Source organism: Capricornis sumatraensis, chromosome 15, assembly GCF_032405125.1.
Source record: "Capricornis sumatraensis isolate serow.1 chromosome 15, serow.2, whole genome shotgun sequence".
In the NCBI taxonomy this organism is placed as follows: domain Eukaryota; kingdom Metazoa; phylum Chordata; class Mammalia; order Artiodactyla; family Bovidae; genus Capricornis; species Capricornis sumatraensis.
The window spans coordinates 2,983,636-3,263,443 of record NC_091083.1 but is presented as its reverse complement, the minus strand read 5'-3'; positions in this window follow the sequence as shown (position 1 = coordinate 3,263,443).

Below are 279,808 nucleotides of genomic sequence, written 5' to 3'. Positions count from 1 at the left end.
AGGGATCCTTTCCCTGCTTTCAACGGGAAAGAATTCCCGGCGTTCCCGTCGCATCTCAAGAGGAGGCACTCTCAACAGGAAAGGCGAGAGGAACTCCATGGTCGTACCACCATTCCAAGAGTCCCCCAGATGTCTCAGTCCATTCCAGAGGAACCTCTTTGCCCTGCACTGGCTCATCTTTCACGCCGAGGATCGACTCACACCACGGTGGCACGTGGGACAGCCCTGTGGGAAAGCCTCGAGGGAAAGCCTCCAGGGAAAACCACAGATCCTTTGATCCACGCCACGGGAAGAGTGACATTGCTGCTACAGCCTGGAAGGAAAGCGCACGTGCACGCTCCACCTCGAGACGAGGCCTGACTCCAGAGGGGAGACTCCAGAAGTGCCCAAAGATCCATGTCAGCCCCTGAGAGGAATCCTCGGTTCCGGCCCTGACTGCACACAAGGTTTTCGGCCCCGGTATCGACGGGAGAGGAATCCCGAGAGGCCCCCTAGCACCTCACATGGGGACTGGCCTCTCCTGAGGCCACCAGGGCGGGTCCCTGAGGTCCCCGTCGTAACTCGAGAACACCTGCCGCAACTCGAGAAAATCCAGGAAGTTCTCCCTTCCAGGCGAGATGAGGCCTATTTCCAATCAGGCGTCTGGAGACTAATGACACCTAACCTCTGGAACTTCGAAAGGGTCTTTCACACCCTTGCTGCAACTCAAGATGTTCACCGCCATACCCGTCTCCACTCGAGAGGAAGCACGATGGTCCCGCCCACATCCAGAGGAGCCCCGTTTCCCCCTTGTTGCTCGAGATGAGGGAACCTTTCCCTGCTTTCAACGGGAAAGAATTCCCGGCGTTCCCGTCGCATCTCAAGAGGAGGCACTCTCAACAGGAAAGGCGAGAGGAACTCCATGGTCGTACCACCATTCCAAGAGTCCCCCAGATGTCTCAGTCCATTCCAGAGGAACCCCTTTGCCCTGCACTGGCTCATCTTTCACGCCGAGGATCGACTCACACCACGGTGGCACGTGGGACAGCCCTGTGGGAAAGCCTCGAGGGAAAGCCTCGAGGGAAAACCACAGATCTTTTGATCCACGCCACGGGAAGCGTGACATTGCTGCTACAGCCTGGAAGGAAAGCGCACGTGCATGCCCCCACTCGAGACGAGGCCTGACTCCCCTGGGGAGACTCCAGAAGTACCCAAAGATCCATGTCAGCCCCTGAGAGGAATCCTCGGTTCCGGCGCTGACTCCACACAAGGTTTTTGGCCCCGGTATCGACGGGAGAGGAATTCCGAGAGGCCCCCTAGCACCTCGCATGGGGATTGGCCTCTCCTGAGGCCACCAGGTCGGGTCCCTGAGGTCCCCGTCGTAACTCGAGAACACCTGCCGCAACTCGAGAAAATCCAGGAAGTTCTCCCTTCCAGGCGAGATGAGGCCTATTTCCGATCAGGCGTCTGGAGACTAATGACACCTAACCTCTGGAACTTCGAAAGGGTCTTTCACACCCTTGCTGCAACTCAAGAAGTTCACCGCCATACCCGTCTCCACTCGAGAGGAAGCACGATGGTCCCGCCCACATCCAGAGGAGCCCCGTTTCCCCCTCGGAGCTCGAGATGAGGGATCCTTTCCCTGCTTTCAACGGGAAAGAATTCCCGGCGTTCCCGTCGCATCTCAAGAGGAGGCACTCTCAACAGGAAAGGCGAGAGGAACTCCATGGTCGTACCACCATTCCAAGAGTCCCCCAGATGTCTCAGTCCATTCCAGAGGAACCTCTTTGCCCTGCACTGGCCCATCTTTCACGCCGAGAATCGACTCACACCACGGTGGCACGTGGGACAGCCCTGTGGGAAAGCCTCGAGGGAAAGCCTCGAGGGAAAACCACAGATCCTTTGATCCACGCCAGGGGAAGCGTGACATTGCTGCTACAGCCTGGAAGGAAAGCGCACGTGCATGCCCCCACTCGAAATGAGGCCTGACTCCCCTGGGGAGACTACAGAAGTACCCAAAGATCCATGTCAGCCCCTGAGAGGAATCCTCGGTTCCGGCCCTGACTGCACAGAATTTTTTTGGCCCCGGTATCGACGGGAGAGGAATCCCGAGAGGCCCACTAGCACCTCGCATGGGGACTGGCCTCTCCTGAGGCCACCAGGGCGGGTCCCTGAGGTCCCCGTCGTAACTCGAGAACACCTGCCACAACTGGAGAAAATCCAGGAAGTTCTCCCTTCCAGGCGAGATGAGGCCTATTTCCGATCAGGCGTCTGGAGACTAATGACACCTAACCTCTGGAACTTCTAAAGGGTCTTTCACACCCTTGCTGCAACTCAAGAAGATCACCGCCATACCCGTCTCCACTCGAGAGGAAGCACGATGGTCCCGCCCACATCCAGAGGAGCCCCGTTTCCCCCTCGGAGCTCGAGATGAGGGATCCTTTCCCTGCTTTCAACGGGAAAGAATTCCCGGCGTTCCCGTCGCATCTCAAGAGGAGGCACTCTCAACAGGAAAGGCGAGAGGAACTCCATGGTCGTACCACCATTCCATGAGTCCCCCAGATGTCTCAGTCCATTCCAGAGGAACTTCTTTGCCCTGCACTGGCCCATCTTTCACGCCGAGGATCGACTCACACCACGGTGGCACGTGGGACAGCCCTGTGGGAAAGCCTCGAGGGAAAGCCTCGAGGGAAAACCACAGATCCTTTGATCCACGCCATGGGAAGAGTGACATTGCTGCTACAGCCTGGAAGGAAAGCGCACGTGCATGCTCCACCTCGGGACGAGGCCTGACTCCCCAGGGGAGACTCCAGAAGTACCCAAAGATCCATGTCAGCCCCTGAGAGGAATCCTCGGTTCCGGCCCTGACTGCACACAAGGTTTTCGGCCCTGGTATCGACGGGAGAGGAATCCCGAGAAGCCCCCTAGCACCTCGCATGGGGACTGGCCTCTCCTGAGGCCACCAGGGCGGGTCCCTGAGGTCCCCGTCGTAACTCGAGAACACCTGCCGCAACTCGAGAAAATCCAGGAAGTTCTCCCTTCCAGGCGAGATGAGGCCTATTTCCGATCAGGCGTCTGGAGACTAATGACACCTAACCTCTGGAACTTCGAAAGGGTCTTTCACACCCTTGCTGCAACTCAAAAACTTCACCGCCATACCCGTCTCCACTCGAGAGGAAGCACGATGGTCCCGCCCACATCCAGAGGAGCCCCGTTTCCCCCTCGTAGCTCGAGATGAGGGATCCTTTCCCTGCTTTCAACGGGAAAGAATTCCCGGCGATCCCGTCGCATCTCAAGAAGAGGCACTCTCAACAGGAAAGGCGAGAGGAACTCCATGGTCGTACCACCATTCAAAGAGACCCCCAGATGTCTCAGTCCATTCCAGAGGAACCTCTTTGCCCTGCACTGGACCATCTTTCACGTCGAGGATCGACTCACACCACGGTGGCACGTGGGACAGCCCTGTGGGAAAGCCTCGAGGGAAAGCCTCGAGGGAAAACCACAGATCCTTTGATCCACGCCACGGGAAGCGTGACATTGCTGCTACAGCCTGGAAGGAAAGCGCACGTGCATGCCCCCACTCGAAACGAGGCCTGACTCCCCTGGGGAGACTCCAGAAGTACCCAAAGATCCATGTCAGCCCCTGAGAGGAATCCTCGGTTCCGGCCCTGACTGCACAGAATTTTTTTGGCCCCGGTATCGACGGGAGAGGAATCCCGAGAGGCCCCCTAGCACCTCGCATGGGGACTGGCCTCTCCTGAGGCCACCAGGGCGGGTCCCTGAGGTCCTCGTCGTAACTCGAGAACACCTGCCGCAACTGGAGAAAATCCAGGAAGTTCTCCCTTCCAGGCTAGATGAGGCCAATTTCCGATGAGGCGTCTGGAGACTAATGACACCTAACCTCTGGAACTTCGAAAGGGTCTTTCACACCCTTGCTGCAATTCAAGAAGTTCACCGCCATACCCGTCTCCACTCGAGAGGAAGCACGATGGTCCCGCCCACATCCAGAGGAGCCCCGTTTCCCCCTCGGAGCTCGAGATGAGGGATCCTTTCCCTGCTTTCAACGGGAAAGAATTCCCGGCGTTCCCGTCGCATCTCAAGAGGAGGCACTCTCAACAGGAAAGCCGAGAGGAACTCCATGGTCGTACCACCATTCCAAGAGTCCCCCAGATGTCTCAGTCCATTCCAGAGGAACCTCTTTGCCCTGCACTGGCCCATCTTTCACTCCGAGGATCGACTCACACCACGGTGGCACGTGGGACAGCCCTGTGGGAAAGCCTCGAGGGAAAGCCTCGAGGGAAAACCACAGATCCTTTGATCCACGCCACGGGAAGCGTGACATTGCTGCTACAGCCTGGAAGGAAAGCGCACGTGCATGCCCCCACTCGAGACGAGGCCTGACTCCCCTGGGGAGACTCCAGAAGTACCCAAAGATCCATGTCAGCCCCTGAGAGGAATCCTCGGTTCCGGCCCTGACTGCACACAAGGTTTTTGGCCCCGGTATCGACGGGAGAGGAATCCCGAGAGGTCCACTAACACCTCGTATGGGGACTGGCCTCTCCTGAGGCCACCAGGGCGGGTCCCTGAGGTCCCCATCGTAACTCAAGAACACCTGCCGCAACTCGAGAAAATCCAGGAAGTTCTCCCTTCCAGGCGAGATGAGGCCTATTTCCGATGAGGCGTCTGGAGACTAATGACACCTAACCTCTGGAACTTCGAAAGGGTTTTTCACACCCTTGATGCAACTCAAGAAGTTCACCGCCATACCCGTCTCCACTCGAGAGGAAGCACGATGGTCCCGCCCACATCCAGAGGAGCCCCGTTTCCCCCTCGGAGCTCGAGATGAGGGATCCTTTCCCTGCTTTCAACGGGAAAGAATTCCCGGCGTTCCCGTCGCATCTCAAGAGGAGGCACTCTCAACAGGAAAGGCGAGAGGAACTCCATGGTCGTACCACCATTCCAAGAGTCCCCCAGATGTCTCAGTCCATTCCAGAGGAACCTCTTTGCCCTGCACTGGCTCATCTTTCACGCCGAGGATCGACTCACACCACGGTGGCACGTGGGACAGCCCTGTGGGAAAGCCTCGAGGGAAAGCCTCCAGGGAAAACCACAGATCCTTTGATCCACGCCACGGGAAGAGTGACATTGCTGCTACAGCCTGGAAGGAAAGCGCACGTGCACGCTCCACCTCGAGACGAGGCCTGACTCCAGAGGGAAGACTCCAGAAGTGCCCAAAGATCCATGTCAGCCCCTGAGAGGAATCCTCGGTTCCGGCCCTGACTGCACACAAGGTTTTCGGCCCCGGTATCGACGGGAGAGGAATCCCGAGAGGCCCCCTAGCACCTCACATGGGGACTGGCCTCTCCTGAGGCCACCAGGGCGGGTCCCTGAGGTCCCCGTCGTAACTCGAGAACACCTGCCGCAACTCGAGAAAATCCAGGAAGTTCTCCCTTCCAGGCGAGATGAGGCCTATTTCCAATCAGGCGTCTGGAGACTAATGACACCTAACCTCTGGAACTTCGAAAGGGTCTTTCACACCCTTGCTGCAACTCAAGATGTTCACCGCCACACCCGTCTCCACTCGAGAGGAAGCACGATGGTCCCGCCCACATCCAGAGGAGCCCCGTTTCCCCCTTGTTGCTCGAGATGAGGGAACCTTTCCCTGCTTTCAACGGGAAAGAATTCCCGGCGTTCCCGTCGCATCTCAAGAGGAGGCACTCTCAACAGGAAAGGCGAGAGGAACTCCATGGTCGTACCACCATTCCAAGAGTCCCCCAGATGTCTCAGTCCATTCCAGAGGAACCCCTTTGCCCTGCACTGGCTCATCTTTCACGCCGAGGATCGACTCACACCACGGTGGCACGTGGGACAGCCCTGTGGGAAAGCCTCGAGGGAAAGCCTCGAGGGAAAACCACAGATCTTTTGATCCACGCCACGGGAAGCGTGACATTGCTGCTACAGCCTGGAAGGAAAGCGCACGTGCATGCCCCCACTCGAGACGAGGCCTGACTCCCCTGGGGAGACTCCAGAAGTACCCAAAGATCCATGTCAGCCCCTGAGAGGAATCCTCGGTTCCGGCGCTGACTCCACACAAGGTTTTTGGCCCCGGTATCGACGGGAGAGGAATTCCGAGAGGCCCCCTAGCACCTCGCATGGGGATTGGCCTCTCCTGAGGCCACCAGGTCGGGTCCCTGAGGTCCCCGTCGTAACTCGAGAACACCTGCCGCAACTCGAGAAAATCCAGGAAGTTCTCCCTTCCAGGCGAGATGAGGCCTATTTCCGATCAGGCGTCTGGAGACTAATGACACCTAACCTCTGGAACTTCGAAAGGGTCTTTCACACCCTTGCTGCAACTCAAGAAGTTCACCGCCATACCCGTCTCCACTCGAGAGGAAGCACGATGGTCCCGCCCACATCCAGAGGAGCCCCGTTTCCCCCTCGGAGCTCGAGATGAGGGATCCTTTCCCTGCTTTCAACGGGAAAGAATTCCCGGCGTTCCCGTCGCATCTCAAGAGGAGGCACTCTCAACAGGAAAGGCGAGAGGAACTCCATGGTCGTACCACCATTCCAAGAGTCCCCCAGATGTCTCAGTCCATTCCAGAGGAACCTCTTTGCCCTGCACTGGCTCATCTTTCACGCTGAGGATCAACTAACACCACGGTGGCACGTGGGACAGCCTTGTGGGAAAGCCTCGATGGAAAGCCTCGAGGGAAAACCACAGATCCTTTGATCCACGCCATGGGAAGCGTGACATTGCTGCTACAGCCTGGAAGGAAATCGCACGTGCATGCCCCCACTCGAGACGAGGCCTGACTCCCCTGGGGAGACTCCAGAAGTACCCAAAGATCTAAGTCAGCCCTTGAGAGGAATCCTCGGTTCCGGCCCTGACTGCACACAAGGTTTTTGGCCCCGGTATCGACTGGAGAGGAATCCCTAGAGGCCCCCTAGCACCTCGCATGGGGACTGGCCTCTCCTGAGGCCACCAGGGCGGGTCCCTGATGTCCCCGTCGTAACTCGAGAACACCTGCCGCAACTCGAGAAAATCCAGGAAATTCTCCCTTCCAGGCGAGATGAGGCCTATTTACGATGAGGCATCTGGAGATAAATGACACCTATCCTGTGGAACTTCGAAAGGGTTTTCACACCCTTGCTGCAACTCAAGAAGTTCACCGCCATACCCGTCTCCACTCAAGAGGAAGCACGATGGCCCCGCCCACATCCAGAGGAGCCCCGTTTCCCCCTCGGAGCTCGAGATGAGGGATCCTTTCCCTGCTTTCAACGGGAAAGAATTCCCGGCGTTCCCGTCGCATCTCAAGAGGAGGCACTCTCAACAGGAAAGGCGAGAGGAACTCCATGGTCGTACCACCATTCCAAGAGTCCCCCAGATGTCTCAGTCCATTCCAGAGGAACCTCTTTGCCCTGCACTGGCTCATCTTTCACGCTGAGGATCGACTCACACCACGGTGGCACGTGGGACAGCCCTGTGGGAAAGCCTCGAGGGAAAACCTCGAGGGAAAACCACAGATCCTTTGATCCACGCGGCAGGAAGCGTGACATTGCTTCTACAGCCTGGAAGGAAAGCGCACGTGCATGCCCCCACTCGAGACGAGGCCTGACTCCCCTGGGGAGACTCCAGAAGTACCCAAAGATCCATGTCAGCCCATGAGAGGAATCCTCGGTTCCGGCCCTGACTGCACACAAGGTTTTTGTCCCCGGAATCGACGGGAGAGGAAGCCCGAGAGGCCTCCTAGCACCTCGCATGGCGACTGGCCTCTCCTGAGGCCACCAGGGCGGGTCCCTGAGGCCCCCGTCGTAACTCGAGAACACCTGCCGCAACTCGAGAAAATCCAGGAAGTTCCACCTTCCTGGCGAGATGAGGCCTATTTCCGATGAGGCGTCTGGAGACTAATGACACCTAACCTCTGGAACTTCGTTAGGGTCTTTCACACCCTTGCTTCAACTAAAGAAGTTCGCCGCCATACCCGTCTCCACTGGAGAGGAAGCACGATGGTCCCGCCCACTTCCAGAGGAGCCCGGTTTCCCCCTCGTAGCTCGAGATGAGGGATCATTTCCCTGCTTTCAACGGGAAAAAATTCCCGGCGTTCCCGTCGCATCTCAAGAGGAGGCACTCTCAACAGGAAAGGCGAGAGGAACTCCATGGTCGTACCAACATTCCAAGAGTCTCCCAGATGTCTCAGTCCATTCCAGAGGAACCTCTTTGCCCTGCACTGGCTCATCTTTCACGCAGAGGATCGACTCACACCACGGTGGCACGTCGGACAGCCCTGTGGGAAAGCCTCGAGGGAAAACCACAGATCCTTTGATCGTCGCGACGCGAAGCGTGACATTGCTGCTACAGCCTGGAAGGAAAGCGCACGTGCATGCCCCCACTCAAGACGAGGCCTGACTCCCCTGGGGAGACTCCAGAAGTACCCAAAGATGCATGTCAGCCCCTGAGAGGAATCCTCGGTTCCGGCCCTGACACCACACAAGGTTTTTGGCCCCGGTATCGACGGGAGAGGAATCCCGAGAGGCCCCCTAGCAACTCGCATGGGGACTGGCCTTTCCTGAGGCCACCAGGGCGGGTCCCTGAGGTCCCCGTCGTAACTCGAGAACACCTGCCGCAACTCGAGAAAATCCAGGAAGTTCTCCCTTCCTGGCGAGATGAGGCCTATTTCCGATGAGGCCTCTGGAGACTAATGACACCTAACCTCTGGAACTTCGAAAAGGTCTTTCACACCCTTGCTGCAACTTAAGAAGTTCCCGTCGCGTGGATCAAAGGATTTGTGGTTTTCCCTCGAGGCTTTCCCACAGGGCTGTCCCACGTGCCACCGTGGTGTGAGTCGATCTTCGGCGTGAACGATGAGCCAGTGCAGGGCAAAGAGGTTCCTCTGGAATGGACTGAGACATCTGGGGGACTCTTGGAATGGTGGTACGACCATGGAGTTCCTCTCGCCTTTCCTGTTGAGAGTGCCTCCTCTTGAGATGCGACCGGAACGCCGGGAATTCTTTCCCGTTGAAAGCAGGGAAAGGATCCCTCATCTCGAGCTACGAGGGGGAAACGGGGCTCCTCTGGATGTGGGCGGGACCATCGTGCTTCCTCTCGAGTGGAGACGGGTATGGCGGTGAACTTCTTGAGTTGCAGCAAGGGTGTGAAAGACCCTTTCGAAGTTCTAGAGGTTAGGTGTCATCAGTCTCCAGACGCCTCATTGGAAATAGGCCTCATCTCGCCTGGAAGGGAGAACTTTCTGGATTTTCTCGAGTTGCGGCAGGTGTTCTCGAGTTCCGACGGGGTCCTCAGGGACCCGCCCTGGTGGCCTCAGGAAAGGCCAGTCCCCATGCGAGTTGCTAGGGGGCCTCTCGGTATTCCTCTCCCGTCGATCCCGGTGCCAAAAACCTTGTGTGGTGTCAGGGCCGGAACCGAGGATTCCTCTCAGGGGCTGACATGGATCTTTGGGTACTTCTGGAGTCTCCCCAGGGGAGTCAGGCCTCGTCTCGAGTGGGGGCCAGGCCTCGTCTCGAGTGGGGGCATGCACGTGCGCTTTCCTTCCAGGCTGTAGCAGCAATGTCATGCTTCCCCTCGCGTGGATCAAAGAATCTGTGGTTTTCCCTCGATTCTTTCCCTCGAGGCTTTCCCACAGGGCTGTCCCACGTGCCACCGTGGTGAGAGTCGATCCTCGGCGTGAAAGATGAGCCAGTGCAGGGCAAAGAGGTTCCTCTGGAATGGACTGAGACATCTGGGGGACTCTTGGAATGGTGGTACGACCATGGAGTTCCTCTCGCCTTTCCTGTTGAGAGTGCCTCCTCTTGAGATGCGACGGGAATGCCGGGAATACTTTCCCGTTGAAAGCAGGGAAAGGATCCCACATCTCGAGCTACGAGGGGGAAACGGGGCTCCTCTGGATGTGGGCGGGACCATCGTGCTTCCTCTCGAGTGGAGACGGGTATGGCGGTGAATTTCTTGAGTTGCAGCAAGGGTGTGAAAGACCCTTTCGAAGTTCCAGAGGTTAGGTGTCATTAGTCTCCAGACGCCTCATCTGAAATAGGCCTCATCTCACCTGGAAGGGAGAACTTCCTGGATTTTCTCGAGTTGCGGCAGGTGTTCTCCAGTTACGACGGTGACCTCAGGGACCCGCCCTGGTGGCCTCAGGAAAGGCCAGTCCCCATGCGAGTTGCTAGGGGGCCTCTCGGGATTCCTCTCCCGTCGATACCGGGGCCAAAAACCTTGTGTGGGGTCAGGGCCGGAACCGAGGATTCCTCTCAGGGGCTGACATGGATCTTTGGGTACTTCTGGAGTCTCCCCAGGGGAGTCAGGCCTCGTCTCGAGTGGGGGCATGTACGTGTGCTTTCCTTTCAGGCTGTAGCAGCCATGTCACCCTTCCCGTCGCGTGGATCAAAGGATCTGTGGTTTTCCCTCGAGGCTTTCCCACAGGGCTGTCCCACGTGCCACCGTGGTGTGAGTCGATCCTCGACGTGAAAGATGAGCCAGTGCAGGGCAAAGAGGTTCCTCTGGAATGGACTGAGACATCTGGGGGACTCTTGGAATGGTGGTACGACCATGGAGTTCCTCTCGCCTTTCCTGATTAGAGTGCCTCCTCTTGAGATGCGTCGGGAACGCCGGGAATTCTTTCTCGTTGAAAGCAGGGAAAGGATCCCTCATTTCGAGCTACGAGGGGGAAACGGGGCTCCTCTGGATGTGGGCGGGACCATCGTGCTTCCTCTCGAGTGGAGACGGGTATGGCGGTGAACTTCTTGAGCTGCAGCAAGGGTGTGAAAGACCCTTTCGAAGTTCCAGAGGTTTCGTGTCATTAGTTCCCAGACGACTCATCGGAAATAGTCCTCTTCTCGCCTGGAAGGGAGAACTTCCTGGATTTTCTCGAGTTGCGGCAGGTGTTCTCGAGTTACGACGGGGACCTTTGGGTACTTCTGGAGTCTCCCCAGGGGAGTCAGGCCTCGTCTCGAGTGGGGGCATGCACGTGCGCTTTCCTGCCAGGCTGTAGCAGCAATGTCCCGCTTCCCGTCCAAGATCAAAGGATCTGTGGTTTTCCCTCCAGGCTTTCCCTCGATGCTTTCCCACAGGGCTGTCCCACGTGCCACAGTGGTGTGAGTCGATCCTTGGCGTGAAAGATGAGCCAGTGCAGGGCAAAGAGGTTCCTCTGGAATGGACTGATACATCTGGGGGACTCTTGGAATGGTGGTACGACCATGGAGTTCCTCTCGCCTTTCCTGTTGAGAGTGCCTCCTCTTGAGATGCGACGGGAACGCCGGGAATTCTTTCCCGTTGAAAGCAGGGAAAGGATCCCTCATCTCGAGCTACGAGAGGGAAACGGCGCTCCTCTGGATGTGGGCGGGACCCTCGTGCTTCCTCTCGAGTGGAGACGGGTATGGCGGTGAACTTCTTGAGTTGCAGCAAGGTTGTGAAAGACCCTTTCGAAGTTCCAGAGGTTAGGTGTCATTAGTCTCCAGACGCCTCATTGGAAATAGGCCTCATCTCGCCTGGAAGGGAGAACTTCCTGGATTTTCTCGAGTTGCGGCAGGTGTTCTCCAGTTACGACGGGGACCTCAGGGACCCGCCCTGGTGGCCTCAGGAGAGGCCAGTCCCCATGCGAGTTGCTAGGGGGCCTCTCGGGATTCCTCTCCCGTCGATACCGCGGCCAAAAACCTTGTGTGCAGTCAGGGCCAGAACCGAGGATTCCTCTCAGGGGCTGACTTGGAACTTTGGGTACTTCTGGAGTCTCCCCAGGGGAGTCAGGCCTCGTCTCGAGTGGGGGCATGCACGTGCGCTTTCCTTCCAGGCTGTAGCAGCAATGTCCCGCTTCCCGTCGCGTGGATCAAAGGATCTGTGGTTTTCCCTCGAGGCTTTCCCTCGAGGCTTTCCCACAGGGCTGTCCCACGTGCCACCGTGGTGTGAGTCGATCCTTGGCGTGAAAGATGAGCCAGTGCAGGGCAAAGAGCTTCCTCTGGAATGGACTGAGACATCTGGGGGACTCTTGGAATGGTGGTACGACCATGGAGTTCCTCTCGCCTTTCCTGTTGAGAGTGCCTCCTCTTGAGATGCGATGGGAACGCCGGGAATTCTTTCCCGTTGAAAGCAGGGAAAGGATCCCTCATCTCGAGCTACGAGAGGGAAACGGGGCTCCTCTGGATGTGGGCGGGACCATCGTGCTTCCTCTCGAGTGGAGACGGGTATGGCGGTGAACTTCTTGAGTTGCAGCAAGGGTGTGAAAGACCCTTTCGAAGTTCCAGAGTTTAGGTGTCATTAGTCTCCAGATGCCTCATCGGAAATAGGCCTCATCTCGCCTGGAAGGGAGAACTTCCTGGATTATCTCGAGTTGCGGCAGGTGTTCTCGTGTTACGACCGGGACCTCAGGGACCCGCCCTGGTGGCCTCAGGAGAGGCCAGTCCCCATGCGAGTTGCTAGGGGGCCTCTCGGGATTCCTCTCCCGTCGATACCGGGGCCAAAAACCTTGTGTGGAGTCAGGGCCGGAACCGAGGATTCCTCTCAGGGGCTGACATGGATGTTTGGGTACTTCTGGATTCTCCCCAGGGGAGTCAGGCCTCGTCTCGAGTCGAGGCATGCACGTGCGCTTTCCTTCCAGGCTGTAGCAGCAATGTGACGCTTCCCGTCGCGTGGATCAAAGGATCTGTGGTTTTCCCTCGAGGCTTTCCCACAGGGCTGTCCCACGTGCCACCGTGGTGTGAGTCGATCCTCGGCGTGAAAGATGAGCCAGTGCAGGGCAACGAGTTTCCTCTGGAATGGACTGAGACATCTGGGGGACTCTTGGAATGGTGGTACGACCATGGAGTTCCTCTCGCCTTTCCTGTTGAGAGTGCCTCCTGTTGAGATGCGACGGGAACGCCGGGAATTCTGTCCCGTTGAAAGCAGGGAAAGGATCCCTCATCTCGAGCTACGAGGGGGAAACGGGTCTCCTCTGGATGTGGGCGGGACCATCGTGCTTCCTCTCGAGTGGAGACGGGTATGGCGGTGAACTTCTTGAGTTGCAGCAAGGGTGTGAAAGACCCTTTCGAAGTTCCAGAGGTTAGGTGTCATTAGTCTCCAGACGCCTCATCGGAAATAGGCCTCATCTCGCCTGGAAGGGAGAACTTCCTGGATTTTCTTGAGTTGCGGCAGGTGTTCTCGAGTTACTACGGGGACCTCAGTGACCCGCCCTGTTGGACTCCGGAGAGGCCAGTACCCATGCGAGTTGTTAGGGGGCCTCTCAGGTTTCCTCTCCCGTCGATACCGGGGCCAAAAAACTTGTGTAGAGTCAGGGCCGGAACCGAGGATTCCTCTCAGGGGCTGACATGGATCTTTGGGTACTTCTGGAGTCTCCCCAGGGGAGTCAGGCCTCGTCTCGAGTCGAGGCATGCACGTGCGCTTTCCTCCAGGCTGTAGCAGCAATGTCACGCTTCCCGTGGCGTGGATCAAAGGATCTGTGGTTTTCCCTCGAGGCTTTCCCACAGGGCTGTCCCACGTGCCACCGTGGTGTCAGTCGATCCTCGGCGTGAAAGATGAGCCAGTGCAGGGCAAAGAGGTTCCTCTGGAATGGACTGAGACATCTGGGGGACTCTTGGATTGGTGGTACGACCATGGAGCTTCTCTCGCCTTTCCTGTTGAGAGTGCCTCCTCTTGAGATGCGACGGGAACGCCGGGAATTCTTTCCCGTTGAAAGCAGGGAAAGGATCCCTCATCTCGAGCTACGAGGGGGAAACGGGGCTCCTCTGGATGTGGGCGGGACCATCGTGCTTCCTCTCGAGTGGAGACGGGTATGGCGGTGAACTTCTTGAGTTGCATCAACGGTGTGAAAGACCCTTTCGAAGTTCCAGAGGTTAGGTGTCATTAGTCTCCAGACGCCTCATCGGAAATAGGCCTCATCTCCCCTGGAAGGGAGAATTTCCTGGATTTTCTCGAGTTGCGGCAGGTGTTCTCGAGTTACGACGGGGATCTCAGGGACCCGCCCTGGTGGCCTCAGGAGAGGCCAATCCCCATGCGAGGTGCTAGGGGGCCTCTCGGGATTCCTCTCCCGTCGATACCGGGGCCAAAAACCTTGTGTGGAGTCAGGGCCGGAAACGAGGATTCCTCTCAGGGGCTGACATGGATCTTTGCGTACTTCTGGAGTCTCCCAAGGGGAGTCAGGCCTCGTCTCAAGTGGGGGCATGCACGTGCGCTTTCCTTCCAGGCTGTAGCAGGAATGTCAGGCTTCCCGTGGCGTGGATCAAAGGATCTGTGGTTTTCCCTCGAGGCTTTCCCTCGAGGCTTTCCCACAGGGCTGTCCCACGAGCCACCGTGGTGTGAGTCGATCCTCGGCGTGAAAGATGAGCCAGTGCAGGGCAAAGAGTTTCCTCTGGAATGGACTGAGACATCTGGGGGATTCTTGGAATGGTGGTACGACCATGGAGTTCCTCTCGCCTTTCCTGTTGAGAGTGCCTCCTCTTGAGATGCGACGGGAATGCCGGGAATTCTTTCCCGTTGAAAGCAGGGAAAGGATACCTCATCTCGAGCTACGAGGGGGAAACGGGGCTCCTCTGGATGTGGGCGGGACCATGGTGCTTCCTCTCGAGTGGAGACGGGTATGGCGGTGAACTTCTTGAGTTGCAGCAAGGGTGTGAAAGACCCTTTCGAAGTTCCAGAGGTTAGGTGTCATTAGTCTCCAGACGCCTCATCGGAAATAGGCCTCATCTCGCCTGGAAGGGACAACTTCCTGGATTTTCTTGAGTTGCGGCAGGTGTTCTCGAGTTACTACGGGGACTTCAGGGACCCGCCCTGGTGGCCTCAGGAGAGGCCAGTCCCCATGCGAGGTGCTAGGGGGCCTCTCGGTATTCCTCTCCCGTCGATACCGGGGCCAAAAACCTTGTGTGGAGTCAGGGCCGGAACCGAGGATTCCTCTCATGGGCTCACATGGATCTTTGGGTACTTCTGGAGTCTCCCCAGGGGAGTCAGGCCTCGTCTCGAGTGGGGGCATGCACGTGCTCTTTCCTTCCAGGCTGTAGCAGCAATGTCACGATTCCCGTCGCGTGGATCAACTGACCTGTGGTTTTCCCTCGAGGCTTTCCCTCGAGGCTTTCCCACAGGGCTGTCCCACGTGCCACCGTGGTGTGAGTCGATCCTCAGCGTGAAAGATGAGCCAGTGCAGGGCAACGAGTTTCCTCTGGAATGGACTGAGACATCTGGGGGACTCTTGGAATGGTGGTACGATCATGGAGTTCTTCTCGCCTTTCCTGTTGAGAGTGCCTCCTCTTGAGATGCGACGGGAACGCCGGGAATGCTTTCCCTTTGAAAGCAGGGAAAGGATCCCTCATCTCGAGCTACGAGGGGGAAACGGGGCTCCTCTGGATGTGGGCGGGACCCTCGTGCTTCCTCTCGAGTTGAGACGGGTATGGCGGTGAACTTCTTGAGTTGCAGCAAGGGTGTGAAAGACCCTTTCGACGTTCCAGAGGTTAGGTGTCATTAGTATCCAGACGCCTCATCGGAAATAGGCCTCATCTCGCCTGGAAGGGAGAACTTCCTGGATTTTCTCGAGTTGCGGCAGGTGTTCTCGAGTTACGACGGGGACCTCAGGGACTCGCCCTGGTGGCCTCCGGAGAGGCCAGTTCCCATGCGAGTTGCTAGGGGGCCTCTCGGGATTCCTCTCCTGTCGAAGCCGGGACCAAATCCTTGTGTAGAGTCAGGGCCGGAACCGAGGATTCCTCTCAGCGGCTGACATGGATCTCTGGGTACTCCTGGAGTTTCCCCAGGGGATTCAGGCCTCGTCTCGAGTCGGGGCATGCACGTGCGCTTTCCTTCCAGGCTGTAGCAGCAATGTGACGCTTCCCGTCGCGAGGATCAAAGGATCTGTGGTTTTCCCTCGAGGCTTTCCCTCGAGGCTTTCCCAAAGGGCTGTCCCACGTGCCACCGTGGTGTCAGTCGATCCTTGGCGTGAAAGATGAGCCAGTGCAGGGCAAAGAGGGTTCTCTGGAATGGACTGAGACATCTGGGGGACTCTTGGAATGGTGGTACGAACATGGAGTTCCTCTCGCCTTTCCTGTTGAGAGTGCCTCCTCTTGAGATGCGACGGGAACGCCGGGAATTCTTTCCCGTTGAATGCAGGGAAAGGATCCCTCATCTCGAGCTACGAGGGGGAAACGGGGCTCCTCTGGATGTGAGCGGGACCATCGTGCTTCCTCTCGAGTGGAGACGGGTATGGCGGTGAACTTCTTGAGTTGCAGCAAGATTGTGAAAGACCCTTTCGAAGTTCCAGAGGTTAGGTGTCATTAGTCTCCAGACGCCTCATCGGAAATAGGCCTCATCTCGCCTGGAGGGGAGAACTTCCTGGATTTTCTCGAGTTGCGGCAGGTGTTCTCGAGTTACGACGGGGACCTCAGGGACCCGCCCTGGTGGCCTCAGGAGAGGCCAGTCCCCATGCGAGTTGCTAGGGGGCCTCTCGGGATTCCTCTCCCGTCGATACCGGGGCCAAAAACCTTGTGTGGAGTCAGGGCCGGAAACGAGGATTCCTCTCAGGGGCTGACATGGATCTTTGGGTACTTCTGGAGTCTCCCCAGGGGAGTCAGGCCTCGTCTCGAGTGGGGGCATGCACGTGCACTTTCCTTCCAGGCTGTAGCAGCAATGTCTCGCTTCCCGTGGCGTGGATCAAAGGATCTGTGGTTTTCCCTCGAGGCTTTCCCTCGAGGCTTTCCCACAGGGCTGTCCCACGTGCCACCGTGGTGTGAGTCGATCCTCGGCGTGAAAGATGAGCCAGTGCAGGGCAAAGAGGTTCCTCTGGAATGGACTGAGACATCTGGGGGACTCTTGAAATGGTGGTACGACCATGGAGTTCCTCTCGCCTTTCCTGTTGAGAGTGCCTCCTCTTGAGATGCGACGGGAACGCCGGGAATTCTTTCCCGTTGAAAGCAGGGAACGGATCCCTCATCTCGAGCTACGAGGGGGAAACGGGGCTTCTCTGGATGTGGGCGGGACCATCGTGCTTCCTCTCGAGTGGACACGGGTATGGCGGTGAACATCTTGAGTTGCAGCAAGGGTGTGAAAGACCCTTTCGAAGTTCCAGATGTTAGGTGTCATTAGTCTCCAGACGCCTCATCGGAAATAGGCCTCATCTCGCCTGGAAGGGAGAACTTCCTGGATTTTCTTGAGTTGCGGCAGGTGTTCTCGAGTTACTACGGAGACCTCAGGGACCCGCCCTGTTGGACTCCGGAGAGGCCAGTACCCATGCGAGTTGCTAGGGGGCCTCTCAGGATTCCTCTCCCGTCGATACCGGGGCCAAAAACCTTGTGTAGAGTCAGGGCCGGAACCGAGGATTCCTCTCAGGGGCTGACATGGATCTTTGGGTACTTCTGGAGTCTCCCCAGGGGAGTCAGGCCTCGTCTCGAGTGGGGGCATGCACGTGCCCTTTCCTCCAGGCTGTAGCAGCAATGTCACGCTTCCCGTGGCGTGGATCAAAGGATCTGTGGTTTTCCCTCGAGGCTTTCCCACAGGGCTGTCCCACGTGCCACCGTGGTGTCAGTCGATCCTCGGCGTGAAAGATGAGCCAGTGCAGGGCAAAGAGGTTCCTCTGGAATGGACTGAGACATCTGAGGGACTCTTGGAATGGTGGTACGACCATGGAGTTCCTCTCGCCTTTCCTGTTGAGAGTGCCTCCTCTTGAGATGCGACGGGAACGCCGGGAATTCTTTCCCGTTGAAAGCACGGAAAGGATCCCTCATCTCGAGCTACGAGGGGGAAACGGGGCTCCTCTGGATGTGGGCGGGACCATCGTGCTTCCTCTCGAGTGGAGACGGGTATGGCAGTGAACTTCTTGAGTTGCAGCAAGGGTGTGAAAGACCCTTTCCAAGTTCCAGAGGTTAGGTGTCATTAGTCTCCAGACGCCTCATCGGAAATAGGCCTCGTCTCGCCTGGAAGGGAGAACTTCCTGGATTTTCTCGAGTTGCGGCAGGTGTTCTCGAGTTACGACGGGGACCTCAGGGACCCGCCCTGGTGGCCTCAGGAGAGGCCAGTCCCCATGCGAGTTGCTAGGGGGCCTCTCGCGATTCCTCTCCCGTCGATACCGGGGCCAAAAACCTTGTGTGGAGTCAGGGCCGGAACCGAGGATTCCTCTCAGAGGCTGACATGGATCTTTGGGTACTTCTGGAGTCTCCCCAGGGGAGTCAGGCCTCGTCTCGAGTGGGGGCATGCACGTGCGCTTTCCTTCCAGGCTGTAGCAGCAATGTCCCGCTTCCCTTCGCGTGGATCAAAGGATCTGTGGTTTTCCCTCGAGGCTTTCCCTCGAGGCTTTCCCACAGGGCTGTCCCACGTGCCACCGTGGTGTGAGTCGATCCTGGCGTGAAAGATGAGCCAGTGCAGGGCAAAGAGGTTCCTCTGGAATGGACTGAGACATCTGCGGGACTCTTGGAATGGTGGTACGACCATGGAGTTCCTCTCGCCTTTCCTGTTGAGAGTGCCTCCTCTTGAGATGCGACGGGAACGCCGGGAATTCTTTCCCGTTGAAAGCAGGGAAAGGATCCCTCATCTCGAGCTACGAGGGGGAAACGGGGCTCCTCTGGATGTGGGCGGGACCATCGTGCTTCCTCTCGAGTGGAGACGGGTATGGCGGTGAACTTCTTGAGTTGCAGCAAGGGTGTGAAAGACCCTTTCGAAGTTCCAGAGGTTAGGTGTCATTAGTCTCCAGACGCCTCATCGGAAATAGGCCTAATCTCGCCTGGAAGGGAGAACTTCCTGGATTTTCTCGAGTTGCGGCAGGTGTTCTCTAGTTACGACGGGGACCTCAGGGACCCGCCCTGGTGGCCTCAGGAGAGGCCAGTCCCCATGCGAGTTGCTAGGGGGCCTCTCGGGATTCCTCTCCCGTCGATACCGGGGCCAAAAACCTTGTGTGGAGTCAGGGCCGGAACCGAGGATTTCTCTTAGGGGCTGACATGGATCTTTGGGTACTTCTGGAGTCTCCCCAGGGGAGTCAGGCCTCGTCTCGAGTGGGGGCATGCACGTGCACTTTCCTTCCAGGCTGTAGCAGCAATGTCTCGCTTCCCGTGGCGTGGATCAAAGGATCTGTGGTTTTCCCTCGAGGCTTTCCCTCGAGGCTTTCCCACAGGGCTGTCCCACGTGCCACCGTGGTGTGAGTCGATCCTCGGCGTGAAAGATGAGCCAGTGCAGGGCAAAGAGGTTCCTCTGGAATGGACTGAGACATCTGGGGGACTCTTGAAATGGTGGTACGACCATGGAGTTCCTCTCGCCTTTCCTGTTGAGAGTGCCTCCTCTTGAGATGCGACGGGAACGCCGGGAATTCTTTCCCGTTGAAAGCAGGGAACGGATCCCTCATCTCGAGCTACGAGGGGGAAACGGGGCTTCTCTGGATGTGGGCGGGACCATCGTGCTTCCTCTCGAGTGGACACGGGTATGGCGGTGAACATCTTGAGTTGCAGCAAGGGTGTGAAAGACCCTTTCGAAGTTCCAGATGTTAGGTGTCATTAGTCTCCAGACGCCTCATCGGAAATAGGCCTCATCTCGCCTGGAAGGGAGAACTTCCTGGATTTTCTTGAGTTGCGGCAGGTGTTCTCGAGTTACTACGGAGACCTCAGGGACCCGCCCTGTTGGACTCCGGAGAGGCCAGTACCCATGCGAGTTGCTAGGGGGCCTCTCAGGATTCCTCTCCCGTCGATACCGGGGCCAAAAACCTTGTGTAGAGTCAGGGCCGGAACCGAGGATTCCTCTCAGGGGCTGACATGGATCTTTGGGTACTTCTGGAGTCTCCCCAGGGGAGTCAGGCCTCGTCTCGAGTGGGGGCATGCACGTGCCCTTTCCTCCAGGCTGTAGCAGCAATGTCACGCTTCCCGTGGCGTGGATCAAAGGATCTGTGGTTTTCCCTCGAGGCTTTCCCACAGGGCTGTCCCACGTGCCACCGTGGTGTCAGTCGATCCTCGGCGTGAAAGATGAGCCAGTGCAGGGCAAAGAGGTTCCTCTGGAATGGACTGAGACATCTGAGGGACTCTTGGAATGGTGGTACGACCATGGAGTTCCTCTCGCCTTTCCTGTTGAGAGTGCCTCCTCTTGAGATGCGACGGGAACGCCGGGAATTCTTTCCCGTTGAAAGCACGGAAAGGATCCCTCATCTCGAGCTACGAGGGGGAAACGGGGCTCCTCTGGATGTGGGCGGGACCATCGTGCTTCCTCTCGAGTGGAGACGGGTATGGCAGTGAACTTCTTGAGTTGCAGCAAGGGTGTGAAAGACCCTTTCCAAGTTCCAGAGGTTAGGTGTCATTAGTCTCCAGACGCCTCATCGGAAATAGGCCTCGTCTCGCCTGGAAGGGAGAACTTCCTGGATTTTCTCGAGTTGCGGCAGGTGTTCTCGAGTTACGACGGGGACCTCAGGGACCCGCCCTGGTGGCCTCAGGAGAGGCCAGTCCCCATGCGAGTTGCTAGGGGGCCTCTCGCGATTCCTCTCCCGTCGATACCGGGGCCAAAAACCTTGTGTGGAGTCAGGGCCGGAACCGAGGATTCCTCTCAGAGGCTGACATGGATCTTTGGGTACTTCTGGAGTCTCCCCAGGGGAGTCAGGCCTCGTCTCGAGTGGGGGCATGCACGTGCGCTTTCCTTCCAGGCTGTAGCAGCAATGTCCCGCTTCCCTTCGCGTGGATCAAAGGATCTGTGGTTTTCCCTCGAGGCTTTCCCTCGAGGCTTTCCCACAGGGCTGTCCCACGTGCCACCGTGGTGTGAGTCGATCCTGGCGTGAAAGATGAGCCAGTGCAGGGCAAAGAGGTTCCTCTGGAATGGACTGAGACATCTGCGGGACTCTTGGAATGGTGGTACGACCATGGAGTTCCTCTCGCCTTTCCTGTTGAGAGTGCCTCCTCTTGAGATGCGACGGGAACGCCGGGAATTCTTTCCCGTTGAAAGCAGGGAAAGGATCCCTCATCTCGAGCTACGAGGGGGAAACGGGGCTCCTCTGGATGTGGGCGGGACCATCGTGCTTCCTCTCGAGTGGAGACGGGTATGGCGGTGAACTTCTTGAGTTGCAGCAAGGGTGTGAAAGACCCTTTCGAAGTTCCAGAGGTTAGGTGTCATTAGTCTCCAGACGCCTCATCGGAAATAGGCCTAATCTCGCCTGGAAGGGAGAACTTCCTGGATTTTCTCGAGTTGCGGCAGGTGTTCTCTAGTTACGACGGGGACCTCAGGGACCCGCCCTGGTGGCCTCAGGAGAGGCCAGTCCCCATGCGAGTTGCTAGGGGGCCTCTCGGGATTCCTCTCCCGTCGATACCGGGGCCAAAAACCTTGTGTGGAGTCAGGGCCGGAACCGAGGATTTCTCTTAGGGGCTGACATGGATCTTTGGGTACTTCTGGAGTCTCCCCAGGGGAGTCAGGCCTCGTCTCGAGTGGGGGCATGCACGTGCGATTTCCTTCCAGGCTGTAGCAGCAATGTCACGCTTCCCGTGGCGTGGATCAAAGGATCTGTGGTTTTCCCTCGAGGCTTTCCCACAGGGCTGTCCCAAGTGCCACCGTGGTGTGAGTCGATCCTCGGCGTGAAAGATGAGCCAGTGCAGGGCAAAGAGGTTCCTCTGGAATGGACTGAGACATCTGGGGGACTCTTGGAATGGTGGTACGACCATGGAGTTCCTCTCGCCTTTCCTGTTGAGAGTGCCTCCTCTTGAGATGCGACGGGAACGCCGGGAATTCTTTCCCGTTGAAAGCAGGGAAAGGATCCCTCATCTCGAGCTACGAGGGGGAAACGGGGCTCCTCTGGATGTGGGCGGGACCATCGTGCTTCCTCTCGAGTCGAGACGGGTATGGCGGTGAACTTCTTGAGTTGCAGCAAGGGTGTGAAAGACCCTTTCGAAGTTCCAGAGGTTAGGTGTCATTAGTCTCCAGACGCCTCATCGGAAATAGGCCTAATCTCGCCTGGAAGGGAGAACTTCCTGGATTTTCTCGAGTTGCGGCAGCTGTTCTGGAGTTACGACGGGGACCTCAGGGACCCGCACTGGTGGCCTCAGGAGAGGCCAGTCCCCATGCGAGTTGCTAGGGTGCCTCTCGGGATTCCTCTCCCGTCGATACCGGGGACAAAAACCTTGTGTGGAGTCAGGGCCGGAACCGAGGATTCCTCTCAGGGGCTGACATGGATCTTTGGGTACTTGTGGAGTCTCCCCAGGGGAGTCAGGCCTCGTCTCGAGTGGGGGCATGCACGTGCGCTTTCCTTCCAGGCTGTAGCAGCAATGTCACGCTTCCCGTCGCGTGGATCAAAGGATCTGTGGTTTTCCCTCGAGGCTTTCCCACAGGGCTGTCGCACGTGCCACCGTGGTGTGAATCGATCCTCGGCGTGAAAGATGAGCCAGTGCAGGGCAAAGAGGTTCCTCTGGAATGGACTGAGACATCTGGGGGACTCTTGGAATGGTGGTACGACCATGGAGTTCCTCTCGCCTTTCCTGTTGAGAGTGCCTCCTCTTGAGATGCGACGGGAACGCCGGGAATTCTTTCCCGTTGAAAGCAGGGAAAGGATCCCTCATCTCGAGCTACGAGGGGGAAACGGGGCTCCTCTGGATGTGGGCGGGACCATCGTGTTTCCTCTCGAGTGGAGACGGGTATGGCGGTGAACTTCTTGAGTTGCAGCAAGGGTGTGAAAGACCCTTCCGAAGTTCCAGAGGTTTGGTGTCATTAGACTCCAGACGCCTCATCGGAAATAGGCCTCATCTCGCCTGGAAGGGAGAACTTCCTGGATTTTCTCGAGTTGCGGCAGGTGTTCTCCAGTTACGACGGGGACCTCAGGGACCCGCCCTGGTGGCCTCAGGAGAGGCCAGTCCCCATGCGAGTTGCTAGGGGGCCTCTCGGGATTCCTCTCCCGTCGATACCGGGGCCAAAAACCTTGTGTGGAGTCAGGGCCGGAACCGAGGATTCCTCTCAGAGGCTGACATGGATCTTTGGGTACTTCTGGAGTCTCCCCAGGGGAGTCAGGCCTCGTCTCGAGTGGGGGCATGCACGTGCGCTTTCCATCCAGGCTGCAGCAGCAATGTCACGCTTCCCTTCGCGTGGATCATAGGATCTGTGGTTTTCCCTCGAGGCTTTCCTCGAGGCTTTCCCACAGGGCTGCCCCACGTGCCACCGTGGTGTGAGTCGATCCTCGGCGTGAAAGATGAGCCAGTGCAGGGCAAAGAGGTTCCTCTGGAATGGACTGAGACATCTGGGGGACTCTTGGAATGGTGGTACGACCATGGAGTTCCTCTCGCCTTTCCTGTTGAGAGTGCCTCCTCTTGAGATGCGACGGGAACGCCGGGAATTCTTTCCCGTTGAAAGCAGGGAAAGGATCCCTCATTTCGAGCTACGAGGGGGAAACGGGGCTCCTCTGGATGTGGGCGGGACCATCGTGCTTCCTCTCGAGTGGAGACGGGTATGGCGGTGAACTTCTTGAGTTGCAGCAAGTGTGTGAAAGACCCTTTCGAATGTCCAGAGGTTAGGTGTCATTAGTCTCCAGACGCCTCATCGGAAATAGGCCTCATCTCGCCTGGAAGGGAGAACTTCCTGGATTTTCTCGAGTTGCAGCAGGTGTTCTCGAGTTACGACGGGGACCACAGGGACCCGCCCTGGTGGCCTCAGGAGAGGCCAGTCCACATGCGAGTTGCTAGGGGGCCTCTCGGGATTCCTCTCCCGTCCATACCGGGGCCAAAAACCTTGTGTGGAGTCAGGGCCGGAACCGAGGATTCCTCTCAGGGGCTGACATGGATCTTTGGGTACTTCTGGAGTCTCCCCAGGGGAGTCAGGCCTCGTCTCGAGTGGGGGCATGCACGTGCCCTTTCCTCCAGGCTGTAGCAGCAATGTCACGCTTCCCGTGGGGTGGATCAAAGGATCTGTGGTTTTCCCTCGAAGCTTTCCCACAGGGCTGTCCCACGTGCCACCGTGGTGTGAGTCGATCCTCGGCGTGAAAGATGAGCCAGTGCAGGGCAAAGAGGTTCCTCTGGAATGGACTGAGACATCTGGGGGACTCTTGGAATGGTGGTACGACCATGGAGTTCCTCTCGCCTTTCCTGTTGAGAGTGCCTCCTCTTGAGATGCGACGGGAACGCCGGGAATTCTTTCCCGTTGAAAGCAGGGAAAGGATCCCTCATCTCGAGCTACGAGGGGGAAACGGGGCTCCTCTGGATGTGGGCGGGACCATCGTGCTTCCTCTCGAGTCGAGACGGGTATGGCGGTGAACTTCTTGAGTTGCAGCAAGGGTGTGAAAGACCCTTTAGAAGTTCCAGAGGTTAGGTGTCATTAGTCTCCAGACGCCTCATCGGAAATAGGCCTAATCTCGCCTGGAAGGGAGAACTTCCTGGATTTTCTCGAGTTGCGGCAGCTGTTCTGGAGTTACGACGGGGACCTCAGGGACCCGCACTGGTGGCCTCAGGAGAGGTCAGTCCCCATGCGAGTTGCTAGTGGGCCTCTCGGGATTCCTCTCCCGTCGATACCGGGGCCAAAATCCTTGTGTGGAGTCAGGGCCGGAACCGAGGATTCCTCTCAGGGGCTGACATGGATCTTTGGGTACCTCTGGAGTCTCCCCAGGGGAATCAGGCCTCGTCTCGAGTGGGGGCATGCACGTGCGCTTTCCTTCCAGGCTGTAGCAGCAATGTCACGCTTCCCTTCGCGTGGATCAAAGGATCTGTGGTTTTCCCTCGAGGCTTTCCCTCGAGGCTTTCCCACAGGGCTGTCCCACGTGCCACCGTGGTGTGAGTCGAACCTGGCGTGAAAGATGAGCCAGTGCAGGGCACAGAGGTTCCGCTGGAATGGACTGAGACATCTGGGGGACTCTTGGAATGGTGGTACGACCATGGAGTTCCTCTCGCCTTTCCTGTTGAGAGTGCCTCCTCTTGAGATGCGACGGGAACGCCGGGAATTCTTTCCCGTTGAAAGCAGGGAAAGGATCCCTCATCTCGAGCTACGAGGGGGAAACGGGGCTCCTCTGGATGTGGGCGGGACCATCGTGCTTCCCCTCGAGTGGAGACGGGTATGGAGGTGAACTTCTTGAGTTGCAGCAAGGGTGTGAAAGACCTTTTCGAAGTTCTAGAGGTTAGGTGTCATTAGTCTCCAGACGCCTCATCGGAAATAGGCCTCATCTCGCCTGGAAGGGAGAACTTCCTGGATTTTCTCGAGTTGCGGCAGGTGTTCTCGAGTTACGACGGGGACCTCAGGGACCCGCCCTGGTGGCCTCAGGAGAGGCCAGTCCCCATGCGAGTTGCTAGGGGGCCTCTCGGGATTCCTCTCCCGTCGATACCGGGGCCAAAAACCTTGTGTGGAGTCAGGGCCGGAACCGAGGATTCCTCTCAGGGGCTGACATGGATCTTTGGGTACTTCTGGAGTCTCCCCAGGGGAATCAGGCCTCGTCTCGAGTGGGGGCATGCACGTGCGCTTTCCTTCCAGGCTGTAGCAGCAATGTCACGCTTCCCTTCGCGTGGATCAAAGGATCTGTGGTTTTCCCTCGAGGCTTTCCCTCGAGGCTTTCCCACAGGGCTGTCCCATCTGCCACCGTGGTGTGAGTCGATGCTGGCGTGAAAGATGAGCCAGTGCAGGGCAAAGAGGTTCCTCTGGAATGGACTGAGACATCTGGGGGACTCTTGTAATGGTGGTACGACCATGGAGTTCCTCTCGCCTTTCCTGTTGAGAGTGCCTCCTCTTGAGATGCGACGGGAACGCCGGGAATTCTTTCCCGTTGAAAGCAGGGAAAGGATCCCTCATCTCGAGCTCCGAGGGGGAAACGGGGCTCCTCTGGATGTGGGCGGGACCATCGTGCTTCCTCTCGAGTGGAGACGGGTATGGCGGTGAACTTCTTGAGTTGCAGCAAGGGTGTGAAAGACCCTTTCGAAGTTCCAGAGGTTAGGTGTCATTAGTCTCCAGACGCCTCATCGGAAATAGGCCTCATCTCGCCTGGAAGGGAGAACTTCCTGGATTTTCTCGAGATGTGGCAGGTGTTCTCGAGTTACGACGGGGACCTCAGGGACCCGCCCTGGTGGCCTCAGGAGAGGCCAGTCCCCATGCGAGTTGCTAGGGGGCCTCTCCGGATTCCTCTCCCGTCGATACCGGGGCCAAAAACCTTGTGTGGAGTCAGGGCCGTAACCGAGGATTCCTCTCAGGAGTTGACATGGATCTTTGGGTACTTCTGGAGTCTCCCCAGGGGAGTCAGGCCTCGTCTCGAGTGGGGGCATGCACGTGCGCTTTCCTTCCAGGCTGTAGCAGCAATGTCACGCTTCCCGTCGCGTGGATCAAAGGATCTGTGGTTTTCCCTCGAGGCTTTCCCACAGGGCTGTCGCACGTGCCACCGTGGTGTGAATCGATCCTCGGCGTGAAAGATGAGCCAGTGCAGGGCAAAGAGGTTCCTCTGGAATGGACTGAGACATCTGGGGGACTCTTGGAATGGTGGTACGACCATGGAGTTCCTCTCGCCTTTCCTGTTGAGAGTGCCTCCTCTTGAGATGCGACGGGAACGCCGGGAATTCTTTCCCGTTGAAAGCAGGGAAAGGATCCCTCATCTCGAGCTACGAGGGGGAAACGGGGCTCCTCTGGATGTGGGCGGGACCATCGTGTTTTCTCTCGAGTGGAGACGGGTATGGCGGTGAACTTCTTGAGTTGCAGCAAGGGTGTGAAAGACCCTTCCGAAGTTCCAGAGGTTTGGTGTCATTAGACTCCAGACGCCTCATCGGAAATAGGCCTCATCTCGCCTGGAAGGGAGAACTTCCTGGATTTTCTCGAGTTGCGGCAGGTGTTCTCGAGTTACGACGGGGACCTCAGGGACCCGCCCTGGTGGCCTCAGGAGAGGCCAGTCCCCATGCGAGTTGCTAGGGGGCCTCTCGGGATTCCTCTCCCGTCGATACCGGGGCCAAAAACCTTGTGTGGAGTCAGGGCCGGAACCGAGGATTCCTCTCAGAGGCTGACATGGATCTTTGGGTACTTCTGGAGTCTCCCCAGGGGAGTCAGGCCTCGTCTCGAGTGGGGGCATGCACGTGCGCTTTCCATCCAGGCTGCAGCAGCAATGTCACGCTTCCCTTCGCGTGGATCATAGGATCTGTGGTTTTCCCTCGAGGCTTTCCTCGAGGCTTTCCCACAGGGCTGCCCCACGTGCCACCGTGGTGTGAGTCGATCCTCGGCGTGAAAGATGAGCCAGTGCAGGGCAAAGAGGTTCCTCTGGAATGGACTGAGACATCTGGGGGACTCTTGGAATGGTGGTACGACCATGGAGTTCCTCTCGCCTTTCCTGTTGAGAGTGCCTCCTCTTGAGATGCGACGGGAACGCCGGGAATTCTTTCCCGTTGAAAGCAGGGAAAGGATCCCTCATTTCGAGCTACGAGGGGGAAACGGGGCTCCTCTGGATGTGGGCGGGATCATCGTGCTTCCTCTCGAGTGGAGACGGGTATGGCGGTGAACTTCTTGAGTTGCAGCAAGTGTGTGAAAGACCCTTTCGAATGTCCAGAGGTTAGGTGTCATTAGTCTCCAGACGCCTCATCGGAAATAGGCCTCATCTCGCCTGGAAGGGAGAACTTCCTGGATTTTCTCGAGTTGCAGCAGGTGTTCTCGAGTTACGACGGGGACCACAGGGACCCGCCCTGGTGGCCTCAGGAGAGGCCAGTCCACATGCGAGTTGCTAGGGGGCCTCTCGGGATTCCTCTCCCGTCCATACCGGGGCCAAAAACCTTGTGTGGAGTCAGGGCCGGAACCGAGGATTCCTCTCAGGGGCTGACATGGATCTTTGGGTACTTCTGGAGTCTCCCCAGGGGAGTCAGGCCTCGTCTCGAGTGGGGGCATGCACGTGCCCTTTTCTCCAGGCTGTAGCAGCAATGTCACGCTTCCCGTGGGGTGGATCAAAGGATCTGTGGTTTTCCCTCGAAGCTTTCCCACAGGGCTGTCCCACGTGCCACCGTGGTGTGAGTCGATCCTCGGCGTGAAAGATGAGCCAGTGCAGGGCAAAGAGGTTCCTCTGGAATGGACTGAGACATCTGGGGGACTCTTGGAATGGTGGTACGACCATGGAGTTCCTCTCGCCTTTCCTGTTGAGAGTGCCTCCTCTTGAGATGCGACGGGAACGCCGGGAATTCTTTCCCGTTGAAAGCAGGGAAAGGATCCCTCATCTCGAGCTACGAGGGGGAAACGGGGCTCCTCTGGATGTGGGCGGGACCATCGTGCTTCCTCTCGAGTCGAGACGGGTATGGCGGTGAACTTCTTGAGTTGCAGCAAGGGTGTGAAAGACCCTTTCGAAGTTCCAGAGGTTAGGTGTCATTAGTCTCCAGATGCCTCATCGGAAATAGGCCTAATCTCGCCTGGAAGGGAGAACTTCCTGGATTTTCTCGAGTTGCGGCAGCTGTTCTGGAGTTACGACGGGGACCTCAGGGACCCGCACTGGTGGCCTCAGGAGAGGCCAGTCCCCATGCGAGTTGCTAGGGGGCCTCTCGGGATTCCTCTCCCGGCGATACCGGGGACAAAAACCTTGTGTGGAGTCAGGGCCGGAACCGAGGATTCCTCTCAGAGGCTGACATGGATCTTTGGGTACTTCTGGAGTCTTCCCAGGGGAGTCAGGCCTCGTCTCGAGTGGGGGCATGCACGTGCGCTTTCCTTCCAGGCTGTAGCAGCAATGTCACGCTTCCCTTCGCGTGGATCAAAGGATCTGTGGTTTTCCCTCGAGGCTTTCCCTCGAGGCTTTCCCACAGGGCTGTCCCATCTGCCACCGTGGTGTGAGTCGATGCTGGCGTGAAAGATGAGCCAGTGCAGGGCAAAGAGGTTCCTCTGGAATGGACTGAGACATCTGGGGGACTCTTGGAATGGTGGTACGACCATGGAGTTCCTCTCGCCTTTCCTGTTGAGAGTGCCTCCTCTTGAGATGCGACGGGAACGCCGGGAATTCTTTCCCGTTGAAAGCAGGGAAAGGATCCCTCATCTCGAGCTCCGAGGGGGAAACGGGGCTCCTCTGGATGTGGGCGGGACCATCGTGCTTCCTCTCGAGTGGAGACGGGTATGGCGGTGAACTTCTTGAGTTGCAGCAAGGGTGTGAAAGACCCTTTCGAAGTTCCAGAGGTTAGGTGTCATTAGTCTCCAGACGCCTCATCGGAAATAGGCCTCATCTCGCCTGGAAGGGAGAAATTCCTGGATTTTCTCGAGATGTGGCAGGTGTTCTCGAGTTACGACGGGGACATCAGGGACCCGCCCTGGTGGCCTCAGGAGAGGCCAGTCCCCATGCGAGTTGCTAGGGGGCCTCTCCGGATTCCTCTCCCGTCGATACCGGGGCCAAAAACATTGTGTGGAGTCAGGGCCGTAACCGAGGATTCCTCTCAGGAGTTGACATGGATCTTTGGGTACTTCTGGAGTCTCCCCAGGGGAGTCAGGCCTCGTCTCGAGTGGGGGCATGCACGTGCGCTTTCCTTCCAGGCTGTAGCAGCAATGTCACGCTTCCCGTCGCGTGGATCAAAGGATCTGTGGTTTTCCCTCGAGGCTTTCCCACAGGGCTGTCGCACGTGCCACCGTGGTGTGAATCGATCCTCGGCGTGAAAGATGAGCCAGTGCAGGGCAAAGAGGTTCCTCTGGAATGGACTGAGACATCTGGGGGACTCTTGGAATGGTGGTACGACCATGGAGTTCCTCTCGCCTTTCCTGTTGAGAGTGCCTCCTCTTGAGATGCGACGGGAACGCCGGGAATTCTTTCCCGTTGAAAGCAGGGAAAGGATCCCTCATCTCGAGCTACGAGGGGGAAACGGGGCTCCTCTGGATGTGGGCGGGACCATCGTGTTTCCTCTCGAGTGGAGACGGGTATGGCGGTGAACTTCTTGAGTTGCAGCAAGGGTGTGAAAGACCCTTCCGAAGTTCCAGAGGTTTGGTGTCATTAGACTCCAGACGCCTCATCGGAAATAGGCCTCATCTCGCCTGGAAGGGAGAACTTCCTGGATTTTCTCGAGTTGCGGCAGGTGTTCTCGAGTTACGACGGGGACCTCAGGGACCCGCCCTGGTGGCCTCAGGAGAGGCCAGTCCCCATGCGAGTTGCTAGGGTGCCTCTCGGGATTCCTCTCCCGTCGATACCGGGGCCAAAAACCTTGTGTGGAGTCAGGGCCGGAACCGAGGATTCCTCTCAGAGGCTGACATGGATCTTTGGGTACTTCTGGAGTCTCCCCAGGGGAGTCAGGCCTCGTCTCGAGTGGGGGCATGCACGTGCGCTTTCCATCCAGGCTGCAGCAGCAATGTCACGCTTCCCTTCGCGTGGATCATAGGATCTGTGGTTTTCCCTCGAGGCTTTCCTCGAGGCTTTCCCACAGGGCTGCCCCACGTGCCACCGTGGTGTGAGTCGATCCTCGGCGTGAAAGATGAGCCAGTGCAGGGCAAAGAGGTTCCTCTGGAATGGACTGAGACATCTGGGGGACTCTTGGAATGGTGGTACGACCATGGAGTTCCTCTCGCCTTTCCTGTTGAGAGTGCCTCCTCTTGAGATGCGACGGGAACGCCGGGAATTCTTTCCCGTTGAAAGCAGGGAAAGGATCCCTCATTTCGAGCTACGAGGGGGAAACGGGGCTCCTCTGGATGTGGGCGGGACCATCGTGCTTCCTCTCGAGTGGAGACGGGTATGGCGGTGAACTTCTTGAGTTGCAGCAAGTGTGTGAAAGACCCTTTCGAATGTCCAGAGGTTAGGTGTCATTAGTCTCCAGACGCCTCATCGGAAATAGGCCTCATCTCGCCTGGAAGGGAGAACTTCCTGGATTTTCTCGAGTTGCAGCAGGTGTACTCGAGTTACGACGGGGACCTCAGGGACCCGCCCTGGTGGCCTCAGGAGAGGCCAGTCCCCATGCGAGTTGCTAGGGGCCCTCTCAGGATTCCTCTCCCGTCGATACCGGGGCCAAAAACCTTGTGTGGAGTCAGGGCCGGAACCGAGGATTCCTCTCAGGGGCTGACATGGATCTTTGGGTACTTCTGGAGTCTCCCCAGGGGAGTCAGGCCTCGTCTCGAGTGGGGGCATGCACGTGCGATTTCCTTCCAGGCTGTAGCAGCAATGTCACGCTTCCCGTGGGCTGGATCAAAGGATCTGTGGTTTTCCCTCGAGGCTTTCCCACAGGGCTGTCCCACGTGCCACCGTGGTGTGAGTCGATCCTCGGCGTGAAAGATGAGCCAGTGCAGGGCAAAGAGGTTCCTCTGGAATGGACTGAGACATCTGGGGGACTCTTGGAATGGTGGTACGACATTGGAGTTCCTCTCGCCTTTCCTGTTGAGAGTGCCTCCTCTTGAGATGCGACGGGAACGCCGGGAATTCTTTCCCGTTGAAAGCAGGGAAAGGATCCCTCATCTCGAGCTACGAGGGGGAAACGGGGCTCCTCTGGATGTGGGCGGGACCATCGTGCTTCCTCTCGAGTCGAGACGGGTATGGCGGTGAACTTCTTGAGTTGCAGCAAGGGTGTGAAAGACCCTTTCGAAGTTCCAGAGTTTAGGTGTCATTAGTCTCCAGACGCCTCATCGGAAATAGGCCTCATCTCGCCTGGAAGGGAGAACTTCCTGGATTTTCTCGAGTTGCGGCAGCTGTTCTGGAGTTACGACGGGGACCTCAGGGACCCGCCCTGGTGGCCTCAGGAGAGGCCAGTCCCCATGCGAGTTGCTAGGGGGCCTCTCGGGATTCCTCTCCCGTCGATACCGGGGCCAAAAACCTTGTGTGGTGTCAGGGCCGGAACCGAGGATTCCTCTCAGGGGCTGACATGGATCTTTGGGTACTTCTGGAGTCTCCACAGGGGAGTCAGGCCTCGTCTCGAGTGGGGGCATGCACGTGCGCTTTCCTTCCAGGCTGTAGCAGCAATGTCACGCTTTCCGTGGCGTGGATCAAAGGATCTGTGGTTTTCCCTCGAGGCTTTCCTCGAGGCTTTCCCACAGGGCTGTCCCACGTGCCACCGTGGTGTGAGTCGATCCTCGGCGTGAAAGATGAGCCAGTGCAGGGCAAAGAGGTTCCTCTGGAATGGACTGAGACATCTGGGGGACTCTTGGAATGGTGGTACGACTATGGAGTTCCTCTCGCCTTTCCTGTTGAGAGTGCCTCCTCTTGAGATGCGACCGGAACGCCGGGAATTATTTCCCGTTGAAAGCAGGGAAAGGATCCCTCATCTCGAGCTACGAGGGGGAAACGGGGCTCCTCTGGATGTGGGCGGACCATCGTGCTTCCTCTCGAATCGAGACGGGTATTGCGGTGAACTTCTTGAGTTGCAGCAAGGGTGTGAAAAACCCTTTCGAAGTTCCAGAGGTTAGGTGTCATTAGTCTCCAGACGCCTCATCGGAAATAGGCCTCATTTCGCCTGGAAGGGAGAACTTCCTGGATTTTCTCGAGTTGCGGCAGGTGTTCTCGAGTTACGACGGGGACCTCAGGGACCCACCCTGGTGGCCTCAGGAGAGGCCAGTCCCCATGCGAGTTGCTAGGGGGCCTCTCGGGATTCCTCTCCCGTCGATACCGGGGCCAAAAACCTTGTGTGGAGTCAGGGCCGGAACCGAGGATTCCTCTCAGGGGATGACATGGATCTTTGGGTACTTCTGGAGTCTCCCCAGGGGAGTCAGGCCTCGTCTCGAGTGGGGGCATGCACGTGTGATTTCCTTCCAGGCTGTAGCAGCAATGTCACGCTTCCCGTCGCGTGGATCAAAGGATCTGTGGTTTTCCCTCGAGGCTTTCCCACAGGGCTGTCCTACGTGCCACCGTGGTGTGAGTCGATCTTCGGCGTGAAAGATGAGCCAGTGCAGGGCAAAGAGGTTCCTCTGGAATGGACTGAGACATCTGGGGGACTCTTGGAATGGTGGTACGACCATGGAGTTCCTCTCGCCTTTCCTGTTGAGAGTGCCTCCTCTTGAGATGCGACGGGAACGCCGGGAATTCTTTCCCGTTGAAAGCAGGGAAAGGATCCCTCATCTCGAGCTACGAGGGGGAAACGGGGCTCCTCTGGATGTGGGCGGGACCATCGTGCTTCCTCTCGAGTCGAGACGGGTATGGCGGTGAACTTCTTGAGTTGCAGCAAGGGTGTGAAAGACCCTTTAGAAGTTCCAGAGGTTAGGTGTCATTAGTCTCCAGACGCCTCATCGGAAATAGGCCTAATCTCGCCTGGAAGGGAGAACTTCCTGGATTTTCTCGAGTTGCGGCAGCTGTTCTGGAGTTACGACGGGGACCTCAGGGACCCGCACTGGTGGCCTCAGGAGAGGTCAGTCCCCATGCGAGTTGCTAGTGGGCCTCTCGGGATTCCTCTCCCGTCGATACCGGGGCCAAAAACCTTGTGTGGAGTCAGGGCCGGAACCGAGGATTCCTCTCAGGGGCTGACATGGATCTTTGGGTACCTCTGGAGTCTCCCCAGGGGAATCAGGCCTCGTCTCGAGTGGGGGCATGCACGTGCGCTTTCCTTCCAGGCTGTAGCAGCAATGTCACGCTTCCCTTCGCGTGGATCAAAGGATCTGTGGTTTTCCCTCGAGGCTTTCCCTCGAGGCTTTCCCACAGGGCTGTCCCACGTGCCACCATGGTGTGAGTCGATCCTGGCGTGAAAGATGAGCCAGTGCAGGGCACAGAGGTTCCGCTGGAATGGACTGAGACATCTGGGGGACTCTTGGAATGGTGGTACGACCATGGAGTTCCTCTCGCCTTTCCTGTTGAGAGTGTCTCCTCTTGAGATGCGACGGGAACGCCGGGAATTCTTTCCCGTTGAAAGCAGGGAAAGGTTCCCTCATCTCGAGCTACGAGGGGGAAACGGGGCTCCTCTGGATGTGGGCGGGACCATCGTGCTTCCCCTCGAGTGGAGACGGGTATGGCGGTGAACTTCTTGAGTTGCAGCAAGGGTGTGAAAGACCTTTTCGAAGTTCTAGAGGTTAGGTGTCATTAGTCTCCAGACGCCTCATCGGAAATAGGCCTCATCTCGCCTGGAAGGGAGAACTTCCTGGATTTTCTCGAGTTGCGGCAGGTGTTCTCGAGTTACGACGGGGACCTCAGGGACCCGCCCTGGTGGCCTCAGGAGAGGCCAGTCCCCATGCGAGTTGCTAGGGGGCCTCTCGGGATTCCTCTCCCGTCGATACCGGGGCCAAAAACCTTGTGTGGAGTCAGGGCCGGAACCGAGGATTCCTCTCAGGGGCTGACATGGATCTTTGGGTACTTCTGGAGTCTCCCCAGGGGAATCAGGCCTCGTCTCGAGTGGGGGCATGCACGTGCGCTTTCCTTCCAGGCTGTAGCAGCAATGTCACGCTTCCCTTCGCGTGGATCAAAGGATCTGTGGTTTTCCCTCGAGGCTTTCCCTCGAGGCTTTCCCACAGGGCTGTCCCATCTGCCACCGTGGTGTGAGTCGATGCTGGCGTGAAAGATGAGCCAGTGCAGGGCAAAGAGGTTCCTCTGGAATGGACTGAGACATCTGGGGGACTCTTGGAATGGTGGTACGACCATGGAGTTCCTCTCGCCTTTCCTGTTGAGAGTGCCTCCTCTTGAGATGCGACGGGAACGCCGGGAATTCTTTCCCGTTGAAAGCAGGGAAAGGATCCCTCATCTCGAGCTCCGAGGGGGAAACGGGGCTCCTCTGGATGTGGGCGGGACCATCGTGCTTCCTCTCGAGTGGAGACGGGTATGGCGGTGAACTTCTTGAGTTGCAGCAAGGGTGTGAAAGACCCTTTCGAAGTTCCAGAGGTTAGGTGTCATTAGTCTCCAGACGCCTCATCGGAAATAGGCCTCATCTCGCCTGGAAGGGAGAACTTCCTGGATTTTCTCGAGATGTGGCAGGTGTTCTCGAGTTACGACGGGGACCTCAGGGACCCGCCCTGGTGGCCTCAGGAGAGGCCAGTCCCCATGCGAGTTGCTAGGGGGCCTCTCCGGATTCCTCTCCCGTCGATACCGGGGCCAAAAACCTTGTGTGGAGTCAGGGCCGTAACCGAGGATTCCTCTCAGGAGTTGACATGGATCTTTGGGTACTTCTGGAGTCTCCCCAGGGGAGTCAGGCCTCGTCTCGAGTGGGGGCATGCACGTGCGCTTTCCTTCCAGGCTGTAGCAGCAATGTCACGCTTCCCGTCGCGTGGATCAAAGGATCTGTGGTTTTCCCTCGAGGCTTTCCCACAGGGCTGTCGCACGTGCCACCGTGGTGTGAATCGATCCTCGGCGTGAAAGATGAGCCAGTGCAGGGCAAAGAGGTTCCTCTGGAATGGACTGAGACATCTGGGGGACTCTTGGAATGGTGGTACGACCATGGAGTTCCTCTCGCCTTTCCTGTTGAGAGTGCCTCCTCTTGAGATGCGACGGGAACGCCGGGAATTCTTTCCCGTTGAAAGCAGGGAAAGGATCCCTCATCTCGAGCTACGAGGGGGAAACGGGGCTCCTCTGGATGTGGGCGGGACCATCGTGTTTCCTCTCGAGTGGAGACGGGTATGGCGGTGAACTTCTTGAGTTGCAGCAAGGGTGTGAAAGACCCTTCCGAAGTTCCAGAGGTTTGGTGTCATTAGACTCCAGACGCCTCATCGGAAATAGGCCTCATCTCGCCTGGAAGGGAGAACTTCCTGGATTTTCTCGAGTTGCGGCAGGTGTTCTCGAGTTACGACGGGGACCTCAGGGACCCGCCCTGGTGGCCTCAGGAGAGGCCAGTCCCCATGAGAGTTGCTAGGGGGCCTCTCGGGATTCCTCTCCCGTCGATACCGGGGCCAAAAACCTTGTGTGGAGTCAGGGCCGGAAACTAGGATTCCTCTCAGGGGCTGACATGGATCTTTGGGTACTTCTGGAGTCTCCCCAGGGGAGTCAGGCCTCGGCTCGAGTGGGGGCATGCACGTGCGCTTTCCTTCCAGGCTGTAGCAGCAATGTCACGCTTCCCTTCGCGTGGATCAAAGGATCTGTGGTTTTCCCTCGAGGCTTTCCCTCGAGGCTTTCCCACAGGGCTGTCCCACGTGCCACCGTGGTGTGAGTCGATCGTGGCGTGAAAGATGAGCCAGTGCAGGGCAAAGAGGTTCCTCTGGAATGGACTGAGACATCTGGGGGACTCTTGGAATGGTGGTACGACCATGGAGTTCTTCTCGCCTTTCCTGTTGAGAGTGCCTCCTCTTGAGATGCGACGGGAACGCCGGGAATTCTTTCCCGTTGAAAGCAGGGAAAGGATCCCTCATCTCGAGCTACGAGGGGGAAACGGGGCTCCTCTGGATGTGGGCGGGACCATCGTGCTTCCTCTCGAGTGGAGACGGGTATGGCGGTGAACTTCTTGAGTTGCAGCAAGGGTGTGAAAGACCCTTTCGAAGTTCCAGAGGTTAGGTGTCATTAGTCTCCAGACGCCTCATCGGAAATAGGCCTCATCTCGCCTGGAAGGGAGAACTTCCTGGATTTTCTCGAGTTGCGGCAGGTGTTCTCGAGTTACGACGGGGAACTCAGGGACCCGCCCTGGTGGACTCAGGAGAGGCCAGTCCCCATGCGAGTTGCTAGGGGGCCTCTCGGGATTCCTCTCCCGTCGATACCGGGGCCAAAAAGCTTGTGTGGAGTCAGGGCCGGAACCGAGGATTCCTCTCAGGGGCTGACATGGATCTTTGGGTACTTCTGGAGTCTCCCCAGGGGAGTCAGGCCTCGTCTCGAGTGGGGGCATGCACGTGCGCTTTCCTTCCAGGCTGTAGCAGCAATGTCACGCTTCCCGTGGCTTGGATCAAAGGATCTGTGGTTTTCCCTCGAGGCTTTCCCTCGAGGCTTTCCCACAGGGCTGTCCCACGTGCCACCGTGGTGTGAGTCGATCCTCGGCGTGAAAGATGAGCCAGTGCAGGGCAAAGAGGTTCCTCTGGAATGGACTGAGACATCTGGGGGACTCTTGGAATGGTGGTAGGACCATGGAGTTCCTCTCGCCTTTCCTGTTGAGAGTGCCTCCTCTTGAGATGCGACGGGAACGCCGGGAATTCTTTCCCGTTGAAAGCAGGGAAAGGATCCCTCATCTCGAGCTACGAGGGGGAAACGGGGATCCTCTGGATGTGGGCGGGACCATCGTGCTTCCTCTCGAGTGGAGACGGGTATGGCGGTGAACTTCTTGAGTCGCAGCAAGGGTGTGAAAGACCCTTTCGAAGTTCCAGAGGTTAGGTGTCATTAGTCTCCAGACGCCTCATCGGAAATAGGCCTCATCTCGCCTGTAAGGGAGAACTTCCTGGATTTTCTCGAGTTGCGGCAGGTGTTCTCGAGTTACGACGGGGACCTCAGGGACCCGCCCTGGTGGCCTCAGGAGAGGCCAGTCCCCATGCGAGTTGCTAGGGGGCCTCTCGGGATTCCTCTCCCGTCGATACCGGGGCCAAAAACCTTGTGTGGAGTCAGGGCCGGAACCGAGGATTCCTCTCAGGGGCTGACATGGATCTTTGGGTACTTCTGGAGTCTCCCCAGGAGAGTCAGGCCTCGTCTCCAGTGGGGGCATGCACGTGCGCTTTCCTTACAGGCTGTGGCAGAAATGTCACGCTTCCCGTCGCGTGGATCAAAGGATCAGTGGTTTTCCCTCGAGGCTTTCCTCGAGGCTTTCCCACAGGGCTGCCCCACGTGCCACCGTGGTGTGAGTCGATCCTCGGCGTGAAAGATGAGCCAGTGCAGGGCAAAGAGGTTCCTCTGGAATGGACTGAGACATCTGGGGGACTCTTGGAATGGTGGTACGACCATGGAGTTCCTCTCGCCTTTCCTGTTGAGAGTGCCTCCTCTTCAGATGCGACGGGAACGCCGGGAATTCTTTCCCGTTGAAAGCAGGGAAAGGATCCCACATCTCGAGCTACGATGGGGAAACGGGGCTCCTCTGGATGTGGGCGGGACCATCGTGTTTCCTCTCGAGTGGTGACGGGTATGGCGGTGAATTCTTGAGTTGCAGCAAGGGTGTGAAAGACCCTTTCGAAGTTCCAGAGGTTTGGTGTCATTAGTCTCCAGATGCCTCATCGGAAATAGGCCTCATCTCGCCTGGAAGGGTGAACTTCCTGGATTTTCTCGAGTTGCGGCAGGTGTTCTCGAGTTACGACGGGGACCTCAGGGACCCGCCCTGGTGGCCTCAGGAGAGGCCAGTCCCCATGCGAGTTGCTAGGGGGCCTCTCGGGATTCCTCTCCCGTCGATACCGGGGCCAAAAACCTTGTGTGGAGTCAGGGCCGGAACCGAGGATTCCTCTAAGAGGCTGACATGGATCTTTGGGTACTTCTGGAGTCTTCCCAGGGGAGTCAGGCCTCGTCTCGAGTGGGGGCGTGCACGTGCGCTTTCCTTCCAGGCTGTAGCAGCAATGTCACGCTTCCCTTCGCGTGGATCAAAGGATCTGTGGTTTTCCTTCGAGGCTTTCCCTCGAGCCTTTCCCACAGGGCTGTCCCACGTGCCACCGTGGTGTGAGTCGATCCTGGCGTGAAAGATGAGCCAGTGCAGGGCAAAGAGGTTCCTCTGGAATGGACTGAGACATCTGGGGGACTCTTGGAATGGTGGTACGACCATGGAGTTCCTCTCGCCTTTCCTGTTGAGAGTGCCTCCTCTTGAGATGCGACGGGAACGCCGGGAATTCTTTCCCGTTGAAAGCAGGGAAAGGATCCCTCATCTCGAGGTACGAGGGGGAAACGGGGCTCCTCTGGATGTGGGCGGGACCATCGTGCTTCCTCTCGAGTGGAGACGGGTATGGCGGTGAACTTCTTGAGTTGCAGCAAGTGTGTGAAAGACCCTTTCGAATTTCCAGAGGTTAGGTGTCATTAGTCTCCAGACGCCTCATCGGAAATAGGCCTCATCTCGCCTGGAAGGGAGAACTTCCTGGATTTTCTCGAGTTGCAGCAGGTGTTCTCGAGTTACGACGGGGACCACAGGGACCCGCCCTGGTGGCCTCAGGAGAGGCCACTCCCCATGCGAGTTGCTAGGGTGCCTCTCGGGATTCCTCTCCCGTCGATACCGGGGCCAAAAACCTTGTGTGGAGTCAGGGCCGGAACCGAGGATTCCTCTCAGGGGCTGACATGGATCTTTGGGTACTTCTGGAGTCTCCCCAGGGGAGTCAGGCCTCGTCTCGAGTGGGGGCATGCACGTGCGATTTCCTTCCAGGCTGTAGCAGCAATGTCACGCTTCCCGTGGCGTGGATCAAAGGATCTGTGGTTTTCCCTCGAGGCTTTCCCACAGGGCTGTCCCACGTGCCACCGTGGTGTGAGTCGATCCTCGGCGTGAAAGATGAGCCAGTACAGGGCAAAGAGGTTCCTCTGGAATGGACTGAGACATCTGGGGGACTCTTGGAATGGTGGTACGACCATGGAGTTCCTCTCGCCTTTCCTGTTGAGAGTGCCTCCCCTTGAGATGCGACGGGAACGCCGGGAATTCTTTCCCGTTGAAAGCAGGGAAAGGATCCCTCATCTCGAGCTACGAGGGGGAAACGGGGCTCCTCTGGATGTGGGGGGGACCATCGTGCTTCCTCTCGAGTCGAGACGGGTATGGCGGTGAACTTCTTGAGTTGCAGCAAGGGTGTGAAAGACCCTTTCGAAGTTCCAGAGGTTAGGTGTCATTAGTCTCCAGACGCCTCATCGGAAATAGGCCTAATCTCGCCTGGAAGGGAGAACTTCCTGGATTTTCTCGAGTTGCGGCAGCTTTTCTGGAGTTACGACGGGGACCTTAGGGACCCGCACTGGTGGCCTCAGGAGAGGCCAGTCCCCATGCGAGTTGCTAGGGGGCCTCTCGGGATTCCTCTCCCGTCGATACCGGGGCCAAAAACCTTGTGTGGAGTCAGGGCCGGAACCGAGGATTCCTCTCAGGGGCTGACATGGATCTTTGGGTACTTCTGGAGTCTCCACAGGGGAGTCAGGCCTCGTCTTGAGTGGGGGCATGTACGTGCGCTTTCCTTCCAGGCTGTAGCAGCAATGTCACGCTTCCCGTGGCATGGATCAAAGGATCTGTGGTTTTCCCTCGAGGCTTTCCTCGAGGCTTTCCCACAGGGCTGTCCCACGTGCCACCGTGGTGTGAGTCGATCCTCGGCGTGAAAGATGAGCCAGTGCAGGGCAAAGAGGTTCCTCTGGAATGGACTGAGACATCTGGGGGACTCTTGGAATGGTGGTACGACCATGGAGTTCCTCTCGCCTTTCCTGTTGAGAGTGCCTCCTCTTGAGATGCGACGGGAACGCCGGGAATTCTTTCCCGTTGAAAGCAGGGAAAAGATCCTTCATCTCGAGCTACGAGGGGGAAACGGGGCTCCTCTGGATGTGGGCGGGACCATCGTGCTTCCTCTCGAGTGGAGACGGGTATGGCGGTGAACTTCTTGAGTTGCAGCAAGGGTGTGAAAGACCCTTTCGAAGTTCCAGAGTTTAGGTGTCATTAGTCTCCAGACGCCTCATCGGAAATAGGCCTCATCTCGCCTGGAAGGGAGAACTTCCTGGATTTTCTCGAGTTGCGGCAGGTGTTCTCCAGTTACGACGGGGACCTCAGGGACCCGCCCTGGTGGCCTCAGGAGAGGCCAGTCCCCATGCGAGTTGCTGGGGGCCTCTCGGGATTCCTCTCCCGTCGATACCGGAGCCAAAAACCTTGTGTGGAGTCAGGGCCGGAACCGAGGATTCCTCTCAGGGGCTGACATGAATCTTTGGGTACTTCTGGAGTCTCCCCAGGGGAGTCAGGCCTCGTCTCGAGTGGGGGCATGCACGTGCACTTTCCTTCCAGGCTGTAGCAGCAATGTCACGCTTCCCGTGGCCTGGATCAAAGGATCTGTGGTTTTCCCTCGAGGCTTTCCCTCGAGGCTTTCCCACAGGGCTGTCGCACGTGCCACCGTGGTGTGAATCGATCCTCGGCGTGAAAGATGAGCCAGTGCAGGGCAAAGAGGTTCCTCTGGAATGGACTGAGACATCTGGGGGACTCTTGGAATGGTGGTATGACCATGGAGTTCCTCTCGCCTTTCCTGTTGAGAGTGCCTCCTCTTGAGATGCGACGGGAACGCCGGGAATTCTTTCCCGTTGAAAGCAGGGAAAGGATCCCTCATCTCGAGCTACGAGGGGGAAACGGGGCTCCTCTGGATGTGGGCGGGACCATCGTGTTTCCTCTCGAGTGGAGACGGGTATGGCGGTGAACTTATTGAGTTGCAGCAAGGGTGTGAAAGACCCTTCCGAAGTTCCAGAGGTTTGGTGTCATTAGACTCCAGCGCCTCATCGGAAATAGGCCTCATCTCGCCTGGAAGGGAGAACTTCCTGTATTTTCTCGAGTTGCGGCAGGTGTTCTCGAGTTACGACGGGGACCTCAGGGACCCGCCCTGGTGGCCTCAGGAGAGGCCAGTCCCCATGAGAGTTGCTAGGGGGCCTCTCGGGATTCCTCTCCCGTCGATACCGGGGCCAAAAACCTTGTGTGGAGTCAGGGCCGGAACCGAGGATTCCTCTCAGGGGCTGACATGGATCTTTGGGTACTTCTGGAGTCTCCCCAGGGGAGTCAGGCCTCGGCTCGAGTGGGGGCATGCACGTGCGCTTTCCTTCCAGGCTGTAGCAGCAATGTCACGCTTCCCTTCGCGTGGATCAAAGGATCTGTGGTTTTCCCTCGAAGCTTTCCCTCGAGGCTTTCCCACAGGGCTGTCCCACGTGCCACCGTGGTGTGAGTCGATCGTGGCGTTAAAGATGAGCCAGTGCAGGGCAAAGAGGTTCCTCTGGAATGGACTGAGACATCTGGGGGACTCTTGGAATGGTGGTACGACCATGGAGTTCCTCTCGCCTTTCCTGTTGAGAGTGCCTCCTCTTGAGATGCGACGGGAACGCCGGGAATTCTTTCCCGTTGAAAGCAGGGAAAGGATCCCTCATCTCGAGCTACGAGGGGGAAACGGGGCTCCTCTGGATGTGGGCGGGACCATCGTGCTTCCTCTCGAGTGGAGACGGGTATGGCGGTGAACTTCTTGAGTTGCAGCAAGGGTGTGAAAGACCCTTTCGAAGTTCCAGAAGTTAGGTGTCATTAGTCTCCAGACGCCTCATCGGAAATAGGCCTCATCTCGCCTGGAAGGGAGAACTTCCTGGATTTTCTCGAGTTGCGGCAGGTGTTCTCGAGTTACGACGGGGACCTCAGGGACCCGCCCTGGTGGCCTCAGGAGAGGCCAGTCTCCATGCGAGTTGCTAGGGGGCCTCTCGGGATTCCTCTCCCGTCGATACCGGGGCCAAAAACCTTGTGTGGAGTCAGGGCCGGAACCGAGGATTCCTCTCAGGGGCTGACATGGATCTTTGGGTACTTCTGGAGTCTCCCCAGGGGAGTCAGGCCTCCTCTCGAGTGGGGGCATGCACGTGCGCTTTCCTTCCAGGCTGTAGCAGCAATGTCACGCTTCCCGTGGCTTGGATCAAAGGATCTGTGGTTTTCCCTCGAGGCTTTCCCTCGAGGCTTTCCCACAGGGCTGTCCCACGTGCCACCGTGGTGTGAGTCGATCCTCGGCGTGAAAGATGAGCCAGTGCAGGGCAAAGAGGTTCCTCTGGAATGGACTGAGACATCTGGGGGACTCTTGGAATGGTGGTAGGACCATGGAGTTCCTCTCGCCTTTCCTGTTGAGAGTGCCTCCTCTTGAGATGCGACGGGAACGCCGGGAATTCTTTCCCGTTGAAAGCAGGCAAAGGATCCCTCATCTCGAGCTACGAGGGGGAAACGGGGATCCTCTGGATGTGGGCTGGACCATCGTGCTTCCTCTCGAGTGGAGACGGGTATGGCGGTGAACTTCTTGAGTCGCAGCAAGGGTGTGAAAGACCCTTTCGAAGTTCCAGAGGTTAGGTGTCATTAGTCTCCAGACGCCTCATCGGAAATACGCCTCATCTCGCCTGGAAGGGAGAACTTCCTGGAATTTCTCGAGTTGCGGCAGGTGCTCTCGAGTTACGACGGGAACCTCAGGGACCCGCCCTGGTGGCCTCAGGAGAGGCCAGTCCCCATGCGAGTTGCTAGGGTGCCTCTCGGGATTCCTCTCCCTTCGATACCGGGGCCGAAAACTTTGTGTGGAGTCAGGGCCGGAACCGAGGATTCCTCTCAGGGGCTGACATGGATCTTTGGGTACTTCTGGAGTCTCCCCAGGGGAGTCAGGCCTCGTCTCGAGTGGGGGCATGCACGTGCGCTTTCCTTCCAGGCTGTAGCAGCAATGTCACGCTTCCCGACTCGTGGATCAAAGGATCTGCGGTATTCCCTCGAGGCTTTCCCTCGAGGATTTCCCACAGGGCTGTCCCACGTGCCACCGTGGTGTGAATCGATCCTCGGCATGAAAGATGAGCCAGTGCAGGGCAAAGAGGTTCCTCTGGAATGGACTGAGACATCTGGGGGACTCTTGGAATGGTGGTACGACCATGGAGTTCCTCTCGCCTTTCCTGTTGAGAGTGCCTCCTCTTCAGATGCGACGGGAACGCCGGGAATTCTTTCCCGTTGAAAGCAGGGAAAGGATCCCTCATCTCGAGCTACGAGGGGGAAACGGGGATCCTCTGGATGTGGGCGGGACCATCGTGCTTCCTCTCGAGTGGAGACGGGTATGGCGGTGAACTTCTTGAGTCGCAGCAAAGGTGTGAAAGACCCTTTCGAAGTTCTAGAGGTTAGGTGTCATTAGTCTCCACACGCCTCATCGGAAATATGCCTCATCTCGCCTGGAAGGGAGAACTTCCTGGATTTTCTCGAGTTGCGGCAGGTGTTCTCGAATTACGACGGGGACCTCAGGGACCCGCCTTGGTGGCTTCAGGAGAGGCCAGTCCCCATGCGAGTTGCTAGGGGGCCTCTCGGGTTTCCTCTCTCCTCGATACCGGGGCCAAAATCCTTGTGTGGAGTCAGGGCCGGAACCGAGGATTCCTCTCAGGGGCTGACATGGATCTTTGGGTACTTCTGGAGTCTCCCCAGGGGAGTCAGGCCTCGTCTCGAGTGGGGGCATGCACGTGCGCTTTCCTTCCAGGCTGTAGCAGCAATCTCACGCTTCCCGTCGCGTGGATCAAAGGATCTGTGGTTTTCCCTCGAGGCTTTCCCTCGAGGCTTTCCCACAAGCCTCTCCCACGTGCCACCGTGGTGTGAGTCGATCCTCGGCGTGAAAGATGAGCCAGTGCAGGGCAAAGAGGTTCCTCTGGAATGGACTGAGACTCCTGGGGGACTCTTAGAATGGTGGTACGACCATGGAGTTCCTCTCGCCTTTCCTGTTGAGAGTGCCTCCTCTTGAGATGCGACGGGAACGCCGGGAATTCTTTCCCGTTGAAAGCAGGGAAAGGATCCCTCATCTCGAGCTACGAGGGGGAAACGGGGCTCCTCTGGATGTGGGAGGGACGATCGTGCTTCCTCTCGAGTGGAGACGGGTATGGCGGTGAACTTCTTGAGTTGCAGCAAGGGTGTGAAAGACCCTTTCGAAGTTCCAGAGGTTAGGTGTCATTAGTCTCCAGACGCCTCATCGGAAATAGGCCTCATCCTGCCTGGAAGGGAGAACTTCCTGGATTTTCTCGAGTTGCGGCAGCTGTTCTCGAGTTACGACGGGGAACTCAGGTACCCGCCCTGGTGGCCTCAGGAGAGGCCAGTCCCCATGCGAGTTGCTAGGGGGCCTCTCGGGATTCCTCTCCCGTCGATACCCGGGCCAAAAACCTTGTGTGGAGTCAGGGCCGGAACCGAGGATTCCTCTCACGGGCTGATATGGATCTTTGGGTACTTCTGGAGTCTCGCCAGGGGAGACAGGCCTCATCTCGAGTGGGGGCATGCACGTGCGCTTTCCTTCCAGGCTGTAGCAGCAATGTCACGCTTCCCATCGCGTGGATCAAAGGATCTGTGGTTTTCCCTCGAGGCTTTCCCTCGAGGCTTTCCCACAGGGCTGTCCCACGTGCCACCGTGGTGTGAGTCGATCCTCGGCGTGAAAGATGAGCCAGTGCAGGGCAAACAGGTTCCTCTGGAATGGACTGAGACATCTGGGGGACTCTTGGAATGGTGGTAGAACCATGGAGTTCCTCTCGCCTTTCCTGTTGAGAGTGCCTCCTCTTGAGATGCGACGGGAACGCCGGGAATTCTTTCCCGTTGAAAGCAGGGAAAGGATCCCTCATCTCGAGCTACGAGGGGGAAACGGGGCTCCTCTGGATGTGGGCGGGACGATCGTGCTTCCTCTCGAGTGGAGACGGGTATGGCGGTGAACTTCTTGAGCTGCAGCAAGGGTGTGAAAGACCCTTTCGAAGTTCCAGAGGTTAGGTGTCATTAGTCTCCAGACGCCTCATCGGAAATAGGCCTCATCTCGCCTCGAAGGGGGAACTTCCTGGAATTTCTCGAGTTGTGGCAGGTGTTCTCGAGTTACGACGGGGACCTCAGGGACCCGCCCTGGTGGCCTCAGGAGATGCCAGTCCCCATGCGAGTTGCTAGGGGGCCTCTCGGGATTCCTCTCTCGTCGATACCGGGGCCAAAAACCTTGTGTGGAGTCAGGGCCTGAACCGAGGATTCCTCTCACGGGCTGACATGGATCTTTGGGTACTTCTGGAGTCTCCCCAGGGGAGTCAGGCCTCGTCTCGAGTCGGGGCATGCACGTGCACTTTCCTTCCAGGCTGTAGCAGCAATGTCACGCTCCCCGTGGCGTGGATCAAAGGATCTGTGGTTTTCCCTCGAGGCTTTCCCTCGAGGCTTTCCCACAGGGCTGTCCCACGTGCCACCGTGGTGTGAGTCGATCCTCGGCGTGAAAGATGAGCCAGTGCAGGGCAAAGAGGTTCCTCTGGAATGGACTGAGACATCTGGGGGACTCTTGGAATGGTGGTACGACCATGGAGTTCCTCTCGCCTTTCCTGTTGAGAGTGCCTCCGCTTGAGATGCGACGGGAACGCCGGGAATTCTTTCCCATTGAAAGCAGGGAAAGGATTCCTCATCTCGAGCTACGAGGGGGAAAGGGGGCTCCTCTGGATGTGGGCGGGACGATCGTGCTTCCTCTCGAGTGGAGACGGGTATGGCGGTGAACTTCTTGAGTTGCAGCAAGGGTGTGAAAGACCCTTTCGAAGTTCCAGAGGTTAGGTGTCATTAGTCTCCAGACGCCTCATCGGAAATAGGCCTCATCTCGCCTGGAAGGGGGAACTTCCTGGAATTTCTCGAGTTGTGGCAGGTGTTCTCGAGTTACGACGGGGACCTCAGGGACCCGCCCTGGTGGCCTCAGGAGAGGCCAGTCCCCATGCGAGTTGCTAGGGGGCCCCTCGGGATTCCTCTCCCGTCGATACCGGGGCCAAAAACCTTGTGTGGAGTCAGGGCCGGAACCGAGGATTCCTCTCACGGGCTGACATGGATCTTTGGGTACTTCTGGAGTCTCCCCAGGGGAGTCAGGCCTCGTCTCGAGTCGGGGCATGCACGTGCACTTTCCTTCCAGGCTGTAGCAGCAATGTCACGCTTCCCGTGGCGTGGATCAAAGGATCTGTGGTTTTCCCTCGAGGCTTTCCCTCGAGGCTTTCCCACAGGGCTGTCCCACGTGCCACCGTGGTGTGAGTCGATCCTAGGCGTGAAAGATGAGCCAGTGCAGGGCAAAGAGGTTCCTCTGGAATGGACTGAGACATCTGGGGGACTCTTGGAATGGTGGTACGACCATGGAGTTCCTCTCGCCTTTCCTGTTGAGAGTGCCTCCGCTTGAGATGCGACGGGAACGCCGGGAACTCTTTCCCATTGAAAGCAGGGAAAGGATTCCTCATCTCGAGCTACGAGGGGGAAAGGGGGCTCCTCTGGATGTGGGCGCGACGATCGTGCTTCCTCTCGAGTGGAGACGGGTATGGCGGTGAACTTCTTGAGTTGCAGCAAGGGTGTGAAAGACCCTTTCGAAGTTCCAGAGGTTAGGTGTCATTAGTCTCCAGACGCCTCATCGGAAATAGGCCTCATCCTGCCTGGAAGGGAGAACTTCCTGGATTTTCTCGAGTTGCGGCAGGTGTTCTCGAGTTACGACGGGGACCTCAGGGACCCGCCCTGGTGGCCTCAGGAGAGGCCAGTCCCCATGCAATTTGCTAGGGGGCCTCTCGGGATTCCTCTCCCGTCGATTCCCGGGCCAAAAACCTTGTGTGGAGTCAGGGCCGGAACCGAGGATTCCTCTCACGGGCTGATATGGATCTTTGGGTACTTCTGGAGTCTCGCCAGGGGAGACAGGCCTCATCTCGAGTGGGGGCATGCACGTGCGCTTTCCTTCCAGGCTGTAGCAGCAATGTTACGCTTCCCATCGCGTGGATCAAAGGATCTGTGGTTTTCCCTCGAGGCTTTCCCTCGAGGCTTCCCACAGGGCTGTCCCACGTGCCACCGTGGTGTGAGTCGATCCTCGGCGTGAAAGATGAGCCAGTGCAGGGCAAAGAGGTTCCTCTGGAATGGACTGAGACATCTGCGGGACTCTTGGAATGGTGGTACGACCATGGAGTTCCTCTCGCCTTTCCTGTTGAGAGTGCCTCCTCTTGAGATGCGACGGGAACGCCGGGAATTCTTTCCCGTTGAGAGCAGGGAAAGGATCGCTCATCTCGAGCTAGGAGGGGGAAACGGGGCTCCTCTGGATGTGGGCGGGACCATCGTGCTTCCTCTCGAGTGGAGACGGGTATGGCGGTGAACTTCTTGAGTTGCAGCAAGGGTGTGAAAGACCCTTTCGAAGTTCCAGAGTTTAGGTGTCATTAGTCTCCAGACGCCTCATCGGAAATAGGCCTCATCTCGCCTGGAAGGGAGAACTTCCTGGATTTTCTCGAGTTGCGGCAGGTGTTCTCGAGTTACGACGGGGACCTCAGCGACCCGCCCTGGTGGCCTCAGGAGAGGCCAGTCCCCATGCGAGTTGCTAGGGGGCCTCTCGGGATTCCTCTCCCGTCGATACCGGGGCCAAAAACCTTGTGTGGAGTCAGGGCCTGAACCGAGGATTCCTCTCACGGGCTGACATGGATCTTTGGGTACTTCTGTAGTCTCCCCAGGGGAGTCAGGCCTCGTCTCGAGTCGGGGCATGCACGTGCACTTTCCTTCCAGGCTGTAGCAGCAATGTCACGCTTCCCGTGGCGTGGATCAAAGGATCTGTGGTTTTCCCTCGAGGCTTACCCTCGAGGCTTTCCCACAGGGCTGTCCCACGTGCCACCGTGGTGTGAGTCGATCCTCGGCGTGAAAGATGAGCCAGTGCAGGGCAAAGAGGTTCCTCTGGAATGGACTGAGACATCTGGGGGACTCTTGGAATGGTGGTACGACCATGGAGTTCCTCTCGCCTTTCCTGTTGAGAGTGCCTCCGCTTGAGATGCGACGGGAACGCCGGGAACTCTTTCCCATTGAAAGCAGGGAAAGGATTCCTCATCTCGAGCTACGAGGGGGAAAGGGGGCTCCTCTGGATGTGGGCGGGACGATCGTGCTTCCTCTCGAGTGGAGACGGGTATGGCGGTGAACTTCTTGAGTTGCAGCAAGGGTGTGAAAGACCCTTTCGAAGTTCCAGAGGTTAGGTGTCATTAGTCTCCAGACGCCTCATCGGAAATAGGCCTCATCCTGCCTGGAAGGGAGAACTTCCTGGATTTTCTCGAGTTGCGGCAGGTGTTCTCGAGTTACGACGGGGACCTCAGGGACCCGCCCTGGTGGCCTCAGGAGAGGCCAGTCCCCATGCGAGTTGCTAGGGGGCCTCTCGGGATTCCTCTCCCGTCGATACCCGGGCCAAAAACCTTGTGTGGAGTCAGGGCCGGAACCGAGGATTCCTCTCACGGGCTGATATGGATCTTTGGGTACTTCTGGAGTCTCGCCAGGGGAGACAGGCCTCATCTCGAGTGGGGGCATGCACGTGCGCTTTCCTTCCAGGCTGTAGCAGCAATGTCACGCTTCCCATCGCGTGGATCAAAGGATCTGTGGTTTTCCCTCGAGGCTTTCCCTCGAGGCTTCCCACAGGGCTGTCCCACGTGCCACCGTGGTGTGAGTCGATCCTCGGCGTGAAAGATGAGCCAGTGCAGGGCAAAGAGGTTCCTCTGGAATGGACTGAGACATCTGCGGGACTCTTGGAATGGTGGTACGACCATGGAGTTCCTCTCGCCTTTCCTGTTGAGAGTGCCTCCTCTTGAGATGCGACGGGAACGCCGGGAATTCTTTCCCGTTGAAAGCAGGGAAAGGATCGCTCATCTCGAGCTAGGAGGGGGAAACGGGGCTCCTCTGGATGTGGGCGGGACCATCGTGCTTCCTCTAGAGTGGAGACGGGTATGGCGGTGAACTTCTTGAGTTGCAGCAAGGGTGTGAAAGACCCTTTCGAAGTTCCAGAGTTTAGGTGTCATTAGTCTCCAGACGCCTCATCGGAAATAGGCCTCATCTCGCCTGGAAGGGAGAACTTCCTGGATTTTCTCGAGTTGCGGCAGGTGTTCTCGAGTTACGACGGGGACCTCAGGGACCCGCCCTGGTGGCCTCAGGAGAGGCCAGTCCCCATGCGAGTTGCTAGGGGGCCTCTCGGGATTCCTCTCCCGTCGATACTGGGGCCAAAAACCTTGTGTGGAGTCAGGGCCTGAACCGAGGATTCCTCTCAGGGGCTGACATGGATCTTTGGGTACTTCTGGAGTCTCCCCAGGGGAGTCAGGCCTCGTCTCGAGTCGGGGCATGCACGTGCACTTTCCTTCCAGGCTGTAGCAGCAATGTCACGCTTCCCGTGGCGTGGATCAAAGGATCTGTGGTTTTCCCTAGAGGCTTTCCCTCGAGGCTTTCCCACAGGGCTGTCCCACGTGCCACCGTGGTGTGAGTCGATCCTCGGCGTGAAAGATGAGCCAGTGCAGGGCAAAGAGCTTCCTCTGGAATGGACTGAGACATCTGGGGGACTCTTGGAATGGTGGTACGACCATGGAGTTCCTCTCGCCTTTCCTGTTGAGAGTGCCTCCCCTTGAGATGCGACGGGAACGCCGGGAATTCTTTCCCATTGAAAGCAGGGAAAGGATTCCTCATCTCGAGCTACGAGGGGGAAAGGGGGCTCCTCTGGATGTGGGCGGGACCATCGTGCTTCCTCTCGAGTGGAGACGGGTATGGCGGTGAACTTCTTGAGTTACAGCAAGGGTGTGAAAGACCCTTTCGAAGTTCCAGAGGTTAGATGTCATTAGTCTCCAGACGCCTCATCGGAAATAGGCCTCATCTCGCCTGGAAGGGAGAACTTCCTGGATTTTCTCGAGTTGCGGCAGGTGTTCTCGAGTAACGACGGGGACCTCAGGGACCCGCCCTGGTGGCCTCAGGAGAGGCCAGTCCCCATGCGAGTTGCTAGGGGGCCTCTCGGGATTCCTCTCCCGTCGATACCCGGGCCAAAAACCTTGTGTGGAGTCAGGGCCGGAACCGAGGATTCCTCTCACGGGCTGATATGGATCTTTGGGTACTTCTGGAGTCTCGCCAGGGGAGAGAGGCCTCATCTCGAGTGGGGGCATGCACGTGCGCTTTCCTTCCAGGCTGTAGCAGCAATGTCAAGCTTCCCATCGCGTGGATCAAAGGATCTGTGGTTTTCCCTCGAGGCTTTCCCTCGAGGCTTTCCCACAGGGCTGTCCCACGTGCCACCGTGGTGTGAGTCGATCCTCGGCGTGAAAGATGAGCCAGTGCAGGGCAAAGAGGTTCCTCTGGAATGGACTGAGACATCTGGGGGACTCTTGGAATGGTGGTACGACCATGGAGTTCCTCTCGCCTTTCCTGTTGAGAGTGCCTCCACTTGAGTTGCGACGGGAACGCCGGGAGTTCTTTCCCGTTGAAAGCAGGGAAAGGATCCCTCATCTCGAGCTACGAGGGGGAAACGGGGCTCCTCTGGATGAGGGCGGGACCATCGTGCTTCCTCTCCAGTGGAGACGGGTATGGCGGTGAACTTCTTGAGTTGCAGCAAGGGTGTGAAAGACCCTTTCGAAGTTCCAGAGTTTAGGTGTCATTAGTCTCCAGACGCCTCATCGGAAATAGGCCTCATCTCGCCTGGAAGGGAGAACTTCCTGGATTTTCACGAGTTGCGGCAGGTGTTCACGAGTTACGACGGGGACCTCAGGGACCCGCCCTGGTGGCCTCAGGAGAGGCCAGTCCCCATGCGAGTTGCTAGGGGGCCTCTCGGGATTCCTCTCCCGTCGATACCGGGGCCAAAAACCTTGTGTGGAGTCAGGGCCGGAACCGAGGATTCCTCTCAGTGGCTGACATGGATCTTTGGGTACTTCTGGAGTCTCCCCATGGGAGTCAGGCTTCGTCTCGAGTGGGGGCATGCACGGGCGCTTTCCTTCAAGGCTGTAGCAGCAATGTCACGCTTCCCGTGGCGTGAATCAAACGATCTGTGGTTTTCCCTCGAGGCTTTCCCTCGAGGCTTTCCCACAGGGCTGTCCCACGTGCCACCGTGGTGTGAGTCGATCCTCGGCGTGAAAGATGAGCCAGTGTAGGGCAAAGAGCTTCCTCTGGAATGGACTGAGACATCTGGGGGACTCTTGGAATGGTGGTACGACCATGGAGTTCCTCTCGCCTTTCCTGTTGAGAGTGCCTCCTCTTGAGATGCGACGGGAACGCCGGGAATTCTTTCCCGTTGAAAGCAGGGAAAGGATCCCTCATCTCGAGCTACGAGGGGGAAACGGGGCTCCTCTGGATGTGGGCGGGACTATCGTGCTTCCTCTCGAGTGGAGACGGGTATGGCGGTGAAATTCTTGAGTTGCAGCAAGGGTGTGAAAGACCCTTTCGAAGTTCCAGAGGTTAGGTGTCATTAGTCTCCAGACGCCTCATCGGAAATAGGCCTCATCTCGCCTGGAAGGGAGAACTTCCTGGATTTTCTCGAGTTGCGGCAGGTGTTCTCGAGTTACGACGGGGACCTCAGGGACCCGCCCTGGTGGCCTCAGGAGAGGCCAGTCCCCATGCGAGTTGCTAGGGGGCCTCTCGGGATTCCTCGCCCGTCGATACCGGGGCCAAAAACCTTGTGTGGAGTCAGGGCCGGAACCGAGGATTCCTCTCAGGGGCTGACATGGATCTTTGGGGCCTTCTGGAGTCTCCCCATGGGAGTCAGGCCTCGTCTCGAGTGGGGGCATGCACGTGCGCTTTCCTTCCAGGCTGTAGCAGCAATGTCACGCTTCCCATCACGTGGATCAAAGGATCTGTGGTTTTCCCTCGAGGCTTTCCCTCGAGGCTTTCCCACAGGGCTGTCCCACGTGCCACCGTGGTGTGAGTCGATCCTCGGCGTGAAAGATGAGCCAGTGCAGGGCAAAGTGCTTCCTCTGGAATGGACTGAGACATCTGGGGGACTCTTGGAATGGTGGTACGACCATGGAGTTCCTCTCACCTTTCCTGTTGAGAGTACCTCCGCTTGAAATGCGACAGGATCGCCGGGAATTCTTTCCCATTGAAAGCAGGGAAAGGATTCCTCATCTCGAGCTACGAGGGGGAAAGGGGGCTCCTCTGGATGTGGGCGGGACGATCGTGCTTCCTCTCGAGTGGAGACGGGTATGGCGGTGAACTTCTTGAGTTGCAGCAAGGGTGTGAAAGACCCTTTCGAAGTTCCAGAGGTTAGGTGTCATTAGTCTCCAGACGCCTCATCGGAAATAGGCCTCATCTCGCCTGGAAGGGAGAACTTCCTGGATTTTCTCGAGTTGCGGCAGGTGTTCTCGAGTTACGACGGGGACCTCAGGGACCGGCCCTGGTGGCCTCAGGAGAGGCCAGTCCCCATGCGAGTTGCTAGGGGGCCTCTCGGGATTCCTCTCCCGTCGATACCCGGGCCAAAAACCTTGTGTGGAGTCAGGGCCGGAACCGAGGATTCCTCTCACGGGCTGATATGGATCTTTGGGTACTTCTGGAGTCTCGCCAGGGGAGACAGGCCTCATCTCGAGTGGGGGCATGCACGTGCGCTTTCCTTCCAGGCTGTAGCAGCAATGACACGCTTCCCATCGCGTGGATCAAAGGATCTGTGGTTTTCCCTCGAGGCTTTCCCTCGAGGCTTTCCCACAGGGCTGTCCCACATGCCACCGTGGTGTGAGTCGATCCTCGGCGTGAAAGATGAGCCAGTGCAGGGCAAAGAGGTTCCTCTGGAATGGACTGAGACATCTGCGGGACTCTTGGAATGGTGGTACGACCATGGAGTTCCACTCGCCTTTCCTGTTGAGAGTGCCTCCTCTTGAGATGCGACGGTAACGCCGGGAATTCTTTCCCGTTGAAAGCAGGGAAACGATCGCTCATCTCGAGCTAGGAGGGGGAAACGGGGCTCCTCTGGATGTGGGCGGGACCATCGTGCTTCCTCTACAGTGGAGACGGGTATGGCGGTGAACTTCTTGAGTTGCAGCAAGGGTGTGAAAGACCCTTTCGAAGTTCCAGAGTTTAGGTGTCATTAGTCTCCAGACGCTTGATCGGAAATAGGCCTCATCTCGCCTGGAAGGGAGAACTTCCTGGATTTTCTCGAGTTGCGGCAGGTGTTCTCGAGTTACGACGGGGACCTCAGGGACCCGCCCTGGTGGCCTCAGGAGAGGCCAGTCCCCATGCGACTTGCTAGGGGGCCTCTCGGGATTCCTCTCCCGTCGATACTGGGGCCAAAAACCTTGTGTGGTTCAGGGCCGGAAACGAAGATTCCTCTCAGGGGCTGACATGGATCTTTGGGTACTTCTGGAGTCTCCCCAGGGGAGTCAGGCCTCGTCTCGAGTCGGGGCATGCACGTGCACTTTCCTTCCAGGCGGTAGCAGCAATGTCACGCTTCCCGTGGCCTGGATCAATGGATCTGTGGTTTTCCCTCGAGGCTTTCCCTCGAGGATTTCCCACAGGGCTGTCCCACGTGCCACCGTGGTGTTAGTCGATCCTCGGCGTGAAAGATGAGTCAGTGCAGGGCAAAGAGGTTCCTCTGGAATGGACTGAGACATCTGGGGGACTCTTGAAATGGTGGTAAGACCATGCAGTTCCTCTCGCCTTTCTTGTTGAGAGTGCCTCCTCTTGAGATGCAACGGGAACGCCGGGAATTCTTTCCGGTTGAAAGCAGGGAAAGGATCCCTCATCTCGAGCTACGAGGGGGAAACGGGGCTCCTCTGGATGTGGGCGGGACCATCGTGCTTCCTCTCGAGTGGAGACGGGTATGGCGGTGAACTTATTGAGTTGCAGAAAGGGTGTGAAAGACCCTTTCGAAGGTCCAGAGGTTAGGTGTCATTAGTCTCCAGACGCCTCATCGGAAATAGGCCTCATCTCGCCTGGAAGGGGAAACTTCCTGGAATTTCTCGAGTTGCGGCAGGTGTTCTCGAGTTACGACGGGGACCTCAGGGACCCGCCCTGGTGGCCTCAGGAGAGGCCAGTCCCCATGCGAGTTGCTAGGGGGCCTCTCGGGATTCCTCTCCCGTCGATACCGGGGCCAAAAACCTTGTGTTGGGTCAGGGCCGGAACCGAGGATTCCTCTCAGGGGCTGACATGGATCTTTGGGTACTTCTGGAGTCTCCCCAGGGGAGTCAGGCCTCGTCTCGAGTCGGGGCATGCACGTTCACTTTCCTTCCAGGCTGTAGCAGCAATGTCACGCTTCCCGTGGCGTCGATCAAAGGATTTGTGGTTTTCCCTCGAGGCTTTCCCTCGAGGCTTTCCCATAGGGCTGTCCAACGTGCCACCGTGGTGTAAGTCGATCCTCGGCGTGAAAGATGAGCCAGTGCAGGGCAAAAAGGTTCCTCTGGAATGGACTGAGACATCTGGGGGACTCTTGGAATGGTGGTACGACCATGGAGTTCCTCTCGCCTTTCCTGTTGAGAGTGCCTCCCCTTGAGATGCGACGGGAACGCCGGGAATTCTTTCCCATTGAAAGCAGGGAAAGGATTCCTCATCTCGAGCTACGAGGGGGAAAGGGGGCTCCTCTGGATGTGGGCGGGACCATCGTGCTTCCTCTCGAGTGGAGACGGGTATGGCGGTGAACTTCTTGAGTTACAGCAAGGGTGTGAAAGACCCTTTCGAAGTTCCAGAGGTTAGATGTCATTAGTCTCCAGACGCCTCATCGGAAATAGGCCTCATCTCGCCTGGAAGGGAGAACTTCCTGGATTTTCTCGAGTTGCGGCAGGTGTTCTCGAGTAACGACGGGGACCTCAGGGACCCGCCCTGGTGGCCTCAGGAGAGGCCAGTCCCCATGCGAGTTGCTAGGGGGCCTCTCGGGATTCCTCTCCCGTCGATACCCGGGCCAAAAACCTTGTGTGGAGTCAGGGCCGGAACCGAGGATTCCTCTCACGGGCTGATATGGATCTTTGGGTACTTCTGGAGTCTCGCCAGGGGAGAGAGGCCTCATCTCGAGTGGGGGCATGCACGTGCGCTTTCCTTCCAGGCTGTAGCAGCAATGTCCAGCTTCCCATCGCGTGGATCAAAGGATCTGTCGTTTTCCCTCGAGGCTTTCCCTCGAGGCTTTCCCACAGGGCTGTCCCACGTGCCACCGTGGTGTGAGTCGATCCTCGGCGTGAAAGATGAGCCAGTGCAGGGCAAAGAGGTTCCTCTGGAATGGACTGAGCCATCTGGGGGACTCTTGGAATGGTGGTACGACCATGGAGTTCCTCTCGCCTTTCCTGTTGAGAGTGCCTCCTCTTGAGATGCGACGGGAACGCCGGGAATTCTTTCCGGTTGAAAGCAGGGAAAGGATCCCTCATCTCGAGCTACGAGGGGGAAACGGGGCTCCTCTGGATGTGGGCGGGACCATCGTGCTTCCTCTCGAGTGGAGACGGGTGTGGCGGTGAACTTCTTGAGTTGCAGCAAGGGTGTGAAAGACCCTTTCGAAGTTCCAGAGGTTAGGTGTCATTAGTCTCCAGACGCCTCATTGGAAATAGGCCTCATCTCGCCTGGAAGGGGGAACTTCCAGGAATTTCTCGAGTTGTGGAAGGTGTTCTCGAGTTACGACGGGGACCTCAGGGACCCGCCCTGGTGGCCTTAGGAGAGGCCAGTCCCCATGCGAGTTGCTAGGGGGCCTCTCGGGATTCCTCTCCCGTCGATACCGGGGCCAAAAACCTTGTGTGGAGTCAGGGCCGGAACCGAGGATTCCTCTCAGTGGCTGACATGTATCTTTGGGTACTTCTGGAGTCTCCCCAGGGGAGTCAGGCCTCGTCTCGAGTGGGGGCATGCACGTGTGCTTTCCTTCAAGGCTGTAGCAGCAATGTTACGCTTCCCGTGGCGTGAATCAAACGATATGTGGTTTTCCCTCGAGGCTTTCCCACAGGGCTGTCCCACGTGCCACCGTGGTGTGAGTCGATCCTCGGCGTGAAAGATGAGCCAGTGCAGGGCAAAGAGGTTCCTCTGGAATGGACTGAGACATCTGGGGGACTCTTGGAATGGTGGTACGACCATGGAGTTCCTCTCTCCTTTCCTGTTGAGAGTGCCTCCTCTTGAGATGCGACGGGAACGCCGGGAATTCTTTCCCGTTGAATGCAGGGAAAGGATCCCTCATCTCGAGCTCCGAGGGGGAAACGGGGCTCCTCTGGAAGTGGGCGGGACCAACGTGCTTCCTCTCGAGTGGAGACGGGTATGGCGGTGAACTTCTTGAATTGCAGCAAGGGTGTGAAAGACCCTTTCGAAGTTCCAGAGGTTAGGTGTCATTAGTCTCCAGACGCCTCATCGGAAATAGGCCTCATCTCGCCTGGAAGGGAGAACTTCCTGGATTTTCTCGAGTTGCGGCAGGTGTTCTCGAGTTACGACGGGGACCTCAGGGACCGGCCCTGGTGGCCTCAGGAGAGGCCAGTCCCCATGCGAGTTGCTAGGGGGCCTCTCGGGATTCCTCTCCCGTCGATACCCGGGCCAAAAACCTTGTGTGTAGTCATGGCCGGAACCGAGGATTCCTCTCACGGGCTGATATGGATCTTTGGGTACTTCTGGAGTCTCGCCAGGGGAGACAGGCCTCATCTCGAGTGGGGGCATGCACGTGCGCTTTCCTTCCAGGCTGTAGCAGCAATGTCACGCTTCCCATCGCGTGGATCAAAGGATCTGTGGTTTTCCCTCGAGGCTTTCCCTCGAGGCTTTCCCACAGGGCTGTCCCACGTGCCACCGTGGTGTGAGTCGATCCTCGGCGTGAAAGATGAGCCAGTGCAGGGCAAAGAGGTTCCTCTGGAATGGACTGAGACATCTGCGGGACTCTTGGAATGGTGGTACGACCATGGAGTTCCACTCGCCTTTCCTGTTGAGAGTGCCTCCTCTTGAGATGCGACGGGAACGCCGGGAATTCTTTCCCGTTGAAAGCAGGGAAACGATCGCTCATCTCGAGCTAGGAGGGGGAAACGGGGCTCCTCTGGATGTGGGCGGGACCATCGTGCTTCCTCTAGAGTGGAGACGGGTATGGCGGTGAACTTCTTGAGTTGCAGCAAGGGTGTGAAAGACCCTTTCGAAGTTCCAGAGTTTAGGTGTCATTAGTCTCCAGACGCTTGATCGGAAATAGGCCTCATCTCGCCTGGAAGGGAGAACTTCCTGGATTTTCTTGAGTTGCGGCAGGTGTTCTCGAGTTACGACGGGGACCTCAGGGACCCGCCCTGGTGGCCTCAGGAGAGGCCAGTCCCCATGCGACTTGCTAGGGGGCCTCTCGGGATTCCTCTCCCGTCGATACCGGGGCCAAAAACCTTGTGTGGAGTCAGGGCCGGAACCTAGGATTCCTCTCAGGGGCTGACATGGATCTTTGGGTACTTCTGGAGTCTCGCCAGGGGAGAGAGGCCTCATCTCGAGTGGGGGCATGCACGTGCGCTTTCCTTCCAGGCTGTAGCAGCAATGTCAAGCTTCCCATCGCGTAGATCAAAGGATCTGTCGTTTTCCCTCGAGGCTTTCCCTCGAGGCTTTCCCACAGGGCTGTCCCACGTGCCACCGTGGTGTGAGTCGATCCTCGGCGTGAAAGATGAGCCAGTGCAGGGCAAAGAGGTTCCTCTGGAATGGACTGAGACATCTGGGGGACTCTTGGAATGGTGGTACGACCATGGAGTTCCTCTCGCCTTTCCTGTTGAGAGTGCCTCCTCTTGAGATGCGACGGGAACGCCGGGAATTCTTTCCCGTTGAAAGCAGGGAAAGGATCCCTCATCTCGAGCTACGAGGGGGAAACGGGGCTCCTCTGGATGTGGGCGGGACCATCGTGCTTCCTCTCGAGTGGAGACGGGTGTGGCGGTGAACTTCTTGAGTTGCAGCAAGGGTGTGAAAGACCCTTTCGAAGTTCCAGAGGTTAGGTGTCATTAGTCTCCAGACGCCTCATTGGAAATAGGCCTCATCTCGCCTGGAAGGGGGAACTTCCTGGAATTTCTCGAGTTGTGGCAGGTGTTCTCGAGTTACGACGGGGACATCAGGGTCCCGCCCTGGTGGCCTTAGGAGAGGCCAGTCCCCATGCGAGTTGCTAGGGGGCCTCTCGGGATTCCTCTCCCGTCGATACCGGGGCCAAAAACCTTGTGTGGAGTCAGGGCCGGAACCGAGGATTCCTCTCACGGGCTGATATGGATCTTTGGGTACTTCTGGAGTCTCCCCAGGGGAGTCAGGCCTCGTCTCGAGTGGGGGCATGCACGTGTGCTTTCCTTCAAGGCTGTAGCAGCAATGTTACGCTTCCCGTGGCGTGAATCAAACGATCTGTGGTTTTCCCTCGAGGCTTTCCCTCGAGGCTTTCCCACAGGGCTGTCCCACGTGCCACCGTGGTGTGAGTCGATCCTCGGCGTGAAAGATGAGCCAGTGCAGGGCAAAGAGGTTCCTCTGGAATGGACTGAGACATCTGGGGGACTCTTGGAATGGTGGAACGACCATGGAGTTCCTCTCTCCTTTCCTGTTGAGAGTGCCTCCTATTGAGATGCGACGGGAACGCCGGGAATTCTTTCCCGTTGAAAGCAGGGAAAGGATCCCTCATCTCGAGCTCCGAGGGGGAAACGGGGCTCCTCTGGATGTGGGCGGGACCAACGTGCTTCCTCTCGAGTGGAGACGGGTATGGCGGTGAACTTCTTGAGTTGCAGCAAGGGTGTGAAAGACCCTTTCGAAGTTCCAGAGGTTAGGTGTCATTAGTCTCCAGACGCCTCATCGGAAATAGGCCTCATCTCGCCTGGAAGGGGGAACTTCTTGGAATTTCTCGAGTTGTGGCAGGTGTTCTCGAGTTACGACGGGGACCTCAGGGACCCGCCCTGGTGGCCTCAGGAGAGGCCAGTCCCCAAGCGAGTTGCTAGGGGGCCTCTCGGGATTCCTCTCCCGTCGATACCGGGGCCAAAAACCTTGTGTGTAGTCAGGGCCTGAAACGAGGATTCCTGTCAGGGGCTGACATGGATCTTTGGGTACTTCTGGAGTCTCCCCAGGGGAGTCAGGCCTCGTCTCGAGTCGGGGAATGCACGTGCACTTTCCTTCCAGGCTGTAGCAGCAATGTCACGCTTCCCGTGGCGTGGATCAAAGGATCTGTGGTTTTCCCTCGAGGCTTTCCCTCGAGGCTTTCCCACAGGGCTTTCCCACGTGCCACCGTGGTGTGAGTCGATCCTCGGCGTGAAAGATGAGCCAGTGCAGGGCAATGAGCTTCCTCTGGAATGGACTGAGGCATCTGGGGGACTCTTGGAATGGTGGTACGACCATGGAGTTCCTCTCTCCTTTCCTGTTGAGAGTGCCTCCGCTTCAGATGCGACGGGAACGCCGGGAATTCTTTCCCATTGAAAGCAGGGAAAGGATTCCTCATCTCGAGCTACGAGGGGGATAGGGGGCTCCTCTGAATGTGGGCGGGACGATCGTGCTTCCTCTCGAGTGGAGACGGGTATGGCGGTGAACTTCTTGAGTTACAGCAAGGGTGTGAAAGACCCTTTCGAAGTTCCAGAGGTTAGGTGTCATTAGTCTCCAGACGCCTCATCGGAAATAGGCCTCATCTCGCCTGGAAGGGAGAACTTCCTGGATTTTCTCGAGTTGCGGCAGGTGTTCTCGAGTTACGACGGGGACCTCAGGGACCCGACCTGGTGGCCTCAGGAGAGGCCAGTCCCCATGCGAGTTGCTAGGGGGCCTCTCGGGATTCCTCTCCCGTCGATACCCGGGCCTAAAACCTTGTGTGGAGTCAGGGCCGGAACCGAGGATTCCTCTCACGGGCTGATATGGATCTTTGGGTACTTCTGGAGTCTCGCCAGGGGAGACAGGCCTCATCTCGAGTGGGGGCATGCACGTGCGCTTTCCTTCCAGGCTGTAGCAGCAATGTCACGCTTCCCGTCGCGTGGATCAAAGGATCTGTGGTTTTCCCTCGAGGCTTTCCCACAGGGCTGTCCCACGTGCCACCGTGGTGTGAGTCGATCCTCGGCGTGAAAGATGAGCCAGTGCAGGGCAAAGAGGTTCCTCTGGAATGGACTGAGACATCTGGGGGACTCTTGGAATGGTGGTACGACCATGGAGTTCCTCTCGCCTTTCCTGTTGAGAGTGCCTCCTCTTGAGATGCGACGGGAACGCCGGGAATTCTTTCCCGTTGAAAGCAGGGAAAGGATCCCTCATCTCGAGCTACGAGGGGGAAACGGGGCTCCTCTGGATGTGGGCGGGACCATCGTGCTTCCTATCGAGTGGAGACGGGTATGGCGGTGAACTTCTTGAGTTGCAGCAAGGGTGTGAATGACCCTTTCGAAGTTCCAGAGGTTAGGTGTCATTAGTCTCCAGACGCCTCATTGGAAGTAGGCCTCATCTCGCCTGGAAGGGAGAACTTCCTGGATTTTCTCGAGTTGCGGCAGGTTTTCTCGAGTTACGACGGGGACCTCAGGGACCCGCCATGGTGGCCTCATGAAAGGCCAGTCCCCATGCGAGTTGCTAGGGGGCCTCTCAGGATTCCTCTCCCGTCGATACCGGGGCCAAAAACCTTCTGTGAAGTCAGGGCCGGAACCGGGGATTCCTCTCAGGGGCTGACATGGATCTTTGGGTACTTCTGGAGTCTCCCCAGGGGAGTGAGGCCTCGTCTCGAGTGGGGGCATGCACGTGCGCTTTCCTTCCAGGCTGTAGCAGCAATGTCACGCGTCTCGTCGCGTGGATCAAAGGATCTGTGGTTTTCCCTCGAGGCTTTCCCTCGAGGCTTTCCCACAAGGCTGTCCCACGTGCCACCGTGGTGTGAGTCGATCCTCGGCGTGAAAGATGAGCCAGTGCAGGGCAAGAGGTTCCTCTGGAATGGACTGAGACATCTGGGGGACTCTTGGAATGGTGGTACGACCATGGAGTTCTTCTCGCCTTTCCTGTTGAGAGTGCCTCCTCTTGAGATGCGACGGAAATGCCGGGAATTCTTTCCCGTTAAAAGCAGGGAAAGGATCCCTCATCTCGAGCTACGAGGGGAAACGGGGCTCCTCTGGATGTGGGCGGGACCATCGTGCTTCCTCTCGAGTGGAGACGGGTATGGCGGTGAACTTCTTGTGTTGCAGCAAGGGTGTGAAAGACCCTTTCGAAGTTCCAGAGGTTAGGTTTCATTAGTCTCCAGACGCCTCATTGGAAATAGGCCTCATCTCGCCTGGAAGGGAGAACATCCTGGATTTTCGCGAGTTGCGGCAGGTGTTCTCGAGTTACGAAGGGGACCTCAGGGACCCGCCCTGGTGGCCTCCGGAGAGGCCAGTCCCCATGCGAGTTGCTAGGGGGCCTCTCAGTATTCCACTCCTGTCGATACCGGGGCCAAAAACCTTGTTTGGAGTCAGGGCCGGAACCGAGGATTCGTCTCAGGGGCTGACATGGATCTTTGGGTACTTCTGGAGTCTCCCCACTGGAGTCAGGCCTCGTTTCGAGTGGGGGCATGCACGAGCGCTTTTCTTCCAGGCTGTAGCAGCAATGTCACGCTTACCTTCGCGTGGATAAAAGGATCTGTGGTTTTCCCTCGAGGCTTTCCCTCGAGGCTTTCCCACAGGGCTGTCCCACTTGCCACCGTGGTGTGAGTCGATCCTCGGCGTGAAAGATGAGCCAGTGCAGGGCAAAGAGGTTCCTCTGGAATGGACTGAGACATCTGGGGGACTCTTGGAATGGTGGTACGACCATGGAGTTCCTCTCGCCTTTCCTGTTGAGAGTGCCTCCTCTTGAGATGCGACGGGAACGCCGGGAATTCTTTCCCGTTGAAAGCAGGGAAAGGATCGCTCATCTCGAGCTACGAGGGGGAAACGGGGCTCCTCTGGATGTGGGCGGGACCATCGTGCTTCCTCTCGAGTGGAGACGGGTATGGCGGTGAACTTCTTGAGTAGCAGCAAGGGTGTGAAAGACCCTCTCGAAATTCCAGAGGTTAGGTGTCATTAGTCTCCAGACGCCTCATCGGAAATAGGCCTCATCTCGCCTGGAAGGGAGAACTTCATGGATTTACTCGAGTTGCGGCAGGTGTTCTCGAGTTACGACGGGGACCTCAGGGACCCGCCCTGGTGGCCCCAGGAGAGGCCAGTCCCCATGCGAGTTGCTACGGGGCCTCTCGGGATTCCTCTCCCGTCGATACCGGGGCCAAAAACCTTGTGTGGAGTCAGGGCCGGAACCGGGGATTCCTCTCAGGGGCTGACATGGATCTTTGGGTACTTCTGGAGTCTCCCCAGGGGAGTCAGGCCTCGTTTCGAGTGGGGGCATGCACGTGCGCTTTCCTTCCAGGCTGTAGCAGCAATGTCACACTTCCCGTCGCGTGGATCAAAGGATCTGTGGTTTTCCCTCGAGGCTTTCCGTCGAGGCTTTCCCACAGGGCTGTCCCACGTGTCACCGTGGTGTGAGTCGATCCTCGCCGTGAAAGATGAGCCAGTGCAGGGCAAAGAGGTTCCTCTGGAATGGACTGAGACATCTGGGGTACTCTTGGAATGGTGGTAGGACCATGGAGTTCCTCTCGCCTTTCCTGTTGAGAGTGCCTCCTCTTGAGATGTGACGGGAACGCCGGGAATTCTTTCCCGTTGAAAGCAGGGAAAGGATCCCTCATCTCGAGCTACGAGGGGAAACGTGGCTCCTCTGGATGTGGGCGGGACCATCGTGCTTCCTCTCGAGTGGAGACGGGTATGGCGGTGAACTTCTTGTGTTGCAGCAAGGGTGTGAAAGACCCTTTCGAATTTCCAGAGGTTAGGTGTCATTAGTCTCCAGACGCCTCATTGGAAATAGGCCTCATCTCGCCTGGAAGGGAGAACATACTGGATTTTCTCGAGTTGCGGCAGGTGTTCTCGAGTTACGACGGGGACCTCAGGGAACCGCCCTGGTGGCCTCAGGAAAAGCCAGTCCCCATGCGAGTTGCTAGGGGGCCTCTCAGGATTCCTCTCCTTTCGATACCGGGGCCAAAAACCTTGTTTGGAGTCAGGGCCGGACCCGAGGATTCGTCTCAGGGGCTGACATGGATCTTTGGGTACTTCTGGAGTCTCCCCACTGGAGTCAGGCCTCGTTTCGAGTGGGGGCATGCACGAGCGCTTTTCTTCCAGGCTGTAGCAGCAATGTCACGCTTACCTTCGCGTGGATCAAAGGATCTGTGGTTTTCCCTCGAGGCTTTCCCTCGAGGCTTTCCCACAGGGCTGTCCCACTTGCCACCGTGGTGTGAGTCGATCCTCGGCGTGAAAGATGAGCCAGTGCAGGGCAAAGAGGTTCCTATGGAATGGACTGAGACATCTGGGGGATTCTTGGAATGGTGGTACGACCATAGAGTTCCTCTCGCCTTTCCTGTTGAGAGTGCCTCCTCTTGAGATGCGACGGGAATGCCGGGAATTCTTTCCCGTTGAAAGCAGGGAAAGGATCCCTCATCTCGAGCTACGAGGGGGAAACGGGGCTCCTCTGGATATGGGCGGGACCATCGTGCTTCCTCTCGAGTGGAGACGGGTATGGCGGTGAACTTCTTGAGTTGCAGCAAGGGTGTGAAAGACCCTTTCGAAGTTCCAGAGGTTAGGTGTCATTAGTCTCCAGACGCCTCATAGGAAATAGGCCTCATCTCGCCTGGAAGGGAGAACTTCCTGGATTTTCTCGAGTTGCGGCAGGTGTTCTCGAGTTACGACGGGGACCTCAGGGACCCGCCATGGTGGCCTCAGGAAAGGCCAGTCCCCATGCGAGTTGCTAGGGGGCCTCTCAGGATTCCTCTCCCGTCGATACCGGGGCCAAAAACCTTGTGTGGAGTCAGGGCCGGAACCGAGGTTTTCTCTCAGGGATGACATGGAACTTTGGGTATTTCTGGAGTCTCCCCAGGGGAGTCAGGCCACGTCTCGAGTGGGGGCATGCACGTGCGCTTTCCTTCCAGGCTGTAGCAGCAATGTCACGCTTCCCGTCGCGTGGATCAAAGGATCTGTGGTTTTCCCTCGAGGCTTTCCCAGAGGGTTGTCCCACGTGCCACCGTGGTGTGAGTCGATCCTCGGCGTGAAAGATGAGCCAGTGCAGGGCAAAGAGGTTCCTCTGGAATGGACTGAGACATCTGGGGGACTCTTGGAATGGTAGTACGACCATGGAGTTCCTCTCGCCTTTCCTGTTGAGAGTGCCTCCTCTTGAGATGTGACAGGAACGCCGGGAATTCTTTCCCGTTGAAAGCAGGGAAAGGATCCCTCATCTCGAGCTCCGAGGGGGAAGCGGGGCTCCTCTGGATGTGGGCGGGACCATCGTGCTTCCTCTCGAGTGGATACGGGTATGGCGGTGAACTACTTGAGTTGCAGCAAGGGTGTGAAAGACCCTTTCGAAGTTCCATAGTTTAGGTGTCATTAGTCTCTAGACGCCTCATCGGAAATAGGCCTCATGTCGCCTGGAAGGGAGAACTTCCTGGATTTCCTCGAGTTGCGGAAGGTGATCTCGAGTTACGATGGGGACCTCAGGGACCCGCCCTGGTGGCCTCAGGAGAGGCCAGTCCCCAAGCGAGTTGCTAGGGGGCCTCTCGGGATTTCTCTCCCATCGATACCCGGGCCAAATCCGTGTGTGGAGTCAGGGCCAGAAACGAGAATTCCTCTCAGGGGCTGACATGGATCTTTGGGTACTTCTGGAGTCTCCCCAGGGGAGTCAGGCCTCGTCTCGAGTGGGGGCATGCACGTGCGCTTTCCCTCCAGGCTGAAGCAGCAATGTCACGCTTCCCGTCGCGTGGATCAAAGGATCTGTGGTTTTCCCTCGAGGCTTTCCGTCGAGGCTTTCGCACAGGGCTGTCCCACGTGCCACCGTGGTGTGAGTCGATCCTCGGCGTGAAAGATGAGCCAGCGCAGGGCAAAGAGCTTCCTCTCGAATGGACTGAGACATCTGGGGGACTCTTGGAATGGTGGTACGACCATGGAGTTCCTCTCGCCTTTCCTGTTGAGAGTGCCTCCTCTTGAGATGGGACGGGAACGCCGGGAATTCTTTCCCGTTGAAAGCAGGGAAAGGATCCCTCATCTCGAGCTACGAGGGGGAAACGGGGCTCCTCTGGATGTGGGCGGGACCATCGTGCTTCCTCTCGAGTGGAGACGGGTATGGCGGTGAACTTCTTGAGTAGCAGCAAGGGTGTGAAAGACCCTCTCGAAATTCCAGAGCTTAGGTGTCATTAGTCTCCAGACGCCTCATCGGAAATAGGCCTCATCTCGCCTGGAAGGGAGAACTTCATGGATTTTCTCGAGTTGCGGCAGGTGTTCTCGAATTACGACGGGGACCTCAGGGACCCGCCCTGGTGGCCCCAGGATAGGCCAGTCCCCATGCGAGTTGCTTCGGGGTCTCTCGGGATTCCTCTCCCGTCGATACCGGGGCCAAAAACCTTGTGTGGAGTCAGGGCCGGAACCGAGGATTCCTCTCAGGGGCTGACATGGATCTTTGGGTACTTCTGGAGTCTCCCCAGGGGAGTCAGGCCTCGTCTCGAGTGGGGGCATGCACGTGTGCTTTCCTTCCAGGCTGTAGCAGCAATGTCACGCTTCCCGTCGCGTGGATCAAAGGATCTGTGGTTTTCCCTCGAGGCTTTCCCTTGAGGCTTTCCCACAGGGCCGTCCCACGTGCCACCGTGGTGTGAGTCGATCCTCGGCGTGAAAGATGAGCCAGTGCAGGGCAAAGAGGTTCCTCTGGAATGGACTGAGACATCTGGGGTACTCTTGGAATGGTGGTACGACCATGGAGTTCCTCTCGCCTTTCCTGTTGAGAGTGCCTCCTCTTGAGATGCGACGGGAACGCCGGGAATTCTTTCCCGTTGAAAGCAGGGAAAGGATCCCTCATCTCGAGGTACGAATGTGAAACGGGGCTCCTCTGGATGTGGGCGGGACCATCGTGCTTCCTCTCGAGTGGAGACGGGTATGGCGGTGAACTTCTTGAGTTGCAGCAAGGGTGTGAAAGACCCTTTCGAAGTTCCAGAGGTTAGGTGTCATTAGTCTCCAGACGCCTCATCGGAAATAGGCCTCATCTCGCCTGGAAGGGAGAACTTCCTGGATTTTCTCGAGTTGCGGCAGGTGTTCTCGAGTTACGACGGGGACCTCAGGGACCCGCCATGGTGGCCTCAGGAAAGGCCAGTCCCCATGCGAGTTGCTAGGGGGCCTCTCATGATTCCTCTCCCGTCGATACCGGGGCCAAAACCTTGTGTGGAGTCAGGGTCGGAACCGAGGTTTCCTCTCAGAGGTGACATGGAACTTTGGGTATTTCTGGAGTCTCCCCAGGGAAGTCAGGCCTCGTCTCGAGTGGGGGCATGCATGTGCGCTTTCCTTCCAGGCTGTAGCAGCAATGTCACGCTTCCCGTCGCGTGGATCAAAGGATCTGTGGTTTTCCCTCGAGGCTTTCCCTCGAGGCTTTGCCACAGGGATGTCCCACGTGCCACCGTGGTGTGAGTCGATCCTCGGCGTGAAAGATGAGCCAGTGCAGGGCAAAGAGGTTCCTCTGGAATGGACTGAGACATCTGGGGGACTCTTGGAATGGTGGTACGACCATGGAGTTCCTCTCGCCTTTCCTGTTGAGAGTGCCTCCTCTTGAGATGCGACGGGAACGCCGGGAATTCTTTCCCGTTGAAAGCAGGGAAAGGATCCCTCATCTCGAGCTACGAGGGGGAAACGGGGCTCCTCTGGATGTGGGCGGGACCATCGTGCTTCCTCTCGAGTGGAGACGGGTATGGCGGTGAACTTCTTGAGTAGCAGCAAGGGTGTGAAAGACCCTTTCGAAGTTCCAGAGGTTAGGTGTCATTAGTCTCCAGACGCCTCATCGGAAATAGGCCTCATCTCGGCTGGAAGGGAGAACTTCCTGGATTTTCTCGAGTTGCGGCAGGTGTTCTCGAGTTACGACGGGGACCTCAGGGACCCGCCATGGTGGCCTCAGGAAAGGCCATTCCCCATGCGAGTTGCTAGGGGGCCTCTCAGGATTCCTCTCCCGTCGATACCGGGGCCAAAAACCTTGTGTGGAGTCAGGGCCGGAACCGAGGATTCCTCTCAGGGGTGACATGGATCTTTGGGTACTTCTGGAGTCTCCCTAGGGGAGTCAGGACTCGTCTCGAGTGGGGGCATGCACGTGCGCTTTCCTTCCAGGCTGTAGCAGCAATGTCACGCTTCCCGTCGCGTGGATCAAAGGATCTGTGGTTTTCCCTCGAGGCTTTCCCACAGGGCTGTCACACGTGCCACCGTGGTGTTAGTCGATCCTCGGCGTGAAAGATGAGCCAGTGCAGGGCAAAGAGGTTCCTCTGGAATGGACTGAGACATCTGGGGGACTCTTGGAATGGTGGTACGACCATGGAGTTCCTCTCGCCTTTCCTGTTGAGAGTGCCTCCTCTTGAGATGCGACGGGAACGCCGGGAATTCTTTCCCGTTGAAAGCAGGGAAAGGATCCCTCATCTCGAGCTCCGAGGGGGAAACGGGGCTCCTCTGGATGTGGGCGGGACCATCGTGCTTCCTCTCGAGTGGAGACGGGTATGGCGGTGAACTTCTTGAGTTGCAGCAAGGGTGTGAAAGACCCTTTCGAAGTTCCAGAGGTTAGGTGTCATTAGTTTCCAGACGCCTCATTGGAAATAGGTCTCATCTCGCCTGGAAGGGAGAACTTCCTGGATTTTCTCGAGTTGCGGCAGGTGTTCTCGAGTTACGACGGGGACCTCAGGGACCCGCCATGGTGGCCTCAGGAAAGGCCAGTCCCCATGCGAGTTGCTAGGGGGCCTCTCAGGATTCCTCTCCCGTCGATACCGGGGCCAAAAACCTTGTGTGGAGTCAGGGCCGGAACCGAGGTTTCCTCTCAGGGGTGACATGGAACTTTGGGTATTTCTGGAGTCTCCCCTGGGGAGTCAGGCCTCGTCTCGAGTGGGGGCATGCACGAGCGCTTTCCTTCCAGGCTGTAGCAGCAATGTCACGCTTCCCGTCGCGTGGATCAAAGGATCTGTGGTTTTCCCTCTAGGCTTTCCCTCGAGGCTTTGCCACAGGGCTGTCCCACGTGCCACAGTGGTGTGAGTCGATCCTCGGCGTGAAAGATGAGCCAGTGCAGGCAAAGAGGTTCCTCTGGAATGGACTGAGACATCTGGGGGACTCTTGGAATGGTGGTACGACCATGGAGTTCCTATCGCCTTTTCTGTTGAGAGTGCCTCCTCTTGATATGCGACGGGAACGCCGGGAATTCTTTCCCGTTGAAAGCAGGGAAAGGATCCCTCATCTCGAGCTACGAGGGGGAAACGGGGCTCCTCTGGATGTGGGCGGGACCATCGTGCTTCCTCTCGAGTGGAGACGGGTATGGCGGTGAACTTCTTGAGTTGCAGCAAGGGTGTGAAAGACCCTTTCGAAGTTCCAGAGGTTAGGTGTCATTAGTCTCCAGACGCCTCATTGGAAATAGGCCTCATCTCGCCTGGAAGGGAGAACTTCCTGGATTTTCTCGAGTTGCGGCAGGTGTTCTCGAGTTACGACGGGGACCTCAGGGACCCGCCATGGTGGCCTCAGGAAAGGCCAGTCCCCATGCGAGTTGCTAGGGGGCCTCTCAGGATTCCTCTCCCGTCGATACCGGGGCCAAAAACCTTGTGTGGAGTCAGGGCCGGAACCGAGGTTTCCTCTCAGGGGTGACATGGAACTTTGGGTATTTCTGGAGTCTCCCCAGGGGAGTCAGGCCTCGTCTCGAGTGGGGGTATGCACGTGCGCTTTACTTCCAGGCTGTAGCAGCAATGTCACGCTTCCCGTCGCGTGGATCAAAGGATCTGTGGTTTTCCCTCGAGGCTTTCCCTCGAGGCTTTGCCACAGGGCTGTCCCACGTGCCACAGTGGTGTGAGTCGATCCTCGGCGTGAAAGATGAGCCAGTGCAGGGCAAAGAGGTTCCTCTGGAATGGACTGAGAGATCTGGGGGACTCTTGGAATGGTGGTACGACCATGGAGTTCCTCTCGCCTTTCCTGTTGAGAGTGCCTCCTCTTGAGATGCGACGGGAACGCCGGGAATTCTTTCCCGTTGAAAGCAGGGAAAGGATCCCTCATCTCGAGCTACGAGGGGGAAACGGGGCTCCTCTGGATGTGGGCGGGACCATCGTGTTTCCTCTCGAGTGGAGACGGGTATGGCGGTGAACTTCTTGAGTAGCAGCAAGGGTGTAAAAGACCCTGTCGAAGTTCCAGAGGTTAGGTGTCATTAGTCTCCAGACGCCTCATCGGAAATAGGCCTCATCTCGGCTGGAAGGGAGAACTTCCTGGAATTTCTCGAGTTGCGGCAGGTGTTCTGGAGTTACGACGGGGACCTCAGGGACCCGCCATGGTGGCCTCAGGAAAGGCCAGTCCCCATGCGAGTTGCTAGGGGGCCTCTCAGGATTCCTCTCCCTTCGATACCGGGGCCAAAAACCTTGTGTGGAGTCAGGGCCGGAAACGAGGTTTCCTCTCAGGTGTGACATGGAACTTTGGGTATTTCTGGAGTCTCCCCAGGGGAGTCAGGCCTCGTCTCGAGTGGGGGCATGCACGTGCGCTTTCCTTCCAGGCTGTAGCAGCAATGTCACGCTTCCCATGGCGTGGATAAAAGGATCTGTGGTTTTCCCTCGAGGCTTTCCCTCGAGGCTTTCCCACAGGGCTGTCCCACGTGCCACCGTGGTGTGAGTCGATCCTCGGCGTGAAAGATGAGCCAGTGCAGGGCAAAGAGGTTCCTCTGGAATGGACTGAGACATCTGGGGGACTCTTGGAATGGTGGTACGACCATGGAGTTCCTCTCGCCTTTCCTGTTGAGAGTGCCTATTCTTGAGATGCGACGGGAACGCCGGGAATTCTTTCCCGTTGAAAGCAGGGAAAGGATCCCTCATCTCGAGCTACGAGGGGGAAACGGGGCTCCTCTGGATGTGGGCGGGACCATCGTGCTTCCTCTCGAGTGGAGACGGGTATGGCGGTGAACTTCTTGAGTTGCAGCAAGGGTGTGAAAGACCCTTTCGAAGTTCCAGAGGTTAGGTGTCATTAGTCTCCAGACGCCTCATCGGAAATAGGCCTCATCTCGCCTGGAAGGGAGAGCTTCCTGGATTTTCTCGAGTTGCGGCAGGTGTTCTGGAGTTACGACGGGACCTCAGGGACCCGCCCTGGTGGCCTCAGGAGAGGCCAGTCCCCATGCCAGTTGCTAGGGGGCCTCTCGGGATTCCTCTCCCGTCGATACCGGGGCCAAAAACCTTGTGTGGAGTCAGGGCCGGAACCGAGGATTCCTCTCAGGGGCTGACATGGATCTTTGGGTACTTCTGGAGTCTCCCCAGGGGAGTCAGGCCTCGTCTCGAGTGGGGGCATGCACGTGCGCTTTCCTTCCAGGCTGTAGCAGCAATGTCACGCTTCCCGTGGCCTGGATCAAAGGATCTGTGGTTTTCCCTCGAGGCTTTCCCTCGAGGCTTTCCCACAGGGCTGTCACACGTGCCACCGTGGTGTGAGTCGATGCTAGGCGTGAAAGATGAGCCAGTGCAGGGCAAAGAGGTTCCTCAGGAATGGACTGAGACATCTGGGGGACTCTTGGAATGGTGGTACGACCATGGAGTTCCTCTCGCCTTTCCTGTTGAGAGTGCCTCCTCTTGAGATGCGACGGGAACGCCGGGAATTCTTTCCCGTTGAAAGCAGGGAAAGGATCCCTCATCTCGAGCTACGAGGGGGAAACGGGGCTCCTCTGGATGTGGGCGGGACCATCGTGCTTCCTCTCGAGTGGAGACGGGTATGGTGGTGAACTTCTTGAGTTGCAGCAAGGGTGTGAAAGACCCTTTCGAAGTTCCAGAGGTTAGGTGTCATTAGTCTCCAGACGCCTCATCGGAAATAGGCCTCATCTCGCCTGGAAGGGAGAACTTCCTGGATTTTCTCGAGTTGCGGCAGGTGTTCTCGAGTTACGACGGGGACCTCAGGGACCCGCCCTGGTGGCCTCAGGAGAGGCCAGTCCCCATGCGAGTTGCTAGGGGGCCTCTCGGGATTCCTCTTCCATCGATACCGGGGCCAAAAACCTTGTGTGGAGTCAGGGCCGGAACCGAGGATTTCTCTCAGGGGCTGACATGGATCTTTGGGTACTTCTGGAGTCTCCCCAGGGGAGTCAGGCCTCGTCTCGAGTGGGGGCATGCACGAGCGCTTTCCTTCCAGGCTGTAGCAGCAATGTCACGCTTCCCGTCGCGTGGATCAAAGGATCTGTGGTTTTCCCTCGAGGCTTTCCCTCGAGGCTTTCCCACAGGGCTGTCCCACGTGCCACCGTGGTGTGAGTCGATCCTCGGCGTGAAAGATGAGCCAGTGCAGGGCAAAGAGGTTCCTCTGGAATGGACTGAGACATCTGGGGGACTCTTGGAATGGTGGTACGACCATGGAGTTCCTCTCGCCTTTCCTGTTGAGAGTGCCTCCTCTTGAGATGCGACGGGAACGCCGGGAATTCTTTCCCGTTGAAAGCAGGGAAAGGATCCCTCATCTCGAGCTACGAGGGGGAAACGGGGCTCCTCTGGATGTGGGCGGGACCATCGTGCTTCCTCTCGAGTGGAGACGGGTATGGCAGAGAACTTCTTGAGTTGCAGCAAGGGTGTGAAAGACCCTTTCGAAGTTCCAGAGGTTAGGTATCATTAGTCTCCAGACGCCTCATCGGAAATAGGCCTCATCTCGCCTGGAAGGGAGAACTTCCTGGATTTTCTCGAGTTGCGGCAGGTGTTCTCGAATTACGACGGGGACCTCAGGGACCCGCCCTGGTGGCCTCAGGAGAGGCCAGTCCCCATGCGAGTTGCTAGGGGTCCTCTCGGGATTCCCCTCCCGTCGATACCGGGTCCAAAAACCTTGTGTGGAGTCAGGGCCGGAACCGAGGATTCCTCTCAGGTGCTGACATGGATCTTTGGGTACTTCTGGAGTCTCCCCAGGGGAGTCAGGCCTCGTCCCGAGTGGGGGCATGCACGTGCGCTTTCCTTCCAGGCTGTAGCAGGAATGTCACGCTTCCCGTCTCGTGGATCAAAGGATCTGTGGTTTTTCCTCGAGGCTTTCCCTCTAGGATTTCCCACAGGGCTGTCCCACGTGCCACCGTGGTGTGAGTCGATCCTCGGCGTGAAAGATGAGCCAGTGCAGGGCAAAGAGGTTGCTCTGGAATGGACTGAGACATCTGGGGGACTCTTAGAATGGTGGTACGACCATGGAGTTCCTCTCGCCTTTCCTGTTGAGAGTGCCTCCTCTTGAGATGCGACGGGAACGCCGGGAATTCTTTCCCGTTGAAAGCAGGGAAAGGATCCCTCATCTCGAGCTACGAGGGGGAAACGGGGCTCCTCTGGATGTGGGCGGGACCATCGTGCTTCCTCTCGAGTGGAGACGGGTATGGCGGTGAACTTCTTGAGTTGCAGCAAGGGTGTGAAAGACCCTTTCCAAGTTCCAGAGGTTAGGTGTCATTAGTCTCCAGACGCCTCATCGGAAATAGGCCTCATCTCGCCTGGAAGGGAGAACTTCCTGGATTTTCTCGAGTTGCGGCAGGTGTTCTCGAGTTACGACGGGGACCTCAGGGACCCGCCCTGGTGGCCTCAGGAGAGGCCAGTCCCCATGCGAGTTGCTAGGGGGCCTCTGGGGATTCCTCTCCCGTCGATACCGGTGCCAAAAACCTTGTGTGGATTCAGGGCCGGAACCGAGGATTCCTCTCAGGGGCTGACATGGATCTTTGGGTACTTCTGGAGTCTCCCCAGGGGAGTCAGGCCTCGTCTCGAGTGGGGGCATGCACGTGCGCTTTCCTTCCAGGCTGTAGCAGCAATGTCACGCTTCCCGTGGCCTGGATCAAAGGATCTGTGGTTTTCCCTCGAGGCTTTCCCTCGAGGTTTTCCCACAGGGCTGTCCCACGTGCCACCGTGGTGTGAGTCGATCCTCGGCGTGAAAGATGAGCCAGTGCAGGGCAAAGAGGTTCCTCTGGAAGGGACTGAGACATCTGGGGGACTCTTGGAATGGTGGTATGACCATGGAGTTCCTCTCGCCTTTCCTGTTGAGAGTGCCTCCTCTTGAGATGCGACGGGAACGCCGGGAATTCTTTCCCGTTGAAAGCAGGGAAAGGATCCCTCATCTCGAGCTACGAGGGGGAAACGGGGCTCCTCTGGATGTGGGCGGGACCATCGTGCTTCCTCTCGAGTGGAGACGGGTATGGCGGTGAACTTCTTGAGTTGCAGCAAGGGTGTGAAAGACCCTTTCGAAGTTCCAGAGGTTAGGTGTCATTAGTCTCCAGATGCCTCATCGGAAATAGGCCTCATCTCGCCTGGAAGGGAGAACTTCATGGATTTTCTCGAGTTGCAGCAGGTGTTCTCGCGTTACGACGGGGACCTCAGGGACCCGCCCTGGTGGTCTCAGGAGAGGCCAGTCCCCATGCGAGTTGCTAGGGGGCCTCTCGGGATTCCCCTCCCGTCGATACCGGGGCCAAAAACCTTGTGTGGAGTCAGGGCCGGAACCGAGGATTCCTCTCAGGGGCTGACATGGATCTTTGGGTACTTCTGGAGTCTCCCCAGGGGAGTCAGGCCTCGTCTCGAGTGGGGGCATGCACGTGCGCTTTCCTTCCAGGCTGTAGCAGCAATGTCACGCTTCCCGTGGCCTGGATCAAAGGATCTGTGGTTTTCCCTCGAGGCTTTCCCTCGAGGCTTTCCCACAGGGCTGTGCCACGTGCCACCGTGCTGTGAGTCGATCCTCGGCGTGAAAGATGAGCCAGTGCAGGGCAAAGAGGTTGCTCTGGAATGGACTGAGACATCTGGGGGACTCTTTGAATGATGGTACGACCATGGAGTTCCTCTCGCCTTTCCTGTTGAGAGTGCCTCCTCTTGAGATGCGACGGGAACGCCGGGAATTCTTTCCCGTTGAAAGCAGGGAAAGGATCCCTCATCTCGAGCTACGAGGGGGAAACGGGGCTCCTCTGGATGTGGGCGGGACCATCGTGCTTCCTCTCGAGTGGAGACGGGTATGGCGGTGAACTTCTTGAGTTGCAGCAAGGGTGTGAAAGACCCTTTCGAAGTTCCAGAGGTTAGGTGTCATTAGTCTCCAGACGCCTCATCGGAAATAGGCCTCATCTCGCCTGGAAGGGAGAACTTCCTGGATTTTCTCGAGTTGCGGCAGGTGTTCTCGAGTTACGACGGGGACCTCAGGGACCCGCCCTGGTGGCCTCAGGAGAGGCCAGTCCCCATGCGAGTTGCTAGGGGGCCTCTCGGGATTCCTCTCCCGTCGATACCGGGGCCAAAATCCTTGTGTGGAGTCAGGGCCAGAACCGGGGATTCCTCTCAGGTGCTGACATGGATCTTTGGGTACTTCTGGAGTCTCCCCAGGGGAGTCAGGCCTCGTCTCGAGTGGGGGCATGCACGTGCGCTTTCCTTCCAGGCTGTAGCAGCAATGTCACGCTTCCCGTCTCGTGGATCAAAGGATCTGTGGTTTTTCCTCGAGGCTTTCCCTCTAGGATTTCCCACAGGGCTGTCCCACGTGCCACCGTGGTGTGAGTCGATCCTCGGCGTGAAAGATGAGCCAGTGCAGGGCAAAGAGGTTCCTCTGGAATGGACTGAGACATCTGGGGGACTCTTGGAATGGTGGTATGACCATGGAGTTCCTCTCGCCTTTCCTGTTGAGAGTGCCTCCTCTTGAGATGCGACGGGAACGCCGGGAATTCTTTCCCGTTGAAAGCAGGGAAAGGATCCCTCATCTCGAGCTACGAGGGGGAAACGGGGCTCCTCTGGATGTGGGCGGGACCATCGTGCTTCCTCTCGAGTGGAGACGGGTATGGCGGTGACCTTCTTGAGTTGCAGCAAGGGTGTGAAAGACCCTTTCGAAGTTCCAGAGGTTAGGTGTCATTAGTCTCCAGACGCCTCATCGGAAATAGGCCTCATCTCGCCTGGAAGGGAGAACTTCCTGGATTTTCTCGAGTTGCGGCAGGTGTTCTCGAGTTACGACGGGGACCTCAGGGACCCGCCCTGGTGGCCTCAGGAGAGGCCAGTCCCCATGCCAGGTGCTAGAGGGCCTCTCGGGATTCCTCTCCCGTCGATACCGGGGCCAAAAACCTTGTGTGGAGTCAGGGCCGGAACCGAGGATTCCTCTCAGGGGCTGACATGGATCTTTGGATACTTCTGGAGTCTCCCCTGGGGAGTCAGGCCTCGTCTCGAGTGGGGGCATGCACGTGCGCTTTCCTTCCAGGCTGTAGCAGCAATGTCACGCTTCCCGTGGCCTGGATCAAAGGATCTGTGGTTTTCCCTCGAGGCTTTCCCTCGAGGTTTTCCCACAGGGCTGTCCCACGTGCCACCGTGGTGTGAGTCGATCCTCGGCGTGAAAGATGAGCCAGTGCAGGGCAAAGAGGTTCCTCTGTAATGGACTGAGACATCTGGGGGACTCTTGGAATGGTGGTACGACCATGGAGTTCCTCTCGCCTTTCCTGTTGAGAGTGCCTCCTCTTGAGATGCGACGGGAACGCCGGGAATTCTTTCCCGTTGAAAGCAGGGAAAGGATCCCTCATCTCGAGCTACGAGGGGGAAACAGGGCTCCTCTGGATGTGGGCGGGACCATCGTGCTTCCTCTCGAGTGGAGACGGGTATGGCGGTGAACTTCTTGAGTTGCAGCAAGGGTGTGAAAGACCCTTTCGAAGTTCCAGAGGTTAGGTGTCATTAGTCTCCAGACGCCTCATCGTAAATAGGCCTCATCTCGCCTGGAAGGGAGAACTTCCTGGATTTTCTCGAGTTGCGGCAGGTGTTCTCGAGTTACGACGGGGACCTCAGGGACCCGCCCTGGTGGCCTCAGGAGAGGCCAGTCCCCATGCGAGTTGCTAGGGGGCCTCTCGGGATTCCTCTCCCATCGATACCGGGGCCAAAAACCTTGTGTGGAGTCAGGGCCGGAACCGAGGATTCCTCTCAGGGGCTGACATGGATCTTTGGGTACTTCTGGAGTCTCCCCAGGGGAGTCAGGCCTCGTCTCGAGTGGGGGCATGCACGTGCGCTTTCCTTCCAGGCTGTAGCAGCAATGTCACGCTTCCCGTCTCGTGGATCAAAGGATCTGTGGTTTTTCCTCGAGGCTTTCCCTCGAGGATTTCCCACAGGGCTGTCCCACGTGCCACCGTGCTGTGAGTCGATCCTCGGCGTGAAAGATGAGCCAGTGCAGGGCAAAGAGGTTCCTCTGGAATGGACTGAGACATCTGGGGGACTCTTGGAATGGTGGTATGACCATGGAGTTCCTCTCGCCTTTCCTGTTGACAGTGCCTCCTCTTGAGATGCGACGGGAACGCCGGGAATTCTTTCCCGTTGAAAGCAGGGAAAGGATCCCTCATCTCGAGCTACGAGGGGGAAACGGGGCTCCTCTGGATGTGGGCGGGACCATCGTGCTTCCTCTCGAGTGGAGACGGGTATGGCGGTGAACTTCTTGAGTTGCAGCAAGGGTGTGAAAGACCCTTTCGAAGTTCCAGAGGTTAGGTGTCATTAGTCTCCAGACGCCTCATCGGAAATAGGCCTCATCTCGCCTGGAAGGGAGAACTTCCTGGATTTTCTCGAGTTGCGGCAGGTGTTCTCGAGTTACGACGGGGACTTCAGGGACCCGCCCTGGTGGCCTCAGGAGAGGCCAGTCCCCATGCGAGTTGCTAGGGGGCCTCTCGGGATTCCCCTCCCGTCGATACCGGGGCCAAAAACCTTGTATGGAGTCAGGGCCGGAACCGAGGATTCCTCTCAGGGGCTTACATGGATCTTTGGGTACTTCTGGAGTCTCCCCAGGGGAGTCGGGCCTCGTCTCGAGTGGGGGCATGCACGTGCGCTTTCCTTCCAGGCTGTAGCAGCAATGTCACGCTTCCCGTCGCGTGGATCAAAGGATCTGTGGTTTTCCCTCGAGGCTTTCCCTAGAGGCTGTCCCACAGGGCTGTCCCACGTGCCACCGTGGTGTGAGTCGATCCTTGGCGTGAAAGATGAGCCAGTGTTGGGCAAAGAGGTTGCTCTGGAATGGACTGAGACATCTGGGGGACTCTTGGAATGGTGGTACGACCATGGAGTTCCTCTCGCCTTTCCTGTTGAGAGTGCCTCCTCTTGAGATGCGACGGGAACGCCGGGAATTCTTTCCCGTTGTAAGCAGGGAAAGGATCCCTCATCTCGAGCTACGAGGGGGAAACGGGGCTCCTCTGGATGTGGGCGGGAGCATCGTGCTTCCTCTCGAGTGGAGACGGGTATGGCGGTGAACTTCTTGAGTTGCAGCAAGGGTGTGAAAGACCCTTTCGAAGTTCCAGAGTTTAGGTGTCATTAGTCTCCAAACGCCTCATCGGAAATAGGATTCTTCTCGCCTGGAAGGGAGAACTTCCTGGATTTTCTCGAGTTGGGACAGGTGTTCTCGAGTTACGACGGGGACCTCAGGGACCCGCCCTGGTGGCCTCAGGAGAGGCCAGTCCCCATGCGAGTTGCTAGGGGCCCTCTCGGGATTCCTCTCCCGTCGATACCGGGGCCAAAAACCTTGTGTGGAGTCAAGGCCGGAACCGAGGATTCCTCTCAGGGGCTGACATGGATCTTTGGGTATTTCTGGAGTCTCCCCAGGGGAGTCAGGCCTCGTCTCCAGTGGGGGCATGCACGTGCGCTTTCCTTCCAGGCTGTAGCAGCAATGTCACACTTCCCGTCGCGTGGATCAAAGGATCTGTGGTTTTCCCTCGAGGCTTTCCCTCGAGGCTTTCCCACAGGGCTGTCCCACGTGCCACCGTGGTGTGAGTCGATCCTCGGCGTGAAAGATGAGCCAGTGCAGGGCAAAGAGGTTCCTCTGGAATGGACTGAGACATCTGGGGGACTCTTGGAATGGTGGTACGACCATGGAGTTCCTCTCGCCTTTCCTGTTGAGAGTGCCTCCTCTTGAGATGCGACGGGAACGCCGGGAATTCTTTCCCGTTGAAAGCAGGGAAAGGATCCCTCATCTCGAGCTACGAGGGGGAAACGGGGCTCCTCTGGATGTGGGCGGGACCATCGTGCTTCCTCTCGAGTGGAGACGGGTATGGCGGTGAACTTCTTGAGTTGCAGCAAGGGTGTGAAAGACCCTTTCGAAGTTCCAGAGGTTACGTGTCAGTCTCCAGACGCCTCATCGGAAATAGACCTCATCTCGCCTGGAAGGGAGAACTTCCTGGATTTTCTCGAGGTGCGGCAGGTGTTCTCGAGTTACGACTGGTACCACAGGGACCCGCCCTGATGGCCTCAGGAGAGGCCAGTCCCCATGCGTGTTGCTAGGGGGCCTCTCGGGATTCCTCTCCCGTCGATACTGGGGCCAAATACCTTGTGTGGAGTCAGGGCCGGAACCGAGGATTCCTCTCAGGGGCTGACATGGATCTTTGGGTACATCTGGAGTCTCCCCAGGGGAGTCAGGCCTCGTCTCGAGTGGGGGCATGCACGTGCGCTTTCCTTCCAGGCTATAGCAGCAATGTCACGCTTCCGGTCGCGTGTATCAAAGGATCTGTGGTTTTCCCTCTAGGCTTTCCCTCGAGGCTTTCCCACAGGGCTGTCCCACGTGCCACCGTGGTTTGAGTCGATTCTCGGCGTGAAAGATGAGCCAGTGCAGGGCAAAGAGGTTCCTCTGGAATGGACTGAGACATCTGGGGGACTCTTGGAATGGTGGTACGACCATGGAGTTCCTCTCGCCTTTCCTGTTGAGAGTGCCTCCTCTTGAGATGCGACGGGAATGCCGGGAATTCTTTCCCGTTGAAAGCAGGGAAAGGATCAATCATCTCGAGCTACGAGGTGGAAACGGGGCTCCTCTGGATGTGGGCGGGACCATCGTGCTTTCTCTCGTGTGGAGACGGGTATGGTGGTAAACTTCTTGAGTTGCAGCAAGGGTGTGAAAGACCCTTTCGAAGTTCCAGAGGTTAGGTGTCATTAGTCTCCAGACGCCTCATCGGAAATAGGCCTCATCTCGCCTGGAAGGGAGAACTTCCTGGATTTTCTCGAGTTGCGGCAGGTGTTTTCGAGTTACGACGGGGACCTCAGGGACCCGCCCTGGTGGCCTCAGGAGAGGCCAGTCCCCATGCGAGTTGCTAGGGGGCCTCTCGGGATTCCTCTCCCGTCGATACCGGGGCCAAAAACCTTGTGTGGAGTCAGGGCCAGAACCGAGGATTCCTCTCAGGGGCTGACATGGATCTTTGGGTACTTCTGGAGTCTCCCCAGGGGAGTCAGGCCTCGTCTCGAGTGGGGGCATGCACGTGCGCTTTCCTTCCAGGCTGTAGCAGCAATGTCACGCTTCCCGTCGCGTGGATCAAAGGATCTGTGGTTTTCCCTCGAGGCTTTCCCTCGAGGCTTTCCCACAGGGCTGTCCCACGTGCCACCGTGGTGTGAGTCGATCCTCGGCGCGAAAGATGAGCCAGTGCAGGGCAAAGAGGTTCCTCTGGAATGGACTGAGACATCTGGGGGACTCTTGGAATGGTGGTACGACCATGGAGTTCCTCTCGCCTTTCCTTTTAAGAGTGCCTCCTCTTGAGATCCGACGGGAACGCCGGGAATTCTTTCCCGTTGAAAGCAGGGAAAGGATCCCTCATCTCGAGCTACGAGGGGGAAACGGGGCTCCTCTGGATGTGGGCGGGAGCATCGTGCTTCCTCTCGAGTGGAGACGGGTATGGCGGTGAACTTCTTGAGTTGCAGCAAGGGTGTGAAAGACCCTTTCGAAGTTCCAGAGGTTAGGTGTCATTAGTCTCCAGACGCCTCATCGGAAATAGGCCTCATCTCGCCTGGAAGGGAGAACTTCCCGGATTTTCTCGAGGTGCGGCCGGTGTTCTCGAGTTACGACGGGGACCTCAGGGACCCGCCCTGGTGGCCTCAGGAGAGGCCAGTCCCCATGCGAGTTGCTAGGGTGCCTCTCGGGATTCCTCTCCCGTCGATACCGGGGCCAAAAACCTTGTGTGGAGTCAGGGCTGGAAACGAGGATTCCTCTCAGGAGCTGACATGGATCTTTGGGTACTTCTGGAGTCCCACCAGGGGAGTCAGGCCTCTTCTCGATTGGGGGCATGCACGAGTGCTTTCCTTCCAGGCTGTAGCAGCAATGTCACGCTTCCCGTCGCGTGGATCAAAGGATCTGTGGTTTTCCCTCGAGGCTTTCCCACAGGGCTGTCCCACGTGCCATGTGGTGTGAGTCGATCCTCGGCGTGAAAGATGAGCCAGTGCAGGGCAAAGAGGTTCCTCTGGAATGGACTGAGACATCTGGGGGACTCTTGGAATGGTGGTACGACCATGGAGTTCCTCTCGCCTTTCCTGTTGAGAGTGCCTCCTCTTGAGATGCGACGGGAACGCCGGGAATTCTTTCCCGTTGAAAGCAGGGAAAGGATCCCTCATCTCGAGCTCCGAGGGGGAAACGGGGCTCCTCTGGATGTGGGCGGGACCATCGTGCTTCCTCTCGAGTGGAGACGGGTATGGCGGTGAACTTCTTGAGTTGCAGCAAGGGTGTGAAAGACCCTTTCGACGTTCCAGAGGTTAGGTGTCATTAGTCTCCAGACGCCTCATCGGAAATAGGCCTCATCTCGCCTGGAAGGGAGAACTTCCTGGATTTTCTCGAGTTGCGGCAGGTGTTCTCGAGTTACGACCGGGACCTCAGGGACCCGCCCTGGTGGCCTCAGGAGAGGCCAGTCCCCATGCGAGTTGCTAGGGGGCCTCTCGGGATTCCTCTCCCGTCGATACCGGGGCCAAAAACCTTGTGTGGAGTCAGGGCCGGAACCGAGGATTCCTCTCAGGGGCTGACATGGATCTTTTGGTACTTCTGGAGTCTCCCCAGGGGAGTCAGGCCTCGTCTCGAGTGGGGGCATGCACGTGCGCTTTCCTTCCAGGCTGTAGCAGCAATGTCACGCTTCCCGTCGCGTGCATCAAAGGATCTGTGGTTTTCCCTCGAGGCTTTCCCTCGAGGCTTTCCAGCAGGGCTGTCCCACGTGCCACCGTGGTGTGAGTCGATCCTCGGCGTGGAAGATGAGCCAGTGCAGGGCAAAGAGGTTCCTCTGGAATGGACTGAGACATCTGGGGGACTCTTGGAATGGTGGTACGACCCTGGAGTTCCTCTCGCCTTTCCTGTTGAGAGTGCCTCCTCTTGAGATGCGACGGGAACGCCGGGAGTTCTTTCCCGTTGAAAGCAGGGAAAGGATCCCACATCTCGAGCTCCGAGGGGGAAACGGGGCTCCTCAGGATGTGGGCGGGACCATCGTGCTTCCTCTCGAGTGGAGACGGGTATGGCGGTGAACTTCTTGAGTTGCAGCAAGGGTGTGAAAGACCCTTTCGAAGTTCCAGAGGTTAGGTATCATTAGTCTCCAGACGCCTCATCGGAAATACGCCTCATCTCGCCTGGAAGGGAGAACTTCCTGGATTTTCTCGAGTTGCGGCAGGTGTTCTCGAGTTATGACGGGGACCTCAGGGACACGCCCTGGTGGCCTCAGGAGAGGCCAGTCCCCATGCGAGTTGCTAGGGGGCCTCTCGGGATTCCTCTCCCGTCGATACCGGGGCCAAAAACCTTGTGTGGAGTCAGGGCCGGAACCGAGGATTCCTCTCAGGGGTGATATGGATCTTTGGGTACTTCTGGAGTCTCCCCAGGGGAGTCAGGCCTCGTCTCGAGTGGGGGCATGCACGTGCGCTTTCCTTCCAGGCTGTAGCAGCAATGTCACGCTTCCCGTCGCGTGCATCAAAGGATCTGTGGTTTTCCCTCGAGGCTTTCCCTCGAGGCTTTCCCGCAGGGCTGTCCCACGTTCCACCGTGGTGTGAGTCGATCCTCGGCGTGAAAGATGAGCCAGTGCAGGGCAAAGAGGTTCCTCTGGAATGGACTGAGACATCTGGGGGACTCTTGGAATGGTGGTACGAGCATGGAGTTCCTCTCGCCTTTCTTGTTGAGAGTGCCTTCTCTTGAGATGCGACGGGAACGCCGGGAATTCTTTCCCGTTGAAAGCAGGGAAAGGAACCCTCATCTCGAGCTACGAGGGGGAAACGGGGCTCCTCTGGATGTGGGTGGGACCATCGTGCTTCCTCTCGAGTGGAGACGGGTATGGCGGTGAACTTCTTGAGTTGCAGCAAGGGTGTGAAAGACCCTTTCGAAGTTCCAGAGGTTACGTGTCAGTCTCCAGATGCCTCATCGGAAATAGACCTCATCTCGCCTAGAAGGGAGAAGTTTCTGGATTTTCTCGAGGTGCGGCAGGTGTTCTCGAGTTACGACGGGTACCACAGGGACCCGCCCTGATGGCCTCAGGAGAGGCCAGTCCCCATGCGAGTTGCTAGGGGGCCTCTCGGGATTCCTCTCCCGTCGATACTAGGGCCAAAAACCTTGTGTGGAGTCAGGACCGGAACCGAGGATTCCTCACAGGGGTGACATGGATCTTTGGGTACTTCTGGAGTCTCCCCAGGGGAGTCAGGCCTCGTCTCGAGTGGGGGCATGCACGTGCGCTTTCCTTCCAGGCTGTAGCAGCAATGTCACGCTTCCCGTCGCGTGCATCAAAGGATCTGTGGTTTTCCCTCGAGGCTTTCCCTCGAGGCTTTCCCGCAGGGCTGTCCCACGTGCCACCGTGGTGTGAGTCGATCCTCGGCGTCAAAGATGAGCCAGTGCAGGGCAAAGAGGTTCCTCTGGAATGGACTGAGACATCTGGGGGACTCTTGGAATGGTGGTACGACCATGGAGTTCCTCTCGCCTTTCCTGTTGAGAGTGCCTCCTCTTTGGATGCGACGGGAACGCCGGGAATTCTTTCCCGTTGAAAGCAGGGAAAGGATCCCTCATCTCGAGCTACGAGGGGGAAACGGGGCTCCTCTGGATGTGGGCGGGACCATCGTGCTTCCTCTCGAGTGGACACGGGTATGGCGGTGAACTTCTTGAGTTGCAGCAAGGGTGTGAAAGACCCTTTCGAAATTCCAGAGGTTAGGTGTCATTAGTCTCCAGACGCCTCATCGGAAATAGGCCTCATCTCGCCTGGAAGGGAGAACTTCCTGGATATTCTCGATTTGCGGCAGGTGTTCTCGAGTTATGACGGGGACCTCAGGGACCCGCCCTGGTGGCCTCAGGAGAGGCCAGTCCCCATGCGAGTTGCTAGGGGGCCTCTCGGGATTCCTCTCCCGTCGATACCGGGGCCAAAAACCTTGTGTGGAGTCAGGGCCGGAACCGAGGATTCCTCTCAGGGGTGACATGGATCTTTGGGCACTCCTGGAGTCTCCCCAGGGGAGTCACGCCTCGTCTCGAGTGGGGACATGCACGTGCGCTTTCCTTCCAGGCTGTAGCAGCAATGTCACGCTTCCCGTCGCGTGCATCAAAGGATCTGTGGTTTTCCCTCGAGGCTTTCCCTCGAGGCTTTCCCACAGGGCTGTCCCACGTGCCACCGTGGTGTGAGTCGATCCTCGGCGTGAAAGATGAGCCAGTGCAGGGCAAAGAGGTTCCTCTGGAATGGACTGAGACATCTGGGGGACTCTTGGAATGGTGGTACGACCATGGAGTTCCTCTCGCCTTTCCTGTTGAGAGTGCCTCCTCTTGAGATGCGACGGGAACGCCGGGAATTCTTTCCCGTTGAAAGCAGGGAAAGGATCCCTCATCTCGAGCTACGAGGGTGAAACGGGGCTCCTCTGGATGTGGGCGGGACCATCGTGCTTCCTCTCGAGTGGACACGGGTATTGCGCTGAACTTCTTGAGTTGCAGCAAGGGTGTGAAAGACCCTTTCGAAGTTCCAGAGGTTAGGTGTCATTAGTCTCCAGACGCCTCATCGGAAATAGGCCTCATCTCGCCTGGAAGGGAGAACTTCCTGGATTTTCTCGATTTGCGGCAGGTGTTCTCGAGTTACGACGGGGACCTCAGGGACCCGCCCTGGTGGCCTCAGGAGAGGCCAGTCCCCATGCGAGTTGCTAGGGGGCCTCTCGGGATTCCTCTCCCGTCGATACCGGGGCCAAAAACCTTGTGTGGAGTCAAGGCCGGAACCGAGGATTCCTCTCAGGGGCTGACATGGATCTTTGGGTACTTCTGGAGTCTCCCCAGGGGAGTCAGGCCTCGTCTCCAGTGGGGGCATGCACGTGCGCTTTCCTTCCAGGCTGTAGCAGCAATGTCACACTTCCCGTCGCGTGGATCAAAGGATCTGTGGTTTTCCCTCGAGGCTTTCCCTCGAGGCTTTCCCACAGGGCTGTCCAACGTGCCACCGTGGTGTGAGTCGATCCTCGGCGTGGAAGATGAGCCAGTGCAGGGCAAAGAGGTTCCTCTGGAATGGACTGAGACATCTGGGGGACTCTTGGAATGGTGGTACGACCCTGGAGTTCCTCTCGCCTTTCCTGTTGAGAGTGCCTCCTCTTGAGATGCGACGGGAACGCCGGGAATTCTTTCCCGTTGAAAGCAGGGAAAGGATCCCACATCTCGAGCTCCGAGGGGGAAACGGGGCTCCTCAGAATGTGGGCGGGACCATCGTGCTTCCTCTAGAGTGGAGACGGGTATGGCGGTGAACTTCTTGAGTTGCAGCAAGGGTGTGAAAGACCCTTTCGAAGTTCCAGAGGTTAGGTGTCATTAGTCTCCAGACGCCTCATCGGAAATACGCCTCATCTCGCCTGGAAGGGAGAACTTCCTGGATTTTCTCGAGTTGCGGCAGCTGTTCTCGAGTTATGACGGGGACCTCAGGGACACGCCCTGGTGGCCTCAGGAGAGGCCAGTCCCCATGCGAGTTGCTAGGGGGCCTCTCGGGATTCCTCTCCCGTCGATACCGGGGCCAAAAACCTTGTGTGGAGTCAGGGCCGGAACCGAGGATTCCTCTCAGGGGCTGACATGGAACTTTGGGTACTTCTGGAGTCTCCCCAGGGGAGTCAGGCCTCGTCTCGAGTGGGGGCATGCACGTGTGCTTTCCTTCCAGGCTGTAGCAGCAATGTCACGCTTCCCGTCGCGTGGATCAAAGGATCTGTGGTTTTCCCTCGAGGCTTTCCCTCGAGGCTTTCCCACAGGGCTGTCCCACGTGCCACCGTGGTGTGAGTCGATCCTCGGCATGAAAGATGAGCCAGTGCAGGGCAAAGAGGTTCCTCTGGAATGGACTCAGACATCTGGGGGACTCTTGGAAAGGTGGTACGACCATGGAGTTCCTCTCGCCTTTCCTGTTGAGAGTGCCTCCTCTTGAGATGCGACGGGAATGCCGGGAATTCTTTCCCGTTGAAAGCAGGGAAAGGATCCATCATCTCGAGCTACGAGGTGGAAACGGGGCTCCTCTGGATGTGGGCGGGACCATCGTGCTTTCTCTCGTGTGGAGACGGGTATGGCGGTAAACTTCTTGAGTTGCAGCAAGGGTGTGAAAGACCCTTTCGAAGTTCCAGAGGTTAGGTGTCATTAGTCTCCAGACGCCTCATCGGAAATAGGCCTCATCTCGCCTGGAAGGGAGAACTTCCTGGATTTTCTCGAGTTGCGGCAGGTGTTTTCGAGTTACGATGGGGACCTCAGGGACCCGCCCTGGTGGCCTCAGGAGAGGCCAGTCCCCATGCGAGTTGCTAGGGGGCCTCTCGGGATTCCTCTCCCGTCGATACCGGGGCCAAAAACCTTGTGTGGAGTCAGGGCCAGAACCGAGGATTCCTCTCAGGGGCTGACATGGATCTTTGGGTACTTCTGGAGTCTCCCCAGGGGAGTCAGGCCTCGTCTCGATTGGGGGCATGCACGTGCGCTTTCCTTCCAGGCTGTAGCAGCAATGTCACGCTTCCCGTCGCGTGGATCAAAGGATCTGTGGTTTTCCCTCGAGGCTTTCCCACAGGGCTGTCCCACGTGCCACCGTGGTGTGAGTCGATCCTCGGCGTGAAAGATAGGCCAGTGCAGGGCAAAGAGGTTCCTCTGGAATGGACTGAGACATCTGGGGGAGTCTTGGAATGGTGGTACGACCATGGAGTTCCTCTCGCCTTTCCTGTTGAGAGTGCCTCCTCTTTGGATGCGACGGGAACGCCGGGAATTCTTTCCCGTTGAAAGCAGGGAAAGGATCCCTCATCTCGAGCTACGAGGGGGAAACGGGGCTCCTCTGGATGTGGGCGGGACCATCGTGCTTCCTCTCGAGTGGACACGGGTATGGCGGTGAACTTCTTGAGTTGCAGCAAGGGTGTGAAAGACCCTTTCGAAATTCCAGAGGTTAGGTGTCATTAGTCTCCAGACGCCTCATCGGAAATAGGCCTCATCTCGCCTGGAAGGGAGAACTTCCTGGATATTCTCGATTTGCGGCAGGTGTTCTCGAGTTACGACGGGGACCTCAGGGACCCGCCCTGGTGGCCTCAGGAGAGGCCAGTCCCCATGCGAGTTGCTAGGGGGCCTCTCGGGATTCCTCTCCCGTCGATACCGGGGCCAAAAACCTTGTGTGGAGTCAGGGCCGGAACCGAGGATTCCTCTCAGGGGTGACATGGATCTTTGGGCACTTCTGGAGTCTCCCCAGGGGAGTCAGGCCTCGTCTCGAGTGGGGACATGCACGTGCGCTTTCCTTCCAGGCTGTAGCAGCAATGTCACGCTTCCCGTGGCGTGCATCAAAGGATCTGTGGTTTTCCCTCGAGGCTTTCCCTCGAGGCTTTCCCACAGGGCTGTCCCACGTGCCACCGTGGTGTGAGTTGATCCTCGGCGTGAAAGATGAGCCAGTGCAGGGCAAAGAGGTTCCTCTGGAATGGACTGAGACATCTGGGGGACTCTTGGAATGGTGGTACGACCATGGAGTTCCTCTCGCCTTTCCTGTTGAGAGTGCCTCCTCTTGAGATGCGACGGGAACGCCGGGAATTCTTTCCCGTTGAAAGCAGGGAAAGGATCCCTCATCTCGAGCTCCGAGGGGGAAACGGGGCTCCTCTGGATGTGGGCGGGACCATCGTGCTTCCTCTCGAGTGGAGACGGGTATGGCGGTGAACTTCTTGAGTTGCAGCAAGGGTGTGAAAGACCCTTTCGACGTTCCAGAGGTTAGGTGTCATTAGTCTCCAGACGCCTCATCGGAAATAGGCCTCATCTCGCCTGGAAGGGAGAACTTCCTGGATTTTCTCGAGTTGCGGCAGGTGTTCTCGAGTTACGACGGGGACCTCAGGGACCCGCCCTGGTGGCCTCAGGAGAGGCCAGTCCCCATGCGAGTTGCTAGGGGGCCTCTCGGGATTCCTCTCCCGTCGATACCGGGGCCAAAAACCTTGTGTGGAGTCAGGGCCGGAACCGAGGATTCCTCTCAGGGGCTGACATGGATCTTTGGGTACTTCTGGAGTCTCCCCAGGGGAGTCAGGCCTCGTCTCGAGTGGGGGCATGCACGTGCGCTTTCCTTCCAGGCTGTAGCAGCAATGTCACGCTTCCCGTCGCGTGCATCAAAGGATCTGTGGTTTTCCCTCGAGGCTTTCCCTCGAGGCTTTCCCACATGGCTGTGCCACGTGCCACCGTGGTGTGAGTCGATCCTCGGCGTGAAAGATGAGCCAGTGCAGGGCAAAGAGGTTCCTCTGGAATGGACTGAGACATCTGGGGGACTCTTGGAATGGTGGTACGACCATGGAGTTCCTCTCGCCTTTCCTGTTGAGAGTGCCTCCTCTTGAGATGCGACGGGAATGACGGGAATACTTTCCCGTTGAAAGCAGGGAAAGGATCCCTCATCTCGAGCTACGAGGGGGAAACGGGGCTCCTCTGGATGTGGGCGGGACCATCGTGCTTCCTCTCGAGTGGAGACGGGTATGGCGGTGAAATACTTGAGTTGCAGCAAGTGTGTGAAAGACCCTTTCGAAGTTCCAGAGGTTAGGTGTCATTAGTCTCCAGACGCCTCATCGGAAATAGGCCTCATCTCGCCTGCAAGGGAGAACTTCCTTGATTTTCTCGAGTTGCGGTAGGTGTTCTCGAGTCACGACGTGGACCTCAGGGACCCACCCTGGTTGCCTCAAGAGGCCAGTCCCCATGCGATTTGCTACGGGGCCTCTCGGGATTCCTCTCCCGTCGATACCGGGGCCAAAAACCTTGTGTGGAGTCAGGGCCGGAACCGAGGATTCCTCTCAGGGGCTGACATGGATCTTTGGGTACTTCTGGAGTCTCCCCAGGGGAGTCAGGCCTCGTCTCGAGTGGGGGCATGCACGTGCGCTTTCCTTCCAGGCTGTAGCAGCAATGTCACGCTTCCCGTGGCGTGGATCAAAGGATCTGTGGTTTTCCCTCGAGGCTTTCCCACAGGGCTGTCCCACGTGCCACCGTGGTGTGAGTCGATCCTCGGCGTGAAAGATGAGCCAGTGCAGGGCAAAGAGGTTCCTCTGGAATGGACTGAGACATCTGGGGGACTCTTGGAATGGTGGTACGACCATGGAGTTCCTCTCGCCTTTCCTGTTGAGAGTGCCTCCTCTTGAGATGCGACGGGAACGCCGGGAATTCTTTCCCGTTGAAAGCAGGGAAAGGATCCCTCATCTCGAGCTACGAGGGGGAAACGGGGCTCCTCTGGATGTGGGCGGGACCATCGTGCTTCCTCTCGAGTGGACACGGGTATGGCGGTGAACTTCTTGAGTTGCAGCAAGGTTGTGAAAGACCCTTTCGAAGTTCCAGAGGTTAGGTGTCATTAGTCTCCAGACGCCTCATCGGAAATAGGCCTCATCTCGCCTGGAAGGGAGAACTTCCCGGATTTTCTCGAGGTGCGGCCGGTGTTCTCGAGTTACGACGGGGACCTCAGGGACCCGCCCTGGTGGCCTCAGGAGAGGCCAGTCCCCATGCGAGTTGCTAGGGGGCCTCTCGGGATTCCTCTCCCGTCGATACCGGGGCCAAAAACCTTGTGTGGAGTCAGGGCTGGAACCGAGGATTCCTCTCAGGAGCTGACATGGATCTTTGGGTACTTCTGGAGTCCCACCAGGGGAGTCAGGCCTCTTCTCGATTGGGGGCATGCACGTGTGCTTTCCTTCCAGGCTGTAGCAGCAATGTCACGCTTCCCGTCGCGTGGATCAAAGGATCTGTGGTTTTCCCTCGAGGCTTTCCCACAGGGCTGTCCCACGTGCCACCGTGGTGTGAGTCGATCCTCGGCGTGAAAGATGAGCCAGTGCAGGGCAAAGAGGTTCCTCTGGAATGGACTGAGACATCTGGGGGACTCTTGGAATGGTGGTACGACCATGGAGTTCCTCTCGCCTTTCCTGTTGAGAGTGCCTCCTCTTTGGATGCGACGGGAACGCCGGGAATTCTTTCCCGTTGAAAGCAGGGAAAGGATCCCTCATCTCGAGCTACGAGGGGGAAACGGGGCTCCTCTGGATGTGGGCGGGACCATCGTGCTTCCTCTCGAGTGGACACGGGTATGGCGGTGAACTTCTTGAGTTGCAGCAAGGGTGTGAAAGACCCTTTCGAAATTCCAGAGGTTAGGTGTCATTAGTCTCCAGACGCCTCATCGGAAATAGGCTTCATCTCGCCTGGAAGGGAGAACTTCCTGGATATTCTCGATTTGCGGCAGGTGTTCTCGAGTTATGACGGGGACCTCAGGGACCCGCCCTGGTGGCCTCAGGAGAGGCCAGTCCCCATGCGAGTTGCTAGGGGGCCTCTCGGGATTCCTCTCCCGTCGATACCGGGGCCAAAAACCTTGTGTGGAGTCAGGGCCGGAACCGAGGATTCCTCTCAGGGGTGACATGGATCTTTGGGCACTTCTGGAGTCTCCCCAGGGGAGTCAGGCCTCGTCTCGAGTGGGGACATGCACGTGCGCTTTCCTTCCAGGCTGTAGCAGCAATGTCACGCTTCCCGTCGCGTGCATCAAAGGATCTGTGGTTTTCCCTCGAGGCTTTCCCTCGAGGCTTTCCCACAGGGCTGTCCCACGTGCCACCGTGGTGTGAGTCGATCCTCGGCGTGAAAGATGAGCCAGTGCAGGGCAAAGAGGTTCCTCTGGAATGGACTGAGACATCTGGGGGACTCTTGGAATGGTGGTACGACCATGGAGTTCCTCTCGCCTTTCCTGTTGAGAGTGCCTCCTCTTGAGATGCGACGGGAACGCCGGGAATTCTTTCCCGTTGAAAGCAGGGAAAGGATCCCTCATCTCGAGCTACGAGGGTGAAACGGGGCTCCTCTGGATGTGGGCGGGACCATCGTGCTTCCTCTCGAGTGGACACGGGTATTGCGCTGAACTTCTTGAGTTGCAGCAAGGGTGTGAAAGACCCTTTCGAAGTTCCAGAGGTTAGGTGTCATTAGTCTCCAGACGCCTCATCGGAAATAGGCCTCATCTCGCCTGGAAGGGAGAACTTCCTGGATTTTCTCGAGTTGCGGCAGGTGTTCTCGAGTTACGACGGGGACCTCAGGGACCCGCCCTGGTGGCCTCAGGAGAGGCCAGTCCCCATGCGAGTTGCTAGGGGGCCTCTCGGGATTCCTCTCCCGTCGATACCGGGGCCAAAAACCTTGTGTGGAGTCAAGGCCGGAACCGAGGATTCCTCTCAGGGGCTGACATGGATCTTTGGGTACTTCTGGAGTCTCCCCAGGGGAGTCAGGCCTCGTCTCCAGTGGGGGCATGCACGTGCGCTTTCCTTCCAGGCTGTAGCAGCAATGTCACACTTCCCGTCGCGTGGATCAAAGGATCTGTGGTTTTCCCTCGAGGCTTTCCCTCGAGGCTTTCCCACAGGGCTGTCCCACGTGCCACCGTGGTGTGAGTCGATCCTCGGCGTGGAAGATGAGCCAGTGCAGGGCAAAGAGGTTCCTCTGGAATGGACTGAGACATCTGGGGGACTCTTGGAATGGTGGTACGACCCTGGAGTTCCTCTCGCCTTTCCTGTTGAGAGTGCCTCCTCTTGAGATGCGACGGGAACGCCGGGAATTCTTTCCCGTTGAAAGCAGGGAAAGGATCCCACATCTCGAGCTCCGAGGGGGAAACGGGGCTCCTCAGGATGTGGGCGGGACCATCGTGCTTCCTCTAGAGTGGAGACGGGTATGGCGGTGAACTTCTTGAGTTGCAGCAAGGGTGTGAAAGACCCTTTCGAAGTTCCAGAGGTTAGGTGTCATTAGTCTCCAGACGCCTCATCGGAAATACGCCTCATCTCGCCTGGAAGGGAGAACTTCCTGGATTTTCTCGAGTTGCGGCAGCTGTTCTCGAGTTATGACGGGGACCTCAGGGACACGCCCTGGTGGCCTCAGGAGAGGCCAGTCCCCATGCGAGTTGCTAGGGGGCCTCTCGGGATTCCTCTCCCGTCGATACCGGGGCCAAAAACCTTGTGTGGAGTCAGGGCCGGAACCGATGATTCCTCTCAGGGGCTGACATGGATCTTTGGGTACTTCTGGAGTCTCCCCAGGGGAGTCAGGCCTCGTCTCGAGTGGGGGCATGCACGTGTGCTTTCCTTCCAGGCTGTAGCAGCAATGTCACGCTTCCCGTCGCGTGGATCAAAGGATCTGTGGTTTTCCCTCGAGGCTTTCCATCGAGGCTTTCCCACAGGGCTGTCCCACGTGCCACCGTGGTGTGAGTCGATCCTCGGCATGAAAGATGAGCCAGTGCAGGGCAAAGAGGTTCCTCTGGAATGGACTCAGACATCTGGGGGACTCTTGGAATGGTGGTACGACCATGGAGTTCCTCTCGCCTTTCCTGTTGAGAGTGCCTCCTCTTGAGATGCGACGGGAATGCCGGGAATTCTTTCCCGTTGAAAGCAGGGAAAGGATCCATCATCTCGAGCTACGAGGTGGAAACGGGGCTCCTCTGGATGTGGGCGGGACCATCGTGCTTTCTCTCGTGTGGAGACGGGTATGGCGGTAAACTTCTTGAGTTGCAGCAAGGGTGTGAAAGACCCTTTCGAAGTTCCAGAGGTTAGGTGTCATTAGTCTCCAGACGCCTCATCGGAAATAGGCCTCATCTCGCCTGCAAGGGAGAACTTCCTGGATTTTCTCGAGTTGCGGCAGGTGTTTTCGAGTTACGACGGGGACCTCAGGGACCCGCCCTGGTGGCCTCAGGAGAGGCCAGTCCCCATGCGAGTTGCTAGGGGGCCTCTCGGGATTCCTCTCCCGTCGATACCGGGGCCAAAAACCTTGTGTGGAGTCAGGGCCAGAACCGAGGATTCCTCTCAGGGGCTGACATGGATCTTTGGGTACTTCTGGAGTCTCCCCAGGGGAGTCAGGCCTCGTCTCGATTGGGGGCATGCACGTGCGCTTTCCTTCCAGGCTGTAGCAGCAATGTCACGCTTCCCGTCGCGTGGATCAAAGGATCTGTGGTTTTCCCTCGAGGCTTTCCCTCGAGGCTTTCCCACAGGGCTGTCCCACGTGCCACCGTGGTGTGAGTCGATCCTCGGCGCGAAAGATGAGCCAGTGCAGGGCAAAGAGGTTCCACTGGAATGGACTGAGACATCTGGGGGACTCTTGGAATGGTGGTACGACCATGGAGTTCCTCTCGCCTTTCCAATTAAGGGTGCCTCCTCTTGAGATCCGACGGGAACGCCGGGAATTCTTTCCCGTTGAAAGCAGGGAAAGGATCCCTCATCTCGAGCTACGAGGGGGAAACGGGGCTCCTCTGGATGTGGGCGGGACCATCGTGCTTCCTCTCGAGTGGAGACGGGTATGGCGGTGAACTTCTTGAGTTGCAGCAAGGGTGTGAAAGACCCTTTCGAAGTTCCAGAGGTTAGGTGTCATTAGTCTCCAGACGCCTCATCGGAAATAGGCCTCATCTCGCCTGGAAGGGAGAACTTCCCGGATTTTCTCGAGGTGCGGCCGGTGTTCTCGAGTTACGACGGGGACCTCAGGGACCCGCCCTGGTGGCCTCAGGAGAGGCCAGTCCCCATGCGAGTTGCTAGGGGGCCTCTCGGGATTCCTCTCCCGTCGATACCGGGGCCAAAAACCTTGTGTGGAGTCAGGGCTGGAACCGAGGATTCCTCTCAGGAGCTGACATGGATCTTTGGGTACTTCTGGAGTCCCACCAGGGGAGTCAGGCCTCTTCTCGATTGGGGGCATGCACGTGTGCTTTCCTTCCAGGCTGTAGCAGCAATGTCACGCTTCCCGTCGCGAGGATCAAAGGATCTGTGGTTTTCCCTCGAGGCTTTCCCACAGGGCTGTCCCACGTGCCACCGTGGTGTGAGTCGATCCTCGGCGTGAAAGATGAGCCAGTGCAGGGCAAAGAGGTTCCTCTGGAATGGACTGAGACATCTGGGGGACTCTTGGAATGGTGGTACGACCATGGAGTTCCTCTCGCCTTTCCTGTTGAGAGTGCCTCCTCTTTGGATGCGACGGGAACGCCGGGAATTCTTTCCCGTTGAAAGCAGGGAAAGGATCCCTCATCTCGAGCTACGAGGGGGAAACGGGGCTCCTCTGGATGTGGGCGGGACCATCGTGCTTCCTCTCGAGTGGACACGGGTATGGCGGTGAACTTCTTGAGTTGCAGCAAGGGTGTGAAAGACCCTTTCGAAATTCCAGAGGTTAGGTGTCATTAGTCTCCAGACGCCTCATCGGAAATAGGCCTCATCTCGCCTGGAAGGGAGAACTTCCTGGATATTCTCGATTTGCGGCAGGTGTTCTCGAGTTACGACGGGGACCTCAGGGACCCGCCCTGGTGGCCTCAGGAGAGGCCAGTCCCCATGCGAGTTGCTAGGGGGCCTCTCGGGATTCCTCTCCCGTCGATACCGGGGCCAAAAACCTTGTGTGGAGTCAGGGCCGGAACCGAGGATTCCTCTCAGGGGTGACATGGATCTTTGGGCACTTCTGGAGTCTCCCCAGGGGAGTCAGGCCTCGTCTCGAGTGGGGACATGCACGTGCGCTTTCCTTCCAGGCTGTAGCAGCAATGTCACGCTTCCCGTCGCGTGGATCAAAGGATCTGTGGTTTTCCCTCGAGGCTTTCCCACAGGGCTGTCCCACGTGCCACCGTGGTGTGAGTCGATCCTCGGCGTGAAAGATGAGCCAGTGCAGGGCAAAGAGGTTCCTCTGGAAGGGACTGAGACATCTGGGGGACTCTTGGAATGGTGGTACGACCATGGAGTTCCTCTCGCCTTTCCTGTTGAGAGTGCCTCCTCTTGAGATGCGACGGGAACGCCGGGAATTCTTTCCCGTTGAAAGCAGGGAAAGGATCCCTCATCTCGAGCTACGAGGAGGAAACGGGGCTCCTCAGGATGTGGGCGGGACCATCGTGCTTCCTCTCGAGTGGAGACGGGTATGGCGGTGAACTTCTTGAGTTGCAGCAAGGGTGTGAAAGACCCTTTCGAAGTTCCAGAGGTTACGTGTCAGTCTCCAGATGCCTCATCGGAAATAGACCTCATCTCGCCTGGAAGGGAGAACTTCCTGGATTTTCTCGAGGTGCGGCAGGTGTTCTCGAGTTACGACGGGTACACAGGGACCCGCCCTGATGGCCTCAGGAGAGGCCAGTCCCCATGCGAGTTGCTAGGGGTCCTCTCGGGATTCGTCTCCCGTCGATACTAGGGCCAAAAACCTTGTGTGGAGTCAGGCCCGGAACCGAGGATTCCTCACAGGGGTGACATGGATCTTTGGGTACTTCTGGAGTCTCCCCAGGGGAGTCAGGCCTCGTCTCGAGTGGGGGCATGCACGTGCGCTTTCCTTCCAGGCTGTAGCAGCAATGTCACGCTTCCCGTCGCGTGCATCAAAGGATCTGTGGTTTTCCCTCGAGGCTTTCCCTCGAGGCTTTCCCGCAGGGCTGTCCCACGTGCCACCGTGGTGTGAGTCGATCCTCGGCGTCAAAGATGAGCCAGTGCAGGGCAAAGAGGTTCCTCTGGAATGGACTGAGACATCTGGGGGACTCTTGGAATGGTGGTACGACCATGGAGTTCCTCTCGCCTTTCCTGTTGAGAGTGCCTCCTCTTGAGATGCGACGGGAACGCCGGGAATTCTTTCCCGTTGAAAGCAGGGAAAGGATCCCTCATCTCGAGCTCCGAGGGGGAAACGGGGCTCCTCTGGATGTGGGCGGGACCATCGTGCTTCCTCTCGAGTGGAAACGGGTATGGCGGTGAACTTCTTGAGTTGCAGCAAGGGTGTGAAAGACCCTTTCGAAGTTCCAGAGGTTAGGTGTCATTAGTCTCCAGACGCCTCATCGGAAATAGGCCTCATCTCGCCTGGAAGGGAGAACTTCCTGGATTTTCTCGAGTTGCGGCAGGTGTTCTCGAGTTAAGACGGGGACCTCAGGGACCCGCCCTGGTGGCCTCAAGAACAGCCAGTCCCCATGCGAGTTGCTAGGGGGCCTCTCGGGATTCCTCTCCCGTCGATACCGGGGCCAAAAACCTTGTGTGGAGTCAGGGCCGGAACCGAGGATTCCTCTCAGGGGCTGACATGGATCTTTGGGTACTTCTGGAGTCTCCCCAGGGGAGTCAGGCCTCGTCTCGAGTGGGGGCATGCACGTGTGCTTTCCTTCCAGGCTGTAGCAGCAATGTCACGCTTCCCGTCGCGTGGATCAAAGGATCTGTGGTTTTCCCTCGAGGTTTTCCCTCGAGGCTTACCCACAGGGCTGTCCCACGTGCCACCGTGGTGTGAGTCGATCCTCGGCATGAAAGATGAGCCAGTGCAGGGCAAAGAGGTTCCTCTGGAATGGACTCAGACATCTGGGGGACTCTTGGAATGGTGGTACGACCATGGAGTTCCTCTCGCCTTTCCTGTTGAGAGTGCCTCCTCTTGAGATGCGACGGGAATGCCGGGAATTCTTTCCCGTTGAAAGCAGGGAAAGGATCCCTCATCTCTAGCTACGAGGGGGAAACGGGGCTCCTCTGGATGTGGGCGGGACCATCGTGCTTCCTCTCGAGTGGAGACGGGCAAGGAGGTGAACTTCTTGAGTAGCAGCAAGGGTGTGAAAGACCCTTTCGAAGTTCCAGATGTTGGGTGTCATTAGTCTCCAGACTCCTCATCGGAAATAGGCCTCATCTCGCCTGGAAGGGAGAACTTCCTGGATTTTCTCGAGTTGCGGCAGGTGTTCTCGAGTTACGACGGGGACCTCAGGGACCCGCCCTGGTGGCCTCAGGAGAGGCCAGTCCCCATGCGAGGTGCTAGGGGGCCTCTCGGGATTCCTCTCCCGTCGATACCGGGGCCAAAAACCTTGTGTGCAGTCAGGGCCGGAAACGAGGTTTCCTCTCAGGGGCTGATATGGATCTTTGGGTACTTCTGGAGTCTCCCCAGGGGATTCAGGCCTCGTCTCGAGTGGGGGCATGCACGTGCGCTTTCCTTCCAGGCTGTAGCAACAATGTCACGCTTCCCGTCGCGTGGATCAAAGGATCTGTGGTTTTCCCTCGAGGCTTTCCCTCGAGGCTTTCCCACATGGCTGTGCCACTTGCCACCGTGGTGTGAGTCGATCCTCGGCGTGAAAGATGAGCCAGTGCAGGGCAAAGAGTTTCCTCTGGAATGGACTGAGACATCTGGGGGACTCTTGGAATGGTGGTATGACCATGGAGTTCCTCTCGCCTTTCCTGTTGAGAGTGCCTCCTCTTGAGATGCGACGGGAATGACGGGAATGCTTTCCCGTTGAAAGCAGGGAAAGGATCCCTCATCTCGAGCTACGAGGGGGAAACGGGGCTCCTCTGGATGTGGGCGGGACCATCGTGCTTCCTCTCGAGTGGAGACGGGAATGGCGGTGAACTTCTTGAGTTGCAGCAAGTGTGTGAAAGACCCTTTCGAAGTTCCAGAAGTTAGGTGTCATTAGTCTCCAGACGCTTCATCGGAAATAGGCCTCATCTCGCCTGCAAGGGAGAACTTCCTTGATTTTCTCGAGTTGCGGTAGGTGTTCTCAAGTTACGTCGGGGACCTCAGGGACCCGCCCTAGTTGCCTCAAGAGGCCAGTCCCCATGCGATTTGCTACGGGGCCTCTCGGGATTCCTCTCCCGTTGATACCGGGGCCAAAAACCTTGTGTGGAGTCAGGGCCGTAACCGAGGATTCCTCTCAGGGGCTGACATGGATCTTTGGGTACTTCTGGAGTCTCCCCAGGGGAGTCAGGCCTCGTCTCGAGTGGGGGCATGCACGTGCGCTTTCCTTCCAGGCTGTAGCAGCAATGTCACGCTTCCCGTCGCGTGGATCAAAGGATCTGTGGTTTTCACTCGAGGCTTTCCCACAGGGCTGTCCCACGTGCCACCGTGGTGTGAGTCGATCCTCGGCGTGAAAGATGAGCCAGTGCAGGGCAAAGAGGTTCCTCTGGAATGGACTGAGACATCTGGGGGACTCTTGGAATGGTGGTACGACCATGGAGTTCCTCTCGCCTTTCCTGTTGAGAGTGCCTCCTCTTGAGATGCGACGGGAACGCCGGGAATTCTTTCCCGTTGAAAGCAGGGAAAGGATCCCTCATCTCGAGCTACGAGGGGGAAACGGGGCTCCTCTGGATGTGGGCGGGACCATCGTGCTTCCTCTCGAGTGGACACGGGTATGGCGGTGAACTTCTTGAGTTGCAGCAAGGTTGTGAAAGACCCTTTCGAAGTTCCAGAGGTTAGGTGTCATTAGTCTCCAGACGCCTCATCGGAAATAGGCCTCATCTCGCCTGGAAGGGAGAACTTCCTGGATTTTCTCGAGTTGCGGCAGGTGTTCTCGAGTTACGACGGGGACCTCAGGGACCCGCTCTGGTGGCCTCAGGAGAGGCCAGTCCCCATGCGAGGTGCTAGGGGGCCTATCAGGATTCCTCTCCCGTCGATACCGGGGCCAAAAACCTTGTGTGCAGTCAGGGCCGGAACCGAGGATTCCTCTCAGGGGCTGACATGGATCTTTGGGTACTTCTGGAGTCTCCCCAGGGGAGTCAGGCCTCGTCTCGAGTGGGGGCATGCACGTGCGCTTTCCTTCCAGGCTGTAGCAGCAATGTCACGCTTCCCGTGGCGTGGATCAAAGGATCTGTGGTTTTCCCTCGAGGCTTTCCCACAGGGCTGTCCCACGTGCCACCGTGGTGTGAGTCGATCCTCGGCGTGAAAGATGAGCCAGTGCAGGGCAAAGAGGTTCCTCTGGAATGGACTGAGACATCTGGGGGACTCTTGGAATGGTGGTACGACCATGGAGTTCCTCTCGCCTTTCCTGTTGAGAGTGCCTCCTCTTGAGATGCGACGGGAACGCCGGGAATTCTTTCCCGTTGAAAGCAGGGAAAGGATCCCTCATCTCGAGCTACGAGGGGGAAACGGGGCTCCTCTGGATGTGGGCGGGACCATCGTGCTTCCTCTCGAGTGGAGACGGGTATGGCGGTGAACTTCTTGAGTTGCAGCAAGGGTGTGAAAGACCCTTTCGAAGTTCCAGAGTTTAGGTGTCATTAGTCTCCAGACGCCTCATCGGAAATAGGCCTCATCTCGCCTGGAAGGGAGAACTTCCTGGATTTTCTCGAGTTGCGGCAGGTGTTCTCGAGTTACGACGGGGACCTCAGGGACCCGCCCTGGTGGCCTCAGGAGAGGCCAGTCCCCATGGGAGTTGCTAGGGGGCATCTCGGGATTCCTCTCCCGTCGATACCGGGGCCAAAACCTTGTGTGGAGTCAGGGCCGGAACCGAGGATTCCTCTCAGGGGCTGACATGGATCTTTGGGTACTTCTGGAGTCTCCCCAAGGGAGTCAGGGCTCGTCTCGAGTTGGGGCATGCACGTGCGCTTTCCTTCCAGGCTGTAGCAGCAATGTCACGCTTCCCGTCGCATGGATCAAAGGATCTGTGGTTTTCCCTCGAGGCTTTCCCTCGAGGCTTTCCCACAGGGCTGTCCCACGTGCCACCGTGGTGTGAGTCGATCCTCGGCGTGAAAGATGAGCCAGTGCAGGGCAAAGAGGTTCCTCTGGAATGGACTGAGACATCTGGGGGACTCGTGGAATGGTGGTACGACCATGGAGTTCCTCTCGCCTTTCCTGTTGAGAGTGCCACCTCTTGAGATGCGACGGGAACGCCGGGAATTCTTTCCCGTTGAAAGCAGGGAAAGGATCCCTCATTTCGAGCCACGAGGGGGAAACGGGGCTCCTCTGGATGTGGGCGGGACCATCGTGCTTCCTCTCGAGTGGAGACGGGTATGGCGGTGAACTTCTTGAGTTGCAGCAAGGGTGTGAAAGACCCTTTCGAAGTCCCAGAGGTTAGGTGTCATTAGTCTCCAGACGCCTCATCGGAAATAGGCCTCATCTCGCCTGGAAGGGAGAACTTCCTGGATTTTCTCGAGTTGCGGCAGGTGTTCTCGAGTTACGACGGGGACCTCAGGGACCCGCCCTGGTGGCCTCAGGAGAGGCCAGTCCCCATGGGAGTTGCTAGGGGGCATCTCGGGATTCCTCTCCCGTCGATACCGGGGCCAAAAACCTTGTGTGGAGTCAGGGCCGGAACCGAGGATTCCTCTCAGGGGCTGACATGGATCTTTGGGTACTTCTGGAGTCTCCCCAAGGGAGTCAGGGCTCGTCTCGAGTTGGGGCATGCACGTGCGCTTTCCTTCCAGGCTGTAGCAGCAATGTCACGCTTCCCGTCGCATGGATCAAAGGATCTGTGGTTTTCCCTCGAGGCTTTCCCTCGAGGCTTTCCCACAGGGCTGTCCCACGTGCCACCGTGGTGTGAGTCGATCCTCGGCGTGAAAGATGAGCCAGTGCAGGGCAAAGAGGTTCCTCTGGAATGGACTGAGACATCTGGGGGACTCGTGGAATGGTGGTACGACCATGTAGTTCCTCTCGCCTTTCCTGTTGAGAGTGCCACCTCTTGAGATGCGACGGGAACGCCGGGAATTCTTTCCCGTTGAAAGCAGGGAAAGGATCCCTCATTTCGAGCCACGAGGGGGAAACGGGGCTCCTCTGGATGTGGGCGGGACCATCGTGCTTCCTCTCGAGTGGAGACGGGTATGGCGGTGAACTTCTTGAGTTGCAGCAAGGGTGTGAAAGACCCTTTCGAAGTCCCAGAGGTTAGGTGTCATTAGTCTCCAGACGCCTCATCGGAAATAGGCCTCATCTCGCCTGGAAGGGAGAACTTCCTGGATTTTCTCGAGTTGCGGCAGGTGTTCTCGAGTTACAACGGGGACCTCAGGGACCCGCCCTGGTGGTCTCAGGAGAGGCCAGTCCCCATGCGAATTGCTAGGGGGCCTCTCGGGATTCCTCTCCCGTCGATACCGGGGTCAAAAACCTTGTGTGGAGTCAGGGCCGGAACCGAGGATTCCTCTCAGGGGCTGACATGGATCTTTGGGTACTTCTGGAGTCTCCCCAGGGGAGTCAGGCCTCGTCTCGAGTCGGGGCATGCACGTGCGCTTTACTTCCAGGCTGTAGCAGCAATGTCACGCTTCCCGTCGCGTGGATCAAAGGATCTGTGGTTTTCCCTCGAGGCTTTCCCACAGGGCTGTCCCACGTGCCACCGTGGTGTGAGTCGATCCTCGGCGTGAAAGATGAGCCAGTGCAGTGCAAAGAGGTTCCTCTGGAATGGACTGAGACATCTGGGGGACTCTTGGAATGGTGGTACGACCATGGAGTTCCTCTCGCCTTTCCTGTTGAGAGTGCCTCCTCTTGAGATGCGACGGGAACGCCGGGAATTCTTTCCCGTTGAAAGCAGGGAAAGGATCCCTCATCTCGAGCTACGAGGGGGAAACGGGGCTCCTCTGGATGTGGCCGGGACCATCGTGCTTCCTCTCGAGTGGAGACGGGTATGGCGGTGAACTTCTTGAGTTGCAGCAAGGGTGTGAAAGACCCTTTCGAATTTCCAGAGGTTAGGTGTCATTAGTCTCCAGACGACTCATCGGAAATAGGCCTCATCTCGCCTGGAAGGGAGAACTTCCTGGATTTTCTCGAGTTGCGGCAGGTGTTCTCGAGTTACGACGGGGACCTCAGGGACCCGCCCTGGTGGCCTCAGGAGAGGCCAGTCCCCATGCGAGGTGCTAGGGGGCCTCTCGGGATTCCTCTCCCGTCGATACCGGGGCCAAAAACCTTGTGTGGAGTCAGGGCCGGAACCGAGGATTCCTCTCAGGGGCTGACATGGATCTTTGGGTACTTCTGGAGTCTCCCCAGGGGAGTCAGGCCTCGTCTCGAGTGGGGGCATGCACGTGCGCTTTCCTTACAGGCTGTAGCAGCAATGTCACGCTTCCCGTGGCGTGGATCAAAGGATCTGTGGTTTTCCCTCGAGGCTTTCCCACAGGGCTGTCCCACGTGCCACCGTGGTGTGAGTCGATCCTCGGCGTGAAAGATGAGCCAGTGCAGGGCAAAGAGCTTCCTCTGGAATGGACTGAGACATCTGGGGGACTCTTGGAATGGTGGTACGACCATGGAGTTCCTCTCGCCTTTCCTGTTGAGAGTGCCTCCTCTTGAGATGCGACGGGAACGCCGGGAATTCTTTCCCGTTGAAAGCAGGGAAAGGATCCCTCATCTTGAGCTACGAGGGGGAAACGGGGCTCCTCTGGATGTGGGCGGGACCATCGTGCTTCCTCTCGAGTGGAGACGGGTATGGCGGTGAACTTCTTGAGTTGCAGCAAGGGTGTGAAAGACCCTTTCGAAGTTCGAGAGGTTAGGTGTCATTAGACTCCAGACGACTCATCGGAAATAGGCCTCATCTCGCCTGGAAGGGAGAACTTCCAGGATTTTCTCGAGTTGCGGCAGGTGTTCTCGAGTTACGACGGGGACCTCAGGGACCCGCCCTGGTGGCCTCAGGAGAGGCCAGTCCCCATGCGAGGTGCTAGGGGGCCTCTCGGGATTCCTCTCCCGTCGATACCGGGGCCAAAAACCTTTTGTGCAGTCAGGGCCGGAACCGAGGATTCCTCTCAGGGGCTTATATGGATCTTTGGGTACTTCTGGAGTCTCCCCACGGGAGTCAGGCCTCTTCTCGAGTGGGGGCATGCACGTGCGCTTTCCTTCCAGGCTGTAGCAGCAATGTCACGCTTCCCGTCGCGTGGATCAAAGGATCTGTGGTTTTCCCTCGAGGCTTTCCCTCGAGGCTTTCCCACAGGGCTGTCCCACGTGCCTCCGTGGTGTGAGTCGATCCTCGGCGTGAAAGATGAGCCAGTGCAGGGCAAAGAGGTTCCTCTGGAATGGACTGAGACATCTGGGGGACTCTAGGAATGGTGGTAGGACCATGGAGTTCCTCTCGCCTTTCCTGTTGAGAGTGCCTCCTCTTGAGATGCGACGGGAACGCCGGGAATTCTTTCCCGTTGAAAGCAGGGAAAGGATCCCTCATCTCGAGCTACGAGGGGGAAACGGGGCTCCTCTGGATGTGGGCGGGACCATCGTGCTTCCTCTCGAGTGGAGACGGGTATGGCGGTGAACTTCTTGAGTTGCAGCAAGGGTGTGAAAGACCCTTTCGAATTTCCAGAGGTTAGGTGTCATTAGTCTCCAGACGACTCATCGGAAATAGGCCTCATCTCGCCTGGAAGGGAGAACTTCCTGGATTTTCTCGAGTTGCGGCAGGTGTTCTCGAGTTACGGGGGGGACCTCAGGGACCCGCCCTGGTGGCCTCAGGAGAGGCCAGTACCCATGCGAGGTGCTAGGGGGCCTCTCGGGATTCCTCTCCCGTCGATACCGGGGCCAAAAACCTTGTGTGGAGTCAGGGCCGGAACCGAGGATTCCTCTCAGGGGCTGACATGGATCTTTGGGTACTTCTGGAGTCTCCCCAGGGGAGTCAGGCCTCGTCTCGAGTGGGGGCATGCACGTGCGCTTTCCTTACAGGCTGTAGCAGCAATGTCACGCTTCCCGTGGCGTGTATCAAAGGATCTGTGGTTTTCCCTCGAGGCTTTCCCACAGGGCTGTCCCACGTGCCACCGTGGTGTGAGTCGATCCTCGGCGTGAAGGATGAGCCAGTGCAGGGCAAAGAGGTTCCTCTGGAATGGACTGAGACATCTGGGGGACTCTTGGAATGGTGGTACGACCATGGAGTTCCTCTCGCCTTTCCTGTTGAGAGTGCCTCCTCTTGAGATGCGACGGGAACGCCGGGAATTCTTTCCCGTTGAAAGCAGGGAAAGGATCCCTCATCTCGAGCTACGAGGGGGAAACGGGGCTCCTGTGGATGTGGGCGGGACCATCGTGCTTCCTCTCGAGTGGAGACGTGTATGGCGGTGAACTTCTTGAGTTGCAGCAAGGGTGTGAAAGACCCTTTCGAAGTTTCAGAGGTTAGGTGTCATTAGTCTCCAGACGCCTCATCGGCAATAGGCCTCATCTCGCCTGGAAGGGAGAACTTCCTGGATTTTCTCGAGTTGCGGCAGGTGTTCTCGAGTTACGACGGGGACCTCAGGGACCCGCCCTGGTGGCCTCAGGAGAGGCCAGTCCCCATGCGAGGTGCTAGGGGGCCTCTCGGGATTCCTCTCCCGTCGATACCGGGGCCAAAAACCTTGTGTGCAGTCAGGGCCGGAACCGAGGATTCCTCTCAGGGGCTGACATGGATCTTTGGGTACTTCTGGAGTCTCCCCACGGGAGTCAAGCCTCGTCTCGAGTGGGGGCATGCACGTGCGCTTTCCTTCCAGGCTGTAGCAGCAATGTCACGCTTCCCGTCGCGGGGATCAAAGGATCTGTGGTATTCCCTCGAGGCTTTCCCTCGAGGCTTTCCCACAGGGCTGTCCCACGTGCCACCGTGGTGTGAGTCGATCCTCGGCGTGAAAGATGAGCCAGTGCAGGGCAAAGAGGTTCCTCTGGAATGGACTGAGACATCTGGGGGACTCTTGGAATGGTGGTACGACCATGGAGTTCCTCTCGAATTTCCTGTTGAGAGTGCCTCCTCTTGAGATTCGACGGGAACACCGGGAATTCTTTCCCGTTGAAAGCAGGGAAAGGATCCCTCATCTCGAGCTAAGAGGGGGAAACGGGGCTCCTCTGGATGTGGGCGGGACCATCGTGCTTCCTCTCGAGTGGAGACGGGTATGGCGGTGAACTTCTTGAGTTGCAGCAAGGGTGTGAAAGACCCTTTCGAAGTTCGAGAGGTTAGGTGTCATTAGTCTCCAGACGCCTCATCGGAAATAGGCCTCATCTCGCCTGGAAGGGAGAACTTCCTGGATTTTCTCGAGTTGCGGCAGGTGTTCTCGAGTTACGACGGGGACCTCAGGGACCCGCCCTGGTGGCCTCAGGAGAGGCCAGTCCCCATGCGAGGTGCTAGGGGGCCTCTCGGGATTCCTCTCCCGTCGATACCTAGGCCAAAAACCTTGTGTGGAGTCAGGGTCGGAACCGAGGATTCCTCTCAGGGGCTTATATGGATCTTTGGGTACTTCTGGAGTCTCGCCAGGGGAGACAGGCCTCGTCTCGAGTGGGGGCATGCACGTGCGCTTTCCTTCCAGGCTGTAGCAGCAATGTCACGCTTCCCGTCGCGTGGATCAAAGGATCTGTGGTTTTCCCTCGAGGCTTTCCCTCGAGGCTTTCCCACAGGGCTGTCCCACGTGCCTCCGTGGTGTGAGTCGATCCTCGGCGTGAAAGATGAGCCAGTGCAGGGCAAAGAGGTTCCTCTGGAATGGACTGAGACATCTGGGGGACTCTAGGAATGGTGGTACGACCATGGAGTTCCTCTCGAGTTTCCTGATGAGAGTGCCTCCTCTTGAGATGCGACGGGAACGCCGGGAATTCCTTCCCGTTGAAAGCAGGAAAGGATCCCTCATCTCGAGCTCCGAGAGGGAAACGGGGCTCGTCTGGATGTGGGCGGGACCATCGTGCTTCCTCTCGAGTGGAGACGGGTATGGCGGTGAACTTCTTGAGTTGCAGCAAGGGTGTGAAAGACCCTTTCGAAATTCCAAAGGTTAGGTGTCATTAGTCTCCAGACGCCTCATCGGAAATAGGCCTCATCTCGCCTGGAAGGGAGAACTTCCTGGATTTTCTCGAGTTGCGGCAGGTGTTCTCGAGTTAAGACGGGGACCTCAGGGACCCGCCCTGGTGGCCTCAGGAGAGGCCAGTCCCCATGCGAGGTGCTAGGGGGCCTCTCGGGATTCCTCTCCCGTTGATACCGGGGCCAAAAACATTTGGTGGAGTCAGGGCCGGAACCGAGGATTCCTCTCAGGGGCTGACATGGATCTTTGGGTACTTCTGGAGTCTCCCCAGGGGAGTCAGGCCTCGTCTCGAATGGGGGCATGCACGTGCGCTTTCCTTCCAGGCTGTAGCAGCAATGTCACGCTTCCCGTGGCGTGGATCAAAGGATCTGTGGTTTTCCCTCGAGGCTTTCCCTCGAGGCTTTCCAACAGGGCTGTCCCACGTGCCACCGTGGTGTGATTCGATCCTCGGTGTGAAAGATGTGCCAGTGCAGGGCAAAGAGTTTCCTTTGGAATGGACTGAGACATCTGGGGGACTCTTGGAATGGTGGTACGACCATGGAGTTCCTCTCGCCTTTCCTGTTGAGCTTGCCTGCTCTTGAGATGCGACGGGAACGCCGGGAATTCTTTCCCGTTGAAAGCAGGGAAAGGATCCCTCATCTCGAGCTACGAGGGGAAAACGGTGCTCCTCTGGATGTGGGCGGGACCATCGTGCTTCCTCTTGAGTGGACACGGGTATGGCGGTGAACTTCTTGAGTTGCAGCAAGGGTGTGAAAGACTCTTTCGAAGTTCCAGAGGTTAGGTGTCATTAGTCTCCAGACGCCTCATCAGAAATAGGCCTCATCTCGCCTGGAAGGGAGAACTTCCTGGATTTTCTCGAGTTGCGGCAGGTGTTCTCGAGTTACGACGGGGACCTCAGGGACCCGCCCTGGTGGCCTCAGGAGAGGCCAGTCCCCATGCGAGGTGCTAGGGGGCCTCTCGGGATTCCTCTCCCGTCGATACCGGGGCCAAAAACATTTGGTGGAGTCAGGGCCGGAACCGAGGATTCCTCTCAGGGGCTGACATGGATCTTTGGGTACTTCTGGAGTCTCCCCAGGGGAGTCAGGCCTCGTCTCGAATGGGGGCATGCACGTGCGCTTTCCTTCCAGGCTGTAGCAGCAATGTCACGCTTCCCGTGGCGTGGATCAAAGGATCTGTGGTTTTCCCTCGAGGCTTTCCCTCGAGGCTTTCCCACAGGGCTGTCCCACGTGCCACCGTGGTGTGATTCGATCCTCGGTGTGAAAGATGTGCCAGTGCAGGGCAAAGAGGATCCTTTGGAATGGACTGAGACATCTGGGGGACTCTTGAAATGGTGGTACGACCATGGAGTTCCTCTCGCCTTTCCTGTTGAGAGTGCCTGCTCTTGAGATGCGACGGGAACGCCGGGAATTCTTTCCCGTTGAAAGCAGGGAAAGGATCCCTCATCTCGAGCGACGAGGGGGAAACGGTGCTCCTCTGGATGTGGGCGGGACCATCGTGCTTCCTCTTGAGTGGACACGGGTATGGCGGTGAACTTCTTGAGTTGCAGCAAGGGTGTGAAAGACTCTTTCGAAGTTCCAGAGGTTAGGTGTCATTAGTCTCCAGACGCCTCATCAGAAATAGGCCTCATCTCGCCTGGAAGGGAGAACTTCCTGGATTTTCTCGAGTTGCGGCAGGTGTTCTCGAGTTACGACGGGGACCTCAGGGACCCGCCCTGGTGGCCTCAGGAGAGGCCAGTCCCCATGCGAGTTGCTAGGGGGCCTCTCGGGATTCCTCTCCCGTCGATACCGGGGCCAAAAACCTTGTGTGGAGTCAGGGCCGGAACCGAGGATTACTCTCATGGGATGATATGGATCTTTGGGTACATCTGGAGTCTCGCCAGGGGAGACAGGCCTCGTCTCGAGTCGGGGCATGCACGTGCACTTTCCTTCCAGGCTGTAGCAGCAATGTCACGCTTCCCGTCGCGTGGATCAAAGGATCTGTGGTTTTCCCTCGAGGCTTTCCCTCGAGGCTTTCCCACAGGGCTGTCCCACGTGCCAACATGGTGTGAGTCGATCCTCGGCGTGAAAGATGAGCCAGTGCAGGGCAAAGAGGTTCCTCTGGAATGGACTGAGACATCTGGGCGACTCTTGGAATGGTGGTACGACCATGGAGTTCCTCTCGCCTTTCCTGTTGAGAGTGCCTCCTCTTGAGATGCGACGGGAACGCCGGGAATTCTTTCCCGTTGAAAGCAGGGAAAGGATCCCTCATCTCGAGCTACGAGGGGGAACCGGGGCTCCTCTGGATGTGGGCGGGACCATCGTGCTTCCTCTCGAGTGGAGACGGGTATGGCGGTGAACTTCTTGAGTCGCAGCAAGGGTGTGAAAGACCCTTTCGAAGTTCCAGAGGTTAGGTGTCATTAGTCTCCAGACGCCTCATCGGAAATAGGCCTCATCTCGCCTGGAAGGGAGAACTTCCTGGATTTTCTCGAGTTGCGGCAGGTGTTCTCGAGTTACGACGGGGACCTCAGGGACCCGCCCTGGTGGCCTCAGGAGAGGCCAGTCCCCATGCGAGTTGCTAGGGGGCCTCTCGGGATTCCTCTCCCGTCGATACCGGGGCCAAAAACCTTGTGTGGAGTCAGGGCCGGAACCGAGGATTCCTCTCAGGGGCTGACATGGATCTTTGGGTACTTCTGGAGTCTCCCCAGGGGAGTCAGGCCTCGTCTCGAGTGGGGGCATGCACGTGCGCTTTCCTTCCAATCTGTAGCAGCAATGTCACGCTTCTCGTCGCGTGGATCAAAGGATCTGTGGTTTTCCCTCGAGGCTTTCCCACAGGGTTGTCGCACGTGCCACCGTGGTGTGAGTCGATCCTCGGCGTGAAAGATGAGCCAGTGTAGGGCAAAGAGGTTCCTCTGGAATGGACTGAGACATCTGGGGGACTCTTGGAATGGTGGTACGACCATGGAGTTCCTCTCGCCTTTCCTGTTGAGAGTGCCTCCTCTTGAGATGCGACGGGAACGCCGGGAATTCTTTCCCGTTGAAAGCAGGGAAAGGATCCCTCATCTCGAGCTACGAGGGGGAAACGGTGCTCCTCTGGATGTGGGCGGGATCATCGTGCTTCCTCTCGAGTGGACACGGGTATGGCAGTGAACTTCTTGAGTCGCAGCAAGGGTGTGAAAGACCCTTTCGAAGTTCCAGAGGTTAGGTGTCATCAGTCTCCAGACGCCTCATCGGAAATAGGCCTCATCTCGCCTGGAAGGGAGAACTTCCTGGAATTTCTCGAGTTGCGGCAGGTGTTCTCGAGTTACGACGGGGACCTCAGGGACCCGCCCTGGTGCCCTCAGGAGAGGCCAGTCCCCATGCGAGTTGCTAGGGGGCCTCTCGGGATTCCTCTCCCGTCGATACCGGGGCCAAAAACCTTGTGTGGAGTCAGGGCCGGAACCGAGGATTCCTCTCAGGGGCTGACATGGATCTTTGAGTACTTCTGGAGTCTCCCCAGGGGAGTCAGGCCTCGTCTCGAGTTGGGGCATGCACGTGCGCTTTCCTTCCAGGCTGTAGCAGCAATGTCACGCTTCCCATCTCGTGGATCAAAGGATCTGTGGTTTTCCCTCGAGGCTTTCCATCGAGGCTTTCCCACAGGGCTGTCCCACGTGCCACCATGGTGTGAGTCGATCCTCGGCGTGATAGATGAGCCAGTGCAGGGCAAAGAGGTTCCTCTGGAATGGACTGAGACATCTGGGGGACTCTTGGAATGGTGGTACGACCATGGAGTTCCTCTCGCCTTTCCTGCTGAGAGTGCCTCCTCTTGAGATGCGACGGGAACGCCGGGAATTCTTTCCCGTTGAAAGCAGGGAAAGGATCCCTCATCTCGAGCTACGAGGGGGAAACGGTGCTCCTCTGGATGTGGGCGGGACCATCGTGCTTCCTCTTGAGTGGACACGGGTATGGCGGTGAACTTCTTGAGTTGCAGCAAGGGTGTGAAAGACCGTTTCGAAGTTCCAGAGTTTAGGTGTCATTAGTCTCCAGACGCCTCATCGGAAATAGGCCTCATCTCGCCTGGAAGGGAGAACTTCCTGGATTTCTCGAGTTGTGGCAGGTGTTCTCGAGTTACGACGGGGACCTCAGGGACCCGCCCTGGTGGCCTCAGGAGAGGCCAGTCCCCATGCGAGTTGCTAGGGGGCCTCTCGGGATTCCTCTCCCTTCGATACCGGGGCCAAAACCCTTTGGTGGAGTCAGGGCCGGAACCGAGGATTCCTCTCAGGGGCTGACATGGATCTTTGGGTACTTCTGGAGTCTCCCCAGGGGAGTCAGGCCTCGTCTCGAGTGGGGGCATGCACGTGCGCTTTCCTTCCAGGCTGTAGCAGCAATGTCACGCTTCCCGTCGCGTGGATCAAACGATCTGTGGTTTTCCCTCGAGGCTGTCCCTCGAGGCTTTCCCACAGGGCTGTCCCACGTGCCACCGTGGTGTGAGTCGATCCTCGGTGTGAAAGATGAGCCAGTGCAGGGCAAAGAGGTTCCTCTGGAATGCACTGAGACATCTGGGGGACTCTTGGAATGGTGGTACGACCATGGAGTTCCTCTCGCCTTTCCTGTTGAGAGTGCCTCCTCTTGAGATGCGACGGGAACGCCGGGAATTCTTTCCCGTTGAAAGCAGGGAAAGGATCCCTCATCTCGAGCTAAGAGGGGGAAACGGGGCTCCTCTGGATGTGGGCGGGACCATCGTGCTTCCTCTCGAGTGGAGACGGGTATGGCGGTGAACTTCTTGAGTTGCAGCAAGGGTGTGAAAGACCCTTTCGAAGTTCGAGAGGTTAGGTGTCATTAGTCTCCAGACGCCTCATCGGAAATAGGCCTCATCTCGCCTGGAAGGGAGAACTTCCTGGATTTTCTCGAGTTGCGGCAGGTGTTCTCGAGTTACGACGGGGACCTCAGGGACCCGCCCTGGTGGCCTCAGGAGAGGCCAGTCCCCATGCGAGGTGCTAGGGGGCCTCTCGGGATTCCTCTCCCGTCGATACCTAGGCCAAAAACCTTGTGTGGAGTCAGGGTCGGAACCGAGGATTCCTCTCAGGGGCTTATATGGATCTTTGGGTACTTCTGGAGTCTCGCCAGGGGAGACAGGCCTCGTCTCGAGTGGGGGCATGCACGTGCGCTTTCCTTCCAGGCTGTAGCAGCAATGTCACGCTTCCCGTCGCGTGGATCAAAGGATCTGTGGTTTTCCCTCGAGGCTTTCCCTCGAGGCTTTCCCACAGGGCTGTCCCACGTGCCTCCGTGGTGTGAGTCGATCCTCGGCGTGAAAGATGAGCCAGTGCAGGGCAAAGAGGTTCCTCTGGAATGGACTGAGACATCTGGGGGACTCTAGGAATGGTGGTACGACCATGGAGTTCCTCTCGAGTTTCCTGATGAGAGTGCCTCCTCTTGAGATGCGACGGGAACGCCGGGAATTCCTTCCCGTTGAAAGCAGGAAAGGATCCCTCATCTCGAGCTCCGAGAGGGAAACGGGGCTCCTCTGGATGTGGGCGGGACCATCGTGCTTCCTCTCGAGTGGAGACGGGTATGGCGGTGAACTTCTTGAGTTGCAGCAAGGGTGTGAAAGACCCTTTCGAAATTCCAAAGGTTAGGTGTCATTAGTCTCCAGACGCCTCATCGGAAATAGGCCTCATCTCGCCTGGAAGGGAGAACTTCCTGGATTTTCTCGAGTTGCGGCAGGTGTTCTCGAGTTAAGACGGGGACCTCAGGGACCCGCCCTGGTGGCCTCAGGAGAGGCCAGTCCCCATGCGAGGTGCTAGGGGGCCTCTCGGGATTCCTCTCCCGTTGATACCGGGGCCAAAAACATTTGGTGGAGTCAGGGCCGGAACCGAGGATTCCTCTCAGGGGCTGACATGGATCTTTGGGTACTTCTGGAGTCTCCCCAGGGGAGTCAGGCCTCGTCTCGAATGGGGGCATGCACGTGCGCTTTCCTTCCAGGCTGTAGCAGCAATGTCACGCTTCCCGTGGCGTGGATCAAAGGATCTGTGGTTTTCCCTCGAGGCTTTCCCTCGAGGCTTTCCAACAGGGCTGTCCCACGTGCCACCGTGGTGTGATTCGATCCTCGGTGTGAAAGATGTGCCAGTGCAGGGCAAAGAGTTTCCTTTGGAATGGACTGAGACATCTGGGGGACTCTTGGAATGGTGGTACGACCATGGAGTTCCTCTCGCCTTTCCTGTTGAGCTTGCCTGCTCTTGAGATGCGACGGGAACGCCGGGAATTCTTTCCCGTTGAAAGCAGGGAAAGGATCCCTCATCTCGAGCTACGAGGGGAAAACGGTGCTCCTCTGGATGTGGGCGGGACCATCGTGCTTCCTCTTGAGTGGACACGGGTATGGCGGTGAACTTCTTGAGTTGCAGCAAGGGTGTGAAAGACTCTTTCGAAGTTCCAGAGGTTAGGTGTCATTAGTCTCCAGACGCCTCATCAGAAATAGGCCTCATCTCGCCTGGAAGGGAGAACTTCCTGGATTTTCTCGAGTTGCGGCAGGTGTTCTCGAGTTACGACGGGGACCTCAGGGACCCGCCCTGGTGGCCTCAGGAGAGGCCAGTCCCCATGCGAGGTGCTAGGGGGCCTCTCGGGATTCCTCTCCCGTCGATACCGGGGCCAAAAACATTTGGTGGAGTCAGGGCCGGAACCGAGGATTCCTCTCAGGGGCTGACATGGATCTTTGGATACTTCTGGAGTCTCCCCAGGGGAGTCAGGCCTCGTCTCGAATGGGGGCATGCACGTGCGCTTTCCTTCCAGGCTGTAGCAGCAATGTCACGCTTCCCGTGGCGTGGATCAAAGGATCTGTGGTTTTCCCTCGAGGCTTTCCCTCGAGGCTTTCCCACAGGGCTGTCCCACGTGCCACCGTGGTGTGATTCGATCCTCGGTGTGAAAGATGTGCCAGTGCAGGGCAAAGAGGATCCTTTGGAATGGACTGAGACATCTGGGGGACTCTTGAAATGGTGGTACGACCATGGAGTTCCTCTCGCCTTTCCTGTTGAGAGTGCCTGCTCTTGAGATGCGACGGGAACGCCGGGAATTCTTTCCCGTTGAAAGCAGGGAAAGGATCCCTCATCTCGAGCGACGAGGGGGAAACGGTGCTCCTCTGGATGTGGGCGGGACCATCGTGCTTCCTCTTGAGTGGACACGGGTATGGCGGTGAACTTCTTGAGTTGCAGCAAGGGTGTGAAAGACTCTTTCGAAGTTCCAGAGGTTAGGTGTCATTAGTCTCCAGACGCCTCATCAGAAATAGGCCTCATCTCGCCTGGAAGGGAGAACTTCCTGGATTTTCTCGAGTTGCGGCAGGTGTTCTCGAGTTACGACGGGGACCTCAGGGACCCGCCCTGGTGGCCTCAGGAGAGGCCAGTCCCCATGCGAGTTGCTAGGGGGCCTCTCGGGATTCCTCTCCCGTCGATACCGGGGCCAAAAACCTTGTGTGGAGTCAGGGCCGGAACCGAGGATTACTCTCATGGGATGATATGGATCTTTGGGTACATCTGGAGTCTCGCCAGGGGAGACAGGCCTCGTCTCGAGTCGGGGCATGCACGTGCACTTTCCTTCCAGGCTGTAGCAGCAATGTCACGCTTCCCGTCGCGTGGATCAAAGGATCTGTGGTTTTCCCTCGAGGCTTTCCCTCGAGGCTTTCCCACAGGGCTGTCCCACGTGCCAACATGGTGTGAGTCGATCCTCGGCGTGAAAGATGAGCCAGTGCAGGGCAAAGAGGTTCCTCTGGAATGGACTGAGACATCTGGGCGACTCTTGGAATGGTGGTACGACCATGGAGTTCCTCTCGCCTTTCCTGTTGAGAGTGCCTCCTCTTGAGATGCGACGGGAACGCCGGGAATTCTTTCCCGTTGAAAGCAGGGAAAGGATCCCTCATCTCGAGCTACGAGGGGGAACCGGGGCTCCTCTGGATGTGGGCGGGACCATCGTGCTTCCTCTCGAGTGGAGACGGGTATGGCGGTGAACTTCTTGAGTCGCAGCAAGGGTGTGAAAGACCCTTTCGAAGTTCCAGAGGTTAGGTGTCATTAGTCTCCAGACGCCTCATCGGAAATAGGCCTCATCTCGCCTGGAAGGGAGAACTTCCTGGATTTTCTCGAGTTGCGGCAGGTGTTCTCGAGTTACGACGGGGACCTCAGGGACCCGCCCTGGTGGCCTCAGGAGAGGCCAGTCCCCATGCGAGTTGCTAGGGGGCCTCTCGGGATTCCTCTCCCGTCGATACCGGGGCCAAAAACCTTGTGTGGAGTCAGGGCCGGAACCGAGGATTCCTCTCAGGGGCTGACATGGATCTTTGGGTACTTCTGGAGTCTCCCCAGGGGAGTCAGGCCTCGTCTCGAGTGGGGGCATGCACGTGCGCTTTCCTTCCAATCTGTAGCAGCAATGTCACGCTTCTCGTCGCGTGGATCAAAGGATCTGTGGTTTTCCCTCGAGGCTTTCCCACAGGGTTGTCGCACGTGCCACCGTGGTGTGAGTCGATCCTCGGCGTGAAAGATGAGCCAGTGTAGGGCAAAGAGGTTCCTCTGGAATGGACTGAGACATCTGGGGGACTCTTGGAATGGTGGTACGACCATGGAGTTCCTCTCGCCTTTCCTGTTGAGAGTGCCTCCTCTTGAGATGCGACGGGAACGCCGGGAATTCTTTCCCGTTGAAAGCAGGGAAAGGATCCCTCATCTCGAGCTACGAGGGGGAAACGGTGCTCCTCTGGATGTGGGCGGGATCATCGTGCTTCCTCTCGAGTGGACACGGGTATGGCAGTGAACTTCTTGAGTCGCAGCAAGGGTGTGAAAGACCCTTTCGAAGTTCCAGAGGTTAGGTGTCATCAGTCTCCAGACGCCTCATCGGAAATAGGCCTCATCTCGCCTGGAAGGGAGAACTTCCTGGAATTTCTCGAGTTGCGGCAGGTGTTCTCGAGTTACGACGGGGACCTCAGGGACCCGCCCTGGTGGCCTCAGGAGAGGCCAGTCCCCATGCGAGTTGCTAGGGGGCCTCTCGGGATTCCTCTCCCGTCGATACCGGGGCCAAAAACCTTGTGTGGAGTCAGGGCCGGAACCGAGGATTCCTCTCAGGGGCTGACATGGATCTTTGGGTACTTCTGGAGTCTCCCCAGGGGAGTCAGGCCTCGTCTCGAGTTGGGGCATGCACGTGCGCTTTCCTTCCAGGCTGTAGCAGCAATGTCACGCTTCCCATCTCGTGGATCAAAGGATCTGTGGTTTTCCCTCGAGGCTTTCCATCGAGGCTTTCCCACAGGGCTGTCCCACGTGCCACCATGGTGTGAGTCGATCCTCGGCGTGATAGATGAGCCAGTGCAGGGCAAAGAGGTTCCTCTGGAATGGACTGAGACATCTGGGGGACTCTTGGAATGGTGGTACGACCATGGAGTTCCTCTCGCCTTTCCTGCTGAGAGTGCCTCCTCTTGAGATGCGACGGGAACGCCGGGAATTCTTTCCCGTTGAAAGCAGGGAAAGGATCCCTCATCTCGAGCTACGAGGGGGAAACGGTGCTCCTCTGGATGTGGGCGGGACCATCGTGCTTCCTCTTGAGTGGACACGGGTATGGCGGTGAACTTCTTGAGTTGCAGCAAGGGTGTGAAAGACCGTTTCGAAGTTCCAGAGTTTAGGTGTCATTAGTCTCCAGACGCCTCATCGGAAATAGGCCTCATCTCGCCTGGAAGGGAGAACTTCCTGGATTTCTCGAGTTGTGGCAGGTGTTCTCGAGTTACGACGGGGACCTCAGGGACCCGCCCTGGTGGCCTCAGGAGAGGCCAGTCCCCATGCGAGTTGCTAGGGGGCCTCTCGGGATTCCTCTCCCTTCGATACCGGGGCCAAAACCCTTTGGTGGAGTCAGGGCCGGAACCGAGGATTCCTCTCAGGGGCTGACATGGATCTTTGGGTACTTCTGGAGTCTCCCCAGGGGAGTCAGGCCTCGTCTCGAGTGGGGGCATGCACGTGCGCTTTCCTTCCAGGCTGTAGCAGCAATGTCACGCTTCCCGTCGCGTGGATCAAACGATCTGTGGTTTTCCCTCGAGGCTTTCCCTCGAGGCTTTCCCACAGGGCTGTCCCACGTGCCACCGTGGTGTGAGTCGATCCTCGGTGTGAAAGATGAGCCAGTGCAGGGCAAAGAGGTTCCTCTGGAATGCACTGAGACATCTGGGGGACTCTTGGAATGGTGGTACGACCATGGAGTTCCTCTCGCCTTTCCTGTTGAGAGTGCCTCCTCTTGAGATGCGACGGGAACGCCGGGAATTCTTTCCCGTTGAAAGCAGGGAAAGGATCCCTCATCTCGAGCTACGAGGGGGAAACGGTGCTCCTCTGGATGTGGGCGGGACCATCGTGCTTCCTCTTGAGTGGACACGGGTATGGCGGTGAACTTCTTGAGTTGCAGCAAGGGTGTGAAAGACCCTTTCGAAGTTCCAGAGGTTAGGTGTCATTAGTCTCCAGACGCCTCATTGGAAATAGGCCTCATCTCGCCTGGATGGGAGAATTTCCTGGATTTTCTCGAGTTGCGGCAGGTGTTCTCGAGTTACGACGGGGACCTAGGGACCCGCCCTGGTGGCCTCAGTAGACGCCAGTCCCCATGTGAGTTGCTAGGGGGCCTCTCGGGATTCCTCTCCCATCGATACCGGGGCCAAAAACCTTGTGTGGAGTCAGGGCCGGAACCGAGGATTCCTCTCAGGGGCTGACATGGATCTTTGGGTACATCTGGAGTCTCGCCAGGGGAGACAGGCCTCGTCTCGAGTCGGGGCATGCACGTGCACTTTCCTTCCAGGCTGTAGCAGCAATGTCACGCTTCCCGTCGCGTGGATCAAAGGATCTGTGGTTTTCCCTCGAGGCTTTCCCTCGAGGCTTTCCCACAGGGCTGTCCCACGTGCCACCGTGGTGTGAGTCGATCCTCGGCGTGAAAGATGAGCCAGTGCAGGGCAAAGAGGTTCCTCTGGAATGGACTGAGACATCTGGGGGACTCTTGGAATGGTGGTACGACCATGGAGTTCCTCTCGCCTTTCCTGTTGAGAGTGCCTCCTCTTGAGATGCGACGGGAACGCCGGGAATTCTTTCCCGTTGAAAGCAGGGAAAGGATCCCTCATCTCGAGCTACGAGGGGGAAACGGGGCTCCTCTGGATGTGGGCGGGACCATCGTGCTTCCTCTCGAGTGGAGACGGGTATGGCGGTGAACTTCTTGAGTTGCAGCAAGGGTGTGAAAGACCCTTTCGAAGTTCCAGAGTTTAGGTGTCATTAGTCTCCAGACGCCTCATCGGAAATAGGCCTCATCTCGCCTGGAAGGGAGAACTTCCTGGATTTTCTCGAGTTGCGGCAGGTGTTCTCGAGTTACGACGGGGACCTCAGGGACCCGCCCTGGTGGCCTCAGGAGAGGCCAGTCCCCATGCGTGTTGCTAGGGGGCCTCTCGGGATTCCTCTCCCGTCGATACCGGGGCCAAAAACATTTGGTAGAGTCAGGGCCGGAACCGAGGATTCCTCTCAGGGGCTGACATGGATCTTTGGGTACTTCTGGAGTCTCCCCAGGGGAGTCAGGCCTCGACTCGAGTGGGGGCATGCACGTGCGCTTTCCTTCCAGGCTGTAGCAGCAATGTCACGCTTCCCGTCGCGTGGATCAAAGGATCTGTGGTTTTCCCTCGAGGCTTTCCCTCGAGGCTTTCCCACAGGGCTGTCCCACGTGCCACCGTGGTGTGATTCGATCCTCGGCGTGAAAGATGTGCCAGTGCAGGGCAAAGAGGTTCCTCTGGAATGGACTGAGACATCTGGGGGTCTCTTGGAATGGTGGTACGACCATGGAGTTCCTCTCGCCTTTCCTGTTGAGAGTGCCTGCTCTTGAGATGCGACGGGAACGCCGGGAATTCTTTCCCGTTGAAAGCAGGGAAAGGATCCCTCATCTCGAGCTACGAGGGGGAAACGGTGCTCCTCTGGATGTGGGCGGGACCATCGTGCTTCCTCTTGAGTGGACACGGGTATGGCGGTGAACTTCTTGAGTTGCAGCAAGGGTGTGAAAGACCCTTTCGAAGTTCCAGAGGTTAGGTGTCATTAGTCTCCAGACGCCTCATCAGAAATAGGCCTCATCTCGCCTGGAAGGGAGAACTTCCTGGATTTTCTCGAGTTGCAGCAGGTGTTCTCGAGTTACGACGGGGACCTCAGGGACCCGCCCTGGTGGCCTCAGGAGACGCCAGTCCCCATGCGAGTTGCTAGGGGGCCTCTCGGGATTCCTCTCCCGTCGATACCGGGGCCCAAAACCTTGTGTGGAGTCAGGGCCGGAACCGAGGATTCCTCTCAGGGGCTGATATGGATCTTTGGGTACATCTGGAGTCTCGCCAGGGGAGACCGGCCACGTCTCCAGTCGGGGCATGCACGTGCACTTTCCATCCAGGCTGTAGCAGCAATGTCACGCTTCCCGTCGCGTGGATCAAAGGATCTGTGGTATTCCCTCGAGGCTTTCCCTCGAGGCTTTCCCACAGGGCTGTCCCACGTGCCACCGTGGTGTGAGTCGATCCTCGGCGTGAAAGATGAGCCAGTGCAGGGCAAAGAGGTTCCTCTGGAATGGACTGAGACATCTGGGGGACTCTTGGAATGGTGGTACGACCATGGAGTTCCTCTCGCCTTTCCTGCTGAGAGTGCCTCCTCTTGAGATGCGACGGGAACGCCGGGAATTCTTTCCCGTTGAAAGCAGGGAAAGGATCCCTCATCTCGAGCTACGAGGGGGAAACGGTGCTCCTCTGGATGTGGGCGGGACCATCGTGCTTCCTCTTGAGTGGACACGGGTATGGCGGTGAACTTCTTGAGTTGCAGCAAGGGTGTGAAAGACCCTTTCGAAGTTCCAGAGTTTAGGTGTCATTAGTCTCCAGACGCCTCATCGGAAATAGGCCTCATCTCGCCTGGAAGGGAGAACTTCCTGGATTTCTCGAGTTGCGGCAGGTGTTCTCGAGTTACGATGGGGACCTCAGGGACCCGCCCTGGTGGCCTCAGGAGAGGCCAGTCCCCATGCGAGTTGCTAGGGGGCCTCTCGGGATTACTCTTCCGTCGATACCGGGGCCAAAACCCTTTGGTGGAGTCAGGGCCGGAACCGAGGATTCCTCTCAGGGGCTGACATGGATCTTTGGGTACTTCTGGAGTCTCCCCAGGGGAGTCAGGCCTCGTCTCGAGTGGGGGCATGCACGTGCGCTTTCCTTCCAGGCTGTAGCAGCAATGTCACGCTTCCCATCGCGTGGATCAAAGGATCTGTGGTTTTCCCTCGAGGCTTTCCCTCGAGGCTTTCCCACAGGGCTGTCCCACGTGCCACCGTGGTGTGAGTCAATCCTCGGCGTGAAAGATGAGCCAGTGCAGGGCAAAGAGGTTCCTCTGGAATGCATTGAGACATCTGGGGGAGTCTTGGAATGGTGGTACGACCATGGAGTTCCTCTCGCCTTTCCTGTTGAGAGTGCCTCCTCTTGAGATGCGACGGGAACGCCGGGAATTCTTTCCCGTTGAAAGCAGGGAAAGGATCCCTCATCTCGAGCTACGAGGGGGAAACGGTGCTCCTCTGGATGTGGGCGGGACCATCGTGCTTCCTCTTGAGTGGACACGGGTATGGCGGTGAACTTCTTGAGTTGCAGCAAGGGTGTGAAAGACCCTTTCGAAGTTCCAGAGGTTAGGTGTCATTAGTCTCCAGACGCCTCATTGGAAATAGGCCTCATCTCGCCTGGAAGGGAGAATTTCCTGGATTTTCTCGAGTTGCGGCAGGTGTTCTCGAGTTACGACGGGGACCTCAGGAACCCGCCCTGGTGGCCTCAGTAGACGCCAGTCCCCATGTGAGTTGCTAGGGGGCCTCTCGGGATTCCTCTCCCGTCGATACCGGGGCCAAAAACCTTGTGTGGAGTCAGGGCCGGAACCGAGGATTCCTCTCAGGGGCTGCTATGGATCTTTGGGTACATCTGGAGTCTCGCCAGGGGAGACAGGCCTCGTCTCGAGTCGGGGCATGCACGTGCACTTTCCTTCCAGGCTGTAGCAGCAATGTCACGCTTCCCGTCGCGTGGATCAAAGGATCTGTGGTTTTCCCTCGAGGCTTTCCCTCGAGGCTTTCCCACAGGGCTGTCCCACGTGCCACCGTGGTGTGAGTCGATCCTCGGCGTGAAAGATGAGCCAGTGCAGGGCAAAGAGGTTCCTCTTGAATGGACTGAGACATCTGGGGGACTCTTGGAATGGTGGTACGACCATGGAATTCCTCTCGCCTTTCCTGTTGAGAGTGCCTCCTCTTGAGATGCGACGGGAACGCCGGGAATTCTTTCCCGTTGAAAGCAGGGAAAGGATCCCTCATCTCGAGCTACGAGGGGGAAACGGTGCTCCTCTGGATGTGGGCGGGACCATCGTGCTTCCTCTCGAGTGGACACGGGTATGGCGGTGAACTTCTTGAGTCGCAGCAAGGGTGTGAAAGACCCTTTCGAAGTTCCAGAGGTTAGGTGTCATTAGTCTCCAGACGCCTCATCGGAAATAGGCCTCATCTCGCCTGGAAGGGAGAACTTCCTGTATTTTCTCGAGTTGCGGCAGGTGTTCTCGAGTTACGACGGGGACCTCAGGGACCCGCCCTGGTGGCCTCAGGAGAGGCCAGTCCCCATGCAAGTTGCTAGGGGGCCTCTCGGGATTCCTCTCCCGTCGATACCGGGGCCAAAAACCTTGTGTGGAGTCAGGGCCGGAACAGGGGATTCCTCTCAGGGGCTGATATGGATCTTTGGGTACATCTGGAGTCTCGCCAGGGGAGACAGGCCTCGTCTCGAGTCGGGGCATGCACGTGCAATTTCCTTCCAGGCTGTAGCAGCAATGTCACGCTTCCCGTCGCGTGGATCAAAGGATCTGTGGTTTTCCCTCGAGGCTTTCCCACAGGGTTGTCGCACGTGCCACCGTGGTGTGAGTCGATCCTCGGCGTGAAAGATGAGCCAGTGTAGGGCAAAGAGGTTCCTCTGGAATGGACTGAGACATCTGGGGGACTCTTGGAATGGTGGTACGACCATGGAGTTCCTCTCGCCTTTCCTGTTGAGAGTGCCTCCTCTTGAGATGCGACGGGAACGCCGGGAATTCTTTCCCGTTGAAAGCATGGAAAGGATCCCTCATCTCGAGCTACGAGGGGGAAACGGTGCTCCTCTGGATGTGGGCGGGATCATCGTGCTTCCTCTCGAGTGGACACGGGTATGGCGGTGAACTTCTTGAGTCGCAGCAAGGGTGTGAAAGACCCTTTCGAAGTTCGAGAGGTTAGGTGTCATTAGTCTCCAGACGCCTCATCGGAAATAGGCCTCATCTCGCCTGGAAGGGAGAACTTCCTGGATTTTCTCGAGTTGCGGCAAGTGTTCTCGAGTTACGACGGGGACCTCAGGGACCCGCCCTGGTGGCCTCAGGAGAGGCCAGTCCCCATGCGAGTTGCTAGGTGGCCTCTCGGGATTCCTCTCCCGTCGATACCGGGGCCAAAAACCTTTGGTGGAGTCAGGGCCGGAACCGAGGATTCCTCTCATGGGCTGACATGGATCTTTGAGTACTTCTGGAGTCTCCCCAGGGGAGTCAGGCCTCGTCTCGACTGGGGGCATGCACGTGCGCTTTCCTTCCAGGCTGTAGCAGCAATGTCACGCTTCCCGTGGCGTGGATCAAAGGATCTGTGGTTTTCCCTCGAGGCTTTCCCTCGAGGCTTTCCCACAGGGCTGTCCCACGTGCCACCATGGTGTGAGTCGATCCTCGGCGTGATAGATGACCCAGTGCAGGGCAAAGAGGTTCCTCTGGAATGGACTGAGACATCTGGGGGACTCTTGGAATGGTGGTACGACCATGGAGTTCCTCTCGCCTTTCCTGCTGAGAGTGCCTCCTCTTGAGATGCCATGGGAACGCCGGGAATTCTTTCCCGTTGAAAGCAGGGAAAGGATCCCTCATCTCGAGCTACGAGGGGGAAACGGTGCTCCTCTGGATGTGGGCGGGACCATCGTGCTTCCTCTTGAGTGGACACGGGTATGGCGGTGAACTTCTTGAGTTGCAGCAAGGGTGTGAAAGACCCTTTCGAAGTTCCAGAATTTAGGTGTCATTAGTCTCCAGACGCCTCATCGGAAATAGGCCTCATCTCGCCTGGAAGGGAGAACTTCCTGGATTTTCTCGAGTTGCGGAAGGTGTTCTCGAGTTACGACGGGGACCTCAGGGACCCGCCCTGGTGGCCTCAGGAGAGGCCAGTCCCCATGCGAGTTGCTAGGGGGCCTCTCGGGATTCCTCTCCCGTCGATACCGGGGCCAAAAACATTTGGTGGAGTCAGGGCCGGAACCGAGGATTCCTCTCAGGGGCTGACATGGATCTTTGGGTACTTCTGGAGTCTCCCCAGGGGAGTCAGGCCTCGTCTCGAGTGGGGGCATGCACGTGCGCTTTCCTTCCAGGCTGTAGCAGCAATGTCACGCTTCCCGTGTCGTGGATCAAAGGATCTGTGGTTTTCCCTCGAGGCTTTCCCTCGAGGCTTTCCCACAGGGCTGTCCCACGTGCCACCGTGGTGTGAGTCGATCCTCGGCGTGAAAGATGTGCAAGTGCAGGGCAAAGAGTTTCCTCTGGAATGGACTGAGACATCTGGGGGACTCTTGGAATGGTGGTACGACCATGGAGTTCCTCTCGCCGTTCCTGCTGAGAGTGCCTCCTCTTGAGATGCGACGGGAACGCCGGGAATTCTTTCCCGTTGAAAGCAGGGAAAGGATCCCTCATCTCGAGCTACGAGGGGGAAACGGGGCTCCTCTGGATGTGGGCGGGACCATCGTGCTTCCTCTTGAGTGGACACGGGTATGGGGGTGAACTTCTTGAGTTGCAGCAAGGGTGTGAAAGACTCGTTCGAAGTTCCAGAGGTTAGGTGTCATTAGTCTCCAGACGCCTCATCGGAAATAGGCCTCATCTCGCCTGGAAGGGAGAACTTCCTGGATTTTCTCGAGTTGCGGCAGGTGTTCTCGAGTTACGACGGGGACCTCAGGGACCCGCCCTGGTGGCCTCAGGAGACGCCAGTCCCCATGCGAGTTGCTAGGGGGCCTCTCGGGATTCCTCTCCCGTCGATACTGGGGCCAAAAACCTTGTGTGGAGTCAGGGCCGGAACCGAGGATTCCTCTCAGGGGCTGACATGGATCTTTGGGTACATCTGGAGTCTCGCCAGGGGAGACAGGCCTCGTCTCGAGTCGGGGCATGCACGTGCACTTTCCTTCCAGGCTGTAGCAGCAATGTCACGCTTCCCGTCGCGTGGATCAAAGGATCTGTGGTTTTCCCTCGAGGCTTTCCCTCGAGGCTTTCCCACAGGGCTGTCCCACGTGCCACCGTGGTGTGAGTCGATCCTCGGCGTGAAAGATGAGCCAGTGCAGGGCAAAGAGGTTCCTCTGGAATGGACTGAGACATCTGGGGGACTCTTGGAATGACGGTACGACCATGGAGTTCCTCTCGCCTTTCCTGTTGAGAGTGCCTCCTCTTGAGATGCGACGGGAACGCCGGGAATTCTTTCCCGTTGAAAGCAGGGAAAGGATCCCTCATCTCGAGCTACGAGGGGGAAACGGTGCTCCTCTGGATGTGGGCGGGACCATCGTGCTTCCTCTCGAGTGGACACGGGTATGGCGGTGAACTTCTTGAGTCGCAGCAAGGGTGTGAAAGACCCTTTCGAAGTTCCAGAGGTTAGGTGTCATTAGTCTCCAGACGCCTCATCGGAAATAGGCCTCATCTCGCCTGGAAGGGAGAACTTCCTGGATTTTCTCGAGTTGCGGCAGGTGTTCTCGAGTTACGACGGGGACCTCAGGGACCCGCCCTGGTGGCCTCAGGAGAGGCCAGTCCCCATGCGAGTTGCTAGGGGGCCTCTCGGGATTCCTCTCCCGTCGATACCGGGGCCAAAAACCTTGTGTGGAGTCAGGGCCTGAACCGAGGATTCCTCTAAGGGGCTGACATGGATCTTTGGGTACTTCTGGAGTCTCCCCAGGGGAGTCAGGCCTCGTCTCGAGTCGGGGCATGCAGGTGCACTTTCCTTCCAGGCTGTAGCAGCAATGTCACGCTTCCCGTGGCGTGGATCAAAGGATCTGTGGTTTTCCCTCGAGGCTTTCCCTCGAGGCTTTCCCACAGGGCTGTCCCACGTGCCACCGTGGTGTGAGTCGATCCTCGGCGTGAAAGATGAGCCAGTGCAGGGCAAAGAGGTTCCTCTGGAATGGACTGAGACATCTGGAGGACTCTTGGAATGGTGGTACGACCATGGAGTTCCTCTCGCCTTTGCTGTTGAGAGTGCCTCCACTTGAGATGGGACGGGAACACCGGGAATTCTTTCCCGTTGAAAGCAGGGAAAGGATCCCTCATCTCGAGCTACGAGGGGGAAACGGGGCTCCTCTGGATGTGGGCGGGACCATCGTGCTTCCTCTTGAGTGGAAACGGGTATGGCGGTGAACTTCTTGAGTTGCAGCAAGGGTGTGAAAGACCCTTTCGAAGTTCCAGAGGTTAGGTGTCATTAGTCTCCAGACGCCTCATCGGAAATAGGCCTCATCTCGCCTGGAAGGGAGAACTTCCTGGATTTTCTCGAGTTGCGGCAGGTGTTCTCGAGTTACGACGGGGACCTCAGGGACCCGCCCTGGTGGCCTCAGGAGAGGCCAGTCCCCATGCGAGTTGCTAGGGGGCCTCTCGGGATTCCTCTCCCGTCGATACCGGGGCAAAAACCTTGTGTGGAGTCAGGGCCGGAACCGAGGATTCCTGTCAGGGGCTGACATGGATCTTTGGGTACTTCTGGAGTCTCCCCAGGGGAGTCAGGCCTCGTCTCGAGTCGGGGCATGCACGTGCACTTTCCTTCCAGGCTGTAGCAGCAATGTCACGCTTCCCGTGGCGTGGATCAAAGGATCTGTGGTTTTCCCTCGAGGCTTTCCCTCGAGGCTTTCCCACAGGGCTGTCCCACGTGCCACCGTGGTGTGAGTCGATCCTCGGCGTGAAAGATGAGCCAGTGCAGGGCAATGAGCTTCCTCTGGAATGGACTGAGACATCTGGGGGACTCTTGGAATGGTGGTACGACCATGGAGTTCCTCTCTCCTTTCCTGTTGAGAGTGCCTCCGCTTCAGATGCGACGGGAACGCCGGGAATTCTTTCCCATTGAAAGCAGGGAAAGGATTCCTCATCTCGAGCTACGAGGGGGATAGGGGGCTCCTCTGGATGTGGGTGGGACGATCGTGCTTCCTCTCGAGTGGAGACGGGTATGGCGGTGAACTTCTTGAGTTGCAGCAAGGGTGTGAAAGACCCTTTCGAATTTCCAGAGGTTAGGTGTCATTAGTCTCCAGACGCCTCATCGGAAATAGGCCTCATCTCGCCTGGAAGGGAGAACTTCCTGGATTTTCTCGAGTTGCGGCAGGTGTTCTCGAGTTACGGCGGGGACCTCAGGGACCCGCCCTGGTGGCCTCAGGAGAGGCCAGTCCCCATGCGAGTTGCTAGGGGGCCTCTCGGGATTCCTCTCCCGTCGATACCGGGGCCAAAAACCTTGTGTGGAGTCAGGGCCGGAACCGAGGATTCCTCTCATTGGCTGACATGGATCTTTGGGTACTTCTGGAGTCTCACCAGGGGAGTCAGGCCTCGTCTCGAGTGGGGGCATGCACGTGCGCTTTCCTTCCAGGCTGTAGCAGCAATGTCACGCTTCCCGTGGCGTGAATCAAACGATCAGTGGTTTTCCCTCGAGGCTTTCCCTCGAGGCTTTCCCACAGGGCTGTCCCACGTGCCACCGTGGTGTGAGTCGATCCTCGGCGTGAAAGATGAGCCAGTGTAGGGCAAAGAACTTCCTCTGGAATGGACTGAGACATCTGGGGGACTCTTGGAATGGTGGTACGACCATGGAGTTCCTCTCGCCTTTCCTGTTGAGAGTGCCTCCTCTTGAGATGCGACGGGAACGCCGGGAATTCTTTCCTGTTGAAAGCAGGGAAAGGATCCCTCATCTCGAGCTCCGAGGGGGAAACGGGACTCCTCTGGATGTGGGCGGGACCAACGTGCTTCCTCTCGAGTGGAGACGGGTATGGCGGTGAACTTCTTGAGTTGCAGCAAGGGTGTGAAAGACCCTTTCGAAGTTCCAGAGGTTAGGTGTCATTAGTCTCCAGACGCCTCATCGGAAATAGGCCTCATCTCGCCTGGAAGGGGGAACTTCCTGGAATTTCTCGAGTTGTGGCAGGTGTTCTCGAGTTACGACGGGGACCTCAGGGACCCGCCCTGGTGGCCTCAGGAGAGGCCAGTCCCCATGCGAGTTGCTAGGGGGCCTCTCGGGATTCCTCTCCCGTCGATACCGGGGCCAAAAACCTTGTGTGGAGTCAGGGCCGGAACCGAGGATTCCTCTAAGGGGCTGACATGGATCTTTGGGTACTTCTGGAGTCTCCCCAGGGGAGTCGGGCCTCGTCTCGAGTCGGGGCATGCACGTGCACTTTCCTTCCAGGCTGTAGCAGCAATGTCACGCTTCCCGTGGCGTGGATCAAAGGATCTGTGGTTTTCCCTCGAGGCTTTCCCTCGAGGCTTTCCCACAGGGCTGTCCCACGTGCCACCGTGGTGTGAGTCGATCCTCGGCGTGAAAGATGAGCCAGTGCAGGGCAAAGAGGTTCCTCTGGAATGGACTGAGACATCTGGAGGACTCTTGGAATGGTGGTACGACCATGGAGTTCCTCTCGCCTTTGCTGTTGAGAGTGCCTCCACTTGAGATGGGACGGGAACACCGGGAATTCTTTCCCGTTGAAAGCAGGGAAAGGATCCCTCATCTCGAGCTACGAGGGGGAAACGGGGCTCCTCTGGATGTGGGCGGGACCATCGTGCTTCCTCTCGAGTGGAGACGGGTATGGCGGTGAACTTCTTGAGTTGCAGCAAGGGTGTGAAAGACCCTTTCGAAGTTCCAGAGGTTAGGTGTCATTAGTCTCCAGACGCCTCATCGGAAATAGGCCTCATCTCGCCTGGAAGGGAGAACTTCCTGGATTTTCTCGAGTTGCGGCAGGTGTTCTCGAGTTACGACGGGGACCTCAGGGACCCGCCCTGGTGGCCTCAGGAGAGGCCAGTCCCCATGCGACTTGCTAGGGGGCCTCTCGGGATTCCTCTCCCGTCGATACCGGGGCCAAAAACCTTGTGTGGAGTCAGGGCCGGAACCGAGGATTCCTGTCAGGGGCTGACATGGATCTTTGGGTACTTCTGGAGTCTCCCCAGGGGAGTCAGGCCTCGTCTCGAGTCGGGGCATGCACGTGCACTTTCCTTCCAGGCTGTAGCAGCAATGTCACGCTTCCCGTGGCGTGGATCAAAGGATCTGTGGTTTTCCCTCGAGGCTTTCCCTCGAGGCTTTCCCACAGGGCTGTCCCACGTGCCACCGTGGTGTGAGTCGATCCTCGGCGTGAAAGATGAGCCAGTGCAGGGCAATGAGCTTCCTCTGGAATGGACTGAGACATCTGGGGGACTCTTGGAATGGTGGTACGACCATGGAGTTCCTCTCTCCTTTCCTGTTGAGAGTGCCTCCGCTTCAGATGCGACGGGAACGCCGGGAATTCTTTCCCATTGAAAGCAGGGAAAGGATTCCTCATCTCGAGCTACGAGGGGGATAGGGGGCTCCTCTGGATGTGGGTGGGACGATCGTGCTTCCTCTCGAGTGGAGACGGGTATGGCGGTGAACTTCTTGAGTTGCAGCAAGGGTGTGAAAGACCCTTTCGAAGTTCCAGAGGTTAGGTGTCATTAGTCTCCAGACGCCTCATCGGAAATAGGCCTCATCTCGCCTGGAAGGGAGAACTTCCTGGATTTTCTCGAGTTGCGGCAGGTGTTCTCGAGTTACGACGGGGACCTCAGGGACCCGCCCTGGTGGCCTCAGGAGAGGCCAGTCCCCATGCGAGTTGCTAGGGGGCCTCTCGGGATTCCTCTCCCGTCGATACCGGGGCCAAAAACCTTGTGTGGAGTCAGGGCCGTAACCGAGGATTCCTCTCAGGGGCTGACATGGATCTTTGGGTACTTCTGGAGTCTCCCCAGGGGAGTCAGGCCTCGTCTCGAGTCGGGGCATGCACGTGCACTTTCCTTCCAGGCTGTAGCAGCAATGTCACGCTTCCCGTGGCGTGGATCAAAGGATCTGTGGTTTTCCCTCGAAGCTTTCCCTTGAGGCTTTCCCACAGGGCTGTCCCACGTGCCACCGTGGTGTGAGTCGATCCTCGGCGTGAAAGATGAGCCAGTGCAGGGCAAAGAGGTTCCTCTGGAATGGACTGAGACATCTGGGGGACTCTTGGAATGGTGGTACGACCATAGAGTTCCTCTCTCCTTTCCTGTTGAGAGTGCCTCCTCTTGAGATGCGACGGGAACGCCGGGAATACTTTCCCGTTGAAAGCAGGGAAAGGATCCCTCATCTCGAGCTCCGAGGGGGAAACGGGGCTCCTCTGGATGTGGGCTTGACCAACGTGCTTCCTCTGGAGTGGAGACGGGTATGGCGGTGAACTTCTTGAGTTGCAGCAAGGGTGTGAAAGACCCTTTCGAAGTTCCAGAGGTTAGGTGTCATTAGTCTCCAGACGCCTCATCGGAAATAGGCCTCATCTCGCCTGGAAGGGAGAACTTCCTGGATTTTCTCGAGTTGCGGCAGGTGTTCTCGAGTTACGACGGGGACCTCAGGGACCCGCCCTGGTGGCCTCAGGAGAGGCCAGTCCCCATGCGAGTTGCTAGGGGGCCTCTCGGGATTCCTCTCCCGTCGATACCGGGGCCAAAAACCTTGTGTGGAGTCAGGGCTCGAACCGAGGATTCCTCTCAGGGGCTGATATGGATCTTTGGGTACTTCTGGAGTCTCGCCAGGGGAGACAGGTCTCGTCTCGAGTCGGGGCATGCACGTGCACTTTCCTTCCAGGCTGTAGCAGAAATGTCACGCTTCCCGTCGCGTGGATCAAAGGATCTGTGGTTTTCCCTCGAGGCTTTCCCTCGAGGCTTTCCCAGAGGGCTGTCCCACGTGCCACCGTGGTGTGAGTCGATCCTCGGCGTGAAAGATGAGCCAGTGCAGGGCAAAGAGGTTCCTCTGGAATGGACTGAGACATCTGGGGGACTCTTGGAATGGTGGTACGACCATGGAGTTCCTCTCGCCTTTGCTGTTGAGAGTGCCTCCTCTTGAGTTGGGACGGGAACACCGGGAATTCTTTCCCGTTGAAAGCAGGGAAAGGATCCCTCATCTCGAGCTAGGAGGGGGAAACGGGGCTCCACTGGATGTGGGCGGGACCATCGTGCTTCCTCTCGAGTGGAGACGGGTATGGCGGTGAACTTCTTGAGTTGCAGCAAGGGTGTGAAAGACCCTTTCGAAGTTCCAGAGGTTAGGTGTCATTAGTCTCCAGACGCCAGATCGGAAATAGGCCTCATCTCGCCTGGAAGGGAGAACTTCCTGGATTTTCTCGAGTTGCGGCAGGTGTTCTCGAGTTACGACGGGGACCTCAGGGACCCGCCCTGGTGGCCTCAGGAGAGGCCAGTCCCTATGCGACTTGCTAGGGGGCCTCTCGGGATTCCTCTCCCGTCGATACCGGGGCCAAAAACCTTGTGTGGAGTCAGGGCCGGAACCGAGGATTCCTCTCAGGGGCTGACATGGATCTTTGGGTACTTCTGGAGTCTCCCCAGGGGAGTCAGGCCTCGTCTCGAGTCGGGGCATGCACGTGCACTTTCCTTCCAGGCTGTAGCAGCAATATCACGCTTCCCGTGGCGTGGATCAAAGGATCTGTGGTTTTCCCTCGAGGCTTTCCCTCGAGGCTTTCCCACAGGGCTGTCCCACGTGCCACCGTGGTGTGAGTCGATCCTCGGCGTGAAAGATGAGCCAGTGCAGGGCAAAGAGGTTCCTCTGGAATGGACTGAGACATCTGTTGGACTCTTGGAATGGTGGTACGACCATGGAGTTCCTCTCGCCTTTCCTGTTGAGAGTGCGTCCTCTTGAGATGCGACGGGAACGCCGGGAATTCTTTCCCGTTGAAAGCAGGGAAAGGATCCCTCATCTCGAGCTACGAGGGGGAAACGGGGCTCCTCTGGATGTGGGCGGGACCATCGTGCTTCCTCTCGAGTGGAGACGGGTGTGGCGGTGAACTTCTTGAGTTGCAGCAAGGGTGTGATAGACCCTTTCGAAGTTCCAGAGGTTAGGTGTCATTAGTCTCCAGACGCCTCATTGGAAATAGGCCTCATCTCGCCTGGAAGGGGGAACTTCCAGTAATTTCTCGAGTTGTGGCAGGTGTTCTCGAGTTACGACGGGGACCTCAGGGACCCGCCCTGGTGGCCTTAGGAGAGGCCAGTCCCCATGCGAGTTGCTAGGGGGCCTCTCGGGATTCCTCTCCCGTCGATACCAGGGCCAAAAACCTTGTGTGGAGTCAGGGCCGGAACCGAGGATTCCTCTCAGTGGCTGACATGTATCTTTGGGTACTTCTGGAGTCTCCCCAGGGGAGTCAGGCCTCGTCTCGAGTGGGGGCATGCACGTGTGCTTTCCTTCAAGGCTGTAGCAGCAATGTCACGCTTCCCGTGGCGTGAATCAAACGATCTGTTGTTTTCCCTCGAGGCTTTCCCTCGAGGCTTTCCCACAGGGCTGTCCCACGTGCCACCGTGGTGTGAGTCGATCCTCGGCGTGAAAGATGAGCCAGTGCAGGGCAAAGAGGTTCCTCTTGAATGGACTGAGACATCTGGGGGACTCTTGGAATGGTGGTACGACCATGGAGTTCCTCTCGCCTTTCCTGTTGAGAGTACCTCCTCTTGAGACGCGAAGGGAACGCCGGGAATTCTTTCCCGTTGAAAGCAGGGAAAGGATCCCTCATCTCGAGCTACGAGGGGGAAACGGGGCTCCTCTGGATGTGGGCGGGACCATCGAGCTTCCTCTCGAGTGGAGAAGGGTATGGCGGTGAACTTCTTGAGTTGCAGCAAGGGTGTGAAAGACCCTTTCGAAGTTCCAGAGGTTAGGTGTCATTAGTCTCCAGACGCCTCATCGGAAATAGGCCTCATCTCGCCTGGAAGGGAGAACTTCCTGGATTTTCTCGAGTTGCGGCAGGTGTTCTCGAGTTACGACGGGGACCTCAGTGACCCGCCCTGGTGGCCTCAGGAGAGGCCAGTCCCCATGCGACTTGCTAGGGAGCCTCTCGGGATACCTCTCCCATCGATACCGGGGCCAAAAACCTTGTGTGGAGTTAGGGCCGGAACCGAGGATTCCTTTCAGGGGCTGATATGGATCTTTGGGTACTTCTGGAGTCTCGCCAGGGGAGACAGGCCTCATCTCGAGTGTGGGCATGCACGTGCGCTTTCCTTCCAGGCTGTAGCAGCAATGTCACGCTTCCCGTGGCGTGGATCAAAGGATCTGTGGTTTTCCCTCGAGGCTTTCCCTCGAGGCTTTCCCACAGGGCTGTCCCACGTGCCACCGTGGTGTGAGTCGATCCTCGGCGTGAAAGATGAGCCAGTGCAGGGCAAAGAGCTTCCTCTGGAATGGACTGAGACATCTGGGGGACTCTTGGAATGGTGGTACGACCATGGAGTTCCTCTCGCCTTTCCTGTTGAGAGTGCCTCCTCTTGAGATGCGACGGGAACGCCGGGAATTCTTTCCCGTTGAAAGCAGGGAAAGGATCCCTCATCTCGAGCTACGAGGGGGAAACGGGGCTACTCTGGATGTGGGCGGGACTATCGTGCTTCCTCTCGAGTGGAGACGGGTATGGCGGTGAACTTCTTGAGTTGCAGCAAGGGTGTGAAAGACCCTTTCGAAGTTCCAGAGGTTAGGTGTCATTAGTCTCCAGACGCCTCATCGGAAATAGGCCTCATCTCGCCTGGAAGGGAGAACTTTCTGGATTTTCTCGAGTTGCGGCAGGTGTTCTCGAGTTACGACGGGGACCTCAGGGACCCGCCCTGGTGGCCTCAGGAGAGGCCAGTCCCCATGCGAGTTGCTAGGGGCCCTCTCGGGATTCCTCTCCCGTCGATACTGGGGCCAAAAACCTTGTGTGGTGTCAGGGCCGGAACCGAGGATTTCTCTCAGGGGCTGACATGGATCTTAGGGTACTTCTGGAGTCTCCCCAGGGGAGTCAGGCCTTGTCTCGAGTCGGGGCATGCACGTGCGCTTTCCTTCCAGGCTGTAGCAGCAATGTCACGCTACCCATTGCGTGGATCAAAGGATCTGTGGTTTTCCCTCGAGGCTTTCCCAGAGGGCTGTCCCACGTGCCACCGTGGTGTGAGTCGATCCTCGGCGTGAAAGATGAGCCAGTGCAGGGCAAAGAGGTTCCTCTGGAATGGACTGAGACATCTGGGGGACTCTTGGAATGGTGGTACGACCATGGAGTTCCTCTCGCCTTTCCTGTTGAGAGTGCCTCCTCTTGAGATGCGACGGGAACGCCGGGAATTCTTTCCCGTTTAAAGCAGGGAAAGGATCCCTCATCTCGAGCTACGAGGGGGAATCGGGGCTCCTCTAGATGTGGGCGGGACTATCGTGCTTCCTCTCGAGTGGAGACGGGTATGGCGGTGAACTTCTTGAGTTGCAGCAAGGGTGTGAAAGACCCTTTCGAAGTTCCAGAGGTTAGGTGTCATTAGTCTCCAGACGCCTCATCGGAAATAAGCCTCATCTCGCCTGGAAGGGAGAACTTCCTGGATTTTCTCGAGTTGCGGCAGGTGTTCTCGAGTTACGACGGGGACCTCAGGGAACCGCCCTGGTGGCCTCAGGAGAGGCCAGTCCCCATGCGACTTGCTAGGGGGCCTCTCGGAATTCCTCTCCCTTCGATACCGGGGCAAAAACCTTGTGTGGAGTCAGGGCCGGAACCGAGGATTCCTCTCAGGGGCTGACATGGATCTTTGGGTACTTCTGGAGTCTCCCCAGGGGAGTCAGGCCTCGTCTCGAGTCGGGGCATGCACGTGCACTTTCCTTCCAGGCTGTAGCAGCAATGTCACGCTTCCCGTGGCGTGGATCAAAGGATCTGTGGTTTTCCCTCGAGGCTTTCCCTCGAGGCTTTCCCACAGGGCTGTCCCACGTGCCACCGTGGTGTGAGTCGATCCTCGGCGTGAAAGATGAGCCAGTGCAGGGCAAAGAGGTTCCTCTGGAAAGGACTGAGACATCTGGGGGACTCTTGGAATGGTGGTACGACCATGGAGTTCCTCTCGCCTTTCCTGTTGAGAGTGCCTCCTTTTGAGATGCGACGGGAACGCCGGGAATTCTTTCCCGTTGAAAGCAGGGAAAGGATCGCTCATCTCGAGCTAGGAGGGGGAAACGGGGCTCCTCTGGATGTGGGCGGGACGATCGTGCTTCCTCTCGAGTGGAGACGGGTATGGCGGTGAACTTCTTGAGTTGCAGCAAGGGTGTGAAAGACCCTTTCGAAATTCCAGAGTTTAGGTGTCATTAGTCTCCAGACGCCTCATCGGAAATAAGCCTCATCTCGCCTGGAAGGGAGAACTTCCTGGATTTTCTCGAGTTGCGGCAGGTGTTCTCGAGTTACGACGGGGACCTCAGGGACCCGCCCTGGTGGCCTCAGGAGAGGCCAGTCCCCATGCGAGTTGCTAGGGGGCCTCTCGGGATTCCTCTCCCGTCGATACCGGGGCCAAAAACCTTGTGTGGAGTCACGGCCGGAACCGAGGATTCCTCTCAGGGGCTGACATGGATCTTTGGGTACTTCTGGAGTCTCCCCATGGGAGTATGGCCTCGTCTCGAGTGGGGGCATGCACGTGCGCTTTCCTTCCAGGCTGTAGCAGCAATGTCACGCTTCCCGTGGCGTGGATCAAAGGATCTGTGGTTTTCCCTCGAGGCTTTCCCTCGAGGCTTTCCCACAGGGCTGTCCCACGTGCCACCGTGGTGTGAATCGATCCTCGGCGTGAAAGATGAGCCAGTGCAGGGCAAAGAGGTTCCTCTGTAATGGACTGAGACATCTGGGGGACTCTTGGAATGGTGGTACGACCATGGAGTTCCTCTCGCCTTTCCTGTTGAGAGTGCCTCCTCTTGAGATGCGACGGGAACGCCGGGAATTCTTTCCCGTTGAAAGCAGGGAAAGGATCCCTCATCTCGAGCTACGAGGGGGAAACGGGGCTCCTTTGAATGTGGGCGGGACCACCGTGCTTCCTCTCGAGTGGAGACGGGTGTGGCGGTGAACTTCTTGAGTTGCAGCAAGGGTGTGAAAGACCCTTTCGAAGTTCCAGAGGTTAGGTGTCATTAGTCTCCAGACGCCTAATCGGAAATAGGCCTCATCTCGCCTGGAAGGGGGAACTTCCTGGAATTTCTCGAGTTGTGGCAGGTGTTCTCGAGTTATGACGGGGACCTCAGGGACCCGCCCTGGTGGCCTCAGGAGAGGCCAGTCCCCATGCGAGTTGCTAGGGGGCCTCTCGGGATTCCTCTCCCGTCGATACCGGGGCAAAAACCTTGTGTGGAGTCAGGGCCGGAACCGAGGATTCCTCTCAGTGGCTGACATGGATCTTTGGGTACTTCTGGAGTCTCCCCAGGGGAGTCAGGCCTCGTCTCGAGTCGGGGCATGCACGTGCACTTTCCTTCCAGGCTGTAGCAGCAATGTCACGCTTCCGTGGCGTGGATCAAAGGATCTGTGGTTTTCCCTCGAGGCTTTCCCTCGAGGCTTTCCCACAGGGCTGTCCCACGTGCCACCGTGGTGTGAGTCGATCCTCGGCGTGAAAGATGAGCCAGTGCAGGGCAAAGAGGTTCCTCTGGAATGGACTGAGACATCTGGGGGACTCTTGGAATGGTGGTAAGACCATGGAGTTCCTCTCGCCTTTCCTGTTGAGAGTGCCTCCTCTTGAGATGCGACGGGAACGCCGGGAATTCTTTCCCGTTGAAAGCAGGGAAAGGATTCCTCATCTCGAGCTACGAGGGGGATAGGGGGATCCTCTGGATGTGGGCGGGACGATCGTGCTTCCTCTCGAGTGGAGACGGGTATGGCGGTGAACTTCTTGAGTTGCAGCAAGGGTGTGAAAGACCCTTTCGAAGTTCCAGAGTTTAGGTGTCATTAGTCTCCAGACGCCTGATCGGAAATAGGCCTCATCTCGCCTGGAAGGGAGAACTTCCTGGATTTTCTCGAGTTGCGGCAGGTGTTCTCGAGTTACGACGGGGACCTCAGGGACCCGCCCTGGGGGCCTCAGGAGAGGCCAGTCCCCATGCGAGTTGCTAGGGGCCCTCTCGGGATTCCTCTCCCGTCGATACTGGGGCCAAAAACCTTGTGTGGTGTCAAGGCCGGAACCGAGGATTTCTCTCAGGGGCTGACATGGATCTTTGGGTACTTCTGGAGTCTCCCCAGGGGAGTCAGGCCTTGTCTCGAGTCGGGGCATGCACGTGCGCTTTCCTTCCAGGCTGTAGCAGCAATGTCACGCTTCCCGTCGCGTGGATCAATGGATCTGTGGTTTTCCCTCGAGGCTTTCCCTCGAGGCTTTCCCACAGGGCTGTCCCACGTGCCACCGTGGTGTGAGTCGATCCTCGGCGTGAAAGATGAGCCAGTGTAGGGCAAAGAGGTTCCTCTGGAATGGACTGAGACATCTGGGGGACTCTTGGAATGGTGGTACGACCATGGAGTTCCTCTCGCCTTTCCTGTTGAGAGTGTCTCCTCTTGAGATGCGACGGGAACGCCGGGAATTCTTTCCCGTTGAAAGCAGGGAAAGGATCCCTCATCTCGAGCTACAGGGGAAACGGGGCTCCTCTGGATGTGGGCGGGACTATCGTGCTTCCTCTCGAGTGGAGACGGGTATGGCGGTGAACTTCTTGAGTTGCAGCAAGGGTGTGAAAGACCCTTTCGAAGTTCCAGAGGTTAGGTGTCATTAGTCTCCAGACGCCTCATCGGAAATAGGCCTCATCTCGCCTGGAAGGGAGAACTTCCTGGATTTTCTCGAGTTGCGGTAGGTGTTCTCGAGTTACGACGGAGACCTCAGGGACCCGCCCTGGTGGCCTCAGAAGAGGCCAGTCCCCATGCGAGTTGCTAGGGGGCCTCTCGGTATTCCTCTCCCATCGATACCGGGGCCAAAAACCTTGTGTGGAGTTAGGGCCGGAACCGAGGATTCCTTACAGTGGCTGATATGGATCTTTGGGTACTTCTGGAGTCTCGCCAGGGGAGACAGGCCTCATCTCGAGTGGGTGCATGCACGTGCGCTTTCCTTCCAGGCTGTAGCAGCAATGTCACGCTTCCCGTGGCGTGGATCAAAGGATCTGTGGTTTTCCCTCGAGGCTTTCCCTCGAGGCTTTCCCACTGGGCTGTCCCACGTGCCACCGTGGTGTGAGTCGATCCTCGGCGTGAAAGATGAGCCAGTGCAGGGCAAAGAGGTTCCTCTGGAATGGACTGAGACATCTGGGGGACTCTTGGAGTGGTGGTAAGACCATGGAGTTCCTCTCGCCTTTCCTGTTGAGAGTGCCTCCTCTTGAGATGCGACGGGAACGCCGGGAATTCTTTCCCGTTGAAAGCAGGGAAAGGATCGCTCATCTCGAGCTAGGAGGGGGAAAGGGGGCTCCTCTGGATGTGGGCGGGACGATCGTGCTTCCTCTCGAGTGGAGACGGGTATGGCGGTGAACTTCTTGAGTTGCAGCAAGGGTGTGAAAGACCCTTTCGAAGTTCCAGAGGTTAGGTGTCATTAGTCTCCAGACGCCTCATCGGAAATAGGCCTCATCTCGCCTGGAAGGGAGAACTTCCTGGATTTTCTCGAGTTGCGGCAGGTGTTCTCGAGTTACGACGGGGACCTCAGGGACCCGCCCTGGTGGCCTCAGGAGAGGCCAGTCCCCATGCGAGTTGCTAGGGGGCCTCTCGGGATTCCTCTCCCGTCGATACCCGGGCCAAAAACCTTGTGTGGAGTCAGGGCCGGAACCGAGGATTCCTCTCACGGGCTGATATGGATTTTTGGGTACTTCTGGAGTCTCGCCAGGGGAGACAGGCCTCATCTCGAGTGGGTGCATGCACGTGCGCTTTCCTTCCAGGCTGTAGCAGCAATGTCACGCTTCCCATCGCGTGGATCAAAGGATCTGTGGTTTTCCCTCGAGGCTTTCCCTCGAGGCTTTCCCACAGGGCTGTCCCACGTGCCACCGTGGTGTGAGTCGATCCTCGGCGTGAAAGATGAGCCAGTGCAGGGCAAAGAGGTTCCTCTGAAATGGACTGAGATATCTGGGGGACTCTTGGAATGGTGGTACGACCATGGAGTTCCTCTCGCCTTTCCTGTTGAGAGTGCCTCCTCTTGAGATGCGACGGGAACGCCGGGAATTCTTTCCCGTTGAAAGCAGGGAAAGGATCGCTCATCTCGAGCTAGGAGGGGGAAACGGGGCTCCTCTGGATGTGGGCGGGACCATCGTGCTTCCTCTAGAGTGGAGACGGGTATGGCGGTGAACTTCTTGAGTTGCAGCAAGGGTGTGAAAGACCCTTTCGAAGTTCCAGAGGTTAGGTGTCATTAGTCTCCAGACGCCTCATCGGAAATAGGCCTCATCTCGCCTGGAAGGGAGAACTTCCTGAATTTTCTCGAGTTGCGGCAGGTGTTCTCGAGTTACGACGGGGACCTCAGGGACCCGCCCTGGTGGCCTCAGGAGAGGCCAGTCCCCATGCGAGTTGCTAGGGGGCCTCTCGGGATTCCTCTCCCATCGATACCGGGGCCAAAAACCTTGTGTGGAGTCACGGCCGGAACCGAGGATTCCTCTCAGGGGCTGACATGGATCTTTGGGTACTTCTGGAGTCTCCCCATGGGAGTATGGCCTCGTCTCGAGTGGGGGCATGCACGTGCGCTTTCCTTCCAGGCTGTAGCAGCAATGTCACGCTTCCCGTGGCGTGGATCAAAGGATCTGTGGTTTTCCCTCGAGGCTTTCCCTCGAGGCTTTCCCACAGGGCTGTCCCACGTGCCACCGTGGTGTGAGTCGATCCTCGGCGTGAAAGATGAGCCAGTGCAGGGCAAAGAGGTTCCTCTGGAATGGACTGAGACATCTGGGGGACTCTGGGAATGGTGGTACGACCATGGAGTTCCCCTCGCCTTTCCTGTTGAGAGTGCCTCCTCTTGAGATGCGACGGGAACGCCGGGAATTCTTTCCCGTTGAAAGCAGGGAAAGGATCCCTCATCTCGAGCTACGAGGGGGAAACGGGGCTCCTCTGGATGTGGGCGGGACCATCGTGCTTCCTCTCGAGTGGAGACGGGTGTGGCGGTGAACTTCTTGAGTTGCAGCAAGGGTGTGAAAGACCCTTTCGAAGTTCCAGAGGTTAGGTGTCATTAGTCTCCAGACGCCTCATCGGAAATAGGCCTCATCTCGCCTGGAAGGGGGAACTTCCTGGAATTTCTCGAGTTGTGGCAGGTGTTCTCGAGTTACGACGGGGACCTCAGGGACCCGCCCTGGTGGCCTCAGGAGAGGCCAGTCCCCATGCGAGTTGCTAGGGGGCCTCTCGGGATTCCTCTCCCGTCGATACGGGGGAAAAAACCTTGTGTGGAGTCAGGGCCGGAACCGAGGATTCCTCTCAGGGGCTGACATGGATCTTTGGGTACTTCTGGAGTCTCCCCAGGGGAGTCAGGCCTCGTCTCGAGTCGGGGCATGCACGTGCACTTTCCTTCCAGGCTGTAGCAGCAATGTCACGCTTCCCGTGGCGTGGATCAAAGGATCTGTGGTTTTCCCTCGAGGCTTTCCCTCGAGGCTTTCCCACAGGGCTGTCCCACGTGCCACCGTGGTGTGAGTCGATCCTCGGCGTGAAAGATGAGCCAGTGCAGGGCAAAGAGGTTCCTCTGGAATGGACTGAGACATCTGGGGGACTCTTGAAATGGTGGTACGACCATGCAGTTCCTCTCACCTTTCTTGTTGAGAGTGCCTCCTCTTGAGATGCGACGGGAACGCCGGGAGTTCTTTCCCGTTGAAAGCAGGGAAAGGATCCCTCATCTCGAGCTACGAGGGGGAAACGGGGCTCCTCTGGATGTGGGCGGGACGATCGTGCTTCCTCTCGAGTGGAGACGGGTATGGCGGTGAACTTCTTGAGTTGCAGCAAGGGTGTGAAAGACCCTTTCGAAGTTCCAGAGGTTAGGTGTCATTAGTCTCCAGACGCCTGATCGGAAATAGGCCTCATCTCGCCTGGAAGGGAGAACTTCCTGGATTTTCTCGAGTTGCGGCAGGTGTTCTCGAGTTACGACGGGGACCACAGGGACCCGCCCTGATGGCCTCAAGAGAGGCCAGTCCCCATGCGAGTTGCTAGGGGGCCTCTCGGTATTCCTCTCCCGTCGATACCGGGGCCAAAAACCTTGTGTGGAGTCAGGGCCGGAACCGAGGATTCCTCTCAGGGGCTGACATGGATGTTTGGGTACTTCTGGAGTCTCCCCAGGGGAGTCAGGCCTCGTCTCCTGTGGGGGCATGCACGTGCGCTTTCCTTCCAGGCTGTAGCAGCAATGTCACGCTTCCCGTGGCGTGGATCAAAGGATCTGTGGTTTTCCCTCGAGGCTTTCCCTCGAGGCTTTCCCACTGGGCTGTGCCACGTGCCACCGTGGTGTGAGTCGATCCTCGGCGTGAAAGATGAGCCAGTGCAGGGCAAAGAGGTTCCTCTGGAATGGACTGAGACATCTGGGGGACTCTTGGAATGGTGGTAAGACCATGGAGTTCCCCTCGCCTTTCCTGTTGAGAGTGCCTCCTCTTGAGATGCGCCCGGAACGCTGGGAATTCTTTCCCGTTGAAAGCAGGGAAAGGATCGCTCTTCTCGAGCTAGGAGGGGGAAAGGGGGCTCCTCTGGATGTGGGCGGGACGATCGTGCTTCCTCTCGAGTGGAGACGGGTATGGCGGTGAACTTCTTGAGTTGCAGCAAGGGTGTGAAAGACCCTTTCGAAGTTCCAGAATTTAGGTGTCATTAGTCTCCAGACGCCTCATCGGAAATAGGACTCATCTCGCCTGGAAGGGAGAACTTCCTGGATTTTCTCGAGTTGCGGCAGGTGTTCTCGAGTTACGACGGGGACCTCAGGGACCCGCCCTGGTGGCCTCAGGAGAGGCCAGTCCCCAGGCGAGTTACTAGGGGGCCTCTCGGGATTCCTCTCCCGTCGATACCGGGGCCAAAATCCTTGTGTGGAGTCAGGGCCGGAAACGAGGATTCCTCTCAGGGGCTGACATGGATCTTTGGGTACTTCTGGAGTCTCCCCAGGGGAGTCAGGCCTTGGCTCGAGTGGGGTCATGCACGTGCGCTTTCCTTCCAGGCTGTAGCAGCAATGTCACGCTTCCCATCGCGTGGATCAAAGGATCTGTGGTTTTCCCTCGAGGCTTTCCCTCGAGGCTTTCCCACAGGGCTGTCCCACGTGCCACCGTGGTGTGAGTCGATCCTCGGCGTGAAAGATGAGCCAGTGCAGGGCAAAGAGGTTCCTCTGGAATGGACTGAGACATCTGGGGGACTCTTGGAATGGTGGTACGACCATGGAGTTCCTCTCGCCTTTTCTGTTGAGAGTGCCTCCTCTTGAGAAGCGACGGGAACGCCTGGAATTCTTTCCCGTTGAAAGCAGGGAAAGGATCGCTCATCTCGAGCTACGAGGGGGAAACGGGGCTCCTCTGGATGTGCGCGGGACCATCGTGCTTCCTCTAGAGTGGAGACGGGTATGGCGGTGAACTTCTTGAGTTGCAGCAAGGGTGTGAAACACCCTTTCGAAGTTCCAGAGTTTAGGTGTCATTAGTCTCCAGACGCCTGATCGGAAATAGGCCTCATCTCGCCTGGAAGGGAGAACTTCCTGGATTTTCTCGAGTTGCGGCAGGTGTTCTCGAGTTACGACGGGGACCTCAGGGACCCGCCCTGGTGGCCTCAGGAGAGGCCAGTCCCCATGGGAGTTGCTAGGGGGCCTCTCGGGATTACTCTCCCGTCGATACCGGGGCCAAAAACCTTGTGTGGAGTCAGGGCCGGAACCGAGGATTCCTCTCAGGGGCTGACATGGATCTTTGGGTACTTCTGGAGTCTCCCCAGGGGAGTCAGGCCTCGTCTCGTGTCGGGGCATGCACGTGCACTTTCCTTCCAGGCTGTAGCAGCAATGTCACGCTTCCCGTGGCGTGGATCAAAGGATCTGTGGTTTTCCCTCGAGGCTTTCCCTCGAGGCTTTCCCACAGGGCTGTCCCACGTGCCACCGTGGTGTGAGTCGATCCTCGGCGTGAAAGATGAGCCAGTGCAGGGCAAAGAGGTTCCTCTGGAATGGACTGAGACATCTGGGGGACTGTTGGAATGGTGGTACGACCATGGAGTTCCTCTCGCCTTTCCTGTTGAGATTGCCTCCTCTTGAGATGCGACGGGAACACCGGGAATTCTTTCCCGTTGAAAGCAGGGAAAGGATCGCTCATCTCGAGCTAGGAGGGGGAAACGGGGCTCCTCTGGATGTGGGCGGGACCATCGTGCTTCCTCTCGAGTGGAGACGCGTATGGCGGTGAACTTCTTGAGTTGCAGCAAGGGTGTGAAAGACCCTTTCGAAGTTCCAGAATTTAGGTGTCATTAGTCTCCAGACGCCTCATCGGAAATAGGACTCATCTCGCCTGGAAGGGAGAACTTCCTGGATTTTCTCGAGTTGCGGCAGGTGTTCTCGAGTTACGACGGGGACCTCAGGGACCCGCCCTGGTGGCCTCAGGAGAGGCCAGTCCCCAGGCGAGTTACTAGGGGGCCTCTCGGGATTCCTCTCCCGTCGATACCGGGGCCAAAATCCTTGTGTGGAGTCAGGGCCGGAAACGAGGATTCCTCTCAGGGGCTGACATGGATCTTTGGGTACTTCTGGAGTCTCCCCAGGGGAGTCAGGCCTTGGCTCGAGTGGGGTCATGCACGTGCGCTTTCCTTCCAGGCTGTAGCAGCAATGTCACGCTTCCCATCGCGTGGATCAAAGGATCTGTGGTTTTCCCTCGAGGCTTTCCCTCGAGGCTTTCCCACAGGGCTGTCCCACGTGCCACCGTGGTGTGAGTCGATCCTCGGCGTGAAAGATGAGCCAGTGCAGGGCAAAGAGGTTCCTCTGGAATGGACTGAGACATCTGGGGGACTCTTGGAATGGTGGTACGACCATGGAGTTCCTCTCGCCTTTTCTGTTGAGAGTGCCTCCTCTTGAGAAGCGACGGGAACGCCTGGAATTCTTTCCCGTTGAAAGCAGGGAAAGGATCGCTCATCTCGAGCTACGAGGGGAAACGGGGCTCCTCTGGATGTGGGCGGGACTATCGTGCTTCCTCTCGAGTGGAGACGGGTATGGCTCTGAACTTCTTGAGTTGCAGCAAGGGTGTGAAAGACCCTTTCGAAGTTCCAGAGGTTAGGTGTCATTAGTCTCCACACGCCTCATCGGAAATAGGCCTCATCTCGCCTGGAAGGGAGAACTTCCTGGATTTTCTCGAGTTTCGGCAGGTGTTCTTGAGTTACGACGGGGACCTCAGGGACCCGCCCTGGTGGCCTCAGAAGAGGCCAGTCCCCATGCGAGTTGCTAGGGGGCCTCTCGGTATTCCTCTCCCATCGATACCGGGGCCAAAAACCTTGTGTGGAGTTAGGGCCGCAACCGAGGATTCCTTTCAGTGGCTGATATGGATCTTTGGGTAATTCTGGAGTCTCGCCAGGGGAGACAGACCTCATCTCGAGTGGGGGCATGCACGTGCGCTTTCCTTCCAAGCTGTAGCAGCAATGTCACGCTTCCCATCGCGTGGATCAAAGGATCTGTGCTTTTCCCTCGAGGCTTTCCCACAGGGCTGTCCCACGTGCCACCGTGGTGTGATTCGATCCTCGGCGTGAAAGATGAGCCAGTGCAGGGCAAAGAGGTTCCTCTGGAATGGACTGAGACATCTGGGGGACTCTTGAAATGGTGGTACGACCATGCAGTTCCTCTCGCCTTTCTTGTTGAGAGTGCCTCCTCTTGAGATGCGACGGGAACGCCGGGAATTCTTTCCCGTTGAAAGCAGGGAAAGGATCCCTCATCTCGAGCTACGAGGGGGAAACGGGGCTCCTCTGGATGAGGGCGGGACCATCGTGCTTCCTCTCGAGTGGAGACGGGTATGGCGGTGAACTTCTTGAGTGGCAGAAAGGGTGTGAAAGACCCTTTCGAAGTTCCAGAGGTTAGGTGTCATTAGTCTCTAGACGCCTGATCGGAAATAGGCCTCATCTCGCCTGGAAGGGAGAAATTCCTGGATTTTCTCGAGTTGCGGCAGGTGTTCTCGAGTTACGACGGGGACCTCAGGGACCCGCCCTGATGGCCTCAGGAGAGGCCAGTCCCCATGCGAGTTGCTAGGGGGCCTCTCGGGATTCCTCTCCCGTCGATACCGGGGCCAAAATCCTTGTGTGGAGTCAGGGCCGGAAACGAGGATTCCTCTCAGGGGCTGACATGGACCTTTGGGGACTTCTGGAGTCTCCCCAGGGGAGTCAGGCCTCGGCTCGAGTGGGGCCATGCACGTGCGCTTTCCTTCCAGGCTGTAGCAGCAATGTCACGCTTCCCATCGCGTGGATCAAAGGATCTGTGGTTTTCCCTCGAGGCTTTCCCTCGAGGCTTTCCCACAGGGCTGTCCCACGTGCCACCGTTGTGTGAGTCGATCCTCGGCGTGAAAGATGAGCCAGTGCAGGGCAAAGAGGTTCCTCTGGAATGGACTGAGACATCTGGGGGACTCTTGGAATGGTGGTACGACCATGGAGTTCCTCTCGCCTTTTCTGTTGAGAGTGCCTCCTCTTGAGAAGCGACGGGAACGCCGGGAATTCTTTCCCGTTGAAAGCAGGGAAAGGATCGCTCATCTCGAGCTACGAGGGGGAAACGGGGCTCCTCTGGATGTGGGCGGGACCATCGTGCTTCCTCTAGAGTGGAGACGGGTATGGCGGTGAACTTCTTGAGTTGCAGCAAGGGTGTGAAAGACCCTTTCGAAGTTCCAGAGTTTAGGTGTCATTAGTCTCCAGACGCCTCATCGGAAATAGGCCTCATCTCGCCTGGAAGGGAGAACTTCCTGGATTTTCTCGAGTTGCGGCAGGTGTTCTCGAGTTACGACGGGGACCTCAGGGACCCGCCCTGGTGGCCTCAGGAGAGGCCAGTCCCCATGCGAGTTGCTAGGGGGCCTCTCGGGATTCCTCTCCCGTCGATACCGGGGCCAAAAACCTTGTGTGGATTCAGGGCCGGAACCGAGGATTCCTCTCAGGGGCTGACATGGATCTTTGGGTACTTCTGGAGTCTCCCCAGGGGAGTCAGGCCTCGTCTCGTGTCGGGGCATGCACGTGCACTTTCCTTCCAGGCTGTAGCAGCAATGTCACGCTTCCCGTGGCGTGGATCAAAGGATCTGTGGTTTTCCCTCGAGGCTTTCCCTCGAGGCTTTCCCACAGGGCTGTCCCACGTGCCACCGTGGTGTGAGTCGATCCTCGGCGTGAAAGATGAGCCAGTGCAGGGCAAAGAGGTTCCTCTGGAATGGACTGAGACATCTGGGGGACTCTTGGAATGGTGGTACGACCATGGAGTTCCTCTCGCCTTTCCTGTTGAGAGTGCCTCCTCTTGAGATGGGACGGGAACGCCGGGAATTCTTTCCCGTTGAAAGCAGGGAAAGGATCGCTCATCTCGAGCTAGGAGGGGAAAACGGGGCTCCTCTGGATGTGGGCGGGACCATCGTGCTTCCTCTCGAGTGGAGACGGATATGGCGGTGAACTTCTTGAGTTGCAGCAAGGGTGTGAAAGACCCTTTCGAAGTTCCAGAGGTTAGGTGTCATTAGTCTCCAGACGCCTGATCGGAAATAGGCCTCATCTCGCCTGGAAGGGAGAAATTCCTGGATTTTCTCGAGTTGCGGCAGGTGTTCTCGAGTTACGACGGGGACCACAGGGACCCGCCCTGATGGCCTCAGGAGAGGCCAGTCCCCATGCGAGTTGCTAGGGGGCCTCTCGGGATTCATCTCCCGTCGATACCGGGGCCAAAAACCTTGTGTGGAGTCAGGGCCGGAACCGAGGATTCCTCTCAGGGGCTGACATGGATCTTTGGGTACTTCTGGAGTCTCCCCAGGGGAGTCAGGCCTCGGCTCGAGTGGGGGCATGCACGTGCGCCTTCCTTCCAGGCTGTAGCAGCAATGTAACGCTTCCCGTGGCGTGGATGAAAGGATCTGTGGTTTTCCCTCGAGGCTTTCCCTCGAGGCTTTCCCACTGGGCTGTCCCACGTGCCACCGTGGTGTGAGTCGATCCTCGGCGTGAAAGATGAGCCAGTGCAGGGCAAAGAGGTTCCTCTGGAATGGACTGAGACATCTGGGGGACTCTTGGAATGGTGGTAAGACCATGGAGTTCCTCTCGCCTTTCCTGTTGAGAGTGCCTCCTCTTGAGATGCGACGGGAAGGCCGGGAATTCTTTCCCGTTGAAAGCAGGGAAAGGATCGCTCATCTCGAGCTAGGAGGGGGAAAGGGGGCTCCTCTGGATGTGGGCGCGACGATTGTGCTTCCTCTCGAGTGGAGACGGGAATGGCGGTGAACTTCTTGAGTTGCAGCAAGGGTGTGAAAGACCCTTTCGAAGTTCCAGAGTTTAGGTGTCATTAGTCTCCAGACGCCTCATCGGAAATAGGACTCATCTCGCCTGGAAGGGAGAACTTCCTGGATTTTCTCGAGTTGCGGCAGGTGTTCTCGAGTTACGACGGGGACATCAGGGACCCGCCCTGGTGGTCTCAGGAGAGGCCAGTTCCCAGGCGAGTTGCTAGGGGGCCTCTCGGGATTCCTCTCCCGTCGATACTGGGGCCAAAATCCTTGTGTGGAGTCAGGGCCGGAAACGAGGATTCCTCTCAGGGGCTGACATGGATCTTTGGGTACTTCTGGAGTCTCCCCAGGGGAGTCAGGCCTCGGCTCGAGTAGGGCCATGCACGTGCGCTTTCCTTCCAGGCTGTAGCAGCAATGTCACGCTTCCCATCGCGTGGATCAAAGGATCTGTGGTTTTCCCTCGAGGCTTTCCCTCGAGGCTTTCCCACAGGGCTGTCCCACGTGCCACCGTGGTGTGAGTCGATCCTCGGCGTGAAAGATGAGCCAGTGCAGGGTAAAGAGGTTCCTCTGGAATGGACTGAGACATCTGGGAGACTCTTGGAATGGTGGTACGACCATGGAGTTCCTCTCGCCTTTTCTGTTGAGAGTGTCTCCTCTTGAGAAGCGACGGGAACGCCGGGAATTCTTTCCCGTTGAAAGCAGGGAAAGGATCGCTCATCTCGAGCTACGAGGGGGAAACGGGGCTCCTCTGGATGTGGGCGGGACCATCGTGCTTCCTCTGGAGTGGAGACGGGTATGGCGGTGAACTTCCTGAGTTGCAGCAAGGGTGTGAAAGACCCTTTCGAAGTTCCAGAGTTTAGGTGTCATTAGTCTCCAGACGCCTGATCGGAAATAGGCCTCATCTCGCCTGGAAGGGAGAACTTCCTGGATTTTCTCGAGTTGCGGCAGGTGTTCTCGAGTTACGACGGGGACCTCAGGGACCCGCCCTGGTGGCCTCAGGAGAGGCCAATCCCCATGCGAGTTGCTTGGGGGCCTCTCGGGATTCCTCTCCCGTCGATACCGGGGCCAAAAACCTTGTGTGGAGTCAGGGCCGGAACCGAGGATTCCTCTCAGGGGCTGACATGGATCTTTGGGTACTTCTGGAGTCTCCCCAGGGGAGTCAGGCCTCGTCTCGTGTCGGGGCATGCACGTGCACTTTCCTTCCAGGCTGTAGCAGCAATGTCACGCTTCCCGTGGCGTGGATCAAAGGATCTGTGGTTTTCCCTCGAGGCTTTCCCTCGAGGCTTTCCCACAGGGCTGTCCCACGTGCCACCGTGGTGTGAGTCGATCCTCGGAGTGAAAGATGAGCCAGTGCAGGGCAAAGAGGTTCCTCTGGAATGGACTGAGACATCTGGGGGACTCTTGGAATGGTGGTACGACCATGGAGTTCCTCTCGCCTTTCCTGTTGAGAGTGCCTCCACTTGAGATGCGACGGGAACGCCGGGAACTCTTTCCCATTGAAAGCAGGGAAAGGATTCCTCATCTCGAGCTATGAGGGGGAAAGGGGGCTCCTCTGGATGTGGGCGGGACGATCGTGCTTCCTCTCGAGTGGAGACGGGTATGGCGGTGAACTTCTTGAGTTGCAGCAAGGGTGTGAAAGACCCTTTCGAAGTTCCAGAGGTTAGGTGTCATTAGTCTCCAGACGCCTCATCGGAAATAGGCCTCATCTCGCCTGGAAGGCGGAACTTCCTGGAATTTCTCGAGTTGCGGCAGGTGTTCTCGAGTTACGACGGGGACCTCAGGGACCCGCCGTGGTGGCCTCAGGAGAGGCCAGTCCCCATGCGAGTTGCTAGGGGGCCTCTCGGGATTCCTCTCCCGTCGATACCCGGGCCAAAAACCTTGTGTGGAGTCAGGGCCGGAACCGAGGATTTCTCTCACGGGCTGATATGGATCTTTGGGTACTTCTGGAGTCTCGCCAGGGGAGACAGGCCTCATCTCGAGTGAGGGCATGCTCGTGCGCTTTCCTTCCAGGCTGTAGCAGCAATGTCACGCTTCCCATCGCGTGGATCAAAGGATCTGTGGTTTTCCCTCGAGGCTTTCCCTCGAGGCTTTCCCACAGGGCTGTCCCACGTGCCACCGTGGTGTGAGTCGATCCTCGGCGTGAAAGATGAGCCAGTGCAGGGCAAAGAGGTTCCTCTGGAATGGACTGAGACATCTGGGGGACTCTTGGAATGGTGGTACGACCATGGAGTTCCTCTCGCCTTTCCTGTTGAGAGTGCCTCCTCTTGAGATGCGACGGGAACGCCGGGAATTCTTTCCCGTTGAAAGCAGGGAAAGGATCGCTCATCTCGAGCTAGGAGGGGGAAACGGGGCTCCTCTGGATGTGGGCGGGACCATCGTACTTCCTCTCGAGTGGAGACGGATATGGCGGTGAACTTCTTGAGTTGCAGCAAGGGTGTGAAAGACCCTTTCGAAGTTCCAGAGGTTAGGTGTCATTAGTCTCCAGACGCCTGATCGGAAATAGGCCTCATCTCGCCTGGAAGGGAGAAATTCCTGGATTTTCTCGAGTTGCGGCAGGTGTTCTCGAGTTACGACGGGGACCACAGGGACCCGCCCTGATGGCCTCTGGAGAGGCCAGTCCCCATGCGAGTTGCTAGGGGGCCTCTCGGGATTCCTCTCCCGTCGATACCGGGGCCAAAAACCTTGTGTGGAGTCAGGGCCGGAACCGAGGATTCCTCTCAGGGGCTGACATGGATGTTTGGGTACTTCTGGAGTCTCCCCAGGGGAGTCAGGCCTCGGCTCGAGTGGTGGCATGCACGTGCGCTTTCCTTCCAGGCTGTAGCAGCAATGTCACGCTTCCCGTGGCGTGGATAAAAGGATCTGTGGTTTTCCCTCGAGGCTTTCCCTCGAGGCTTTCCCACTGGGCTGTCCCACGTGCCACCGTGGTGTGAGTCGATCCTCGGCGTGAAAGATGAGCCAGTGCAGGGCAAAGAGGTTCCTCTGGAATGGACTGAGACATCTGGGGGACTCTTGGAATGGTGGTAAGACCATGGAGTTCCTCTCGCCTTTCCTGCTGAGAGTGCCTCCTCTTGAGATGCGACGGGAACGCCGGGAATTCTTTCCCGTTGAAAGCAGGGAAAGGATCGCTCATCTCGAGCTAGGAGGGGGAAAGGGGGCTCCTCTGGATGTGGGCGGGACGATCGTGCTTCCTATCGAGTGGAGACGGGTATGGCGGTGAACTTCTTGAGTTGCTGCAAGGGTGTGAAAGACCCTTTCGAAGTTCCAGAGTTTAGGTGTCATTAGTCTCCAGACGCCTCATCGGAAATATGACTCATCTCGCCTGGAAGGGAGAACTTCCTGGATTTTCTCGAGTTGCGGCAGGTGTTCTCGAGTTACGACGGGGACATCAGGGACCCGCCCTGGTGGCCTCAGGAGAGGCCAGTCCCCAGGCGAGTTGCTAGGGGGCCTCTCGGAATTCCTCTCCCGTCGATACCGGGGCCAAAATCCTTGTGTGGAGTCAGGGCCGGAAACGAGGATTTCTCTCAGGGGCTGACATGGATCTTTGGGTACTTCTGGAGTCTCCCCAGGGGAGTCAGGCCTCGGCTCGAGTGGGGCCATGCACGTGCGCTTTCCTTCCAGGCTGTAGCAGCAATGTCACGCTTCCCATCTCGTGGATCAAGGATCTGTGGTTTTCCCTCGAGGCTTTCCCTCGAGGCTTTCCCACAGGGCTGTCCCACGTGCCACCGTGGTGTGAGTCGATCCTCGGCGTGAAAGATGAGCCAGTGCAGGGCAAAGAGGTTCCTCTGGAATGGACTGAGACATCTGGGGGACTCTTGGAATGGTGGTACGACCATGGAGTTCCTCTCGCCTTTTCTGTTGAGAGTGCCTCCTCTTGAGAAGCGACGGGAACGCCGGGAATTCTTTCCCGTTGAAAGCAGGGAAAGGATCGCTCATCTCGAGCTACGAGGGGGAAACGGGGCTCCTCTGGATGTGGGCGGGACCATCGTGCTTCCTCTGGAGTGGAGACGGGTATGGCGGTGAACTTCTTGAGTTGCAGCAAGGGTGTGAAAGACCCTTTCGAAGTTCCAGAGTTTAGGTGTCATTAGTCTCCAGACGCCTGATCGGAAATAGGCCTCATCTCGCCTGGAAGGGAGAATTTCCTGGATTTTCTCGAGTTGCGGCAGGTGTTCTCGAGTTACGACGGGGACCTCAGGGACCCGGCCTGGTGCCTCAGGAGAGGCCAGTCCCCATGCGAGTTGCTAGGGGGCCTCTCGGGATTCCTCTCCCGTCGATACCGGGGCCAAAAACCTTGTGTGGAGTCAAGGCCGGAACCGAGGATTCCTCTCAGGGGCTGACATGGATCTTTGGGTACTTCTGGAGTCTCCCCAGGGGAGTCAGGCCACGTCTCGTGTCGGGGCATGCAGGTGCACTTTCCTTCCAAGCTGTAGCAGCAATGTCACGCTTCCCATCGCGTGGATCAAAGGATCTGTGCTTTTCCCTCGAGGCTTTCCCACAGGGCTGTCCCACGTGCCACCGTTGTGTGAGTCGATCCTCGGCGTGAAAGATGAGCCAGTGCAGGGCAAAGAGGTTCCTCTGGAATGGACTGAGACATCTGGGGGACTCTTGAAATGGTGGTACGACCATGCAGTTCCTCTCGCCTTTCTTGTTGAGAGTGCCTCCTCTTGAGATGCGACGGGAACGCCGGGAATTCTTTCCCGTTGAAAGCAGGGAAAGGATCCCTCATCTCGAGCTACGAGGGGGAAACGGGGCTCCTCTGGATGTGGGCGGGACCATCGTGCTTCCTCTCGAGTGGAGACGGGTATGGCGGTGAACTTCTTGAGTGGCAGAAAGGGTGTGAAAGACCCTTTCGAAGTTCCAGAGGTTAGGTGTCATTAGTCTCTAGACGCCTGATCGGAAATAGGCCTCATCTCGCCTGGAAGGGAGAAATTCCTGGATTTTCTCGAGTTGCGGCAGGTGTTCTCGAGTTACGACGGGGACCTCAGGGACCGCCCTGATGGCCTCAGGAGAGGCCAGTCCCCATGCGAGTTGCTAGGGGGCCTCTCGGGATTCCTCTCCCGTCGATACCGGGGCCAAAATCCTTCTGTGGAGTCAGGGCCGGAAACGAGGATTCCTCTCAGGGGCTGACATGGACCTTTGGGGACTTCTGGAGTCTCCCCAGGGGAGTCAGGTCTCGGCTCGAGTGGGGCCATGCACGTGCGCTTTCCTTCCAGGCTGTAGCAGCAATGTCACGCTTCCCATCGCGTGGATCAAAGGATCTGTGGTTTTCCCTCGAGGCTTTCCCTCGAGGCTTTCCCACAGGGCTGTCCCACGTGCCACCGTAGTGTGAGTCGATCCTCGGCGTGAAAGATGAGCCAGTGCAGGGCAAAGAGGTTCCTCTGGAATGGACTGAGACATCTGGGGGACTTCTGGAATGGTGGTACGACCATGGAGTTCCTCTCGCCTTTTCTGTTGAGAGTGCCTCCTCTTGAGAAGCGACGGGAACGCCGGGAATTCTTTCCCGTTGAAAGCAGGGAAAGGATCGCTCATCTCGAGCTACGAGGGGGAAACGGGGCTCCTCTGGATGTGGGCGGGACCATCGTGCTTCCTCTAGAGTGGAGACGGGTATGGCGGTGAACTTCTTGAGTTGCAGCAAGGGTGTGAAAGACCCTTTCGAAGTTCCAGAGTTTAGGTGTCATTAGTCTCCAGACGCCTCATCGGAAATAGGCCTCATCTCGCCTGGAAGGGAGAACTTCCTGGATTTTCTCGAGTTGCGGCAGGTGTTCTCGAGTTACGACGGGGACCTCAGGGACCCGCCCTGGTGGCCTCAGGAGAGGCCAGTCCCCATGCGAGTTGCTAGGGGGCCTCTCGGGATTCCTCTCCCGTCGATACCGGGGCCAAAAACCTTGTGTGGATTCAGGGCCGGAACCGAGGATTCCTCTCAGGGGCTGACATGGATCTTTGGGTACTTCTGGAGTCTCCCCAGGGGAGTCAGGCCTCGTCTCGTGTCGGGGCATGCACGTGCACTTTCCTTCCAGGCTGTAGCAGCAATGTCACGCTTCCCGTCGCGTGGATCAAAGGATCTGTGGTTTTCCCTCGAGGCTTTCCCTCGAGGCTTTCCCACAGGGCTGTCCCACGTGCCACCGTGGTGTGAGTCGATCCTCGGCGTGAAAGATGAGCCAGTGCAGGGTAAAGAGGTTCCTCTGGAATGGACTGAGACATCTGGGGGACTCTTGGAATGGTGGTACGACCATCGAGTTCCTCTCGCCTTTCCTGTTGAGAGTGCCTCCGCTTGAGATGCGACGGGAACGCCGGGAATTCTTTCCCATTGAAAGCAGGGAAAGGATTCCTCATCTCGAGCTATGAGGGGGAAAGGGGGCTCCTCTGGATGTGGGCGGGACGATCGTGCTTCCTCTCGAGTGGAGACGGGTATGGCGGTGAACTTCTTGAGCTGCAGCAAGGGTGTGAAAGACCCTTTCGAAGTTCCAGAGGTTAGGTGTCATTAGTCTCCAGACGCCTCATCAGAAATAGGCCTCATCTCGCCTGGAAGGGGGAACTTCCTGGAATTTCTCGAGTTGCGGCAGGTGTTCTCGAGTTACGACGGGGACCTCAGGGACCCGCCGTGGTGGCCTCAGGAGAGGCCAGTCCCCATGCGAGTTGCTAGGGGGCCTCTCGGGATTCCTCTCCCGTCGATACCCGGGCCAAAAACCTTGTGTGGAGTCAGGGCCGGAACCGAGGATTTCTCTCACGGGCTGATATGGATCTTTGGGTACTTCTGGAGTCTCGCCAGGGGAGACAGGCCTCATCTCGAGTGGGGGCATGCTCGTGCGCTTTCCTTCCAGGCTGTAGCAGCAATGTCACGCTTCCCATCGCGTGGATCAAAGGATCTGTGGTTTTCCCTCGAGGCTTTCCCTTGAGGCTTTCCCACAGGGCTGTCCCACGTGCCACCGTGGTGTGAGTCGATCCTCGGCGTGAAAGATGAGCCAGTGCAGGGCAAAGAGGTTCCTCTGGAATGGACTGAGACATCTGGGGGACTCTTGGAATGGTGGTAAGACCATGGAGTTCCTCTCGCCTTTCCTGCTGAGAGTGCCTCCTCTTGAGATGCGACGGGAACGCCGGGAATTCTTTCCCGTTGAAAGCAGGGAAAGGATCGCTCATCTCGAGCTAGGAGGGGGAAAGGGGGCTCCTCTGGATATGGGCGGGACGATCGTGCTTCCTATCGAGTGGAGACGGGTATGGCGGTGAACTTCTTGAGTTGCAGCAAGGGTGTGAAAGACCCTTTCGAAGTTCCAGAGTTTAGGTGTCATTAGTCTCCAGACGCCTCATCGGAAATATGACTCATCTCGCCTGGAAGGGAGAACTTCCTGGATTTTCTCGAGTTGCGGCAGGTGTTCTCGAGTTACGACGGGGACATCAGGGACCCGCCCTGGTGGCCTCAGGAGAGGCCAGTCCCCAGGCGAGTTGCTAGGGGGCCTCTCGGAATTCCTCTCCCGTCGATACCGGGGCCAAAATCCTTGTGTGGAGTCAGGGCCGGAAACGAGGATTTCTCTCAGGGGCTGACATGGATCTTTGGGTACTTCTGGAGTCTCCCCAGGGGAGTCAGGCCTCGGCTCGAGTGGGGCCATGCACGTGCGCTTTCCTTCCAGGCTGTAGCAGCAATGTCACGCTTCCCATCTCGTGGATCAAAGGATCTGTGGTTTTCCCTCGAGGCTTTCCCTCGAGGCTTTCCCACAGGGCTGTCCCACGTGCCACCGTGGTGTGAGTCGATCCTCGGCGTGAAAGATGAGCCAGTGCAGGGCAAAGAGGTTCCTCTGGAATGGACTGAGACATCTGGGGGACTCTTGGAATGGTGGTACGACCATGGAGTTCCTCTCGCCTTTTCTGTTGAGAGTGCCTCCTCTTGAGAAGCGACGGGAACGCCGGGAATTCTTTCCCGTTGAAAGCAGGGAAAGGATCGCTCATCTCGAGCTACGAGGGGGAAACGGGGCTCCTCTGGATGTGGGCGGGACCATCGTGCTTCCTCTGGAGTGGAGACGGGTATGGCGGTGAACTTCTTGAGTTGCAGCAAGGGTGTGAAAGACCCTTTCGAAGTTCCAGAGTTTAGGTGTCATTAGTCTCCAGACGCCTGATCGGAAATAGGCCTCATCTCGCCTGGAAGGGAGAACTTCCTGGATTTTCTCGAGTTGCGGCAGGTGTTCTCGAGTTACGACGGGGACCTCAGGGACCCGGCCTGGTGCCTCAGGAGAGGCCAGTCCCCATGCGAGTTGCTAGGGGGCCTCTCGGGATTCCTCTCCCGTCGATACCGGGGCCAAAAACCTTGTGTGGAGTCAAGGCCGGAACCGAGGATTCCTCTCAGGGGCTGACATGGATCTTTGGGTACTTCTGGAGTCTCCCCAGGGGAGTCAGGCCACGTCTCGTGTCGGGGCATGCAGGTGCACTTTCCTTCCAGGCTGTAGCAGCAATGTCACGCTTCCCGTGGCGTGGATCAAAGGATCTGTGGTTTTCCCTCGAGGCTTTCCCACAGGGCTGTCCCACGTACCACCGTGGTGTGAGTCGATCCTCGGCGTGAAAGATGAGCCAGTGCAGGGCAAAGAGGTTCCTCTGGAATGGACTGAGACATCTGGGGGACTCTTGGAATGGTGGTACCACCATGGAGTTCCTCTCGCCTTTCCTGTTGAGAGTGCCTCCTCTTGAGATGCGACGGGAACGCCGGGAATTCTTTCCCGTTGAAAGCAGGGAAAGGATCGCTCATCTCGAGCTAGGAGGGGGAAACGGGGCTCCTCTGGATGTGGGCGGGACCATCGTGCTTCCTCTAGAGTGGAGACGGGTATGGCGGTGAACTTCTTGAGTTGCAGCAAGGGTGTGAAAGACCCTTTCGAAGTTCCAGAGGTTAGGTGTCATTAGTCTCCAGACGCCTCATCGGAAATAGGCCTCATCTCGCCTGGAAGGGAGCACTTCCTGGATTTTCTCGAGTTGCGGCAGGTGTTCTCGAGTTACGACGGGGACCTCAGGGACCCGCCCTGGTGGCCTCAGAAGAGGCCAGTCCCCATGCGAGTTGCTAGGGGAACTCTCGGTATTCCTCTCCCATCGATACCGGGGCCAAAAACCTTGTGTGGAGTTAGGGCCGGAACCGAGGATTCCTTTCAGTGGCTGATATGGATCTTTGGGTACTTCTGGAGTCTCGCCAGGGGAGACAGGCCTCATCTCGAGTGGGGGCATGCACGTGCGCTTTCCTTCCAGGCTGTAGCAGCAATGTCACGCTTCCCATCGCGTGGATCAAAGGATCTGTGGTTTTCCCTCGAGGCTTTCCCACAGGGCTGTCCCAAGTGCCACCGTGGTGTGAGTCGATCCTCGGCGTGAAAGATGAGCCAGTGCAGGGCAAAGAGGTTCCTCTGGAATGGACTGAGACATCTGGGGGACTCTTGGAATGGTGGTACGACCATGCAGTTCCTCTCGCCTTTCTTGTTGAGAGTGCCTCCTCTTGAGATGCGACGGGAACGCCGGAAATTTTTTCCCGTTGAAAGCAGGGAAAGGATCCCTCATCTCGAGCTACGAGGGGGAAACGGGGCTCCTCTGGATGTGGGCGGGACCATCGTGCTTCCTCTCGAGTGGAGACGGGTATGGCGGTGAACTTCTTGAGTTGCAGCAAGGGTGTGAAAGACCCTTTCGAAGTTCCAGAGGTTAGGTGTCATTAGTCTCCAGACGCCTGATCGGAAATAGGCCTCATCTCGCCTGGAAGGGAGAAATTCCTGGATTTTCTCGAGTTGCGCCAGGTGTTCTCGAGTTACGACGGGGACCACAGGGACCCGCCCTGATGGCCTCAAGAGAGGCCAGTCCCCATGCGAGTTGCTAGGGGGCCTCTCGGGATTCCTCTCCCGTCGATACCGGGGCCAAAAACCTTGTGTGGAGTCAGGGCCGGAACCGAGGATTCTTCTCAGGGGCTGACATGGATGTTTGGGTGCTTCTGGAGTCTCCCCAGGGGAGTCAGGCCTCGGCTCGAGTGGGGGCATGCACGTGCGCTTTCCTTCCAGGCTGTAGCAGCAATGTCACGCTTCCCGTGGCGTGGATCAAAGGAACTGTGGTTTTCCCTCGAGGCTTTCCCCCGAGGCTTTCCCACTGGGCTGTCCCACGTGCCACCGTGGTGTGAGTCGATCCTCGGCGTGAAAGATGAGCCAGTGCAGGGCAAAGAGGTTCCTCTGGAATGGACTGAGACATCTGGGGGACTCTTGGAATGGTGGTAAGACCATGGAGTTCCTCTCGCCTTTCCTGTTGAGAGTGCCTCCTCTTGAGATGCGACGGGAACGCCGGGAATTCTTTCCCGTTGAAAGCAGGGAAAGGATCGCTCATCTCGAGCTAGGAGGGGGAAAGGGGGCTCCTCTGGATGTGGGCGGGACGATCGTGCTTCCTCTCGAGTGGAGACGGGTATGGCGGTGAACTTCTTGAGTTGCAGCAAGGGTGTGAAAGACCCTTTCGAAGTTCCAGAGTTTAGGTGTCATTAGTCTCCAGACGCCTCATCGGAAATAGGACTCATCTCGCCTGGAAGGGAGAACTTCCTGGATTTTCTCGAGTTGTGGCAGGTGTTCTCGAGTTACGACGGGGACATCAGGGACCCGCCCTGGTGGCCTCAGGAGAGGCCAGTCCCCAGGCGAGTTGCTAGGGGGCCTCTCGGGATTCCTCTCCCGTCGATACCGGGGCCAAAATCCTTGTGTGGAGTCAGGGCCGGAAACGAGGATTCCTCTCAGGGGCTGACATGGATCTTTGGGTACTTCTGGAGTCTCCCCAGGGGAGTCAGGCCTCGGCTCGAGTGGGGCCATGCACGTGCGCTTTCCTTCCAGGCTGTAGCAGCAATGTCACGCTTCCCATCGCGTGGATCAAAGGATCTGTGGTTTTCCCTCGAGGCTTTCCCTCGAGTCTTTCCCACAGGGCTGTCCCACGTGCCACCGTGGTGTGAGTCGATCCTCGGCGTGAAAGATGAGCCAGTGCAGGGCTAAAGAGGTTCCTCTGGAATGGACTGAGACATCTGGGGGACTCTTGGAATGGTGGTACGACAATGGAGTTCCTCTCGCCTTTTCTGTTGAGAGTGCCTCCTCTTGAGAAGCGACGGGAACGCCTGGAATTCTTTCCCGTTGAAAGCAGGGAAACGATCGCTCATCTCGAGCTACGAGGGGGAAACGGGGCTCCTCTGGATGTGGGCGGGACCATCGTGCTTCCTCTAGAGTGGAGACGGGTATGGCGGTGAACTTCTTGAGTTGCAGCAAGGGTGTGAAAGACCCTTTCGAAGTTCCAGAGTTTAGGTGTCATTAGTCTCCAGACGCCTGATCGGAAATAGGCCTCATCTCGCCTGGAAGGGAGAACTTCCTGGATTTTCTCGAGTTGCGGCAGGTGTTCTCGAGTTACGACGGGGACCTCAGGGACCCGCCCTGGTGGCCTCAGGAGAGGCCAGTCCCCATGCGAGTTGCTAGGGGGCCTCTCGGGATTCCTCTCCCGTCGATACCGGGGCCAAAAACCTTGTGTGGAGTCAGGGCCGGAACCGAGGATTCCTCTCAGGGGCTGACATGGATCTTTGGGTACTTCTGGAGTCTCCCCATGGGAGTATGGCCTCGTCTCGAGTGGGGGCATGCACGTGCGCTTTCCTTCCAGGCTGTAGCAGCAATGTCACGCTTCCCGTGGCGTGGATCAAAGGATCTGTGGTTTTCCCTCGAGGCTTTCCCTCGAGGCTTTCCCACAGGGCTGTCCCACGTGCCACCGTGATGTGAGTCGATCCTCGGCGTGAAAGATGAGCCAGTGCAGGGCAAAGAGGTTCCTCTGGAATGGAAAGAGACATCTGGGGGACTCTTGGAATGGTGGTACGGCCATGGAGTTCCTCTCGCCTTTCCTGTTGAGAGTGCCTCCTCTTGAGATGCGACGGGAACGCAGGAATTCTTTCCCGTTGAAAGCAGGGAAAGGATCCCTCATCTCGATCTCCGAGGGGGAAACGGGGCTCCTCTGGATGTGGGCGGGACCATCGTTCTTCCTCTCGAGTGGAGATGGGTATGGCGGTGAACTTCTTGAGTTGCAGCAAGGGTGTGAAAGACCCTTTCGAAGTTCCAGAGGTTAGGTGTCATTAGTCTCCAGACGCCTCATCGGAAATAGGCCTCATCTCGCTGGAAGGGAGAACTTCCTGGATTTTCTCGAGTTGCGGCAGGTGTTCTCGAGTTACGACGGGGACCTCAGGGACCCGCCCTGGTGGCCTCAGGAGAGGCCAGTCCCCATGCGAGTTGCTAGGGGGCCTCTCGGGATTCCTCTCCCGTCGATACCGGGGCCAAAAACCTTGTGTGGTGTCAGGGCCGGAACCGAGGATTCCTCTCAGTGGCTGACATGGATCTTTGGGTACTTCTGGAGTCTCACCAGGGGAGTCAGGCCTCGTCTCGAGTGGGGGCATGCACGTGCGCTTTCCTTCAAGGCTGTAGCAGCAATGTCACGCTTCCCGTGGCGTGAATCAAACGATCTGTGGTTTTCCCTCGAGGCTTTCCCTCGAGGCTTTCCCACAGGGCTGTCCCACGTGCCACCGTGGTGTGAGTCGATCCTCGGCGTGAAAGATGAGCCAGTGCAGGGCAAAGAGGTTCCTCTGGAATGGACTGAGACATCTGGGGGACTCTTGAAATGGTGGTACGACCATGCAGTTCCTCACGCCTTTCTTGTTGAGAGTGCCTCCTCTTGAGATGCGACGGGAACGCCGGGAATTCTTTCCCGTTGAAAGCAGGGAAAGGATCGCTCATCTCGAGCTACGAGGGGGAAACGGGGCTCCTCTGGATGTGGGCGGGACCATCGTGCTTCCTCTCGAGTGGAGACGGGTATGGCGGTGAACTTCTTGAGTTGCAGCAAGGGTGTGAAAGACCCTTTCGAAGTTCCAGAGGTTAGGTGTCATTAGTCTCCAGACGCCTCATCGGAAATAGGCCTCATCTCACCTGAAGGGAGAAATTCCTGGATTTTCTCGAGTTGCGGCAGGTGTTCTCGAATACGACGGGAACCACAGGGACCCGCCCTGATGGCCTCAGGAGAGGCCAGTCCCCATGCGAGTTGCTAGGGGGCCTCTCGGGATTCCTCTACCGTCGATACCGGCGCCAAAAACCTTGTGTGGAGTCAGGGCCGGAACCGAGGATTCCTCTCACGGGCTGACATGGATGTTTGGGTACTTCTGGAGTCTCCCCAGGGGAGTCAGGCCTCGGCTCGAGTGGGGGCATGCACGTGCGCTTTCCTTCCAGGCTGTAGCAGCAATGTCACGCTTCCCGTGGCCTGGATCAAAGGATCTGTGGTTTTCCCTCGAGGCTTTCCCTCGAGGCTTTCCCACAGGGCTGTCCCACGTGCCACCGTGGTGTGAGTCGATCCTCGGCGTGAAAGATGAGCCAGTGTACGGCAAAGAGGTTCCTCTGGAATGGACTGAGACATCTGGGGGACTCTTGGAATGGTGGTACGACCATGGAGTTCCTCTCGCCTTTCCTGTTGAGAGTGCCTCCTCTTGAGATGTGACGGGAAGGCCGGGAATTCTTTGCGTTGAAAGCAGGGAAAGAATCCCTCATCTCGAGCTTCGAGGGGGAAACGGGGCTCCTCTGGATGTGGGCGGGACCATCGTGCTTCCTCTCGAGTGGAGACGGGTATGGCGGTGAACTTCTTGAGTTGCAGCAAGGGTGTGAAAGACCCTTTCGAAGTTCCAGAGGTTAGGTGTCATTCGTCTCCAGCCGCATCATCGGAAATAGGCCTCATCTCTCCTAGAAGGGAGAACTTCCTGGATATTCTCGAGTTGTGGCAGGTGTTCTCGAGTTATGACGGGGACCTCAGGGACCCGCCCTGGTGGCCTCAGTAAAGGCCAGTCCCCATGCGAGTTGCTTGGGGGCCTCTCGGGATTCCTCTCCCGTCGATACCGGGGCCAAAAACCTTGTCTGGAGTCAGGGCCGGAACCGAGGATTCCTCTCAGGGGCTGACATGGATCTTTGGGTATTTCTGGAGTCTCCCCAGGGGAGTCAGGCCTCGTCTCGAGTGGGGGCATGCACGTGTGCTTTCCTTCCAGGCTGTAGCAGCAATGTCACACTTCCCGTGGCGTGGATCAAAGGATCTGTGGTTTTCCCTCGAGGCTTTCCCACAGGGCTGTCCCACGTGCCACTGTGGTGTGAGTCGACTTCTCCGTGAAAGATGAGCCAGTGCAGGGCAAAGAGGTTCCTCTGGAATGGAATGAGACATCTGGGGGACTCTTGGAATGGTGGTACGGCCATGGAGTTCCTCTCGCCTTTCCTGTTGAGAGTGCCTCCTCTTGAGATGCGACGGGAACGCAGGAATTCTTTCCCGTTGAAAGCAGGGAAAGGATCCCTCATCTCGATCTCCGAGGGGGAAACGGGTCTCCTCTGGATGGGGGCGGGACCATCGTTCTTCCTCTCGAGTGGAGACGGGAATGGCGGTGAACTTCTTGAGTTGCAGCAAGGGTGTGAAAGACCCTTTCGAAGTTCCAGAGGTTAGGTGTCATTAGTCTCCAGACGCCTCATCGGAAATAGGCCTCATCTCGCTGGAAGGGAGAACTTCCTGGATTTTCTCGAGTTGCGGCAGGTGTTCTCGAGTTACGACGGGGACCTCAGGGACCCGCCCTGGTGGCCTCAGGAGAGGCCAGTCCCCATGCGAGTTGCTAGGGGGCCTCTCGAGATTCCTCTCCCGTCGATACCGGGGCCACAAACCTTGTTTGGAGTCAGGGCCAGAACCGAGGATTCCTCTCAGGGGCTGACATGGATCTTTGGGTACTTCTGGAGTCTCCCCAGGGGAGTCAAGCCTCGTCTCGAGTGGGGGCATGCACGTGCGCTTTCCTTCCAGGCTGTAGCAGCAATGTCACGCTTCCCGTCGCGTGGATCAAAGGATCTGTGGTTTTCCCTCGAGGCTTTCCCTCGAGGCTTTCCCACAGGGCTGTCCCACGTGCCACCGTGGTGTGAGTCGATCCTCGGCATGAAAGATGAGCCAGTGCAGGGCAAAGAGGTTCCTCTGGAATGGACTGAGACATCTGGGGGACTCTTGGAATGGTGGTACGACAATGGAGTTCCTCTCGCCTTTTCTGTTGAGAGTGCCTCCTCTTGAGAAGCGACGGGAACGCCTGGAATTCTTTCCCGTTGAAAGCAGGGAAAGGATCGCTCATCTCGAGCTACGAGGGGGAAACGGGGCTCCTCTGGATGTGGGCGGGACCATCGTGCTTCCTCTAGAGTGGAGACGGGTATGGCGGTGAACTTCTTGAGTTGCAGCAAGGGTGTGAAAGACCCTTTCGAAGTTCCAGAGGTTAGGTGTCATTAGTCTCCAGACGCCTCATCGGAAATAGGCCTCATCTCGCCTGGAAGGAAGAACTTCCTGGATTTTCTCGAGTTGCGGCAGGTGTTCTCGAGTTACGACGGGGACCTCAGGGACCCGCCCTGGTGGCCTCAGGAGAGGCCAGTCCCCATGCGAGTTGCTAGGGGGCCTCTCGGGATTACTCTCCCGTCGATACCGGGGCCAAAAACCTTGCATGGAGTCAGGGCCGGAACCGAGGATTCCTCTCAGGGGCTGACATGGATCTTTGGGTACTTCTGGAGTCTCCCCAGGGGAGTCAGGCCTCATCTCGTGTCGGGGCATGCACGTGCACTTTCCTTCCAGGCTGTAGCAGCATTGTCACGCTTCCCGTGGCGTGGATCAAAGGATCTGTGGTTTTCCCTCGAGGCTTTCCCTCGAGGCTTTCCCACAGGGCTGTCCCACGTGCCACCGTGGTGTGAGTCGATCCTAGGCGTGAAAGATGAGCCAGTGCAGGGCAAAGAGGTTCCTCTGGAATGGACTGAGACATCTGGGGGACTCTTGGAATGGTGGTACGACCATGGAGTTCCTCTCGCCTTTCCTGTTGAGAGTGCCTCCGCTTGAGATGCGACGGGAACGCCGGGAATTCTTTCCCATTGAAAGCAGGGAAAGGATTCCTCATCTCGAGCTACGAGGGGGAAAGGGGGATCCTCTGGATGTGGGTGGGACGATCGTGCTTCCTCTCGAGTGGAGACGGGTATGGCGGTGAACTTCTTGAGTTGCAGCAAGGGTGTGAAAGACCCTTTCGAAGTTCCAGAGGTTAGGTGTCATTAGGCTCCAGACGCCTCATCGGAAATAGGCTTCATCTCGCCTGGAAGGGAGAACTTCCTGGATTTTCTCGAGTTGCGGCAGGTGTTCTCGAGTTACGACGGTGACCTCAGGGACCCGCCCTGGTGGCCTCAGGAGAGGCCAGTCCCCATGCGAGTTGCTAGGGGGACTCTCGGGATTCCTCTCCCGTCGATACCCGGGCCAAAAACCTTGTGTGGAGTCAGGGCCGGAACCGAGGATTCCTCTCACGGGATGATATGGATCTTTGGGTACTTCTGGAGTCTCGCCAGGGGAGACAGGCCTTATCTCGACTGGGTGCATGCACGTGCGCTTTCCTTCCAGGCTGTAGCAGTAATGTCACGCTTCCCGTCGCGTGGATCAAAGGATCTGTGGTTTTCCCTCGAGGCTTTCCCTCGAGGTTTTCCCACAGGGCTGTCCCACGTGCCACCGTGGTGTGAGTCGATCCTCGGCGTGAAAGATGAGCCAGTGCAGGGCAAAGAGGTTCCTCTGAAATGGACTGAGACATCTGGGGGACTCTTGGAATGGTGGTACGACCATGGAGTTCCTCTCGCCTTTCCTGTTGAGAGTGCCTCCTCTTGAGATGCGACGGGAACGCCGGGAATTCTTTCCCGTTGAAAGCAGGGAAAGGATCGCTCATCTCGAGCTACGAGGGGGAAACGGGGCTCCTCTGGATGTGGGCGGGACCATCGTGCTTCCTCTAGAGTGGAGACGGGTATGGCGGTGAACTTCTTGAGTTGCAGCAAGGGTGTGAAAGACCCTTTCGAAGTTCCAGAGGTTAGGTGTCATTAGTCTCCAGACGCCTCATCGGAAATAGGCCTCATCTCGCCTGGAAGGGAGAACTTCCTGGATTTTCTCGAGTTGCGGCAGGTGTTCTCGAGTTACGACGGGGACCTCAGGGACCCGCCCTGGTGGCCTCAGGAGAGGCCAGTCCCCATGCGAGTTGCTAGGGGGCCTCTCGGGATTCCTCTCCCGTCGATACCGGGGCCAAAAACCTTGTGTGGAGTCAGGGCCGGAACCGAGGATTCCTCTCAGGGGCTGACATGGATCTTTGGGTACTTCTGGAGTCTCCCCATGGGAGTATGGCCTCGTCTCGAGCGGGGACATGCACGTGCCCTTTCCTTCCAGGCTGTAGCAGCAATGTCACGCTTCCTGTGGTGTGGATCAAAGGATCTGTGGTTTTCCCTCGAGGCTTTCCCTCGAGGCCTTCCCACAGGGCTGTCCCACGTGCCACCGTGGTGTGAGTCGATCCTCGGCGTGAAAGATGAGCCAGTGCAGGGCAAAGAGGTTCCTCTGGAATGGACTGAGATATCTGGGGGACTCTTGGAATGGTGGTACGACCATGGAGTTCCCCTCGCCTTTCCTGTTGAGAGTGCCTCCTCTTGAGATGCGACGGGAACGCCAGGAATTCTTTCCCGTTGAAAGCAGGTAAAGGATCCCTCATCTCGAGCTACGAGGGGGAAACGGGGCTCCTCTGGATGTGGGTGGGACCATGGTGCTTCCTCTCGAGTGGACACGGGTGTGGCGGTGAACTTCTTGAGTTGCAGCAAGGGTGTGAAAGACCCTTTCGAAGTTCCAGAGGTTAGGTGTCATTAGTCTCCAGACGCCTCATCGGAAATACGCCTCATCTCGCCTGGAAGGGGGAACTTCCTGGAATTTCTCGAGTTGTGGCAGGTGTTCTCGAGTTACGACGGGGACCTCAGGGACCCGCCCTGGTGGCCTCAGGAGAGGCCAGTCCCCATGAGAGTTGCTAGGGGGCCTCTCGGGATTCCTCTCCCGTCGATACCGGGGCAAAAACCTTGTGTGGAGTCAGGGCCGGAACCGAGGATTCCTCTCAGGGGCTGACATGGATCTTTGGGTACTTCTGGAGTCTCCCCAGGGGAGTCAGGCCTCGTCTCGAGTCGGGGCATGCACGTGCACTTTCCTTCCAGGCTGTAGCAGCAATGTCACGCTTCCCGTCGCGTGGATCAAAGGATCTGTGGTTTTCCCTCGAGGCTTTCCCTCGAGGCTTTCCCACAGGGCTGTCCCACGTGCCACCGTGGTGTGAGTCGATCCTCGGCGTGGAAGATGAGCCAGTGCAGGGCAAAGAGGTTCCTCTGGAATGGAAAGAGACATCTGGGGGACTCTTGGAATGGTGGTACGGCCATGGAGTTCCTCTCGCCTTTCCTGTTGAGAGTGCCTCCTCTTGAGATGCGACGGGAACGCAGGAATTCTTTCCCGTTGAAAGCAGGGAAAGGATCCCTCATCTCGATCTCCGAGGGGGAAACGGGGCTCCTCTGGATGGGGGCGGGACCATCGTTCTTCCTCTCGAGTGGAGATGGGTATGGCGGTGAACTTCTTGAGTTGCAGCAAGGGTGTGAAAGACCCTTTCGAAGTTCCAGAGGTTAGGTGTCATTAGTCTCCAGACGCCTCATCGGAAATAGGCCTCATCTCGCTGGAAGGGAGAACTTCCTGGATTTTCTCGAGTTGCGGCAGGTGTTCTCGAGTTACGACGGGGACCTCAGGGACCCGCCCTGGTGGCCTCAGGAGAGGCCAGTCCCCATGCGAGTTGCTAGGGGGCCTCTCGGGATTCCTCTCCCGTCGATACCCGGGCCAAAAACCTTGTGTGGAGTCTGGGCCGGAACCGAGGATTCCTCTCACGGGCTGATATGGATCTTTGGGTACTTCTGGAGTCTCGCCAGGGGAGAAAGGCCTCATCTCGAGTGGGGGCATGCACGTGCACTTTCCTTCCAGGCTGTAGCAGCAATGTCACGCTTCCCGTGGCGTGGATCAAAGGATCTGTGGTTTTCCCTCGAGGCTTTCCCTCGAGGCTTTCCCACAGGGCTGTCCCACGTGCCACCGTGGTGTGAGTCGATCCTCGGCGTGAAAGATGAGCCAGTGCAGGGCAAAGAGGTTCCTCTGGAATGGACTGAGACATCTGGGGGACTCTTGGAATGGTGGTACGACCATGGAGTTCCTCTCGCCTTTCCTGTTGAGAGTGCCTCCTCTTGAGATGCGACGGGAACGCCGGGAATTCTTTCCCGTTGAAAGCAGGGAAAGGATCGCTCATCTCGAGCTAGGAGGGGGAAACGGGGCTCCTCTGGATGTGGGCGGGACCATCGTGCTTCCTCTAGAGTGGAGACGGGTATGGCGGTGAACTTCTTGATTTGCAGCAAGGGTGTGAAAGACCCTTTCGAAGTTCCAGAGTTTAGGTGTCATTAGTCTCCAGACGCCTCATCGGAAATAGGCCTCATCTCGCCTGGAAGGGAGAACTTCCTGGATTTTCTCGAGTTGCGGCAGGTGTTCTCGAGTTATGACGGGGACATCAGGGACCCGCCCTGGTGGCCTCAGGAGAGGCCAGTCCCCATGCGAGTTGCTAGGGGGCCTCTCGGGATTCCTCTCCCGTCGATACTGGGGCCAAAAACCTTGTGTGGAGTCAGGGCCGGAACCGAGGATTCCTCTCAGTGGCTGACATGGATCTTTGGGTTCTTCTGGAGTCTCCCCAGGGGAGTCAGGCCTCGTCTCGAGTGGGGGCATGCACGTGCGCTTTCCTTCAAGGCTGTAGCAGCAATGTCACGCTTCCCGTGGCGTGAATCAAACGATCTGTGGTTTTCCCTCGAGGCTTTCCCTCGAGGCTTTCCCACAGGGCTGTCCCACGTGCCACCGTGGTGTGAGTCGATCCTTGGCGTGAAAGATGAGCCAGTGCAGGGCAAAGAGGTTCCTCTGGAATGGACTGAGACATCTGGGGGACTCTTGAAATGGTGGTACGACCATGCAGTTCCTCACGCCTTTCTTGTTGAGAGTGCCTCCTCTTGAGATGCGACGGGAACGCCGGGAATTCTTTCCCGTTGAAAGCAGGGAAAGGATCCCTCATCTCGAGCTACGAGGGGGAAACGGGGCTCCTCTGGATGTGGGCGGGACCATCGTGCTTCCTCTCGAGTGGAGACGGGTATGGCGGTGAACTTCTTGAGTTGCAGCAAGGGTGTGAAAGACCCTTTCGAAGTTCCAGAGGTTAGGTGTCATTCGTCTCCAGACGCATCATCGGAAATAGGCCTCATCTCGCCTAGAAGGGAGAACTTCCTGGATATTCTCGAGTTGTGGCAGGTGTTCTCGAGTTATGACGGGGACCTCAGGGACCCGCCCTGGTGTCCTCAGTAAAGGCCAGTCCCCATGCGAGTTGCTAGGGGGCCTCTCGGGATTCCTCTCCCGTCGATACCGGGGCCAAAAACCTTGTCTGGAGTCAGGGCCGGAACCGAGGATTCCTCTCAGGGGCTGACATGGATCTTTGGGTATTTCTGGAGTCTCCCCAGGGGAGTCAGGCCTCGTCTCGAGTGGGGGCATGCACGTGTGCTTTCCTTCCAGGCTGTAGCAGCAATGTCACGCTTCCCGTTGCGTGGATCAAAGGATCTGTGGTTTTCCCTCGAGGCTTTCCCACAGGGCTGTCCCACGTGCCACTGTGGTGTGAGTCGACTTCTCCGTGAAAGATGAGCCAGTGCAGGGCAAAGAGGTTCCTCTGGAATGGAATGAGACATCTGGGGGACTCTTGGAATGGTGGTACGGCCATGGAGTTCCTCTCGCCTTTCCTGTTGAGAGTGCCTCCTCTTGAGATGCGACGGGAACGCAGGAATTCTTTCCCGTTGAAAGCAGGGAAAGGATCCCTCATCTCGAACTCCGAGGGGGAAACGGGGCTCCTCTGGATGGGGGCGGGACCCTCGTTCTTCCTCTCGAGTGGAGACGGGTATGGCGGTGAACTTCTTGAGTTGCAGCAAGGGTGTGAAAGACCCTTTCGAAGTTCCAGAGGTTAGGTGTCATTAGTCTCCAGACGCCTCATCGGAAATAGGCCTCATCTCGCTGGAAGGGAGAACTTCCTGGATTTTCTCGAGTTGTGGCAGGTGTTCTCGAGTTACGACGGGGACCTCAGGGACCCGCCCTGGTGGCCTCAGGAGAGGCCAGTCCCCATGCGAATTGCTAGGGGGCCTCTCGAGATTCCTCTCCCGTCGATACCGGGGCCAAAAACCTTGTGTGGAGTCAGGGCCAGAACCGAGGATTCCTCTCAGGGGCTGACATGGATCTTTGGGTACTTCTGGAGTCTCCCCAGGGGAGTCAGGCCTCGTCTCGAGTGGGGGCATGCACGTGCGCTTTCCTTCCAGGCTGTAGCAGCAATGTCACGCTTCCCGTCGCGTGGATCAAAGGATCTGTGATTTTCCATCGAGGCTTTCCCACAGGGCTGTCCCACGTGCCACCGTGGTGTGAGTCGATCCTCGGCGTGAAAGATGAGCCAGTGCAGGGCAAAGAGGTTCCTCTGGAATGGACTGAGACATCTGGGGGACTCTTGGAATGGTGGTACGACCATGGAGTTCCTCTCGCCTTTCCTGTTGAGAGTGCCACCTCTTGAGATGCGTCAGGAACGCCGGGAATTCTTTGCTTTGAAAGCAGTGAAAGGATCCCTCATCTCGAGCTACGAGGGGGAAACGGGGCTCCTCTGGATGTGGGCGGGACCATCGTGCTTCCTCTCGAGTGGAGACGGGTATGGCGGTGAACTTCTTGAGTTGCAGCAAGGGTGTGAAAGACCCTTTCGATGTTCCAGAGGTTAGGTGTCATTCGTCTCCAGACGCATCATCGGAAATAGGCCTCATCTCGCCTAGAAGGGAGAACTTCCTGGATATTCTCGAGTTGTGGCAGGTGTTCTCGAGTTATGACGGGGACCTCAGGGACCCGCCCTGGTGTCCTCAGTAAAGGCCAGTCCCCATGCGAGTTGCTAGGGGGCCTCTCGGGATTCCTCTCCCGTCGATACCGGGGCCAAAAACCTTGTCTGGAGTCAGGGCCGGAACCGAGGATTCCTCTCAGGGGCTGACATGGATCTTTGGGTATTTCTGGAGTCTCCCCAGGGGAGTCAGGCCTCGTCTCGAGTGGGGGCATGCACGTGCGCTTTCCTTCCAGGCTGTAGCAGCAATGTCACGCTTCCCGTGGCGTGGATTAAAGGATCTGTGGTTTTCCCTCGAGGCTTTCCCTCGAGGCTTTCCCACAGGGCTGTCCCACGTGCCACCGTGGTGTGAGTCGATCCTCGGCGTGAAAGATGAGCCAGTGCAGGGCAAAGAGGTTCCTCTGGAATGGACTGAGACATCTCGGGGACTCTTGGAATGGTGGTACGACCATGGAGTTCCTCTCGCCTTTCCTGTTGAGAGTGCCTCCTCTTGAGATGTGACGGGAACGCTGGGAATTCTTTGCGTTGAAAGCAGGGAAAGGATCCCTCATCTCGAGCTTCGAGGGGGAAACGGGGCTCCTCTCGATGTGGGCGGGACCATCGTGCTTCCTCTCGAGTGGAGACGGGTATGGCGGTGAACTTCTTGAGTTGCAGCAAGGGTGTGAAAGACCCTTTCGAAGTTCCAGAGGTTAGGTGTCATTAGTCTCCAGACGCCTCATCGGAAATAGGCCTCATCTCGCCTGGAAGGGAGAACTTCCTGGATTTTCTGGAGTTGCGGCAGGTGTTCTCGAGTTACGACGGGGACCTCAGGGACCCGCCCTGGTGGCCTCAGGAGAGGCCAGTCCCCATGCGAGTTGCTGGGAGGCCCCTCGGGATTCCTCTCCCGTCGATACCGGGGCCAAAAACCTTGTGTGGAGTCAGGGCCGGAACCGAGAATTGCTCTCAAGGGCTGACATGGATCTTTGGGTACTTCTGGAGTCTCCCCAGGGGAGTCAGGCCTCGTCTCGAGTGGGGGCATGCACGTGCGATTTCCTTCCAGGCTGTAGCAGCAATGTCACGCTTCCCGTCGCGTGGATCAAAGGATCTGTGGTTTTCCCTCGAGGCTTTCCCTCGAGGCTTTCCCACAGGGCTGCCCCACGTGCCACCGTGGTGTGAGTCGATCCTCGGCGTGAAAGATGAGCCAGTGCAGGGCAAAGAGTTTCCTCTGGAATGGACTGAGACATCTGGGGGACTCTTGGAATGGTCGTACGACCATGGAGTTTCTCTCGCCTTTCCTGTTGAGAGTGCCTCCTCTTGAGATGCGACGGGAACGCCGGGAATTCTTTCCCGTTGAAAGCAGGGAAAGGATCCCTCATCTCGAGCTACGAGGGGGAAACGGGGCTCCTCTGGATGTGGGCGGGACCATCGTGCATCCTCTCGAGTGGAGACGGGTATGGCGGTGAACTTCTTGAGTTTCAGCAAGGGTGTGAAAGACCCTTTCGAAGTTCCAGAGGTTAAGTGTCATTAGTCTCCAGACGACTCATCGGAAATAGGCCTCATCTCGCCTGGAAGGGAGAACTTCCTGGATTTTCTGGAGTTGCGGCAGGTGTTCTCGAGTTATGACGGGGACCTCAGGGACCCGCCCTGGTGGCCTCAGGAGAGGCCAGTCCCCATGCGAGTTGCTAGGGGGCCTCTCGGAATTACTTTCCCGTCGATACCGGGGCCAAAAACCTTGTGTAGAGTCAGGGCCGGAACCGAGGATTCCTCTCAGGGGCTGACATGGATCTTTGGGTACTTCTGGAGTCTCCCCAGGGGAGTCAGGCCTCGTCTCGAGTGGGGGCATGCACGTGCGCTTTCCTTCCAGGCTGTAGCAGCAATGTCACGCTTCCCGTCGCGTGGATCAAAGGATCTGTGATTTTCCATCGAGGCTTTCCCACAGGGCTGTCCCACGTGCCACCGTGGTGAGAGTCGATCCTCGGCGTGAAAGATGAGCCAGTGCAGGGCAAAGAGGTTCCTTTGGAATGGACTGAGACATCTGGGGGACTCTTGGAATGGTGGTACGACCATGGAGTTCCTCTCGCCTTTCCTGTTGAGAGTGCCACCTCTTGAGAGGCGTCAGGAACGCCGGGAATTCTTTGCTTTGAAAGCAGTGAAAGGATCCCTCAACTCGAGCTACGAGGGGGAAACGGGGCTCCTCTGGATGTGGGCGGGACCATCGTGCTTCCTCTCGAGTGGAGACGGGTATGGCGGTGAACTTCTTGAGTTGCAGCAAGGGTGTGAAAGACCCTTTCGAAGTTCCAGAGGTTAGGTGTCATTCGTCTCCAGACGCATCATCGGAAATAGGCCTCATCTCGCCTAGAAGGGAGAACTTCCTGGATATTCTCGAGTTGTGGCAGGTGTTCTCGAGTTATGACGGGGACCTCAGGGACCCGCCCTGGTGTCCTCAGTAAAGGCCAGTCCCCATGCGATTTGCTAGGGGGCCTCTCGGGATTCCTCTCCCGTCGATACCGGGGCCAAAAACCTTGTCTGGAGTCAGGGCCGGAACCGAGGATTCCTCTCAGGGGCTGACATGGATCTTTGGGTATTTCTGGAGTCTCCCCAGGGGAGTCAGGCCTCGTCTCGAGTGGGGGCATGCACGTGCGCTTCCCTTCCAGGCTGTAGCAGCAATGTCACGCTTCCTGTCGCGTGGATCAAAGGATCTGTGGTTTTCCCTCGAGGCGTTCCCTCGAGGCTTTCCCACAGGGCTGTCCCACGTGCCACCGTGGTGTGAGTCGATCCTCGGCGTGAAAGATGAGCCAGTGCAGGGCAAAGAGGTTCCTCTGGAATGGACTGAGACATCTGGGGGACTCTTGGAATGGTGGTACGACCATGGAGTTCCGCTCGCCTTTCCTGTTGAGAGTGCCACCTCTTGAGATGCGACGGGAACGCCGGGAATTCTTTCCCGTTGAAAGCAGGGAAAGGATCCCTCATCTCGAGCTACGAGGGGGAAACTGGGCTCCTCTGGATGTGGGCGGGACCATCGTGCTTCCTCTCGAGTGGAGACGGGTATGGCGGTGAACTTCTTGAGTTGCAGCAAGGGTGTGAAAGACCCTTTCGAAGTTCCAGAGGTTAGGTGTCATTAGTCTCCAGACGCCTCATCGGAAATAGGCCTCATCTCGCCTGGAAGGGAGAACTTCCTGGATTTTCTCGAGTTGTGGCAGGTGTTCTCGAGTTACGACGGGGACCTCAGGAACCCGCCCTGGTGGCCTCAGGAGAGGCCAGTCCCCATGCGAGTTGCTGGGAGGCCTCTCGGGATTCCTCTCCCGTCGATACCGGGGCCAAAAACATTGTGTGGAGTCAGGGCCGGAACCGAGAATTCCTCTCAAGGGCTGACATGGATCTTTGGGTACTTCTGGAGTCTCCCCAGGGGAGTCAGGCCTCGTCTCGAGTGGGGGCATGCACGTGCGCTTTCCTTCCAGGCTGTAGCAGCAATGTCACGCTTCCCGTGGCGTGGATCAAAGGATCTGTGGTTTTCCCTCGAGGCTTTCCCTCGAGGCTTTCCCACAGGGCTGTCCCACGTGCCACCGTGGTGTGAGTCGATCCTCGGCGTGAAAGATGAGCCAGTGCAGGGCAAAGAGGTTCCTCTGGAATGGACTGAGACATCTCGGGGACTCTTGGAATGGTGGTACGACCATGGAGTTCCTCTCGCCTTTCCTGTTGAGAGTGCCTCCTCTTGAGATGTGACGGGAACGCTGGGAATTCTTTGCGTTGAAAGCAGGGAAAGGATCCCTCATCTCGAGCTTCGAGGGGGAAACGGGGCTCCTCTCGATGTGGGCGGGACCATCGTGCTTCCTCTCGAGTGGAGACGGGTATGGCGGTGAACTTCTTGAGTTGCAGCAAGGGTGTGAAAGACCCTTTCGAAGTTCCAGAGGTTAGGTGTCATTCGTCTCCAGACGCCTCATCGGAAATAGGCCTCATCTCGCCTGGAAGGGAGAACTTCCTGGATTTTCTCGAGTTGCGGCAGGTGTTCTCGAGTTACGACGGGGACTTCAGGGACCCGCCCTGGTGGCCTCAGGGGAGGCCAGCACCCATGCGAGTTGCTAGGGGGCCTCTCGGGATTAATCTCCCGTCGATACCGGGGCCAAAAACCTTGTGTGGAGTCAGGGCCGGAACCGAGGATTCCTCTCAGGGGCTGACATGGATCTTTGGGTACTTCTGGAGTCTCCCCAGGGGAGTCAGGCCTCGGCTCGTGTGGGGGCATGCACGTGCGATTTCCTTCAAGGCTGTAGCAGCAATGTCACGCATCCCGTCGCGTGGAGAAATGGATCTGTGGTTTTCCCTCGAGGCTTTCCCACAGGGCTGTCCCACGTGCCACCGTGGTGTGAGTCGATCCTCGGCGTGAAAGATGAGCCAGTGCAGGGCAAAGAGGTTCCTCTGGAATGGACTGAGACATCTGGGGGACTCTTGGAATGGTGGTACGACCATGGAGTTCCGCTCGCCTTTCCTGTTGAGAGTGCCTCCTCTTGAGATGCGACGGGAACGCCGGGAATTCTTTCCCGTTGAAAGCAGGGAAAGGATCCCTCATCTCGAGCTACGAGGGGGAAACGGGGCTCCTCTGGATGTGGGCGGGACCATCGTGCTTCCTCTGGAGTGGAGACGGGTATGGCGGTGAACTTCTTGAGTTGTAGCAAGGGTGTGAAAGACCCTTTCGAAGTTCCAGAGGTTAGGTGTCATTAGTCTCCAGACGCCTCATCGGAAATAGGCCTCATCTCGCCTGGAAGGGAGAACTACCTGGATTTTCTCGAGTTGCAGCAGGTGTTCTCGAGTTACGACGGGGACCTCAGGGACCCGCCCTGGTGGCCTCAGGAGAGGCCAGTCCCCATGCGAGTTGCTGGGAGGCCTCTCGGGATTCCTCTCCCGTCGATACCTGGGCCAAAAACCTTGTGTGAAGTCAGGGCCGGAACCGAGAATTCCTCTCAAGGGCTGACATGGATCTTTGGGTACTTCTGGAGTCTCCCCAGGGGAGTCAGGCCTCGTCTCGAGTGGGGGCATGCACGTGCGCTTTCCTTCCAGGCTGTAGCAGCAATGTGACGCTTCCCGTCGCGTGGATCAAAGGATCTGTGGTTTTCCCTCGAGGCTTTCCCTCGAGGCTTTCCCACAGGGCTGCCCCACGTGCCACCGTGGTGTGAGTCGATCCTCGGCGTGAAAGATGAGCCAGTGCAGGGCAAAGAGGTTCCTCTGGAATGGACTGAGACATCTGGGGGACTTTTGGAATGGTGGTACGACCATGGAGTTTCTCTCGCCTTTCCTGTTGAGAGTGCCTCCTCTTGAGATGCGACAGTAACGCCGGGAATTCTTTCCCGTTGAAAGCAGGGAAAGGATCCCTCATCTCGAGCTACGAGGGGGAAACGGGGCTCCTCTGGATGTGGGCGGGACCATCGTGCATCCTCTCGAGTGGAGACGGGTATGGCGGTGAACTTCTTGAGTTGCAGCAAGGGTGTGAAAGACCCTTTCGAAGTTCCAGAGGTTAGGTGTCATTAGTCTCCAGACGCCTCATCGGAAATAGGCCTCATCTCGCCTGGAAGGGAGAACTTCCTGGATTTTCTCGAGTTGCGGCAGGTGTTCTCGAGTTACGACGGGGACCTCAGGGACCCGCCCTGGTGGCCTCAGGAGAGACCAGTCCCCATGCGAGTTGCTAGGGGGCCTCTCGGGATTACTCTCCCGTCGATACCGGGGCCAAAAACCTTGTGTGGAGTCAGGCCCGGAACCGAGGATTCCTCTCAGGGGAGGACATGGATCTTTGGGTACTTCTGGAGTCTCCCCAGGGGAGTCAGGCCTCGTCTCGAGTGGGGGCATGCACGTGCGCTTTCCTTCCAGGCTCTAGCACCAATGTCACGCTTCCCGTCGCGTGGATCAAAGGATCTGTGATTTTCCATCGAGGCTTTCCCACAGGGCTGTCCCACGTGCCACCGTGGTGTGAGTCGATCCTCGGCGTGAAAGATGAGCCAGTGCAGGGCAAAGAGGTTCCTCTGGAATGGAGTGAGATATCTGGGGGACTCTTGGAATGGTGGGACGACCATGGAGTTCCTCTCGCCTTTCCTGTTGAGAGTGCCTCCTCTTGAGATGCGACGGGAACACCGGGAATTCTTTCCCGTTGAAAGTAGGGAAAGGATCCCTCATCTCGAGCTATGAGGGGGAAACGGGGCTCCTCTGGATGTGGGCGGGACCATCGTGCTTCCTCTCGAGTGGAGACGGGTATGGCGGTGAACTTCTTGAGTTGCAGCAAGGGTGTGAATGAACCTTTCGAAGTTCCAGAGGTTCCGTGTCATTAGTCTCCAGTCGCCTCATCGGAAATAGGCCTCATCTCGCCTGGAAGGGAGAACTTCCTGGATTTTCTCGAGTTGCGGTAGGTGTTCTAGAGTTAAGACGGGGACCTCGGGGACCCGCCCTGGTGGCCTCAATAGAGGACAGTCCCCATGCGTGTTGCTAGGTGGCCTCTCGGGATTCCTCTCCCGTCGATACCGGGGCCAAAAAACTTGTGTGGAGTCAGGGCCGGAACCGAGGATTCCTCTCAGGGGCTGACATGGATCTTTGGGTACTTCTGGAGTCTCCCCAGCTGAGTCAGGCCTCGTCTCGAGTGGGGACACGCACGTGCGCTTTCCTTCGAGGCTGTAGCAGCAATGTCACACTTCCCGTCGCGTGGATCAAAGGATCTGTGGTTTTCCCTCGAGGCTTTCCCTCGAGGCTTTCCCACAGGGCTGTCCCACGTGCCACCGTGGTGTGAGTCGATCCTAGGCGTGAAAGATGAGCCAGTGCAGGGCAAAGAGGTTCCTCTGGAATGGACTGAGACATCTGGGGGACTCTTGGCATGGTGGTACGACCATGGAGTTCCTCAAGCCTTTCCTGTTGAGAGTGCCTCCTCTTGAGATGCGACGAGAACGCCGGGAATTCTTTCCCGTTAAATGCAGGGAAAGGATCCCTCATCTCGAGCTACGAGGGGGAAACGGGGCTCCTCTGGATGTGGGCGGGACCGTCGTGCTTCCTCTCGAGTGGAGATGGGTATGGCGGTGAACTTCTTGAGTTGCAGCAAGGGTGTGAAAGACCCTTTCGAAGTTCCAGAGGTTAGGTGTCATTAGTCTCCAGACGCCTCATCGGAAATAGGCCTCATCTCGCCTGGAAGGGAGAACTTCCTGGATTTTTTTGAGTTGCGGCAGGTGTTCTCGATTACGACGGGGACCTCAGGGACCCGCCCTGATGGCCTCAGGAGAGGCCAGGTCCATGCGAGTTGCTAGGTGGCCTCTCGGGATTCCTCTCCTGTCGATACCGGGGCCAAAAACCTTGTGTGGAGTCAGGGCCGGAACCGAGGATTCCTCTCCTGGGTGACATGGATCTTTGGGTACTTCTGGAGTCTCCCCAGGGGAGTCAGGCCTCGTCTCGAGCGGGGGCATGCACGTGCGCTTTCCTTCCAGGCTGTAGCAGGAATGTTACGCTTCCCGTCGCGTGGATCAAAGGATCTGTGGTTTTCCCTCGAGGCTTTCCCTCGAGGCTTTCCCACAGGGCTGTCCCACGTGCCACCGTGGTGTGAGTCGATCCTCGGCGTGAAAGATGAGCCAGTGCAGGGCAAAGAGGTTCCTCTGGAATGGACTGAGACATCTGGGGGACTCTTGGAATGGTGGTACGACCATGGAGTTCCTCTCGCCTTTCCTGTTGAGAGTGCCTCCTCTTGAGATGCGACGGGAACGCCGGGAATTCTTTCCCGTTGAAAGCAGGGAAAGGATCCCTCATCTCGAGCTACGAGGGGGAAACGGGGCTCCTCTGGATGTGGGCGGGACCATCGTGCTTCCTCTCGAGTGGAGACGGGTATGGCGGTGAACTTCTTGAGTTGCAGCAAGGGTGTGAAAGACCCTTTCGAAGTTCCAGAGGTTAGGTGTCATTAGTCTCCAGACGCCTCATCGGAAATAGGCCTCATCTCGCCTGGAAGGGAGAACTTCCTGGATTTTCTCGAGTTGCGGCAGGTGTTCTCGAGTTACGACGGGGACCTCAGGGACCCGCCCTGGTGGCCTCAGGAGAGGCCAGTCCCCATGCGAGTTGCTAGGGGGCCTCTCGGGATTCCTCTCCCGTCGATACCGGGGCCAAAAACCTTGTGTGGAGTCAGGGCCGGAACCGAGGATTCCTCTCAGGGGTGACATGGATCTTTGGGTACTTCTGGAGTCTCCCCAGGGGAGTCAGGCCTCGTCTCGAGCGGGGGCATGCACGTGCGCTTTCCTTCCAGGCTGTAGCAGCAATGTGACGCTTCCCGTCGCGTGGATCAAAGGATCTGTGGTTTTCCCTCGAGGCATTCCCTCGAGGCTTTCCCACAGGGCTGTCCCACGTACCACCGTGGTGTGAGTCGATCCTCGGCGTGAAAGATGAGCCAGTGCAGGGCAAAGAGGTTCCTCTGGAATGGACTGAGATATCTGGGGGACTCTTGGAATGATGATACGACCATGGAGTTCCTCTCGCCTTTCCTGTTGAGAGTGCCTCCTCTTGAGATGCGACGGGAACGCCGGGAATTCTTTCCCGTTGAAAGCAGGGAAAGGATCCCTCATCTCGAGCTCCGAGGTGGAAACGGGGCTCCTCTGGATGTGGGCGAGACCATCGTGCTTCCTCTCGAGTGGAGACGGTTATGGCGGTGAACTTCTTGAGTTGCAGCAAGGGTGTGAAAGACCCTTTCGAAGTTCCAGAGGTTAGGTGTCATTAGTCTCCAGACGCCTCATCGGAAATAGGCCTCATCTTGCCTGGAAGGGAGAACTTCCTGGATTTTCTCGAGTTGCGGGAGGTGTTCTCGAGTTAAGACGGGGACCTCAGGGACCCGCCCTGGTGGCCTAAGGAACGGAGAGTCCCCATGCGAGTTGCTAGGGGGCCTCTCGGGATTCCTCTCCCATCGATACTGGGGCCAAAAACCTTGTGTGGAGTCAGGGCCGGAACCGAGGATTTCTCTCACGGGCTGATATGGATCTTTGGGTACTTCTGGAGTCTCGCCAGGGGAGACAGGCCTCATCTCGAGTGGGGGCATGCTCGTGCGTTTTCCTTCCAGGCTGTAGCAGCAATGTCACGCTTCCCATCGCGTGGATCAAAGGATCTGTGGTTTTCCCTCGAGGCTTTCCCTCGAGGCTTTCCCACAGGGCTGTCCCACGAGCCACCGTGGTGTGAGTCGATCCTCGGCGTGAAAGATGAGCCAGAGCAGGGCAAAGAGGTTCCTCTGGAATGGACTGAGACATCTGGGGGACTCTTGGAATGGTGGTACGACCATGGAGTTACTCTCGCCTTTCCTGTTGAGAGTGCCTCCTCTTGAGATGCGACGGGAACGCCGGGAATTCTTTCCCGTTGAAAGCAGGGAAAGGATCCCTCATCTCGAGCTAAGAGGGGGATACGGGGCTCCTCTGGATGTGCGCGGGATCATCGTGCTTCCTCTCGAGTGGAGATGGGTATGGCTGTGAACTTCTTGAGTTGCCGCAAGGGTGTGAAAGACCCTTTCGAATTTCCAGAGGTTAGGTGTCATTACTCTCCAGACGCCTCATCGGAAATTGGCCTCATCTCGCCTGTAAGGGAGAACTTCCTGGATTTTCTCGAGTTGCGGCAGGTGTTCTCGAGATACGAAGGGGACATCAGGGACCCGCTCTGGTGGCCTCTGGAAAAGCCAGTCCCCATGCGAGTTGCTAGGGGGCCTCTAGGGATTCCTCTCCCGTCGATACTGGGGCCAAAAACCTGGTGTGGAGTCAGGGCTGGAACCGAGGATTCCTCTCAGGGGCTGACATGAATCTTTGAGTACTTCTGGAGTCTCCCCAGGGGAGTCAGGCCTCGTCTCGAGTGGGGGCATGGACGTGCGCTTTCCTTCCAGACTGTAGCAGCAATGTCACGCTTCCCGTCGCGTGGATCAAAGGATCTGTGGTTTTCCCTCGAGGCTTTCCCACAGGGCTGCCCCACGTGCCACCTTGGTGTGAGTCAATCCTCGGCGTGAAAGATGAGCCAGTGCAGGGCAAAGAGATTCCTCTGGAATAGACTGAGACATCTGGGGGACTCTTGGAATGGTGGTACGACCATGGAGTTCCTCTCGCATTTTCTGTTGAGAGTGCCTCCTCTTGAGATGCGACGGGAACGCTGGGAATTCTTTCCCGTTGAAAGCAGGGAAAGGATCCCTCATCTCGAGCTACGAGGGGGAAACGGGGCTCCTCTGGATGTGGGCGGGACCATCGTGCTTCCTCTCGAGTGGAGACGGGTATGGCGGTGAACTTCTTGAGTTGCAGCAATTGTGTGAAAGACCCTTTCGAAGTTCCAGAGGTTAGGTGTCATTAGTCTCCAGACGCCTCATCGGAAATAGGCCTCATATCGCCTGGAAGGGAGAACTTCCTGGATTTTCTCGAGTTGCGGCAGGTGTTCTCGAGTTACGACGGGGAACTCAGGGACCCGCCCTGGTGGCCTCAGGAGAGGCCAGTCCCCATGCGAGTTGCTGGGAGGCCTCTCGGGATTCCTCTCCCGTCGATACCGGGGCCAAAAACCTTGTGTGGAGTCAGGGCCGGAACCGAGAATTGCTCTCAAGGGCTGACATGGATCTTTGGGTACTTCTGGAGTCTCCCCAGGGGAGTCAGGCCTCGTCTCGAGTGGGGGCATGCACGTGCGATTTCCTTCCAGGCTGTAGCAGCAATGTCACGCTTCCCGTCGCGTGGATAAAAGGATCTGTGGTTTTCCCTCGAGGCTTTCCCTCGAGGCTTTCCCACAGGGCTGCCCCACGTGCCACCGTGGTGTGAGTCGATCCTCGGCGTGAAAGATGAGCCAGTGCAGGGCAAAGAGGTTCCTTTGGAATGGACTGAGACATCTGGGGGACTCTTGGAATGGTGGTACGACCATGGAGTTCCTCTCGCCTTTCCTGTTGAGAGTGCCACCTCTTGAGATGCGTCAGGAACGCCGGGAATTCTTTGCTTTGAAAGCAGTGAAAGGATCCCTCATCTCGAGCTACGAGGGGGAAACGGGGCTCCTCTGGATGTGGGCGGGACCATCGTGCTTCCTCTCGAGTGGAGACGGGTATGGCGGTGAACTTCTTGAGTTGCAGCAAGGGTGTGAAAGACCCTTTCGAAGTTCCAGAGGTTAGGTGTCATTAGTCTCCAGACGCCTCATCGGAAATAAGCCTCATCTCGCCTGGAAGGGAGAACTTCCTGGATTTTCTCGAGTTGCGGCAGGTGTTCTCGAGTTACGACGGGGACCTCAGGGACCCGCCCTGGTGGCCTCAGGAGAGGCCAGTCCCCATGCGAGTTGCTGGGAGGCCTCTCGGGATTCCTCTCCCGTCGATACTGGGGCCAAAAACCTTGTGTGGAGTCAGGGCCGGAACCGAGGATTCCTCTCAGGGGAGGACATGGATCTTTGGGTACTTCTGGAGTCTCCCCAGGGGAGTCAGGCCTCGTCTCGAGTGGGGGCATGCACGTGCGCTTTCCTTCCAGGCTGTAGCACCAATGTCACGCTTCCCGTCGCGTGGATCAAAGGATCTGTGATTTTCCATCGAGGCTTTCCCACAGGGCTGTCCCACGTGCCACCGTGGTGTGAGTCGATCCTCGGCGTGAAAGATGAGCCAGTGCAGGGCAAAGAGGTTCCTCTGGAATGGAGTGAGATATCTGGGGGACTCTTGGAATGGTGGGACGACCATGGAGTTCCTCTCGCCTTTCCTGTTGAGAGTGCCTCCTCTTGAGATGCGACGGGAACACCGGGAATTCTTTCCCGTTGAAAGTAGGGAAAGGATCCCTCATCTCGAGCTATGAGGGGGAAACGGGGCTCCTCTGGATGTGGGCGGGACCATCGTGCTTCCTCTCGAGTGGAGACGGGTATGGCGGTGAACTTCTTGAGTTGCAGCAAGGGTGTGAATGAACCTTTCGAAGTTCCAGAGGTTCCGTGTCATTAGTCTCCAGTCGCCTCATCGGAAATAGGCCTCATCTCGCCTGGAAGGGAGAACTTCCTGGATTTTCTCGAGTTGCGGTAGGTGTTCTAGAGTTAAGACGGGGACCTCGGGGACCCGCCCTGGTGGCCTCAATAGAGGACAGTCCCCATGCGTGTTGCTAGGTGGCCTCTCGGGATTCCTCTCCCGTCGATACCGGGGCCAAAATACTTGTGTGGAGTCAGGGCCGGAACCGAGGATTCCTCTCAGGGGCTGACATGGATCTTTGGGTACTTCTGGAGTCTCCCCAGCTGAGTCAGGCCTCGTCTCGAGTGGGGACACGCACGTGCGCTTTCCTTCGAGGCTGTAGCAGCAATGTCACACTTCCCGTCGCGTGGATCAAAGGATCTGTGGTTTTCCCTCGAGGCTTTCCCTCGAGGCTTTCCCACAGGGCTGTCCCACGTGCCACCGTGGTGTGAGTCGATCCTAGGCGTGAAAGATGAGCCAGTGCAGGGCAAAGAGGTTCCTCTGGAATGGACTGAGACATCTGGGGGACTCTTGGCATGGTGGTACGACCATGGAGTTCCTCAAGCCTTTCCTGTTGAGAGTGCCTCCTCTTGAGATGCGACGAGAACGCCGGGAATTCTTTCCCGTTAAATGCAGGGAAAGGATCCCTCATCTCGAGCTACGAGGGGGAAACGGGGCTCCTCTGGATGTGGGCGGGACCGTCGTGCTTCCTCTCGAGTGGAGATGGGTATGGCGGTGAACTTCTTGAGTTGCAGCAAGGGTGTGAAAGACCCTTTCGAAGTTCCAGAGGTTAGGTGTCATTAGTCTCCAGACGCCTCATCGGAAATAGGCCTCATCTCGCCTGGAAGGGAGAACTTCCTGGATTTTTTTGAGTTGCGGCAGGTGTTCTCGATTACGACGGGGACCTCAGGGACCCGCCCTGATGGCCTCAGGAGAGGCCAGGTCCATGCGAGTTGCTGGTGGCCTCTCGGGATTCCTCTCCTGTCGATACCGGGGCCAAAAACCTTGTGTGGAGTCAGGGCCGGAACCGAGGATTCCTCTCCTGGGTGACATGGATCTTTGGGTACTTCTGGAGTCTCCCCAGGGGAGTCAGGCCTCGTCTCGAGCGGGGGCATGCACGTGCGCTTTCCTTCCAGGCTGTAGCAGGAATGTGACGCTTCCCGTCGCGTGGATCAAAGGATCTGTGGTTTTCCCTCGAGGCTTTCCCTCGAGGCTTTCCCACAGGGCTGTCCCACGTGCCACCGTGGTGTGAGTCGATCCTCGGCGTGAAAGATGAGCCAGTGCAGGGCAAAGAGGTTCCTCTGGAATGGACTGAGACATCTGGGGGACTCTTGGAATGGTGGTACGACCATGGAGTTCCTCTCGCCTTTCCTGTTGAGAGTGCCTCCTCTTGAGATGCGACGGGAACGCCGGGAATTCTTTCCCGTTGAAAGCAGGGAAAGGATCCCTCATCTCGAGCTACGAGGGGGAAACGGGGCTCCTCTGGATGTGGGCGGGACCATCGTGCTTCCTCTCGAGTGGAGACGGGTATGGCGGTGAACTTCTTGAGTTGCAGCAAGGGTGTGAAAGACCCTTTCGAAGTTCCAGAGGTTAGGTGTCATTAGTCTCCAGACGCCTCATCGGAAATAGGCCTCATCTCGCCTGGAAGGGAGAACTTCCTGGATTTTCTCGAGTTGCGGCAGGTGTTCTCGAGTTACGACGGGGACCTCAGGGACCCGCCCTGGTGGCCTCAGGAGAGGCCAGTCCCCATGCGAGTTGCTAGGGGGCCTCTCGGGATTCCTCTCCCGTCGATACCGGGGCCAAAAACCTTGTGTGGAGTCAGGGCCGGAACCGAGGATTCCTCTCAGGGGCTGACATGGATCTTTGGGTACTTCTGGAGTCTCCCCAGGGGAGTCAGGCCTCGTCTCGAGTGGGGGCATGCACGTGCGCTTTCCTTCCAGGCTGTAGCAGCAATGTCACGCTTCCCGTCGCGTGGATCAAAGGTTTTGTGGTTTTCCCTCGAGGCTTTCCCTCGAGGCTTTCCCACAGGGCTGTCCCACGTGCCACCGTGGTGTGAGTCGATCCTCGGCGTGAAAGATGAGCCAGTGCAGGGCAAAGAGGTTCCTCTGGAATGGACTGAGACATCTGGGGGACTCTTGGAATGGTGGTACGACCATGGAGTTCCTCTCGGCTTTTCTGTTGAGAGTGCCTCCTCTTGAGATGCGACGGGAACGCCGGGAATTCTTTCGCGTTGAAAGCAGGGAAAGGATCCCTCATCTCGAGCTCCGAGGGGCAAACGGGGCTCCTCTGGATGTGGGCGAGACCATCGTGCTTCCTCTCGAGTGGAGACGGGTATGGCGGTGAACTTCTTGAGTTGCAGCAAGGGTGTGAAAGACCCTTTCGAAGTTCCAGAGGTTAGGTGTCATTAGTCTCCAGACGCCTCATCGGAAATAGGCCTCATCTTGCCTGGAAGGGAGAACTTCCTGGATTTTCTCGAGTTGCGGGAGGTGTTCTCGAGTTAAGACGGGGACCTCAGGGACCCGCCCTGATGGCCTCAGGAGAGGCCAGGTCCATGCGAGTTGCTAGGTGGCCTCTCGGGATTCCTCTCCTGTCGATACCGGGGCCAAAAATCTTGTGTGGAGTCAGGGCCGGAACCGAGGATTCCTCTCAGGGGTGACATGGATCTTTGGGTACTTCTGGAGTCTCCCCAGGGGAGTCAGGCCTCGTCTCGAGCGGGGGCATGCACGTGCGCTTTCCTTCCAGGCTGTAGCAGCAATGTGACGCTTCCCGTCGCGTGGATCAAAGGATCTGTGGTTTTCCCTCGAGGCATTCCCTCGAGGCTTTCCCACAGGGCTGTCCCACGTACCACCGTGGTGTGAGTCGATCCTCGGCGTGAAAGATGAGCCAGTGCAGGGCAAAGAGGTTCCTCTGGAATGGACTGAGATATCTGGGGGACTCTTGGAATTATGATACGACCATGGAGTTCCTCTCGCCTTTCCTGTTGAGAGTGCCTCCTCTTGAGATGCGACGGGAACGCCGGGAATTCTTTCCCGTTGAAAGCAGGGAAAGGATCCCTCATCTCGAGCTCCGAGGTGGAAACGGGGCTCCTCTGGATGTGGGCGAGACCATCGTGCTTCCTCTCGAGTGGAGACGGTTATGGCGGTGAACTTCTTGAGTTGCAGCAAGGGTGTGAAAGACCCTTTCGAAGTTCCAGAGGTTAGGTGTCATTAGTCTCCAGACGCCTCATCGGAAATAGGCCTCATCTTGCCTGGAAGGGAGAACTTCCTGGATTTTCTCGAGTTGCGGGAGGTGTTCTCGAGTTAAGACGGGGACCTCAGGGACCCGCCCTGGTGGCCTAAGGAACGGAGAGTCCCCATGCGAGTTGCTAGGGGGCCTCTCGGGATTCCTCTCCCATCGATACTGGGGCCAAAAACCTTGTGTGGAGTCAGGGCCGGAACCGAGGATTTCTCTCACGGGCTGATATGGATCTTTGGGTACTTCTGGAGTCTCGCCAGGGGAGACAGGCCTCATCTCGAGTGGGGGCATGCTCGTGCGTTTTCCTTCCAGGCTGTAGCAGCAATGTCACGCTTCCCATCGCGTGGATCAAAGGATCTGTGGTTTTCCCTCGAGGCTTTCCCTCGAGGCTTTCCCACAGGGCTGTCCCACGAGCCACCGTGGTGTGAGTCGATCCTCGGCGTGAAAGATGAGCCAGAGCAGGGCAAAGAGGTTCCTCTGGAATGGACTGAGACATCTGGGGGACTCTTGGAATGGTGGTACGACCATGGAGTTACTCTCGCCTTTCCTGTTGAGAGTGCCTCCTCTTGAGATGCGACGGGAACGCCGGGAATTCTTTCCCGTTGAAAGCAGGGAAAGGATCCCTCATCTCGAGCTAAGAGGGGGATACGGGGCTCCTCTGGATGTGCGCGGGATCATCGTGCTTCCTCTCGAGTGGAGATGGGTATGGCTGTGAACTTCTTGAGTTGCCGCAAGGGTGTGAAAGACCCTTTCGAATTTCCAGAGGTTAGGTGTCATTACTCTCCAGACGCCTCATCGGAAATTGGCCTCATCTCGCCTGTAAGGGAGAACTTCCTGGATTTTCTCGAGTTGCGGCAGGTGTTCTCGAGATACGAAGGGGACATCAGGCACCCGCTCTGGTGGCCTCTGGAAAAGCCAGTCCCCATGCGAGTTGCTAGGGGGCCTCTAGGGATTCCTCTCCCGTCGATACTGGGGCCAAAAACCTGGTGTGGAGTCAGGGCTGGAACCGAGGATTCCTCTCAGGGGCTGACATGAATCTTTGAGTACTTCAGGAGTCTCCCCAGGGGAGTCAGGCCTCGTCTCGAGTGGGGGCATGGACGTGCGCTTTCCTTCCAGACTGTAGCAGCAATGTCACGCTTCCCGTCGCGTGGATCAAAGGATCTGTGGTTTTCCCTCGAGGCTTTCCCACAGGGCTGCCCCACGTGCCACCTTGGTGTGAGTCAATCCTCGGCGTTAAAGATGAGCCAGTGCAGGGCAAAGAGATTCCTCTGGAATAGACTGAGACATCTGGGGGACTCTTGGAATGGTGGTACGACCATGGAGTTCCTCTCGCATTTTCTGTTGAGAGTGCCTCCTCTTGAGATGCGACGGGAACGCTGGGAATTCTTTCCCGTTGAAAGCAGGGAAAGGATCCCTCATCTCGAGCTACGAGGGGGAAACGGGGCTCCTCTGGATGTGGGCGGGACCATCGTGCTTCCTCTCGAGTGGAGACGGGTATGGCGGTGAACTTCTTGAGTTGCAGCAATTGTGTGAAAGACCCTTTCGAAGTTCCAGAGGTTAGGTGTCATTAGTCTCCAGACGCCTCATCGGAAATAGGCCTCATATCGCCTGGAAGGGAGAACTTCCTGGATTTTCTCGAGTTGCGGCAGGTGTTCTCGAGTTACGACGGGGAACTCAGGGACCCGCCCTGGTGGCCTCAGGAGAGGCCAGTCCCCATGCGAGTTGCTGGGAGGCCTCTCGGGATTCCTCTTCCGTCGATACCGGGGCCAAAAACCTTGTGTGGAGTCAGGGCCGGAACCGAGAATTGCTCTCAAGGGCTGACATGGATCTTTGGGTACTTCTGGAGTCTCCCCAGGGGAGTCAGGCCTCGTCTCGAGTGGGGGCATGCACGTGCGATTTCCTTCCAGGCTGTAGCAGCAATGTCACGCTTCCCGTCGCGTGGATCAAAGGATCTGTGGTTTTCCCTCGAGGCTTTCCCTCGAGGCTTTCCCACAGGGCTGCCCCACGTGCCACCGTGGTGTGAGTCGATCCTCGGCGTGAAAGATGAGCCAGTGCAGGGCAAAGAGGTTCCTTTGGAATGGACTGAGACATCTGGGGGACTCTTGGAATGGTGGTACGACCATGGAGTTCCTCTCGCCTTTCCTGTTGAGAGTGCCACCTCTTGAGATGCGTCAGGAACGCCGGGAATTCTTTGCTTTGAAAGCAGTGAAAGGATCCCTCATCTCGAGCTACGAGGGGGAAACGGGGCTCCTCTGGATGTGGGCGGGACCATCGTGCTTCCTCTCGAGTGGAGACGGGTATGGCGGTGAACTTCTTGAGTTGCAGCAAGGGTGTGAAAGACCCTTTCGAAGTTCCAGAGGTTAGGTGTCATTAGTCTCCAGACGCCTCATCGGAAATAAGCCTCATCTCGCCTGGAAGGGAGAACTTCCTGGATTTTCTCGAGTTGCGGCAGGTGTTCTCGAGTTACGACGGGGACCTCAGGGACCCGCCCTGGTGGCCTCAGGAGAGGCCAGTCCCCATGCGAGTTGCTGGGAGGCCTCTCGGGATTCCTCTCCCGTCGATACTGGGGCCAAAAACCTTGTGTGGAGTCAGGGCCGGAACCGAGAATTCCTCTCAATGGCTGACATGGATCTTTGGGTACTTCAGGAGTCTCCCCAGGGGAGTCAGGCCTCGTCTCGAGTGGGGGCATGCACGTGCGCTTTCCTTCCAGGCTGTAGCAGCAATGTCACGCTTCCCGTCGCGTGGATCAAGGGATCTGTGGTTTTCCCTCGAGGCGTTCCCTCGAGGCTTTCCCACAGGGCTGTCCCACGTGCCACCGTGGTGTGAGTCGATCCTCGGCGTGACAGATGAGCCAGTGCAGGGCAAAGAGGTTCCTCTGGAATGGACTGAGACATCTGGGGGACTCTTGGAATGGTGGTACGACCATGGAGTTCCTCAAGCCTTTCCTGTTGAGAGTGCCTCCTCTTGAGATGCGAAGGGAACGCCGGGAATTCTTTCCCGTTGAAAGCAGGGAAAGGATCCCTCATCTCGAGCTACGAGGGGGAAACGGGGCTCCTCTGGATGTGGGCGGGACCATCGTGCTTCCTCTCGAGTGGAGACGGGTATGGCGGTGAACTTCTTGAGTTGCAGCAAGGGTGTGAAAGACCCTTTCGAAGTTCCAGAGGTTAGGTGTCATTAGTCTCCAGACGCCTCATCGGAAATAGGCCTCATCTCGCCTGGAAGGGAGAACTTCCTGGATTTTCTCGAGGTGCGGCAGGTGTTCTAGAGTTACGACGGGGACCTCAGGAACCCGCCCTGGTGGCCTCAGGAGAGGCCAGTCCCCATGCGAGTTGCTGGGAGGCCTCTCGGGATTCCTCTCCCGTCGATATCGGGGCCAAAAACCTTGTGTGGAGTCAGGGCCGGAAACGAGAATTCCTCTCAAGGGCTGACATGGATCTTTGGGTACTTCTGGAGTCTCCCCAGGGGAGTCAGGCCTCGTCTCGAGTGGGGGCATGCACGTGCGCTTTCCTTCCAGGCTGTAGCAGCAATGTCACGCTTCCCGTGGCGTGGATCAAAGGATCTGCGGTTTTCCCTCGAGGCTTTCCCTCGAGGCTTTCCCACAGGGCTGTCCCACGTGCCACCGTGGTGTGAGTCGATCCTCCGCGTGAAAGATGAGCCAGTGCAGGGCAAAGAGGTTCCTCTGGAATGGACTGAGACATCTGGGGGACTCTTGGAATGGTGGTACGACCATGGAGTTCCGCTCGCCTTTCCTGCTGAGAGTGCCTCCTCTTGAGATGCGACGGGAACGCCGGGAATTCTTTCCCGTTGAAAGCAGGGAAAGGATCCCTCATCTCGAGCTCCGAGGGGGAAACGGGGCTCCTCTGGATGTGGGCGGGACCATCGTGCTTCCTCTCGAGTGGAGACGGGTATGGCGGTGAACTTCTTGAGTTGCAGCAAGGGTGTGAAAGACCCTTTCGAAGTTCCAGAGGTTAGGTGTCATTAGTCTCCAGACGCCTCATCGGAAATAGGCCTCATCTCGCCTGGAAGGGAGAACTTCCTGGATTTTCTCGAGTTGTGGCAGGTGTTCTCGAGTTACGACGGGGACCTCAGGAACCCGCCCTGGTGGCCTCAGGAGAGGCCAGTCCCCATGCGAGTTGCTGGGAGGCCTCTCGGGATTCCTCTCCCGTCGATACCGGGGCCAAAAACCTTGTGTGGAGTCAGGGCCGGAACCGAGAATTCCTCTCAAGGGCTGACATGGATCTTTGGGTACTTCTGGAGTCTCCCCAGGGGAGTCAGGCCTCGTCTCGAGTGGGGGCATGCACGTGCGCTTTCCTTCCAGGCTGTAGCAGCAATGTCACGCTTCCCGTGGCGTGGATCAAAGGATCTGTGGTTTTCCCTCGAGGCTTTCCCTCGAGGCTTTCCCACAGGGCTGTCCCACGTGCCACCGTGGTGTGAGTCGATCCTCGGCGTGAAAGATGAGCCAGTGCAGGGCAAAGAGGTTCCTCTGGAATGGACTGAGACATCTCGGGGACTCTTGGAATGGTGGTACGACCATGGAGTTCCTCTCGCCTTTCCTGTTGAGAGTGCCTCCTCTTGAGATGTGACGGGAACGCTGGGAATTCTTTGCGTTGAAAGCAGGGAAATGATCCCTCATCGCGAGCTTCGAGGGGGAAACGGGGCTCCTCTCGATGTGGGCGGGACCATCGTGCTTCCTCTCGAGTGGAGACGGGTATGGCGGTGAACTTCTTGAGTTGCAGCAAGGGTGTGAAAGACCCTTTCGAAGTTCCAGAGGTTAGGTGTCATTAGTCTCCAGACGCCTCATCGGAAATAGGCCTCATCTCGCCTGGAAGGGAGAACTTCCTGGATTTTCTGGAGTTGCGGCAGGTGTTCTCGAGTTACGACGGGGACCTCAGGGACCCGACCTGGTGGCCTCTGGAGAGGCCAGTCCCCATGCGAGTTGCTAGGGGGCCTCTCGGAATTACTCTCCCGTCGATACCGGGGCCAAAAACCTTGTGTAGAGTCAGGGCCGGAACCGAGGATTCCTCTCAGGGGCTGACATGGATCTTTGGGAACTTCTGGAGTCTCCCCAGGGGAGTCAGGCCTCGTCTCGAGTGGGGGCATGCACGTGCGCTTTCCTTCCAGGCTGTAGCAGCAATGTCACGCTTCCCGTCGCGTGGATCAAAGGATCTGTGATTTTCCATCGAGGCTTTCCCACAGGGCTGTCCCACGTGCCACCGTGGTGTGAGTCGATCCTCGGCGTGAAAGATGAGCCAGTGCAGGGCAAAGAGGTTCCTCTGGAATGGACTGAGACATCTGGGGGACTCTTGGAATGGTGGTACGACCATGGAGTTCCGCTCGCCTTTCCTGTTGAGAGTGCCTCCTCTTCAGATGCGACGGGAACGCCGGGAATTCTTTCCTGTTGAAAGCAGGGAAAGGATCCCTCATCTCGAGCTCCGAGGGGGAAACGGGGCTCCTCTGGATGTGGGCGGGACCATCGTGCTTCCTCTCGAGTGGAGACGGGTATGGCGGTGAACTTCTTGAGTTGCAGCAAGGGTGTGAAAGACCCTTTCGAAGTTCCAGAGGTTAGGTGTCATTAGTCTCCAGACGCCTCATCGGAAATAGGCGTCATCTCGCCTGGAAGGGAGAACTTCCTGGATTTTCTCGAGTTGCGGCAGGTGTTCTCGAGTTACGACGGGGACCTCAGGGACCCGCCCTGGTGGCCTCAGGAGAGGCCAGTCCCCATGCGAGTTGCTGGGAGGCCTCTCGGGATTCCTCTCCCGTCGATACCGGGGCCAAAAACCTTGTGTGGAGTCAGGGCCGGAACCGAGAATTGCTCTCAAGGGCTGACATGGATCTTTGGGTACTTCTGGAGTCTCCCCAGGGGAGTCAGGCCTCGTCTCGAGTGAGGGCATGCACGTGCGATTTCCTTCCAGGCTGTAGCAGCAATGTCACGCTTCCCGTCGCGTGGATCAAAGGATCTGTGGTTTTCCCTCGAGGCTTTCCCTCGAGGCTTTCCCACAGGGCTGCCCCACGTGCCACCGTGGTGTGAGTCGATCCTCGGCGTGAAAGATGAGCCAGTGCAGGGCAAAGAGTTTCCTCTGGAATGGACTGAGACATCTGGGGGACTCTTGGAATGGTGGTACGACCATGGAGTTTCTCTCGCCTTTCCTGTTGAGAGTGCCTCCTCTTGAGATGCGACGGGAACGCCGGGAATTCTTTCCCGTTGAAAGCAGGGAAAGGATCCCTCATCTCGAGCTACGAGGGGGAAACGGGGCTCCTCTGGATGTGGGCGGGACCATCGTGCATCCTCTCGAGTGGAGACGGGTATGGCGGTGAACTTCTAGAGTTGCAGCAAGGGTGTGAAAGACCCTTTCGAAGTTCCAGAGGTTAGGTGTCATTAGTCTCCAGACGCCTCATCGGAAATAGGCCTCATCTCGCCTGGAAGGGAGAACTTCCTGGATTTTCTCGAGTTGCGGCAGGTGTTCTCGAGTTACGACGGGGACCTCAGGGACCCGCCCTGGTGGCCTCAGGAGAGGCCAGTCCCCATGCGAGTTGCTAGGGGGCCTCTCGGAATTACTCTCCCGTCGATACCGGGGCCAAAAACCTTGTGTAGAGTCAGGGCCGGAACCGAGGATTCCTCTCAGGGGCTGACATGGATCTTTGGGTACTTCTGGAGTCTCCCCAGGGGAGTCAGGCCTCGTCTCGAGTGGGGGCATGCACGTGCGCTTTCCTTCCAGGCTGTAGCAGCAATGTCACGCTTCCCGTCGCGTGGATCAAAGGATCTGTGATTTTCCATCGAGGCTTTCCCACAGGGCTGTCCCACGTGCCACCGTGGTGTGAGTCGATCCTCGGCGTGAAAGATGAGCCAGTGCAGGGCAAAGAGGTTCCTTTGGAATGGACTGAGACATCTGGGGGACTCTTGGAATGGTGGTACGACCATGGAGTTCCTCTCGCCTTTCCTGTTGAGAGTGCCACCTCTTGAGATGCGTCAGGAACGCCGGGAATTCTTTGCTTTGAAAGCAGTGAAAGGATCCCTCATCTCGAGCTACGAGGGGGAAACGGGGCTCCTCTGGATGTGGGCGGGACCATCGTGCTTCCTCTCGAGTGGAGACGGGTATGGCGGTGAACTTCTTGAGTTGCAGCAAGGGTGTGAAAGACCCTTTCGAAGTTCCAGAGGTTAGGTGTCATTAGTCTCCAGACGCCTCATCGGAAATAGGCCTCATCTCGCCTGGAAGGGAGAAATTCCTGGATTTTCTCGAGTTGCGGCAGGTGTTCTCGAGTTACGACGGGGACCTCAGGGACCCGCCCTGGTGGCCTCAGCAAAGGCCAGTCCCCATGCGAGTTGCTAGGGGGCCTCTCGGGATTCCTCTCCTGTCGATACCGGGGCCAAAAACCTTGTGTGGAGTCAGGGCCGGAACCGAGGATTCCTCTCAGGGGTGACATGCTTCTTTGGGTAATTCTGGAGACTCCCCAGGGGAGTCAGGCCTCGTCTCGAGTGGGGGCATGCACGTGCGCTTTCCTTCCAGGCTGTAGCAGCAATGTCACGCTTCCCGTCGCGTGGATCAAAGGATCTGTGGTTTTCCCTCGAGGCTTTCCCTCGAGGCTTTCCCACAGGACTGTCCCACGTGCCACCGTGGTGTGAGTCGATCCTCGGCGTGAAAGATGAGCCAGTGCAGGTCAAAGAGGTTCCTCTTGAATGGACTGAGACATCTGGGGGACTCTTGGAATGGTGGTACGACCATGGAGTTCCTCTCGCCTTTTCTGTTGAGAGTGCCTCCTCTTGAGATGCGACGGGAACGCTGGGAATTCTTTCCCGTTGAAAGCAGGGAAAGGATCCCTCATGTCGAGCTACGAGGGGGAAACGGGGCTCCTCTGGATGTAGGCGGGACCATCGTGCTTCCTCTAGAGTGGAGACGGGTATGGCGGTGAACTTCTTGAGTTGCAGCAAGGGTGTGAAAGACCCTTTCGAAGTTCCAGAGGTTAGGTGTCATTAGTCTCCAGACGCCTCATCGGAAATAGGCCTCATCTCGCCTGGAAGGGAGAACTTCCTGGATTTTCTCGAGTTGCGGGAGGTGTTCTAGAGTTAAGACGGGGACCTCAGGGACCCGCCCTGGTGGCCTCAATAGAGAACAGTCCCCATGCGTCTTGCTAGGTGGCCTCTCGTGATTCTTCTCCCGTCGATACCGGGGCCAAAAAACTTGTGTGGAGTCAGGGCCGGAACCGAGGATTCCTCTCAGGGGCTGACATGGATCTTTGGGTACTTCTGGAGTCTCCCCAGCTGAGTCAGGCCTCGTCTCGAGTGGGGACATGCACGTGCGCTTTCCTTCGAGGCTGTAGCAGCAATGTCACGCTTCCCGTGGCGTGGATCAAAGGATCTGTGGTTTTCCCTCGAGGCTTTCCCTCGAGGCTTTCCCACAGGGCTGTCCCACGTGCCACCGTGGTGTGAGTCGATCCTCGGCGTGAAAGATGAGCCAGTGCAGGGCAAAGAGGTTCGTCTGGAATGGACTGAGACATCTGGGGGACTCTTGGAATGGTGGTACGACCATGGAGTTCCTCTCGCCTTTCCTGTTGAGAGTGCCTCCTCTTGAGATGTGACGGGAACGCCGGGAATTCTTTCCCGTTGAATGCAGGGAAAGGATCACTCATCTCGAGCTACGAGGGGGAAACGGGGCTCCTCTGGATGTGGGCGGGACCATCGTGCTTCCTCTAGAGTGGAGACGGGTATGGCGGTGAACTTCTTGAGTTGCAGCAAGGGTGTGAAAGACCCTTTCGAAGTTCCAGAGGTTAGGTGTCATTAGTCTCCAGACGCCTCATCGGAAATAGGCCTCATCTCGCCTGGAAGGGAGAACTTCCTGGATTTTCTCGAGTTGCGGGAGGTGTTCTAGAGTTAAGACGGGGACCTCAGGGACCCGCCCTGGTGGCCTCAATAGAGAACAGTCCCCATGCGTCTTGCTAGGTGGCCTCTCGTGATTCTTCTCCCGTCGATACCGGGGCCAAAAAACTTGTGTGGAGTCAGGGCCGGAACCGAGGATTCCTCTCAGGGGCTGACATGGATCTTTGGGTACTTCTGGAGTCTCCCCAGGGGAGTCAGGCCTCGTCGCGAGTGGGGGCATGCACGTGCGCTTTCCTTCCAGGCTGTAGCAGCAATGTCATTCTTCCCGTCGCATTTATGAAAGGATCTGTGGCTTTCCCTCGAGGCTTTCCCTCGAGGCTTTCCCACAGGGATGTCCCACGTGGCACCGTGGTGTGAGTCGATCCTCGGCGTGAAAGATGAGCCAGTGCAGGTCAAAGAGGTTCCTCTGGAATGGACTGAGACATCTAGGGGACTCTAGGAATGGTGGTACGACCATGGAATTCCTCTCGCTTTTCCTGTTGAGATTGCCTCCTCTTGAGATGCGACGGGAATGCTGGGAATTTTTTCCCGTTGAAAGCAGGGAAACGATCGCTCATCTCGAGCTCCGAGGGGGAAACGGGGCTCCTCTGGATGTGGGCGGGACCATCGTGCTTCCTCTCGAGTGGAGACTGGTATGGCGGTGAACTTCTTGAGTTGCAGCAAGGGTGTGAAAGACCCTTTCGAAGTTCCAGAGGTTAGGTGTCATTAGGCTCCAGACGCCTCATCGGAAATAGGCCTCATCTCGCCTGGAAGGGAGAACTTCCTGGATTTGCTCGAGTTGCGGCAGGTGTTCTCGAGTTACGACGGGGACCTCAGGGACCCGCCCTGGTGGCCTCAGGAGAGGCCAGTCCCCATGCGAGTTGCTAGGGGGCCTCTCGGGATTCCTCTCCCGTCGATACCGGGGCCAAAAACCTTCTGTGGAGTCAAGCCCGGAACCGAGGATTCCTGTCAGGGGCTGACATGGATCTTTGGGTACTTCTGGAGTCTCCCCAGGGGAGTCAGGCCTCGACTTGAGTGGGAGCATGCACGTGCGCTTTCCTTCCAGGCTGTAGCAGCAATGTCACGCTTCCCGTGGCGTGGATCAAAGGATCTGTGGTTTTCCCTCGAGGCTTTCCCTCGAGGCTGTCCCACAGGGCTGTCCCACGTGCCACCGTGGTGTGAGTCGATCCTCGGCGTGAAAGATGAGCCAGTGCAGGGCAAAGAGGTTCCTCTGGAATGGACTGAGACATCTGGGGGACTCTTGGAATGGTGGTACGACCATGGAGTTCCGCTCGCCTTTCCTGTTGAGAGTGCCTCCTCTTGAGATGCGACGGGAACGCCGGGAATTCTTTCCCGTTGAAAGCAGGGAAAGGATCCCTCATCTCGAGCTAAGAGGGGGATACGGGGCTCCTCTGGATGTGCGCGGGATCATCGTGCTTCCTCTCGAGTGGAGATGGGTATGGCGGTGAACTTCTTGAGTTGCCGCAAGGGTGTGAAAGACCCTTCGAATTTCCAGAGGTTAGGTGTCATTAGTCTCCAGACGCCTCATCGGAAATAGGCCTCATCTCGCCTGGAAGGGGGAACATCCTGGAATTTCTCGAGTTGCGGCAGGTGTTCTCGAGTTACGACGGGGACCTCAGGGAACCGCCCTGGTGGCCTCAGGAGAGGCCAGTCCCCATGTGAGTTGCTAGGGGGCCTCTCGGGATTCCTCTCCCGTCGATACCCGGGCCAAAAACCTTGTGTGGAGTCAGGGCCGGAACCGAGGATTTCTCTCACGGGCTGATATGGATCTTTGGGTACTTCTGGAGTCTCGCCAGGGGAGACAGGCCTCATCTCGAGTGGGGGCATGCTCGTGCGTTTTCCTTCCAGGCTGTAGCAGCAATGTCACGCTTCCCATCGCGTGGATCAAAGGATCTGTGGTTTTCCCTCGAGGCTTTCCCTCGAGGCTTTCCCACAGGGCTGTCCCACGTGCCACCGTGGTGTGAGTCGATCCTCGGCGTGAAAGATGAGCCAGTGCAGGGCAAAGAGGTTCCTCTGGAATGGACTGAGACATCTGGGGGACTCTTGGAATGGTGGTACGACTATGGAGTTCCTCTCGCCTTTTCTGTTGAGAGTGCCTCCTCTTGAGATGCGACGGGAACGCTGGGAATTCTTTCCCGTTGAAAGCAGGGAAAGGATCCCTCATCTCGAGCTCCGAGGGGGAAACGGGGCTCCTCTGGATGCGGGCGGGACCATCGTGCTTCCTCTCGAGTGGAGACGGGTATGGCGGTGAACTTCTTGAGTTGCAGCAATTGTGTGAAAGACCCTTTCGAAGTTCCAGAGGTTAGGTGTCGTTAGTCTCCAGACGCCTCATCGGAAATAGGCCTCATATCGCCTGGAAGGGAGAACTTCCTGGATTTTCTCGAGTTGCGGCAGGTGTTCTCGAGTTACGACGGGGAACTCAGGGACCCGCCCTGGTGGCCTCAGGAGAGGCCACTCCCCATGCGAGTTGCTAGGCGGCCTCTCGGGATTCCTCTCCCGTCGATACCGGGGCCAAAAACCTTTTGTGGAGTCAGGGCCGGAACCGAGGATTCCTCTCAGGGGCTGACATGGATCTTTGGGTACTTCTGGAGTCTCCCCAGGGGAGTCAGGCCTCGTCTCGAGTGGGGGCATGCACGTGCGATTTCCTTCCAGGCTGTAGCAGCAATGTCACGCTTCTCGTCGCGTGGATCAAAGGATCTGTGGTTTTCCCTCGAGGCTTTCCCTCGAGGCTTTCCCACAGGGCTGTCCCACGTGCCACCGTGGTGTGAGTCGATCCTCGGTGTGAAAGATGAGCCAGTGCAGGGCAAAGAGGTTCCTCTGGAATGGACTGAGACATCTGGGGGACTCTTGGAATGGTGGTACGACCATGGAGTTCCTCTCGCCTTTCCTGTTGAGAGTGCCTCCTCTTGAGATGCGACGGGAACGCCGGGAATTCTTTCCCGTTGAAAGCAGGGAAAGGATCCCTCATCTCGAGCTACGAGGGGGAAACGGGGCTCCTCTGGATGTGGGCGGGACTATCGTGCTTCCTCCCGAGTGGAGACGGGTATGGCGGTGAACTTCTTGAGTTGCAGCAAGGGTGTGAATGACCCTTTCGAAGTTCCAGAGGTTAGGTGTCATTAGTCTCCAGACGCCTCATCGGAAATAGGCCTCATCTGGCCTGGAAGGGAGAACTTCCTGGATGTGCTGGAGTTGCGGCAGGTGTTCTCGAGTTACGACGGGGACCTCAGGGACCCGCCCTGGTGGCCTCAGGAGAGGCCAGTCCCCATGCTAGTTGCTAGGGGGCCCCTCGGGATTCCTCTCCCTTCGATACCGGGGCCAAAAACCTTGTGTGGAGTCAGGGCCGGAACCGAGGATTCCTCTCAGGGGCTGACATGGATCTTTGGGTACTTCTGGAGTCTCCCCAGGGGAGTCAGGCCTCGTCTCGAGTGGGGGCATGCACGTGCGCTTTCCTTCCAGGCTATAGCAGCAATGTCATTCTTCCCGTCGCATTTATCAAAGGATCTGTGGCTTTCCCTCGAGACTTCCCCTCGAGGCTTTCCCACAGGGCTGTCCCACGTGCCACCGTGGTGTGAGTCGATCCTCGGCGTGAAAGATGAGCCAGTGCAGGGCAAAGAGGTTCCTCTGGAATTGACTGAGACATCTGGGGGAAGCTTGGAATGGTGGTACGACCATGGAGTTCCTCTCGCCTTTCCTGTTGAGAGTGCCTCCTCTTGAGATGCGACGGGAACGCTGGGAAATCTTTCCCGTTGAAAGCAGGGAAAGGATCCCTCATCTTAAGCTCCGAGGGGGAAACGGGGCTCCTCTGGATGTGGGCGGGACTATCGTGCTTCCTCCCGAGTGGAGACGGGTATTTCGGTGAACTTCTTGAGTTGCAGCAAGGGTGTGAATGACCCTTTCGAAGTTCCTGAGATTAGGTGTCATTAGTCTCCAGACGCCTCATCGGAAATAGGCCTCATCTCGCCTGGAAGGGAGAACTTCCTGGATTTTCTCGAATTGCGGCAGGTGTTCTCGAGTTACGACGGGGACCTCAGGGACCCGCCCTGGTGGCCTCAGGAGAGGCCAGTCCCCATGCTAGTTGCTAGGGGGCCCCTCGGGATTCCTCTGCCGTCGATACCGGGGCCAAAAACCTTGTGTGGAGTCAGGGCCGGAACCGAGGATTCCTCTCAGGGGCTGACATGGATCTTTGGGTACTTCTGGAGTCTCCCCAGGGGAGTCAGGCCTCGTCTCGAGTGGGGGCATGCACGTGCGCTTTCCTTCCAGGCTGTAGCAGCAATGTCATTCTTCCCGTCGCATTTATCAAAGGATCTGTGGCTTTCCCTCGAGGCTTTCCCTCGAGGCTTTCCCACAGGGCTGTCCCACGTGCCACCGTGGTGTGAGTCGATCCTCGGCGTGAAAGATGAGCCAGTGCAGGTCAAAGAGGTTCCTCTGGAATGGACTGAGACATCTAGGGGACTCTAGGAATGGTGGTACAACCATTGAGTTCCTCTCGCCTTTCCTGTTGAGAGTGCCTCCTCTTGAGATGCGACGGGAATGCTGGGAATTTTTTCCTGTTGAAAGCAGGGAAACGATACCTCATCTCGAGCTCCGAGGGGGAAACGGGGCTCCTCTGGATGTGGGCGGGACCATCGTGCTTCCTCTCGAGTGGAGACGGGTATGCGGTGAACTTCTTGAGTTGCAGCAAGGGTGTGAAAGACCCTTTCGACGTTCCAGAGGTTAGGTGTCATTAGTCTCCAGACGCCTCATCGGAAATAGGCCTCATCTCGCCTGGAAGGGAGAACTTCCTGGATTTTCTCGAGTTTCGGCAGGAGTTCTCGAGTTACGACGGGGACCTCAGGGACCCGCCCTGGTGGCCTCAGGAACGGCCAGTCCCCATGCGAGATGCTAGGGGGCCTCTCGGGATTCCTATCCCATCAATACTGGGGCCAAAAACATTGTATGGAGTCAGGGCCGGAACCGAGGATTCCTCTCAGGGGCTGACATGGATCTTTGGGTACTTCTGGAGTCTCCCCAGGGGAGTCAGGCCTCGTCTCGAGTGGTGGCATGCACTTGCGCTTTCCTTCCAGGCTGTAGCAGCAATGTCACGCTTCCCGTCGCGTGGATCAAAGGATATGTGGTTTTCCCTCGAGGCTTTCCCTCGAGGCTTTCCCACAGGGCTGTCCCACGTGGGACCGTGGTGTGAGTCGATCCTCGGCGTGAAAGATGAGCCAGTGCAGGGCAAAGAGGTTCCTCTGGAATGGACTGAGACATCTGGGGGACTCTTGGAATGGTGGTACGACCATGGAGTTCCTCTCGCCTTTCCTGTTGAGAGTGCCTCCTCTTGAGATGCGACGGGAACGCCGGGAATTCTTTCCCGTTGAAAGCAGGGAAAGGATCCCTCATCTCGAGCTACGAGGGGGAAACGGGGCTCCTCTGGATGTGGGCGGGACCATCGTGCTTCCTCCCGAGTGGAGACGGGTATGGCGGTGAACTTCTTGAGTTGCAGCAAGGGTGTGAATGACCCTTTCGAAGTTCCAGAGGTTAGGTGTCATTAGTCTCCAGACGCCTCATCGGAAATAGGCCTTATCTGGCCTGGAAGGGAGAACTTCCTGGATTTGCTCGAGTTGCGGCAGGTGTTCTCGAGTTACGACGGGGACCTCAGGGACCCGCCCTGGTGGCCTCAGGAGAGGCCAGTCCCTATGCTAGTTGCTAGGGGGCCCCTCGGGATTCCTCTCCCTTCGATACCGGGGCCAAAAACCTTGTGTGGAGTCAGGGCCGGAACCGAGGATTCCTCTCAGGGGCTGACATGGATCTTTGGGTACTTCTGGAGTCTCCCCAGGGGAGTCAGGCCTCGTCTCGAGTGGGGCCATGCACGTGCGCTTTCCTTCCAGGCTGTAGCAGCAATGTCATTCTTCCCGTCGCATTTATCAAAGGATCTGTGGCTTTCCCTCGAGACTTCCCCTCGAGGCTTTCCCACAGGGCTGTCCCACGTGCCACCGTGGTGTGAGTCGATCCTCGGCGTGAAAGATGAGCCAGTGCAGGGCAAAGAGGTTCCTCTGGAATTGACTGAGACATCTGGGGGAAGCTTGGAATGGTGGTACGACCATGGAGTTCCTCTCGCCTTTCCTGTTGAGAGTGCCTCCTCTTGAGATGCGACGGGAACGCCGGGAAATCTTTCCCGTTGAAAGCAGGGAAAGGATCCCTCATCTCAAGCTCCGAGGGGGAAACGGGGCTCCTCTGGATGTGGGCGGGACCATCGTGCTTCCTCTCGAGTGGAGACGGGTATTTCAGTGAACTTCTTGAGTTGCAGCAAGGGTGTGAATGACCCTTTCGAAGTTCCTGAGGTTAGGTGTCATTAGTCTCCAGACGCCTCATCGGAAATAGGCCTCATCTCGCCTGGAAGGGAGAACTTCCTGGATTTGCTCGAGTTGCGGCAGGTGTTCTCGAGTTACGACGGGGACCTCAGGGACCCGCCCTGGTGGCCTCAGGAGAGGCCAGTCCCCATGCTAGTTGCTAGGGGGCCCATCGGGATTCCTCTCCCGTCGATACCGGGGCCAAAAATCTTGTGTGGAGTCAGGGCCGGAACCGAGGATTCCTCTCAGGGGCTGACTTGGATCTTTGGGTACTTCTGGAGTCTCCCCAGGGGAGTCAGGCCTCGTCTCGAGTGGGGGCATGCACGTGCGCTTTCCTTCCAGGCTGTAGCAGCAATGTCACGATTCCCGTCGCATTTATCAAAGGGTCTGTTGCTTTCCCTCGAGTCTTTCCCTCGAGGCGTTCCCACAGGGCTGTCCCACGTGCCACCGTGGTGTGAATCGATCCTCGGCGTGAAAGATGAGCCAGTGCAGGTCAAAGAGGTTCCTCTGGAATGGACTGAGACATCTAGCGGACTCTAGGAATGGTGGTACGACCATGGAGTTCCTCTCGCCTTTCCTGTTGAGAGTGCCTCTTCTTGAGATGCGACGGGAACGCCGGGAATTATTTCCCGTTGAAAGCAGGGAAAGGATCCCTCATCTCGAGCTACGAGGGGGAAACGGGTCTCCTCTGGATGTCGGCGGGACCATCGTGCTTCCTCTCGAGTGGAGACGGGTATGGCGGTGAACTTCTTGAGTTGCAGCAAGGGTGTGAAAGACCCTTTCGAAGTTCCAGAGGTTAGGTGTCATTAGTCTCCAGACGCCTCATCGGAAATAGGCCTCATCTCGCCTGCAAGGGAGAACTTCCTGGATTTTCTCGAGTTGCGGCAGGTGTTCTCGAGTTACGACGGGGACCTCAGGGACCCGCCCTGGTGGCCTCAGGAGAGGCCAGTCCCCATGCAATTTGCTAGGGGGCCTCTCGGGATTCCTCTCCCGTCGATACCGGGGCCAAAAACCTTGTGTGGAGTCAGGCCCGGAACCGAGGATTCCTCTCAGGGGCTGACATGGATCTTTGGGTACTTCTGGAGTCTCCCCAGGGGAGTCAGGCCTCGTCTCGAGTGGGGGCATGCACGTGCGCTTTCCTTCCAGGCTGTAGCAGCAATGTCACGCTTCCCGTCGCGTGGATCAAAGGATCTGTGGTTTTCCCTCGAGGCTTTCCCTCGAGGCTTTCCCACAGGGCTGTCCCACGTGCCACCGTGGTGTGAGTCGATCCTCGGCGTGAAAGATGAGCCAGTGCAGGGCAAAGAGGTTCCTCTGGAATGGACTGAAACATCTGGGGGACTCTTGGAATGGTGGTACGATCATGGAGTTCCTCTCGCCTTTCCTGTTGAGAGTGCCTCCTCTTGAGATGCGACGGGAACGCCGGGAATTCTTTCCCGTTGAAAGCAGGGAAAGGATCCCTCATCTCGAGCTACGAGGGGGAAACGGGGCTCCTCTGGATGTGGGCGGGACCATCGTGCTTCCTCTCGAGTGGAGACGGGTATGGCGGTGAACTTCTTGAGTTGCAGCAAGGGTGTGAAAGACCCTTTCGAAGTTCCAGAGGTTAGGTGTCATTAGTCTCCAGACGCCTCATCGGAAATAGGCCTCATCTCGCCTGCAAGGGAGAACTTCCTGGATTTTCTCGAGTTGCGGCAGGTGTTCTCGAGTTACGACGGGGACCTCAGGGACCCGACCTGGTTGCCTCAGGAGAGGCCAGTCCCCATGCGAGTTGCTAGGGGGCCTCTCGGGATTCCTCTCCCGTCGATACCGGGGCCAAAATCCTTGTGTGGAGTCAGGGCCGGAACCGAGGATTACTCTCAGGGGTGACATGTATCTTTGGGTACTTCTGGAGTCTCCCCAGGGGAGTCAGGACTCGTCTCGAGTGGGGGCATGCACGTGCGCTTTCCTTCCAGGCTGCAGCAGCAATGTCACGCTTCCCGTCGCGTGGATCAAAGGATCTGTGGTTTTCCCTCGAGGCTTTCCCTCGAGGCTTTCCCACAAGGCTTTCCCACGTGCCACCGTGGTGTGAGTCGATCCTCGGCGTGAAAGATGAGCCAGTGCAGGGCAAAGAGGTTCCTCTGGAATGGACTGAGACATCTGGGCAATCCTGGAATGGTGGTACGACCATGGAGTTCCTCTCGCCTTTCCTGTTGAGAATGCCTCCTCTTGAGATGCGACGGGAACACTGGGAATTCTTTCCCGTTGAAAGCAGGGAAAGGATCCCTCATCTCGAGCTACGAGGGGGAAACGGGGCTCCTCTGGATGTGGGCGGGACCATCGTGCTTCCTCTCGAGTGGAGACGGGTATGGCGGTGAACTTCTTGAGTTGCAGCAAGGGTGTGAAATACCCTTTCGAAGTTCCAGAGGTTAGGTGTCATTAGTCTCCAGACGCCTCATCGGAAATAGGCCACATGTCGCCTGGAAGGGAGAACTTCCTGGATTTTCTCGAGTTGCGGCAGGTGTTCTCGAGTTACGACGGGGACCTCAGGGAACCGCCCTGGTGGCCTCAGGAGAGGCCAGTCCCCATGCAATTTGCTAGGGGGCCTCTCGGGATTCCTCTCCCGTCGATACCGGGGCCAAAAACCTTGTGTGGAGTCAGGCCCGGAACCGAGGATTCCTCTCAGGGGCTGACATGGATCTTTGGGTACTTCTGGAGTCTCCCCAGGGGAGTCAGGCCTCGTCTCGAGTGGGGGCATGCACGTGCGCTTTCCTTCCAGGCTGTAGCAGCAATGTCACGCTTCCCGTCGCGTGGATCAAAGGATCTGTGGTTTTCCCTCGAGGCTTTCCCTCGAGGCTTTCCCACAGGGCTGTCCCACGTGCCACCGTGGTGTGAGTCGATCCTCGGCGTGAAAGATGAGCCAGTGCAGGGCAAAGAGGTTCCTCTGGAATGGACTGAGACATCTGGGGGACTCTTGGAATGGTGGTACGACCATGGAGTTCCTCTCGCCTTTCCTGTTGAGAGTGCCTCCTCTTGAGATGCGACGGGAACGCCGGGAATTCTTTCCCGTTGAAAGCAGGGAAAGGATCCCTCATCTCGAGCTACGAGGGGGAAACGGGGCTCCTCTGGATGTGGGCGGGACCATCGTGCTTCCTCTCGAGTGGAGACGGGTATGGCGGTGAACTTCTTGAGTTGCAGCAAGGGTGTGAAAGACCCTTTCGAAGTTCCAGAGGTTAGGTGTCATTAGTCTCCAGACGCCTCATCGGAAATAGGCCTCATCTCGCCTGCAAGGGAGAACTTCCTGGATTTTCTCGAGTTGCGGCAGGTGTTCTCGAGTTACGACGGGGACCTCAGGAACCCGCCCTGGTGGCCTCAGGAGAGGCCAGTCCCCATGCGAGTTGCTAGGGGGCCTCTCGGGATTCCTCTCCCGTCGATACCGGGGCCAAAAACCTTGTGTGGAGTCAGGGCCGGAACCGAGGATTACTCTCAGGGGTGACATGTATCTTTGGGTACTTCTGGAGTCTCCCCAGGGGAGTCAGGACTCGTCTCGAGTGGGGGCATGCACGTGCGCTTTCCTTCCAGGCTGCAGCAGCAATCTCACGCTTCCCGTCGCGTGGATCAAAGGATCTGTGGTTTTCCCTCGAGGCTATCCCTCGAGGCTTTCCCACAGGGCTTTCCCACGTGCCACCGTGGTGTGAGTCGATCCTCGGCGTGAAAGATGAGCCAGTGCAGGGCAAAGAGGTTCCTCTGGAATGGACTGAGACATCTGGGGGACTCTTGGAATGGTGGTACGACCATGGAGTTCCGCTCGCCTTTCCTGTTGAGAGTGCCTCCTCTTGAGATGCGACGGGAACGCCGGGAATTCTTTCCCGTTGAAAGCAGGGAAAGGATCCCTCATCTCGAGCTAAGAGGGGGATACGGGGCTCCTCTGGATGTGCGCGGGATCATCGTGCTTCCTCTCGAGTGGAGATGGGTATGGCGGTGAACTTCTTGAGTTGCCGCAAGGATGTGAAAGACCCTTCGAATTTCCAGAGGTTAGGTGTCATTAGTCTCCAGACGCCTCATCGGAAATAGGCCTCATCTCGCCTGGAAGGGGGAACATCCTGGAATTTCTCGAGTTGCGGCAGGTGTTCTCGAGTTACGACGGGGACCTCAGGGACCCGCCCTGGTGGCCTCAGGAGAGGCCAGTCCCCAGGGGAGTTGCTAGGGGGCCTCTCGGGATTCCTCTCCCGTCGAAACCCGGGCCAAAAACCTTGTGTGGAGTCAGGGCCGGAACCGAGGATTTCTCTCACGGGCTGATATGGATCTTTGGGTACTTCTGGAGTCTCGCCAGGGGAGACAGGCCTCATCTCGAGTGGGGGCATGCTCGTGCGTTTTCCTTCCAGGCTGTAGCAGCAATGTCACGCTTCCCATCGCGTGGATCAAAGGATCTGTGGTTTTCCCTCGAGGCTTTCCCTCGAGGCTTTCCCACAGGGCTGTCCCACGTGCCACCGTGGTGTGAGTCGATCCTCGGCGTGAAAGATGAGCCAGTGCAGGGCAAAGAGGTTCCTCTGGAATGGACTGAGACATCTGGGGGACTCTTGGAATGGTGGTACGACCATGGAGTTCCTCTCGCCTTTTTTGTTGAGAGTGCCTCCTCTTGAGATGCGACGGGAACGCTGGGAATTCTTTCCCGTTGAAAGCAGGGAAAGGATCCCTCATCTCGAGCTACGAGGGGGAAACGGGGCTCCTCTGGATGTGGGCGGGACCATCGTGCTTCCTCTCGAGTGGAGACGGGTATGGCGGTGAACTTCTTGAGTTGCAGCAATTGTGTGAAAGACCCTTTCGAAGTTCCAGAGGTTAGGTGTCGTTAGTCTCCAGACGCCTCATCGGAAATAGGCCTCATATCGCCTGGAAGGGAGAACTTCCTGGATTTTCTCGAGTTGCGGCAGGTGTTCTCGAGTTACGACGGGGAACTCAGGGACCCGCCCTGGTGGCCTCAGGAGAGGCCACTCCCCATGCGAGTTGCTAGGCGGCCTCTCGGGATTCCTCTCCCGTCGATACCGGGGCCAAAAACCTTTTGTGGAGTCAGGGCCGGAACCGAGGATTCCTCTCAGGGGCTGACATGGATCTTTGGGTACTTCTGGAGTCTCCCCAGGGGAGTCAGGCCTCGTCTCGAGTGGGGGCATGCACGTGCGATTTCCTTCCAGGCTGTAGCAGCAATGTCACGCTTCTCGTCGCGTGGATCAAAGGATCTGTGGTTTTCCCTCGAGGCTTTCCCTCGAGGCTTTCCCACAGGGCTGTCCCACGTGCCACCGTGGTGTGAGTCGATCCTCGGTGTGAAAGATGAGCCAGTGCAGGGCAAAGAGGTTCCTCTGGAATGGACTGAGACATCTGGGGGACTCTTGGAATGGTGGTACGACCATGGAGTTCCTCTCGCCTTTCCTGTTGAGAGTGCCTCCTCTTGAGATGCGACGGGAACGCCGGGAATTCTTTCCCGTTGAAAGCAGGGAAAGGATCCCTCATCTCGAGATACGAGGGGGAAACGGGGCTCCTCTGGATGTGGGCGGGACTATCGTGCTTCCTCCCGAGTGGAGACGGGTATGGCGGTGAACTTCTTGAGTTGCAGCAAGGGTGTGAATGACCCTTTCGAAGTTCCAGAGGTTAGGTGTCATTAGTCTCCAGACGCCTCATCGGAAATAGGCCTCATCTGGCCTGGAAGGGAGAACTTCCTGGATTTGCTGGAGTTGCGGCAGGTGTTCTCGAGTTACGACGGGGACCTCAGGGACCCGCCCTGGTGGCCTCAGGAGAGGCCAGTCCCCATGCTAGTTGCTAGGGGGCCCCTCGGGATTCCTCTCCCTTCGATACCGGGGCCAAAAACCTTGTGTGGAGTCAGGGCCGGAACCGAGGATTCCTCTCAGGGGCTGACATGGATCTTTGGGTACTTCTGGAGTCTCCCCAGGGGAGTCAGGCCTCGTCTCGAGTGGGGGCATGCACGTGCGCTTTCCTTCCAGGCTGTAGCAGCAATGTCATTCTTCCCGTCGCATTTATCAAAGGATCTGTGGCTTTCCCTCGAGGCTTTCCCTCGAGGCTTTCCCACAGGGCTGTCCCACGTGCCACCATGGTGTGAGTCGATCCTCGGCGTGAAAGATGAGCCAGTGCAGGTCAAAGAGGTTCCTCTGGAATGGACTGAGACATCTAGGGGACTCTAGGAATGGTGGTACAACCATTGAGTTCCTCTCGCCTTTCCTGTTGAGAGTGCCTCCTCTTGAGATGCGACGGGAATGCTGGGAATTTTTTCCTGTTGAAAGCAGGGAAACGATACCTCATCTCGAGCTCCGAGGGGGAAACGGGGCTCCTCTGGATGTGGGCGGGACCATCGTGCTTCCTCTCGAGTGGAGACGGGTATGGCGGTGAACTTCTTGAGTTGCAGCAAGGGTGTGAAAGACCCTTTCGACGTTCCAGAGGTTAGGTGTCATTAGTCTCCAGACGCCTCATCGGAAATAGGCCTCATCTCGCCTGGAAGGGAGAACTTCCTGGATTTTCTCGAGTTTCGGCAGGAGTTCTCGAGTTACGACGGGGACCTCAGGGACCCGCCCTGGTGGCCTCAGGAACGGCCAGTCCCCATGCGAGATGCTAGGGGGCCTCTCGGGATTCCTCTCCCATCAATACTGGGGCCAAAAACATTGTGTGGAGTCAGGGCCGGAACCGAGGATTCCTCTCAGGGGCTGACATGGATCTTTGGGTACTTCTGGAGTCTCCCCAGGGGAGTCAGGCCTCGTCTCGAGTGGGGGCATGCACGTGCGCTTTCCTTCCAGGCTGTAGCAGCAATGTCACGCTTTCCGTGGCGTGGATCAAAGGATCTGTGGTTTTCCCTCGAGGCTTTCCCTCGAGGCTTTCCCACAGGGCTGTCCCACGTGCCACTGTGGTGTGAGTCGATCCTCGGCGTGAAAGATGAGCCAGTGCAGGGCAAAGAGGTTCCTCTGGAATGGACTGAGACATCTGGGGGACTCTTGGAATGGTAGTACGACCATGGTGTTCCTCTCGCCTTTCCTGTTGAGAGTGCCTCCTCTTGACATGCGACGGGAACGCCAGGAATTCTTTTCCGTTGAAAGCAGGGAAAGGATCCCTCATCTCAAGCTCCGAGGGGGAAACGGGGCTCCTCTGGATGTGGGCGGGACGATCGTGCTTCCTCCCGAGTGGAGACGGGTATGGCGGTGAACTTCTTGAGTTGCAGCAAGGGTGTGAAAGACCCTTTCGAAGTTCCAGAGGTTAGGTGTCATTACTCTCCAGACGCCTCATCGGAAATAGGCCTCATCTCGCCTGGAAGGGAGAACTTCCTGGATTTTCTCGAGTTGCGGCAGGTGTTCTCGAGTTACGACGGGGACCTCAGGGACCCGCCCTGGTGGCCTCAGGAGAGGCCAGTCCCCATGCTAGTTGCTAGGGGGCCCCTCGGGATTCCTCTCCCGTCGATACCGGGGCCAAAAACCTTGTGTGGAGTCAGGGCCGGAACCGAGGATTCCTCTCAGGGGCTGACATGGATCTTTGGGTACTTCTGGAGTCTCCCCAGGGGAGTCAGGCCTCGTCTCGAGTGGGGGCATGCACGTGCGCTTTCCTTCCAGGCTGTAGCAGCAATGTCACGCTTCCCGTCGCGTGGATCAAAGGATCTGTGGTTTTCCCTCGAGGCTTTCCCTCGAGGCTTTCCCACAGGGCTGTCCCACGTGCCACCATGGTGTGAGTCGATCCTCGGCGTGGAAGATGAGCCAGTGCAAGTCAAAGAGGTTCCTCTGGAATGGACTGAGACATCTGGGGGACTCTTGGAATGGTGGTACGACCATGGAGTTCCTCTCGCCTTTCCTGTTGAGAGTGCCTCCTCTTGAGATGCGACGGGAACGCCGGGAATTCTTTCCCGTTGAAAGCAGGGAAAGGATCCCTCATCTCGAGCTACGAGGGGGAAACGGGGCTCCTCTGGATGTGGGCGGGACCATCGTGCTTCCTCTCGAGTGGAGACGGGTATGGCGGTGAACTTCTTGAGTTGCAGCAAGGGTGTGAAAGACCCTTTCGAAGTTCCAGAGGTTAGGTGTCATTAGTCTCCAGACGCCTCATCGGAAATAGGCCTCATCTTGCCTGGAAGGGAGAACTTCCTGGATTTTCTCGAGTTGCGGCAGGTGTTCTCGAGTTACGACGGGGACCTCAGGGACCCGCCCTGGTGGCCTCAGGAGAGGCCAGTCCCCATGCGAGTTGCTAGGCGGCCTCTCGGGATTCCTCTCCGGTCTATACCGGGGCCAAAAACCTTGTGTGGAGTCAGGGCCGGGACCAAGGATTCCTCTCAGGGGCTGACATGGATCTTTGGGTACTTCTGGAGTCTCAACACGGGAGTCAGGCCTCGTCTCGAGTGGGGGCATGCACGTGCGCTTTCCTTCCAGGCTGTAGCAGCAATGTCACGATTCCCGTCGCATTTATCAAAGGATCTGTGGCTTTCGCTCGAGGCTTTCCCTCGAGGCTTTCCCACAGGGCTGTCCCACGTGCCACCGTGTTGTGAGTCGATCCTCGGCGTGAAAGATGAGCCAGTGCAGGGGAAAGAGGTTCCTCTGGAATGGACTGAGACATCTGGGGGACTCTTGGAATGGTGGTACGACCATGGAGTTCCTCTCGCCTTTCCTGTTGAGAGTGCCTCCTCTTGAGATGCGACGGGAACGCCGGGAATTCTTTCCCGTTGTAAGCAGGGAAAGGATCCCTCATCTCGAGCTACGAGGGGGAAACGGGGCTCCTCTGGATGTGGGTGGGACCATCGTGCTTCCTCTCGAGTGGAGACGGGTATGGCGGTGAACTTCTTGAGTTGCAGCAAGGGTGTGAAAGACCCTTTCGAAGTTCCAGAGGTTAGGTGTCATTAGACTCCAGACGCCTCATCGGAAATAGGCCTCATCTCGCCTGGAAGGGAGAACTTCCTGGATTTTCTCGAGTTGCGGCAGGTGTTCTCGAGTTACGACGGGGACGTCAGGGACCCGCCCTGGTGGCCTCAGGAGAGGCCACTCCCCGTGCGAGTTGCTAGGCGGCCTCTCGGGATTCCTCTCCCGTCGATACCGGGGCCAAAAACCTTGTGTGGAGTCAGGGCCGGAACCGAGGATTCCTCTCAGGGGCTGACATGGATCTTTGGGTACTTCTGGAGTCTCCCCAGGGGAGTCAGGCCTCGACTCGAGTGGTGGCATGAACTTGCGCTTTCCTTCCAGGCTGTAGCAGCAATGTCACGCTTCCCGTCGGGTGGATCAAAGGATCTGTGGTTTTCGCTCGAGGCTTTCCCTCGAGGCTTTCCCACAGGGCTGGCCCACGTGCCACCGTGGTGTGAGTCGATCCTCGGCGTGAAAGATGAGCCAGTGCAGGGCAAAGAGGTTCCTCTGGAATGGACTGAGACATCTGGGGGACTCTTGGAATGGTGGTACGACCATGGAGTTCCTCTCGCCTTTCCTGTTGAGAGTGCCTCCTCTTGAGATGCGACGGGAACGCCGGGAATTCTTTCCCGTTGAAAGCAGGGAAGGGATCCCTCATCTCGAGCTACGAGGGGGAAACGGGGCTCCTCTGGATGTGGGTGGGACCATCGTGCTTCCTCTCGAGTGGAGACGGGTATGGCGGTGAACTTCTTGAGTTGCAGCAAGGGTGTGAAAGACCCTTTCGAAGTTCCAGAGGTTAGGTGTCATTAGTCTCCAGACGCCTCATCGGAAATAGGCCTCATCTCGCCTGCAAGGGAGAACTTCCTGGATTTTCTCGAGTTGCGGCAGGTGTTCTCGAGTTACGACGGGAACCTCAGGGACCCGCCCTGGTTGCCTCAGGAGAGGCCAGTCCCCATGCGAGTTCATAGGGGGCCTCTCGGGATTCCTCTCCCGTCGATACCGGGGACAAAAACCTTGTGTGGAGTCAGGGCCGGAACCGAAGATTCCTCTCAGGGGTGACATGTATCTTTGGGTACTTCTGGAGTCTCCAAAGGGGAGTCAGGCCTCGTCTCGAGTGGGGGCATGCACGTGCGCTTTCCTTCCAGGCTGTAGCAGCAATGTCACGATTCCCGTCGCATTTATCAAAGGGTCTGTGGCTTTCCCTCGAGTCTTTCCCTCGAGGCGTTCCCACAGGGCTGTCCCACGTGCCACCGTGGTGTGAATCGATCCTCGGCGTGAAAGATGAGCCAGTGCAGGTCAAAGAGGTTCCTCTGGAATGGACTGAGACATCTAGCGGACTCTAGGAATGGTGGTACGACCATGGAGTTCCTCTCGCCTTTCCTGTTGAGAGTGCCTCTTCTTGAGATGCGACAGGAACGCCGGGAAATATTTCCCGTTGAAAGCAGGGAAAGGATCCCTCATCTCGAGCTACGAGGGGGAAACGGGGCTCCTCTGGATGTCGGCGGGACCATCGTGCTTCCTCTCGAGTGGAGACGGGTATGGCGGTGAACTTCTTGAGTTGCAGCAAGGGTGTGAAAGACCCTTTCGAAGTTCCAGAGGTTAGGTGTCATTAGTCTCCAGACGCCTCATCGGAAATAGGCCTCATCTCGCCTGCAAGGGAGAACTTCCTGGATTTTCTCGAGTTGCGGCAGGTGTTCTCGAGTTACGACGGGGACCTCAGGGACCCGCCCTGGTGGCCTCAGGAGAGGCCAGTCCCCATGCAATTTGCTAGGGGGCCTCTCGGGATTCCTCTCCCGTCGATACCGGGGCCAAAAACCTTGTGTGGAGTCAGGCCCGGAACCGAGGATTCCTCTCAGGGGCTGACATGGATCTTTGGGTACTTCTGGAGTCTCCCCAGGGGAGTCAGGCCTCGTCTCGAGTGGGGGCATGCACGTGCGCTTTCCTTCCAGGCTGTAGCAGCAATGTCACGCTTCCCGTCGCGTGGATCAAAGGATCTGTGGTTTTCCCTCGAGGCTTTCCCTCGAGGCTTTCCCACAGGGCTGTCCCACGTGCCACCGTGGTGTGAGTCGATCCTCGGCGTGAAAGATGAGCCAGTGCAGGGCAAAGAGGTTCCTCTGGAATGGACTGAGACATCTGGGGGACTCTTGGAATGGTGGTACGACCATGGAGTTCCTCTCGCCTTTCCTGTTGAGAGTGCCTCCTCTTGAGATGCGACGGGAACGCCGGGAATTCTTTCCCGTTGAAAGCAGGGAAAGGATCCCTCATCTCGAGCTACGAGGGGGAAACGGGGCTCCTCTGGATGTGGGCGGGACCATCGTGCTTCCTCTCGAGTGGAGACGGGTATGGCGGTGAACTTCTTGAGTTGCAGCAAGGGTGTGAAAGACCCTTTCGAAGTTCCAGAGGTTAGGTGTCATTAGTCTCCAGACGCCTCATCGGAAATAGGCCTCATCTCGCCTGCAAGGGAGAACTTCCTGGATTTTCTCGAGTTGCGGCAGGTGTTCTCGAGTTACGACGGGGACCTCAGGGACCCGCCCTGGTTGCCTCAGGAGAGGCCAGTCCCCATGCGAGTTGCTAGGGGGCCTCTCGGGATTCCTCTCCCGTCGATACCGGGGCCAAAATCCTTGTGTGGAGTCAGGGCCGGAACCGAGGATTACTCTCAGGGGTGACATGTATCTTTGGGTACTTCTGGAGTCTCCCCAGGGGAGTCAGGACTCGTCTCGAGTGGGGGCATGCACGTGCGCTTTCCTTCCAGGCTGCAGCAGCAATGTCACGCTTCCCGTCGCGTGGATCAAAGGATCTGTGGTTTTCCCTCGAGGCTTTCCCTCGAGGCTTTCCCACAAGGCTTTCCCACGTGCCACCGTGGTGTGAGTCGATCCTCGGCGTGAAAGATGAGCCAGTGCAGGGCAAAGAGGTTCCTCTGGAATGGACTGAGACATCTGGGCAATCCTGGAATGGTGGTACGACCATGGAGTTCCTCTCGCCTTTCCTGTTGAGAATGCCTCCTCTTGAGATGCGACGGGAACGCCGGGAATTCTTTCCCGTTGAAAGCAGGGAAAGGATCCCTCATCTCGAGCTCCGAGGGGGAAACGGGGCTCCTCTGGATGTGGGCGGGACCAACGTGCTTCCTCTCGAGTGGAGACGGGTATGGCGGTGAACTTCTTGAGTTGCAGCAAGGGTGTGAAATACCCTTTCGAAGTTCCAGAGGTTAGGTGTCATTAGTCTCCAGACGCCTCATCGGAAATAGGCCACATGTCGCCTGGAAGGGAGAACTTCCTGGATTTTCTCGAGTTGCGGCAGGTGTTCTCGAGTTACGACGGGGACCTCAGGGAACCGCCCTGGTGGCCTCAGGAGAGGCCAGTCCCCATGCAATTTGCTAGGGGGCCTCTCGGGATTCCTCTCCCGTCGATACCGGGGCCAAAAACCTTGTGTGGAGTCAGGCCCGGAACCGAGGATTCCTCTCAGGGGCTGACATGGATCTTTGGGTACTTCTGGAGTCTCCCCAGGGGAGTCAGGCCTCGTCTCGAGTGGGGGCATGCACATGCGCTTTCCTTCCAGGCTGTAGCAGCAATGTCACGCTTCCCGTCGCGTGGATCAAAGGATCTGTGGTTTTCCCTCGAGGCTTTCCCTCGAGGCTTTCCCACAGGGCTGTCCCACGTGCCACCGTGGTGTGAGTCGATCCTCGGCGTGAAAGATGAGCCAGTGCAGGGCAAAGAGGTTCCTCTGGAATGGACTGAGACATCTGGGGGACTCTTGGAATGGTGGTACGACCATGGAGTTCCTCTCGCCTTTCCTGTTGAGAGTGCCTCCTCTTGAGATGCGACGGGAACGCCGGGAATTCTTTCCCGTTGAAAGCAGGGAAAGGATCCCTCATCTCGAGCTACGAGGGGGAAACGGGGCTCCTCTGGATGTGGGCGGGACCATCGTGCTTCCTCTCGAGTGGAGACGGGTATGGCGGTGAACTTCTTGAGTTGCAGCAAGGGTGTGAAAGACCCTTTCGAAGTTCCAGAGGTTAGGTGTCATTAGTCTCCAGACGCCTCATCGGAAATAGGCCTCATCTCGCCTGCAAGGGAGAACTTCCTGGATTTTCTCGAGTTGCGGCAGGTGTTCTCGAGTTACGACGGGGACCTCAGGGACCCGCCCTGGTTGCCTCAGGAGAGGCCAGTCCCCATGCGAGTTGCTAGGGGGCCTCTAGGGATTCCTCTCCCGTCGATACCGGGGCCAAAAACCTTGTGTGGAGTCAGGGCCGGAACCGAGGATTACTCTCAGGGGTGACATGTATCTTTGGGTACTTCTGGAGTCTCCCCAGGGGAGTCAGGACTCGTCTCGAGTGGGGGCATGCACGTGCGCTTTCCTTCCAGGCTGCAGCAGCAATCTCACGCTTCCCGTCGCGTGGATCAAAGGATCTGTGGTTTTCCCTCGAGGCTATCCCTCGAGGCTTTCCCACAAGGCTTTCCCACGTGCCACCGTGGTGTGAGTCGATCCTCGGCGTGAAAGATGAGCCAGTGCAGGGCAAAAGGTTCCTCTGGAATGGACTGAGACATCTGGGGGACTCTTGGAATGGTGGTACGACCATGGAGTTCCTCTCGCCTTTCCTGTTGAGAGTGCCTCCTCTTGAGATGCGACGGGAACGCTGGGAATTCTTTCCCGTTGAAAGCAGGGAAAGGATCCCTCATCTCGAGCTACGAGGGGGAAACGGGGCTCCTCTGGATGTGTGCGGGACCATCGTGCTTCCTCTCGAGTGGAGACGGGTATGGCGGTGAACTTCTTGAGTTGCAGCAAGGGTGTGAAAGACCCTTTCGAAGTTCCAGAGTTTAGGTGTCATTAGTCTCCAGACGCCTCATCGGAAATAGGCCTCATCTCGCCTGGAAGGGAGAACTTCCTGGATTTTCTCGAGTTGCGGCAGGTGTTCTCGAGTTACGACGGGGACCTCAGGGACCCGCCCTGGGGGCCTCAGGAGAGGCCAGTCCCCATGCGAGTTGCTAGGGGGCCTCTCGGGATTCCTCTCCCGTCGATACCGGGGCCAAAAACCTTGTGTGGAGTCAGGGCCGGGACCGAGGATTCCTCTCAGGGGCTGACATGGATCTTTGGGTACTTCTGGAGTCTCCCCACGGGAGTCAGGCCTCGTCTCGAGTGGGGGCATGCACGTGCGCTTTCCTTCCAGGCTGTAGCAGCAATGTCACGATTCCCGTCGCATTTATCAAAGGATCTGTGGCTTTCCCTTGAGGCTTTCCCTCGAGGCTTTCCCACAGGGCTGTCCCACGTGCCACCGTGTTGTGAGTCGATCCTCGGCGTGAAAGATGAGCCAGTGCAGGGCAAAGAGTTTCCTCTGGAATGGACTGAGACATCTGGGGGACTCTTGGAATGGTGGTACGACCATGGAGTTCCTCTCGCCTTTCCTGTTGAGAGTGCCTCCTCTTGAGATGCGACGGGAACGCCGTGAATTCTTTCCCGTTGAAAGCAGGGAAAGGATCCCTCATCTCGAGCTACGAGGGGGAAACGGGGCTCCTCTGGATGTGGGCGGGACCATCGTGCTTCCTCTCGAGTGGAGACGGGTATGGCGGTGAACTTCTTGAGTTGCAGCAAGGGTGTGAAAGACCCTTTCGAAGTTCCAGAGGTTAGGTGTCATTAGTCTCCAGACGCCTCATCGGAAAGAGGCCACATGTCGCCTGGAAGGGAGAACTTCCTGGATTTTCTCGAGTTGCGGCAGGTGTTCTCGAGTTACGACGGGGACCTCAGGGAACCGCCCTGGTGGCCTCAGGAGAGGCCAGTCCCCATGCAATTTGCTAGGGGGCCTCTCGGGATTCCTCTCCCGTCGATACCGGGGCCAAAAACCTTGTGTGGAGTCAGGCCCGGAACCGAGGATTCCTCTCAGGGGCTGACATGGATCTTTGGGTACTTCTGGAGTCTCCCCAGGGGAGTCAGGCCTCGTCTCGAGTGGGGGCATGCACGTGCGCTTTCCTTCCAGGCTGTAGCAGCAATGTCACGCTTCCCGTCGCGTGGATCAAAGGATCTGTGGTTTTCCCTCGAGTCTTTCCCTCGAGGCTTTCCCACAGGTCTGTCCCACGTGCCACCGTGGTGTGAATCGATCCTCGGCGTGAAAGATGAGCCAGTGCAGGGCAAAGAGGTTCCTCTGGAATGGACTGAGACATCTGGGGGACTCTTGGAATGGTGGTACGACCATGGAGTTCCTCTCGCCTTTCCTGTTGAGAGTGCCTCCTCTTGAGATGCGACGGGAACGCCGGGAATTCTTTCCCGTTGAAAGCAGGGAAAGGATCCCTCATCTCGAGCTACGAGGGGGAAACGGGGCTCCTCTGGATGTGGGCGGGACCATCGTGCTTCCTCTCGAGTGGAGACGGGTATGGCGGTGAACTTCTTGAGTTGCAGCAAGGGTGTGAAAGACCCTTTCGAAGTTCCAGAGGTTAGGTGTCATTAGTCTCCAGACGCCTCATCGGAAATAGGCCTCATCTCGCCTGCAAGGGAGAACTTCCTGGATTTTCTCGAGTTGCGGCAGGTGTTCTCGAGTTACGACGGGGACCTCAGGGACCCGCCCTGGTTGCCTCAGGAGAGGCCAGTCCCCATGCGAGTTGCTAGGGGGCCTCTCGGGATTCCTCTCCCGTCGATACCGGGGCCAAACACCTTGTGTGGAGTCAGGGCCGGAACCGAGGATTACTCTCAGGGGTGACATGTATCTTTGGGTACTTCTGGAGTCTCCCCAGGGGAGTCAGGACTCGTCTCGAGTGGGGGCATGCACGTGCGCTTTCCTTCCAGGCTGCAGCAGCAATGTGACGCTTCCCGTCGCGTGGATCAAAGGATCTGTGGTTTTCCCTTGAGGCTTTCCCTCGAGGCTTTCCCACAAGGCTTTCCCACGTGCCACCGTGGTGTGGGTCGATCCTCGGCGTGAAAGATGAGCCAGTGCAGGGCAAAAGGTTCCTCTGGAATGGACTGAGACATCTGGGGGAGTCTTGGAATGGTGGTACGACCATGGAGTTCCTCTCGCCTTTCCTGTTGAGAGTGCCTCCTCTTGAGATGCGACGGGAACGCCGGGAATTCTTTCCCGTTGAAAGCAGGGAAAGGATCCCTCATCTCGAGCTACGAGGGGGAAACGGGGCTCCTCTGGATGTGGGCGGGACCATCGTGCTTCCTCTCGAGTGGAGACGGGTATGGCGGTGAACTTCTTGAGTTGCAGCAAGGGTGTGAAAGACCCTTTCGAAGTTCCAGAGGTTAGGTGTCATTATTCTCCAGACGCCTCATCGGAAATAGGCCTCATCTCGGCTGGAAGGGAGAACTTCCTGGATTTTCTCGAGTTGCGGCAGGTGTTCTCGAGTTACGACGGGGACCTCAGGGACCCGCCCTGGTGGCCTCAGGAGAGGCCAGTCCCCATGCGAGTGGCTAGGCGGCCTCTCGGGATTCCTCTCCCGTCGATACCGGGGCCAAAAACCTTGTGTGGAGTCAGGGCCGGAACCGAGGATTCCTCTCAGGGGTGACATGTATCTTTGGGTACTTCTGGAGTCTCCCCAGGGGAGTCAGGCCTCGTCTCGAGTGGGGGCATGCACGTGCGCTTTCCTTCCAGGCTGTAGCAGCAATGTCACGCTTCCCGTCGAGTGGATCAAAGGATCTGTGGTTTTCCCTCGAGGCTTTCCCTCGAGGCTTTCCCACAGGGCTGTCCCACGTGCCACCGTGGTGTGAGTCGATCCTCGGCGTGAAAGATGAGCCAGTGCAGGGCAAAGAGGTTCCTCTGGAATGGACTGAGACATCTGGGGGACTCTTGGAATGGTGGTACGACCATGGAGTTCCTCTCGCCTTTCCTGTTGAGAGTGCCTCCTCTTGAGATGCGACGGGAACGCCGGGAATTCTTTCCCGTTGAAAGCAGGGAAAGGATCCCTCATCTCGAGCTCCGAGGGGGAAACGGGGCTCCTCTGGATGTGGGCGGGACCATCGTGCTTCCTCTCGAGTGGAGACGGTTATGGCGGTGAACTTCTTGAGTTGCAGCAAGGGTGTGAAAGACCCTTTCGAAATTCCAGAGGTTAGGTGTCATTAGTCTCCAGACGCCTCATCGGAAATAGGCCTCATCTCGCCTGGAAGGGAGAACTTCCTGGATTTTCTCGAGTTACGGCAGGTGTTTTCGAGTTACGACGGGGACCTCAGGGACCCGCCCTGGTGGCCTCAGGAGAGGCCAGTCCCCATGCGAGTTGCTAGGGGGCCTCTCGGGATTCCTCTCCCGTCGATACCGGGGCCAAGAACCTTGTGTGGAGTCAGGGCCCGAACCGAGGATTCCTCTCAGGGGCTGACATGGATCTTTGGGTACTTCTGGAGTCTCCCCAGGGGAGTCAGGCCTCGTCTCGAGTGGGGGCATGCACGTGTGCTTTCCTTCCAGGCTGTAGCAGCAATGTCACGCTTCCCGTCGCGTGGATCAAAGGATCTGTGGTTTTCCCTCGAGGCTTTCCCTCGAGGCTTTCCCACAGGGCTGTCCCACGTGCCACCGTGGTGTGAGTCGATCCTCAGCGTGAAAAATGAGCCAGTGCAGGGCAAAGAGGTTCCTCTGGAATGGACTGAGACATCTGGGAGACTCTTGGAATGGTGGTACGACCATGGAGTTCCTCTCGCCTTTCCTGTTGAGAGTGCCTCCTCTTGAGATGCGACGGGAACGCCGGGAATTCTTTCCCGTTGAAAGCAGGGAAAGGATCCCTCATCTCGAGCTACGAGGGGGAAACGGGGCTCCTCTGGATGTGGGCGGGACCATCGTGCTTCCTCTCGAGTGGAGACGGGTATGGCGGTGAACTTCTTGAGTTGCAGCAAGGGTGTGAAAGACCCTTTCGAAGTTCCAGAGGTTAGGTGTCATTAGTCTCCAGACGCCTCATCGGAAATAGGCCTCATCTCGCCTGGAAGGGAGAAATTCCTGGATTTTCTCGAGTTGCGGCAGGTGTTCTCGAGTTACGACGGGGACCTCAGGGACCCGCCCTGGTGGCCTCAGGAGAGGCCAGTCCCCATGCGAGTTGCTAGGGGGCCTCTCGGGATTCCTCTCCCGTCGATACCGGGGCCAAAAACCTTGTGTGGTGTCAGGGCCGGGACCGAGGATTCCTCTCAAGGGTGACAAGGATCTTTGGGTACTTCTGGAGTCTCCACAGGGGAGTCAGGCCTCCTCTCGAGTGGGGGCATGCACGTGCGCTTTCCTTCCAGGCTGTAGCAGCAATGTCACCCTTCCCGTCGCGTGGATCAAAGGATCTGTGGTTTTCCCTCGAGGCTTTCCCTCGAGGCTTTCCCACAGGGCTGTCCCACGTGCCACCGTGGTGTGAGTCGATCCTCGGCGTGAAAGATGAGCCAGTGCAGGGCAAAGAGGTTCCTCTGGAATGGACTGAGTCATCTGGTGGACTCTTGGAATGGTGGTACGACCATGGAGTTCCTCTCGCCTATCCTGTTGAGAGTGCCTCCTCTTGAGATGCGACGGGAACGCCGGGAATTCTTTCCCGTTGAAAGCAGGGAAAGGATCCCTCTTCTCGAGCTACGAGGGGGAAACGGGGCTCCTCTGGATGTGGGCGGGACCATCGTGCTTCCTCTCGAGTGGAGACGGGTATGGCGGTGAACTTCTTGAGTTGCAGCAAGGGTGTGAAAGACCCTTTCGAAGTTCCAGAGGTTAGGTGTCATTAGTCTCCACACGCCTCATCGGAAATAGGCCTCAACTCGCCTGGAAGGGAGAACTTCCTGGATTTTCTCGAGTTGCGGCAGGTGTTCTCGAGTTACGACGGGGACCTCAGGGACCCGCCCTGGTTGCCTCAGGAGAGGCCAGTCCCCATGCGAGTTGCTAGGGGGCCTCTCGGGATTCCTCTCCCGTCGATACCGGGGCCAAAAACCTTGTGTGGAGTCAGGGCCGGAACCGAGGATTCCTTTCAGGGGTGACATGTATCTTTGGGTACTTCTGGAGTCTCCCCAGGGGAGTCAGGCCTCGTCTCGAGTGGGGGCATGCACGTGCGCTTTCCTTCCAGGCTGTAGCAGCAATGTCACGCTTCCCGTCGAGTGGATCAAAGGATCTGTGGTTTTCCCTCGAGGCTTTCCCTCGAGGCTTTCCCACAAGGCTGTCCCACGTGCCACCGTGGTGAGAGTCGATCTTCGGCGTGAAAGATGAGCCAGTGCAGGGCAAAGAGGTTCCTCTGGAATGGACTGAGACATCTGGGGGACTCTTGGAATGGTGGTACGACCATGGAGTTCCTCTCGCCTTTCCTGTTGAGAGTGCCTCCTCTTGAGATGCGACGGGAACGCTGGGAATTCTTTCCCGTTGAAAGCAGGGAAAGGATCCCTCATCTCGAGCTCCGAGGGGGAAACGGGGCTCCTCTGGATGTGGGCGGGACCATCGTGCTTCCTCTCGAGTGGAGACGGGTATGGCGGTGTACTTCTTGAGTTGCAGCAAGGGTGTGAAAGACCCTTTCGAAATTCCAGAGGTTAGGTGTCATTAGTCTCCAGACGCCTCATCGGAAATAGGCCTCATCTCACCTGGAAGGGAGAACTTCCTGGATTTTCTCGAGTTGCGGCAGGTGTTCTCGAGTTACGACGGGGACCTCAGGGACCCGCCCTGGTGGCCTCAGGAGAGGCCAGTCCCCATGCGAGTTGCTAGGGGGCCTCTCGGGATTCCTCTCCCGTCGATACCGGGGCCAATAACCTTGTGTGGAGTCAGGGCCCGAACCGAGGATTCCTCTCAGGGGCTGACATGGATCTTTGAGTACTTCTGGAGTCTCCCCAGGGGAGTCAGGCCTCGTCTCGAGTGGGGGCATGCACGTGCGCTTTCCTTCCAGACTGTAGCAGCAATGTCATACTTCCCGTCGCGTGGATCAAAGGATTTGTGGTTTTCCCTCGAGGCTTTCCCTCGAGGCTTTCCCACAGGGCTGTCCCACGTGCCACCGTGGTGTGAGTCGATCCTCGGCGTGAAAGATGAGCCAGTGCAGGGCAAAGAGGTTCCTCTGGAATGGACTGAGACATCTGGGGGACTCTTGGAATGGTGGTACGACCATGGAGTTCCTCTCGCCTTTCCTGTTGAGAGTGCCTCCTCTTGAGATGCGACGGGAACGCCGGGAATTCTTTCCCGTTGAAAGCAGGGAAAGGATCCCTCATCTCGAGCTCCGAGGGGGAAACGGGGCTCCTCTGGATGTGGGCGGGACCATCGTGCTTCCTCTCGAGTGGAGACGGGTATGGCGGTGAACTTCTTGAGTTGCAGCAAGGGTGTGAAAGACCCTTTCGAAGTTCCAGAGGTTAGGTGTCATTAGTCTCCAGACGCCTCATCGGAAATAGGCCTCATCTCGCCTGGAAGGGAGAACTTCCTGGATTTTCTGGAGTTGCGGCAGGTGTTCTCGAGTTACGACGGGGACCTCAGGGACCCGCCCTGGTGGCCTCAGGAGAGGCCAGTCCCCATGCGAGTTGCTAGGGGGCCTCTCGGGATTCCTCTCCCGTCGATACCGGGGCCAAAAACCTTGTGTGGAGTCAGGGCCGGGACCGAGGATTCCTCTCAGGGGTGACATGGATCTTTGGGTACTTCTGGAGTCTCTCCAGGGGAGTCAGGCCTCTTCTCGAGTGGGGCCATGCACGTGCGCTTTCCTTCCAGGCTGTAGCAGCAATGTCACGCTTCCCGTCGCGTGGATCAAAGGATCTGTGGTTTTCCCTCGAGGCTTTCCCTCGAGGCTTTCCCACAGGGCTGTCCCACGTGCCACCGTGGTGTGAGTCGATCCTCGGCGTGAAAGATTAGCCAGTGCAGGGCAAAGAGGTTCCTCTGGAATGGACTGAGACATCTGGGGGAGTCTTGGAATGGTGGTACGACCATGGAGTTCCTCTCGCCTTTCCTGTTGAGAGTGCCTCCTCTTGAGATGCGACGGGAACGCCGGGAATTCTTTCCCGTTGAATGCAGGGAAAGGATCCCTCATCTCGAGCTCCGAGGGGGAAACGGGGCTCCTCTGGATGTGGGCGGGACCATCGTACTTCCTCTCGAGTGGAGACGGGTATGGCGGTGAACTTCTTGAGTTGCAGCAAGGGTGTGAAAGACCCTTTCGAAGTTCCAGAGGTTAGGTGTCATTAGTCTCCAGACGCCTCATCGGAAATAGGCCTCATCTCGCCTGGAAGGGAGAACTTCCTGGATTTTCTTGAGTTGCGGCAGGTGTTCTCGAGTTACGACGGGGACCTCAGGGACCCGCCCGGGTGGCCTCAAGAGAGGCCAGTCCCCATGCGAGTTGCTAGGGGGCCTCTCTGGATTCCTCTCCCGTCGATACCGGGGCCAAAAACCTTGTGTGGAGTCAGGGCCGGGACCGAGGATTCCTCTCAGGGGTGACAAGGATCTTTGGGTACTTCTGGAGTCTCCCCAGGGGAGTCAGGCCTCCTCTCGAGTGGGGGCATGCACGTGCGCTTTCCTTCCAGGCTGTAGCAGCAATGTCACGCTTCCCGTCGCGTGGATCAAAGGATCTGTGGTTTTCCCTCGAGGCTTTCCCTCGAGGCTTTCCCACAGGGCTGTCCCACGTGCCACCGTGGTGTGAGTCGATCCTCGGCGTGAAAGATGAGACAGTGCAGGGCAAAGAGGTTCCTCTGGAATGGACTGTCATCTGGGGGACTCTTGGAATGGTGGTACGACCATGGAGTTCCTCTCGCCTTTCCTGTTGAGAGTGCCTCCTCTTGAGATGCGACGGGAACGCCGGGAATTCTTTCCCGTTGAAAGCAGGGAAAGGATCCCTCATCTCGAGCTACAAGGGGAAACGGGGCTCCTCTGGATGTGGGCGGGACCATCGTGCTTCCTCTCGAGTGGAGACGGGTATGGCGGTGAACTTCTTGAGTTGCAGCAAGGGTGTGAAAGACCCTTTCGAAGTTCCAGAGGTTAGGTGTCATTAGTCTCCAGACGCCTCATCGGAAATAGGCCTCATCTCGCCTGCAAGGGAGAACTTCCTGGATTTTCTCGAGTTGCGGCAGGTGTTCTCGAGTTACGACGGGGACCTCAGGGACCCGCCCTGGTGGCCTCAGGAGAGGCCAGTCCCCATGCGAGTTGCTAGGGGGCCTCTCGGGATTCCTCTCCCGTCGATACCGGGGCCAAAAACCTTGTGTGGTGTCAGGGCCGGGACCGAGGATTCCTCTCAAGGGTGACAAGGATCTTTGGGTACTTCTGGAGTCTCCACAGGGGAGTCAGGCCTCCTCTCGAGTGGGGGCATGCACGTGCGCTTTCCTTCCAGGCTGTAGCAGCAATGTCACCCTTCCCGTCGCGTGGATCAAAGGATCTGTGGTTTTCCCTCGAGGCTTTCCCTCGAGGCTTTCCCACAGGGCTGTCCCACGTGCCACCGTGGTGTGAGTCGATCCTCGGCGTGAAAGATGAGCCAGTGCAGGGCAAAGAGGTTCCTCTGGAATGGACTGAGTCATCTGGTGGACTCTTGGAATGGTGGTACGACCATGGAGTTCCTCTCGCCTATCCTGTTGAGAGTGCCTCCTCTTGAGATGCGACGGGAACGCCGGGAATTCTTTCCCGTTGAAAGCAGGGAAAGGATCCCTCTTCTCGAGCTACGAGGGGGAAACGGGGCTCCTCTGGATGTGGGCGGGACCATCGTGCTTCCTCTCGAGTGGAGACGGGTATGGCGGTGAACTTCTTGAGTTGCAGCAAGGGTGTGAAAGACCCTTTCGAAGTTCCAGAGGTTAGGTGTCATTAGTCTCCACACGCCTCATCGGAAATAGGCCTCAACTCGCCTGGAAGGGAGAACTTCCTGGATTTTCTCGAGTTGCGGCAGGTGTTCTCGAGTTACGACGGGGACCTCAGGGACCCGCCCTGGTTGCCTCAGGAGAGGCCAGTCCCCATGCGAGTTGCTAGGGGGCCTCTCGGGATTCCTCTCCCGTCGATACCGGGGCCAAAAACCTTGTGTGGAGTCAGGGCCGGAACCGAGGATTCCTTTCAGGGGTGACATGTATCTTTGGGTACTTCTGGAGTCTCCCCAGGGGAGTCAGGCCTCGTCTCGAGTGGGGGCATGCACGTGCGCTTTCCTTCCAGGCTGTAGCAGCAATGTCACGCTTCCCGTCGAGTGGATCAAAGGATCTGTGGTTTTCCCTCGAGGCTTTCCCTCGAGGCTTTCCCACAAGGCTGTCCCACGTGCCACCGTGGTGAGAGTCGATCTTCGGCGTGAAAGATGAGCCAGTGCAGGGCAAAGAGGTTCCTCTGGAATGGACTGAGACATCTGGGGGACTCTTGGAATGGTGGTACGACCATGGAGTTCCTCTCGCCTTTCCTGTTGAGAGTGCCTCCTCTTGAGATGCGACGGGAACGCTGGGAATTCTTTCCCGTTGAAAGCAGGGAAAGGATCCCTCATCTCGAGCTCCGAGGGGGAAACGGGGCTCCTCTGGATGTGGGCGGGACCATCGTGCTTCCTCTCGAGTGGAGACGGGTATGGCGGTGTACTTCTTGAGTTGCAGCAAGGGTGTGAAAGACCCTTTCGAAATTCCAGAGGTTAGGTGTCATTAGTCTCCAGACGCCTCATCGGAAATAGGCCTCATCTCACCTGGAAGGGAGAACTTCCTGGATTTTCTCGAGTTGCGGCAGGTGTTCTCGAGTTACGACGGGGACCTCAGGGACCCGCCCTGGTGGCCTCAGGAGAGGCCAGTCCCCATGCGAGTTGCTAGGGGGCCTCTCGGGATTCCTCTCCCGTCGATACCGGGGCCAATAACCTTGTGTGGAGTCAGGGCCCGAACCGAGGATTCCTCTCAGGGGCTGACATGGATCTTTGAGTACTTCTGGAGTCTCCCCAGGGGAGTCAGGCCTCGTCTCGAGTGGGGGCATGCACGTGCGCTTTCCTTCCAGACTGTAGCAGCAATGTCATACTTCCCGTCGCGTGGATCAAAGGATTTGTGGTTTTCCCTCGAGGCTTTCCCTCGAGGCTTTCCCACAGGGCTGTCCCACGTGCCACCGTGGTGTGAGTCGATCCTCGGCGTGAAAGATGAGCCAGTGCAGGGCAAAGAGGTTCCTCTGGAATGGACTGAGACATCTGGGGGACTCTTGGAATGGTGGTACGACCATGGAGTTCCTCTCGCCTTTCCTGTTGAGAGTGCCTCCTCTTGAGATGCGACGGGAACGCCGGGAATTCTTTCCCGTTGAAAGCAGGGAAAGGATCCCTCATCTCGAGCTCCGAGGGGGAAACGGGGCTCCTCTGGATGTGGGCGGGACCATCGTGCTTCCTCTCGAGTGGAGACGGGTATGGCGGTGAACTTCTTGAGTTGCAGCAAGGGTGTGAAAGACCCTTTCGAAGTTCCAGAGGTTAGGTGTCATTAGTCTCCAGACGCCTCATCGGAAATAGGCCTCATCTCGCCTGGAAGGGAGAACTTCCTGGATTTTCTGGAGTTGCGGCAGGTGTTCTCGAGTTACGACGGGGACCTCAGGGACCCGCCCTGGTGGCCTCAGGAGAGGCCAGTCCCCATGCGAGTTGCTAGGGGGCCTCTCGGGATTCCTCTCCCGTCGATACCGGGGCCAAAAACCTTGTGTGGAGTCAGGGCCGGGACCGAGGATTCCTCTCAGGGGTGACATGGATCTTTGGGTACTTCTGGAGTCTCTCCAGGGGAGTCAGGCCTCTTCTCGAGTGGGGCCATGCACGTGCGCTTTCCTTCCAGGCTGTAGCAGCAATGTCACGCTTCCCGTCGCGTGGATCAAAGGATCTGTGGTTTTCCCTCGAGGCTTTCCCTCGAGGCTTTCCCACAGGGCTGTCCCACGTGCCACCGTGGTGTGAGTCGATCCTCGGCGTGAAAGATTAGCCAGTGCAGGGCAAAGAGGTTCCTCTGGAATGGACTGAGACATCTGGGGGAGTCTTGGAATGGTGGTACGACCATGGAGTTCCTCTCGCCTTTCCTGTTGAGAGTGCCTCCTCTTGAGATGCGACGGGAACGCCGGGAATTCTTTCCCGTTGAATGCAGGGAAAGGATCCCTCATCTCGAGCTCCGAGGGGGAAACGGGGCTCCTCTGGATGTGGGCGGGACCATCGTACTTCCTCTCGAGTGGAGACGGGTATGGCGGTGAACTTCTTGAGTTGCAGCAAGGGTGTGAAAGACCCTTTCGAAGTTCCAGAGGTTAGGTGTCATTAGTCTCCAGACGCCTCATCGGAAATAGGCCTCATCTCGCCTGGAAGGGAGAACTTCCTGGATTTTCTTGAGTTGCGGCAGGTGTTCTCGAGTTACGACGGGGACCTCAGGGACCCGCCCGGGTGGCCTCAAGAGAGGCCAGTCCCCATGCGAGTTGCTAGGGGGCCTCTCTGGATTCCTCTCCCGTCGATACCGGGGCCAAAAACCTTGTGTGGAGTCAGGGCCGGGACCGAGGATTCCTCTCAGGGGTGACAAGGATCTTTGGGTACTTCTGGAGTCTCCCCAGGGGAGTCAGGCCTCCTCTCGAGTGGGGGCATGCACGTGCGCTTTCCTTCCAGGCTGTAGCAGCAATGTCACGCTTCCCGTCGCGTGGATCAAAGGATCTGTGGTTTTCCCTCGAGGCTTTCCCTCGAGGCTTTCCCACAGGGCTGTCCCACGTGCCACCGTGGTGTGAGTCGATCCTCGGCGTGAAAGATGAGACAGTGCAGGGCAAAGAGGTTCCTCTGGAATGGACTGTCATCTGGGGGACTCTTGGAATGGTGGTACGACCATGGAGTTCCTCTCGCCTTTCCTGTTGAGAGTGCCTCCTCTTGAGATGCGACGGGAACGCCGGGAATTCTTTCCCGTTGAAAGCAGGGAAAGGATCCCTCATCTCGAGCTACAAGGGGAAACGGGGCTCCTCTGGATGTGGGCGGGACCATCGTGCTTCCTCTCGAGTGGAGACGGGTATGGCGGTGAACTTCTTGAGTTGCAGCAAGGGTGTGAAAGACCCTTTCGAAGTTCCAGAGGTTAGGTGTCATTAGTCTCCAGACGCCTCATCGGAAATAGGCCTCATCTCGCCTGCAAGGGAGAACTTCCTGGATTTTCTCGAGTTGCGGCAGGTGTTCTCGAGTTACGACGGGGACCTCAGGGACCCGCCCTGGTTGCCTCAGGAGAGGCCAGTCCCCATGCGAGTTGCTAGGGGGCCTCTCGGGATTCCTCTCCCGTCGATACCGGGGCCAAAAACCTTGTGTGGAGTCAGGGCCGGAACCGAGGATTCCTCTCAGGGATGACATGTATCTTTGGGTACTTCTGGAGTCTCCCCAGGGGAGTCAGGCCTCGTCTCGAGTGGGGGCATGCACGTGCGCTTTCCTTCCAGGCTGTAGCAGCAATGTCACGCTTCCCGTCGAGTGGATCAAAGGATCTGTGGTTTTCCCTCGAGGCTTTCCCTCGAGGCTTTCCCACAAGGCTGTCCCACGTGCCACCGTGGTGTGAGTCGATCCTCGGCGTGAAAGATGAGCCAGTGCAGGGCAAAGAGGTTCCTCTGGAATGGACTGAGACATCTGGGGGACTCTTGGAATGGTGGTACGACCATGGAGTTCCTCTCGCCTTTCCTGTTGAGAGTGCCTCCTCTTGAGATGCGACGGGAACGCTGGGAATTCTTTCCCGTTGAAAGCAGGGAAAGGATCCCTCATCTCGAGCTACGAGGGGGAAACGGGGCTCCTCTGGATGTGGGCGGGACCATCGTGCTTCCTCTCGAGTGGAGACGGGTATGGCGATGTACTTCTTGAGTTGCAGCAAGGGTGTGAAAGACCCTTTCGAAATTCCAGAGGTTAGGTGTCATTAGTCTCCAGACGCCTCATCGGAAATAGGCCTCATCTCACCTGGAAGGGAGAACTTCCTGGATTTTCTCGAGTTGCGGCAGGTGTTCTCGAGTTACGACGGGGACCTCAGGGACCCGCCCTGGTGGCCTCAGGAGAGGCCAGTCCCCATGCGAGTTGCTAGGGGGCCTCTCGGGATTCCTCTCCCATCGATACCGGGGCCAATAACCTTGTGTGGAGTCAGGGCCCGAACCGAGGATTCCTCTCAGGGGCTGACATGGATCTTTGAGTACTTCTGGAGTCTCCCCAGGGGAGTCAGGCCTCCTCTCGAGTGAGGGCATGCACGTGCGCTTTCCTTCCAGACTGTAGCAGCAATGTCACACTTCCCGTCGCGTGGATCAAAGGATCTGTGGTTTTCCCTCGAGGCTTTCCCTCGAGGCTTTCCCACAGGGCTGTCCCACGTGCCACCGTGGTGTGAGTCGATCCTCGGCGTGAAAGAATAGCCAGTGCAGGGCAAAGAGGTTCCTCTGGAATGGACTGAGACATCTGGGGGACTCTTGGAATGGTGGTACGACCATGGAGTTCCTCTCGCCTTTCCTGTTGAGAGTGCCTCCTCTTGAGATGCGACGGGAACGCCGGGAATTCTTTCCCGTTGAATGCAGGGAAAGGATCCCTCATCTCGAGCTCCGAGGGGGAAACGGGGCTCCTCTGGATATGGGCGGGACCATCGTACTTCCTCTCGAGTGGAGACGGGTAGGGCGGTGAACTTCTTGAGTTGCAGCAAGGGTGTGAAAGACCCTTTCGAAGTTCCAGAGGTTAGGTGTCATTAGTCTCCAGACGCCTCATCGGAAATAGGCCTCATCTCGCCTGGAAGGGAGAACTTCCTGGATTTTCTTGAGTTGCGGCAGGTGTTCTCGAGTTACGACGGGGACCTCAGGGACCCGCCCGGGTGGCCTCAAGAGAGGCCAGTCCCCATGCGAGTTGCTAGGGGGCCTCTCTGGATTCCTCTCCCGTCGATACCGGGGCCAAAAACCTTGTGTGGAGTCAGGGCCGGGACCGAGGATTCCTCTCAGGGGTGACAAGGATCTTTGGGTACTTCTGGAGTCTCCCCAGGGGAGTCAGGCCTCCTCTCGAGTGGGGGCATGCACGTGCGCTTTCCTTCCAGGCTGTAGCAGCAATGTCACGCTTCCCGTCGCGTGGATCAAAGGATCTGTGGTTTTCCCTCGAGGCTTTCCCTCGAGGCTTTCCCACAGGGCTGTCCCACGTGCCACCGTGGTGTGAGTCGATCCTCGGCGTGAAAGATGAGCCAGTGCAGGGCAAAGAGGTTCCTCTGGAATGGACTGTCATCTGGGGGACTCTTGGAATGGTGGTACGACCATGGAGTTCCTCTCGCCTTTCCTGTTGAGAGTGCCTCCTCTTGAGATGCGACGGGAACGCCGGGAATTCTTTCCCGTTGAAAGCAGGGAAAGGATCCCTCATCTCGAGCTACGAGGGGGAAACGGGGCTCCTCTGGATGTGGGCGGGACCATCGTGCTTCCTCTCGAGTGAAGACGGGTATGGCGGTGAACTTCTTGAGTTGCAGCAAGGGTGTGAAAGACCCTTTCGAAGTTCCAGAGGTTAGGTGTCATTAGTCTCCAGACGCCTCATCGGAAATAGGCCTCATCTCGCCTGCAAGGGAGAACTTCCTGGATTTTCTCGAGTTGCGGCAGGTGTTCTCGAGTTACGACGGGGACCTCAGGGACCCGCCCTGGTTGCCTCAGGAGAGGCCAGTCCCCATGCGAGTTGCTAGGGGGCCTCTCGGGATTCCTCTCCCGTCGATACCGGGGCCAAAAACCTTGTGTGGAGTCAGGGCCGGAACCGAGGATTCCTCTCAGGGATGACATGTATCTTTGGGTACTTCTGGAGTCTCCCCAGGGGAGTCAGGCCTCGTCTCGAGTGGGGGCATGCACGTGCACTTTCCTTCCAGGCTGTAGCAGCAATGTCACGCTTCCCGTCGAGTGGATCAAAGGATCTGTGGTTTTCCCTCGAGGCTTTCCCTCGAGGCTTTCCCACAAGGCTGTCCCACGTGCCACCGTGGTGTGAGTCGATCCTCGGCGTGAAAGATGAGCCAGTGCAGGGCAAAGAGGTTCCTCTGGAATGGACTGAGACATCTGGGGGACTCTTGGAATGGTGGTACGACCATGGAGTTCCTCTCGCCTTTCCTGTTGAGAGTGCCTCCTCTTGAGATGCGACGGGAACGCTGGGAATTCTTTCCCGTTGAAAGCAGGGAAAGGATCCCTCATCTCGAGCTACGAGGGGGAAACGGGGCTCCTCTGGATGTGGGCGGGACCATCGTGCTTCCTCTCGAGTGGAGACGGGTATGGCGATGTACTTCTTGAGTTGCAGCAAGGGTGTGAAAGACCCTTTCGAAATTCCAGAGGTTAGGTGTCATTAGTCTCCAGACGCCTCATCGGAAATAGGCCTCATCTCACCTGGAAGGGAGAACTTCCTGGATTTTCTCGAGTTGCGGCAGGTATTCTCGAGTTACGACGGGGACCTCAGGGACCCGCCCTGGTGGCCTCAGGAGAGGCCAGTCCACATGCGAGTTGCTAGGGGGCCTCTCGGGATTCCTCTCCCGTCGATACCGGGGCCAATAACCTTGTGTGGAGTCAGGGCCCGAACCGAGGATTCCTCTCAGGGGCTGACATGGATCTTTGAGTACTTCTGGAGTCTCCCCAGGGGAGTCAGGCCTCCTCTGGAGTGAGGGCATGCACGTGCGCTTTCCTTCCAGACTGTAGCAGCAATGTCACACTTCCCGTCGCGTGGATCAAAGGATCTGTGGTTTTCCCTCGAGGCTTTCCCTCGAGGCTTTCCCACAGGGCTGTCCCACGTGCCACCGTGGTGTGAGTCGATCCTCGGCGTGAAAGATGAGCCAGTGCAGGGCAAAGAGGTTCCTCTGGAATGGACTGAGACATCTGGGGGACTCTTGGAATGGTGGTATGACCATGGAGTTCCTCTCGCCTTTCCTGTTGAGAGTGCCTCCTCTTGAGATGCGACGGGAACGCCGGGAATTCTTTCCCGTTGAAAGCAGGGAAAGGATCCCTCATCTCGAGCTCCGAGGGGGAAACGGGGATCCTCTGGATGTGGGCGGGACCATCGTGCTTCCTCTCGAGTGGAGACGGGTATGGCGGTGAACTTCTTGAGTTGCAGCAAGGGTGTGAAAGACCCTTTCGAAATTCCAGAGGTTAGGTGTCATTAGTCTCCAGACGCCTCATCGGAAATAGGCCTCATCTCGCCTGGAAGGGAGAACTTCCTGGATTTTCTCGAGTTACGGCAGGTGTTCTCGAGTTACGACGGGGACCTCAGGGACCCGCCCTGGTGGCCTAAGGAGAGGCCAGTCCCCATGCGAGTTGCTAGGGGGCCTCTCGGGATTCCTCTCCCGTCGATACCGGGGCCAAGAATCTTGTGTGGAGTCAGGGCCCGAACCGAGGATTCCTCTCAGGGGCTGACATGGATCTTTGGGTACTTCTGGAGTCTCCCCAGGGGAGTCAGGCCTCGTCTCGAGTGGGGGCATGCACGTGTGCTTTCCTTCCAGGCTGTAGCAGCAATGTCACGCTTCCCGTCGCGTGGATCAAAGGATCTGTGGTTTTCCCTCGAGGCTTTCCCTCGAGGCTTTCCCACAGGGCTGTCCCACGTGCCACCGTGGTGTGAGTCGATCCTCGGCGTGAAAGATGAGCCAGTGCAGGGCAAAGAGTTTCCTCTGGAATGGACTGAGACATCTGGGGGAGTCTTGGAATGGTGGTACGACCATGGAGTTCCTCTCGCCTTTCCTGTTGAGAGTGCCTCCTGTTGAGATGCGACGGGAACGCCGGGAATTCTTTCCCGTTGAAAGCAGGGAAAGGATCCCTCATCTCGAGCTCCGAGGGGGAAACGGGGCTCCTCTGGATGTGGGCGGGACCATCGTACTTCCTCTCGAGTGGAGACGGGTATGGCGGTGAACTTCTTGAGTTTCAACAAGGGTGTGAAAGACCCTTTCGAAGTTCCAGAGGTTAGGTGTCATTAGTCTCCAAACGCCTCATCGGAAATAGGCCTCATCTCGCCTGGAAGGGAGAACTTCCTGGATTTTCTTGAGTTGCGGCAGGTGTTCTCGAGTTACGACGGGGACCTCAGGGACCCGCCCGGGTGGCCTCAAGAGAGGCCAGTCCCCATGCGAGTTGCTAGGGGGCCTCTCGGGATTCCTCTCCCGTCGATACCGGGGCCAAAAACCTTGTGTGGAGTCAGGGCCGGGACCGAGAATTCCTCTCAGGGGTGACAAGGATCTTTGGGTACTTCTGGAGTCTCCCCAGGGGAGTCAGGCCTCGTCTCGAGTGGGGGCATGCACGTGCGCTTTCCTTCCAGGCTGTAGCAGCAATGTCACGCTTCCCGTCGCGTGGATCAAAGGATCTGTGGTTTTCCCTCGAGGCTTTCCCTCGAGGCTTTCCCACAGGGCTGTCCCACGTGCCACCGTGGTGTGAGTCGATCCTCGGCGTGAAAGATGAGCCAGTGCAGGGCAAAGAGGTTCCTCTGGAATGGACTGAGTCATCTGGGGGACTCTTGGAATGGTGGTACGACCATGGAGTTCCTCTCGCCTTTCCTGTTGAGAGTGCCTCCTCTTGAGATGCGACGGGAACGCCGGGAATTCTTTCCCGTTGAAAGCAGGGAAAGGATCCCTCATCTCGAGCTACGAGGGGGAAACGGGGCTCCTCTGGATGTGGGCGGGACCATCGTGCTTCCTCTCGAGTGGAGACGGGTATGGCGGTGAACTTCTTGAGTTGCAGCAAGGGTGTGAAAGACCCTTTCGAAGATCCAGAGGTTAGGTGTCATTAGTCTCCAGACGCCTCATCGGAAATAGGCCTCATCTCGCCTGGAAGGGAGAAATTCCTGGATTTTCTCGAGTTGCGGCAGGTGTTCTCGAGTTACGACGGGGACCTCAGGGACCCGCCCTGGTGGCCTCAGGAGAGGCCAGTCCCCATGCGAGTTGCTAGGGGGCCTCTCGGGATTCCTCTCCCGTCGATACCGGGGCCAAGAACCTTGTGTGGAGTCAGGGCCCGAACCGAGGATTCCTCTCAAGGGTGACATGGATCTTTGGGTACTTCTGGAGTCTCCACAGGGGAGTCAGGCCTCCTCTCGAGTGGGGGCATGCACGTGCGCTTTCCTTCCAGGCTGTAGCAGCAATGTCACCCTTCCCGTCGCGTGGATCAAAGGATCTGTGGTTTTCCCTCGAGGCTTTCCCTCGAGGCTTTCCCACAGGGCTGTCCCACGTGCCACCGTGGTGTGAGTCGATCCTCGGGGTGAAAGATGAGCCAGTGCAGGGCAAAGAGGTTCCTCTGGAATGGACTGAGTCATCTGGTGGACTCTTGGAATGGTGGTACGACCATGGAGTTCCTCTCGCCTATCCTGTTGAGAGTGCCTCCTCTTGAGATGCGACGGGAACGCCGGGAATTCTTTCCCGTTGAAAGCAGGGAAAGGATCCCTCTTCTCGAGCTACGAGGGGGAAACGGGGCTCCTCTGGATGTGGGCGGGACCATCGTGCTTCCTCTCGAGTGGAGACGGGTATGGCGGTGAACTTCTTGAGTTGCAGCAAGGGTGTGAAAGACCCTTTCGAAGTTCCAGAGGTTAGGTGTCATTAGTCTCCACACGCCTCATCGGAAATAGGCCTCAACTCGCCTGGAAGGGAGAACTTCCTGGATTTTCTCGAGTTGCGGCAGGTGTTCTCGAGTTACGACGGGGACCTCAGGGACCCGCCCTGGTTGCCTCAGGAGAGGCCAGTCCCCATGCGAGTTGCTAGGGGGCCTCTCGGGATTCCTCTCCCGTCGATACCGGGGCCAAAAACCTTGTGTGGAGTCAGGGCCGGAACCGAGGATTCCTTTCAGGGGTGACATGTATCTTTGGGTACTTCTGGAGTCTCCCCAGGGGAGTCAGGCCTCGTCTCGAGTGGGGGCATGCACGTGCGCTTTCCTTCCAGGCTGTAGCAGCAATGTCACGCTTCCCGTCGAGTGGATCAAAGGATCTGTGGTTTTCCCTCGAGGCTTTCCCTCGAGGCTTTCCCACAAGGCTGTCCCACGTGCCACCGTGGTGAGAGTCGATCTTCGGCGTGAAAGATGAGCCAGTGCAGGGCAAAGAGGTTCCTCTGGAATGGACTGAGACATCTGGGGGACTCTTGGAATGGTGGTACGACCATGGAGTTCCTCTCGCCTTTCCTGTTGAGAGTGCCTCCTCTTGAGATGCGACGGGAACGCTGGGAATTCTTTCCCGTTGAAAGCAGGGAAAGGATCCCTCATCTCGAGCTCCGAGGGGGAAACGGGGCTCCTCTGGATGTGGGCGGGACCATCGTGCTTCCTCTCGAGTGGAGACGGGTATGGCGGTGTACTTCTTGAGTTGCAGCAAGGGTGTGAAAGACCCTTTCGAAATTCCAGAGGTTAGGTGTCATTAGTCTCCAGACGCCTCATCGGAAATAGGCCTCATCTCACCTGGAAGGGAGAACTTCCTGGATTTTCTCGAGTTGCGGCAGGTGTTCTCGAGTTACGACGGGGACCTCAGGGACCCGCCCTGGTGGCCTCAGGAGAGGCCAGTCCCCATGCGAGTTGCTAGGGGGCCTCTCGGGATTCCTCTCCCGTCGATACCGGGGCCAATAACCTTGTGTGGAGTCAGGGCCCGAACCGAGGATTCCTCTCAGGGGCTGACATGGATCTTTGAGTACTTCTGGAGTCTCCCCAGGGGAGTCAGGCCTCGTCTCGAGTGGGGGCATGCACGTGCGCTTTCCTTCCAGACTGTAGCAGCAATGTCATACTTCCCGTCGCGTGGATCAAAGGATTTGTGGTTTTCCCTCGAGGCTTTCCCTCGAGGCTTTCCCACAGGGCTGTCCCACGTGCCACCGTGGTGTGAGTCGATCCTCGGCGTGAAAGATGAGCCAGTGCAGGGCAAAGAGGTTCCTCTGGAATGGACTGAGACATCTGGGGGACTCTTGGAATGGTGGTACGACCATGGAGTTCCTCTCGCCTTTCCTGTTGAGAGTGCCTCCTCTTGAGATGCGACGGGAACGCCGGGAATTCTTTCCCGTTGAAAGCAGGGAAAGGATCCCTCATCTCGAGCTCCGAGGGGGAAACGGGGCTCCTCTGGATGTGGGCGGGACCATCGTGCTTCCTCTCGAGTGGAGACGGGTATGGCGGTGAACTTCTTGAGTTGCAGCAAGGGTGTGAAAGACCCTTTCGAAGTTCCAGAGGTTAGGTGTCATTAGTCTCCAGACGCCTCATCGGAAATAGGCCTCATCTCGCCTGGAAGGGAGAACTTCCTGGATTTTCTGGAGTTGCGGCAGGTGTTCTCGAGTTACGACGGGGACCTCAGGGACCCGCCCTGGTGGCCTCAGGAGAGGCCAGTCCCCATGCGAGTTGCTAGGGGGCCTCTCGGGATTCCTCTCCCGTCGATACCGGGGCCAAAAACCTTGTGTGGAGTCAGGGCCGGGACCGAGGATTCCTCTCAGGGGTGACATGGATCTTTGGGTACTTCTGGAGTCTCTCCAGGGGAGTCAGGCCTCTTCTCGAGTGGGGCCATGCACGTGCGCTTTCCTTCCAGGCTGTAGCAGCAATGTCACGCTTCCCGTCGCGTGGATCAAAGGATCTGTGGTTTTCCCTCGAGGCTTTCCCTCGAGGCTTTCCCACAGGGCTGTCCCACGTGCCACCGTGGTGTGAGTCGATCCTCGGCGTGAAAGATTAGCCAGTGCAGGGCAAAGAGGTTCCTCTGGAATGGACTGAGACATCTGGGGGAGTCTTGGAATGGTGGTACGACCATGGAGTTCCTCTCGCCTTTCCTGTTGAGAGTGCCTCCTCTTGAGATGCGACGGGAACGCCGGGAATTCTTTCCCGTTGAATGCAGGGAAAGGATCCCTCATCTCGAGCTCCGAGGGGGAAACGGGGCTCCTCTGGATGTGGGCGGGACCATCGTACTTCCTCTCGAGTGGAGACGGGTATGGCGGTGAACTTCTTGAGTTGCAGCAAGGGTGTGAAAGACCCTTTCGAAGTTCCAGAGGTTAGGTGTCATTAGTCTCCAGACGCCTCATCGGAAATAGGCCTCATCTCGCCTGGAAGGGAGAACTTCCTGGATTTTCTTGAGTTGCGGCAGGTGTTCTCGAGTTACGACGGGGACCTCAGGGACCCGCCCGGGTGGCCTCAAGAGAGGCCAGTCCCCATGCGAGTTGCTAGGGGGCCTCTCTGGATTCCTCTCCCGTCGATACCGGGGCCAAAAACCTTGTGTGGAGTCAGGGCCGGGACCGAGGATTCCTCTCAGAGGTGACAAGGATCTTTGGGTACTTCTGGAGTCTCCCCAGGGGAGTCAGGCCTCCTCTCGAGTGGGGGCATGCACGTGCGCTTTCCTTCCAGGCTGTAGCAGCAATGTCACGCTTCCCGTCGCGTGGATCAAAGGATCTGTGGTTTTCCCTCGAGGCTTTCCCTCGAGGCTTTCCCACAGGGCTGTCCCACGTGCCACCGTGGTGTGAGTCGATCCTCGGCGTGAAAGATGAGACAGTGCAGGGCAAAGAGGTTCCTCTGGAATGGACTGTCATCTGGGGGACTCTTGGAATGGTGGTACGACCATGGAGTTCCTCTCGCCTTTCCTGTTGAGAGTGCCTCCTCTTGAGATGCGACGGGAACGCCGGGAATTCTTTCCCGTTGAAAGCAGGGAAAGGATCCCTCATCTCGAGCTACAAGGGGAAACGGGGCTCCTCTGGATGTGGGCGGGACCATCGTGCTTCCTCTCGAGTGGAGACGGGTATGGCGGTGAACTTCTTGAGTTGCAGCAAGGGTGTGAAAGACCCTTTCGAAGTTCCAGAGGTTAGGTGTCATTAGTCTCCAGACGCCTCATCGGAAATAGGCCTCATCTCGCCTGCAAGGGAGAACTTCCTGGATTTTCTCGAGTTGCGGCAGGTGTTCTCGAGTTACGACGGGGACCTCAGGGACCCGCCCTGGTTGCCTCAGGAGAGGCCAGTCCCCATGCGAGTTGCTAGGGGGCCTCTCGGGATTCCTCTCCCGTCGATACCGGGGCCAAAAACCTTGTGTGGAGTCAGGGCCGGAACCGAGGATTCCTCTCAGGGATGACATGTATCTTTGGGTACTTCTGGAGTCTCCCCAGGGGAGTCAGGCCTCGTCTCGAGTGGGGGCATGCACGTGCGCTTTCCTTCCAGGCTGTAGCAGCAATGTCACGCTTCCCGTCGAGTGGATCAAAGGATCTGTGGTTTTCCCTCGAGGCTTTCCCTCGAGGCTTTCCCACAAGGCTGTCCCACGTGCCACCGTGGTGTGAGTCGATCCTCGGCGTGAAAGATGAGCCAGTGCAGGGCAAAGAGGTTCCTCTGGAATGGACTGAGACATCTGGGGGACTCTTGGAATGGTGGTACGACCATGGAGTTCCTCTCGCCTTTCCTGTTGAGAGTGCCTCCTCTTGAGATGCGACGGGAACGCTGGGAATTCTTTCCCGTTGAAAGCAGGGAAAGGATCCCTCATCTCGAGCTACGAGGGGGAAACGGGGCTCCTCTGGATGTGGGCGGGACCATCGTGCTTCCTCTCGAGTGGAGACGGGTATGGCGATGTACTTCTTGAGTTGCAGCAAGGGTGTGAAAGACCCTTTCGAAATTCCAGAGGTTAGGTGTCATTAGTCTCCAGACGCCTCATCGGAAATAGGCCTCATCTCACCTGGAAGGGAGAACTTCCTGGATTTTCTCGAGTTGCGGCAGGTGTTCTCGAGTTACGACGGGGACCTCAGGGACCCGCCCTGGTGGCCTCAGGAGAGGCCAGTCCCCATGCGAGTTGCTAGGGGGCCTCTCGGGATTCCTCTCCCATCGATACCGGGGCCAATAACCTTGTGTGGAGTCAGGGCCCGAACCGAGGATTCCTCTCAGGGGCTGACATGGATCTTTGAGTACTTCTGGAGTCTCCCCAGGGGAGTCAGGCCTCCTCTCGAGTGAGGGCATGCACGTGCGCTTTCCTTCCAGACTGTAGCAGCAATGTCACACTTCCCGTCGCGTGGATCAAAGGATCTGTGGTTTTCCCTCGAGGCTTTCCCTCGAGGCTTTCCCACAGGGCTGTCCCACGTGCCACCGTGGTGTGAGTCGATCCTCGGCGTGAAAGAATAGCCAGTGCAGGGCAAAGAGGTTCCTCTGGAATGGACTGAGACATCTGGGGGACTCTTGGAATGGTGGTACGACCATGGAGTTCCTCTCGCCTTTCCTGTTGAGAGTGCCTCCTCTTGAGATGCGACGGGAACGCCGGGAATTCTTTCCCGTTGAATGCAGGGAAAGGATCCCTCATCTCGAGCTCCGAGGGGGAAACGGGGCTCCTCTGGATATGGGCGGGACCATCGTACTTCCTCTCGAGTGGAGACGGGTAGGGCGGTGAACTTCTTGAGTTGCAGCAAGGGTGTGAAAGACCCTTTCGAAGTTCCAGAGGTTAGGTGTCATTAGTCTCCAGACGCCTCATCGGAAATAGGCCTCATCTCGCCTGGAAGGGAGAACTTCCTGGATTTTCTTGAGTTGCGGCAGGTGTTCTCGAGTTACGACGGGGACCTCAGGGACCCGCCCGGGTGGCCTCAAGAGAGGCCAGTCCCCATGCGAGTTGCTAGGGGGCCTCTCTGGATTCCTCTCCCGTCGATACCGGGGCCAAAAACCTTGTGTGGAGTCAGGGCCGGGACCGAGGATTCCTCTCAGGGGTGACAAGGATCTTTGGGTACTTCTGGAGTCTCCCCAGGGGAGTCAGGCCTCCTCTCGAGTGGGGGCATGCACGTGCGCTTTCCTTCCAGGCTGTAGCAGCAATGTCACGCTTCCCGTCGCGTGGATCAAAGGATCTGTGGTTTTCCCTCGAGGCTTTCCCTCGAGGCTTTCCCACAGGGCTGTCCCACGTGCCACCGTGGTGTGAGTCGATCCTCGGCGTGAAAGATGAGCCAGTGCAGGGCAAAGAGGTTCCTCTGGAATGGACTGTCATCTGGGGGACTCTTGGAATGGTGGTACGACCATGGAGTTCCTCTCGCCTTTCCTGTTGAGAGTGCCTCCTCTTGAGATGCGACGGGAACGCCGGGAATTCTTTCCCGTTGAAAGCAGGGAAAGGATCCCTCATCTCGAGCTACGAGGGGGAAACGGGGCTCCTCTGGATGTGGGCGGGACCATCGTGCTTCCTCTCGAGTGGAGACGGGTATGGCGGTGAACTTCTTGAGTTGCAGCAAGGGTGTGAAAGACCCTTTCGAAGTTCCAGAGGTTAGGTGTCATTAGTCTCCAGACGCCTCATCGGAAATAGGCCTCATCTCGCCTGCAAGGGAGAACTTCCTGGATTTTCTCGAGTTGCGGCAGGTGTTCTCGAGTTACGACGGGGACCTCAGGGACCCGCCCTGGTTGCCTCAGGAGAGGCCAGTCCCCATGCGAGTTGCTAGGGGGCCTCTCGGGATTCCTCTCCCGTCGATACCGGGGCCAAAAACCTTGTGTGGAGTCAGGGCCGGAACCGAGGATTCCTCTCAGGGATGACATGTATCTTTGGGTACTTCTGGAGTCTCCCCAGGGGAGTCAGGCCTCGTCTCGAGTGGGGGCATGCACGTGCACTTTCCTTCCAGGCTGTAGCAGCAATGTCACGCTTCCCGTCGAGTGGATCAAAGGATCTGTGGTTTTCCCTCGAGGCTTTCCCTCGAGGCTTTCCCACAAGGCTGTCCCACGTGCCACCGTGGTGTGAGTCGATCCTCGGCGTGAAAGATGAGCCAGTGCAGGGCAAAGAGGTTCCTCTGGAATGGACTGAGACATCTGGGGGACTCTTGGAATGGTGGTACGACCATGGAGTTCCTCTCGCCTTTCCTGTTGAGAGTGCCTCCTCTTGAGATGCGACGGGAACGCTGGGAATTCTTTCCCGTTGAAAGCAGGGAAAGGATCCCTCATCTCGAGCTACGAGGGGGAAACGGGGCTCCTCTGGATGTGGGCGGGACCATCGTGCTTCCTCTCGAGTGGAGACGGGTATGGCGATGTACTTCTTGAGTTGCAGCAAGGGTGTGAAAGACCCTTTCGAAATTCCAGAGGTTAGGTGTCATTAGTCTCCAGACGCCTCATCGGAAATAGGCCTCATCTCACCTGGAAGGGAGAACTTCCTGGATTTTCTCGAGTTGCGGCAGGTATTCTCGAGTTACGACGGGGACCTCAGGGACCCGCCCTGGTGGCCTCAGGAGAGGCCAGTCCACATGCGAGTTGCTAGGGGGCCTCTCGGGATTCCTCTCCCGTCGATACCGGGGCCAATAACCTTGTGTGGAGTCAGGGCCCGAACCGAGGATTCCTCTCAGGGGCTGACATGGATCTTTGAGTACTTCTGGAGTCTCCCCAGGGGAGTCAGGCCTCCTCTGGAGTGAGGGCATGCACGTGCGCTTTCCTTCCAGACTGTAGCAGCAATGTCACACTTCCCGTCGCGTGGATCAAAGGATCTGTGGTTTTCCCTCGAGGCTTTCCCTCGAGGCTTTCCCACAGGGCTGTCCCACGTGCCACCGTGGTGTGAGTCGATCCTCGGCGTGAAAGATGAGCCAGTGCAGGGCAAAGAGGTTCCTCTGGAATGGACTGAGACATCTGGGGGACTCTTGGAATGGTGGTATGACCATGGAGTTCCTCTCGCCTTTCCTGTTGAGAGTGCCTCCTCTTGAGATGCGACGGGAACGCCGGGAATTCTTTCCCGTTGAAAGCAGGGAAAGGATCCCTCATCTCGAGCTCCGAGGGGGAAACGGGGATCCTCTGGATGTGGGCGGGACCATCGTGCTTCCTCTCGAGTGGAGACGGGTATGGCGGTGAACTTCTTGAGTTGCAGCAAGGGTGTGAAAGACCCTTTCGAAATTCCAGAGGTTAGGTGTCATTAGTCTCCAGACGCCTCATCGGAAATAGGCCTCATCTCGCCTGGAAGGGAGAACTTCCTGGATTTTCTCGAGTTACGGCAGGTGTTCTCGAGTTACGACGGGGACCTCAGGGACCCGCCCTGGTGGCCTAAGGAGAGGCCAGTCCCCATGCGAGTTGCTAGGGGGCCTCTCGGGATTCCTCTCCCGTCGATACCGGGGCCAAGAACCTTGTGTGGAGTCAGGGCCCGAACCGAGGATTCCTCTCAGGGGCTGACATGGATCTTTGGGTACTTCTGGAGTCTCCCCAGGGGAGTCAGGCCTCGTCTCGAGTGGGGGCATGCACGTGTGCTTTCCTTCCAGGCTGTAGCAGCAATGTCACGCTTCCCGTCGCGTGGATCAAAGGATCTGTGGTTTTCCCTCGAGGCTTTCCCTCGAGGCTTTCCCACAGGGCTGTCCCACGTGCCACCGTGGTGTGAGTCGATCCTCGGCGTGAAAGATGAGCCAGTGCAGGGCAAAGAGTTTCCTCTGGAATGGACTGAGACATCTGGGGGAGTCTTGGAATGGTGGTACGACCATGGAGTTCCTCTCGCCTTTCCTGTTGAGAGTGCCTCCTGTTGAGATGCGACGGGAACGCCGGGAATTCTTTCCCGTTGAAAGCAGGGAAAGGATCCCTCATCTCGAGCTCCGAGGGGGAAACGGGGCTCCTCTGGATGTGGGCGGGACCATCGTACTTCCTCTCGAGTGGAGACGGGTATGGCGGTGAACTTCTTGAGTTTCAACAAGGGTGTGAAAGACCCTTTCGAAGTTCCAGAGGTTAGGTGTCATTAGTCTCCAAACGCCTCATCGGAAATAGGCCTCATCTCGCCTGGAAGGGAGAACTTCCTGGATTTTCTTGAGTTGCGGCAGGTGTTCTCGAGTTACGACGGGGACCTCAGGGACCCGCCCGGGTGGCCTCAAGAGAGGCCAGTCCCCATGCGAGTTGCTAGGGGGCCTCTCGGGATTCCTCTCCCGTCGATACCGGGGCCAAAAACCTTGTGTGGAGTCAGGGCCGGGACCGAGAATTCCTCTCAGGGGTGACAAGGATCTTTGGGTACTTCTGGAGTCTCCCCAGGGGAGTCAGGCCTCGTCTCGAGTGGGGGCATGCACGTGCGCTTTCCTTCCAGGCTGTAGCAGCAATGTCACGCTTCCCGTCGCGTGGATCAAAGGATCTGTGGTTTTCCCTCGAGGCTTTCCCTCGAGGCTTTCCCACAGGGCTGTCCCACGTGCCACCGTGGTGTGAGTCGATCCTCGGCGTGAAAGATGAGCCAGTGCAGGGCAAAGAGGTTCCTCTGGAATGGACTGAGTCATCTGGGGGACTCTTGGAATGGTGGTACGACCATGGAGTTCCTCTCGCCTTTCCTGTTGAGAGTGCCTCCTCTTGAGATGCGACGGGAACGCCGGGAATTCTTTCCCGTTGAAAGCAGGGAAAGGATCCCTCATCTCGAGCTACGAGGGGGAAACGGGGCTCCTCTGGATGTGGGCGGGACCATCGTGCTTCCTCTCGAGTGGAGACGGGTATGGCGGTGAACTTCTTGAGTTGCAGCAAGGGTGTGAAAGACCCTTTCGAAGATCCAGAGGTTAGGTGTCATTAGTCTCCAGACGCCTCATCGGAAATAGGCCTCATCTCGCCTGCAAGGGAGAACTTCCTGGATTTTCTCGAGTTGCGGCAGGTGTTCTCGAGTTACGACGGGGACCTCAGGGACCCGCCCTGGTGGCCTAAGGAGAGGCCAGTCCCCATGCGAGTTGCTAGGGGGCCTCTCGGGATTCCTCTCCCGTCGATACCGGGGCCAAGAACCTTGTGTGGAGTCAGGGCCCGAACCGAGGATTCCTCTCAGGGGCTGACATGGATCTTTGGGTACTTCTGGAGTCTCCCCAGGGGAGTCAGGCCTCGTCTCGAGTGGGGGCATGCACGTGTGCTTTCCTTCCAGGCTGTAGCAGCAATGTCACGCTTCCCGTCGCATTTATCAAAGGATCTGTGGTTTTCCCTCGAGGCTTTCCCTCGAGGCTTTCCCACAGGGCTGTCCCACGTGCCACCGTGGTGTGAGTCGATCCTCGGCGTGAAAGATGAGCCAGTGAAGGGCAAAGAGGTTCCTCTGGAATGCACTGAGACATCTGGGGGAGTCTTGGAATGGTGGTACGACCATGGAGTTCCTCTCGCCTTTCCTGTTGAGAGTGCCTCCTCTTGAGATGCGACGGGAACGCCGAGAATTCTTTCCCGTTGAAAGCAGGGAAAGGATCCCTCATCTCGAGCTCCGAGGGGGAAACGGGGCTCCTCTGGATGTGGGCGGGACCATCGTACTTCCTCTCGAGTGGAGACGGGTATGGCGGTGAACTTCTTGAGTTGCAGCAAGGGTGTGAAAGACCCTTTCGAAGTTCCAGAGGTTAGGTGTCATTAGTCTCCAGACGCCTCATCGGAAATAGGCCTCATCTCGCCTGGAAGGGAGAACTTCCTGGATTTTCTTGAGTTGCGGCAGGTGTTCTCGATTAACGACGGGGACCTCAGGGACCCGCCCGGGTGGCCTCAAGAGAGGCCAGTCCCCATGCGAGTTGCTAGGGGGCCTCTCGGGATTCCTCTCCCGTCGATACCGGGGCCAAAAACCTTGTGTGGAGTCAGGGCCGGGACCGAGGATTCCTCTCAGGGGTGACAAGGATCTTTGGGTACTTCTGGAGTCTCCCCAGGGGAGTCAGGCCTCCTCTCGAGTGGGGGCATGCACGTGCGCTTTCCTTCCAGGCTGTAGCAGCAATGTCACGCTTCCCGTCGCGTGGATCAAAGGATCTGTGGTTTTCCCTCGAGGCTTTCCCTCGAGGCTTTCCCACAGGGCTGTCCCACGTGCCACCGTGGTGTGAGTCGATCCTCGGCGTGAAAGATGAGCCAGTGCAGGGCAAAGAGGTTCCTCTGGAATGGACTGAGTCATCTGGGGGACTCTTGGAATGGTGGTACGACCATGGAGTTCCTCTCGCCTTTCCTGTTGAGAGTGCCTCCTCTTGAGATGCGACGGGAACGCCGGGAATTCTTTCCCGTTGAAAGCAGGGAAAGGATCCCTCATCTCGAGCTACGAGGGGGAAACGGGGCTCCTCTGGATGTGGGCGGGACCATCGTGCTTCCTCTCGAGTGGAGACGGGTATGGCGGTGAACTTCTTGAGTTGCAGCAAGGGTGTGAAAGACCCTTTCGAAGTTCCAGAGGTTAGGTGTCATTAGTCTCCAGACGCCTCATCGGAAATAGGCCTCATCTCGCCTGCAAGGGAGAACTTCCTGGATTTTCTCGAGTAGCGGCAGGTGTTCTCGAGTTACGACGGGGACCTCAGGGACCCGCCCTGGTTGCCTCAGGAGAGGCCAGTCCCCATGCGAGTTGCTAGGGGGCCTCTCGGGATTCCTCTCCCGTCGATACCAGGGCCAAAAACCTTGTGTGGAGTCAGGGCCGGAACCGAGGATTCCTCTCAGGGGTGACATGTATCTTTGGGTACTTCTGGAGTCTCCCCAGGGGAGTCAGGCCTCGTCTCGAGTGGGGGCATGCACGTGCGCTTTCCTTCCAGGCTGTAGCAGCAATGTCACGCTTCCCGTCGAGTGGATCAAAGGATCTGTGGTTTTCCCTCGAGGCTTTCCCTCGAGGCTTTCCCACAAGGCTGTCCCACGTGCCACCGTGGTGTGAGTCGATCCTCGGCGTGAAAGATGAGCCAGTGCAGGGCAAAGAGGTTCCTCTGGAATGGACTGAGACATCTGGGGGACTCTTGGAATGGTGGTACGACCATGGAGTTCCTCTCGCCTTTCCTGTTGAGAGTGCCTCCTCTTGAGATGCGACGGGAACGCTGGGAATTCTTTCCCGTTGAAAGCAGGGAAAGGATCCCTCAACTCGAGCTACGAGGGGGAAACGGGGCTCCTCTGGATGTGGGCGGGACCATCATGCTTCCTCTCGAGTGGAGACGGGTATGGCGGTGAACTTCTTGAGTTGCAGCAAGGGTGTGAAAGACCCTTTCGAAGTTCCAGAGGTTAGGTGTCATTAGTCTCCAGACGCCTCATCGGAAATAGGCCTCATCTCGCCTGGAAGGGAGAACTTCCTGGATTTTCTCGAGTTGCGGCAGGTGTTCTCGAGTTACGACGGGGACCTCAGGGACCCGCCCTGGTGGCCTCAGGAGAGGCCAGTCCCCATGCGAGTTGCTAGGGGGCCTCTCGGGATTCCTCTCCCGTCGATACCGGGGCCAATAACCTTGTGTGGAGTCAGGGCCCGAACCGAGGATTCCTCTCAGGGGCTGACATGGATCTTTGAGTACTTCTGGAGTCTCCCCAGGGGAGTCAGGCCTCCTCTCGAGTGGGGGCATGCACGTGCGCTTTCCTTCCAGACTGTAGCAGCAATGTCACACTTTCCGTCGCGTGGATCAAAGGATCTGTGGTTTTCCCTCGAGGCTTTCCCTCGAGGCTTTCCCACAGGGCTGTCCCACGTGCCACCGTGGTGTGAGTCGATCCTCGGCGTGAAAGATGAGCCAGTGCAGGGCAAAGAGGTTCCTCTGGAATGGACTGAGACATCTGGGGGACTCTTGGAATGGTGGTACGACCATGGAGTTCCTCTCGCCTTTCCTGTTGAGAGTGCCTCCTCTTGAGATGCGACGGGAACGCCGGGAATTCTTTCCCGTTGAAAGCAGGGAAAGGATCCCTCATCTCGAGCTCCGAGGGGGAAACGGGGCTCCTCTGGATGTGGGCGGGACCATCGTGCTTCCTCTCGAGTGGAGACGGGTATGGCGGTGAACTTCTTTAGTTGCAGCAAGGGTGTGAAAGACCCTTTCGAAATTCCAGAGGTTAGGTGTCATTAGTCTCCAGACGCCTCATCGGAAATAGGCCTCATCTCACCTGGAAGGGAGAACTTCCTGGATTTTCTCGAGTTACGGCAGGTGTTCTCGAGTTACGACGGGGACCTCAGGGACCCGCCCTGGTGGCCTAAGGAGAGGCCAGTCCCCATGCGAGTTGCTAGGGGGCCTCTCGGGATTCCTCTCCCGTCGATACCGGGGCCAAAAACCTTGTGTGGAGTCAGGGCCGGAACCGGGGATTCCTCTCAGGGGCTGACATGGATCTTTGGGTACTTCTGGAGTCTCCCCAGGGGAGTCAGGCCTCGTTTCGAGTGGGGGCATGCAGGTGCGCTTTCCTTCCAGGCTGTAGCAGCAATGTCACACTTCCCGTCGCGTGGATCAAAGGATCTGTGGTTTTCCCTCGAGGCTTTCCCTCGAGGCTTTCCCACAGGGTTGTCCCACGTGCCGCCGTTGTGTGAGTCGATCCTCGGCGTGAACGATGAGCCAGTGCAGGGCAAAGAGGTTCCTCTGGAATGGACTGAGACATCTGGGGGACTCTTGGAATGGTGGTACGACCATGGAGTTCTTCTCACCTTTCCTGTTGAGAGTGCCTCCTCTTGAGATGCGACGGAAATGCCGGGAATTCTTTCCCGTTAAAAGCAGGGAAAGGATCCCTCATCTCGAGCTACGAGGGGAAACGGGGCTCCTCTGGATGTGGGCGGGACCATCGTGCTTCCTCTCGAGTGGAGACGGGTATGGCGGTGAACTTCTTGTGTTGCAGCAAGGGTGTGAAAGACCCTTTCGAAGTTCCAGAGGTTAGGTGTCATTAGTCTCCAGACGCCTCATTGGAAATAGGCCTCATCTCGCCTGGAAGGGAGAACATCCTGGATTTTCTCGAGTTGCGGCAGGTGTTCTCGAGTTACGACGGGGACCTCAGGGAACCGCCCTGGTGGCCTCAGGAAAAGCCAGTCCCCATGCGAGTTGCTAGGGGGCCTCTCAGGATTCCTCTCCTGTCGATACCGGGGCCAAAAACCTTGTTTGGAGTCAGGGCCGGAACCGAGGATTCGTCTCAGGGGCTGACATGTATCTTTGGGTACTTCTGGAGTCTCCCCACTGGAGTCAGGCCTCGTTTCGAGTGGGGGCATGCACGAGCGCTTTTCTTCCAGGCTGTAGCAGCAATGTCACGCTTACCTTCGCGTGGATCAAAGGATCTGTGGTTTTCCCTCGAGGCTTTCCCTCGAGGCTTTCCCACAGGGCTGTCCCACTTGCCACCGTGGTGTGAGTCGATCCTCGGCGTGAAAGATGAGCCAGTGCAGGGCAAAGAGGTTCCTATGGAATGGACTGAGACATCTGGGGGATTCTTGGAATGGTGGTACGACCATAGAGTTCCTCTCGCCTTTCCTGTTGAGAGTGCCTCCTCTTGAGATGCGACGGGAATGCCGGGAATTCTTTCCCGTTGAAAGCAGGGAAAGGATCCCGCATCTCGAGCTACGAGGGGGAAACGGGGCTCCTCTGGATATGGGCGGGACCATCGTGCTTCCTCTCGAGTGGAGACGGGTATGGCGGTGAACTTCTTGAGTTGCAGCAAGGGTGTGAAAGACCCTTTCGAAGTTCCAGAGGTTAGGTGTCATTAGTCTCCAGACGCCTCATAGGAAATAGGCCTCATCTCGCCTGGAAGGGAGAACTTCCTGGATTTTCTCGAGTTGCGGCAGGTGTTCTCGAGTTACGACGGGGACCTCAGGGACCCGCCATGGTGGCCTCAGGAAAGGCCAGTCCCCATGCGAGTTGCTAGGGGGCCTCTCAGGATTCCTCTCCCGTCGATACCGGGGCCAAAAACCTTGTGTGGAGTCAGGGCCGGAACCGAGGTTTTCTCTCAGGGGTGACAGGGAACTTTGGGTATTTCTGGAGTCTCCCCAGGGGAGTCAGGCCTCGTCTCGAGTGGGGGCATGCACGTGCGCTTTCCCTCCAGGCTGAAGCAGCAATGTCACGCTTCCCGTCGCGTGCATCAAAGGATCTGTGGTTTTCCCTCGAGGCTTTCCGTCGAGGCTTTCCCACAGGGCTGTCCCACGTGCCACCGTGGTGTGAGTCGATCCTCGGCGTGAAAGATGAGCCAGTGCAGGGCAAAGAGCTTCCTCTGGAATGGACTGAGACATCTGGGGGACTCTTGGAATGGTGGTACGACCATGGAGTTCCTCTCGCCTTTCCTGTTGAGAGTGCCTCCTCTTGAGATGCGACGGGAACGCCGGGAATTCTTTCCCGTTGAAAGCAGGGAAAGGATCCCTCATCTCGAGCTACGAGGGGGAAACGGGGCTCCTCTGGATGTGGGCGGGACCATCGTGCTTCCTCTCGAGTGGAGACGGGTATGGCGGTGAACTTCTTGAGTAGCAGCAAGGGTGTGAAAGACCCTCTCGAAATTCCAGAGGTTAGGTGTCATTAGTCTCCAGACGCCTCATCGGAAATAGGCCTCATCTCGCCTGGAAGGGAGAACTTCATGGATTTTCTCGAGTTGCGGCAGGTGTTCTCGAATTACGACGGGGACCTCAGGGACCCGCCCTGGTGGCCCCAGGAGAGGCCAGTCCCCATGCGAGTTGCTACGGGGCCTCTCGGGATTCCTCTCCCGTCGATACCGGGGCCAAAAACCTTGTGTGGAGTCAGGGCCGGAACCGAGGATTCCTCTCAGGGGCTGACATGGATCTTTGGGTACTTCTGGAGTCTCCCCAGGGGAGTCAGGCCTCGTCTCGAGTGGGGGCATGCACGTGTGCTTTCCTTCCAGGCTGTAGCAGCAATGTCACGCTTCCCGTCGCGTGGATCAAAGGATCTGTGGTTTTCCCTCGAGGCTTTCCCTTCAGGCTTTCCCACAGGGCTGTCCCACGTGCCACCGTGGTGTGAGTCGATCCTCGGCGTGAAAGATGAGCCAGTGCAGGGCAAAGAGGTTCCTCTGGAATGGACTGAGACATCTGGGGTACTCTTGGAATGGTGGTACGACCATGGAGTTCCTCTCGCCTTTCCTGTTGAGAGTGCCTCCTCTTGAGATGCGACGGGAATGCCGGGAATTCTTTCCCGTTGAAAGCAGGGAAAGGATCCCTCATCTCGAGCTACGAATGTGAAACGGGACTCCTCTGGATGTGGGCGGGACCATCGTGCTTCCTCTCGAGTGGAGACGGGTATGGCGGTGAACTTCTTGAGTTGCAGCAAGGGTGTGAAAGACCCTTTCGAAGTTCCAGAGGTTAGGTGTCATTATTCTCCAGACGCCTCATCGGAAATAGGCCTCATCTCGGCTGGAAGGGAGAACTTCCTGGATTTTCTCGAGTTGCGGCAGGTGTTCTCGAGTTACGACGGGGACCTCAGGGACCCGCCATGGTGGCCTCAGGAAAGGCCATTCCCCATGCGAGTTGCTAGGGGGCCTCTCAGGATTCCTCTCCCGTCGATACCGGGGCCAAAAACCTTGTGTGGAGTCAGGGCCGGAACCGAGGTTTCCTCTCAGGGGTGACATGGATCTTTGGGTACTTCTGGAGTCTCCCTAGGGGAGTCAGGACTCGTCTCGAGTGGGGGCATGCACGTGCGCTTTCCTTCCAGGCTGTAGCAGCAATGTCACCCTTCCCGTCGCGTGGATCAAAGGATCTGTGATTTTCCCTCGAGGCTTTCCCACAGGGCTGTCCCACGTGCCACCGTGGTATGAGTCGATTCTCGGCGTGAAAGATGAGCCAGTGCAGGGCAAAGAGGTTCCTCTGGAATGGACTGAGACATCTGGGGGACTCTTGGAATGGTGGTACGACCATGGAGTTCCTCTCGCCTTTCCTGTTGAGAGTGCCTCCTCTTGAGATGCGACGGGAACGCCGGGAATTCTTTCCCCTTGAAAGCAGGGAAAGGATCCCTCATCTCGAGCTACGAGGGGGAAACGGGGCTCCTCTGGATGTGGGCGGGACCATCGTGCTTCCTCTCGAGTGGAGACGGGTATGGCGGTGAACTTCTTGAGTTGCAGCAAGGGTGTGAAAGACCCTTTCGAAGTTCCAGAGGTTAGGTGTCATTAGTCTCCAGACGCCTCATTGGAAATAGGCCTCATCTCGCCTGGAAGGGAGAACTTCCTGGATTTTCTCGAGTTGCGGCAGGTGTTCTCGAGTTACGACGGGGACCTCAGGGACCCGCCATGGTGGCCTCAGGAAAGGCCAGTCCCCATGCGAGTTGCTAGGGGGCCTCTCAGGATTCCTCTCCCGTCGATACCGGGGCCAAAAACCTTGTGTGAAGTCAGGGCCGGAACCGGGGATTCCTCTCAGGGGCTGACATGGATCTTTGGGTACTTCTGGAGTCTCCCCAGGGGAGTGAGGCCTCGTCTCGAGTGGGGGCATGCACGTGCGCTTTCCTTCCAGGCTGTAGCAGCAATGTCACGCTTCTCGTCGCGTGGATCAAAGGATCTGTGGTTTTCCCTCTAGGCTTTCCCTCGAGGCTTTCCCACAGGGTTGTCCCACGTGCCGCCGTGGTGTGAGTCGATCCTCGGCGTGAAAGATTAGCCAGTGCAGGGCAAAGAGGTTCCTCTGGAATGGACTGAGACATCTGGGGGACTCTTGGAATGGTGGTACGACCATGGAGTTCTTCTCGCCTTTCCTGTTGAGAGTGCCTCCTCTTGAGATGCGACGGAAATGCCGGGAATTCTTTCCCGTTAAAAGCAGGGAAAGGATCCCTCATCTCGAGCTACGAGGGGAAACGGGGCTCCTCTGGATGTGGGCGGGACCATCGTGCTTCCTCTCGAGTGGAGACGGGTATGGCGGTGAACTTCTTGTGTTGCAGCAAGGGTGTGAAAGAACCTTTCGAAGTTCCAAAGGTTAGGTGTCATTAGTCTCCAGACGCCTCATTGGAAATAGGCCTCATCTCGCCTGGAAGGGAGAACATCCTGGATTTTCTCGAGTTGCGGCAGGTGTTCTCGAGTTACGACGGGGACCTCAGGGAACCGCCCTGGTGGCCTCAGGAAAAGCCAGTCCCCATGCGAGTTGCTAGGGGGCCTCTCAGGATTCCTCTCCTGTCGATACCGGGGCCAAAAACCTTGTTTGGAGCCAGGGCCGGAACCGAGGATTCCTCTCAGGGGCTGACATGGATCTTTGGGTACTTCTGGAGTCTCCCCACTGGAGTCAGGCCTCGTTTCAAGTGGGGGCATGCACGAGCGCTTTTCTTCCAGGCTGTAGCAGCAATGTCACACTTTCCTTCGCGTGGATCAAAGGATCTGTGGTTTTCCCTCGAGGCTTTCCCTCGAGGCTTTCCCACAGGGCTGTCCCACTTGCCACCGTGGTGTGAGTCGATCCTCGGCGTGAAAGATGAGCCAGTGCAGGGCAAAGAGGTTCCTCTGGAATGGACTGAGACATCTGGGGGACTCTTGGAATGGTGGTACGACCATGGAGTTCCTCTCGCCTTTCCTGTTGAGAGTGCCTCCTCTTGAGATGCGACGGGAACGCCGGGAATTCTTTCCCGTTGAAAGCAGGGAAAGGATCCCTCATCTCGAGCTACGAGGGGGAAACGGGGCTCCTCTGGATGTGGGCGGGACCATCGTGCTTCCTCTCGAGTGGAGACGGGTATGGCGGTGAACTTCTTGAGTAGCAGCAAGGGTGTGAAAGACCCTTTCGAAGTTCCAGAGGTTAGGTGTCATTAGTCTCCAGACGCCTCATAGGAAATAGGCCTCATCTCGCCTGGAAGGGAGAACTTCCTGGATTTTCTCGAGTTGCGGCAGGTGTTCTCGAGTTACGACGGGGACCTCAGGGACCCGCCATGGTGGCCTCAGGAAAGGCCAGTCCCCATGCGAGTTGCTAGGGGGCCTCTCAGGATTCCTCTCCCGTCGATACCGGGGCCAAAAACCTTGTGTGGAGTAAGGGCCGGAACCGAGGTTTTCTCTCAGGGGTGACATGGAACTTTGGGTATTTCTGGAGTCTCCCCAGGGGAGTCAGGCCTCGTCTCGAGTGGGGGCATGCACGTGCGATTTCCTTCCAGGCTGTAGCAGCAATGTCACGCTTCCCGTCGCGTGGATCAAAGGATCTGTGGTTTTCCCTCGAGGCTTTCCCACAGGGCTGTCCCACGTGCCACCGTGGTGTGAGTCGATCCTCGGCGTGAAAGATGAGCCAGTGCAGGGCAAAGAGGTTCCTCTGGAATGGACTGAGACATCTGGGGGACTCTTGGAATGGTGGTACGACCATGGAGTTCCTCTCGCCTTTCCTGTTGAGAGTGCCTCCTTTTGAGATGCGACGGGAACGCCGGGAATTCTTTCCCGTTGAAAGCAGGGAAAGGATCCCTCATCTCGAGCTACGAGGGGGAAACGGGGCTCCTCTGGATGTGGGCGGGACCATCGTGCTTCCTCTCGAGTGGAGACGGGTATGGCGGTGAACTTCTTGAGTAGCAGCAAGGGTGTGAAAGACCCTTTCGAAGTTCCAGAGGTTAGGTGTCATTAGTCTCCAGACGCCTCATTGGAAATAGGCCTCATCTGACCTGGAAGGGAGAACTTCCTGGATTTTCTCGAGTTGCGGCAGGTGTTCTCGAGTTACGACGGGGACCTCAGGGACCCGCCCTGGTGGCCTCAGGAGAGGCCAGTCCCCATGCGAGTTGCTAGGGGGCCTCTCGGGATTCCTCTCCCGTCGATACCGGGGCCAAGAACCTTGTGTGGAGTCAGGGCCCGATCCGAGGATTAGTCTCAGGAGCTGACATGGAGCTTTGGGTACTTCTTGAGTCTCCCCACTGGAGTCAGGCCTCGTTTCGATTGGGGGCATGCACGAGAGCTTTTCTTCCAGGATGTAGCAGCAATGTCACGCTTCCCGTTGCGTGGATCAAAGGATCTGTGGTTTTCCCTCGAGGCTTTCCCTCGAGGCTTTGCCACAGGGCTGTCCCACGTGCCACCGTGGTGTGAGTCGATCCTCGGCGTGAAAGATGAGCCAGTGCAGGGCAAAGAGGTTCCTCTGGAATGGACTGAGACATCTGCGGGACTCTTGGAATGGTGGTACGACCATGGAGTTCCTCTCGCCTTTCCTGTTGAGAGTGCCTCCTCTTGAGATGCGACGGGAACGCCGGGAATTCTTTCCCGTTGAAAGCAGGGAAAGGATCCCTCATCTCGAGCTACGAGGGGGAAACGGGGCACCTCTGGATGTGGGCGGGACCATCGTGCTTCCTCTCGAGTGGAGACGGGTATGGCGGTGAACTTCTTGAGTAGCAGCAAGGGTGTGAAAGACCCTTTCGAAGTTCCAGAGGTTAGGTGTCATTATTCTCCAGACGCCTTATCGGAAATAGGCCTCATCTCGGCTGGAAGGGAGAACTTCCTGGATTTTCTCGAGTTGCGGCAGGTGTTCTCGAGTTACGACGGGGACCTCAGGGACCCGCCATGGTGGCCTCAGGAAAGGCCAGTCCCCATGCGAGTTGCTAGGGGGCCTCTCAGGATTCCTCTCCCGTCGATACCGGGGCCAACAACCTTGTGTGGAGTCAGGGCCGGAAACGAGGTTTCCTCTCAGGGGTGACATGGATCTTTGGGTACTTCTGGTGTCTCCCTAGGGGAGTCAGGCCTCGTCTCGAGTGGGGGCATGCACGTGCGCTTTCCTTCCAGGCTGTAGCAGCAATGTCACGCTTCCCGTCGCGTGGATCAAAGGATCTGTGGTTTTCCCTCGAGGCTTTCCCTCGAGGCTTTCCCACAGGGCTTTCCCACGTTCCACCGTGGTGTGAGTCGATCCTCGGCGTGAAAGATGAGCCAGTGCAGGGCAAAGAGGTTCCTCTGCAATGGACTGAGACATCTGGGGGACTCTTGGAATGGTGGTACGACCATGGAGATCCTCTCGCCTTTCCTGTTGAGAGTGCCTCCACTTGAGATGCGACGGGAACGCCGGGAATTCTTTCCCGTTGAAAGCAGGGAAAGGATCCCTCATCTAGAGCTACGAGGGGGAAACGGGGCTCCTCTGGATGTGGGCGGGACCATGTGCTTCCTCTCGAGTGGAGACGGGTATGGCGGTGAACTTCTTGAGTAGCAGCAAGGGTGTGAAAGACCCTTTCGAAGTTCCAGAGGTTAGGTGTCATTAGTCTCCAGACGCCTCATTGGAAATAGGCCTCATCTGGCCTGGAAGGGAGAACTTCCTGGATTTTTTCGAGTTGCGGGAGGTGTTCTCGAGTTACGACGGGGACCTCAGGGACCCGCCCTGGTGGCCTCAGGAGAGGCCAGTCCCCATGCGAGTTGCTTGGGGGCCTCTCGGGATTCCTCTCCCGTCGATACCGGGGCCAAAAACCTTGTGTGGAGTCAGGGCCGGAACCGAGGTTTCCTCTCAGGGGTGACATGGATCTTTGGGTACTTCTGTAGTCTCCCTAGGGGAGTCAGGACTCGTCTCGAGTGGGGGCATGCACGTGCGCTTTCCTTCCAGGCTGTAGCAGCAATGTCACGCTTCCCGTCGCGTGCATCAAAGGATCTGTGGTTTTCCCTCGAGGCTTTCCCACAGGGCTGTCACACGTGCCACCGTGGTGTGAGTCGTCCTCGGCGTGAAAGATGAGCCAGTGCAGGGCAAAGAGGTTCCTCTGGAATGGACTGAGACATCTGGGGGACTCTTGGAATGGTGGTACGACCATGGAGTTCCTCTCGCCTTTCCTGTTGAGAGTGCCTCCTCTTGAGATGCAACGGGAACGCCGGGAATTCTTTCCCGTTGAAAGCAGGGAAAGGATCCCTCATCTCGAGCTACGAGGGGGAAACGGGGCTCCTCTGGATGTGGGCGGGACCATCGTGCTTCCTCTCGAGTGGAGACGGGTATGGCGGTGAACTTCTTGTGTTGCAGCAAGGGTGTGAAAGACCCTTTCGAAGTTCCAGAGGTTAGGTGTCATTAGTCTCCAGACGCCTCATTGGAAATAGGCCTCATCTCGCCTGGAAGGGAGAACATCCTGGATTTTCTCGAGTTGCGGCAGGTGTTCTCGAGTTACGACGGGGACCTCAGGGAACCGCCCTGGTGGCCTCAGGAAAAGCCAGTCCCCATGCGAGTTGCTAGGGGGCCTCTCAGGATTCCTCTCCTGTCGATACCGGGGCCAAAAACCTTGTTTGGAGTCAGGGCCGGAACCGAGGATTCCTCTCAGGGGCTGACATGGATCTTTGGGTACTTCTGGAGTCTCCCCACTGGAGTCAGGCCTCGTTTCAAGTGGGGGCATGCACGAGCGCTTTTCTTCCAGGCTGTAGCAGCAATGTCACACTTACCTTCCCGTGGATCAAAGGATCTGTGGTTTTCCCTCGAGGCTTTCCCTCGAGGCTTTCCCACAGGGCTGTCCCACTTGCCACCGTGGTGTGAGTCGATCCTCGGAGTGAAAGATGAGCCAGTGCAGGGCAAAGAGGTTCCTCTGGAATGGACTGAGACATCTGGGGGACTCTTGGAATGGTGGTACGACCATGGAGTTCCTCTCGCCTTTCCTGTTGAGAGTGCCTCCTCTTGAGATGCGACGGGAACGCCGGGAATTCTTTCCCGTTGAAAGCAGGGAAAGGATCCCTCATCTCGAGCTACGAGGGGGAAACGGGGCTCCTCTGGATGTGGGCGGGACCATCGTGCTTCCTCTCGAGTGGAGACGGGTATGGCGGTGAACTTCTTGAGTAGCAGCAAGGGTGTGAAAGACCCTTTCGAAGTTCCAGAGGTTAGGTGTCATTAGTCTCCAGACGCCTCATAGGAAATAGGCCTCATCTCGCCTGGAAGGGAGAACTTCCTGGATTTTCTCGAGTTGCGGCAGGTGTTCTCGAGTTACGATGGGGACCTCAGGGACCCGCCATGGTGGCCTCAGGAAAGGCCAGTCCCCATGCGAGTTGCTAGGGGGCCTCTCAGGATTCCTCTCCCGTCGATACCGGGGCCAAAAACCTTGTGTGGAGTAAGGGCCGGAACCGAGGTTTTCTCTCAGGGGTGACATGGAACTTTGGGTATTTCTGGAGTCTCCCCAGGGGAGTCAGGCCTCGTCTCGAGTGGGGGCATGCACGTGCGCTTTCCTTCCAGGCTGTAGCAGCAATGTCACGCTTCCCGTCGCGTGGATCAAAGGATCTGTGGTTTTCCCTCGAGGCTTTCCCTCGAGGCTTTGCCACAGGGCTGTCCCACGTGCCACCGTGGTGTGAGTCGATTCTCGGCGTGAATGATGAGCCAGTGCAGGGCAAAGAGGTTCCTCTGGAATGGACTGAGACATCTGGGGGACTCTTGGAATGGTGGTACGACCATGGAGTTCCTCTCGCCTTTCCTGTTGAGAGTGCCTCCTCTTGAGATGCGACGGGAACGCCGGGAATTCTTTCCCGTTGAAAGCAGGGAAAGGATCCCTCATCTCTAGCTACGAGGGGGAAACGGGGCTCCTCTGGATGTGGGCGGGACCATCGTGCTTCCTCTCGAGTGGAGACGGGTATGGCGGTGAACTTCTTGAGTAGCAGCAAGGGTGTGAAAGACCCTTTCGAAGTTCCAGAGGTTAGGTGTCATTAGTCTCCAGACGCCTCATCGGAAATAGGCCTCATCTCGGCTGGAAGGGAGAACTTCCTGGATTTTCTCGAGTTGCGGCAGGTGTTCTCGAGTTACGACGGGGACCTCAGGGACCCGCCATGGTGGCCTCAGGAAAGGCCAGTCCCCATGCGAGTTGCTAGGGCGCCTCTCAGGATTCCTCTCCCGTCGATACCGGGGCCAACAGCCTTGTGTGGAGTCAGGGCCGGAAACGAGGTTTCCTCTCAGGGGTGACATGGATCTTTGGGTACTTCTGGAGTCTCCCTAGGGGAGTCAGGCCTCGTCTCGAGTGGGGGCATGCACGTGCGCTTTCCTTCCAGGCTGTAGCAGCAATGTCACGCTTCCCGTCGCGTGGATCAAAGGATCTGTGGTTTTCCCTCGAGGCTTTCCCTCGAGGCTTTCCCACAGGGCTTTCCCACGTTCCACCGTGGTGTGAGTCGATCCTCGGCGTGAAAGATGAGCCAGTGCAGGGCAAAGAGGTTCGTCTGCAATGGACTGAGACATCTGGGGGACTCTTGGAATGGTGGTACGACCATGGAGATCCTCTCGCCTTTCCTGTTGAGAGTGCCTCCTCTTGAGATGCGACGGGAACGCCGGGAATCCTTTCCCGTTGAAAGCAGGGAAAGGATCCCTCATCTCGAGCTACGAGGGGGAAACGGGGCTCCTCTGGATGTGGGCGGGACCATCGTGCTTCCTCTCGAGTGGAGACGGGTATGGCGGTGAACTTCTTGAGTTGCAGCAAGGGTGTGAAAGACCCTTTCGAAGTTCCAGAGGTTAGGTGTCATTAGTCTCCAGACGCCTCATCGGAAATAGGCCTCATCTCGCCTGGAAGGGAGAACTTCCTGGATTTTCTCGAGTTGCGGCAGGTGTTCTCGAGTTACGACGGGGACCTCAGGGACCCGCCCTGGTGGCCTCAGGAGAGGCCAGTCCCCATGCGAGTTGCTAGGGGGCCTCTCGGGATTCCTCTCCCGTCGATACCGGGGCCAAACACCTTGTGTGGAGTCAGGGCCGGAACCGAGGATTCCTCTCAGGGGCTGACATGGATCTTTGGGTACTTCTGGAGTCTCCCCAGGGGAGTCAGGCCTCGTCTCGAGTGGGGGCATGCACGTGCGCTTTCCTTTCAGGCTGTAGCAGCAATGTCATGATTCCCGTCGCCTGGATCAAAGGATCTGTGGTTTTCCCTCGAGGCTTTCCCTTGAGGCTTTCCCACAGGGCTGTCCCACGTGCCACCGTGGTGTGAGTCGATCCTCGACGTGAAAGATGAGCCAGTGCAGGGCAAAGAGGTTGCTCTGGAATGGACTGAGACATCTGGGGGACTCTTCGAATGGTGGTACGACCATGGAGTTCCTCTCGCCTTTCCTGTTGAGAGTGCCTCCTCTTGAGATGCGACGGGAACGCCGGGAATTCTTTCCCGTTGAAAGCAGGGAAAGGATCCCTCATCTCGAGCTACCAGGTTGAAACGGGGCTCCTCTGGATGTGGGCGGGACCATCGTGCTTCCTCTCGAGTGGAGACGGGTATGGCGGTGAACTTCTTGAGTTGCAGCAAGGGTGTGAAAGACCGTTTCGAAGTTCCAGAGGTTAGGTGTCATTAGTCTCCAGACGCCTCATCGGAAATAGGCCTCATCTCGCCTGGAAGGGAGAACTTCCTGGATTTTCTCGAGTTGCGGCAGGTGTTCTCGAGTTACGACGGGGACCTCAGGGACCCGCCCTGGTGGCCTCAGGAGAGGCCAGTCCCCATGCGAGTTGCTAGGGGGCCTCTCGGGATTCCTCTCCCGTCGATACCGGGGCCAAAAACCTTGTGTGGAGTCAGGGCCGGAACCGAGGTTTCCTCTCTGGGGCTGACATGGATCTTTGGGTACTTCTGGAGTCTCCCCAGGGGAGTCAGGCCTCTTCTCGAGTGGGGACAGGTACGTGCGCTTTCCTTCCAGGCTGTAGCAGCAATGTCACTCTTCCCGTGGCCTGGATCAAAGGATCTGTGGTTTTCCCACGAGGCTTTCCCTCGAGGCTTTCCCACAGGTCTGTCCAACGTTCCACCGTGGTGTGAGTCGATCCTCGGCGTTAAAGATGAGCCAGTGCAGGGCAAAGAGGTTCCTCTGGAATAGACTGAGACATCTGGGGGACTCGTGGAATGGTGGTACCACCATGGAGTTCCTCTCGCCTTTCCTGTTGAGAGTGCCTCCTCTTGAGATGCGACGGGAACGCCGGGAATTCTTTCCCGTTGAAAGCAGGGAAAGGATCCCTCATCTCGAGCTACGAGGGGGAAACGGGGCTCCTCTGGATGTGGGCGGGACCATCGTGCTTCCTCTCGAGTGGAGACGGGTATGGCGGTGAACTTCTTGAGTTGCAGCAAGGGTGTGAAAGACCCTTTCGAAGTTCCAGAGGTTAGGTGTCATTAGTCTCCAGACGCCTCATCGGAAATAGGCCTCATCTCGCCTGGAAGGGAGAACTTCCTGGATTTTCTCGAGTTGTGGCAGGTGTTCTCGCGTTACGACGGGGACCTCAGGGACCCGCCCTGGTGGCCTCAGGAACGGCCAGTCCCCATGGGAGTTGCTAGGGGGCCTCTCGGGATTCCTCTTCCGTCGATACCGGGGCCAAAAACCTTGTGTGGAGTCAGGGCCGGAATCGAGGATTCCTCTCAAGGGCTGACATGGATCTTTGGGTATTTCTGGAGTCTCCCCAGGGCCGTCAGGCCTCGTCTCGAGTGGGGGCATGCACGTGCGCTTTCCTTCCAGTCTGTAGCAGCAATGTCACGCTTCCCGTGGCCTGGATCAAAGGATCTGTGGTTTTCCCTCGAGGCTTTCCCTCGAGGCTTTCACACAGGGCTGTCCCACGTGCCACCGTGGTGTGAGTCGATCGTCGGCGTGAAAGATGAGCCAGTGCAGGGCAAAGAGGTTCCTCTGGAATGGACTGAGACATCTGGGGGACTCGTGGAATGGTCGTACGACCATGGAGTTCCTCTCGCCTTTCCTGTTGAGAGTGCCTCCTCTTGAGATGCGATGGGAACGCCGGGAATTCTTTCCCGTTGAACGCAGGGAAAGGATCCCTCATCTCGAGCTACGAGGGGGAAACGGGGCTCCTCTGGATGTGGGCGGGACCCTCGTGCTTCCTCGCGAGTGGAGACAGGTATGGCGGTGAACTTTTTGAGTCGCAGCAAGGGTGTGAAAGACCCTTTCGAAGTTCCAGAGTTTAGGTGTCATTAGTCTCCAAACGCCTCATCGGAAATAGGATTCTTCTCGCCTGGAAGGGAGAACTTCCTGGATTTTCTCGAGTTGCGACAGGTGTTCTCGAGTTACGACGGAGACCTCAGGGACCCGCCCTGGTGGCCTCAGGAGAGGCCAGTCCCCATGCGAGTTGCTAGGGGGCCTCTCGGGATTCCTCTCCCGTCGATACCGGGGCCAAAAGCCTTGTGTGGAGTCAGGGCCGGAACCGAGGATTCCTCTCAGGGGCTGACATGGATCTTTGGGTACTTCTGGAGTCTCCCCAGGGGAGTCTGGCCTCGTCTCGAGTGGGGGCATGCACGTGCCCTTTCCTTCCAGGCTGTAGCAGCAATGTCATGCTTCCCGTCGCGTGGATCAAAGGATCTGTGGTTTTCCCTCGAGGCTTTCCCTCGAGGCTTTCCCACAGGGCTGTCCCACGTGCCACCGTGGTGTGAGTCGATTCTCGGCGTGAAAGATGAGCCAGTGCAGGGCAAAGAGGTTCCTCTGGAATGGACTGAGACATCTGGGGGACTCTTGGAGTGGTGGTACGACCATGGAGTTCCTCTCGCCTTTCCTGTTGAGAGTGCCTCCTCTTGAGATGCGACGGGAATGCCGGGAATTCTTTCCCGTTGAAAGCAGGGAAAGGATCCCTCATCTCGAGCTCCGAGGGGGAAACGGGGCTCCTCTGGATGTGGGCGGGACCATCGTCCTTTCTCTCGTGTGGAGACGGGTATGGCGGTAAACTTCTTGAGTTGCAGCAAGGGTGTGAAAGACCCTTTTGAAGTTCCAGAGGTTGGGTGTCATTAGTCTCCAGACGCCTCATCGGAAATAGGCCTCATCTCGCCTGGAAGGGAGAACTTCCTGGATTTTCTCGAGTTGCGGCAGGTGTTCTCGAGTTACGACGGGGACCTCAGGGAGCCGCCCTGGTGGCCTCAGGAGAGGCCAGTCCCCATGCGAGTTGCTAGGGGGCCTCTCGGGATTCCTCTCCCATCGATACCGGGGCCAAAAACCTTGTGTGGAGTCAGGGCCGGAACCGAGGATTCCTCTCAGGGGCTGACATGGATCTTTGGGTACTTCTGGAGTCTCCCCAGGGGAGTCAGGCCTCGTCTCGAGTGGGGGCATGCACGTGTGCTTTCCTTCCAGGCTGTAGCAGCAATGTCACGCTTCCCGTCGCGTGGATCAAAGGATCTGTGGTTTTCCCTCGAGGCTTTCCCTCGAGGCTTTCCCACAGGGCTGTCCCACGTGCCACCGTGGTGTGAGTCGATCCTCGGCGTGAAAGATGAGCCAGTGCAGGGCAAAGAGGTTCCTCTGGAATGGACTGAGACATCTGGGGGACTCTTGGAATGGTGGTACGACCATGGAGTTCCTCTCGCCTTTCCTGTTGAGAGTGCCTCCTCTTGAGATGCGACGGGAACGCCGGGAATTCTTTCCCGTTGAAAGCAGGGAAAGGATCCCTCATCTCGAGCTACGAGGGGGAAACGGGGCTCCTCGGGATGTGGGCGGGACCATCGTGCTTCCTCTCGAGTGGACCCGGGTATGTCGGTTAACTTCTTGAGTTGCAGCAAGGGTGTGAAAGACCCTTTCGAAGTTCCAGAGGTTAGGTGTCATTAGTCTCCAGACGCCTCATCGGAAATAGGCCTCATCTAGCCTGGAAGGGAGAACTTCCTGGATTTTCTCGAGGTGCGGCAGGTGTTCTCTAGTTACGACGGGTACCACAGGGACCCGCCCTGATGGCCTCAGGAGAGGCCAGTCCCCATGCGAGTTGCTAGGGGGCCTCTCGGGATTCCTCTCCCGTCGATACCGGGGCCAAAAAACTTGTGTGGAGTCAGGGCCAGAACCGAGGATTCCTCTCAGGGGCTGACATGGATCTTTGGGTACTTCTGGAGTCTCCCCAGGGGAGTCAGGCCTCGTCTCGAGTGGGGGCATGCACGTGCGCTTTCCTTCCAGGCTGCAGCAGCAATGTCACGCTTCCCGTGGCGTGGATCAAAGGATCTGTTGTTTTCCCTCGAGGCTTTCCCTCGAGGCTTTCCCACAGGGCTGTCCCACGTGCCACCGTGGTGTGAGTCGATCCTCAGCGTGAAAGATGAGCCAGTGCAGGGCAAAGAGGTTCCTCTGGAATGGACTGAGACATCTGGGGGACTCTTGGAATGGTGGTGCGACCATGGAGTTCCTCTCGCCTTTCCTGTTGAGAGTGCCTCCTCTTGAGATGCGACGGGAACGCCGGGAATTCTTTCCCGTTGAAAGCAGGGAAAGGATCCCTCATCTCGAGCTCCGAGGGGGAAATGGGGCTCCTCGGGATGTGGGCGGGACCATCGTGCTTCCTCTAGAGTGGAGACGGGTATGGCGGTGAACTTCTTGAGTTGCAGCAAGGGTGTGAAAGACCCTTTCGAAGTTCCAGAGGTTAGGTGTCATTAGTCACCAGATGCCTCATCGGAAATAGGCCTCATCTCGCCTGGAAGGGAGAACTTCCTGGATTTTCTCGAGTTGCGGCAGGTGTTCTCGAGTTACGACGGGGACCTCAGGGACCCGCCCTGGTGGCCTCAGGAGAGGCCAGTCCCCATGCGAGTTGCTAGGGGGCCTCTCGGGATTCCTCTCCCGTCGATACTGGGGCCAAAAACCTTGTGTGGAGTCAGGGCCAGAACCGAGGATTCCTCTCAGGGGCTGACATGGATCTTTGGGTACTTCTAGAGTCTACCGAGGGTAGTCAGGCCTCGTCTCGAGTGGGGGCATGCACGTGCGCTTTCCTTCCAGGCTGTAGCAGCAATGTCACGCTTCCCGTCGCGTGGATCAAAGGATCTGTTGTTTTCCCTCGAGGCTTTCCCTCGAGGCTTTCCCACAGGGCTGTCCCACGTGCCACCGTGGTGTGAGTCGATCCTCGGCGTGAAAGATGAGCCAGCGCAGGGCAAAGAGGTTTCTCTGGAATGGACTGAGACATCTGGGGGACTCTTGGAATGGTGGTACGACCATGGAGTTCATCTCGCCTTTCCTGTTCAGAGTGCCTCCTCTTGAGATGCGACGGGAATGCCGGGAATTCTTTCCCGTTGAAAGCAGGGAAAGGATCCCTCATCTCGAGCTACGAGGGGGAAACGGGGCTCCTCTGGATGTGGGCGGGACCATCGTGCTTTCTCTCGTGTGGAGACGGGTAAGGCGGTAAACTTCTTGAGTTGCAGCAAGTGTGTGAAAGACCCTTTCGAAGTTCCAGATGTTAGGTGTCATTAGTCTCCAGACGCCTCATCGGAAATAGGCCTCATCTAGCCTGGAAGGGAGAACTTCCTGGATTTTCTCGAGGTGCAGCAGGTGTTCTCGAGTTACGACGGGTACCACAGGGACCCGCCCTGATGGCCTCAGGAGAGGCCAGTCCCCATGCGAGTTGCTAGGGGGCCTCTCGGGATTCCTCTCCCGTCGACACCGGGGCCAAAAGCCTTGTGTGGAGTCAGGGCCAGAACCGAGGATTCCTCTCAGGGGCTGACATGGATCTTTGGGTACTTCTAGAGTCTCCCCAGGGGAGTCAGGCCTCCTCTCGAGTGGGGGCATGCACGTGCGCTTTCCTTCCAGGCTGTAGCAGCAATGTCACGCTTCCCGTCGCGGGGATCAAATGATCTGTGGTTTTCTCTCGAGGCTTTCCCTCGAGGCTTTCCCACAGGGCTGTCCCACGTGCCACCGTGGTGTGAGTCGATCCTCGGCGTGAAAGATGAGCCAGTGCAGGGCAAAGAGGTTCCTCTGGAATGGACTGAGACATCTGAGGGACTCTTGGAATGGTGGTACGACCATGGAGTTCCTCTCGCCTTTCCTGTTGAGAGTGCCTCCTCTTGAGATGCGACGGGAATGCCGGGAATTCTTTCCCGTTGAAAGCAGGGAAAGGATCCCTCATCTCGAGCTACCAGGGGGAAACGGGGCTCCTCTGGATGTGGGCGGGACCATCGTGCTTCCTCTCGAGTGGAGACGGTTATGGCGGTGAACTTCTTGAGTTGCAGCAAGGGTGTGAAAGACCCGTTCGAAGTTCCAGAGGTTAGGTGTCATTAGTCTCCAGACGCCTCATCGGAAATAGGCCTCATCTCGCCTGGAAGGGAGAACTTCCTGGATTTTCTCGAGTTGCGGCAGGTGTTCTCGAGTTACGACGGGGACCTCAGGGACCCGCCCTGGTGGCCTCAGGAGAGGCCAGTCCCCATGCGAGTTGCTAGGGGGCCTCTCGGGATTCCTCTCCCGTCGATACCGGGGCAAAAACCTTGTGTGGAGTCAGGGCCGGAACCGAGGATTCCTCTCAGGGGCTGACATGGATCTTTGGGTACTTCTGGAGTCTCCCCAGGCGAGTCAGGCCTCGTCTCGAGTGGGGGCATGCACGTGTGCTTTCCTTCCAGGCTGTAGCAGCAATGTCACGCTTCCCGTCGCGTGCATCAAAGGATCTGTGGTTTTCCCTCGAGGCTTTCCCTCGAGGCTTTCCCACAGGGCTGTCCCATGTGCCACCGTGGTGTGAGTCGATCCTAGGCGTGAAAGATGAGCCAGTGCAGGGCAAAGAGGTTCCTCTGGAATGGACTGAGACATCTGGGGGACTCTTGGAATGGTGGTACGACCATGGAGTTCCTCTCGCCTTTCCTGTTGAGAGTGCCTCCTCTTGAGATGCGACGGGAACGCCGGGAATTCTTTCCCGTAGAAAAAAGGGAAAGGATCCCTCATCTCGAGCTACCAGGGGGAAACGGGGCTCCTCGGGATGTGGGCGGGACCATCGTGCTTCCTCTCGAGTGGACACGGGTATGTCGGTGAACTTCTTGAGTTGCAGCAAGGGTGTGAAAGACCCTTTCGAAGTTCCAGAGGTTAGGTGTCATTAGTCTCCAGACGCCTCATCGGAAATAGGCCTCATCTCGCCTGGAAGGGAGAACTTCCTGGATTTTCTCGAGGTGCGGCAGATGTTCTCGAGTTACGACGGGTACCACAGGGACCCGCCCTGATGGCCTCAGGAGAGGCCAGTCCCCATGCGAGTTGCTAGGGGGCCTCTCGGGATTCCTCTCCCGTCGATACCGGGGCCAAAAACCTTGTGTGGAGTCAGGGCCGGAACCGAGGATTCCTCTCAGGGGCTGACATGGATCTTTGGGTACTTCTGGAGTCTCCCCAGGGGAGTCAGGCCTCGTCTCGAGTGGGGGCATGCATGTGTGCTTTCCTTCCAGGCTGTAGCAGCAATGTCACGCTTCCCGTCGCGTGCATCAAAGGATCTGTGGTTTTCCCTCGAGGCTTTCCCTCGAGGCTTTCCCACAGGGCTGTCCCACGTGCCACCGTGGTGTGAGTCGATCCTCGGTGTGAAAGATGAGCCAGTGCAGGGCAAAGAGGTTCCTCTGGAATGGACTGAGACATCTGGGGGACTCTTGGAATGGTGGTACGACCATGGAGTTCCTCTCGCCTTTCCTGTTGAGAGTGCCTCCTCTTGAGATGCGACGGGAACGCCGGGAATTCTTTCCCGTTGGAAGCAGGGAAAGGATCCCTCATCTCAAGCTACGAGGGGGAAACGGGGCTCCTCGGGATGTGGGCGGGACCATCGTGCTTCCTCTCGAGTGGACACGGGTATGTCGGTGAACTTCTTGAGTTGCAGCAAGGGTGTGAAAGACCCTTTCGAAGTTCCAGAGGTTAGGTGTCATTAGTCTCCAGACGCCTCATCGGAAATAGGCCTCATCTAGCCTGGAAGGGAGAACTTCCTGGATTTTCTCAAGGTGCGGCAGGTGTTCTCGAGTTACGACGGGTACCACAGGGACCCGCCCTGATGGCCTCAGGAGAGGCCAGTCCCCATGCGAGTTGCTAGGGGGCCTCTCGGGATTCCTCTCCCGTCGATACCGGGGCCAAAAACCTTGTGTGGAGTCAGGGCCAGAACCGAGGATTCCTCTCAGGGGCTGACATGGATCTTTGGGTACTTCTGGAGTCTCCCCAGAGGAGTCAGGCCTCGTCTCGAGTGGGGGCATGCACGTGCGCTTTCCTTCCAGGCTGTAGCAGCAATGTCAAGCTTCCTGTCGCGTGGATCAAAGGATCTGTGGTTTTCCCTCGAGGCTTTCCCTCGAGGCTTTCCCACAGGGCTGTCCCACGTGCCACCGTGGTGTGAGTCGATCCTCGGCGTGAAAGATGAGCCAGTGCAGGGCCAAGAGGTTCCTCTGGAATGGACTGAGACATCTGGGGGACTCTTGGAATGGTGGTACGACCATGGAGTTCTTCTCGCCTTTCCTGTTGAGAGTGCCTCCTCTTGAGATGCGACGGGAATGCCGGGAATTCTTTCCCGTTGAAAGCAGGGAAAGGATCCCTCATCTCAAGCTACGAGGGGGAAACGGGGCTCCTCTGGATGTGGGCGGGACCATCGTGCTTCCTCTCGTGTGGAAACGGGTTTGGCGGTAAACTTCTTGAGTTGCAGCAAGGGTGTGAAAGACCCTTTCGAAGTTCCAGAGGTTAGGTGTCATTAGTCTCCAGACGCCTCATCGGAAATAGGCCTCATCTCGCCTGGAAGGGAGAACTTCCTGGATTTTCTCGAGTTGCGGCAGGTGTTCCCGAGTTACGACGGGGACCTCAGGGACCCGCCCTGGTGGCCTCAGGAGAGGCCAGTCCCCATGCGAGTTGCTAGGGGGCCTCTCGGGATTCCTCTCCCGTCGATACCGGGGCCAAAAACCTTGTGTGGAGTCAGGGCCGGAACCGAGGATTCCTCTCAGGGGCTGACATGGATCTTTGGGTACTTCTGGAGTCTCCCCAGGGGAGTCAGGCCTCGTCTCGAGTGGGGGCATGCACGTGTGCTTTCCTTCCAGGCTGTAGCAGCAATGTCACGCTTCCCGTCGCGTGCATCAAAGGATCTGTGGTTTTCCCTCGAGGCTTTCCCTCGAGGCTTTCCCACAGGGCTCTCCCACGTGCCACCGTGGTGTGAGTCGATCCTCGGCGTGAAAGATGAGCCAGTGCAGGGCAAAGAGGTTCCTCTGGAATGGACTGAGACATCTGGGGGACTCTTGGAATGGTGGTACGACCATGGAGTTCCTCTCGCCTTTCCTGTTGAGAGTGCCTCCTCTTGAGTTGTGACGGGAACTCCGGGAATTCTTTCCCGTTGAAAGCAGGGAAAGGATCCCTCATCTCGAGCTACGAGGGGGAAACGGGGCTCCTCGGGATGTGGGCGGGACCATCGTGCTTCCTCTCGAGTGGACACGCGTATGTCGATGAACTTCTTGAGTTGCAGCAAGGGTCTGAAAGACCCTTTCGAAGTTCCAGAGGATGGGTGTCATTAGTCTCCAGACGCCTCATCGGAAATAGGCCTCATCTCGCCTGGAAGGGAGAACTTCCTGGATTTTCTCGAGTTGCGGCAGGTGTTCTCGAGTTACGACGGGGACCTCAGGGACCCGCCCTGGTGGCCTCAGGAGAGGCCAGTCCCCATGCGAGTTGCTAGGGGGCCTCTCGGGATTCCTCTCCCGTCGATAACGGGGCCAAAAACCTTGTGTGGAGTCAGGGCCTGAACCGAGGATTCCTCTCAGGGGCTGACATGGATCTTTGGGTACTTCTGGAGTCTCCCCAGGGGAGTCAGGCCCCGTCTCGAGTGGGGGCATGCACGTGCGCTTTCCTTCCAGGCTGTAGCAGCAATGTCACGCTTCCCGTCGCGTGGATCAAAGGATCTGTGGTTTTCCCTCGAGGCTTTCCCTCGAGGCTTTCCCACAGGGCTGTCCCACGTGCCACCGTGGTGTGAGTCGATCCTCGGCGTGAAAGATGAGCCAGTGCAGGGCAAAGATGTTCCTCTGGAATGGACTGAGACATCTGGGGGACTCTTGGAATGGTGGTACGACCATGGAGTTCCTCTCGCCTTTCCTGTTGAGAGTGCCTCCTCTTGAGATGCGACGGGAATGCCGGGAATTCTTTCCCGTTGAAAGCAGGGAAAGGATCCCTCATCTCGAGCTACGAGGGGGAAACGGGGCTCCTCTGGATGTGGGCGGGACCATCGTGCTTCCTCTCGAGTGGACACGGGTATGGTGGTGAACTTCTTGAGTTGCAGCAAGGGTGTGAAAGACCCTTTCGAAGTTCCAGAGGTTAGGTGTCGTTAGTCTCCAGACGCCTCATCGGAAATAGGCCTCATCTCGCCTGGAAGGGAGAACTTCCTGGATTTTCTCGAGTTGTGGCAGGTGTTCTCGCGTTACGACGGGGACCTCAGGGACCCGCCCTGGTGGCCTCAGGAACGGCCAGTCCCCATGGGAGTTGCTAGGGGGCCTCTCGGGATTCCTCTCCCGTCGATACCGGGGCCAAAAACCTTGTGTGGAGTCAGGGCCGGAATCGAGGATTCCTCTCAAGGGCTGACATGGATCTTTGGGTATTTCTGGAGTCTCCCCAGGGCCGTCAGGCCTCGTCTCGAGTGGGGGCATGCACGTGCGCTTTCCTTCCAGTCTGTAGCAGCAATGTCACGCTTCCCGTGGCCTGGATCAAAGGATCTGTGGTTTTCCCTCGAGGCTTTCCCTCGAGGCTTTCACACAGGGCTGTCCCACGTGCCACCGTGGTGTGAGTCGATCGTCGGCGTGAAAGATGAGCCAGTGCAGGGCAAAGAGGTTCCTCTGGAATGGACTGAGACATCTGGGGGACTCGTGGAATGGTCGTACGACCATGGAGTTCCTCTCGCCTTTCCTGTTGAGAGTGCCTCCTCTTGAGATGCGATGGGAACGCCGGGAATTCTTTCCCGTTGAACGCAGGGAAAGGATCCCTCATCTCGAGCTACGAGGGGGAAACGGGGCTCCTCTGGATGTGGGCGGGACCCTCGTGCTTCCTCGCGAGTGGAGACAGGTATGGCGGTGAACTTTTTGAGTCGCAGCAAGGGTGTGAAAGACCCTTTCGAAGTTCCAGAGTTTAGGTGTCATTAGTCTCCAAACGCCTCATCGGAAATAGGATACTTCTCGCCTGGAAGGGAGAACTTCCTGGATTTTCTCGAGTTGCGACAGGTGTTCTCGAGTTACGACGGAGACCTCAGGGACCCGCCCTGGTGGCCTCAGGAGAGGCCAGTCCCCATGCGAGTTGCTAGGGGGCCTCTCGGGATTCCTCTCCCGTCGATACCGGGGCCAAAAGCCTTGTGTGGAGTCAGCGCCGGAACCGAGGATTCCTCTCAGGGGCTGACATGGATCTTTGGGTACTTCTGGAGTCTCCCCAGGGGAGTCTGGCCTCGTCTCGAGTGGGGGCATGCACGTGCGCTTTCCTTCCAGGCTGTAGCAGCAATGTCATGCTTCCCGTCGCGTGGATCAAAGGATCTGTGGTTTTCCCTCGAGGCTTTCCCTCGAGGCTTTCCCACAGGGCTGTCCCACGTGCCACCGTGGTGTGAGTCGATTCTCGGCGTGAAAGATGAGCCAGTGCAGGGCAAAGAGGTTCCTCTGGAATGGACTGAGACATCTGGGGGACTCTTGGAGTGGTGGTACGACCATGGAGTTCCTCTCGCCTTTCCTGTTGAGAGTGCCTCCTCTTGAGATGCGACGGGAATGCCGGGAATTCTTTCCCGTTGAAAGCAGGGAAAGGATCCCTCATCTCGAGCTCCGAGGGGGAAACGGGGCTCCTCTGGATGTGGGCGGGACCATCGTCCTTTCTCTCGTGTGGAGACGGGTATGGCGGTAAACTTCTTGAGTTGCAGCAAGGGTGTGAAAGACCCTTTTGAAGTTCCAGAGGTTGGGTGTCATTAGTCTCCAGACGCCTCATCGGAAATAGGCCTCATCTCGCCTGGAAGGGAGAACTTCCTGGATTTTCTCGAGTTGCGGCAGGTGTTCTCGAGTTACGACGGGGACCTCAGGGAGCCGCCCTGGTGGCCTCAGGAGAGGCCAGTCCCCATGCGAGTTGCTAGGGGGCCTCTCGGGATTCCTCTCCCATCGATACCGGGGCCAAAAACCTTGTGTGGAGTCAGGGCCGGAACCGAGGATTCCTCTCAGGGGCTGACATGGATCTTTGGGTACTTCTGGAGTCTCCCCAGGGGAGTCAGTCCTCGTCTCGAGTGGGGGCATGCACGTGTGCTTTCCTTCCAGGCTGTAGCAGCAATGTCACGCTTCCCGTCGCGTGGATCAAAGGATCTGTGGTTTTCCCTCGAGGCTTTCCCTCGAGGCTTTCCCACAGGGCTGTCCCACGTGCCACCGTGGTGTGAGTCGATCCTCGGCGTGAAAGATGAGCCAGTGCAGGGCAAAGAGGTTCCGCTGGAATGGACTGAGACATCTGGGGGACTCTTGGAATGGTGGTACGACCATGGAGTTCCTCTCGCCTTTCCTGTTGAGAGTGCCTCCTCTTGAGATGCGACGGGAACGCCGGGAATTCTTTCCCGTTGAAAGCAGGGAAAGGATCCCTCATCTCGAGCTACGAGGGGAAACGGGGCTCCTCGGGATGTGGGCGGGACCATCGTGCTTCCTCTCGAGTGGACCCGGGTATGTCGGTTAACTTCTTGAGTTGCAGCAAGGGTGTGAAAGACCCTTTCGAAGTTCCAGAGGTTAGGTGTCATTAGTCTCCAGACGCCTCATCGGAAATAGGCCTCATCTAGCCTGGAAGGGAGAACTTCCTGGATTTTCTCGAGGTGCGGCAGGTGTTCTCTAGTTACGACGGGTACCACAGGGACCCGCCCTGATGGCCTCAGGAGAGGCCAGTCCCCATGCGAGTTGCTAGGGGGCCTCTCGGGATTCCTCTCCCGTCGATACCGGGGCCAAAAAACTTGTGTGGAGTCAGGGCCAGAACCGAGGATTCCTCTCAGGGGCTGACATGGATCTTTGGGTACTTCTGGAGTCTCCCCAGGGGAGTCAGGCCTCGTCTCGAGTGGGGGCATGCACGTGCGCATTCCTTCCAGGCTGTAGCAGCAATGTCACGCTTCCCGTCGCGTGGATCAAAGGATCTGTGGTTTTCCCTCGAGGCTTTCCCTCGAGGCTTTCCCACCGGGCTGTCCCACGTGCCACCGTGGTGTGAGTCGATCCTCAGCGTGAAAGATGAGCCAGTGCAGGGCAAAGAGGTTCCTCTGGAATGGACTGAGACATCTGGGGGACTCTTGGAATGGTGGTACGACCATGGAGTTCCTCTCGCCTTTCCTGTTGAGAGTGCCTCCTCTTGAGATGCGACGGGAACGCCGGGAATTCTTTCCCGTTGAAAGCAGGGAAAGGATCCCTCATCTCGAGCTCCGAGGGGGAAATGGGGCTCCTCGGGATGTGGGCGGGACCATCGTGCTTCCTCTCGAGTGGACACGGGTATGTCGGTGAACTTCTTGAGTTGCAGTAAGGGTGTGAAAGACCCTTTCGAAGTTCCAGAGGTTAGGTGTCTTTAGTCTCCAGACGCCTCATCGGAAATAGGCCTCATCTAGCCTGGAAGGGAGAACTTCCTGGACTTTCTCGAGGTGCGGCAGGTGTTCTCGAGTTACGACGGGTACCACAGGGACCCGCCCTGATGGCCTCAGGAGAGGCCAGTCACCATGCGAGTTGCTAGGGGGCCTCTCAGGATTCCTCTCCCGTCGATACCGGGGCCAAATACCTTGTGTGGAGTCAGGGCCAGAACCGAGGATTCCTCTCAGGGGCTGACATGGATCTTTGGGTACTTCTGGAGTCTCCCCAGGGGAGTCAGGCCTCGTCTCGAGTGGGGGCATGCACGTGTGCTTTCCTCCCAGGCTGTAGCAGCAATGTCACGCTTCCCGTCGCGTGGATCAAAGGATCTGTGGTTTTCTCTCGAGGCTTTCCCTCGAGGCTTTCCCGCAGGGCTGTCCCACGTGCCACCGTGGTGTGAGTCGATCCTCGGAGTGAAAGATGAGCCAGTGCAGGGCAAAGAGGTTCCTCTGGAATGGACTGAGACATCTGGGGGACTCTTGGAATGGTGGTACGACCATGGAGTTCCTCTCGCCTTTCCTGTTGAGAGTGCCTCCTCTTGAGATGCGACGGGAACGCTGGGAATTCTTTCCCGTTGAAAGCAGGGAAAGGATCCCTCATCTCGAGCTACGAGGGGGAAACGGGGCTCCTCTGGATGTGGGCGGGACCCTCGTGCTTCCTCTCGAGTGGAGACGGGTATGGCGGTGAACTTCTTGAGTTGCAGCAAGGGTGTGAAAGACCCTTTCGAAGTTCCAGAGGTTAGGTGTCATTAGTCTCCAGACGCCTCATCGGAAATAGGCCTCATCTCGCCTGGAAGGGAGAACTTCCTGGATTTTCTCGAGTTGCGGCAGGTGTTCTCGAGTTACGACGGGGACCTCAGGGAGCCGCCCTGGTGGCCTCAGGAGAGGCCAGTCCCCATGCGAGTTGCTAGGGGGCCTCTCGGGATTCCTCTCCCATCGATACCGGGGCCAAAAACCTTGTGTGGAGTCAGGGCCGGAACCGAGGATTCCTCTCAGGGGCTGACATGGATCTTTGGGTACTTCTGGAGTCTCCCCAGGGGAGTCAGGCCTCGTCTCGAGTGGGGGCATGCACGTGTGCTTTCCTTCCAGGCTGTAGCAGCAATGTCACGCTTCCCGTCGCGTGGATCAAAGGATCTGTGGTTTTCCCTCGAGGCTTTCCCTCGAGGCTTTCCCACAGGGCTGTCCCACGTGCCACCGTGGTGTGAGTCGATCCTCGGCGTGAAAGATGAGCCAGTGCAGGGCAAAGAGGTTCCTCTGGAATGGACTGAGACATCTGGGGGACTCTTGGAATGGTGGTACGACCATGGAGTTCCTCTCGCCTTTCCTGTTGAGAGTGCCTCCTCTTGAGATGCGACGGGAACGCCGGGAATTCTTTCCCGTTGAAAGCAGGGAAAGGATCCCTCATCTCGAGCTACGAGGGGGAAACGGGGCTCCTCGGGATGTGGGCGGGACCATCGTGCTTCCTCTCGAGTGGACCCGGGTATGTCGGTTAACTTCTTGAGTTGCAGCAAGGGTGTGAAAGACCCTTTCGAAGTTCCAGAGGTTAGGTGTCATTAGTCTCCAGACGCCTCATCGGAAATAGGCCTCATCTAGCCTGGAAGGGAGAACTTCCTGGATTTTCTCGAGGTGCGGCAGGTGTTCTCTAGTTACGACGGGTACCACAGGGACCCGCCCTGATGGCCTCAGGAGAGGCCAGTCCCCATGCGAGTTGCTAGGGGGCCTCTCGGGATTCCTCTCCCGTCGATACCGGGGCCAAAAAACTTGTGTGGAGTCAGGGCCAGAACCGAGGATTCCTCTCAGGGGCTGACATGGATCTTTGGGTACTTCTGGAGTTTCCCCAGGGGAGTCAGGCCTCGTCTCGAGTGGGGGCATGCACGTGCGCTTTCCTTCCAGGCTGTAGCAGCAATGTCACGCTTCCCGTGGCGTGGATCAAAGGATCTGTTGTTTTCCCTCGAGGCTTTCCCTCGAGGCTTTCCCACAGGGCTGTCCCACGTGCCACCGTGGTGTGAGTCGATCCTCAGCGTGAAAGATGAGCCAGTGCAGGGCAAAGAGGTTCCTCTGGAATGGACTGAGACATCTGGGGGACTCTTGGAATGGTGGTACGACCATGGAGTTCCTCTCGCCTTTCCTGTTGAGAGTGCCTCCTCTTGAGATGCGACGGGAACGCCGGGAATTCTTTCCCGTTGAAAGCAGGGAAAGGATCCCTCATCTCGAGCTCCGAGGGGGAAATGTGGCTCCTCGGGATGTGGGCGGGACCATCGTGCTTCCTCTCGAGTGGACACGGGTATGTCGGTGAACTTCTTGAGTTGCAGTAAGGGTGTGAAAGACCCTTTCGAAGTTCCAGAGGTTAGGTGTCATTAGTCTCCAGACGCCTCATCGGAAATAGGCCTCATCTAGCCTGGAAGGGAGAACTTCCTGGACTTTCTCGAGGTGCGGCAGGTGTTCTCGAGTTACGACGGGTACCACAGGGACCCGCCCTGATGGCCTCAGGAGAGGCCAGTCACCATGCGAGTTGCTAGGGGGCCTCTCGGGATTCCTCTCCCGTCGATACCGGGGCCAAATACCTTGTGTGGAGTCAGGGCCAGAACCGAGGATTCCTCTCAGGGGCTGACATGGATCTTTGGGTACTTCTGGAGTCTCCCCAGGGGAGTCAGGCCTCGTCTCGAGTGGGGGCATGCACGTGTGCTTTCCTCCCAGGCTGTAGCAGCAATGTCACGCTTCCCGTCGCGTGGATCAAAGGATCTGTGGTTTTCTCTCGAGGCTTTCCCTCGAGGCTTTCCCGCAGGGCTGTCCCACGTGCCACCGTGGTGTGAGTCGATCCTCGGAGTGAAAGATGAGCCAGTGCAGGGCAAAGAGGTTCCTCTGGAATGGACTGAGACATCTGGGGGACTCTTGGAATGGTGGTACGACCATGAAGTTCCTCTCGCCTTTCCTGTTGAGAGTGCCTCCTCTTGAGATGCGACGGGAACGCTGGGAATTCTTTCCCGTTGAAAGCAGGGAAAGGATCCCTCATCTCGAGCTACGAGGGGGAAACGGGGCTCCTCTGGATGTGGGCGGGACCCTCGTGCTTCCTCTCGAGTGGAGACGGGTATGGCGGTGAACTTCTTGAGTTGCAGCAAGGGTGTGAAAGACCCTTTCGAAGTTCCAGAGGTTACGTGTCAGTCTCCAGACACCTCATCGGAAATAGACCTCATCTCGCCTGGAAGGGAGAACTTCCTGGATTTTCTCGAGTTGCGGCAGGTGTTCTCGAGTTACGACGGGGACCTCAGGGACCCGCCCTGGTGGCCTCAGGAGAGGCCAGTCCCCATGCGAGTTGCTAGGGGGCCTCTCGGGATTCCTCTCCCGTCGATACCGGGGCCAAAAACCTTGTGTGGAGTCAGGGCCGGAACCGAGGATTCCTCTCAGGGGCTGACATGGATCTTTGGGTACTTCTGGAGTCTCCCCAGGGGAGTCAGGCCTCGTCTCGAGTGGGGGCATGCACGTGCGCTTTCCTTCCAGGCTGTAGCAGCAATGTCACGCTTCCCGTCGCGTGCATCAAAGGATCTGTGGTTTTCCCTCGAGGATTTCCCTCGAGGCTTTCCCACAGGGCTGTCCCACGTGCCACCGTGGTGTGAGTCGATCCTCGGCGTGAAAGATGAACCAGTGCAGGGCAAAGAGGTTCCTCTGGAATGGACTGAGACATCTGGGGGACTCTTGGAATGGTGGTACGACCATGGAGTTCCTCTCGCCTTTCCTGTTGAGAGTGCCTCCTCTTGAGATGCGACGGGAACGCCGGGAATTCTTTCCCGTTGAAAGCAGGGAAAGGATCCCTCATCTCGAGCTACGAGGGGGAAACGGGGCTCCTCGGGATGTGGGCGGGACCATCGTGCTTCCTCTCGAGTGGACACGGGTATGTCGGTGAACTTCTTGAGTTGCAGCAAGGGTGTGAAAGACCCTTTCGAAGTTCCAGAGGTTAGGTGTCATTAGTCTCCAGACGCCTCATTGGAAATAGGCCTCATCTCGCCTGGAAGGGAGAACTTCCTGGATTTTCTCGAGTTGCGGCAGGTGTTCTCGAGTTACGACGGGGACCTCAGGGACCCGCCCTGGTGGCCTCAGGAGAGGCCAGTCCCCATGCGAGTTGCTAGGGGGCCTCTCGGGATTCCTCTCCCGTCGATACTGGGGCCAAAAACCTTGTGTGGAGTCAGGGCCAGAACCGAGGATTCCTCTCAGGGGCTGACATGGATCTTTGGGTACTTCTAGAGTCTACCGAGGGTAGTCAGGCCTCGTCTCGAGTGGGGGCATGCACGTGCGCTTTCCTTCCAGGCTGTAGCAGCAATGTCACGCTTCCCGTCGCGTGGATCAAAGGATCTGTTGTTTTCCCTCGAGGCTTTCCCTCGAGGCTTTCCCACAGGGCTGTCCCACGTGCCACCGTGGTGTGAGTCGATCCTCGGCGTGAAAGATGAGCCAGCGCAGGGCAAAGAGGTTCCTCTGGAATGGACTGAGACATCTGGGGGACTCTTGGAATGGTGGTACGACCATGGAGTTCATCTCGCCTTTCCTGTTGAGAGTGCCTCCTCTTGAGATGCGACGGGAATGCCGGGAATTCTTTCCCGTTGAAAGCAGGGAAAGGATCCCTCATCTCGAGCTACGAGGGGGAAACGGGGCTCCTCTGGATGTGGGCGGGACCATCGTGCTTTCTCTCGTGTGGAGACGGGTAAGGCGGTAAACTTCTTGAGTTGCAGCAAGTGTGTGAAAGACCCTTTCGAAGTTCCAGATGTTAGGTGTCATTAGTCTCCAGACGCCTCATCGAAATAGGCCTCATCTAGCCTGGAAGGGAGAACTTCCTGGATTTTCTCGAGGTGCGGCAGGTGTTCTCGAGTTACGACGGGTACCACAGGGACCCGCCCTGATGGCCTCAGGAGAGGCCAGTCCCCATGCGAGTTGCTAGGGGGCCTCTCGGGATTCCTCTCCCGTCGACACCGGGGCCAAAAGCCTTGTGTGGAGTCAGGGCCAGAACCGAGGATTCCTCTCAGGGGCTGACATGGATCTTTGGGTACTTCTAGAGTCTCCCCAGGGGAGTCAGGCCTCCTCTCGAGTGGGGGCATGCACGTGCGCTTTCCTTCCAGGCTGTAGCAGCAATGTCACGCTTCCCGTCGCGGGGATCAAATGATCTGTGGTTTTCTCTCGAGGCTTTCCCTCGAGGCTTTCCCACAGGGCTGTCCCACGTGCCACCGTGGTGTGAGTCGATCCTCGGCGTGAAAGATGAGCCAGTGCAGGGCAAAGAGGTTCCTCTGGAATGGACTGAGACATCTGAGGGACTCTTGGAATGGTGGTACGACCATGGAGTTCCTCTCGCCTTTCCTGTTGAGAGTGCCTCCTCTTGAGATGCGACGGGAATGCCGGGAATTCTTTCCCGTTGAAAGCAGGGAAAGGATCCCTCATCTCGAGCTACCAGGGGGAAACGGGGCTCCTCTGGATGTGGGCGGGACCATCGTGCTTCCTCTCGAGTGGAGACGGTTATGGCGGTGAACTTCTTGAGTTGCAGCAAGGGTGTGAAAGACCCGTTCGAAGTTCCAGAGGTTAGGTGTCATTAGTCTCCAGACGCCTCATCGGAAATAGGCCTCATCTCGCCTGGAAGGGAGAACTTCCTGGATTTTCTCGAGTTGCGGCAGGTGTTCTCGAGTTACGACGGGGACCTCAGGGACCCGCCCTGGTGGCCTCAGGAGAGGCCAGTCCCCATGCGAGTTGCTAGGGGGCCTCTCGGGATTCCTCTCCCGTCGATACCGGGGCAAAAACCTTGTGTGGAGTCAGGGCCGGAACCGAGGATTCCTCTCAGGGGCTGACATGGATCTTTGGGTACTTCTGGAGTCTCCCCAGGCGAGTCAGGCCTCGTCTCGAGTGGGGGCATGCACGTGTGCTTTCCTTCCAGGCTGTAGCAGCAATGTCACGCTTCCCGTCGCGTGCATCAAAGGATCTGTGGTTTTCCCTCGAGGCTTTCCCTCGAGGCTTTCCCACAGGGCTGTCCCATGTGCCACCGTGGTGTGAGTCGATCCTCGGCGTGAAAGATGAGCCAGTGCAGGGCAAAGAGGTTCCTCTGGAATGGACTGAGACATCTGGGGGACTCTTGGAATGGTGGTACGACCATGGAGTTCCTCTCGACTTTCCTGTTGAGAGTGCCTCCTCTTGAGATGCGACGGGAACGCCGGGAATTCTTTCCCGTAGAAAAAAGGGAAAGGATCCCTCATCTCGAGCTACCAGGGGGAAACGGGGCTCCTCGGGATGTGGGCGGGACCATCGTGCTTCCTCTCGAGTGGACACGGGTATGTCGGTGAACTTCTTGAGTTGCAGCAAGGGTGTGAAAGACCCTTTCGAAGTTCCAGAGGTTAGGTGTCATTAGTCTCCAGACGCCTCATCGGAAATAGGCCTCATCTCGCCTGGAAGGGAGAACTTCCTGGATTTTCTCGAGGTGCGGCAGATGTTCTCGAGTTACGACGGGTACCACAGGGACCCGCCCTGATGGCCTCAGGAGAGGCCAGTCCCCATGCGAGTTGCTAGGGGGCCTCTCGGGATTCCTCTCCCGTCGATACCGGGGCCAAAAACCTTGTGTGGAGTCAGGGCCGGAACCGAGGATTCCTCTCAGGGGCTGACATGGATCTTTGGGTACTTCTGGAGTCTCCCCAGGGGAGTCAGGCCTCGTCTCGAGTGGGGGCATGCATGTGTGCTTTCCTTCCAGGCTGTAGCAGCAATGTCACGCTTCCCGTCGCGTGCATCAAAGGATCTGTGGTTTTCCCTCGAGGCTTTCCCTCGAGGCTTTCCCACAGGGCTGTCCCACGTGCCACCGTGGTGTGAGTCGATCCTCGGTGTGAAAGATGAGCCAGTGCAGGGCAAAGAGGTTCCTCTGGAATGGACTGAGACATCTGGGGGACTCTTGGAATGGTGGTACGACCATGGAGTTCCTCTCGCCTTTCCTGTTGAGAGTGCCTCCTCTTGAGATGCGACGGGAACGCCGGGAATTCTTTCCCGTTGGAAGCAGGGAAAGGATCCCTCATCTCAAGCTACGAGGGGGAAACGGGGCTCCTCGGGATGTGGGCGGGACCATCGTGCTTCCTCTCGAGTGGACACGGGTATGTCGGTGAACTTCTTGAGTTGCAGCAAGGGTGTGAAAGACCCTTTCGAAGTTCCAGAGGTTAGGTGTCATTAGTCTCCAGACGCCTCATCGGAAATAGGCCTCATCTAGCCTGGAAGGGAGAACTTCCTGGATTTTCTCAAGGTGCGGCAGGTGTTCTCGAGTTACGACGGGTACCACAGGGACCCGCCCTGATGGCCTCAGGAGAGGCCAGTCCCCATGCGAGTTGCTAGGGGGCCTCTCGGGATTCCTCTCCCGTCGATACCGGGGCCAAAAACCTTGTGTGGAGTCAGGGCCAGAACCGAGGATTCCTCTCAGGGGCTGACATGGATCTTTGGGTACTTCTGGAGTCTCCCCAGAGGAGTCAGGCCTCGTCTCGAGTGGGGGCATGCACGTGCGCTTTCCTTCCAGGCTGTAGCAGCAATGTCAAGCTTCCTGTCGCGTGGATCAAAGGATCTGTGGTTTTCCATCGAGGCTTTCCCTCGAGGCTTTCCCACAGGGCTGTCCCACGTGCCACCGTGGTGTGAGTCGATCCTCGGCGTGAAAGATGAGCCAGTGCAGGGCCAAGAGGTTCCTCTGGAATGGACTGAGACATCTGGGGGACTCTTGGAATGGTGGTACGACCATGGAGTTCTTCTCGCCTTTCCTGTTGAGAGTGCCTCCTCTTGAGATGCGACGGGAATGCCGGGAATTCTTTCCCGTTGAAAGCAGGGAAAGGATCCCTCATCTCAAGCTACGAGGGGGAAACGGGGCTCCTCTGGATGTGGGCGGGACCATCGTGCTTCCTCTCGTGTGGAAACGGGTTTGGCGGTAAACTTCTTGAGTTGCAGCAAGGGTGTGAAAGACCCTTTCGAAGTTCCAGAGGTTAGGTGTCATTAGTCTCCAGACGCCTCATCGGAAATAGGCCTCATCTCGCTTGGAAGGGAGAACTTCCTGGATTTTCTCGAGTTGCGGCAGGTGTTCCCGAGTTACGACGGGGACCTCAGGGACCCGCCCTGGTGGCCTCAGGAGAGGCCAGTCCCCATGCGAGTTGCTAGGGGGCCTCTCGGGATTCCTCTCCCGTCGATACCGGGGCCAAAAACCTTGTGTGGAGTCAGGGCCGGAACCGAGGATTCCTCTCAGGGGCTGACATGGATCTTTGGGTACTTCTGGAGTCTCCCCAGGGGAGTCAGGCCTCGTCTCGAGTGGGGGCATGCACGTGTGCTTTCCTTCCAGGCTGTAGCAGCAATGTCACGCTTCCCGTCGCGTGGATCAAAGGATCTGTGGTTTTCCCTCGAGGCTTTCCCTCGAGGCTTTCCCACAGGGCTGTCCCACGTGCCACCGTGGTGTGAGTCGATCCTCGGCGTGAAAGATGAGCCAGTGCAGGGCAAAGAGGTTCCTCTGGAATGGACTGAGACATCTGGGGGACTCTTGGAATGGTGGTACGACCATGGAGTTCCTCTCGCCTTTCCTGTTGAGAGTGCCTCCTCTTGAGTTGTGACGGGAACTCCGGGAATTCTTTCCCGTTGAAAGCAGGGAAAGGATCCCTCATCTCGAGCTACGAGGGGGAAACGGGGCTCCTCGGGATGTGGGCGGGACCATCGTGCTTCCTCTCGAGTGGACACGCGTATGTCGATGAACTTCTTGAGTTGCAGCAAGGGTCTGAAAGACCCTTACGAAGTTCCAGAGGATGGGTGTCATTAGTCTCCAGACGCCTCATCGGAAATAGGCCTCATCTCGCCTGGAAGGGAGAACTTCCTGGATTTTCTCGAGTTGCGGCAGGTGTTCTCGAGTTACGACGGGGACCTCAGGGACCCGCCCTGGTGGCCTCAGGAGAGGCCAGTCCCCATGCGAGTTGCTAGGGGGCCTCTCGGGATTCCTCTCCCGTCGATAACGGGGCCAAAAACCTTGTGTGGAGTCAGGGCCGGAACCGAGGATTCCTCTCAGGGGCTGACATGGATCTTTGGGTACTTCTGGAGTCTCCCCAGGGGAGTCAGGCCCCGTCTCGAGTGGGGGCATGCACGTGCGCTTTCCTTCCAGGCTGTAGCAGCAATGTCACGCTTCCCGTCGCGTGGATCAAAGGATCTGTGGTTTTCCCTCGAGGCTTTCCCTCGAGGCTTTCCCACAGGGCTGTCCCACGTGCCACCGTGGTGTGAGTCGATCCTCGGCGTGAAAGATGAGCCAGTGCAGGGCAAAGATGTTCCTCTGGAATGGACTGAGACATCTGGGGGACTCTTGGAATGGTGGTACGACCATGGAGTTCCTCTCGCCTTTCCTGTTGAGAGTGCCTCCTCTTGAGATGCGACGGGAATGCCGGGAATTCTTTCCCGTTGAAAGCAGGGAAAGGATCCCTCATCTCGAGCTACGAGGGGGAAACGGGGCTCCTCTGGATGTGGGCGGGACCATCGTGCTTCCTCTCGAGTGGACACGGGTATGGTGGTGAACTTCTTGAGTTGCAGCAAGGGTGTGAAAGACCCTTTCGAAGTTCCAGAGGTTAGGTGTCGTTAGTCTCCAGACGCCTCATCGGAAATAGGCGTCATCTCGCCTGGAAGGGAGAACTTCCTGGATTTTCTCGAGTTGTGGCAGGTGTTCTCGCGTTACGACGGGGACCTCAGGGACCCGCCCTGGTGGCCTCAGGAACGGCCAGTCCCCATGGGAGTTGCTAGGGGGCCTCTCGGGATTCCTCTCCCGTCGATACCGGGGCCAAAAACCTTGTGTGGAGTCAGGGCCGGAATCGAGGATTCCTCTCAAGGGCTGACATGGATCTTTGGGTATTTCTGGAGTCTCCCCAGGGCCGTCAGGCCTCGTCTCGAGTGGGGGCATGCACGTGCGCTTTCCTTCCAGTCTGTAGCAGCAATGTCACGCTTCCCGTGGCCTGGATCAAAGGATCTGTGGTTTTCCCTCGAGGCTTTCCCTCGAGGCTTTCACACAGGGCTGTCCCACGTGCCACCGTGGTGTGAGGCGATCGTCGGCGTGAAAGATGAGCCAGTGCAGGGCAAAGAGGTTCCTCTGGAATGGACTGAGACATCTGGGGGACTCGTGGAATGGTCGTACGACCATGGAGTTCCTCTCGCCTTTCCTGTTGAGAGTGCCTCCTCTTGAGATGCGATGGGAACGCCGGGAATTCTTTCCCGTTGAACGCAGGGAAAGGATCCCTCATCTCGAGCTACGAGGGGGAAACGGGGCTCCTCTGGATGTGGGCGGGACCCTCGTGCTTCCTCGCGAGTGGAGACAGGTATGGCGGTGAACTTTTTGAGTCGCAGCAAGGGTGTGAAAGACCCTTTCGAAGTTCCAGAGTTTAGGTGTCATTAGTCTCCAAACGCCTCATCGGAAATAGGATTCTTCTCGCCTGGAAGGGAGAACTTCCTGGATTTTCTCGAGTTGCGACAGGTGTTCTCGAGTTACGACGGAGACCTCAGGGACCCGCCCTGGTGGCCTCAGGAGAGGCCAGTCCCCATGCGAGTTGCTAGGGGGCCTCTCGGGATTCCTCTCCCGTCGATACCGGGGCCAAAAGCCTTGTGTGGAGTCAGCGCCGGAACCGAGGATTCCTCTCAGGGGCTGACATGGATCTTTGGGTACTTCTGGAGTCTCCCCAGGGGAGTCTGGCCTCGTCTCGAGTGGGGGCATGCACGTGCGCTTTCCTTCCAGGCTGTAGCAGCAATGTCATGCTTCCCGTCGCGTGGATCAAAGGATCTGTGGTTTTCCCTCGAGGCTTTCCCTCGAGGCTTTCCCACAGGGCTGTCCCACGTGCCACCGTGGTGTGAGTCGATTCTCGGCGTGAAAGATGAGCCAGTGCAGGGCAAAGAGGTTCCTCTGGAATGGACTGAGACATCTGGGGGACTCTTGGAGTGGTGGTACGACCATGGAGTTCCTCTCGCCTTTCCTGTTGAGAGTGCCTCCTCTTGAGATGCGACGGGAATGCCGGGAATTCTTTCCCGTTGAAAGCAGGGAAAGGATCCCTCATCTCGAGCTCCGAGGGGGAAACGGGGCTCCTCTGGATGTGGGCGGGACCATCGTCCTTTCTCTCGTGTGGAGACGGGTATGGCGGTAAACTTCTTGAGTTGCAGCAAGGGTGTGAAAGACCCTTTTGAAGTTCCAGAGGTTGGGTGTCATTAGTCTCCAGACGCCTCATCGGAAATAGGCCTCATCTCGCCTGGAAGGGAGAACTTCCTGGATTTTCTCGAGTTGCGGCAGGTGTTCTCGAGTTACGACGGGGACCTCAGGGAGCCGCCCTGGTGGCCTCAGGAGAGGCCAGTCCCCATGCGAGTTGCTAGGGGGCCTCTCGGGATTCCTCTCCCATCGATACCGGGGCCAAAAACCTTGTGTGGAGTCAGGGCCGGAACCGAGGATTCCTCTCAGGGGCTGACATGGATCTTTGGGTACTTCTGGAGTCTCCCCAGGGGAGTCAGGCCTCGTCTCGAGTGGGGGCATGCACGTGTGCTTTCCTTCCAGGCTGTAGCAGCAATGTCACGCTTCCCGTCGCGTGGATCAAAGGATCTGTGGTTTTCCCTCGAGGCTTTCCCTCGAGGCTTTCCCACAGGGCTGTCCCACGTGCCACCGTGGTGTGAGTCGATCCTCGGCGTGAAAGATGAGCCAGTGCAGGGCAAAGAGGTTCCTCTGGAATGGACTGAGACATCTGGGGGACTCTTGGAATGGTGGTACGACCATGGAGTTCCTCTCGCCTTTCCTGTTGAGAGTGCCTCCTCTTGAGATGCGACGGGAACGCCGGGAATTCTTTCCCGTTGAAAGCAGGGAAAGGATCCCTCATCTCGAGCTACGAGGGGGAAACGGGGCTCCTCGGGATGTGGGCGGGACCATCGTGCTTCCTCTCGAGTGGACCCGGGTATGTCGGTTAACTTCTTGAGTTGCAGCAAGGGTGTCAAAGACCCTTTCGAAGTTCCAGAGGTTAGGTGTCATTAGTCTCCAGACGCCTCATCGGAAATAGGCCTCATCTAGCCTGGAAGGGAGAACTTCCTGGATTTTCTCGAGGTGCGGCAGGTGTTCTCTAGTTACGACGGGTACCACAGGGACCCGCCCTGATGGCCTCAGGAGAGGCCAGTCCCCATGCGAGTTGCTAGGGGGCCTCTCGGGATTCCTCTCCCGTCGATACCGGGGCCAAAAAACTTGTGTGGAGTCAGGGCCAGAACCGAGGATTCCTCTCAGGGGCTGACATGGATCTTTGGGTACTTCTGGAGTCTCCCCAGGGGAGTCAGGCCTCGTCTCGAGTGGGGGCATGCACGTGCGCATTCCTTCCAGGCTGTAGCAGCAATGTCACGCTTCCCGTCGCGTGGATCAAAGGATCTGTGGTTTTCCCTCGAGGCTTTCCCTCGAGGCTTTCCCACAGGGCTGTCCCACGTGCCACCGTGGTGTGAGTCGATCCTCAGCGTGAAAGATGAGCCAGTGCAGGGCAAAGAGGTTCCTCTGGAATGGACTGAGACATCTGGGGGACTCTTGGAATGGTGGTACGACCATGGAGTTCCTCTCGCCTTTCCTGTTGAGAGTGCCTCCTCTTGAGATGCGACGGGAACGCCGGGAATTCTTTCCCGTTGAAAGCAGGGAAAGGATCCCTCATCTCGAGCTCCGAGGGGGAAATGGGGCTCCTCGGGATGTGGGCGGGACCATCGTGCTTCCTCTCGAGTGGACACGGGTATGTCGGTGAACTTCTTGAGTTGCAGTAAGGGTGTGAAAGACCCTTTCGAAGTTCCAGAGGTTAGGTGTCATTAGTCTCCAGACGCCTCATCGGAAATAGGCCTCATCTAGCCTGGAAGGGAGAACTTCCTGGACTTTCTCGAGGTGCGGCAGGTGTTCTCGAGTTACGACGGGTACCACAGGGACCCGCCCTGATGGCCTCAGGAGAGGCCAGTCACCATGCGAGTTGCTAGGGGGCCTCTCGGGATTCCTCTCCCGTCGATACCGGGGCCAAATACCTTGTGTGGAGTCAGGGCCAGAACCGAGGATTCCTCTCAGGGGCTGACATGGATCTTTGGGTACTTCTGGAGTCTCCCCAGGGGAGTCAGGCCTCGTCTCGAGTGGGGGCATGCACGTGTGCTTTCCTCCCAGGCTGTAGCAGCAATGTCACGCTTCCCGTCGCGTGGATCAAAGGATCTGTGGTTTTCTCTCGAGGCTTTCCCTCGAGGCTTTCCCGCAGGGCTGTCCCACGTGCCACCGTGGTGTGAGTCGATCCTCGGAGTGAAAGATGAGCCAGTGCAGGGCAAAGAGGTTCCTCTGGAATGGACTGAGACATCTGGGGGACTCTTGGAATGGTGGTACGACCATGGAGTTCCTCTCGCCTTTCCTGTTGAGAGTGCCTCCTCTTGAGATGCGACGGGAACGCTGGGAATTCTTTCCCGTTGAAAGCAGGGAAAGGATCCCTCATCTCGAGCTACGAGGGGGAAACGGGGCTCCTCTGGATGTGGGCGGGACCCTCGTGCTTCCTCTCGAGTGGAGACGGGTATGGCGGTGAACTTCTTGAGTTGCAGCAAGGGTGTGAAAGACCCTTTCGAAGTTCCAGAGTTTACGTGTCAGTCTCCAGACACCTCATCGGAAATAGACCTCATCTCGCCTGGAAGGGAGAACTTCCTGGATTTTCTCGAGTTGCGGCAGGTGTTCTCGAGTTACGACGGGGACCTCAGGGACCCGCCCTGGTGGCCTCAGGAGAGGCCAGTCCCCATGCGAGTTGCTAGGGGGCCTCTCGGGATTCCTCTCCCGTCGATACCGGGGCCAAAAACCTTGTGTGGAGTCAGGGCCGGAACCGAGGATTCCTCTCAGGGGCTGACATGGATCTTTGGGTACTTCTGGAGTCTCCCCAGGGGAGTCAGGCCTCGTCTCGAGTGGGGGCATGCACGTGCGCTTTCCTTTCAGGCTGTAGCAGCAATGTCACGCTTCCCGTCGCGTGCATCAAAGGATCTGTGGTTTTCCCTCGAGGATTTCCCTCGAGGCTTTCCCACAGGGCTGTCCCACGTGCCACCGTGGTGTGAGTCGATCCTCGGCGTGAAAGATGAGCCAGTGCAGGGCAAAGAGGTTCCTCTGGAATGGACTGAGACATCTGGGGGACTCTTGGAATGGTGGTACGACCATGGAGTTCCTCTCGCCTTTCCTGTTGAGAGTGCCTCCTCTTGAGATGCGACGGGAACGCCGGGAATTCTTTCCCGTTGAAAGCAGGGAAAGGATCCCTCATCTCGAGCTACGAGGGGGAAACGGGGCTCCTCGGGATGTGGGCGGGACCATCGTGCTTCCTCTCGAGTGGACACGGGTATGTCGGTGAACTTCTTGAGTTGCAGCAAGGGTGTGAAAGACCCTTTCGAAGTTCCAGAGGTTAGGTGTCATTAGTCTCCAGACGCCTCATTGGAAATAGGCCTCATCTCGCCTGGAAGGGAGAACTTCCTGGATTTTCTCGAGTTGCGGCAGGTGTTCTCGAGTTACGACGGGGACCTCAGGGACCCGCCCTGGTGGCCTCAGGAGAGGCCAGTCCCCATGCGAGTTGCTAGGGGGCCTCTCGGGATTCCTCTCCCGTCGATACTGGGGCCAAAAACCTTGTGTGGAGTCAGGGACAGAACCGAGGATTCCTCTCAGGGGCTGACATGGATCTTTGGGTACTTCTAGAGTCTACCGAGGGTAGTCAGGCCTCGTCTCGAGTGGGGGCATGCACGTGCGCTTTCCTTCCAGGCTGTAGCAGCAATGTCCCGCTTCCCGTGGCGTGGATCAAAGGATCTGTTGTTTTCCCTCGAGGCTTTCCCTCGAGGCTTTCCCACAGGGCTGTCCCACGTGCCACCGTGGTGTGAGTCGATCCTCGGCGTGAAAGATGAGCCAGCGCAGGGCAAAGAGGTTCCTCTGGAATGGACTGAGACATCTGGGGGACTCTTGGAATGGTGGTACGACCATGGAGTTCATCTCGCCTTTCCTGTTGAGAGTGCCTCCTCTTGAGATGCGACGGGAATGCCGGGAATTCTTTCCCGTTGAAAGCAGGGAAAGGATCCCTCATCTCGAGCTACGAGGGGGAAACGGGGCTCCT